At 33.3% G+C, this 244,513-nt stretch overlaps 1 protein-coding gene across 1 annotated transcript; it reads right to left on the bottom strand.

Moving 5' to 3' along the window:
* Positions 1 to 22,317: 22,317 nt before the first annotated feature.
* LOC124541640 lies at positions 22,318 to 166,961 on the bottom strand. The gene is made up of 3 exons (XM_047119569.1): positions 166,068 to 166,961; positions 158,974 to 159,177; positions 22,318 to 22,371 (listed from the first exon to the last, which is right to left on the bottom strand). Exons 1-3 carry the CDS (start codon positions 166,959 to 166,961, stop codon positions 22,318 to 22,320), a joined length of 1,152 nt encoding a protein of 383 aa, XP_046975525.1.
* Positions 166,962 to 244,513: the final 77,552 nt, after the last annotated feature.

The raw sequence follows: 244,513 nt of genomic DNA, 5'->3' as shown, positions 1-244,513 counted from the left end.
ATTCAAAGTGCCTTGGTCATATGCTCACGAAAAGTGACATTTGATGAAGTGGAACTGATGATGAAGACCACAACTAGTAATCAGAACCTATTAGTAAGTAACTATTTTACGGGCTTAGTTCTATTTCTTTAAGATAGTCGTCAAGCAATTGATGTTAGTAAACATGCCTATGATGAAGTCTAGCTGATGGTGGACTACCAGGAGAACTCCTCAATGATTAACGGCATTAAAGTGAATGACAAACACTACCAATTGTAATTATAAATAACAAAACAACACTGAAAAGCAGTAAATAAATTTTTATAAATAAAAAAAAACCGCCTTCAAAAATGAACTAAAAAGAAAAAAATAATCAGTTACATCCATATCCAATTTACGATTTTTTAATCACCTTTTGAAGGCGGTGCCAACAAAGTAAATAAATTCCTATATTGAAATCATTTAATTTGTATCGATAGTAAGGTTTGTCTAATGGTGTCATCTATACAATAAATAGATTTAGTTTTTGTATGTATGTATTATGTACCTATATGCATATATAGCAATGTTGGCACCGACTTTGAGAGGTGATTAAAAAATCGTAAGTTGGATATGGATGTAACTGATTATTTTTTTCTTTTTAGTTCATTTTTGAAGGCGGTTTTTTTTTATTTATAAAAATTTTTAGACAGTTAATGTCAATGTTGCTTCTTACCAAACTTAGATGGCAGAGTTACACATCATATACGATTAATCTACGGCTTTTTTAAACAATAAATGATGTGTTGTTTTGATTTATTATCGTATAAAATATTTATATTAGTGTCTTTGAAAAGTTTATACAAATTAAATTAAATTTGGCTTCTATATAAACCATGACCACGTGGCATGGTTGCAACATTGCTAGCAGCATTTCCCCGTTGATTTGTATTAACAATTCTCTGGGCGAAGAATTTATCAAACTTCGGTTACCAGTAGAATCATTACAACATCGTTTGAACACTTTTACTTTGAGGTCTGCTTCAACTGTTAACGGTACAAATAAAATTTAATAAATGTACCTAATTGTGTTTTCGGCATGACTACAGGAATGGTTAGTATTACAGGTTGCCTTAAGCCAGGAAGTCTTAGCCCATCAGGAATATATTTGCAAACTGTTACTCTTATACCTATATTTAAACACACATAATAATTGCATGCGATTTTACATTGTAACAGTGTAATAAATAAAGAAGAAAAGTAAACTAAACGGCTTATTAAATAATTAAAGTAAAGTAAGTCAGAAATAAGTAGTAATCCAGTATTATGTTGCTCGTCGAATATATTTTTCTCTCATTGCGCTACTAGTGTGGGACGGTTTTAAAAGGCTTTCACAGATATGCCTGTCCATTAGCTATGGCGCGGAAACACTAAAAGCAATATAGATAAAAAATACAAAACGCGCTCTACGTTCAACTTAAATGGATCCATCGGAAACTAAACTCGGAATATTCGGAAGTGACTTTGGTGTTATTCCGTTGAAAACCCCAAAAAGCTATCTTTGAGCAATCGAGAAAACGGTTGTTGTGAAAAAAATATTACTCATTTTCGATGGAGCCGCAGATACACTTTTATTTCGAACATAAATAATTAATTCTACTAATATAGGCAATCAAATAGATAACCGGATGCTAAGTGAACGGCTTTGTCCATATACTCGTCATGAAATAGAAACAGAAATAGAAACATCTTACATCATCAATTATCTATGATATCTATCTATCAAAAGACAAACGAGCACTAACATTATTTATCTATACATTATAATGTAATTGGAGTGGCTGTTTGTAATATTGAAATAGCCCTTTTTCACTCAATAAATATGTATGTTTACACGGTACATATAACTAAATAACATTTTTTTAAATTTTTGTCCGTCTTTCTCTCTGTCTGTCTCTTCTGTGACTTTCACTGGTAGATAACTGATATGATAAGGAGTAACTTAGGCTGCAATAACATTTTTTGTTTTTTGTTGTTAAATTCAAACGCGTCGCGGGCACAGCTAGTCACCACTAAACATCTGTAAACATAAAATTAATATTTGTAGATATTGAAAAAACCCATAAATTGACAATCAGCTGCTTGATTCCAATCTTATATATACAACAGTTTCAGAAAACATCAAGTAAGTGCATTTCATTTTTTTACTATTTCTATAATATTCAAGTACGTTTCAGAAATAGATGCGATAAATAGTTAATTGAGTAACTATTCATGCAATACTTGGAGTAATAAATAAATAATTGGCACTTCTGATATAAGCGTGTTTAACTATAGTTCAGCTAGAAATCTGTCAATGCTGTTTACACCTACAAAGATGTATCATCTTACCTATATTAAATATTAGTGTTTAGTGATAACTCGATGATGTAACTTTTACAATAAGTTAATAAATCTTATTCGAAGGTGAGTTCAAAACCACCATCATCACTAAATTGTGCTTGGTTTGTGTTTTATTTTATCACATTAGTGGCGGTCAAAAAAATCATTTTGGGGAAATCCGAATATTTTGGATGCAAATCTCTTATCCACCAATTCGCATTAGAGTATTGGTAAAATACGTTCCTAACATTCTCTTAAATTGGGGAAGGTCTTAGTCCACCGGTGGAATGCTTATTATTGCTGATGCTTAAGTGTTTACTAGTAGGTCTTATAATTTTGGAGCAATTACATTACGATCGGACATTAAAATTATTAGAAATATTTCGTAAAAGAAAAACTTTTAAAGTATCTTTAAAATAACTCCAAGAACGTTAAGTGCTTTTTTTATTTAAGAACCAGTTTTTTACCGATGTAATCACATTCAATCACTCGGAGTTAAATTAAGAAGTTGTAAGCCCTTTAAACGTAATCAGCTAGAAGTTTGCGCTCCACGGAACTAAAAATAACTTCGGTACACTAACTAAATCAGGAAGTGCAAAGTAGTTGAATCAATGCAGAGCAACAAAGACTTTAACAATGAAATAAAAAGATCCAATTCCGCGTAACAATTTAAATAGCTTAGTTGACTGTTCTTAAAACAAGAATGTCGTAGCTAAGAAAGTGGTGGAAAGTTTTGTTTTGTAAATAGCTTCCCCCTAATCTCCAAGCGTAATGGAAAAGTTAGGCTTTGGCCGCTTGCCAGTAAATGATTAGGAGGTGAATGAAGAAATCAGTGCTTGATAATTTAATTAATACTCATAATAGTTTTCCTGTTAAGGCTGTTTGTTTAATTAATCAAGCTTGTTATTTAGGAATAATTGAAAATGTTTAACTTATAACTTAATGTAAATCCGCTTAGAGGTTTTCGCAATGTTCGTTTTTTGAATTTTAAATCATGTCTTTGTTTATGAAATATTTTTCTAAATCTATATAAATCAGCGAATCTAAGGATACGTGGATCAAAATCGAAGATCACAAGTTCGAATCCAGGCAGACATCACTGAGCACTGAACTGAGATGATCAAGGAATATATGATGAGGAAATCTGCATTCATCGGAGTTAACTTTGCTATATTCGTGTTCAAACCCCAGGGATGCTGGAGGATTGCAGGAGGATCTAATTCCTAAAAATTTTTAAATAGAGAAGACTCTTGTCCGCCTGTTTTTTGATCTCTGATACTAAAATAAAGACTACTTATTTTACTAAGAATTTCACGCAATTTCTTTTTGATAGAAATAATATTCCATTTATGAAGACTTTCATCAAATATTTTAGAACGATGGTTGTAATAGTGAACCTAAACTAAATAATTTTTATCATTTTTTCAATTGTCTGAGATAAATAATTTCAAGGCTGTAACATATTATTATAAAAGCGAATACGCTTATTTTGAAATATAATTTAAATTATTTCATAATGACATTGAAAGTTAAGCAATAGACAGTGTCAATAAGTCTTGTCACTGAAAATGACTTACCGGCTTAATAGGAAAGACTTAAGTGTGTGTTAACTTAGCCCCGGATTGAACTTGGTGATACACATATCTTTATCCACAGAGTCATCTCACAATCATGCAAATACTTAATTTGAACTGAGATAATTATAAAAGTTCGCAATTTAGCAAATATTTCTCGAGCTCGCTGAAATTAATTACGCGGTGACCTTATCAAAAATTGATAATTTCCCAATATTCCTACCTGATAATTTAAACGTTTTATCAAAGACGAAAAGCATATTGATTCGGCTGAGTATCCTCAAAAGATATTAAACATTTAACCTGCTTCCATGAAATTGACTTCGAACTAATCTGATTCGTGTTGACACAGTCCTTACGCCGTATCAAAGTTGATTTTAGAAGTTAGATTGATTTTTTTAATGAAATTCTGTCTGTATATAATCGATCTAATGTTACAAGCTTTTAATTAACTTGCTGAGTAAGTAATTCATAACATCATTCATGAAATCTGGCAAATTAAGAATATTTAATCTTTACAACGCGTGCCCTCTTAACCGATGATTTCAGGTTCAAACCCAGGCAAGAACAACTATATATATGTGCTAAATTCATATATATAATTCATTTTGTGCTCGGTTGTGAAGGAAAACATGGTGAGGATAACTACATGTGTCTAAATTCATCGAAATTTTTCACATGTGTAATGCGGGTTACATTGGAACAGCGTGATGGAATTCATTCCAAACCCTCTCCTTAATGGAAGAGGAGGCCTTAGCCTAGCAGTGGGAAATTTACAGACTGTTACTGTTTACTTTAACCGATTGAATTGAAATTTTGTATACACGTCCAGTTTAGGTGATAATGAATGGTTAACTGTGACATTATTATAATCTAACATAGTGACATTTCCAAAGTTGGTGTATTACCAATTATTTTTCGTACACTCCATCAATATGTTTATCAAAAAAGTAACATCACTATAAAACAAATTTTCCTGAGTAAGTTTTTAGTTTTATATAATATGGGTATCGCAATACAGGACTTACTATGGATAAAAATTCGAGTTTAATTACTGAAAAGTAAAAAAAATAATTGAAAGTAATAAAACTTTTTAAAAATAACATGAATAATAAAGTACAACAGAAATAGAGCCAAAGAATGTTACTGTACGTACCTATTTATAAAACATGCATTGATAGGTATAGTAACAACATACCTAAGCTTATTTCAAAATATTTTATAATTTAATAAGTACTGGAAGTATTTTTCCCAAATATGTAATTCTTCAGACTTATATATAACTTTTAAACAAAATAAAACTAGAAACTGGAATAAACTTACGGGACCAGCAAAACAACACATGAAATAAGTGAATAATAATAATAAAAAATAAACTTACTACGGAACGACGCTGGGTAGCGAAACAAGAAAATATTCCCGTAAGAAATTATAACCAATAGTTCGATTAATATCCCACGTCTAAAAGGACTTCAAATATACAACCTGATAGTAAAGTGTCACACCCACACATATTAGTAGTCTGTACTTACAATAATTTATTGACCTCTCATACTAGAAGTATATCTAATGAAAGAGATACTGAACAAGGTAAGCCCTACAACCAAGTATTAAAGTTAGTTAAACTCATTTTCCAAAAGTAACATTTCATCATCATCAATTCCAAATAAACCTTCAAATGATAGGTATAGTAATATTGTACCTTGACCTAAAAAAATATTATTGCCAGTAAAAAGTACAGAAGGGGAGAATAAACTCGTCACTCGAGCAGAGCTCCTTTGAGCCACGATCGAAGCAAGGCACGTGCCTCTCTAATCCTTGTCAAGGAAATCACAGGGATTTTATTGGATAAGAATGTCACATAACACGATTCACCATAGAACAAGCGTATGTCTCAAAGATTTCCATTTCATTTGGTCAATAAAAGGCAAGAAGTCTCGTGTCGTATCGTTCTTAGACATATGATAATCGTAATTGAAGTTACCAAGAATGACTATGCATATTGCATTGGGTAATAAAAAAACCTAATATGATTCAAAATTGACAGTCCATATCTCACTCAAGATCATCACCGACAGCAACAACAGCCTATAAATTTCCCAAACCTGGGCTATTGTCTCCTCTCCCTTTGAGGAGAAGATTTGAAACATATTCCACCATACTGTTCCGTTTGATAAACAAAAATTAAACACATGGAAATTCAATGGTGCTTGCCTGGTATTGAACCCGCAATCATCAGGTAAGATGCACGAGCTATAACTACTGGGTCATCTCGGCTAGGCCAACAATAATCATCATATCAATTTTCATCACATATCGACATACATTTAGTCAAAGATATATATTGTTGAGACTAAGTTACGTCGTCATCAAATTACTTTCAATTCCTTCATTTCTAATAATCGTCAATCATATTACAGTAATAATAGGTATTTGAAATCTAAAGAACCTTTAAAAATTAATTGAGCAAAATAAGCTGATGCTCCTTCTCTCTACTATCGCAACGATCCTTTTTTTCCAAGCTGTAGCGTATTGCTAGCCAATAAAGAAGGTCTTAATTGAATTGAATAATTAAAGGAAAGGAAAAATTTAGTTTTATTCTACTTCAAGAATCGGGTGAACGATACTTTTTATTGCTTTATTTTACTATTTAATTTCCATTTATTCTAGAACCTTTGGTACGTAAAAGGTAATATTGTTATTTCAACGCGTAGAAATGTTGAAGCCTTTATAAATGGGATTTTATATTTTAACATACTTCAAAAAGACACAAAAAAGTTTAAAGTGTGTTGTTTTATGTCCTTTACAGATTAATTTTGTTAACGATTGACCATTAGGATGATTAGTTGTTATTGATATACGTGGACTGGTGTTGTTTTTTTGACATTTGTTGTGTTGCTTATGACAAATGACGAGACAGGGATATATTTTAGACTGTCATTGCCCCTTACCAATTATAACATTCATATTTATGAGGTTTACAATGTATAATGTCTTCCTGTGGGGTCCGTTGCCATTCTTCAGTTAGGGCAGCTTCCAGTTGATTCAGGGTATCTGGAATTGGATATCGTGCTCGAACCGTACGTTTAAGCTGGTCCCAAAGGTGCTCTATCGGGTTTAAGTCCGGACTATTGGCTGGCCACTGCATAACTGGAATTTCGACTTCCCTGAGATAGTCCTTAACAATTCTAACGACGTGAGGTCGTGCGTTGTCGTGCATAAGTTGAAAATTATCCCCAATATATCCAGCGTAAGGCATCACATGAGGCTCCAGAATGTCCGTTATGTAAGTTTCAGCATTAACAGCACGATTACGGAAAAAAACCAGCTCTGTGCGCCCCGTCAAAGAAATACCTCCCCAAAACATTGTAGAGCCTCCACCAAATCGGACTGTTTCTCGAATGCAACACTGAGAGTAGCGTTCTCCTGGCCTTCGCATGACGTTACGTCGTCCATCAGAGCCTACTAAAGACATTCGACTTTCATCACTGAACAATACTGTCTCCCATTGGTCCAGTGTCCAATCGACGTGCTGCCTAGCAAATTGTAGCCTTGCTTGTCGATGGGATGCTGTGAGTTTTGGTCCTGTTGCTGGCTTGTGAGGGGTTATGTTTTGCTCACGAAGTCTTCTTCTTACAGTATTTTCACTCACAGACACTCCACGACTTTCTCGGAGTCTACCTTGAACGTCAACAGCCAAAAGATGTCGGTTTCTTAAAGACGTCAAACCAATAAAACGGTCATCGGTCGGGTTCGTGACACGCCCCCTGCCAGATCCTGGTCTCCGGCGATACTCCCCAGTCTCCAAGTAGCGTTTGTACACTCTTCGCACTGCTGAACGACTTAATTTTAGTGTTCTAGCCACATTTCGCTGACTTAACCCCTCATGAATAAGAGCTACGACTTGAGCGGCTTCTGCTTCAGTAGTATCCATTTTTTATGTTTAAACTTATTAAAATTATTGTTTCAACAAAGTTTCATACACTTCATCAATAATAAACATCGAACCGAGATGATTCCGCGTTAAGAACTGGAAATAAACTAACCATGCACTTTGTGCACAAAGTAACGCTTTCTTATCAATACTTTAAAAATATTCCAAATATCCTCAATAACACTTACAACTCCTCCAAATCAATATCAAGTGGGTAATAAAATGTTAAATGTATGTCCCATAAGTAAAACAATTCACCTAGGTCGTCGCATAGTTAAGATAACAACTTTTTAAGTAAAAAAATACGGGTGGGTCGATTTTTTTGGCGGCCAGTGTATATCAGCAATTATTATACTTACCTAATCAACAACACCAACATCAAATTGAAAATGTTTGAAGCAACGTCTGGGAGTGGAGTGCCGTCAAGCTGTTTTTGTCCTGTAAGGAATAGAGATAAATACATGAAACCTAATACCAACCTTCGCTAATCGGACAGACGCCCAATTATACTCACCACGAAGACTCTTCAAATTTAATATTTTAATTACATATTTATTGGTTGTTATTTGTACTTTTAGCAATCAGAAGGAAAAATAATTAAAAAAAAAATACAATTGAAACAACCTATAGCTAATTTATTTGCAAATAATCCTAATTTTTAACAATACTTCAAATTGTAATCAAATTTTGAGCAATCACAAACAACCGTTAATTTCAGATACGACAAACATATAAATGAACACAAAACCACAATTATAAATAAACGATCTTACTGCTAAGTAGTGAAAGTACCGACACTCTTACCGACCGACGACTGATGAGAAAGTGACCTACAGTCTATCGAGCGGTCGGTTTTATACGAGTCGGAAGGTACGCCAACTACCCGCAATAAGTTCTGCTTATAGTACAATAGCTTATTCATTTTGTGTAATTTTTGAGATGATCACAAATAGGTGCTACTTGCTACCGCCAAATAACGGTACTCAATATTGTTATGTTCCGGTTTAAAGGGTGAGTGATCCAGTGTAACTACAGGCACAAGAGACATAACATCTCAGTACCCAAGGTTGGTGGCACATTGACGATGTAAGGAATAGTTAATATTTCTTACAGCGTCCTTGTCTATGGGCGGTGGTAACCACTTACCATCAGGTGGCCTATATGCTTGTCCGCCAACCTATACCATAAAAAAAAAACATTTCGTGCAATACACAACTTCATTTGTTGATTAGTAGTGTCTAAATAATTGTTAATATTTCTTACACCATCGAATTTACTAATTATTGCTGTTTGGGGATACCCAGACTTGCACTTACAAGTATGAGTTTGCACGAAGCCTTATCTATTGTAGTTTCAATTCATTAATTAGCTAAGCAAAGAGTTACAGTAAAATTAAATACGACTATAATACAGATTAATAAAATAGGTTTAGATTAAAACAAACGTATTAAGTACAGCTGAAATAAACTCTGTCTGAATTATTAATGGAAGCTTAAATAAATATTGTATCTATTTTAAATACTTGTTTAAATATATAATGTAGTTACCGTCGACGCTGAAATCTATTTTCTTTGTGTAAATGAAATATGAAATCTATGTATTTCTTTTAAATATAGAAGCATTTTTCAAATTATTTCATCACCACGGGGTTATAAATAACAATAAATGTGAGAGAACATCATATACATTACTCTGATTCCAATGTAAGTAGCTAAAGTACTTGTGTTATGGAAAATCAGAAATAACGACGGTACCACAAACACCCAGACCTAAGACAACACAGAAAACTAATGATAATCTACATCCACTCGGCCGGGAATCGAACCCGGAATCTTGTCCTGATACATGTCATTTAAAGTCTTAATTGGCAGGGTCATAAAAATATCGATATTATAAAACTGAAGAGTTTGTTCGTTTGTATAACAAACGAACAAACTCGCGTTTATACCGTTGCCCATTTATCAAGGAAAGCTAAAAGTATAAGGAGTATCAATAAAAATGTTGCAAATATATGGGATAACTATTTCTGACAGTTTATGTTGCGTATGTTACGTGAAGAAAAATTTCTATTTCTTCATAATATTTTAAGGTTCTAAGACACTAAAAGATTATATGAAAGACAAACATTTATTCTCTTTATTAACATAAGAATTCATCATCATCATCATCAGCCCGTACCCATCTACTGTAGGACATAGGTCTCTCCAAGTACACGCCACTGCGGTCTTTCTCCTTTCTGGGGATGTAAGGGGACGCAAACTACACCTTAGTGCCCCAATGCTAACCTCATCTGCCCGTGGTGCATCCTGCCGACCTGCAAACGAGGCTCTGGCGACCGACTGATGGCGGTATAACCGTCAACAAAATAGGCGTAGCTAAATACCACAGGCCGGTGATGGGCAGCAGCGTCACCGGTGCGAGAAGCTACGCCCTGCGATCGCCAACCCGCCTGCCCAGAGTGGCGATTATGGGCAATTCCTTCATCTGCAGCACACACATAAGAATTAATAACATTTTTTTTTAAATATGAGACAACATCACATACATTACTCTGATCCCAATGTAAGTAGCTGAAGCACTTGTGTTATGGAAATCAGAAGTAACGACGATACCACATACACCCAGACCCAAGACAACATAGAAAACTAATGGTAATCTACATTGACTCGGCCGGGAATCGAACCCGGGACCTCAGAGTGGCGTACCCATGAAAACCGGTGTGCACACCACTCGACCACGGAGGTCGTCAAATTAAATGTATAAATTTAATGCTATCAGCATTTCCCCGTTGAATCGCAATTCCGATCCTCTGGGCAGAAAACGAACCAGCCCTCCTGTCACCAGTGGAGGCAATGAGGCGGGGTGTTATACTTTTGATTAAGCTTTTTGCACCACTCCAAGGGCCAAGCGTTTCGACAGCAAATGGAACAAAAAAGTAATTTGATATGAGACACGAATAATAATTATTAATATTTATTTGACACTTGTAATAGCTGTAATAATCATACTGTTAAATTAATTAATATTCACATTGATACTTATTACCTTTATACTAACTTTTAACAAGCAATAACAATTGAACTTTATTTTAAATATTAACGCTTTGATGGTCCACAAAAAATGTTGTATAACGAACTTCTGTCATAATAACTTCTGTCTGCCTCACTTCAAGTCACGTTATTCACAGTAACGAAGAGAAGATTCAAAATATCTTTAATAAAAATCTTATTTAATCTTAATACAATTAAAAAGTTTTTGTAATTATCCAATTATTTCATGATTTCTTATTTAATCTGTCACATGTGTTGCGTTAACGGTAACAGATTCGCAAAAATCATATAATCGAGCTGAGATGGCCCAGTGGTCAGAACGCGTGCATCTTAACCGATGATTTCGGGTTCAATCCCAGGCAAGCACAACTATATATATGTGCTTAATTTATATTTATAATTCATCTCGTGCTCGGCGTTGAAGGAAAACATCGTGAGGAAACCTGCATGTGTCTACTTTCATCGAAATTCTGGTATATTTGCATTCCACCAACCAGCATAGGATGGAAACCAGCAATGTGGTGGAATATGTTCCAAAACCTCTCCTCAAGGAAGAGGAAGCCTTAGCCCAGCAGTGGGAAATTTACCTTACCTCACCATATAAACGTTTTCTTAGTTATTGGAAAGGGAAAATATTCACAAATTGCTTAAATTAAACAAAAAAAAAATCTCAGAATGTAGCAGTTACATTTTCAAAAAAAAATAATAGCCTTAAATTTCGCCTCAATTGAAAAAGGTACTATAAACCATCACCAACGACACACGTGACAAGGGTACTAAAGTTTAACAGAGTACTATTCCGCATTCAATGTTAACAAATTATTCTTATACCTTGTAAGCAAATGAATACGAGGTGTATTTACATACATAAAGGCGTAAAAGACAAGACATTTAAGGTAATATCGTCTTGTTTTTGACGGTTTGCTATATCACGACTGAACAAATTTACTTATGTCATGTATGAGTGTGGTTACATTATGTATGTATGAGCTATATCATTACATACTACATAGTATAAAACAAAGTCACTGACTGATGTCTGTCCTTATGTATGCTTAGATCTTTAAAATTACTTAACGGATTTTGATACGGTTTCTTTTAATAGATAGATTGATTCGAGACGAAGGTTTTCGTATACAATACATGGATAATATAGTTAATAAATCCTGATAATTTTAGAAGAGTCTAATGTGATGTCGTAAATAAACAAATTGAGTAGTTTAATAAATACGAACCGAGATGTCCCAGTGATTCGAACGCGTGTATCACAACCGATATTGCTGGTTCAAACCCAGTTCAAACCAATGAATATTCATGTGCTTAAATTGTTAATAATTCATCTCGTACTAGGGGTTGAAGGAACACATCGTCAGTAAACCTACATGTTTCTAATATCAACAAAATTCTGCCACATGTGTATTTCAACAACCCGCATTGGAACAGCGTGGGAGAATATGCTCCAAACCTTCTCAAAAGGAGAGGAGGCCTTAGCCCAGCAGTGGGAAGTTTACAGGCTGATATAGGTGTTGTTGTAGTTTATTTAGTATCAGTATTGCACCCGTGCGAAACCGGAGCAAGTGGCTAGTAAACAATAAAACCATTTTATTTCATACGCTTACATATATAGTACTATCATACAGTTACATAGCTATATCTATATAAATAAAACAAAAAAATACAAAGATACGGGTTTCGTTAGTCCCTGATAAATACATCGAATTGGACTTCAATACAAACATCATAAATATATAATGACGGGCAACCATTCTGATTTCCCTTTACGTTTATTTTATGAGTGTTTCATACAAATCGTCCAATCTTCAATCGTACGCGATTACGTATCATGACAAACAACCTTATATTGCCGATGAGATCGATTGGATATTTTTTGCAAACGCTGGAATCATATCATTACTTTCATTACGAAAATTATATGAGATTTTTTTTTTGGTATATGTTGGCGGACGAGCATATTGGTTACTTGATGGTAAGTGATCACTATCGCCCATAGACAATGACGCTGTAAGAAATATTAACTATTCCTAACATCGTCAATGTGCCACCAACTTTGGGAACTAAGATGTTATATCCCTTGTGCCTGTAGTTACACAGGCTCACTCACCCTTCAAATCCGGAACACAACAATACTGAGTACTGTTATTTGGCGGTAGAATAACTGATGAGTGGGTGGTACCTACCCAGACGGGCTTGCACAAGACCCCGCCACCAAGTAAAACTTTCCGTGCATAATAATATTTAATAGTAAAATTATATGCTAGTAAAAGTAATTTCCGAAACGTTTAAAAATGAATTTTACTCGTACAACGCCGGGATTTGGAAAGTACAACTAGTTTAAATATAAGTAAACATCGTCTCAAGTTAAGAAACAAGATTATGTATACATATAAAAAATTGGATTGTATGTTTGTTATATAAATATAACCGCTTTTTACTAAATTCATATTTATAGTATAGCCGCGTTACATATATCAAAACATCTTTTTTTTAAATATATTTATCTGTCTGTCTGTTTGTTCAGGCGAAACTGGAACGGCTGGACCGATTTTGATGAAATTTTGATAAGGAGTAACTTAAACTTAAGCTCCAATAATTTTAGCTTTTTTTTAAATTCAAATGTGGAAGTAGACGCGGTATCAGCTAGTATAAAATATATTTCAATTTGTAATTCCATTTACATAGGCTGAAATGCTCAACGAATTTGCTCTTTTGCTACCATACAAGTTCCTACTACAGTCTGATTGAATAAAGCCGTAGTTTCGTGAAAACAAAGCTTGTTCCTCAAACGTACGTTGATACCGATGTACTTCTAGTAAAGTTATTCGCCGCAATTGTGAAGTTTTAACAAAGGGTACAAAACAAGTCGACTTTGAACAGGAAACATGATAAAATTTAATTATTATATTGTATGCATTTTTAAATAAAGAACTCAAACGATGCATTTTTTTTTAAATAAAATTCGAACTTTTATCAGTCAAAGCATTTAACATATTATAAAAAATATATATATATACACACAATGAACACTCTTATTTAATAAATACGACAACATATACGCTGACTTATATATATTATTTATATGCTATTGGTTGGCGGACGAGGATATGGGCCACCTAATGGTAAGTAGTCACCACCGCCCATAGACAAAGGCGCTGCTTACAGCGTCATTATCATTAACCATTTCTTTCAACCTTGGGAACTAAGATGGTATGTCCCTTGTCCCTTGTGCCTGTGGTTACACTGGCTCACTCAAACCGGAACAATACCAAAGTACTGTTGTTTGGCGGTAGAATATCTGATGAGTGGGTGGTACCTACCCAGGCGTGCTTGCACAAAGACTTGGTAGTCATCTAATTGTACATATAATATGTTCGTTAATACAAGAATAAATCAACATTCAATATCCAAGACCTAGTATCTCATATATGAAACCTATTTACAGTTAACATAAAATTCGTTAATCTCTATCACCAGTACTAAATTTACCATCAACTTGTATTGCATAGATTACATACGAATACAGCCTAAGCCATAAGTTAACACGATGTTCGGAAACTAACTCGAGTCCTACGGGCAGCGGTTCGGTTGCAAAGCAAAGCGCTCGCGGCGATCCTCTTGTTGTCATGGCAACGGAACAAACGAATACTTAAATACTATAATGTACTTTTATGTTAATTCACTAATCATAGTTTACTATGATTGACACAAGTCGCTAGCCTTTAAGTAAGTATGTAGCGAAGCGAAGTCAGTATCAGATATTTTATAATAATCTTTGTATACACTTTTCAACTACGTTAAGCACGCTAAGGAAATTTTATGCTCTCTTCAAAAACTATATAATTGCTTAAGACTAGGCTTAACACAATGGTCAAACACACATAAATAGTATACTAAAGATAATCAAAAACTAATACTGATTTGAGTTCAATTTTTGTATCAATAGGTGTTAAGGCTTTGTATAAGCTTAGGTAAGATGACACCCCCTCGTCAGATTTTCTGTCGCCGAACTTTATTGCTTAATATTGTTGTGTTTCAGTTAGAAGGAGAGCTAGTGTAAGTACAAGTACAAGGGACTAAACATCTTACCTCCCAAACGTGACGTAAGGAAAGGTTAATATGTCTGACAACGCCAATCTTGATGAGCGGTAGTGACCACTTATCATGAGGTAGCCCATTGGCCCGTACCTCTGACCCATCCATGATAAATATGCTGCTAAAATATCAGAAATAGACTTTGTTATTTGTCCATTTAATCATAACTCCGCATAACGGCAAACTACAGAAATTTGCTAGATTTAAAAAAAAAATCTAAATTCCGTAGGTAGTCTTAAAATAAATCTAGTCGTAACAAATATATAAAATTGCAAACAGCATCACAATATTCTAATCTAGTAAATGCCTCGTTGGTCTAATGGCTGTAAAGCTGATAAATCCCGAGGGAATCTGGGTTCAAACTTGGATCGGGGCAGGATAAAGTTATTGCGTTAAGATATTCTCAGCAGCAGCTCAAAGTTTGGGAATTGGTAAGTCTTAAATTATTGGATCCAAGATGTTGATATTGCTTTTTATGTAAAGATGAATTTAAAAAGTTTGAGGCCAATGCTCCACCAACCTTGGTGACCAAGATGATATGTCACTTATGCGTGTCACTACCTTAACTTTTATACTATAGGTATTGCTGCTTGTAGAGTATGAGATAATTATGCTGTTCCTTGTGTCACTTGGGCTTTCAAAAACCCTTGTGAAAAAAAGGAAATTCCAACAAATTTTAATAATTTTATTTTTAATCATAATACGCCATTTCTGAAGTACTCTCTATTCTGGGTTCCTAACACAATAGGTTCCAATTATTTCGGTGGAATCATTCACAGACAAAGGTCAGAAGGGAGCTCTCAGAGTCGCTCATTTTAATGTTCATTAATTTAAATTGTGAACTCGTATTGCATGTACTATAAAACGTTTTATTGTGATGACAAACGATATTTGTTTTGAATGTTAATAAAGGCCTCACAGTCAACGACCCCCTGTGGGATAACCAGGACGAGAACTCCGGAAATGTATACAGATAACGACAAAAATAGGTATAGAACTCGTCATTAGGGAGAAACCAACTTAAAGTCACCAATTAGTGGTAAAATGGAATAAATTCCAATTTTGAATTGGAACAACAATATCCTATAAACTTTCCACTGCCGGGCTAAGGCTTCCTCTCCCTTTGAGGAGAAGGTTTAGAACATACACCACCACGCTGTTCCAACGCAGGTTGGAACACACAACATTCACCGTCTCGCTCAAGATGAATTATAAACACAAATTAAGCATTAAAGAAAAGCGGTACTTGCCTGGTTTTCAACCCGCAAACATCGCTTAAGATGCACGCGTTCTAACCTCTGGGCCATATCGCCTTAATTTTGAATTTATCATGTTCCAAATAGCTACTATAACTTTTAATAGTGAAATGAAAACTATAAATATCTGCGTTACGACCTGAGTTACGTAAGTCATTAATTATTAAAAATGTTAACTTTAGAATAAACTTCTTCCAGTAGGAATTTTTAATTATGTTTTTTTTTAATAAACCTATTTAATCCAATTTGAACAGTATATAAGCGCTAAACTTAGCACAAAAACAGATTATTGTTATCATTTTTGTCAAATGTAATTCATTCGAATATGTGTCACTGTCAATTTTTTTTTTTGTAATTATATAAGAAACAAACCTTCACAAACGATATCTTCTGTTTAAGTTACAAGTTACATACAGTTACTTCGGCGTAAACACTAATTAAGTTCAACACAAGTTATTGGTGAATATCATATCAATTACATATCAACTTTAGAAAGTTTCCAGTGTAAACTCTCACGCCGTGAAGTGTTGTCGGATTATATATATTTATTATGTGTTCCAGTTTGAAGGATGGGTGAGCCAATGTAACCAAAGTTTCCGAGGTTAGTTAGCGGTACTTTGGAAATGTAAGTAAATAGATGGTGGTGATCAAGTACCATTACGCAGCCTATTTACCAATAGGAGCTGAGATGGCTCAGTGGTTAGAACGCCTTCATCTTAATCGATGATTTCGGGTTCAAACCCAGACAAGCACTACTCTAAATATGTGCTTAATTTGTGTTTATAATCTCTCATCTCGTGTTCGACGGTGAAGGAAAACATCGTAAGGAAACCTGCATGTGTCTAATTTCTTCAAAATTTTGCCACATGTGCATTCCACCAACCCGCATTGGAACGGCGTGGTAGATTATGTTCCAAATCCTCTCCTTAATGGGAGGGGAGGCCTTAGCCCAGCATTGGAAAATTTACAGACTGTTACTGTACCGTTACTGTTACCAAGTTACCTACCTATTTAAAAATATATACATATATGACAGCGCATCCCTAGCGCCATCTTTTAAATTACGAGGGATGATTTGACAGCTAGTCGGTCTGGTGAAGTGTCGTATCGATGTTAAATGCCGCCATTATTGTGGGGTAGGGCTACTGCGTCTGCAAAGAATCTCCTTTGTTCCTCTTAATTTTTATATAGTGTTATTGTTATCTCTTATTTGGCGACCTCCGTGGTCGAGTGGTGTGTACACCGATTTTCCGTACCGTCGTTAATTCTGATTTTCCATAACACAAGTGCTTTAGCTACTTACATTGGGATCAGAGTAATGTACGTGATGTTGTCTCATATATTGTCTCTTAAAAAAAGTGTGTAGAGGTAGAGATCTGCCTCTATATATATTATTGTAGTTATCGTTACACCCGTAATTGTAGCAGTAGGAAATACTGTGTCACAAGCCCTAATACGTCTCTAGATATCATCACGTATAAATCGTGCTAGTGTGGGAGTAACTCTATTAGGGAAATAGCATAACTTTGATGAATATCACGGAGAATATTTATATATAAATTAGTAAATCCAACACGTAAAATCTTACATCAAGCGTCAAAAATACTCTTTGAAGAACCCCGGCTTCAGTCACGGTTAACATTTACATGTGAAACGTGCCTTTTACCCATTCTTTGAATAAATCATGATAAGATTTCGATTTAAGTATGAGGTTGAAATACTAGTACACCGTCGAACGCAATTTTCATAGTATATTATTTTGTGTTATGTATTTTTACGATACACAAATTTCATTCCGCTTACGTGATTAACGTGAGCCGAGATGGCCCAGTGGTTAGAACGCGTGCATCTTAATGATTGAGGTTTCAAACACAGGCAAGCACCGCTGATTATTCATTTGCTTAATTTGTGTTTATATTTCATCTCGTGCTCGGTGGTGAAGGAAAACATCATGAGGAAACCTGCATGTGTCTAATTTCATAGAAATTCTGACACACGTGAATTCCATCAACCCGCATTAGAACAGAGTGATGGAATTTGTTTCCTATTTTAAAATTGAAAAATTCCTAAACCTTCTCCTGAAGGGGAAAAGAGTCTTAAAACCAGCAGTGAGAAATTCACAGGCTGTTTTTGTACGTTCTTTCTTATATTTGATGCTTGTCAGAGTAGGCACCAGAATTTAAAATGATTCTGCAAATTAATATTCTACAGAAACACTCCGTAAATTTCCCATTGTTTTCTAAACAAAAGCCTCCGGTAAGATGGTTTAGAGTTAATACCACCATGCAGATACACAGCAGATCGATTGATTTTTTGGGTCAAAATTTCATTCGATAAAGACATTTTATTTTTATCATAATTTACCGAAAATATTGCATTGTTAAATGACTATTGGGTTTTTAAATACTTAAAGAAATATCTTAATAAGCTATCTATCCATCCATATATCCAGAAGACTATCTCAAACCTAAACTTTATGCTATATATAGGCTATTCGACAAAAGATTTAAATAGATACTGATCAAAGTGATCATAAATATTAATAACATTTTTCTCAACTCAAAGAAACTGTACGATTTGATGTTCGAATAGGACAAGATGACCTATTACAACTTGATTCTTAAAAATATTTTCTGAATAGTACGAGCAAAAAAATTTTATTAGATATGAGATTGTCATCTATGAATCTTAAGCCTTTGGAGGAAAATATGGTCGATTGACTTTTAATCTTTCTTCTCATTACGAAAGGACTTGACATACTAATTGGACGTTATTGGACTGCTACTTAGACACTTAATGAAATCACGTAAACAAAGGGAATCGATAGACAATTCGTGGCATTCCATTCCGAGCACATAGTAAACTGATTTCCTTAGTTCCACATTAAACGCATGAATGGCCTCGACAAAGGATATTGAGTCGGATTTAAGATCAAATGTTTGTACGAATTTCAATGTAGTGCAAATTCTCTAGAATAATTCCCAATGCCGGAAAGCCGTCAGAGATTTATGGAAGGCTCGGTTGACGTTTGTGACTACTGATGGTGTACGAGGAAAGAAATATTGCAGAGGATTAATGTTTTATGAAAAAGATTTGTAGGTGATTCTCGCCCGTAATTGTAGTTACAACTGTCACGAACTTTGAAGTTATTTGTGGCAAATAATCTTGGAATATTTTGATCCTGTTACTGCAGTATTAAACTGTATGATACGTAAAACGATAATGTGAAAATTTAAGTCTCAATCTTTTTTAATATTTTAGATGAAACAGTCATTATTTATTTTGTCATATTTGTATTCGATCTCGAATTGTAAGGAACATATTTGATCATTTACACTTTAAATATATTTAAAAAAAATGAAATTTTACAAATTATAATTAATATCATACTGGCGTTTCCTTGCGAATGATAGAATTGATTACGAAGCGTAATTCAAGTGGTCTTATAAAAAAAATATGTTATTTAAAATCTCATGTATTAACATACATAAAACTAATAGAACTGACTCCAAGGTACTTTACTAGCGGGACAGTCGTCACTCGTAGCCCAAAAATATTGGATTACCGATGTAATATAATATAATGATTCATCAAATACAGAAAGTTGTTCAGTAGTATCGTATATACGTTCACTTGTAAGCTTCAACTATTGTATTTATACAAATAAATTTGTCTCACAAGATATAATTTTAAAATTTCACGGCAATATTCCAACTTTATAAAAGATGAATCATATTTATAATGTAGACAGATATAAATACATGCGCGGGTGACGGATCGGGTCAGACTGAATGTTTCTTATGATAATAAGAGAGGCGGGTCTACAGAGATGTAAAGATATCAAATATTATCTAGACGTGTCACAATTTCGTTCATATCATACTAATGTTAGAAATGTATGTAATGTATTTAGTACCCTTTCTGTTTTCTATCTAAAATGTACCTTGTTAACAAAATTTACATATTCCATAAAAACTGTTATAGTTCACAGCCTAACAGCAGTATAGTTAGAAGAAAAAAATTTTGGATAGTGCTTAAACAATGTAGAAAAATAAATTCGATAAGTTGCTAGTGTTAATATAATAATAATATATAATGGTTAAACGGAGCATGTTTCAAAAAAAAATACATGGAATTTTAGCATCGAAGAAGATTGTAGACACTTACATAGTGGTCGGAGAAAGACTTTAGAGGTCAAAAGCAGACGCAGCAAAATATGGATACAAAATGGCAAAGATTCTGACGTGAAATTGATACTTGCGAATTTTTATAATCATCATTCTTTGAAGCCATAGTTATTATAGCGTGTATTTCTGCTTGTTGATAGAATATACAATGTGTGGATGTTACTTAGTTATTTACACAACGCCTTACTATTTATTAAATATTGCTATAGTCAATTTTAATGAAGCATTCACAGCCACTAGCTTTAGCCAGATTTGCACGTTGTAGTTTAATATACGTGCTCTATTTATAAATATTTTAATATAGCTGGTATTGGTTTGGTCTAATTTTATCTGATTTATATTTCATAATACATAATCAAAACCAAAACCACACGCGGTTATCATTTCACTAAACTATAGTATTGAAATAATTACCCTATATCGAATTTCGTCATGCATTTAGAATCAGTTGTTACATTAAATATGGTCGCATTTACACAAATATAGCATAAAGCTTACTTATTAATAATATATTTGTTTGACCAATATACCAAGTATTAAACTATTAACAAGTCTAAAATACCATTACAGTTATTAAGTATTATAATATCAGCATTTACTTGGTGGTAGGGCTTTGTGCAAGCTCGCCTGGGTAGGTATTACCTACTCATCAGATATTCTACCGCTAAATAACAGTGCGCAGTATTGTTGTGTTCCGGTTTGAAGGTTGAGTGAGCCAGTTTAACTAACTACAGGCACAAGGGACAGAACATCTTAGTTCCCAAGGTTGGTGGCGCATTGACGATGTGAAGATGGTTAGTATTTCTTAAAGCGTCATTGTCTATGGGTGATGGTGATCATTTACCATCAGGTGGCCCATATGCTCGTCCACTAATCTGTCCATAAAAAAAGTATTTGCCACTAATATTTTGTTTACTTCTACCTCGAGTTAGCTTGAGTTACTAGACTAGACTGTTATGTTAAATCTTCTGATAATGGTTCATGAGTAAACGCTACTGACCAATAAGGACTTGTATAGTATATTGCATTGAACTGACATTCACTTAAAAGATTTTAAGTGAAAAAAACTTGTTACTTAAAGAATCATGTTTTCTATAATATGACAGTTGCTAATTTAAACTGAGAACGCAGAAAACGCAGAAAACGCAGAAACGCAGAAATGCAGAATAATTTGAGATAGTTGAGATATTGCAGGTATACAATCCCCGAACTAATCCCTGATTTTTTTCCAATAACAATGATGTTTGAAAGGATTTTTCTAACGGCTTTGATTAATGACTACCCGATCCGATGAAGTGAGTTTTAAAAAAAAATGAGAAGCACATAGCAAAAAAACTTTTATGCAGGTTTATTTATGTTATATATTTGTGTGCGGCATAAATTATAAATATCAAAATTGAAATAAATTAAAATTTTGGTAACTTGAACTGTTAAGGTCCAATATGAAGTCCTTTTATAAAGCAGATTCACGTTATTTACATCACACATATATAAAACAAAATATATAACTGTCAATTTTATGATTCTTATTAAAGCCATTTAGTATTGTCGCTTCTAGTCTAAATATTAAGTATATCTTTGGTATAAAACCACCGGCTTCCTCGTGTACCCACGACCTGCATTATATGAAAGGATTCATAAAACATTTTTGCAAAGCAGTCGAATTTGAATCGTATTCAATAACATGCTTCGTTCAGATATTTCTTGACTAGAAATTTTACGATAATAGTTAAAATGTTTATTAAACGAATCGCTTTACTTGAAACTGTATTTTATATTTCAGTTCAGTCAGTGAATAAATTTTAGCAAATTTACCTTTTAAATATGGTATTATTGAACCGGAACCAAAGCCACTATAAGAAGAGCTTACTCTAGAGTCTCGAGAGGCACTCTTAGCATCTGATTATCAATGTAGTATCGCTATGGTAAAATAATATATATTAGAATTGTATAATCGGATTGTATAATGAGAGTCGAGATGGCCCAGTGGTTAGAACGCGTACATCTTAACCGATGATTGCGGGTTCAAACCCAGACAAGCATCGCTGATTCATGTGCTTAATTTTTTTTTATAATTCATCTCGTGCTTAGCGGTGAAGGAAAACATCGTGAGGAAACCTGCATGTGACAAATTTCAAAGAAATTCTGCCACATGTGTATTCCACCAACCCGCATTGGAAAAGCGTGTTGGAATATGTTCCAAAACCTCAAAGGGAGAGGAAGCCTTTAACCCAGCAGTGGGAATTTACAGGCTGTTGTTGTTGTATAATAATCGGTAGTGTTGTTATAATAGGTTTTCATTGGAATAATTTTCTCTATAAATTATCTTAAATCAAGAAGAGTAGTTTGAGTCGAAATGGCCCAGTGGCCAAGGAATTTGTTCCAAAACCACCTCCTCAAAAGGAGATGAGGCCTTAACCCAGCAGTGGGAAATTTACAAGCTGTTGTTGTTGTTGTATTTTTTATTTGCATACATTTATTAGGTCTAGATATAAATTAGTGATATATTTTTTTAACATAACAGCATCATCTACATATATTATAAGTTATCACCTACACCGTTGATTGCTTTTAAGAGATCGCTATGTAGCGATAAGATCTCCAAAATTGTATGCTACTTCTATTCAGGTTCTACCCGAGGACATTCTGACGACCTCCGTGGTCGAGTGGTGTGTACACCGGATTTCATGGGTACGCTACTCTGAGGTCCCAGGTTCGATTCCCGGCCGAGTTGATGTAGATTACCATTAGTTTTCTGTGTTGTCTTGGGTCTGGGTGTTTGTGGTACCGTCGCTACTTCTGATTTCCATAACACAAGTGCTTCAGCTACTTACATTGGGATCAGAGTTATGTATGTGATGCTGTCTCATATTTATTTGTTTATTATCCATATTTTGTTTATTTTTTTAATGTACAATGAAGTATAATTAAACTTATCTTGTATTTAGAACAATCACTACTGCATTTTATTTGCAATCTTATTCTGTACCCTTTGCTAACAAAATTAACGAAACAATAGCACCCAGACCATAAAGCGTAATTCACAGGCACGAGGAACTATAAATGAATTCACACTCAGGATCTTCACAAATACGTGCTCTAGGTATATGCAATATGTAAATTTAAATCTTGGGTTCAATGTTCTGACTCTAAGCTGATCTGACGATGGTACAAATAGCTGAATGGCAGCGAATGAATCTAACAAGACACAATATCCATTGATATACAAGTGCCTCCCTGCCTCTCCAAATCATGACGTGAGTCATCGACGGACCTTTATTGACTACCTATACTCTAACTCGGCTTACCAGAAATTTTCAACAGATTCACAAATAAAAATATAAATTTCTACATTCAGCCGTTGCAGTTTTTAGTGCTTATTATATTTTTTCCACATCAAAGTTGAATAGTAGAAACAAGCTATACATAATTATAGTTGGTTTTAAAATAAGAACGTAAGTCGCTTAACGCCTATGACAAAACCCTGTAGCCAAGAATTGAAGATCAAGCTCAAAGCTACGTGATGATTCAAGTTCGTATCGTAATGCTTTGCCTTCTACGCTCTTCTTGTAAATCCTTCAGGTGTTTTGTTTCACATACAGATTTATCAATAAGGTTGAAAATTGCAAAGGCATTGGTTATCAAATATTTAGCTAAGTAGTTTAGTTTTTAATATGATTATTCTAAAATGTACAGTGCTCGGGTGTGATAAAAATGTTTTATGAATAGACTTGTTTAATGCTTCGACTTTTTGTAACTAAATGAAAACAGATGTTTAAAGTCTAGCTACGTATAATTTGAAAGTTCAAAGGAAAGATTTATTAAAATGATTTGTATTGGTGATAAATAATAATAAGTGGAATCTATGTGTATTAATCGTTTGATCAGTTTTTGGTTGACATATTATTTTTAGTAAAATTCGGTGTCAGGGAAATGTCCGTATATATCGGTAGAATGTCCTGCAGACTCGTTCTGATTAAATAATATTCATAATCTGTGATAATATATATAATGGACCTCTTTTTACTTACTTATTACCATTCATATGGTACCATGGAATATACATTTAGTCCTATCTACGTAGTTGGTTAGTCTTTGCTTTTGGCAATTGAATTTTGGTAAAGAGGATATTACAAGTAGATTCAATTCAATTTTAATTTCAAATAACTAGGCAGTCTAGCCAATGCGTCATCCAAATGTAAGTCATACCACCCTAAGATAACACTGTGATATTTATTATCATTCCACGTGGTACATCGCAACGTACTAACAACCTTGGGAACTAAGATGTTTTGTCTGTAGTTACACTATAAAGGGTGAGCTCCCTTCAAATTAGAATAATACGCAAAAAACAAAAACAAAACTGGTATAATAAATTAGACTGAACTTATGTTCAGAGAAAATTTATACACCAGAAAAGAAATAGCGGCATAAATCTTTGTTATTATTAAGTGAAACGTCTGTTAAATAGATAGATGGCACCCAGTAATGCCATGTTCAGGTTTGTGGCTCCAATAAAATCTATATTTCTGAAGTAAATTTCAGAAACCGGCATAAACCTTCTTAAAACGAAGCCGAACGCTTCACCGGCGTTATATCTGGCGTTAACTAAGCGTTGAATATCTGAGTAACATTGATTATTAGGAGCCCACTTTACGGCGTGTTTGGTACGTGCTCAAGGATGGAATTGGGATTATGACATTAATATCGAAATTTGCATAAGAATGGTTTAATGTGTGATGAAATTTTAGTGGAAATTTCTCGACAATTTTGGCATAAATGTCACACTGATATACCCTCGTCTCTTAAGGAAAAGGTTTTGGAGTTTATTCAATACGTGTGGCAAAATTATTGCGGGTACAGGTTGGGTGCAGGTTCCCTCGTGATTTTCTCCGAATCTAAGATGCGCATGTACAGATTAAGCACTTTAAAACCCAAGAGCGCTTGCATGGATTTATACACGTGATTTATGCTGAAGATTATGTGTGTGAATAATTCGTTCCATTTTCAAAATCAAATTTATAAATATAGAATTAGGTGTTTCAGAAACTCTTCATAATTACCATACAATAAATGTTAACTGTGTTTTTGTTACAAATATTTTACTTTTAAAACCGAACGAAACTTTCAGAAATGAAAAGTATTTTATCCGTTTTTTTTTCGTTTTAATTTCGTATCGGACTTAAAAACTATTACAACGTCAATGAATGTCAATGGGTCTTGACACAGACTTGTTTATGAATAAGTTTTCAGCTCATAGCATCCCAATAAAACCTATTACAATAGAATTCGAATAATACAAAGGTATGTAAATTCCTCGGTCACTGAATACGGATGCCGGCGATGCAACGGCTTGCAAATTACGTATCTGCTTGTATACAAACCGCATGTAATTTGACTCACATATCAACCTCACGGTTATAGTGACGTGTGTTGGATGTTCTCAGATATTTGTCTTGGAGATAAAGATTTTTCAGGTGTGTTATCGTTTGTTACCCTGGAATGCATCGTGTAATGAAACGAATTATTCATTTTTGGGTGTTCAACTATTAAGAATATTTTGAAACACAATGATATGTAGGTAGAGTAAATCATTTTAAATTGTATTTTTTATTAATATTAGTGTGAACACATGAGTGCAGTAAGAAATATTAACTATACTACTACTTCACTTGGTACGGCTTTGTGCAAGCTCGTCTAGGTAGGTACCACCCACTCATTAAATATTCTACAGCTAAACAACAGTACGCAGTATTGTTGTTTTTCGGTTTGAAGGGTGCGTTAGCCGGTGTAACTACAGGCACAGGGACATAGCACCTTAGTTCCCAAGGTTAGTGACGCGTTGATGATGTAAGGAATGGTTACTATTTCTTACAGCGTCATTGTCTATGGGTGATGGTGAATGACTATCAGGTGGCCCATATACTCGTCCGCCAACCTATACCTTAAAAAATACTTGAAATGACCACCTACGGCACCGAACATGGAAGTTAAGATAATATATCCCTCGTGCTTGGATTTACACTGGCTTACTTCAAGCTGGAACAAAACAATAATAAGTGTTGTTATTTGGTAGTATATCTAAGGAATTCGTCCTTATTGTAATTATCATGGGTACTGGTATTCTGATAATCTTCAATATAAATGTATATCCTTTATAAATAATTACAAAGAGTGACTTTGTTAGTTTTTAATAAACACTAAATCAACGGCTGTTATTTTAAGATTTTTCATTATAAAAATGCATCGTAGAGTTTAAAATATCATGGAAGGAACTTAAAAAACGAGACACGCGATATCTCTTAGCGCTAAGACTGAGTACGGACGGAAAGATAACATTAATTAAATAATTCTAATACTATTAACACGAAAAGGAATTAGTTCCTTTGTTACGCTTTTATGTCTTAATTTTTAAACCAACAACAACAGCCTGTAAATTCCCACTGCTGGGCTAAAGGCCTCCTCTCCCTTTGAGGAGAAGGTTTTTTGGAACATATTCCACTACGCTGTTCCAATGCGGGTTGGTGGAATACACATGTGGCAGAATTTCTATGAAATTTGTCACATGCAGGTTTCCTCACGATGTTTGCCTTCACCACTGAGCTCGAGACGAATTATAAAGACAAATTAAGCACATGATGATTCATGTGCTTGCCTGGGTTCGAACCCGCGATCATCGGTTAAGATGCATGCGTTCTAACTACTGGGCCATCTCGACTCCAGCCAGGGAAGCCAGTCGTCAAGCTGGTCTAATTTGACAACCCATTCAGATGAGACTCTAACAAGTTTACCGTTCAATTTTTAAACCAATCAACATCAATTTCTTTTTGTTATTGGTTGCTTCCGATACTGAGACTCACTTGATACAAAGCAACTATCAATATCATGGACTTGAAATACTGAGGGGCTTGCAGGTGCGTTGCTGGCCTTTAACGAATGAGTTGGCTCCCAAATCGTATCGGTTCGGAAAAAAGGCCGGCGAAAGCTGGTTCCTCAAAGTGGTTGTACGAGGCAGAAAATCTCTTAAAATTCGCTATTGTAGATTTTCGGACATCTAGACAAAATTCTCAACAAACTTGGAATTTTGACGAGATATCCGCATGTGAAATTCTACAGCTGGTAATAATCCAAACAGTTCTTCGGAACATACCCCGTGAAAATGCGTTAGAAGATGCAAATATACCTCTTCCATACGTGGGAGAAGGTTGAACTTTTAAAAATTATCGTATAAACTTAATATAAATAGGGCAAGAATAAATGAATACAATTTCAGGAATATGTAAATGTTTTGTTCGAAAACATCGTACGAAGTTAAAAAGTTCGCCGAGGAAATATAACTTTGTTGCCCCTTGAGAAATATTCGTAAAACTTTATTATTCAAACCTTTTAACTTGTAACTATATTTATAAATCTATGTACCTATCGGTACAACATATCAGGTAAAGATGTGGATAATATGCGTGCTTCGGGTTTTGTTGATCAATAAAAATATTACACCACTAAACAAGAATGCTTAGTGTTGCATTACGGATTGATGGATATTTGAGCCAGTGTGTTAGATCGCATAATATTTTAGTTTCGACAGTTGGTGGCACTTGAGTGAATGATACTTCCCTAGATGGGTTTGCACATATCCCTACCATTACTGTGCAACATTCTTTAGTAACTACTTACCAGCCCTCGTCAAACGATTATGCAAGTCTAATAAGGAGTAAAATAAAAGTATAATTATTAATAACCTCTATCAATCATACGACATGACCTGACATGACATGACTGACTTAATTTAAACATAATTTTATTCTTAATCAATTAAATTAATAAAAGTTAACGCTCGTATGTTTGCTCTATATTTTTTCCAAGCTATTGAACCGATTGTGATTAAGCTTCACTAAGTTGTTTTGCTTCGGTAGGGGAAGAACATGAAATAAAAGAAAATATTTTCGGCCAGATTTGTCTTTTAATATGAACGTTTTATGTAGATCCAGATATATAGAGATAGATGTAGATGTGAGTGGGACGTCCAGTCCTTTTACATAAAAACATTTTGAAAAAATATTTTTTTTGGTTATTAAAAGACACTTCTAAAAGTTTATAAGCAGCCACAATTTCTTATCCAAACATGTCTTCTCCGTATCGAAAAATTCACAAACAAGTTTTTACGCTTCAGAAACGTTTTGCAAAGCTGTTACGGCTAACTTAAATCGATATAGCAACTATCGAGCTAGCTCCGTAGTTTGTTAGATGCTCGTTATAACTTCTGTAAATAGTTTTGAAAGTAATTATTTTATTTTAGAGTGTTTTGATTACATTTATCATATAGCGAGACGCTTTAAATTTCATTTAGTTTCTAGCTTATGAATATATATATATATATTTTTTTTGAGAAGAATGCATTGATTTTAAATTTCGAACGTTCGACAATTACGATGATATTTTTTGTTATAGAATTTAAAAGCTTTTATTTAGTTTATGGCGAGCAATTATTTACGATACGATTATAAGCATTCAGCATCTAAATTTATATAACTAGAGTAAAAAAAAAAACTATTGTACAAATGAGCTCACATTATATCGTCTATGAAGAATAAATCACATTTTTTTACATTGTTTCAGTAGTATTTTCATTTAAAATTAATGATAAATGAGAAAAAAAAATTGAGCCATATTTTACATCATGATAATCACAGATCATAAATCAGTGATATCGAATCTATAGTAAAAGCGTCTAAATACCAAGAAATTGCAATTAATCCTTACCGGTAGTAACGTCTTCATAATTTATATTCACAGAGAGCATTCACGTGGCATTTGCACGAACCAAACTAAATTTATGCGAATGCGGGATCACCCCTGCAACGCTGATCTCTATAAATTGATATGTTTGGTTATAAAGGTTGTTTAACTTAAGCCTTTGTTGTTTAATATTAAGCGATAAAATTGAAAAGTATTTAAATATGTATAAGTTGCAATGACTTTTGTAGCGCACTGTATCGAAATTGATAATATTTCAACGATATACGCTAGATGTTTTCAGAAAATATATTAATAATAATATCCATTATCACAGTAAGTCACATTTGTATTTTTTTTTCCTTACTTCGTATTTTCCTTATATATTTTAATGTTTATTTTTTATGGTATAGGTTGGCAGACAAGCATATGGGTCACCTGATGGTAAGTGGGCACCATCACCCATAGATAATGATGCTGTAAGAAATGTTAACTATTCCTTATATCGTCAATGTGCCACCAACCTTGGGAACTAAGATGTTGTCTCTTGTAGTTTCGCTGGCTCACTCACCTTTCAAACCGGAACACAACAAGGTTAGTGCAAGTTAGAGTACTGTTATTTGGCGATAGAATAGCTCATGAGTGGATGGTACCTACCCAGACGGGCTTACACAAAGCCCTAACGCCAAAAGTAAATTGTAAATATACACTTTAAACTTAATAAGTTTAACAAATGTAAGAATAAAATGGGTAGTCTCTGTTCCATAAGATACGATATCCTAGTTAAGGTACAGGACACATATATATATATATATATATATATATATATATATATACTGTATAAAAATAAAAACATTATTATTATTATACCATCATGTTTATATTTACACATTATATGTAAGTTTAATGTCAATCAATTTCATTCGCTTATCGTATTAGCAGGATAACCTCTGGGCACATGTCGTAGGCTACTCTGTACCGAATTAATTATATTACTATCCTGCACAACCTCGTCCAGCCTCCAGGCGTATTGAGGAAAATTGACTTTTTAGCCAACAATGCGTCACTGATACCGGTGTATCGTTAGTGATAGATTTAAACATTTATTTACAGTTGTGTTTATCTATCGGTCGTAATTAGGCCATGATTTCGTAACAATTAATTCTAATTAATTCGAAGCAATGACAATTTTGACGACCTCCATGGTCGAGTGGTGTGTACACCGGTTTTCATGGGTACGCCACTCTGAGGTCCCGGGTTGGATTCCCGGCTGAGTCGATGTAGATTACCATTAGTTTTCTATGTTGTCTTGGGTCTGAGTGTTTCTGGTACCGTCGTTACTTCTGATTTCCTTAACACAAGTGCTTCAGCTACTTACATTGGGATCAGAGTAACGTATGTGATGTTGTCCTTATATTTATTTATTATTTATTTATTAATTTGAGGAACACATGTATGATTGCCGAATATTTAGAACATTTATTTTTGAAATCTAATTTTATTAAAAAATATATTGCTATAATTACAAAATGTTTATTTAAACATATTAACAGCTGGTTGTCGCTCGCATCTTGGCTCGCGTTTCAGTGTGTTGGTTGTCATGTGTCAGCAAAAAAGTAGCCTATCTCATTTCTTAGAGTTCAAGTTTGCTGCATACCAAATTTCATCAAATTTCTTTCAAAAGTTTTGTCGTAAAAGAGTCAGAGACAGACAGACAGAGTTACTTTTACATTAATATACATAGATTTCATAAGAATTACGTAAGTCTTTTTTACATTCTAGACTAGAAATTTCATATAATAAAGGCACTGCAACTATTCCACGATGCTAGTTATACTTCCAAGTGCAAAAACACATTATCCAAGTGGAATGAAGCTGTTCCGCCACATGCGTCTAGGTTTGTCAGAAACATGCAAATCACCCCGACTTCGCACGGGTGCATTTTATTAATAAATATCATTATATGATTTAAATATAATGTATAAAATTATCAGGAATAACGTTATCTACCAATGAACGAATAAAATAGAAAAAACCTGATTAAATCTTTCATTGGTATATTGAATTCTTAGTTAGAAATCATGAATACACAAATTTGAATTTGTGTACATATATACAATACTAGTATCATTATTGACTGCCTTTTTAATGACATAGGTGGTAAACGAGCAGGAGGCTCACCTGATGGAAAGTGACTACCACCGCCCATGGACATCTGCAACACCAGGGGGCTTGCAGGTGCGTTGCCATTTCTATCGTTAGATACGCCTTATGCCTTTCCTTATGTTTTTCTAGCGAAAAAAAAGGTACATCAAAGTTCATTTTAATTAAATATTCTAAAAATAAATTTTTAATTACATTATCGTAGTATTACATGATTCCATTTGATTAGAAATTCGGTAGTAATAAAAAAGTAAGTACAAAGTGTCAAAGCACCGGTTTATCTATAAGATATTATTTTTACTATTGCCTACATTGTCATACCTCTCCTATAGATCACCCACCTTTCAAATCTTTTGCTTTTTGCTACAACCATTACAAAAACATCAATAAGAAAAATTAAATGAATAACAATTTTCTCTCCCAAGTATTACCACAAACATTAATGAAATAATTTCTTTGAAATAATGATTAATCGCTAATGTTTTGTGGTAACGCTTTGAAGGACTTATTTCAATACTTTCAAGAAGTTAACACTCACTCTGCTTGTTATATATACATGTATATCGATAGCAAGAAGTATTTAATAAGTTAAATAATATTGAATCTTTTTTCTATTTATCATTATCGAGATTACTTATATTTTACGTACATATTTATGTTCTTTACGAGTAAATTTCATTCATTTTAAATCGCCTTTTGTCATTTTATACACTACCCGCACTAGAAAGAGTATTATTTATTACTTCAAACTTTTTAATTTTTAGAGACGATAAAATCATATAATTACACTTACTAGAATCAAGAAAGTTGCTGGTAAGAATCTTTCAAAGATTATTTGAATGTACACTAATAAATTTATCCGTCTTCCACAGATAAAACACTAAACCGAATTTGATGAAATTTTTTACGAAACAACTCGAACTTCAAGGCTCAAAGATCAAAGATCATCATCATCAAAGATCATCGGCAAATTTTTCAAACCAAAAACTTAACGACCAACCCTTAAAACATGAGCGAAGCGACAACTGTATATTTCATATATTAATGTTTTTATTTATAAATGTGAAAAGATAATTAAAACATACATATACGTAAAATCACGTGGTACACGACAGACGTATTTTCACATATATAATTAGTAGAAATATAAAATGAAAATGTAAGTTATACATTATGAAAGAAAACTCAAAATGTTATATTACCAGTTGGCTCTGAACCAAATGGAATGGAAAACAGTAAGTCCTTTATAATAGAGACTCCAAGTATATCTCGCTTCATCAGTCAACAGACCTATTGAAATGGAGTTCTCTAACTCCTTAAGACTGATAATTCGTTGGCGCTTTAAGTTGAATCAACTTAGTTTTAGAGGCGAAAGTCTGTTATACATGGGGATCAGAACTGGATCAACGAGTTTCAGTTCACAAACCTTTTGGAAGAGTGTTCTTCAAAAACTAATATTTGCACTAAGATTGAGGATGAAGACGATATACTTTTAGCACACTACCGACCTTTTATACGGATCTCTCTTTCTTTTTTCATATAGTAAAAAGAGATGGATGATCATGTGAGAATTTGTCCTTAGTAGTTTCGAGTGGGATTAAATAGTGTGGTTTACATTATGCTAAGACTTTCGCAGTATCGCTTGCGAGGGACCACTAGAAATTGAAGTTTAGTAACTTTTCAATAGTTTTCGAAACTATTTCCCTTGTTCCGCTTAAACTGTACGATTTATGTGCGACAACGATTCTCCTAGGTTTTACTATTTTGATTTAGTAGCGAATGAAGTTGTATTTCGTTTTATTGGTGCCAATGCTTCGTTACTTCATTGTTGCTTTCTTCAATGATTGAGAAAATATCGTAAAATGAATAACGTTTAGTGTTAAATAAGCGTTGATTTTATTGGTTTATTTTATTACTAACTGAACATGCGACTTTACCTATGACTTTATAAAACTTTATCCATAGCACACAAACCGTTATCACCGATTTTACCACCTTGTTTCTCAAGGTGGTAAAAGAATTAATAAAGTAGACTATGAATGTCTTGTTTTCGTAAAAAAGACATTCGGAGATAATGTCGAAATATCCAGCTCTAAAATAAAATAACATGGTAAATATCCCGTATTTAATAACTGTAATAATAAAAATAACAATGATCATTTAAAATCTTAAGTAGCCTATGTATTTCGAGGTGACTCGACTATTTCAAAACCTAATTTTATCTAAGTCGGTTATTCGTTTGGAGCGTGAAAAGGTAAATGAGTTATTATTTCATTTATAATATCAGTATTGATTTTAAACCTCATTAATATTCATAATATTTTAAATGCAGAAATTTGGATGGACGTTTATTACTGATACACCAAAAAGTGAAGGATTTTTATTTGTTAATTTTTGTTCCGGAAAAATATATTTTTATACAACAAATTCTTAAATAATCGTCTAAAATGTCATAAAAGTGTCAATTCGCTTGGAATCCATGCCGCTAACTCATTTCCTACTTCCTATATTTGATGGTACGAAATGAATTCGTAGTTTGGCATTTTCCTAAAATTTAAATTGTAAAATAAAATATTTACTTTTTATTTTCAGAGAAATTATCATCAGAATTGGATTTTGCTATCTAATTCATTTACTATGTATATTGGTTTAAAAATAATCCATTTATTACCTGTCAACCACTCTAAACTAATAATATTTAAATCGTCGAACTATTTAGTGCACAGGATTTATTTTCCGAGATGGCTTTAATTTAATGAATTAACTATAACATATTCACTTCTTTGGTTAAAATATGGATAAGTATAATTACACTTTAATTTAGGATATTTTTTGGGAGTAAAACTGACCGCACCCTTTTAATTTTTAAAGTTCTTTCGACCCGATTTGGGAACCGACAAGAAAAGTACCTGTACATTTTATAAGGGCCAGCAACGCACCTGCAAGCCCCCGATGTTGCAGATGTCCATGGGCGGTGGTAGTCACTGATGTATCGTTGAATTCTGCTTACAGTGACTCCTTAATTCATAATTGAATGGTATTTCAACGATTTCGTATTACATATCTTTACAGAATAAAAAAACTGTATAACCAATTTAACTGTCTAACACATTTTTTTATATACATATGTTATATAAATTTTAAGTATCAGTAAAACTTATTGAATTATTTTTACAGAATATATTTTATCATTATATGATGAATTTACATTATCTATGTATTATATTTTCTGTCGTTTGTCATAGACCTGTGGGACTTGGTCTGAAAATATAGGGCACAGAGGGTTTGGGATTTCCGGGAGTATCTATTAGTATATACCGTATACGTCTCACATGACTAATTAACATGACTGTATTTTTAAATGTTGAAAAAGAGTAACTAATGAGTTTGTTGCCGGTTCTTCTATACTATAATATACTTCACTTAAAAAAGTATTTAAATGACGATTCAAAAATACTTACAAAGGCCTACTTGAATAAAGTTTAAATATATTTTTTTACAACTGACTCCGACTACAGAATAATTATGTAATTGGTAAGATATTTAATTAAAATAAATTAGTATTTAAACAGAACATGATTGAGACACATCAGAATTAGACTTGTATCTAACGAAGTAATCAAAGCACGCCTCGTCGGTCTTCCAATCAAAATCAGTAAGCGTCTTGAGCTCAATTAGGACCGAAATGCTTTTCAAAGTATGGATCCAAATCTAAATTTACACAGTAAATTTCTGGTATTATGTTTGATAGTATAACATTGGTAGTCTTTGTAATTTGATAGGTTAATAATAATAAGCAATACTTAGTTTTAAGATGTTCTGTTCTGGTTTGAAGAGCGGGTTAGTCGGTGTAACTGCAGATACGTGAGTCATAACAGCAGTTCTCAAGATTGGTGGCGGTTTAAATATTGATTAGAATTACTGGGCTATGGGTAGTGGTGACCACTTTCTATTAGATACCTTATTTGTCCGTTTATCTACCAATGGAATATATATACATATATACATATACATATATATTTTTGAACGAAATAAAAATCAAAATATACTATATGCAAGTAGGCTTTTACAAACAATTTTGAACTGGTGGTAGCTCTTCACTTAAAATATTTTAAGTGAAGTTACCACCGCTTCGGAATGCAAATTCCACTGAGAGGAACCGGCAAAAAATGTCGGCATTTACTTTTTTTAACATTTAAAAATACAGTCTTAGTCTAGAATTTTATATAAAAAAAGAATTGATTGACTTTTCAGACAAAATATAGTCAATATAATGTACTAATATATACTATATTGCATCTTTAATATACACATTAAGTATCTACTTTAGCATTTCTACGTAAATAGTAGAGGAATGGTATCTATTAGTAAAGCGATCATTATGGGATAAACCACTTTCTTCCAATGGGAATATAAAAAGTAATGTAAGGACCGATCTTAGTCTAATGTACTGCGCAAACGAGCTCCGATTATTGCAATTCCCAATTTGGATTAAATTGTGGTATAGATCTGTTCACTCACGAAGGCGTGCGCTGCCACGTTATATTATTGACATGAATTAGTATGAGTGACGTTCGTGATTACAAGATGTCTTAGTGTGTGTGAGATGTATAGTAATATAGTCAGCAAAAAAATGCAAATTAGTTTATATTTGAACGCTGATAGTTTAACGTGGAGTATATAAATATATAATATGTAAAAAGTGAAAATAAGATAAATTTATTTGTTTAATATTTTTAATCATCAGTGTCGTCTTATTTGCGAAGGTCGAAATTTATAAATAAATAAAATTAAAATTGTAGAAAAAAACTAATTTAAAATGATGTCAGGTAATAAGTAAAATCGAATTCATCATACTTAAAAAATTTACGTGTAAATATTAAATAGCAATTATATTCGTGATAAATATCTCTGATAAAGGTCTCTGTATGTCTTACAAGCTAAGGCTTCAAGGTAGCTTTCGTATATTATTATTATTACAGATTGCTAATTTGTACATTGTGACATAAATTAACTATGGAGGTAGGAGTTATGAGTATAAATGCTTAAGATACTTTTAGCGCTTTAATGGGTACGAATAATTTATATTTGAGTAATAAAGTAGCTTTAAACATAATTGTATCTAATGTGACTTACTTATAATTTGAAGGTACATTCTGCACCAGACCATGTATTATAGGAGATATGTTACATTAGGAGATAAAATATTGAACATTTTTGTAGGTTGATATTATAGGCAGGCGGAATGGGAAATGAACTACCTGCTACTTTGAAATAAAACTAGTTATAACGGATTTGAATCGCGTATATTAATTATTTTTGACATCCCGACGTTTCGAGCACTTTACAGCGTTCGTGGTCACGGGTAGAATTTAAGACAACATTACCTGATACCTGTCAATTGACACGCTGGTAAGATGTAATAACCATTCCTTACTTTTACTTACTTGATTACCTACCTGCCCCGTTGATGGGGCACACCAGTGCCCCATCAACTTTGGCATGTTAATCGTGCCTGTAATTACACTGACTCACTCACCCTTCAAACCGCAACATAACAATACTAAGTATTGTTGTTTTGAGATAATTTATAGGGAAAATGGAAAATAAAAATACGAAGTTTACTATTGAACTTCTACAACAATAAAAAGACCGGTGATATTTTTGAGCCTCAAAATAACACCGGCACCAAAGGCAGTAAATATTTGTGCAGTTTGTAATTTTATACTATATCTCTACATCTTTTCATTCTTCTATAACATATAAATATTGATAAAGTAATAATTGTATAAACACATACTAAATAATATAATTCGAGCCGTGATGGCCCAGTGGTTAGAACACGTGCATCTTAACCGATGATTTCGGGTTCAAACCCAGGCAAGCACCAATATATATATGTGCTTAATTTGTGTTTATAATTCATCTCGTGCTCGGCGGTGAAGGAAAACGTCGTAAGGAAACCTGCATGTGTCTAATTTCATTAAAATTCTGCCACATGTGCATTCCACCAACCCGCATTGGAACAGTGTGGTGGAATATGTTCCAGGCCCTCTCCTTAACGGGAGTGGAGGCCATTAGCCCAGTAGTGGGAAATTTATAGGCTGTTACTTTACTTTTTTTATACTAAAAAATTACAGATGGTGAGGTCGCTCTGTATATCGTTGATTTCACACACCATACTCGTTTTCCGTCCCAACTTCATACGGGTAAAATTCGTGCAAAGTAACGTGTCCTGACCCCTAAAGTTGAACTTCCTAATTGATTTTTAAGTTTCCATGCCGTTAAAGGAATAATAGAAAAGACAACTGAACCTTTACTTTGGAAGATTTCTTCACGAGTCAACTAATGGAATTTCACTTTATTAACCCGGCGAGCGTAAGGTTAATATTTGTTACATAGAGCGTATGGTGGGTGCAGCGTACCCATATGTTGAATTAGGCATTTTAATGTGAATATAATATTTTATTGATGACCTTATTAACTAATATAACTATTTAATAGTATAAGAATTGATTGTGAAAAAAATAAACCAAAGAAATATTTTTTAATCGTTTCTTTATGGAATAATAAAAAAATAACATTTTCCCTTAAACATAGCATGGCACATGAAATAATTATTTTCTTAAATAGTTTTGCTCTTTGAAAACCAGGATGAGAAGCTAGTGTTATATATAAATGCGATCAAAGTAAAACAATAACCAAATAAACGAAAAAAATATCATAAAAATGAATATATAAGAAATGTAAAAATCTCACGTGAACACTTCCAGCGACCTCAATATCGTTTGAAGCCGTTGGACCGGAATGAATCTTCTTTAATATCATGGTTCTTCAGCAAAAATGATACCGAGGACATTGCTGCTCGAATTACGTGATTTCGAATCGCAATTTAGACAGCTGATTTAGTGTTCGAAATTTAAAAAAGTTATTTTTTTTAAAACGTCTAAAACTTGCCAGTGCTTTGGGATTAACAATGTGGGTTCTAAAATTATAGTATTTCCGATTTTAATATTATATCTTGAATGGTTAATTTCTGTATTATTATATAAATTGTAGAAAAAATATATATTTCTTCTTCTTCTTCGTGTGCTTCATTAGTGAAAGTCGTGCTTGTCCTAAAATGCTTTCACCGATGTGTCGACTAGCTTCCTCCTCACCGCTCTGTCCTCGGTTGTATCAGCACAGTCTGAATATTGAGTCCTGGTATACTTTGGATATTGTCGGATCAGCGAGTAGGTAATCGACCGCGTGATCCTTTGCCTTCGATTTTCCCCACTACAACCAGTTTATCCAGATTGTCTGGTTGTCACCCGGCAACATAACAAAATATGAACACGAACTTTTAAATGAATTATTTAATTTAATTTTTTACGTATGTCAGAAGAAAATATAGTATAAATTATATAAAACATGACACACAATGTGAATCGACGGTTTTCTATCGTAAAATGTTATAGCAAAAACTTGACAAAAATCGAACTCCTTGTCAATTTTACGTTGACAACACTCGGCTCCAATGCGGGTTTGATACCTAACTATCAAAACTTTGTGCGAAACACATATAAAAATACCCTCGGCATGTTTTCAATACTTTGCACAATATAAATTAAATACTTAAATTTATCATATGATAGAACGCTCAGCCAGATTTTAATTCGTGATCTGAATTTACGTTCGATGTGTTTTGTTCCTGGACCATCACGGTTCTAAATCTAGTTCAGAATTGTTGGAAAAATATTCAAAACATAAAACACGAATAGAATGGGTCGCTGATAAAAGCTACGCCAGTTTTACATTACGCATTTTTCGTTTTGAATTCAAACGCCACAATTGTATGGAGAAGATAAGGCGTGTTTTGTATGCGTTAGTGTAACAAAATAGTGAAACTGTATTCATAGAGGAATGGACTTTTATAAGCTTTAAAAGACTAGATATTTGAATAGCAACGATACAGGTCGGTTTTCTATAGAGAATGACACGTGATAAAATTTTTTTTTACTCTTAATTGTGTTTGTTTGAATTTGATGCTGCCATATCATATAATATCTGAAACAGAAGGTGCTGCGAACCGTGAAATCGAAGATTTTTATCGCATTTCAGTAATTACATCGCCTCAATCAGTTTTTACATTCGTCAATGATTGCAATCCTGCAATTAGTGATATGGCTGTTGGACTAGTGACAACGATTCATACTTTCCTGAAGTAGATCCTTGGTAACTGACTGTATTTATCCCACGTCTGGGCTAAGGTCCTTTTTTGAGGACAATGTTAGAACCTAATTCCATCAAATTCTCCAATGTGGGGTCGACACACATGTGTCAAGATTTTATTAAAATACTAGCTGTGTCCGCGACCTTATACGCGTTTAAATTTAACACAAAATATATTATTGTAGCCTAAGTTACTCCTTATGGTATCATTTATATGTCAGTGAAAGTCCCATCAAAATCGGTCCAGGTATAAGCCGGAACAAATAGACAGACAGACAACAATTGTAAAAAATGTTATTTTGGTATATGTATGGTGTATACATACATATTATGCATTGAGTAAAAAAGCTATTATTTTACAAATAGACACTCCAATTTTATTATATGTATAGAAGATACATAAATATTTCCTAATTGTTTTCCTTCACCGCCAAGTACGAGATGGATTACAACATGCCGATTAAACACTTCAAAATTTAGTAGCGCTGGGCTTGAACCCTCAGTTGAATCTTGGGGTTGCTCTTGATCTAACCACTGGACCATCTTGGATAGTTAATATTATAAATAAAATCTCTATAAAATAACGTACTTCGTTTCATTATTACTTAACTACTTACCAATTAAATTTTAATAATTTCTAAATGTTCGATCAAATATCAAATCGAGAAAAACACGTAAATTCTCAGCAATTTGACTAATTAAGTCTTTTTGTATAAATAGATATTAACTACTGACAATTGTGACATTACAACTATGGCAGTCACAAGTTAAGGGAAATCCAATTATGATAATATAACTGTAATATCTTAATGAATGCTCAGTATGATGTCGCTACGTCGAGCGACTCGTTTAGATATCACAATAAGCTCATTGAGATTATTAGTTTTAATTTAACAACTTTGCTAGCTTTCATTTTAATGTCTCGAGTTACGTTGATTGTTAATCTAATGACATTTTCATTTATTATTTCAGACTCACGGATTAATTGCTGTGTATTTATTTAATTAAAATAGTCTTCTGATTTAGTTACCTGATTATTTATAAAAAAGTTTTTTTTTATGGTATAGGTTGGCGGACGAGCATATGGGTGATGGTAAGTGGTCACCTTCAGTCATAGACAATGACGCTGTAAGAAATATTAACTATTCCTTACATCGTTAATGTGCCACCAACCTTGGGAACTAAGATGTTATGTTCCTTGTGCCTGTAGTTACACTGGCTCACTCACCCTTCAAACCGGAACACAACAATACTGAGTACTGTTATTTGACGGCAGAGTAACAGATGAGTCGGTGGTACCTACTCAGACGGGCTTGCACAAAGCCCTACCTCCAAGTACGTACAATTATAAAATTGCGCCATCTAATTTATAAGAATTTCTTTCCTTCTTACTTTCTTTATTAAGTTACATTTACTCACCCTTGACTTTTCTCTTTCTCTTATAGTTAGACTTATTGAATTCGGAACATACCAATATTAATTTAAGTTTGGCGATAAATATGTAATGAGCAGATGATACGTACACAGACGGACTTAGGAAGCCATACAACTAAGTCAAACAAATAAAATATTCAAGATTCAAATTAGAATATTAAGTGGTATTTTGATGTTTATAAGCTACCTCTAGTTTAAAAACTACGTGCAATGTTATGTATTATAGCTTCGCCCGTTTGCCATCGAGTGCAAAAGCCACTTAAACTCTCGATATTATGGATATTGGATACTCTTGAAATGGGAGCTCACTTTATATTAGTGCAATGCTATTTTTAGTTTTCATCATCTTATAAGTAGAAATAAAATATCGCGTCAGATTTGAAATAAAATTTTACCTTTCTATTTAATTGAAAATTATTTTTAACGAGTAATAAAATATCACGTAAATGTATAAATAAATTAATTTCGAATTATAAGTGATGATTTTTTTAAATTGTTATTTGAGGTTAAATTTAAGAACAGAGAATACAAAACAGTTGAGGGAATACAAAATGAACCATTTGTTTTTTGCAAGCGTGTCTTGAATCAAATTCAATCCATTAATTACATTATTTATTATTAATACAATTAATTTGTTATCGAAATGCTTGGTCATTGGAGTAGTGGTGAAAAAGGTTCATCAAGAGTACAACACCTCACCTTATTGCCTTCATTGGTGATAGGAGGGCTGGTTCGTTTTTTGCCAAGAGGATCGGAATTGCGATTCAACGGGAAGATGCTGCTAGCATTCTTGCCACCATTCCACGCGGTCAAGATTTATACAGTAACTAGTTTTAGTTCATATTTGTATATATTTAAGCATTTAATGTTATTAATTCTTATGTTAATAAATATTTTCATCTGAAAAAAAAAATCATTACATTTTTGAAAATACTCAAACAAATACACAGATGATTTAAGCTTTATAATCATTAACGTGTATGATTTTTTCAAACAATAAGCAATTGTATTTATGTATTTTGATAAATAAGTTTCAATGGTTATAATAAATGCCTTCAATTATTTACTTATTCTATTAAAATTGTGTTAATTGAAACAATACAATACATTATATATTACCGTTATTGCTTTAAGGCAATATACACAATGAAATCTGTTTTGTCTTATAAGTAAGACGTAAGCTTATTTTTCGCAGAGTGTATTAACCATCACAGCATCGAGCTACCGATAAAATCAATGATCATTTAGGCTTTCATTGACCTCTTTCTGTAACAACATACAACTTCGCCAGATCGACTCTGAGACCGCCTTTAAGTTAACATAATTAGATATTTTTATTGCTACATGGAAAATGTATTTATATTGAGTTCTTCACAAATGGACGTACACGCCAAATTCCAATAATAGTTTTACTGTTATAGGTAATACAGCACATTTTTCATTGATCAGTGGCATTTTTAACCGACTTCAAAAAAAGGAGGAGGTTCTCAATTCGTCGGGGCCTATTTTTTTTTTTTTTTTTTTTATTTTTTATGTATGTTACCGAATTACTCGAAGATGGCTGGGCCGATTTTGACAATTCTTTTTTTGTTTGAAAGGGCATGTTTTACAGATGGTCCCATTGTCAGGAGATCAGGATCTGATGATGGGATCCTGGAGAAATCGAGGGAACTCCTCAAATTTTATAGGCACACCTATAGTGATTTCGGTTTTATTCAAAGTGCCTTGGTCATATGCTCACGAAAAGTGACATTTGATGAAGTGGAACTGATGATGAAGACCACAACTGGTAATTGGAACCTATTAGTACCTAAGTAACTATTTTACGGGTTTAGTTCTATTTCTTTAAGATAGTCGCCAAGCAATTGATGTTAGTAAACATGCCTATGATGAAGTCTAGCTGATGGTGGACTACCAGGAGAATTCCTCAATGTTTAACGGCATTGCATCGGGAAAAATGGTATTGTCTAATTGGCGATGAGCAGTTTACATTAGGCTATTGTAACTTAGGTAACGCTTAATTTGAGTTGCAGTCCACATCGTATTGAAACGGCGTTGAGTTAAGTTCAGAGTCGAAAGCCGAAATGTACTGAGTATAATAAAGTGAATGACAAACACTACCAATTGTAATTATAAATAACAAAACAACACTGAAAAGCATTAAATAAATTTTTATAAATAAAAAAAAACCGCCTTCAAAAATGAACTAAAAAGAAAAAAATAATCAGTTACATCCATATCCAATTTACGATTTATTAATCACCTTTTGAAGTCGGTGCCAATAAATAGATTTAGTTTTTGTTTGTATGTATTATGTACCTATATTAGCAATGTTGGCACCGGCTTTGAGAGGTGATTAAAAAATCGTAAATTGGATATGGATGTAACTGATTATTTTTTTCTTTTTAGTTCATTTTTGAAGGCGGTTTTTTTTTATTTATAAAAATTTATTGTGTTTAATTTCTTTCTCCAAATACTACCTTGATTACTAATAGTTAGCTGTTAGTTGCTCACTACTTGCCTGAGTACTTCTTCTGTTTTATTCTTGACAATTTACAAAACATTAAAGTATGAAAAAAACCAAGATGGCCCAGGGGTTATAAGGGGTGCATCTTAATCGACGATTATAGGCTAAAAATCAAGCTAGCACTACTGCAATGTCATCTATTAATCTGTGCTTGTAAATTAATCTCGTGTTTGGAGGTGAAAGAAAACATCGAGATTAAATCTAAACGTGTGTAATTTCAATGAAATTCTGTGGAATAAGTTCCGTACGTTCTCATCAAAAGGGAGGCAAGGTCAGCCCAGCCATCCCAGCACTGGGACATTTACATGCTGATCTGTCATTAAATTATCAGGGGTATTGTTTTTGAGTAGAAAAACGTTTACGCTGGATCTACATTTGCTCTCCAAATACTTGTGCAATGTGCAAACGCAAATGCGGTTTACGGGTCTGAAACGCGATTCACTTCGCTTCCTTAATTTCTATTCGGTATTTGTAATCACATAAAATATTCTAGCTTTAACGCAAACGCGTGTGGTTTTTAAATATATGTGTGCGAATATTTCAAAGTCCATTAAGTGCATCAACAACAACAACAGCCTGAAAATTTCCCCCTGCTGGGCTAAGGCATCCTCTCCCTTTGAGAAGAAGGTTAGGAATATGTTCCAACACGCTCTTCCAATTCGGGTTTATTGGAATATATATGTGGCAGATTTTTTATGCAATTAAGCACATGCAGGTTTCCTCGCGATGTTTTCCTTCACAGTCGAGCACGAGATGAATTATGAGCACAAATTAAGCACATGAATATTCAGTGGTTCTTGTCTAGGTTTGAACCCATTATCATCAAATACGTGAACGATAACCGTGGAAAAAAAAAGTCTAAATTTGCGAAAAAAATCGCAGTCTTCATTCATCCGGGAGTCACGAGCTATCTTTATACATGACGTAAAAACGCCGTAAAAGCGTGTTCATTATTAGCACGTTTTTATTACCCTAACAGTATTGTACTGATGGATCAAAAACAGCGTATCTGTTGTATATATTATTACTCGCGTGCGGCGATATAAGGATTTATATATATGACTTTTACGGTACATTATCTTAGAGAAAATAATCTAAAGTATTTTTGTATGTACTTTCCAGGCATATGACTCCACTCCACCTGATGGTGTAGTGAGTAAGTGAAAATGGATATCAGATGCGAAGACAAGCAGTTCAGCCAGCAAAGAGCTGCAGTAGTCATTTTCGCTATGCCGGTCCGCAATATGCCTCTTCACGTCTCGTTTGAAGGCACCTAGATTATAAGAGGAGAGGAACACGTGTGTAGTAAAATTCCATTTTTATCGTAGTAATTTTACTACGCTAAAAATGGAATATCAAAACAAAATAAAAACTATCTTATCTATATACTTATCTATCGATAAGTTCATCGGTTTGATTCGACAGATCCCATAGAATCAACAATATTTCTTGTACTTATTGTTGATAGTAAATTGCAACGCGTCCATAAGCGGCGTATATAAGCGGATTGACGAGTAGCTCTATACTAATAGTTCAAAATGTAATGTACTGCTGTAAGTGTAACTATAACATAACATAACATTTAATGTATTCATTTTACTTTCACAATGAAATGTCTAATGGTATTACTTAGAAATGCAGTTATTCTTGGAAGAATATTCGCCTAATCTTTAACCTAAATTCTAAAGAATATACACAATACATATAAAATGATATAAGGTGTATAAAACTACGTAGTTCATAATTTAACTAATCAAAACTCATTTACTCATGCCCTTATCCCAATTTTAGGGGTCGGCCCAACATGTTTTCCTATTCCATTCTTCTCTGTCTGATGTGATCTCACAAGGCAGCTATATCTCTATCTGACGTGAGCTCACAAGTAACATTCTTACCTGCTGTATCGTTTTCCACACAACCCATCCATCGTTTCTTGGTCGTGCCCTTCCGCCATATCTTTTTATGTTCAAGGCCTTCTTCACGACATGATCCTCATTGATCCGCATAAGCTGCCCAAGCCGTGAGATTTCATTGTATAACTAGAAGTACAAGTGTTTTTCAAAAATATCTTCTTCTTTCTTATTGATAAAAAATGAATTGATTATTTATAAGTAATAAGGGTCCATTATATCGCACAAAATTTCCTCGTTATTTTATATAACTCTAAAAATTTTTTATCAACATATTGAGGAATCTTTTCGGAAAGTCGATTGAATTCAATTATAACTCTTATTTTTTTTGTCCTTTTAATGTTATATTTTTTATTCCGTAATATTATCAGATTAAATATCAACAACATAGCGATGTTCATTTAACTAATAATGCCGTATTATATATGTCAAGGGAGTTGTCTCAATTTTGACGTCGATCCATATTATAACGTATTAACGTAGACTTCTACTAGATATCTCTTCACTTTGAATACGAATACATATATACAAATGTATAATATGCTTTGTTTTCCTTTGGAATGGTATAGGTATAACAGTTTCTGCTGATAGTTGCACTTGAATTCGAGACACTAGCATCTACGTACATTATAATTTAACTTACAGTTCTTAGCTCTATTCAAGACCGACTGAGTAGGTACTGGGTGGCAGTTTAAAAAAATCAAAATCAAAATAAACTTTATTCAAGTGGACTTTTATAAGCACTTTTGAATCGTCATTTAACAATTAAATAAAGCTGCCACCGGTTCGTAAAGTAGATTCTACCGAGAAGAACCGGTAAGAAACTCAGTAGTTACTCTTTTTCAACATTTAAAAAATACAATCATGTTAGTTAAATGCAATTATATACGTATGTAATGTAATGTATTCCATATATTACCATATATTCGTATTGTTGTGTGAGTGACCCTATGTAACAGGCACAAGGGACATAACATCTTTGCTTCCAAGTTTTGTGGCACTAAATAATGAGAGAGCCATTATTATTATTTTTTTAAATCCTTTATCATCTGTTTTACTGTGATTGATTAACAACCTCACATACATTATATCAGTAGAATGTTTACAAACTCCAAAATCAATTGAACTCCAAACGTTACTTCGGCTCCGTTTGTTTTGCTCAAATTCCACAGACTGTTCATAGTTTGTTGAATAAATACTTTAACATTTCGGTGTTTCGAAACTGGTTCAAATTATTCAAGATCAACTTCGATCGTAACAGAAGCATACAGCTAAGCGGCTTACAATCACCGTCTGTGTACCAGTTATTAATCATCGTCATCATTATTCTCCCATCTAGTGCCAAGATTTTGAATTCAAGGTCATAGAACTATCAACCATAACGCTCAAGGCTTAGAGTTGATTATGCTATATACTATAATATTCAGGTATTAGTGAAATGACCATTTTCGTTAAGTAAAGACAAGGATAACGAGTGATTATATTCAAAGTTAAAATGAGAGGCTATAATGAATATAAATATAACAATAGTGGGACGAATGGGCATATTTACCCCACTGTTGGGCAATGTCCTAAGGATAAGGCTTGGATTTTATTTGATATATCTTATCCAATGCGATATTGTTGTTAAAATTATTTTTAAAAGGATAAAGATTATTTTTTTCTTATAATTTTATTTAATTACTAATGTTGTTTGTGATGTTCAAGTCATAACCTTTCATTTTATACCCCACTTGAGCATTTGCAGACATTCGGTTCTTCTTCCCCACTTTAACCCCCCATAACTTTTAAACGGCTAAACCGATTTTCAACAGACATGTCCGCCCGTAAAACACCTATAATACAAAAACAAACTAAATTGAAATTGGTTCATTCGTTCGGGAGCTATGATGCCACAGACAGACAGACAGACAGACACGTCAAACTTATAACACCCCTCTTTTTGCGTCGGGTCTTAAAAACAAAACACCGAAGATTTATTTATTTATAATTTAATAACAAATACAACAACAAAGTAATATGATAGAGAGGACATAATTATTCGACATAAGTTTTATGGGCAGAGCCACGTGAGCTAAGGATTAAAAGGATAAAGAATATAGATATCAACAGCAGGTAATAGCGTTTCATTACTTGATATAACCCGCTCCCAAGTTTCGCAAAGCATCAATCTCCGTCTTCCGTATTTAGCCGAAGCCCATGTTTTCCTATCCGGGGATTCCATACTACAACATGCCTTCTTTTTTTATTGATCTTGCTGGAAAAACGCGTAACGCGTGATTCGCCGGTGCCTATTGTGCTTAAAGAGCCCTATACAACGTAATACCCACTGAAAAATCCGCGCTATATTATAGCAATAGATCACCGGGCATTACAGGCTCACCTTGGTATTCTACTGTGATACAATAATTGATACACTAGCTACTGTTTTGATTATTAATTTTTGTTTACAGAGTACTGCAAGCTAAGACAGATCAAAGCAAATATACTTACATAAAACCATCATTATTTAAACCAAATGGTACCTCCAATATGGTAAGTGAATAAGCTTAAAAAATATATTCTAGCTAACGTACAGTAAAAGCATCGCTTAAGCATATAGGCTATGTACATACATAGCTCACAATAAGCTCATTGTTTCGGAATGAAAACGGCTTTGTAACACATTTCAAAGGCCTAGTTTATTCGAAATACAACTACACGCTAAACGTAGAATTGGGCCAGCTCTGTTTCATATGAAATATTTTTTGGCAACTGTATTTATATGTTTGAGCTATCTATTATAAATATATGATCACCTGCTTTAATATAAACTTACGATGATTATTGAGTTAGAAAATTTTTTGAGCATTCATGCCCAAATCCGTCTGAGTGGGTACAACTTGTGTCTGCTATGTTTTAGTCCGAATATTCAGCATACTTTCATAATCATACAAAAATACAGCGTGTCTATTCCATTAACGGTTTATATAGCATCTTGTATAGGTAAAAGAGACATTACATCCCGGTTCACAAAGTAATGGGTGGTTCAAGCAAAGGCATAATAGTAATATTGTCATAATTATAACATCAGCAGTCAAAAGTTAATTTTGCCTTATCATATAAATCGGTATATCCAAAATTTCTATTGTAAAAAGTATGATTAGTCAAAATAGTAATTAAAATTAATTTTATATAATAAAAACAATGTTTAAGATTAATGTTAACCGCGAACCGGTCATGTGAAATGTAAACATATTGTTATATCGCACGACATTCGTGATAAACATTCATAATTATTACCGCGAATGTAATAATTTAAATTGGAAAATAATTTGACGAAATTTACATATTGTAATAGAATTTTCTTAGATATTTTTTCTGTGACATTTGATATTTATATCGAGCTATTAGTAGCGTTGCTATTTATAGCTTTCAACACGATACTACTCGGTCCTTGAATAGAATAATAATACCTTCGAAAAGGACAGTTATATTTATTGTATCCAAAACATTAATTATAGAATATATTAACTTAAATGTAAATTAATTGACTTACGACTATTAACTTTTACGGCTTTCAAAAACTGAATTTAAAGTTAAATAATTGTTGCACTTCCACATAATATATTAATAAATCCTCTTATAGGATGTAAAATCACACATAAATACACATATACATTAGACACACACTTACACAGCGCGCCCAAATAAAAAAGTTAAATCATTACTCTCACTGGCAATTTTTTTAATGTGTTTTTAATTATACATTAAATTTGTTTATTATTATAAGAGAATATTATGTACCCATTCACTGACCTCCAAAACACGGCGGCTAGTTTGGAATTCAGGGCTGATGAGGCTTAAACATGTAAACAAAACTTATGTGTAAAATAAATAAATAAATATTAGTATTCCAATACTAAACTTACTAAAATAATTCGAAGATTACGCAATTTTATCGTAAGGCGAATAAACATAGTAAATCATTTAATGATTAAATAACATGTCACACGCAATTGCTAATATCCAAGATACAGATAATATTTCAGACTTTGTACAACAGTATACTAAGATGCACAACCCTAAGCTATAATTGGTCACTGAGTCAGTCTCTCGCCTGTGTCAGCAACAAATTTTGGATCACCATAATGTAGTTATCGTAATTAATATTTACATTTCTATACGACCAAGATATATAAAAAATCATATTTTTAAATCATCAACGTTTGAAGGCAGGGATTATATAGATAATAATTAGTTTAATGGTAATCTTGTTTATGTACCTACTCAATGTATATTACTTACAATTGTCGAGATGGCCCAGTGGTTAGAATGCGTGCATCTTAACCGATGATTGCGGGTTCAAACCCAGGCCAGCACCACTACATATATGTGCTTAATTTTTGATTATAATTCATCTCCTGCTCGGCGGTGAAAACATCGTGAGGAAACCTGCATGTGTCTAATTTCATTGAAATTCAGCCATTTGTGCATTCCACCAACCCGCCTTGGTACAGCGTGGTGGAATATGTTCCAAACCTTCTCCTCAAAGGGTGAGGAGGCTTTTAGCCCAGCTGTGGGAATTTACAGGCTGTTGTTGTTGTAATGTATATTAAAGCTTGAAATTCGTAGCGTAAATCGCTTATATTAATAGATTCAATTTTGAAATGTCTTTTGAATGTCATAAAGCCTAAAGCCGGTATAGTACGACACAACGCAGGCGTAGCATCGGCAAAATTCGTAAAACCGATCACATTCAAAACAGTACGCTATCCCAAATTATCAATATTTATTTTTATGTGAATATGATCTTGACACAAACGTAATAACTTGTATTATCATATGACCTAATATATTCGTCAATTTGTTACGTCGATTTACACGCACTTCTCTTCTTCTTCTCGGGTTAAAGTGACGCGAGAATCTATAGCGACGAATAGCGTCGAATAGCGCGAAAGGGAGCTATTTCTTTTGGTTGTATAAATCAGCAGTAATCGGTTTAATTGAATTTGCCGAATCTACATCTAAGTTGTGTCGTACTATATATGTTAAACTTGATTCTTGAAAGTCGAGTAGCATTATCATTAAAATAGAATCATTAATATATTATAAGAAAATTAATTCTGAATCTTTTGAAATTATATTAAATTCTTGTATAAAATGTCATAAATAAAAGCTGTTAAACATTCTATCTGGATTAATATTTGTATTCTGAGAGTAAATATACTTGATTGGTCGGAGAGGAAAATTTTATTAAATTGCAATTGAATACGTTATATAAATAAGTTCAATAAAATTATGACGGAGCTAAATGTAAAATCATTATTCTGTAAATTTCATATGGACCTCGATACGCGTTGAATAAATTTTATCTTTAAACGTACTATTCTGATGTTACGAATTTTATTTTTAATAAACTGTGTTGAAAGTCTAACAAGATACAACTTGTGAATTTAAGTGATTTTTAAAATTTTATATTACTTATTAATTATCCATTCATCTATCATATCACCCGTCATATAGGATGACTATGGATAGATAGATAAATATCTATCTATATCTATCTATCTATTCATAGTCATCCTCGTTTAGTCGACCACGCGCGCGTTCAGTCTTCCTGTCTAGAGCGCTCTTTACTTTTAGACTATTTAAATTCTTCTCTAGGTAAGGTAAGGTAGTATTTGAACATGCCAAAATAATTCTAGATCTAAACCAACTCATTTCCTTTATCATTTTTTTTTTGTTATAAACATTGTACCTTTCTAACGACTTGAATATTTTGATATAAATAATTTTGTCATAATTTCGTCAATAATGGAAAAGTTATATAACGTTTTCTTACGTTACAATGCTAAGAAGCGGCTCAGTAAATCAGTAAATATACACTTTTTTACAAAAAATGTAATATGTAAAAGTAAATTCAAGTTGTTATAATATACATAAAACTATCGTACGTAAGTACTGATAATAAAACTCGTCAAGTTATGAGTTTAATCCTCGTCCAATATTAATATTTTTGTAGATAACCCTACCACGTATTTGTATTTTTTAGAATTACTCCATAGAATTCCCCAAAAGTAGTTTCTAAGTATTAACTATATACTAGTGGTTCACATGCGAAATTTCGTGTTTATTCAACTATTAAATTACTACCATAAAAAAATAGTCAGTAAACTACCATAGCGCTGCTCTCTACGTAACTTTTTATTTACCCATCTCTAAAATTAATTATTCGTTGTCATATTTATCATAACAATTTAATAAATTGCAAGCAAGAATCCTCTTTATTTATGTTCTACGGCTTGAGGTCTTCAGAATTAGATTATAAACTATTTTTCATGTGCAGCGTCACATAAATCGACATAAGATAATACATCTAACAAATACTGCTAATCTTGTAACTTAAAATCAAGCTAATACGAAAAACTTTATACGAAAAGAGCATAATTTCGACCGTAAATGATATCCGTTTCGCAACACCAACAAACGTCGATGGGATAACTTGACATAATGACATATCATCAGAATAATACCGCAGTGTTTACTTATCATGCGAATTGCGATAATTCGAACAGACTGGCTCGTTATATCGAATGGCAGCGGTTGCCAAAACGTTGCTCCGTGCCCGTAATGATTGTAAACACGGAATGCTGATTCATCACAATTTGTAAGAACACACAATATACTATATATTACGATATTTTATTTTTATTCGTATATAAGAAAACTTATGATAATTCCTGTATATTGACGATTCAAAGTGCATGTTATAAGAGACTATTTTGAATTTAGAACATTTTGTTAGAGCACGTGATATGGAACCGTGATCTTAAGTATTAGAATGCATCTAATTTGCGAACATAATAAATTCCGTACTAAAAACTACGAAACGTAATGAGGTTTCGAAAACATCTTTTGTTTCTTTATTGACAACTATCCTTTTTGACCAGACCTCGGTTGATTTACGAATTATATTTTATGGTCAAATATTTATGAAAAAAAAAATAAATCATTCGCTACGTCTGTCATTACACTCGTTCACTGCTAGAGAAATTCAATACTATACTATTTTTGGATGCCTGGATTAATTTAAATCGCTCTTAATTTTCAGGATATCAGTAATAATATTGCTAGCTAAAGCTACTAATAGTGAGTTATGTCGTCTCGCTAATTGGCTCTGCGGCTCAACTATCGATACACTAAGCTTATACATTATTGTCATTTCCTTTAACTAAGACATCGTGCGGTTCCATCATTATAGAATAGTTATAATTGAGCTATATGTATGATTAAATAAAATAATGCAAAATATCTTATCAGCTAGGTATATTATAGTTGTGAACACTAATGCCTAGAAGAGGTAGATCTTGTAAATTAGAAACTAAATCATTAATTGATAATATTGCTGAATATTTCCGAGGAATTGTTTGGATTAAATTTGTAACTTCATCCGCACTATCTAGATGTCCTAAAATCCAAAACAGGGCTTTATAAATAAAATTTTAACAAAAAGAAAAACCGACTTCAAACAAAACACTATTTTAAAACAAATGAAATTGCACGAAAAAGTAATAAAAATAATTGCGTATTCAACATATTTTTTAGAGTCTTCCTAAGTTAAATGAAATGAAAAATATTAGACTACTTAAAAGTCGATTAACGATTATATCATGTAGTTATAATTATTGTTATATTTGGAGCCGGTGTCAGCCACGGTGCCCTTGCCCCAACAATCAAAAGAAAGAAGCGATACGAGCCCCTTGATTGATCCAGTATATTATTGTGTGAAAGGTAATTTGTAAAAAACATATTTGTTAAAGTATTCTCGTATTGTTTTTTGATAGATATACTGTAGGGTTTTATTGGCTGACACCGACTCCAAATATAACAATAATTATAACTACATGATATAATCGTTAATCGACTTTTAAGTAGTCTAATATTTTTCATTTCATTTAACTTAGGAAGACTCTAAAAAATATGTTGAATACGCAATTATTTTTTTTACTTTTTCGTGCAATTTCATTTGTTTTAAAATAGTGTTTTGTTTGAAGTCGGTTTTTCTTTTTGCTAAAATTTTATTTATTTTTTGATTTTAAGTGAAGCTGATATTGACTAACTAATTTTTTTTAAAATGGATAGATTAAGCGTTCCGTTTATATGAGTCAGAAACTACTTCGAGGACAATTTCAAAGGAAACTTGCGAATAAAGCAAAAATAGACTTTCGAAAATGCGGATTTAATACGTCACGCGGCGTAAACTACAAGGATCCCTCGAAAGAGCTGTAATCGAACTCAACAAAAAAACTTTGAAAAAGACCAACTATATTTCGTCATCATATGACATCACATCACATACACAAAATTTGATTGAAGATAGTAAGAAATTCTGCCCCATATCGCACCCTAACTGCGAGCCGTATAGGAGTTCCATCACTACATAGTATAAAACAAAGTCGCTTTCTCTGTCCCTATATCTTTAAATCTACGCAACGGATTTTGATGCGGTTTTTTTTAAAAGATAGTGTGATTCAAGGGGAAGGTTTGTGTATATAATACATGAACAATATAGTAAAGAAACACTGATAATTTTAGAAGATTGCGATGTGATGTCGTATATAAACAAATTCTGTAGTATATTTAGTATCAGTATTGCTAACCTCCTCCTTTTGGAAGTCGGTTGAAAAGGCTTTCTGCCTCTAACAACCACTCTTTGGAGCGAACGAACTTTCATCAGCGTTTTTCCGAAACGTTCCGATTTGATCACTTGAGAAATGATTGGATTTATACATTTCTTAAATACATCCGCAAAATTTTTTTATCAGAATCATATGGTATAAGAATCTATCATTCCGATTATTAACAGTATTTTTAAGTTCGATGACCTATTTATTGAGAACACTAACTACAGACTCTGATTATAATAAAACGATAAAACGTCCGGAAACGGAGTACCTACTTATGTTTAATGTGGAGAAATGTACGGAATTCAAAAGCATATACTTTATTCAAGATGGCTTATATGTATATGCACTTCAGAATTGTACTTTTTTAGAATCTAAGCTACTACTGAGAGAAACCCAAGCAACTCAGTAGCAAATAACCAATATTATATTCGTGATAATTCCTTGCTAACGTCGTCGTAATTGTTGCTACATTATGCTATTTAATATTTTAAATATTTTGTCCAATATTTTCCTCTTTGACAGCACCTTATCATATAATGTAAATTTTAAATTCAAAATTAACCCCACATTGTTACAAATGTTATGCATCTCGACGAATCTTTCGGAAACGTTCGTATTTAAACTATGCCAGTAAATCAACGTAACATACATAATCGCTCGCAATGAGGCAGTGGCTGTCCAACAAATTACACTAATTTGGTCGGTCGGGAGCGAACCCATGCCATTATCTAGATTGTGCGCTTTGACATTTGTCAAACTATATCCGCTATTGTTCTAACTATAATTCGCGTCGGATATTTTGCATAACGATTATTTACTTGTATCGTGTTTTCAACAGGCTTTCGTCTACATACGTTATTTGTGTGTTGACGTCCAAAATATTTAGCTCGTACAATTAAACGCATACCACGTGAAGTGTATATGTGTCTCCGAGTTTCAACAACAACTGAAGGATCTGTTTTTTATGTATCTTTATCTTTACATAGTATAAAACAAAGTCATTTATCGCTGTCTGTGTATGAATATATGTATTTTGTTGCAGTTTTTTTTAATAGATACAGTGATTCGCGAGCAACATATTTGTATATAATATATGGCCAAAATAGTAAACAAACGCTGACAATTTTGGAAGTTTCTAATTTGATGAGTATCAGCATTGAAACCGTACGATGCTGGTCGGGTGGCTAATTAGTGTAGTTGCCTTGTATCTGTGAATCTGATGAGTAGGTTGTGCTTACCTAGACAGCTTGCACAAAGCCCTATCGAAAAGTAAATAATTGTAAAACAAAATGTAGTTTAAACATAATTGTACCCATTTAATAATATTTAATAGTATAATACGCTTTCAAGGCCAACTGTTACGAAAACTTTTCCCATTCATACATTTTAATATAATCCTTTAAGCTGTTAGTCGCGGTCGGTTGATAATAATTGTTTGTATTAAGTTGTAATAAATTTCGATCATTGTATATATTGTTAGTCATAATAATAGCAGATATTAACATCAATAATGGTATTAAATAAAACGTAACGTATTTTTCAAAAACGGTTAAATATTTTTGGTAATTATTACGAATTTAAAAATACATTTATAAGTTATGAGATGAATTTTATAATATATTTAATAAATGAGAGAATATGGATGTTAGAGGTTTTAATTTAAGCCCTCTTTCAATTTTTGATGATTCAATTTTGATATTTTTTATCGTTTATATTTTGTTAAGAAAAAAAGATATTAGTGAACTAAATCGTGTGTAGATGTTACAAAACTAGTTGACGAGCAAATAGACCACCTGATGGTTAGTGATCACCACCACCCATAGACAGAGGCGCTTTAAGAAATATTTACCATTCCTTAAATTACCTTTGCGCCACAAATCTTGCACCTTATGTTATGTACCTTATAACACTAGCTCACTAACCTTTCGAACCCAAACACATTTACACTGAGTGCTGCTGTTTGGCGTTAGAATGACTTAAAAATAGTCACTGCACAAATCGTGAACGCGTTGACTAGAATACAGGTTGATTCACAATCCTATGGTCAAAGAATGAAGTCGTATGTCACCAGTGAAGGCAATAAGGCCTTAAGGCTTACAGATTGGCGAACGAGAATATAGGACATCTGATGTAAGTGGTCACCACCGCCCCTTAACAATAGCGCTGTATGAAACATTAAACATACTTTACATCGCCAATGCGCCACCAACCTTGGGAACTAAGTATTACGTCCCTTGTAGTAGTTATACCCTTCAAACCGGAACTAAGTACCGTTTGGCGGTAGAATATCTGATGAGTGGATCCTGACCATCCCAAACAGAGCACAAAGCACTTCCACCAAGATTAAAGTTAATCATTCTTATATAAGTAAAATTATCTTATTTCGCAGTCGCAAATCTTGTTGCAACATGTTCAAATTGTTGTTGTAACATCAAATTTCCACAATCTAAAATAGAATACGCTGTGACTGACGAACGTTAAGTAATTACAATGATCTATTTTAATAAGCTTACAAGGAGACGCTCTGTTCAACAGGTAATTTAAAAGCCACGGCGTGAGGATACAGCTGCTACGTTCTGAGCTCTTTACAAAATTGGTATGACATCAAGACACGATGCCATACTATTTGTGTGGAGCTTAAAATAAGCCGTACATGTGTTTATTTTGTTTAATACTTTAGTTTAGAATATTTTTTATTAACTTGCTTATAATTTGCACAATGTTGTGAAATATAAGATTACTAGAATGTAAAGCACATTATACGGATTTTTGTATAGGAGCTCAAAAAAATGTGTTTAACTGTGGCTGTTGAATATCTACAATCCAAGAAGAAAAGTATTCGAATTTTTATTTTTTATTTGAATTGATATCAAACGTCAAATCGAATTGTGTTCAAACTTCTGCATTAATTTTAAATTTAGTACATTCCTAAAAAATAAAACTTACGAGAAAAATAACCCCGTAGTTATTTAAGTTATTAAAACATCATTGTTCAATTACTGTGTCATTTATTATTAATTAGAAAGTGTTTTAAATATTTATTGATCTAGTTAACTCTTTTTATATTTGTATATCTTCAAAAAGTAGCCTATATAAATAATTTACAACATTTAAGTAACCTACGACCTCGCTATTTCAACCAATAAGTCCCACAGCCTTCAGTGTCGTCACACGTCTGTAAAATTCATACATAAATTAGGAGCAATCATTGGAGGTAATGTTAATTGTATATCAGCTCTGCGTAGAACGTAGGAGTTATTACGAGAATTGAATCTGGACGTAAGTCGCCTATTATATTCAATTAAGTGTGTTCTTGTGACGTTTTGTCATGTGCACAAACATTTGTCTATACAAATAATAAAATTGGATTGTCTGTTTGTAATACTAAAATAGCCCTTTTTTACTCAATGTATATATACCAAACACAGTATATATATATATATATATACCAAAATAACGTTTTTTATAATTTTTGTCTGTCTGTCTGTTTGTTCCGGTTAATCTCTGTAACGGCTAGACCCATTTTGACGAGACTTTAAATGGCAGATAGCTGATATAATAAGGAGTAACTTAGGCTACAATATTTTTTTGTTAAATTCAAAACGCGTACAAGGTCGCGGGCACAGCTAGTTTTAGAATAAATATTAGATCGTATATATATAGCTTAAATGGCTCAGTGGTTAGAACGCGTGCATCTTAACCGACGATTGCGGGTTCGAACCCGATAAGCACCACTGAATATTTATGTGCTTTATTTGTCTTTATAATTCATCTCGTGTTTAACTGTGAAGGGAAACATTTAATCGAAATTCTCCCAAATGTATATTTCAAGAAACTGCATTACATAAATAAAATTTTAACAAAAAGAAAAACCGACTTCAAACAAAACAGTATTTTAAAACAAATTAAAATGCACTAAAAAATAATAAAAATAATTGCATATTTAACATATTTTTGAGAGTCCTCCTAGGTAAAATGAAATGAAAAATATTAGACTACTTAAAAGTCGATTTACGATTATATAATGTAGTTATAGTTATTGTTATATTTTATTATATATATATATATATATATATATATATATATATATATATATATATATATATATATATATATATATATATATATGTTTACTAATTAAATACTCTTATCTTTTCATATTATCTTTCATATGTTCGGCTTTTTAATTTATATGACCGTATAGTTTTCTTCACAGATTGTACTTTATTTCCTATGTTTACAAAATTAAACTTTATAAAAAATAACTTAATAAAAAAATAAATGGCTAACAACAACTAGACTATTTTAACTTAATATATTTATTTACAAAAAAGAATAATATTCGACAATTAATTTGCAATTAAAATTACACAAAAATAAAATCTACGAGATTTTATTCGCAACGATGCGGTGAAAAGAGCGACACGTCTGTATAGCAACAGGCCTCGGCCGGCAGTGTCTGTACGAGGCGCTCACGCACACATGCTTACGCATTTTGGTCGAAAATAAGAAAATCTGATTTAAAAAAAATCTATGGATTTTACTAAATAATTAAGACACTAAATTTTTAGTATATTGTTTGTAGAATAATCTGACAAAAGACCAAAATTATTAAAGGTATAAGGTATAAGGTGTAGTTAAAAAACAAAAAAACTTTTTTAGAGGTAACTTTGCGATTTTTTTCTATCGTACCAAATTAATTACATCATGTTTTCAAAACAAATAATAACTAGCATGTATCCTGAAGATTAACATATATTTTTTTCATTTGGTTTATTGCATTGGATTATATACTTTTTGGCATTTTAAAACTTGCATTTAGCTCATGTAGTCCCCTTAATATAAAGTAGCAATTGAGCTGACATCTCAGCTCAATTGTTACTTTGATGTTCTGGGCCATCGACCAGTGGTTAGAACGCCTGCATGTTAACTGATTATTGCGGGTTCAAACTCAGGCAAGCACGACTATATATATGTACTTAATTTGTGTTTATAATTCATCTCGTGTTCTGCTGTGAAGGAAAACATCATGAGGAAACCTGTATGGGTCTAACTTCATCGAAATTCTGCCACATGTGCATTCCACCAACCCGCATAATGGAAGAGGAGGCCTTATCTCAGCAGTGGGAAATGTATAGGCTGTTACTTTACTTTACAATAAAATATTCATAAGGAATTTTTAACTTTTACATATTTACTTTCTTTCAAATTTGTAAAATTATTAAATGATATAAAAAACTAAAAATTCAAATAACCGTTTTGATTTCATTGAAATTGACCTCACAATCGACTGGATTGTATGTGAACAATGTATCCAGCGTGGTAAGAAATTTTAACAATTCCATGCATTGCCAATGCGCCATCAACCGTGGAACTAAGTTATGTCCCTTGTGTCTGTAATTACACTCGCTCATTCAAGTTAATTCATTTACTGTAATTGAATTTAATTGCGAAATCGGAATTTACTAATCGTAAATTTTATCTCGGAAATAAATTCTCGTTATTAAGAATGTAACACTATTCAAACATATTATACTAATAATTATTAGAAATGGTCTTAATTTGTTGTTGTTTGTGAGCTGAGATGGCCCAGTGGTTAGAAAGCATGCATCTTAACCGATGATTGCGGGTTCAAACCCAGGCAAGCACCACTATATATGTATATCTATGTGTGCTTCATTTGTGTTTATAATTCATCTCGTGCTCGGCGGTGAAGGAAAACATCGTGAGGAAACCGGCATGTGTCTAATTTCATCGAAATTTTGCCACATGTGCATTCCACCAACCCGCATTGGTATAGCGTGGTGGAATATGTTCTAAACCCTCTCCATAATGGAAGAGGAGGCCTTATCTCAGCAGTGGGAAATTTACAGGCTGTTACTTTACTTTACTTTACTTTACTTTTATTTTTTCTAACGTCATTGCCTTTTTGATAAATTAAAATATAAATAAAACATATTATATTTTATCAGGCACGTCATGTTTCCGCTTCCTGGAATAAACTTTATGCATTTTTATTTTTATTTAAAGTTCTAGGATACCGTTGTAAATGGAAAACGAGAATAATTGTTCGCCGTATTCGTCATTGTAAATCTACTGGCTGACATATTAACTTATTAATTTTAATTTTAAATTCTCTGAATTTTAGTGAACTTCACCCTAAAATATATTATATCTGTACGAACTCGTATGATACCCACTCAATACTTTTCCTACTACTAAACAACACTTTTTATGTGTTGTAAACAACATTAGAGCTGAAATGGCCCAGTGGTTAGAACGCGTGCATCTTAACCGATGATTACGGGTTCAAAACCAGAAAAACACCACTATATATGTATATATATGTGTGCTTCATTTGTGTTTATAATTCATCTCGTGCTCGGCGGTGAAGGAAAACATCGTGAGGAAACCTGCATGTGTCTAATTTCATCGAAATTCTGCCACATGTGCATTCCACCAACCCGCATCGGAACAGCGTGGTGGAATATGTTCCAAACCCTCTCCTTAATGGGAGAGGAAGCCTTAGCCCAACAGTGGGAAATTTACAGGCTGTTACTTTACATTTTTAATTTAAACAACACTAGTTAGTATTGTTATGTTCCGATTTGGAAATTGTCAATAATTGCCAACACAAAGAAAATGTCATATTGGTTTCTAGGCTTGGTGGCGCAATGGCCACGAAATAAAAGTGTTGGATATATTTCTTACAGCGACAATGTATATCAGTAAAAGTATTTGTAACTTATATCAAGTGATTCGATAAATTTAAAAAAAGCAAAACAAAAGTTGATCGTAAGCTAACGACTCATTTTTAAGTTCCGTTTTAATAAATTAGAAGATAAAAGGTTGAATTTAATTAATATAAATTGAAAGATGAGGGCATTCATAAATAATCATTATTTTCGATCACGAAATTACAGATGATTACGTACGGGAATTAATGAATCTTAGGAAATAATAAATAACATTTCATGTAAATAATTGCTATCAATCGACTCAATACACGAATATTGTGCTTAATCCTCCATATTACCTGACCTACTTCTTTTATTCGACAAATGGAATCACGATAGACATAAAGAATTAATTTGATCTGATTAATATAAGAGTAAATTGGGTACGCCGAGATTTGCTCCACTATAGTCTAATACAAAAAATAGTTTTGAAAGTATTTATTTTAGATGACAAAGTGCTGAAAGCAAATTAATAATACAACACCAATATTAAGAGTATTTTACTGACTGATTAATGGAGATTATAACATAAGGATACTTTCTTAAGTCAATTTTTTTAAACTTCAATACAGCCCAAATTATTCAGAGCTAAGACCAATAGCTAATTCCAATTTCAAAACTAGAGACTAGTAGTGAGAATTTATTAACAGATAATCCTGAAAAATTTTATGAAGCTGGCTTGGGCGAGATGGCCCAATAGTAGAACGCGTGCATCTTAACCGATGATTGCGGGTTCAAACCCAGTCAAGCACCACATCATTTTAATGATAATGAGCGAGGACTTCATGACTTATGATGAGTCTGCATGAAGTCATATCACTAAGCCAAAGCCTGCTCCTCCTCGATAAAAGACTTATTATCGTAACAAAGTTACCTTATTAATAACTCTCGTAAACAGTGAGGGTCATCAGATTTGTGCATCAGTGTAGACGTGGGCGTGGAACAGTTATTTATCGAGTTAACTGAGTTGCCAAGTCAACTGCACCCTAAACTTCCTGCATCTCTACTGACGAAAACATACACGAGAAAATGGCTTCTAGCCAATGTTGGATCCAACTAATATTATTGAAAGAAAGGATTGAATATTTGTTATTAAATCATGCTATACTAACTTTATATAAATGAATTTGGACAATATTTTTGGACAAATCCTTAGTTGGAGTAAGTTTTGTTTTGCTTTTAGAAATAATTTGACGATAGCAATGTATGCGCATTGAGAGCATATATTTGAAAATGGCCGAAAACTACTGACCTGATTATAGAACTTTTATAGTTTGAGAGATAACAATATGTTTAAAAGTTGCTTATTTTATGACCTAATGAAATTTGTAAATTTGTGTATAACTCGAAGTTTTACTACAACTTATTTGTATAGGCACCGTTTCAATTTTTAAATAAAACTAAATTTACTACTGCTGGGCTAACGCTTCTCTACATTGAGGAGGAGGATTTAGGTGCTTAATCCACCATGCTGCTCCAATGCACATTCCTAGTAACACAGAACTGATGCATATATTTTTGACGACTTTTACCACAAAAACACATATGATCTATCCATAATGAATCATGTTCATTATCATATCAGATCTTTTTTTTTAACGATTTAGAAAATGTTTTCAGAATTGACGACCCGTATATATTCAAACTCAATCAAATGGCGCAACGGTTGGCGCTTAAAACTATTTGAAACGGGAGCCCAACGCTACGTTGGGTGTCGCTCCGACACTGACTTTAATGGTTATCTTCCTACTTCAACACTAATTTGTTGGCTTTGCTCATCGTTAAGATGTATTGACGTTCCTCTATTAGAGACTGTTACGTCATTCTATTCGAATATCTCCAATTAATCTTATAGTATGACCTAAAATTTACTTGCTAATATTATTTCACTATAAATGAATATAGATTTTTTTCTTTAATATTTTTATCTCCATAGACAAATTTGTCTGTGATTCTGGTGTGATATTTTAAGTTTGTATGTTTTATATGAGTAAAGCTGCATGTTTTCTTTATAAAGCAACATAATTACTTACGTATTAATGCAATTATTATAACATTTATGGTTATATAAGTATATATTACAATAGATATATTATAAATATTGGATAACATCACATACATTACTCTAATCCCAATGTAAGTAGCTAAAGAACTTGTGGTATGGAAAATCCGATGTGATGACGGTACCACGAACATCCAGACCGAAGACAACATAGAAAACCAATTAACTTTTTCTACTAGTCGATGACACGGTTTAACTATTCTGCTTGGTGGTAGGGCTTAGTGCAAGCTCGTCTACCTAGGTACCACCCACTCATCAGTTATTCTACCGCCAAATAACAGTACTCAATATTGTTGTGTTCCGGTTTGAAGGATGAGTGAGCCAGTGTAACTAGGCACAAGGGACATAACATCTTAGTTCCCAAGGTTGGTGGCACATTGACGATGTAAGGATTAGTTAATATTTCTTACAGCGTCATTGTCTATGGGTGACGGTGACCACTTACTATCAGGTGGCCCACATACTCGTCCGCAAACTTACACCATAAAAAATGGCCGGGATTTAAACCTCCCGGGTTTAAATCCTTGGACTATTCATACACTACTCAACCACAGTCGACATTTATTGTTAGAAGGTTTGATTTAAGTTGGTGATTTTAGTACCTAAAAAACAAGAGTTTTCATGTGCTTCGTTTGAGTTTGCAATAAAAATGCCAAAGTTTTCATATACTTAGTATTAGTGTTATGAACGTTTAGTGAAAAGTACTTTTGTAAACATTATAAGAACATTCTTTATTACATATTTATCGATTTTACAACTTAAAATGTAGCGTGGTTCAGTTAAATTTCCTAACAGTGGTACTTATCAGGTTAATAAATAAGTATTTTTATTTATTAAAATATCATGAGAACTGGTGGTACCATCCTCGATACTAACATTCGAATAACTTTTAAAATTCAAGTGGTACCATCCTGTAAAAAGCGACGTGTAATTTTATTGCAAAAGATTTCCAATTTGAAACTATAGTTTATGTTATTTGTGTAATTAAATAACAAAAATTGTTTACTAGCATTCAATTATTATTATGAGCATTTACTTGGTGGTAGGGCTTTGTGCAAGCCCGCCTACCCAGGCCTACCCAGGTACCACCCACTCATCAGATATTCTACCGCTAAACAACAGTACGCAGTATTGTTGTATTCCGGTTTAAAGGGTGAGTGAACCAGTGTAACTACAGGCACAAGGGACATAATATCTTAGTTCCCAAGGTTGGTGGCGCATTGACGATGTAAGGAATATTTAATATTTTTTACAGCGTCATTTGGTTTGGTGATCACTTACCATCAGGTGGCCCATATGCTCGTCAGAAAACATATTCCAAAAAATTATAATAAAAAAAGTTTATAATACATAAACAAGATATAGAGGTATATTTCATACAATTGTAGAGTCAAGTGATCTTTGTTCTCTCATATTATTCAAATATGTTATGTATTTGTGACTAGCAGTTCCAACTAACAGTTTAACTCTTTCAGGAATCAATAAACTTCTATTGTTGTTATAAAGATTCAAAGTACTTATGATAAAATCCACTTAATATCATTGATTGTATACAATAGTATGCAATTTTCGTTATTTAATTATAAAAATAATTATTTGAAATAAATTGTAATATGATAATGATAAAAAAAATTACATAACTAATAGTAATCATTGTTTATATCTGTAGTCTCTTGGGGATATCTGACAAGAAACTTAGTAATTATGATTCTTTCAAATCTTAGTTGAATTGCATATTTCTATCTCAATATTATACTTACCTTATTTGGAGCGCGGAATTAATCCACGCCTTTTAACTGAAATATTTTTTTATAACATAATATTCTTAGAAGTTTCTATAAAAGCTTTCCCGGAACATTCGAAATCCATACTAACTTATAGCACAGCTGTTCGTACTACAAAAAAATATTTTCTTAACTTTCTATAAAATTCTAAATCCAGACATGACACGGCCCTCGGTATTGTCGACAATGTAAACTAGATCGAAACAACAAAGTTTAATAAGTTAACTAGACCGAGGAACGATAATAATGCCTAAGTTTATATATGTTATACACATAACATAAACTAAGGGAACATTTAAAAAAAAAAAACAAGATTATTATTTGACCGCTAAATAGTAATACTATTGTTTTATTCTAGTTTGAAGCATTAGTGTAACTATAGGAACTAGGGTATTACCACCTTATTTCACGAGATTATTGACGTACGATGTAAGGAAAGGGTAAAAAATTACACAGTACCAGTTTATATGAACATTGGTGATATTGGTGATCTGCTGCCAATATTATATTAAAAATAATAGTAGCACTGTGTTAGAAATAAGCAATCCAATCTTTGCGTTTATATAAGTAGTTATTGTATCTTCCAGACATATTACAATATACACATTATTGTATTTTGTTTGGAAGAGTACTGTCAACAAAACTAAGAGGTTCGCTTTTAAAAGCAATGCTTGAAATCCTTGATTAATTCCCAATATCGGAGAATAGTTTACTAGGAATGAATTTATTTAAATTAAACTTTAATGTTTTGCAAACTTATGATGATGGTACCGCTAGAGTCATGACCCATCAGTGACTCAATAATTAATTTCAAAGAGAGACACAGCCTTGATGATGAGTTTCAAAACACATAGAATCACATAATTGATACACAGAAAGAATGAAATAGAATAGATTATAATCCTAAATGAATTCTGTTGATTTCAAAATTAACTTGATTCTAAATTTAAATTATCACAATTTTTTAATGCTAAGAGCATACAAAAAAACATGAAATTTTGGATGTAATTGTTATAAAACTACACTGACAATATTACGAGTAAAACAGATTCCTTAGCTAAAATTATACACGTTTCCATGCTTATAATGAAAATAGAGAATTACAAGTATGTGAAAATATTAAACTGACTTCAGAACTACCAGAAAAATAACTGAATAAGGCTTTATATGTCCTGCAAAGCTGTTTGAAGTCGGTAACGACTAAGCCCGGTTGGAAACTTGAGAGGGATTATGTTACCAACTTGTACATATATTTCAATAATGTATATATTTCGTACTGCACGCAAACCATTTGATAGAATTCAGTGAAGCTTTAAATATTATACTTTTAATTTTGACACGAAAATAATTCTGTAAGAGCAGAGATGGCCCAGTGGTTAGGACGCATGCATCGTAACCAATGATTGCGAGTTCAAGCCCAGGAAAGAACCACTGAATATTCATGTACTTAACTTGTGTTTATAATTCATCTCGTGCTCGGTGAAGGAAACCTACATGTGATTAATTTCATCGAAATTCTGACACATGTGTATTTCACCAACCTGCATTGGTACAGCGTGGTGGAATATGTTCCAAACTTTCTCCCCAAAGGAAATTTACAGGCTGTTGTTGATAATTTTGTTGCCTCTACAAATTTCAAAATCAAAATATTATTTCTTCGAATAGGCCAATATGAGAAATTTTAAATCGTTGTGTTAAAATTCAAATTCAAATTTAAGCTACAAACTTTATTAATATTCAACGTGAAAGAGAATTGTGTTTCTTATTCATCAGTTACTCAAAGTAAATCACCAAGTCAATTATCGAAACCTAAATAAACAGACGTTACCCAAAGGAGACGAGAAGCGTTGGACTTGGTGACCTATATATGAGTGATACTGAAAATACTCAAATTTCAAACAATATCAGACATAATATGACACATGCCCAATGTGCTGTTTTGTCATCAACAGAAATCGAACTAGCGTCAATTAATAAAACACAATATTGCTGATTGCCGACTGAACACGCAACACATTAAAACAACAACAGCCTGTAAATTTCCCACTGCTGGACTAAGGCCTCCTACCCTTATTAAATTAAATTACTTAAATTTTTCATTGCTGGACTATGGCCTCCTATTCCTTTGAGTAGAAGGTTTGTAACTTATTCCACGTCGCTGTTCCATTGCGTGTAGGTGAAACACACATATAGCAGAATTTCGATGAAATTAGACACATGCAGATTTTCTCACGATGTTTTTAAGCACATGAATTAAGCATATGAATATTCAGTGGTGCTTTCTTGGATCTGAAGCTGCAACCAACGGTGAAGATGCACGCGTTCTAACCACTGGGCCAGCTCGCTCAAACATTTATAAGGTACTTGTTATTTTATCTGAACATGAAAGCAAATATTTTTCACCGTTTATAAATTGCAGGTGAACTTTATGAGCATCGAGTGCTGAAAATTTGAGCGTCCAAAAGTTTATCCACTACGTAGATGTCATCGTAGAAACCTTTGTTGAAATAACAAGTTGTGAAAAATTCACCCACTCATTGTATAAAATTTTTATTCAAGTTTTCGAACGGCTGGTTGAACTTTATTCTAGCATCTGTATAATTGAAGCGACATTTGTACAGTCAGAATAAGAAAACCTTTGTCAGTTTTCAAATTCATTCCTTTATCAAGTAACTCTTAGTACCTTTTGAATCTAAACATCAAACAATTGCGGCTCAATATGTCCTTCTCAATCGGTAAAGCAGATTATCGCTCAAACTGAGCACACGAAAATAGATCTTAAGGTGACGAACCTTTTATTACCCCGACTGTACAAACTATACAATGACGAATTTGCATTTCTTATTCATAACTATTATATTGAAATCAACTCCCTTCTATTATCTAAAAATCTCGAATCCGAAAATAGAAATTAATATTCAAACTTTTCTTTCTATTATATCAGTATAGAACAGTGTTTGTCTGATTGAGTTTCTTTCGGTTTTTTTATAAAGATTTTTACTTAGCGAAGAATTATTTCTGATGGAACTTAAGTATTATAAATATTATTACCTTTATGTACCTTAAATGCAACAACAATGATTAACCTTTTTAATACATTGTTATTGTCCAAGTAGGCTTTGCTTTGCAAATGCTTGTAATTTTGGAACTGTCATCTTTCAGAATTTTGTACTTATATAAAATGTACTTATTATAGAAATGCTAAGCTACCGGTTCTTTCGTTGAAGCATAATCGGCAAGAAACTCAGTATATGAATTGGCTAAGTTAAAATTTTCTTAATTTATTTATTAAATACACAAGCTTTCAATGTCATTGACTCACTGTATAATTGCACACACTCTAAAATTGGACATTATCAGCATATTAAAGAAAATGCGAAATTTGTCCTCGACCTCTTTAATTTGTAATACCTAAGAGGGTACACTTACTATGAGATATTCCATAATAGCCTGACTATCTTTCTGATTCAATATAAAATATAGCCTTTACAAGAAGACCACTTGAGAGAAATAGCTTATTTTCTGAAGAGAAATATACAGAATTTTCTAAACTCTCATACACACTTGTCTAAGGTTGGTTACGTTATTTAATTGGGATTTTAAAAAAGTTATGTAACCTTACGTTACTGAAGGTTATTAAATTAGGCAAAAGAAACGTTAATCGCTTGAAAAATCTTTATAATTATTTTCCAGTATTATACTTGTATAAGGCTATTTTGCTTGTTTTGAATGTTTGCCTTTATTTTGTTTCAAAATTTATTAATCAAAATGTTACATTAAATGTGATTATATTCTTATTAATACATATCATTATTCATTATTGTGACTGACAGACATAACGGAGGAATATAGCAAGTTTTTTTTTTTAATTTAACCAAAGAGTACGAGTATTTCAATTAAAAAACAGTCTATACATATAACGAGGAGTTAGGCATCAGCTCGTTATCAAAAATGATGATATATAAGTCTAGTCGTTCACGTTTGTAAAGTCTTTCTTTCGATCTTTTTTGAAATATCCCATTTTTCGCTGTCATGTGTTCTACGTCATACTGACGTGGCCAGTATGTATGATAAAAAATAAATAAATCCTAATTAAACTTTTTGACGCTTCGACATATACATTTGAATAAATGAATTTTAAAAATAGAATTGAATGTTCCAAAGTCGACTATTCGCGTCAAATCGGTTTTATCAAATATTTACCAATATCCATTCCCTGTCCTTTAATGTGAACAAATCCCCGAAAATGGCGCCGAACAAAAACCGGTTCGATCAGCTGTGACGATAAGCCCCGAGAATTCGTTTCTTTGTATCTAGTATGCTATTTTGACATCATTCGTTAGGAAACAAGAATAAATAAAACAATAATATTTACCATTTTAAGGATTTTGTATATCTGAAAATTTATCATAATATTATTTTTCTTGACACTTTTCTCAATTCCTCAATTACAAATAATATAATAGGCTGAAGAAAGTTTTATCTCCTGTGTATTTTTAACAGTCTTAAAGAATGCGTAGCTAAAAACTTCATTTAGATACAATAAAAAGTGAGTTGTTTTTAGAAAATTCATTTTTTTATGATGTACGTAGGTGGGTGGATTTAAAAGTCAATCTGATGGTAAGTGGTCACCATCATCCAGTGACATTGATGCTAATAGTTACACTAGCTTACGCGGCTTTCAAACCCAAGAACAACAATGAGTATAGCTGTTTGGTTTTACACTGGGTGGTACCTACATAGACGAGCCTGTACGAGGTACCAACAAGTATTTAATATATAACTGGTTATAATATGGTTATATAAATAAATAATAATCCACATAACATTGTAATTTATGTTTACAGCAAATAAACAGATCCAAAACCAATAAATTGCACAACGAAGTTCTACCAAGGCTGCCAAAATACACTACATTACAATGTACCGGAATTTATATCGCGTGCAAAATTACTATACTTGAGGCACTTGAATTAACATTAAGTCCTTCTTGAATCATACTACATTCATATTTCAAGAATTTTCTTACAATTCAATATTGTTTATCGTCCAGTTTGCAATTTCCTTTTTAAAACCGACAACCCTAGTCATGATTCTGCTTCACATGTAATATTTCGTCACCCTTCGCGTCCACATCACCCAATTTAATTTCCTCGCTTTTCCTATAGCATTAAAATATGCCGCTTAGACTCGAATTTATTGCTTTCTCAGGACTATTGGGTACATAAAAAGTCGAATGCGACAAGGAACCGTGCGTTTCGAGAATACGGTATTATTTCTATCATCCTCTTTTAACCTTTTTCTTTTTGAGTGGGAAAAGGAAATTATCAAATACGTTATTGAAACGCGTTTCCTTAGTGAAAGCGAAAGGAATCGTTTCATCGAATCGATCCTTAAGTTTATATTTTCTTGGTTTTGATATTTTTTGTACATCTAAGGAATATTTTTCTTCGAACAAAACTGGACTTTGTAGAGTTATTATTTAATACTTTGTTCGCATAGCGTTTGATGAGGGGATACCGGGGCTAGCCTTTTCTGGGCCCTTAACAATTTGTATGTAGGATTTCATAACGACTAGAAACATGAAAGCGTGACAAAATACATACACTTTTACTTTAATAATAATATTCGTAGTTTTGTTTATAAACTGTTTTATATATAGAAGCACTACTGAACGAGGAATAAAAATAATATAAATGAAGTATTCTGAATGATTGGGTATAGGTTTAAGGTTTGAAAACTATCATCGATGGTGGATTTATTTTGAACTTATTTCATTGAATGGAATTCTGTACATATTCATTGAGTGAATGTTTTTTAGAGAGATTGTTTTTAAAGTATGTGTAAGAATTAAGGATGTTATTACTAAAAGTAGGATACTTGGACCTTGGAGTAGAGAGCAAAAATCATTAAATGTGAAACACATCGCTTTATGCCTCCACTGATGACAGTGCTGGTTTATCTTTTGCCTAGAGGATTGGAATTGCTATTCAAGGCGCAAATTCTGATAGCATTCTTGCCACCATTCCACGCTGTCAAGATTTATACAGTAACTATACTTATTTGTATATAGTAAGGGACGCAATGTCAATAACTCAGATGTAAATCAAGGTTTATAGTTAAAAAAGACAAAGGGATGCAATAGTCTTAATAGTCATAAATGGTTACGAATTTATTCTGAAAGATTTCACACACACAGTTAAATTTATTCGCCCTTATGAATCTTATAGCAGAAACATAAAATCTGAACATTTTGGATGAAAACAGTCAGAAGAACATTCACCGATTCGCATTAGAGCAGCGTTGCGGAATAAGCTCAACCTTCGTCTCGAACGGAGACTTATCTCACCAGGGGCACATTTACAGGTTGCTACTAAACTTTTAACCCAATATCCATATGCAAGTTTTCTAAGAACATGATGTTTATTACAATTTTATTTATTGACTCGCAGTGCCTACGATATCGCGCACGTTTGAATTTAAGAAAAAAAATATTGTTATAGTCTAATTTAATCCCTAATACATCAGCTATCTGCCAGTGAAAATCTAGTCAAAATCCAGTTAGCCGTTCCATAGATTTTCCGGAATAAACTGACAGACAGAAAAATTGTAAAAAAAATTAAAAATGATGTAAACACAGGTGCATGTAACAGCAAATCCGTCTTGATTCAGAGTTCAGTGTCAGGAAAAATGGCTTTACATGGTTATAAAGGGACAAACACCCAACTCGCTTTCAACTATCACATAAAAAAAAGATTTCTTGGCTACTGGGAGTCTTTCGATAGCAATGACCTTATTGCGACTAAGCCAACAAACCAATGACGTAATATAAGCACATCATAATATTAAAAATAATATAATACTAGTTATTCTTTATTTAAAAATTATACCTTTTCCAACAAAACAAATACGACCTTGTGAATTTTTTAAAGTGTACGTTCAATATTATACTTTCTCGTTCAGGATTTACGATCGAAAATGCTATGCCATTTTTTTTACTTTACGTTGTATACCTAATTACTGTACCCGAAAAACCGACATCCATTTTAATTAACCGAAATAAGGTCTAACCGAATAAAAAGATGCATTGTTGATTACATTATTTAACGGAGATTGATGGAGAAAACTAACTCATTTTGAGCCCCTGGAGTATGATTATGTTCTAGAGATATGTCTTTAATTTTTTGTGTACGTGTACCTATTAACTGGAGCTGAGACGGCCCAGTGGGTAGAATGTGTCTAATTTCAACGAAATTCTGCTATATATGCATTCCACCAACCCGCATTAGAACAGCTTGGTGGAATATGTTCCATATTCCTTCCTTCCATATCCTTAATTTTTTTTTTTTCGATTACTGCGCGAGACTGACGACGTCGTTCAAAACAATTCATTTAATAAGTCATCGTATTATCCTTCTCTTATTTACTTGGAATCGGCGCAGTTCGTAAGCTGGATCAAAAGGATTTGCCAGATTTTTACGACCGCATGTTTGACGTAAATCTTTGCTAATGCTTTTCACTATACAGGAGCATAAGCTACACTTATCGTACTCAGGTAGTTTACTGACGGATGCTGTACCAAGGTTCTCATAGTCAACGAATGACACTTCTTAATCTTTATTACTTCTTTTCTTCTTCTATATTAACCAAATCCATATAAAAATATAGTACGACACAACTTAGATGTAGCATCGGCAAATTCAATAAACCCGATTACAGCCGATTTACACCACCAATAGAAATAGCTAGCTCCCTATCGCGCCATTCGACTCTATTCTTCGCTATAGACTATCGTGTCAGACCATTAAATAAATATGAAGAAAGTAGTGAAAATTCAATTTTGCTTGCTCTGATTAAAATCAGTAACTTTCGATTCACATTCGAAATTTAACAAGCGACCTCCGCTAGCTAATACATTTAAGTACTAAATACTTAAATCTGCTTATACGAATTGTATCGTGAGGATGTAGACAGCAAATCTTGACTGATTTCTGCTACGACAGCTATACGCAAGAGAAACTATCCAATAAATCTTACCTAATGGGATAGGATGGTAATCTGACATGAACTAGTCACCAAACAAACGAGACATGGCTTATAATATTTATACATATCTAATTATTTATGAATTGAAATACATAATCTTTTAATAATCCAACCGACTTCAAAATTAGAAACAGCTAGTAAACTATAAAAAAAAATATATATCTATGAAAGTACAAGAAAGATTTTAATGACACTTACACTACTTCTTAAGACGAAGTGTACCTAACTTAGATTAAAAATGATCATCTCATTACGACTTCTGCTTTCGAGAAATTCATGGATCACACGTACTTAGAATAAGTGAAACATAATAGTCAAATATAATTAAATTCAAACATGGTTACATACAAACATATTGCATTGATGACCTCCTTGTTTAGAAGTCGATTAAAACTATACTAAGATTATAAATAGATCAATCTTCTGAACGGATCTAAATGAAATTTGGTGCAAAGACGGATTATAGTAAATATTAGGTCATAGGGTAAATTTTATTCCTTACATCTGCACCTCTCACGCCAGGACCAATCCCCGAATAAAAACTATTAAATAATATATTATACAAAAAAGTATTTATATAATCCTCCTATCGTAGAAAGTTCTCGGCGTCCACAAGAGACTGTAAAAATCTGAATATCCGATAATGTGCCTATAAGAATCTGACGGAGATTGTATTAGTCAGTTAACCCTTAAAATTTATCCTAATATTTCCTAAAGTATAAACGGATTGGGCAAAACCTTTGAAATCTGTAATAACCGATCAAAGTGCTCAGCAATAAATGGTTGAAACGGTTCCATACAAGCATTCCGAAAACGTTTAATAGTGAAATGAATATGGCGTTTTTTATGCCTCTCGAATGTGGAATTTCCTTTCTGTATTTTGGGCCTAAATATTATTATGTAATTTCTGTCTTTAGAGTTGAGAAGCTCCAGTGGTTAGAGTGAATTTAGCTGAAGCTCCATTTCAATATAAATCTTCTCGACGCAGTGAAGATAAATTCAAGGTAAATACTATCACATAAGCATCCAGAAACATGCATTGCTAGATTCCAATTAATATTGCCAAGAGAAGACCTTTATTCTGATGCAAGTATAATCATAACGAGATTGCAATCTACGAGCTAAATATATTAATTTATCCATAAATTGTCACAACTAGATATAGACGTATAATCTTTAATAGCATTATAACTGCACCTAAAGCTCTTAATCATATGATCGCTACACTAATGTATTAGGAGATTAATTTTAGATCGCAATAAATTATGTAGGATCAATCTTAAGCCGTGTTTGTATCAGAACGTTTACAAGACATGCTTGAAAATATTGATGTAATATTATGAAGAGTTATTATTTGTTTGAATAGTTGGTGAAACAACTGAGTCTCTTCATGTATTTCTCACTCCATAAATATTGGTGTGGAAGAACGTGTCAGCTATTCGTCGTCGTCGCCTTTATTGTTATTTAAAGTTTCAACACATTGTGCATTTTATTGCACTGGCTTTCTTTAAAATAATTTAAGAATAACTAACGTTTGTGTTACACCTGCCTTGCGTGCTATTAAAAACCATCACTAATGCTGATACAGAATCATATCCTATGACAGTATCATATGGAGTATGAAAGCTTTGATACGTTTTAGGAAAACCCCCAAAAATGCAGATATTTCACGTCAAATAGTTAACTTCTTAATTCCACCTTTATAGCTAATATGAAGTCAGTCACGTAAAGAAGAAGAAAATATGGAATGACTGCTCCGAGTTGGTTTAGTGATTTTTATATTTTGTGGTGATAAGTGATCCCGACCGCCTACAAACTTTGGCACTGTCAGAAATATTAATAATTTGGTACAACTATTTACAATTATTTTATGAAAAGCTACAAATTTACAATAAAATATACCTACTTCAATACTGCAGTTATCTACAGAATTGTAACACTATTGGTTGAAAATAATGTCAATATGTTTATATATTTTTCTTCCGTAGTGAATATTTGAAATACTTTATGTTTCCTGTTGCCGTCTGTCGTTTATATTAAAAATATAGTCCGACAAAAATGTTGAACTGTTCTGATGCAGGTTGGCAATATTACTAAAAGTTCACGGAACCAGATTTTACATTCATTGATACTGTGGACGATAAATTTCGATTCTTAGCCTTTTCATTTAAAAAAAATACAAAAAACTCTCATTATAAAATTTTATATTCTATAAATAATATATAATGTAGACTAAAAATATTAAGTACCATACTTATTTGCTTCCAGTATACAAAAATACATATATAACAGTATTTTACCTAACATAACTTTGTATTTTAAATGTTTCAAAAGAATAACGTATATTTTTTTTAATTAGGATAAATTATAACAAGAATTATAATTCTTATTAATTTAATTTTTCATCAAATCATTAATGGTTCTTCAGAATGCAATACAAATAAAATATTATTTATTTGTGTACAGAACAACACAAGCTAAAATGCAATTGGAACAATATTATAAATGTAACATATGTTTGATATAAAGTGACACGTTTTTCGAGTATATAAAAGTATGTTTATTTAACATATTTTAAGAAAACATTTTTTTCTAGGAAATGATAATTTAATTAAAAATGAATAAAGTAAAATACAGTAAAATAACAAAGCCTGACTCACCCTTCCACTGAAATAAATTCATATAAAATATTTAAGGATTGATTGACCTACTTGCTTTTCGATAGGGCTTTGTGCAAGTCCCTCTGGGTGGGTACTCATCAAATATTCTAATGTCTAAAACTTTAATTATCAGTAATATACAATATTCCTTAAAATAACAGAAGCAATGTCCAATAGCCTTAATATAATTTCTTACAGAGCTGTGATGACCAGTTTCAATCAAGTAGATCATTATGCCGTTCTATCGCTGGTACAACATTTATACTAATATTTCAAATGTGACAGTAGCTGTCTGTCTGTGTGACGGAATTTGATGAAATTTAGTACGAACCTAGGTTAATTTTCTGCGTAACACGCGAGCACCGCGGTCGACATCTAGTTGTAATAACCTAAGCTATGTAAAACAAAGGTAACATTGTACTTCGTCGTACAACAGGCACAAGGGACACAATATCTTAGTTCCCAAGGTTAGTGGCGTATTGACGATTTAAGTAAATTAAGTTATTCTTTCTTACAGCGTCATTGTCTATGAGTAATGGTGACTACTTACCATCAGGTGGCCCATATGCTCGTCCGCGAACTTATACGATAAAAAGTCGATCAGTTGTTGTTACAAAGAAACCTCCTCTTGCTCCTTAACATTATAAGGATATATAAAAATATGTCAAAAATGTCCACCCCGACAACTCAATATCAGATTGATCGCGACTCGATTGGGTCCGTCAATGAATTATTCACGAAACAAAATGGTTCCCCGGTCAAACAAAGACGCCATAAAATACTTATTTATAAAATATTTCAACGGTTTAATGGAAGGTTTTTCCTCTTTCTTTTAAGATCTGAGAAGCGATATAGCTGGGTTAAACCTTAAAAAAAAACTTTTTATGTGATGGGTAGTAAATGGGCTACCTGGTGGTAAGTGATCCCTACCGTCCATAAACATTGGCACTGTCAGAAATATTAATCATTTCTTACCTTACACTTGGGAGTTAAAATTTTATGTCCATTGTGCCTGCGGTTACATTAGCCCACACATCTATCAAATCAAAATCAACAATATAACTGTAGCCTTTAGGCGGTAGAATTTGTAATGAATGTTTGCTATCCAGAATGGCTTGCACCCTAAGATAAAATTTTATACCTGGCAGTGAAGAAAAACATCGTGATCTGTTGCGATTCCGCCATGACGGATTTAAGATCAACTAGCCAACTGCACAGGGGATATAATAGTGCACAAGTATGTGCACTAATGCCAGTACATGCATATAAACCAATGGGATGTATAATCCATCACACTCTAAAATATTTCAGCTGCAGGACCAACGGCTTCAAATATTAAAGACACAGAAGTATAAACAAAGACTTTCAAACTCAGATTTGTTATTGTTAATAAATTTCCAACAGAAACCCCATTAAGTTACAACTAGATAAACGAGTTATTAAGGGCAAATACAAACAACAATCTTAACAAAACATTGTGTTGATGATAAATTTTCATTACCTTAATAGGTTTTAAATCTGCAATAATTTTACTAGCTTTAGTCTTACAATTCAAAAAAAGAACAAACAAACAAAAGAATCTCATTGCATTCGCTTATGCTAAAGTCAGATAAAACAGAACTCATAAAATTAAAATAATCTTTTATAGTTAGTACAATGAACAGCATAATAATTATCATGTCCGGACGAAGATTTAATCAAAACTTGTGGTTGTATAGTTGCAAAAGACTAGTTAGAAACACGCTTTTCCTTTATATCTTTGGTCATTTAAACTGAAATATGTTCGCGTACACTCAACCAGACAATAAAACTGCACTCACCACAAAATCTATTCCCTCATAAACGGGCGTGAACCAACTTTATCTCACAATATTTGTGCCCGCCAGCTCTTCATTTCGTACTACGTGCGACGAATTAAAAATTTAAGGACTCTTATTCTAAGGTGTAACGGATTCGACACGATTTATCGTGGATATTATTGTATCGTTCTGTGAAGTGTTTATTATATCCATATTATGAATATTACTTCTTTGGTTTGGTGAGAGTATATCTTCAAAATTAATTGGAATGAAACTTTGAAGAGAGATTCTAGTGCAAATATTAGTTTCACTAAAAAAATCTATGTGATAATGGGGTTGTATAGTTAATAGTTATCTGTACTTTAATTAGAAGACTGTATCACTATTTTTGGAGGAAAGTTACAAACCTCAGGCTTTGAGATCAGAAGTCTTATAAGCTAGCCAAAGAATCAATGAGGCGTTCTAGTACATTTCAAACTTCATAAGCAAACATTTAAAATTCATTATGGTTTTTCTTTTCAATCTTAATTTATTTAACTAACTGATTTATATTTAAGCTACATTACCTTATCATAGTGATTTCACGAAATAAGGTACATAAATGGCACAACTGAAAGTCGTAAATTTTGGGATAGAAAGATTATCAGGTAGTGTCTTGGCGGCTCTTAATTTAGTTTTTCCATTATATTCTTTATATTGAACTATCAGTCGTACTTATAATATTATTATCGGCCTCGCCTGAACGTCGTTTGCAACTTATTAATAAAAAAAAATAATCATCATCATCATCGACAGCCTTTTTATGTCCACTGCTGGACATAGGCCTCTCCAATAGCACGCCACTGTGATCGATTTTCGGATACTCGCATCCAGCTCCTGCCAGCCACCTTGCGTAAATCGTCACTCCACCATGCCCGAGGACATCCTACACTACGTTTGGCGAGACGCGGTCTCCACTCTAAAACACGTTTTACCCAACGGTTATCAGTACTTCGACAAATATGGCCTGCCCACTGACACATCAGCTTACCTAAACAAGATATTATAAACGATAGCATAGAAACGGTGATTCCTCGTTTAGGGATGAATTATCATTATCAATTTTTCGAATATTAATTTTCCTTTAGTTTATATGAGTGTTTCATTTCATTACAGATAGTAGAAAACCTTTTTGACGTTTCCAACTTTTAATATAAATGGATGTTAGTATGTTTGACATAAATCGACTTCGACGCAGTTTGACAGATCACTGTGAAAGTTGGAACACAATTTCGTATTTATTTATAGACACAAAAAATAGACTATCGGTATTTTTATTCGATGCACCCATACATATGACTACTCGTTTAACTGACGATATTGATATACATACATACATAATACCTTTTGGTTTCATTAGTACTATATTGTATTTGGGGTGGGCGCAACTCAAGACTTTTTCAGAACATTCCTCATTCCTCCGCATAATTTGTTCTTACCATGACAAGTATTATATTATATCTATATACATTTTTTGGATTAAATTATATTAGTATGATCCAAAAAATAATCGCATATTATAAAAACACCTGTATTGGTACCGTACTAATACAGACATTACATTACTTTTAAAGAAAATTTATTTATTATATACCAAAGACTGCTTTTACTTGAACATGCCTCCATATGTTTATTCTGAGGCTGAGTGACTCGTAAAGGCTCTTAGAAAAGAAATGAAAATCCCTTTGTGATCGCAAGATTGAGCCCGTTATTTAATACTTAAATATCGCTTAAGGGCTTTTTGGAATTCGTCTGTGATGTTTAAATTCACTTATTTAATAAAAAAAATAGTCCAAGGATGCTCATTAATTCAATTCAAGTGCAATTAATGATTAATTTGTTTGTTCATTCAGACTAATAATGAAGAAACTAGGTAGTAAAGATATTTTCGAAAAAAAAAATTATACTTTAAAAAAATTTGAGGCTTGTTAGTTTTTTTTCAGTCACCATATATTTTACTGCTAAATATATACTCGTATCTTGATCAAGGTACATAACATATTAGTAAAAGGTTTGTGGCGCATTGGCGATGGAATGATAAAGGCATAACGAATGGTTAATATTGTTTGTTTTATTGCCATTGTCTATGGATGGTGGTGGCCACTTACCATCAGATGGCCGATACGGCCGCCAACAAATGCCATAAAAATGATTTGATTTTTATCATGATTTTCCTACAGAATCTATAGATATGCGCCGATAGGTACCGATAATAAATAGAAAAGACAAAAAAGCTGCTAATAAATCAATTAATCAATTTCCTTATAGGTTCAAATAATCCTAATTGCTCAAAGAGATATGGAGATCGAAAGATCGAAGCTGATAAAATAAAAGATTCTCGTAATTTTTCCTAATATACTCGATTAAATTATGTGAAAGCATTTTGTTAAAGTAAAGAAACAGCTCGTAAATTCTTCCCTGCTGGGCAAACGATTTCGAACTTCATTCAACACGCCTTCTCTCCGCGGGTTCGATGAAAAATATTCAATAAAATTTCTGGCGTTACATTCAAGGGTCAAGGGTCAAAGGGAAAATAAAAAAATATCATAACATAATAGCAATATCACTTGATGAAATAAATTCGTGGTTTATATATACATATATAAAAGCTAGCAAGGTATCTACAAAATCAAGGTTACACAGGTTGTAATATAATGTTGTAAATGTGTATGTATGTATGTATTTTATTTATTGTTTTAATTAAATTCAAGTCAATTTCTAATTACCACCCCGATGGTTTTCTGTTTGACCGAAAGGTTGACTGGCAGAGAATGCCTTCAGGCAGGCCTTTTGTCCCATTTAATATATGATGGTCGATAAAGTATTTAAATAAATAAAATAAGCAATTTGAAATTTTGGAGCCAAAGCAAAATATCCATTAAAAATAATACTTCATAACAATACTAGGATTTTACGACATATCTTTATCAACGCAACGAAAGGAACAATTTAAATTGGTTCGTACGTTCAAGACCAGGCAAACACCGCTGAATTTTTAAATGCTGTATTTATTTTTATAATTTATCTCGTGCTCCGTGGTGAAGGAAAACATCGTGAGGAAACCTGCATGTCGAATTTCAACATTCTTAGAACCTTCTCCTCCAATAGAGAGGGGGCTTAAACCCAGAAATGGGAATATTGCAGGCTGTTAATGGTAAATATACGAGTGACAGTAGAAATTGTTGTAAATAATGTAAGGATTAAAACAGCAAGAAATATATTGCAATATCGTCTTATGCACATAAGTATTTCGTCATTTTATCGAAATAATGTTATCCTGTCTAGATATTGCATCGTTATGTAGGAAGATTCAACATTCCAATTTGCTCCACACTATCCATTCAGTAGTTCCATTATGTAAAGCCAAAAAAAAACGGCTTATTGCTTAATTTGTGACAGGTCGTATATATACCACACACATAAATTCCCACTATAAGCATCACGCTCATTTTTCCAGCTCGTTATAATTATTTAAAAATGGCTTTAATTTCCTGTAATTTATTATCAGCCCATATTTTTACTGTTATTAATTTACTAATTGTTATAATAAATATTTTCTTTTTTAATTACAAGTAGGGTTGTCATCTAAAGAATTAATTTGTCATTTTTAATAAGATGACATTTTCAATTCCAATACTGGTTATTGTTTTTGTCGGTTGAGACCTTTTCTTGTTTGAGCAACCAAATATTACCTCCGATTGTGTGCATGTCTTTTCACATAGCCTTTCGATAAGGTTGAAATTTTCTACGTAGCGGCAGACAAGAGTCTTACCCCTCCCCAGAAGTTAGTTCTTCCGAATGCGAGCTTTAGTTGCTAATTCGATAATTTTCCTCTCTATCTCTTTTATTCTAAACAAATAATGAAAAAAAAGTATAAATAAAAGAAAGTATATTCATATATGTTCCTTTTTTCACATCTGTGTTGAATTCGATTCCCAAAAATTAAATGAATGTGGAAAAGAATAATCACTCGTGACAAAACAAAAAATACTTTAAATTTGCAAACCAATTAATTTAAATAAAATAAACTATTGCTGACATAGCATTCGTTTACATTAATACAACATTAACACTAGCTTAAAATTAGCGCTTGAAATAGAAACATTATTATGCAGAAACAAATAAATGGCATAGATACTCTCTAGTGTCTAATTACTCTTTATTATATATTTATGTTGTTTACAAATTAAACTCATACCGACCTTGGATACCCTAGAGTGCAAAAACAAAACATATAACACACACAAACATATTGCCTTCACTAGTTACAGGAGACTCATTTTGAGCAGTGAAATTATTGAAATGTTGCTAGCCTTGCCATCATTACACATACTTATAATTTTTAAAGTAAATTTGTATTTACTTAGGTTTTTTATATTCAATATTGGTATTAAATATAAAAAAATATCACTGTAATTATCCATCACTAGTTGATGCCTGCGGTTTCGCTCGCGTTCTATGAGTCAATTATCAAGTGTTATACAAAAAAAAATAACCATGTCCTTTCTTTGACGACCTCCATGGTCGAGTGATGTGTACACCGGTTTTCATGGGTACGCCACTCTGAGGTCCCGGGTTCGATTCCTGGCCGAGGCTACCATTAGTTTTCTATGTTGTCTTGGGTCTGGATGTTTGTGGTACCGTCGTTACTTCTGATTTCCATAACACAAGTGCTTCAGCTACTTACATTGGGATCAGAGTAATGTATGTGATGTTGTCTCATATTATATTTTTATTTATTTATTTTTTTTTTTATTATTCTTTATTGCACAGATCAATCATGTACAAAGGGCGGACTTAAAGCTATTACAGCATTTTCTGCCAGCCAACCCAGAATAGTGCAGGAGAGAAGTCAGTAGGGTGTGCACAGAAGTTAAAGAAAAATTAAAAAATATATACATAGCGATAGACACCTATAAATATATATAATAATAATACAGTAAATTAATTAAATCAATGTTATACATAATATAATATAAAATACATAAATATGCACAAACATATACATATATAAGTACATAAATATTTAACATATATACATAAACATATATATATATATATATATATATATATATATATATATATGAATCCAATTATGAGAATGGTATTGATAAAAAGACATCACGCAGTGTTGACAGACGACAGATAAAATTGTTTTACTTGGCGCTTGAAGGAATCGCGCGATGGAGCTCTACGAATAGAATCAGGCAAAGTGTTCCAAAGCCGGGCTGCAACTAGAGAGAAAGAGTTGGAAACAAAGCCAGATTTATGGGAAGGTATGAAAAGGGTAAGGAATTGAGAGGATCGTAAGGGCTTATTATGAGTAGAGGAAAGAAGAGAAAATTTAGAGGATAAGTAAGTGGGAGCATTAGGGTCGGTAAGAATGGAGTAGAGAAGACATAGAATCCGAGTATATCTACGTTCCCGTAAAGGAAGCCAGTGTTAAGGAGACGATTAAGTTGTTGCAGGAGTTCTTCCGACAGATCTAGATAGCAGGAGTCACCGTAATCAAGAATTGGAACCAAGAGGGTAGTAACAAGCTGGATTTTAGTTTCCATGGGCAAAAAATTTTTTAAACGAATCATGGAATGCATAGTGGCGTAAAACCTACGAGAAACTTCTTTAATATGTTCCCCCCAAGTGAGTTTACTGTCAATGATAATGCCGGGGTCTTTAACATTTATTTTCTTGGCGTTCAATTTGTTTCACAAATCAAATCACAAATTTCACCAAATTCGGTTAATTGATTTGGTCAAGCAAGAGCGTCAGACAGAGTTACTTTCACATTTATAGCATTAGTATAGATTAATCAACATTATTAGTTTAGTATGAAAAATTCCTTAAACCTAAAATGAATCTGAAAATAAGCCAGCAAAATTACGTCCAGTAATTAAGAACGCAATGCCAATTTGGTCTTTATGTATTCGAACACATTTCACTTGTCCTTTAGACGGGAGGATTATACCATTAAAAAATACTCGTAATTTCTACCAACCCTAATGGCAATCAGGAAGGAACTCACGGTGCGGTGCACGCCACTTTGACATTCATCATAACTCCTTTATAAGTACACAGACGGCATAGGAAATACGGTAATTATTACGAACGGGCATGAGTCCATGGTTGTACTGTGGAATCTTGTGCACGCTTTTGTTATCCACGTCAGGTCAAGCTACATACGACGTTAGTCTCGGTTCATTATGGCGACCAATATTAAGATATACATAAAATTTGTATTGATTATATTTAACACTTGCCTATTAAAACGTAGTACGGATTATTTATTATCAGTGGAAAAAAAACTCAAGCGCCATAATGATATTTTTGAGAAATGAGGCTTAATATTTTAAATTTGGGTCCAATATCGGTTGGTGAATTTGTGCATGTTTGGTTTCTATTCAGAAGTGTTTTTGTCCTATATGGCTGTTAATATATAAGAATGAAATTCATGCAGATTTCTAGTGAGATTAGCTACTATACGTATCGTCAACCTATGATTTGTGATATATCTTGCAATAATTCATTAATGTTCATTAATTAATCAAATACTTATTCATCTCCTCCTGTCATAGACTTGAGTTTGATAAAAAAGGCAGCAAACAAAAATACCCGTGTAATCTATACACAGGGCCGTATTTAGGGGAGGGCAACCGGGGCAACTGCCCTGGGGCCTCCACATTAGTGGGGGCCACAGTTTTCAGCAAATTAACAAATACCAAGATATAGTCAAATTATAATAATGTTATTATTTAATATTTTAAAAGTTACCGATACAACTATATAAATCATAGCTTACTGATTGAAATAAAAAAAAGTAATTAATTCATGATTATATAAATATTAGGTTGTTCACGCTTCTGTTTCTCTAGGGCCCCCACTGCTTTGTTGCCCGGGGCCTCCAGAACTATAAATCCGACTTTGTATATACATATAGTAATACTTTTACTTTCTTCCTAAGTCCGTTTGACACTAAGACACTCACTAAAAAAGGATTTTAGTAACAATTTTTTTTAGACGAGAGAGTTTAACTTCAACCTTCAATGACTAACATATGTAGGTCAGTCATTGTAGAAATTCAACACTTCAGACACGAAATGTTATGACAACTTTAATGAATAACATAATATTCTTGAAAAGACTGTATTAAAAAAAACCTTTTAAGGAAAATATTACTATACAAAAGTTTAACTTAGAAATACATAATAACATTCATATAGAAGTATATAATTCGAGTTGAGTGTATACCGTAATAATTATGATAGTGGTCATTGCTCCCAGTGGATGTTTGTGAAGTTAGCAGAATTAGACAAGTTATATTGCAAATGCGCTGCGAACCGTACGATCTAAATTGTTATGAGACTCGCTCCTGTAATTGAACCAGTGAGCCAATGCAACTGCGTAATTTACACTCGAATGTACCAAGGCATACTGCCATGTTCAAGGGACTGGTACTAATACGAAATGTTTTTGTACTCAGTTGACTGTTCTTGAGGAATGTGGAGACGAAATGGTGCAGCGGTTAGAAAGCGACAATCTCACCAATGATTGTGGGTTCAAACCCAGGCAAGCATAATTGAAATTGCAAGTGTTTAATATGTGTTTATAATTCATCTTGAGCTGAGCAGATAAGGAAAACGACGCGACGAAACCTACATGTGCCTAATTTTAAAAAAATATTTCCACATGTAAATCCACAAACACCCATTAGACGGTGGAATATGCCCCAACTTTCTCTTCAAAGGGAAAGGATTTTTTTAGTAAAATCATTATTGTTGAAAAAATCAACTTGATTTTTCAGTTAGGTCTAAAAATAGTCGTTCTATTTCAACTTATTAAAACAAAAACCTTAATAAATTATATACCTAAACCTTCCTTATGAACCCCTTAATGTATTAGTGAAAACTGCATGAAATTCCGTTCAGTAGTTTTTTAGTTTATCACGAACATACTGACAGATAGACGCGGAGGTCTTTATTTTACAATATGTAGTGATATACCTTTTTTGTTCGGCAGAGTATATTTCCCGATGGGACCAACTTAAATTGGTTCGAATTTTTCATTCTCATCATCATCTCTAAAGGTGAAAATTTACGAGATAAACTATTCGTATTTAATTTATTAAGTGAGTTTTATCCCGTTAATATTTTATATTACTTCTATTCTTGAAATTATAATTCCGCCTTTTCACTGAAACTTAGTCTGATGCAATGACTTAGCGTGTTCTTGCATAAATTGTTGGGATTAGTAAGAAAATCAATACTTACTACATAAATCTGCGTCACAATATTTCGCTTGATTTGCATATTCATACTTATTCGCTATAACTTATTACACGGCTCATAATACAAAGCATTAAAGAGATCTCATTTTGAAAAAGAATGTCGTCTCATGTAAAAATATATTTCTGAAACGTTACTTGAACGTAATATAGTGCTTGGTCGTTTTGCGATAATTTAATTAAATATAATTAAGTTATGCAATGAACTATATGCTCTTATTGGCTCAACAACAACAACAACAACAGCAGCCTGTAAATTCCCACTTCTGGGCTAAAGGCCTCCTCTCCCTTTGAGGTTTGGAACATATTCCACCACGCTGTTCCAATGCGGGTTGGTGGAATACACATGTAGCAGAATTTCTATGAAATTTGTCACATGCAGGTTTCCTCACGATGTTTACATGTAGCAAGATTTAGTTCAAATTAGACACTTGCATGTTTCTTCACATTATTTTCCTTCACCGCTGATTTTGAGATGAATTATAAAGACAAATTAAGCACATGAATCAGCGGTGCTTGCCTGGGTTTGAACCCGCAATCATCGGTTAAGATGCACGCGTTCTAACCACTGTGCCATCTCGACTCATTACTTATTGGCTCAAAGACTCATAAATATATCAGCTTCTTCCGATGTACATGTACACTGCGTTTTGGATTCAATTCGAAATAACTTCAGTGCTGTCTATTGTTTTCTCAGATTTTTGGCACAAGTCTCAAGAACGAGTAAATATCTAACGTCAACAATAATAAACGTCAATCTATTGGGATATATAACAAAAAAACATTTTCACAGATAAAATATTCACACGGGCAATGCATTTTTCTAACTTTAGGTTCAACCTATTAACAGATTGGTGATAAGGAAATTAAATAAAAACGAAATTAAGCTAATTTAATCTCATCAGGACAAATTTGGGCCAAGTTGACCAAGTAGTTGGATTGCTGGTTCAAACATTGGTCCCTGAATTCTCTCTGTATTTGATTAATCAATGTCTATAAATGATCTCGTGCACGGTGAAGAAAAACATCGTAAAACCTACATGTCGAATGTAAATCTCCCACTAATGTATCCTCATTAAAGTAACGTGTTGTAATAAGATCCAAGTCCTCTCCTCAAATTGGATCAAGATAAAACCCAATTCCAGTAGAAGATAATCTGAAGCTAGTAAATAAATAGGGGAACATATCCAAGCGTTTAGTGGATTATTTCTAGTTGACTAACTAGAGCGTAATTGTCTTCACAACTTGTCTGTACTTAGCTTAAATGCTATCGGAAATTAAGATGAACGAACAGCGGAAGGGGTCGTTTCATACCGAGTAGAAATTTTATTCAATTTTAGTCACGTGACCTGGATAGTTCTTTAACCTATTGGTTTTCAAATTTAATATTACTGTCAGTATTATTACTGCTCTAGCCCTGCATAGATTCATTATATTATAAATTTAATATTTATGGTTATTTTTCTGCCCCCCAAGCGTGACTGAATTATTACATAGGGCTGAATTATTACATTGAAAGGCTTAGGGCGCTAAAGTATAAAAATTCTCCAGTGTTATAAACAGTGTTATAATAGGTTTCTATTTATAGACGTAGTGCCATTCTTTATATAATATTAGTGACCCACCCCGGCTCCGCACTGATAAAGTTTATCAATAAAGAGAAGGATACGATAATATAAATACTGTAATTAATTAATACACATAGTACTGTAATTAATTAATACACATAGTACAGAAAGGCTTAGGGCGCTAAAGTATAAAAATTCTCCAGTGTTATAAACAGTGTTATAATAGGTTTCTATTTATAGACGTAGTGCCATTCTTTATATAATATTAGTGACCCACCCCGGCTCCGCACTGATAAAGTTTATCAATAAAGAGAAGGATACGATAATATAAATACTGTAATTAATTAATACACATAGTACTCGGGAATAATGTATCTATCGGAAAGCGAAAAATAAAAGTATAATTGGATCCATTCCGACTTCTTACGGGTAAAATCTATACAGAGTTACCTATTAGCCCTATTGAATGATGACGTCATCCTGACCGATGGTTACGAGTCAAGGGAGACTAACTATGTAGGATATATTTTGCTGTGTTTACTCTTAGTCGTCTCACACACACGAACATATTTAATGAATCTCATTCACTCACACTAATATAATATCACGTTGATAATAATGTAATCGGGCATACCTTTGTGCACAAATATATCTGATCATTAAGCTTGGTAACAAAAAAAAAAATCAAAATTTTTGAATTAAAATTCGAATTTCAAATAATTTGTTCTTAAAAAAAAAACATGAAATTACTGCGTGAAAAATGAATAAGAATGTATATAAGTCAGAATAGGAAATTAGGGTCGGCGCGAATCGGAAACAGCGCTCGCTTGACCCTCAACAGTAAATTTATTCAATAAATCAACTATCTTGCGGCACGGACATTTTTGCAACTAGAACTTTTATCAGACGTTTTTTGTTTGTCGTCGAAAGTCGTTACGGTTCTCTGCAAGTTTGAAACCACTTATTAATTATATAACGCTTTATACATTTGTGAAGAATTTCAAATGATTAGACAAAAATTACGTATATTCTTTAGATTAAATAAAAAGGGTTAAAGCCTCCTTTCCTTTTGAGCACAAGGATTTAAAGGTTTTTCCACAAGACAGCTCCATTGGGGACACAAAGGCAAATGAATTGTAACAAAGGAGCAAGAAAGGATATGAAGATTCAGTGATTAGAACTAGTTGATTATCATTGGTTACGATTTTTAAGATTCTATAAACCATAAGATTATACCATATCATAGTAGTAGTGTGACGTCACATTTGAAAATACATACTTATGAAATAAAAAATAAAAAAAGTAACTTTAAGACCTCTCCATGATTAAAGGTTTCTAGGTGAGTTGTTTCGAGGATGTCAAAAGTTGTCTAAAAGAATTAAATTCAGGTGACTAAGCATAGACAAAGTCGTAGCTTCCTTAATTTTTGAAAAGCCCTACCAGCATCAATTATAAAATTATCAAACTTTTAATACGGAAAGAATTTAGTGAGTTAATTAGGAAACGTTCAAACGTTTTATGAGCAAAAAAATCATGTTTAATAAGGTTCTAATTTATCTTTCTTAGAAATACTTACAAACACCACATAGTAACATTATGCAATATACTAACTTCAATCAGAATTAATATCTTATGGACCCATTAGTCATTTGTGCATAACAAGTCCCTTAAAAATCGGATAAGGACGATTTTTCCTTGAAAATATTTTTGACTTGCACTTTTTTGGGTAGACTGAAACACAATTCAAGGTCGAATCTAAAGGCAACTTTTCATACATGTTGTTTGGAATTTTTTTTTATCTGAGACTACTTCTTTTGACTTTAATGAAAAATAAACAGTGATAATCGCAAGATTTATATTTACAAGATATAGACTGATTTAATGTCAGTATAAATGGAGCAGTTCTTAGCAGTGGATCAAATCTAAGCGAAACAAATGAATTATTGTGATCCATTTTTTTTTATTTGAGCCAAGGATTGACAACTATGATCTCGATATTCTTTTAGTCAATTCAGACTTTTTTCGGTTCGTTCATTCTATTACAAAATTATGATGAAATATATTTAATATATTTGAGTAAACTCATCTCGGACATGAATTGTACTCGAGATAACAATCTAAATAATTTTATAACTAGAAAATCTAAATAAGAATTATCTTCAATTTTTAAACATGGAGCAATAATTTCTGTTACAATAATGAAATCTATTTCAATAAGGCCGTTTAAATTATATTCGTATGACGTCGATTCATTTCGGCTTATCTCAACACCTTCAATTTTCGTTTCAAAGGTTGAATCACTTCGATATCTTTAAAGGCAGGCGGCGCAACCTACGTCTTCACTTGACATATAATAATCGCAAGCGGATAAATAGGCCATGTTTTGTATAATTTATTTAGCACATATATTAGTCCGCGGCTTCGCTTGCTTTTAAAAATTTGGTTGACAGATTTTTAGCATAAAGAGTAACTAATAACTAAGTCTTTCCTTACTTCATAACAAATTCTATCAAATTTCAAATTTGGTTCAACTATTGGGTGAAAGTGCAACAGATAGAAATAGATAGTGTTTGTACATATATAACACTTTCTCTATTTAACAGAAAGTCAGTTGAAAATGTATAATGTAAAACCCCAAATGTACTTAAGTTTAATGTAAAAAGAGTTTTAGTTAAGGGCCTTATACCCAATAAATTAAATAGCAATAAAAATAGTAGTAATGATTTTGAGTTCGCTTCAAATAAACAATATATTGAGCTGAGATGGTCCAGTGGTTAGAACGTGTGTATCTTAATCGATGATTGCGAGTTCAAACCCAGGCAAGCACCGCTATATATATATATATGCTTAATTTGTGTTTATAATTCATCTCGTGATCAGCGATGAAGGAAAACATCGTGAGGAAACCTGCATGTGTCTAATTTCAACGAAATTCTGCCACATGTGCATTCCAACCACCCGCATTGGAACGGCTTGGTGGAATATGTTCCAAATCCTCTTCTTAATTGGAGAGGAGGCCTTATCCCAGCAGTGAGAAATTTACAGGCTGTTACATTACTTTACTTTACTACAATAAATTGCGTAAAACGTTATTTCATTTTTATCCACTTGGAATACAAACTCTCTTGAAACACACACATTTCTCAAACTTTTAACAATTGGTATCCCATGTTATACGCAATTCCGAGATAGAAAAATGATTTCATTGAATTAAATTTGGAATGCGTGGTATTTTGAAAATTCAATTGGGTTACAAAATTATTTCTTTGTTGTATCTAAATTGAAGTTTTTTCGGTAGCATCATGGATATATTAATTAATCTGGGTTTTCAATATAATAAATAGTCATTGTTCATTTCGAAATCTTCTAAAATGTATTTATCAGAATCATTTTTAACTTCTACTTAAAATGGTTCTGGTAAGATATTCAAAGATATATAGCGTTATTATCGAATATAAAGTCTTCCTTGAAACAATCGAGTTAGAGAGTGTTCTGAAGCGTTATTTTAATTAATTAATATTTTCTTGGTAAACATCAAATTTGAAGTGTGGAGATCCATTCTTGATTCACTATTACCATACTTATTTATAATTAATTTGAGAGCTATTAATTAGTTTAAGGAAAATTAATAATCTATTTGCAAAATTTTGTATTAATTTGCTCAGATAATTCCATAATTTGCCAGTATCGTGAATTTCACCAAGGAATTATAATCTAAGTTTAATTGGACGGGCGTTTAAGGTTCGACGTGAAGGGTATAGTTTCACATTTGATGTGTCAAAAGATTTGAAATGGGTCGAACAGACAGTATCATATTATTGACTTAACAAAATTCGTATTTGTTTGTACTCTGAAACGTTTCTAGTGCTTAATATCCAAGTGACCTGGAGCTCTGTGGCGATGGAAAATGGTATTACGTAATCTGCTTGTATTGGGATACAATGTTGAGATAATAATGTAGCTTGAATAAGTAACAGTACATACTGCTTCTTATTTTATAACTTTACATTATCATTGTTTGCATATTAAATATAACTATGATGATAAGAATTATTTTGAAGGAAAAAGGTGATTAATGCAACAATTTGAAGTTCTTACATCATGCAATAAGTCACCCTCGACCAGTTACATTTGAGAATGATCAAACCATAAGAAGGCCAGTCACTTGAAATTACTATAGTTAGCTCACTATATGATATCGATAAACGCTTGTGTGCCTCCTTTCTCTAACTAGCATTTTATTCGTCTGCATATTCCATGGTTTCATCAAGGTTGGCCCTGTTATTCGGACAAAAATAACCTAATCTGAATTATCCCAATGAATCCGAAAGTCGGAGTAATTTGCATTAAAAAATAAGACTATTTACGGAGGTTAATGTGACTCGCTTTTGATAATAATTCAAGCAAAATTAGTAACTGTTCCTTTTCAATACAATCTACAATGCTATGTACGTGCATCTAGATTTTTTTTTCAGACTAGGTTGACATAGCAACCTGTAAATTGAATACCAACTACTTACATGTACTATAGTCAATCATATATTTCGGAATAAATTAAAGTAAGCCTTTTGTAAAAAAAATACATAATCTGTGTCATATTTTTAAATAATTAATTATTCAATTAAGAATTTAAATGTATATATAATATCATAATAAAACAGCGTTTGTAAAATTACCTCGAAATATTTATAAATGTTTGCATAATTTTATGAGATTACAACATCAATGCTGATTGGGTAAAGTTTGTACAGTAACGTTCAATTTAAATTAATGTTCAATATGTAATTTAGTATTTTATAATTGAGTGTAAGTCAGTGTAACTACAGCACATGATATCTTAGTTCCAAATGTTGGTGGCGCATTGGTGATCTTACATCACGGAATGATCAATATTTCTTACTTACTTACTTACAGTGTAATTATCCATCTATCATATTATGTCCTACCATCAGGTGGTCCATTTACTCGTCCACCTATTCCACAAAAAATAAGAAAAACATTAGTAGATGATAGGATATGTATATTGGATTTATTGCAACAAAATTGTTAAATCCATACTTAAAGTAAAGTAAAGTAACAGCCTGTAAATTTCCCACTGCTGGGCTGAGGCCTTCTCTCCCATTAAGGAGAGGGTTTTGGAACAAATTCCACCACGCTGTTCTGCGGGTTAGTGGAATGCATATGTTGCAAAATTTCGACGAAATTAGATACATGCAGGTTTCGTCATGAAGATTCCTTCACCGCCGAGCACGAGACGAATTATAAACACAAATTAAGCACATATATAATGGTGCTTATCTGGTTTTCCATACTTCCATACTAATATTTTAATTGCGAAAATAATTATCTTAAATGATCTCTCTGCTAAAACTTCTGGATCGATTTAAATGAAATTTGGTACACAAATATTCTAGAGCCTGAGGACATAGGCTATACTTTTTAATTATAAAAAAGTATTGGTAACAAAGAGGTCTTACATCAATGTGATATTTTAAGTTAATTTGTAAATATATTCAGATTCTACGCAAGCAGAGCCGCGGGTAACAGCTAGTATATGATAAGCCTGTAGCGTGAAAATGTCTAAATCTCATATAAGAATCAACGATGCTTGCTCCCGTCTCTTGCTCTATTAAACGCGAGCGATTAAATCATTCAAGTGGAAGTTTGATAGGAAGAAGAAACTTATGTTTTGCTACCATCGACTATATTCGAACTACCTCTTTTGTCCAGTAGATTATGTTATACGGCTTCAGGTCAAACGGTGAAGGTTCGATTACCGAGCTTGTATAGTAAATTATTATTAAGGTTTCTTTCAAGATAATTTTAATTATTGTGAAGAGTTTAGAAATTTTTAGTGTTTGAATTCTATGCTTCGAAAAGGTTATTAATTTGAAACAATAGCAGAGTCTTAGAGATTAATATCTGACTTTTTCAGATAGTCTTGTAAGTTTGAGGGGTAAATAGAGAAAGTGTTCGGGCCTAATCTCCGTACAGAATGACTATTGCCAATCAGGTTCGATCACTGTACTTTATACAGATTAAAATTTCCGTAATTTTCAATTATGTTATTCTACAAATTGATAGACTGGGAAAAATTAAAGCAACAAAAAGATCTAAATATTCGAGCCATAAGTCAAATTACCTTTTTGTCATATTTGCCGTCGAAACACTTGGCCTTTGGAGTAGTGGGGCAAAAGGCTTCATTGAAAGTATATCACCTCGCCTTATTGTCGCCACTGGTGACAGAAGGGCTGGTTTGTTTTTTGTCCAGAGGATCGGAATTGCGATTCAACGAAGAAATGCTGCTAGCATTCTTGCCACCAATCCACACGGTCAAGACTTATACGGTAACTATATTTAATATTTTTTTTGTATATATTTAAGGACTTAAGTTCAATATTTTTTTACATTTATAAATTAACAAAGAATTCTTGATTTTATGTTACGTTATTTGAAATACGCTAAAATCTTGCTATCAATGTTTTGGTACGTCGAATTAGAGCACATTGCAGTAATGTTTGGAATCCACTTTATGATATCCATGTTCAGTGAATTGCTGTTCATTTCGATGAACACGGAGGAGATATTGGCATGGAACTTGACCTATTATGAGTAATATACCTAAGTCCCTCATCATATCAACTGAAGTAACTATTTTCAAATAAATTCTTTAAAATCTGGTATGATTTACTAGATCAAACGTTTGACAAAGTTTTAAATACGTGCGTAGGCTACTAACAATTATTATCTACGTGTATATATATTATTATACAGTATATTCAAACTCTTCTACCATGTTGCCAATAAATGAAATTGAAAATGATAAAAAATTACATAATATTAATCAAACTTTTATTCACAATATTTCGTGGCTATGAAGCTGGTCGTTTAGGTATACTCTTCTGTAAGCAATCCTGGTAATCCTGGAATTACGTCACGCTCACCATAAAAATACATCACATAAATCGGCTTACAAGATTTGACCTAAACAAACTAAAAGGCATGTAAATAAAAGATTGTAAAAAAACATAACAATACGTAAATTCAATGTCTTCTCCGCGTATTTACAGTCGTTTTGTTAATTTATCTTTTCGATAAATTCAAATTGTAATCATTGATACACGTTCCATTACATTCTTGTATTGATTAACGTTCGTAAAGTAGCACTTAGTTAATTGTTATTTGTAAATCACGTTCGGTATTTCCGTGACTCTCGGATAAACCATAATAAGAAATTTAAATATTTATCTGCCGTCATTCATTAAATGGCTGTTAATTTAAAAGCATACGTAAAGATATCATCAGTATTTTATGAAAGCTTTACACGTGTTTTTGTTACATTTTATTCCGAAATTGCAATGGAAAAATAGTACGACACAATTTAGATGTAGCATCGGCGAAATTCGTAAACCGATAACATGCGAATTAAGTATGCTATCCCTAATTATCAATATTTATTTCTTATGTGGATATGATCTTTACACAAACGAAATAACTTGTAATATCATATGATCTAATATATTCGTTAATTTGACACGTAGATTTACATGCACTCGAGACGAGTTGAACTGACGCGAGAATCTCTAGCGACGAATAGCGTCGAATGGCGCGATAGGGAGCTATTTCTATTGGTTGTGTCAATCGGCAATAATCGGTATTATTGAATTTTCCAATGCTACATCTATGTAAGTTGTGTCGTACTATAGCTTTGTCCTAAATCCTCCGATGTCTCAATTATGACAATGTCGTATATCACTTTTTTCGATCAGAGTTGTGTTTCGCAGTCTGAAGGATAACTCAAATTTTATTCTAGGTAGCAGAACTGTTATATACACATATTACATTTTCAAGAGCTGAGATGGTCCAGTGATTAGAATGCGTGCATCTTAACAGATGATTGCGGGTTCAAACCCAGGCAAGCACATATATGTGCTTAATTTGTGTTTATAATTCATCTCATGCTCGGCGGTGAAGGAACACATCGTGAGGAAACCTGCATGTGTCTAATTTCATCGAAATTGTGCCACATGTGCATTCCACCAACCCGCATTGGAACAGCGTGTTGGAATATTCCAAACCCTCTCCTTAATGGAAAAGGAGGCAGTGGGAAATTTACAGGCAGTTACTTTACGTTTTTTTATATTAACTACTTTATTACACACTTTATTACACAATACAACACTATATACACTTATAGCTTAATATATATTGTAATAACTGAGGTAACAAACACGTGTACACTATTCAAAGCACTATTCCGAAGTAACAGATTCAGCTAGTGTATCCCTGAAGTTGCCTCCTACAATCTTCACGTTGCACAGTGCTGCCATCCGTTGAGATGACCATGCAAGAACATTTGTTTATATTTTTATTTTATTTTTAGAAATCATAACAAATCATATCAATCAATCATAATAAATCGGGAACTCTAAGTAAACAAGTAAATATATCTGTAAAGGATATAAAAATAGCTGTTGATGTTTGCCCTGGAATAATTTTAGTATAAGCCTAAACAAAACATTTTATGAAGCGCTTTTTACTGAAAATTCCTCTTGTAATTAATTACTCATAAACCTGTTTATACTTCAAATTAAACATAAAACAGTCAGGATCGATCTGCGACTATAAACATCGTTAGGCGGCCCGTAAATCATTGCGCTCTAGATGCTAAATTAATTTAAAAATATATATTATATCTATATATATATTTGTTTTTATTCCGTGCATTTCCTGGTTAATCAATATCTGATAATCTCTCCTAATTATATCTAAAGAGGAATCAAGAAAAATTCTGTTTCATTTAAATTACTAACAGGGAACACCGTTGTATATAGCATAGCCACAACAATATTTATATATATTACTGCCGTTAGTATCCAATGCAAAGTCTATATTAAATCCAAATTGATTTCATTCTCTTCTAACAGCTATTGAAGACGGATTATTTCATGTCACTACGTAGCTTTCAATCTGAGTTTTCCAATTTATTCATCAAAAGAATAACACTTTGTGTGATTATTTAATAGGATTGGTGAAAAAAGAGTACCTATTCTAAATATTGTTAGGTCTTCATTCAATTCATGTGTTAAAAATTAAATTAAAAAATATGTATGCATGTAAAATGCTGATTCAAAAGTGATGTATGTCATCTATTAGAATAAAGTGTAATTTTATTTGGTGTTTCTTTGTCAGAAATGGATGCTAGTAAAGTAAAGAAACAGCCTGTAAATTTCCCACTGTTGGGCTAAGGCCGCCGCTGTTGGGCTTCACCGCCGAGCACGAGATGAATTATAAACACAAATTAAGCACATATATATAGTGGTGCTTGCCTGAGTTTGAGCCCGCAATCATCGGTTAACATGCACGCGTTCTAACCACTGGACCATCTCAGCTCATTGAGATGGCCCAGTGGTAAGGAAAACATCGTGAGGAAACATGCATGTGTCTTATTTCATCGAAATTCTGCCAATTGGAACGACGTAGTGAAATGTATTCCAAACCCTCTCCTCAGTGGAAGAGGAGGCCTTATTCCAGCAGTGGGAAATTTACAGACTGTTACTTTACTTTACTTTTAATGGATGCTATACTCATACTATGGGACATATCGGTTCATTATATGCACTATAGTTTCACTCCAATATAAGCCTTGAAATTTTAAATTAATTTCGTTGAGCAGTTCGACTATAACATCTTTACTCTTTTGATTCTAAAACGTAAAGTTTAAATCTAATCTTAAGTTTCCCTATCACAAACCTTTACAATTTATTAGGGCCTAAGAACGTTAAAATCACACAAAAGTGCTATTTTGCCCTCCAGCTTACGCTCGCGGCTACGCATCATTTTAAAGGTTCCTCATCAAGTGTTAGGCATAAAAAAGCCCTATGTAAAGGATATTAAGGTTCAATTTTCCTTCATACCAATATTAATAAACAATTTTGATAAGGAAAGTAACAAACAAATAGATTAAATTGCTTTCGCAATCGTAATATTCATATTCCATATGATTAATAGTTGATTTCGCTATACAACAAAAATATTTATATTTATTTAAAAAAAGTTATATTGTATTCTGTCATGTAATTTATATAATACACACTATTGAGTTACTAAAATTATATTAATTAAACATTGCAAGCATAGATACAATTTTAGCAGCAAAATTATGTATGTTAATAGTTTAATATTATTAGATAATTAAACTAATTCTATGAATATTTAGATGACGTTACGACCCTAATAAATCATGTTATCTTTTTAAATAAGAGTATAACGATCATTCTAGCATTTTTCTATACAATAGTACTTCTAGTCAATGCAACAAGTAATAATTGTTTAGAAGTGGCATGTGTAAATGCCACTTCTAACGCACAAGCTCTGTGACATTAAACGTAATTTGAAAAGTCCACAAAGTACAATCATAAAATTGCTAAGGACAGATTAACGTTGCGTTTGACTTGTGCGACTTCACCGCGAAACTTTTAATGAACTCGGTTAGGTGTTGTACATTATGCGCGAGGTTAAATGCGTACAGTCAGAAAGTTAAATAACTTAGTAATAACTTGATGTATTAAGACGCGTTGATTCTGTTTTAACTTTTCCTGCTAATTGTACTTATGTTTTATATTAAATGCGGTAATGCGTAACGATATGAAATCTGGCGCGTTGAGAGATATTATAAGTCGGGCAAACGAAATTCTTATAATTTTTTTTTATGGGTGCTTGTTAAGACATCATAACTACGACTGAAGTATTTGAAAATACAAGTAAATCTTAAATGTCTATAATTGCATTTCCATTGAAAAATTGCGTTGGGTTCTTGGAACCCAACTTGGAAGCTGAATGGTAACCTTTAGGACACGTTAAGTATCACTGTGTTGTTTTTTTTGTATATTAAGTTAGTTAGTTACTATGTTTTTTTTTTTTTTTTTTTTGTTTATCTTTTTTTATTCTTTAATTATGTTCTGTGTCCTAATAAACATTTCTTTCTTTTTTCTATCAATTAATTGCCAAAATAATACTGTAGTTAGAACTATTGATGGGTATTTTTGTGGTTAAGGGGGGAAATGTTATAACTATTTCTAAGATAACGGACTTGCATTCGGCTATGTTATGGTAAGTGGTCACCACTTCCCAAATACACTGTTGCTGTGAAAAATCACATAATCGCTGTGCTAATAATTGACACAGTGTTAATTCATATTTTTTTAGGCAGGTAGACTATCTCTGCGACTGCATTGTCATGATAGGTGATCACCCATATGCACAGACCACCCATTGGCACTGCGAGAACGCGTGCATGATACACGATGATTACGAGTTAAAATCCTGACAAATATCACTGAATTTTCATGTCGTGTTAATTTGTGTTCATAATTCATCTCGTTCGCGGCTGTAAAAGAAAACATCGCAAGTAAACCTTCATGTTTCTAATTTCAACAAAATTCTGCCACATTTGTATTTGCATTGGAGCATAGTAGAAGAATAGGTTCCAAGCCTTGTCCTTAAATGGATGGAAAGCCCAGGAGTGGGAAAATTACAGACTGCACTGTACCGTAACAAATAACGTAAACGAATAAACGTATTCTGAAATTCGTTAAGCTAATGGGATTAATACGTCTAGTCGAGCTCACTTTCGCGTTGCGCCTCATTTGGCAATGGCTTTGCTGCAGACATCCAAAACGATTTAAATAAGCCAGTAATTAGAGAATATGTTCATCTGTGTTTAATTAGCTGGAGTCGGATAATTTGTAATTTAATTAATACAATTGCTGTTGTAGAAAGACTGCAGATCCAGAGGGCCTGTATTCAAAACCCAGGTCGGGTCTATTTTTTTATAGTAATATTTTCAGTACTAAATTGTGTGTACACTCTCGTGCCTTGGAAAGCTCGTAAAGCCGTTCGTCCTTCGCTTGAATTATTTCCAGTGTCGGATTTTCCGCCTCATTGGATTTCGAGAGTGTGGGAATAGGGATTGTGCCTATGTATGTTTACGCATACCCTTGTGCAGTATTGCATGCAATATGGTCAACCTTAAGATTGGCTGATATGGCCAAAATGGATCAGCATGACATCATCAATATAATTATTGTAATTACTTGTTATTATAATTTTTTATTAATAACTAGTTGTGAATGCGTTCGCGTTTAAATTTAACAAAAAAATTTTTTGTAGTCCACGTTACTCCTTATACATCAGCTATCTACCAGTGAAAGTTCCGTCAAAATCGGTTCAGAAATTCTAGAGATTAGCCGAAACAAAAAGACAGATGAGAATTGTAAAACATTTTATTTTAATTTATATACACTTAGGCAAAAGCAATTATCTTAATATTTAAAACACACACTCTTAAATTATTATTTTAGTGTGAATGATAATTAAACTTTCAGAGTAGATGTGTCACTGTCAGTCTTCTTCGTTTGAGGGAAGTATGTCCGTTGCAATACAGGTTGGTAAATACACAGGTGGCAGACTATCTTCAAACATATGCCGGCTTCTTTACCATCTATTCTATTTCCACGTATTAATCTGAGAACGAGATAGATACTAATTAAGCACATTTCCATGTGGAAACTCAGTGGTGCTTTATTTGGAACCGTAATCTTCGATTCAGATTCACGTAGCTAACCATTTGGTCACCTGAGCTCAATTAAATTATTTTTACTTGTATTAATTTTATGAAATAATAATTAATTTTCAAACTAATTTACTCTAGAAAAATATTTTCATTATTAGTTAAAAGTATAAATAGTACTTTTCTGGTTTCTATTAAAAAAACTCTAGTTTCCATATTTCATTTCGACCCTACTAAGGTTAAAGTTGTGACTTTGACTCGAGGGAATACATATATAAATTGAAGTTCGTAGTACTAATATCATGGGAGGTAAATTTTACTAACCAACTCGAAAAACGAATATATTATATACTATATTCGTTGATTTTATAGTTTTTTTTTTTTCATTTACTCAAAATAGCTAGTCTGGTTTAAACGAAGTTCTATGAAAGTGGTGCAATATTTTTTGCGACGTAAAATATACCAATTTTACTGAATGCCTGAAATTTATAGTATATTAGAATCTGGTAGGATTTCGTGGAAGTGTATGTCGGTAGGTACCATCCACTAGTCAGATATTCTTCCACCAAACAGTTCATATACATACAGTAGATTTGTTGTCCTCAGGTGACAAGGAGGACTAAACTATAATTACGAACGAAAGGGACATAAAACGTAATTCCAATGGTTGGTGGCGCTGGTGGCTTCTCTGTAAGGAATATAATATGATAGCGCCGATGGTATGTAATAGGTGTTCTCACATAATATGGTAATGACTACTTTCATCCACCAATTTCTATCATAAAAACAAATAAAAAATATTCGATTGTCATATTTTTATTGATGTTGTTTTGTTATCTGCCACTAATACAGTACAGGACAAAGTCGCGTATTTTTAATCACTTCAGTTATTTATTAGTTATATTATACAGCTTACATTAACTCTATCACTGAGCGACGTTCTCGCATTTCTCGATAGCCTTTATTCGACACATGCAATCAATCCTTATCAAATAGAATAGGTATCATGTTAATTTTAAATGATACACCGTTTAAATTTTATTCATGCTATTATATTTTATACAAATAACTATTAATAATCAAGTGACAGTTGTATGTTGTTGTATGACTGTGTTTTTTAAATGTTGAAAAAACTACTTTCCGAACCGGTGGTAGCTTCACTTAATTGTCAAATGACGATTCAAAAGTGCTTGTAAAAGCTTACTTGAATAAAGTTTATTTTGATTTTGATTTTTGATTTTGAAAAACATAAAATAGTTCGATTGATGCTCAATATTTCAAAAAATACTATTTTGTTATCTCATCTGCCAACCTGTACCAGGTTGGCAGACGAGCATATGCCACCTGATGGTAAGTGGTCACCATCACCCATAGACAATGAAGCTGTTAGAAATATTAAATACTCCTTACATCGTCAATGTGCCACCAACTTTGGGAACTAAGATATTATGTCCCTTGTGCCTGTAGTTACTCTGGCTCACTCACCCTGAAACAACTCAAACCGCAACACAACAAAACTGAGTACTGTTATTTGGCGTTAGAATAACTGATGAGTGGGTGGTACCTACCCAGACGGGCTTGCACAAAGCCCTACCACCAACTAATCCTATTTTAATGGCATTCCCATAAATAGTATAGTACTTTTATCTGTGTATCAAATTGATTGCGTAAATAAATTTATAAACCACTTTATATTTCATCAATGCTCGTGTAATGAAAGCAATATACGGGAATGCATGTTTTAGTTTAAAATGGTACTTTTCAACATTAAAGCAGGGAGGGTTACATAAGTTCCACCTTCTCAAAACCAAAACTTTTTGAAAAGTTAATGTTACTGTAACTCAGCAGTGAAGTATTTACAGGCTTAATTTGTAGTTTTTTTTATGTATACTAGCGGCCCGCCCCTGCTCCGAACGGGTGCAAAACTGATACTAAATATACTACAGAATTTGTTTAAGTAAGACTTTTACTTTTATTATGTTTAAAAAATATCTTTGCTAATGCATGCTGTGGTCTCCTATAATTAAAGGAGCACATAACCTGTGTAAACCTTAAACTGTTTTAAGTAAGTATCCTTTGTTGGAGACTCATAAATAAAATAAATAAACTTCTAAAATAATCATTATTTCTTAACAATGTTGTCCGTGTATTATATACAAAAATCTCCCTCTCGAAACACTCCGTCTCATAACAAAAAACCGCATTAAAATCCGTTGCGTAATTTTAAGAACTAAGCATACCTATGTATGTCCCTATGGACAGTCAGCGGAAAGCGACTTTGTTTTATACTATCTAATGATAAAGAGCTTAAGAAATATGCTATTGATAGTGTATATTCCCTCACACTATCAATTTCATACTCCAAGCTTCTACGAATAATTATCGGACAAAATAAAACACAAACTCTTTTAAGCGGAACGAACTGTAATTTGAACTCAGGATGTCAGATGTCAAGATTTGTAGTCGTTTGAGACTATATCAATACGGCTGCCCAAGACCTTATTAAATAAGGCCGTAGAACCTTTTCGATACATTGATTTTTTTAGGACAACATACTATCTTTAATATAGATTCAGAACATCAAAGTACAAGGTCAGTATACATAATTTCAAAAGATTTTTATTTATCTTGGCGACTAAACGCGCCTTTTGTGGGATGAAATTGACAATTTATACATTCATTTAGAGTTAACATGGGCTTACAAAGAAAGAAAAATAAGGCAAGTTCTTTTATTCTTTGACAATCCTTCGTTTAATATCCGGAACGCAATTGTTGGAGTTTCTTCGTTTATTTTGTATGTCCATTACGAGGCTAACCTCGAAAGATTTCAAGCTATTTAAGCTAATTGAAATTATTCAGTTCCGTCAAAGGAGTTTATTTGAAAAGAGTTTTTTATGCATTTGGTTTGTCATTAGATTCTTTGTATTCTTTTGGACATGAAAATTTTATGAATTAAATAATAATTTTAACAAAAACGAAACCAACTTTAAGTTTGCACTAAAGAATTAAAACAAATAATTGCGTCTTGCCAAATAATTTTTAGAGTTCTTCGAAGTGAAATAAAATGAAAAATATAAGACTACTTAAAAGTCGATTTACGACTATGTAATGAAGTTATAATTATTGTTATTTTTGGAGCCGATGTCGGCCAAGGAAACTCTATCAAAAAATAAAACGAGAATAAATTTTTGAGTCGGTTGAAAAAGAATATATTAATGGAAAATTGTACTTGTAAACTTATCGTTTTTAAAGACAACATAAAAAACCGGAGACTCGCTCTCTTTTTTGCACTGAAGCGTAACCGTGACTTACAGATAGATAATCAGACAAGCAAATTGTTGCTTGTATTTAAAATATGAACGAGACATAATCACATGGCTTAATAAGATACACAAAAGAAGAATAAATACGGTTTACAGCATTTATTACTTTGATAAATAAAGTCTGTATCAGAATACGAACCAAAATAACACATACGAATAACATCAATATCATTAATCATACTAAGAAGGCGTCTTATTTGAAAGTTAGTAAACATTTATTTCATTCCGATAGATTCAGTACAATACGCGTTTCGAGGAGACCACTTGCAGGACTGGCTTTAAAATTTTATGATACGATTAGAACTGCTCATAACATTTTAGTGCGTCTATGTATTGACAATGTTATGCGGAAAAACACACACAGCTGAGCGTTCCAAAAGGGTGGAATTGGATTGACAAAATACCTCTCCCAAAACAGATTGAAAAGAAACAAAAAACTAAATACCATTTCATGTAAATGTTTCAGACTTTTTTACAAGTGTAACAAACAATTTTTAAATTTTTTTTTTATGTTTTTGTTGCAGTCCTCAAAATAGTACATTAAATGAATAAGATTATATTTAATTTAACTACATGCAAAGCGCCTCAAACAAATACATATAATAAGAAAGATTACAGAATGGATTTTTTCAATTCGTATATCGTGATTCAGTATTTCAGAATGATAACTCATTGTAGAATTTTATTATGGCATTTTTGGTAAGAACGACTATATTTGCTGGATATTCCTTGTGGTTAGGTACCACTATATCATCTGTTATTCTACCGCCATTGAATGAACAGTTACACGTATGAGAGTAAAACATTGAAACATCCTATATTAATCAATGCGTTATCAAATATGTGAAAAAATACAGTTGTACTAACCGTGAAGAATAACAACTCAGTCTCTTGGAAAATTATTTTGGTAAACGTTCATTTCGATTCAGTGATAGCTTTTCATGTACAGTCAGGGTAAGAAGAGGTTCATCACTTTAAGATTTTTTTTCGTGTGCGATAATCTGCTTTACCGATTGAGAATGACATATTGCGTCGCAATGATTTGATGTTTAGATTCAAAAGGTACTAAGAGTTTAAGACTTGATAAAGGAATGAATTTGAAAACTGACGAAGGTTTTGTTACTCTGACTGTACCTAAAGTTAAAATATTTACTATTAAATGTAGTTTTATATGACTTTGATTTAAAATGCCAATATCTATAGATGAAGACGGATAGTGATGAAGATTTCTGCCAGATTACTCTATTGGGTGTGGTTATGTGTGATACAAACATTTCTAAGATATGTGAGTACACCCGTCGGACCGCGGTCATGGATATCGGTACAATATTTGTATTATTATATGCATATTATATGAATACATATTTTAAACATGAAATGTAACTAATCTTTCTCAGGTATAATATGAATTAATAAGATTTTTGATTAAAATCTTGAATTTTCTCAAGAACATGACTTCTTTTACCTCACGGTAAGCCTAACAAGCTCGCCTGTGCGCTCGCATGCTGTACCGAAAACAGCAAAACTAAGTATTGCTTTATTCTAGTTTAAAGGGTGAGTGAGCCAATATAATTAGGGGAACATAATATGTCAGTTAGTTTGACGATGTAAGGAATAATGGACCATTTTTTAACAGATGACTTATTTACCACTCGACCAACCCACTTAAACAAAACAACAGCTTTGCAAGCCATAAAATATTGATTAATCATCAGATCTGCTTAATTGTAGAATAATGAAAACAAATTTTTTTAAACGAAATTCAACTCCTATAAAAGTGTAAAAACTCTGTAAAACTACTAAAAGAATTTTAAAGTAAACATCAGTTTAAGAATGTTAGTACCGAGAGCAAGTAAAGTTTGATTTAAAAGTTGCAAGAGTTTAGACTTAAACGATCTAATGAGCTGTGGAAAATATATTTTCGGTGATGTTCTTGAATGGAAAGTTTTAAACTAAAATTAGTAAAACCACTAGACTTCTAGAAGAGGCCTCTTGCTACCAATATTCGTAGTCACTATTTCATTCAGGGCACTAAATAACTTTGTTAGTACCAGAACGACCGACTTAGGTTCGTACGAAATTGTACGACGTTTACTCTGGGGATTGTAGTACCGTAATGTTTTTCAATTCAAATTCTTTATTCGGTTGAAATAAACGCTGCTGACTTACGAAAACTTGTATGCATTTTTTCGAAATGTTTTTGTAGAACTTTTTAAATCATTTAGATCAACGAAACGACTTATTCTTTTTTAAGTTTTCATATATTTCATAAGACAAGAGCGTACTCCTTTCTTAAAGGCTGGCAATGCACCTGTTAGCCCCCTGGAGCTGCAGATGTCCATGGGCGGTGATAGTCACTTTCCATCAGGTGAGTCTCCTGCTTCTTTGCTATCTATCACATAAAAAAAGTTGTCAAAGCTAATAATTTGATCGGAAATATAGTGTAGATTAATTATCATTACATTTACTCAAGTAATATGACGGTTTACTAACCTATTTACCAATGTATATTTTCCAATGTATAAGTATTGACTAGTGATAAATTTATCTTATACGTATATCATAAAATGAAGTACGAATAAATACGCGATATCCAAATAAATTACTAGCAATAACAAACTATACGATATTAAACATATATTTTAACAGTGTAAAATAAAAATTGTATATAAAAAAATGCCCTCCATTTTTTGTGACAATATCATGGCCCAGATAAAACCAAAAATAAACAATGTGTTAATAAAGTATTGTATGTACATTCAGCGGTAATTGCATTTAATAATTAACAGGACCGAGTGAATCAAACGATCACATAGCGTTTCAGGCTACAAATCACTATTGTTGTTTGGTCCAGGAAGTAAGTGAGAGCGGAATTCGAAGAACCAGATAGCAGAAAATTATAAAAGAAAATACAGCACTTTATACGTCCTTCCTTTGATGAAATATGTAACACAATATTACCAATGCATGAATAATATCTATAAGCAATAGTCTTGATATACTGCTGAACTAAAATTTCGTTTAGATAGACGAAAAATGAATTTAATCCATTCAACTCAATTGCTGATTCAATATGAAGATGCCTTAATATTTATTATAATGATATTTACTTAAGGTTAAATTTGACATCATGGATATTTGTATATATGACGATAAAATCACACGTCATCATAAGAAGTTCATGAGTTGAATTAACTTTATTGTCTTCACTAATAAGCGTCCAAATAAAAGCATACTACTTCACCCGTCTCAAAACGCTCTCAATAACTTCTCACGCTTCGTCCCTTCATTGGGACTGTGTGATGAAACAGAATCCTGTTCCCATACATCAAGCGCTCAGACACATTGGCCGTTTTAATGAATTGCTGGCAACTTGTCCCAATGTTTCGGAAATCTGGTGTGATTTAAACACGAATAATATGTGAAGATTGTGACGGCTAAATCACTTGATATCTTCTACAAAATATATCGAACAATGTAGCCGAATGCGAACAAGAAAAGGATCAACATTTGATCACCCCTGAGAGAAGGAGAATCAGTGTCTTATGCTCTAAGCTTCTCCGAAACAAATGTATGTTATTAAATTAGCTTCTTCACATTAAGTCATCCGTGGTTAACGTTACTGCTTTGCTCCCCTGAATCGTAGGCAAAGAGGATATAGGTTAAGACCATTCGTAATAAATGGGCTATCCAACAATTTATTTTGGTATGTGAAAAGGCTTCTAAAATAAATCTCAGTCGCCTTCAAAATTAATGTAGATATTAAACTGATTTTACTTTTGCGAGTATACAACAAAATATACCTATGTATGCTTACGAAGCTAATACTATCGGCTGACCATCTGGCTAGCAGCTACTTTGGAAATACTTTTGCGGAGTAGGTTGATTACCCATCACCTAGATCGATGCAAAAAGTTTTTTAATTCCTGCTCCTTCAACAATTGCAATGATTCTTGTTAGAAATAAAATGAATTTTATGTATGTACAATTTCAGAAATAAATTGAATAGAAAAAGTTTAAGAGCGGACGAAGTTAAAGTTACAAATAATATCAAATATTGTGCATGTTCATATTTCCATGGTTTTATTATTCACGGCGGCCATCTTTCAATTAAAAGCCGAAAAGATTCAGTGGCTACACATGAAACTTATTTGAATATTACTACTTTACTTAAAAATGCGTTTATTTTCAAATATTTAATAGATTTCCTGTTCAGATAATTTTACCAAATTGAAGAAGCCCAACTGCTCCATAAGGAAGCAACAATATTTTAGTGCGGCTACGTGTTTTTACGTTCCGCATATATTGTATTTTCCTACATTTCACCCATAAAGCTGTATTATTTCTCAATCACATTACATTTTTCTCGGAAGATGCAAAATACTATCACACATAAAGCTATTGGATTACGGTGCATAAAACGTTAGCGCTAAAATACTCCTGGGAAATACCACTTCAGCCAATAAATTACTTAACGTCTTGCTTTTCGCACCATTTTCCACGGCGAGTATATTTCATTTTCTATATAAATGTATCTTCATCCATGTAACTATGATTTATTTTTGTTAAAGTAAATGGAGAAAACAGATGCGATTAAGGCTTACTAGAACAATTAAGTAAGCCACATGGAAATCCAGATATTCCTCTCGGCTGACTCCGAAGTAGAACATGGGGTATATCAGAATTGACGTCCAACCAGCACTCGAACAGTGATATATTAAGCAACGCCAAATTTATGCAAAAACAAACCAAAGGAAGGAAGAGAATCTTCTATGAATCGGAATTCTTCTGCGTTCACTTCTTTATTCGGCTCAGTAAAGTCAAAATTACTCAGCAAAAATGTATCTAATAGTTAATGAATAAAAGTTGTTATGTTTTTATTCGCCATTATGAAAATATATTCTATTTATAGAATGCTTACGTCGCTTATTGGTTTATCATATTTATTAGTATTCACTATAGAAAGACGATACCTAAAATTGTCCTCAAGATTGAGCTGTTGCATTAACTAGCATATTTTTATTCACAAAATATATAATGAAAATGAAAACAATAGAAAAAATATACTAAAGAGATGACCGTACTGTCTTTGAATATTGCAAAAAAATCTATATTTTGTACATCTTATTTCACACTTGCGAATCGTATTTAACGTATTGGTGTTATTAATTTTAAAAAGTGCAATTCTTTTATAGTATACCTAAGAAAGTTGTAATTTTTAAATCAATTGGAATTATTTAATTAGAGAAATTATTTTGATGAAATCCAAATTCTAGTATGCTAATCTTCTGAGGCGTCGACCACTTCTAGCAGGACAGCTGTTCTAGCGCTGTAAAATGACCAGTATATACTTATGTTAAAGCGCTTTCTCAGTCAGATAATACGCTACGGTAGCACACCCAATTAGGGACAGTTAATTACAATAAAGGCCGCTTACTCCGAAGTTGACACGAGGAACTTTATTAGACGTATCCCGCGTAACAAAGCCTAAATAACTATTGTATTTTGCATGAATAAGACAAAGTTAAGTTACTTTGTAAAGTAGTGTACCACTTGCTTTACAAATTAGAGCCATAGTAACATGATAAAATATTAACGCTTACTAGTCTGATAGACATTGAATTTTACGTTTTTATATTTAAAGACTTTTTTCTGATTTTCGTTTTACTGGTCTTTCTCAGGTTCGAAATGTTTTACAAGAAGCGGTGGTAGATTTTTGGAATCCAGTAAGCACTTTTAACACTTCTATATTACCTCTGTGTTTGATTAAAGATATGTTATCTAAGATTCTTTGGTTGGCAGTATGGCATACATATGGCATTTAACTGAAACTTAAAAGACACAATATTTCCGCTTTGATTCCTTGCTCCTCCAATAATTCGAATCCGCGATTTCCATCAAAAGTAACGTGTTTCATACACTTACAGATATGAGATGACTGACATATTTGGCTCAAAATTGTCCGCAGTTATTAAAGTATTTTTAATATTATCAAAAGTTTCGATGATAAAGTAAATAAACTTAATACATTAACTAAAGATGCTCTTCCCGGTACTATATTATTATCTATATACAAAGAACTAGTACCTTTGGCAAGAGTCAATATTATTAGACGAGTATATTTTCATTGGAATTTGTATCTTATGCTGTAGGTGTTAAGGACTCTCCGAGTATCATTAGATCATTAGAGTGGACATCACACTCGTTTCTATTATTTGTTCGACACAAAAGACGGTCGCTTGTTAGGGATTCCAATCCCTTTCCTGATGTACGAGATCTTGAACATTTTCAAATATTATTTTTATTTGGAACAAAATTTATATACTCAGAATTATTTTGAATTTCTTGAGATTCGAAGTTTCATTTTTAATATACCTTTTAGACTGACCCAATCTCAATATATCACGGGCTTGAAAAAAGAACAGGAAACCACTAGACAAGGGAGAGGAACGGCAGCGGGAAACCGCTGAATTCAGACGGTACACCGGCCGAAGTAGCAGTAATTAAGGGAGACCTATTCCGAGATGTAAAGCTTTAAAGGCTTGTATGACATGTTTCTGTCTCATTAATCGGACGTAATGCAAATGAACTCATACGAACAAGAGTTAAGATCGATCTTATTTGATGTCCCCAAATTTGTTTCATAATTGTAAAGAAGTTTCAATACGTAGTTAATATCATTACGAATATGATACAGATTTATGATTTTTTGTTTACAACAACAACAACAACAACAACAGCCTGTAAATTCCCACTGCTGGGCTAAAGGCCTCCTCCCTTTGAGGTGAAGGTTTGGAACATATTCCACCACGCTGTTCCAATGCGGGTTGGTGGAATACACATATGGCAGAATTTCTATGAAATTTGTCACATGCAGGTTTCCTCACGATGTTTTCCTTCACCGCTGAGCACGAGATGAATTGTAAAGACAAATTAAGCACATGAATCAGCGGTGCTTGCCTGGGTTTGAACCCGCAATCATCGGTTAAGATGCACGCGTTCTCACCACTGGGCCATCTCGACTCTCTTTTTGTTTACATGCAAAGTAATTACTAGAGAATTTGTCATTGGTATGCTTTGCAATAAAAATAATAAATAAATAACTTTAAGCTGTTTGTTACAAGTAAGGGAGAGTCACTCAAACAGCAATAGCGTCAGGATTAATAGATTCAAAGACAAAATAATTTGTCCGATATATAATATGAAAGTAATTATTATTATTATTTAAATACTTTAAAGGGAAGTTATAAATTTTGTTTTGTTTATTATAATACTCTAAAAACCAACATACAAAAAGAAAACAAATTTAGGACATTAAGTATGAAATATATGGCATTCTGGAATCTGATAAAAATTAATCAGCCTTGTCAATCCGAGGTTGTTTTCGATGTCTCGGTCTTCAACAATAAAACATTATTAAATTAATAAACGAGTAAATAGGCAGACGCTTACTGAATGTAGTTTCTCGTAAAACTGCCCATTGTTTACGAAATTTATTGGCATTTTGCCTAAGCGCAAAGTTCCGTAGTAAAACTTGCTTCCTTTGTTTCGTTATTACAGCGGATAATGCTAATAGGAAAACGGAATGAAAAACACTCATAATTAACATTAATTTATACTTGCCAATATTTGTGGTATCATAATTATTATTTAATTCTATTATGGTAAGTTGATCTCCTCTTTGTTATGCAAACCCAGTAGAATGAACCAATTTTGCTCAACTAATTTTCTATGGGGATAGTATAGATATTGGACGACGCGCGATCGTCGTAGCGAGCGGACGTGTTGCGCCTCTTGTGAAAAAGTTTCGTGAGTTACTCTTCGTAGTGCAGCAATGAGTGCAAAAGACCCGTAATAAACATGTGCGATTCATGTAAAATTGTAGTTAATGAACTGTTAACATTTCTTCAAAATAAGTGTGATACAAATTGCGGCATCATGGTTTAATGAAGAAGAGATAGAAAAGGCAAAATCTATTGTTTACGAATATACAACTATAAAGAAGATTAATCGGAAGGGGGACAAAAAGAAGGATAAAGACATAACTGATATGGTGAAAGTGTTAAAAGAGACGGATCCCGATGATATGCCTATTTTTGTGGCGAAAGACCTTTCACGTGTCCCACCTGTCACTTTCGACCACCTGGATGTGACATGTGACAAATACACACAAAGTGCCATTAACGCTATGCGGGTGGAATATAACAACGCCTTTCGATTACTGTTCGGACTACCACGATACTGTAGCGCATCAGAAATGTTCACTGAAAGGAGAGTACACGGTTTCTGGGCACTGATGCGTGTAAGAATTGCGAGCACCTGGAAAAGATATACTCAAAGCAATAATTCATTAGTAAAGGCATGCTCGAGCATTAATGTAGGATATTTGTTAGAGCATTGGTCCGAAATACACACACATCATCAAGGGGTATGCTAATGGTTATTGTGCGGTCAAGCTTGTGCTCAGAATATTAAGAATATTAAGTTAAGGTCTTTGTTTTAGTTTTTTTTTTAAGTTCCTATTTGTCGATTTGAAGTGTAGTAAAGTCATTAAATAATAAGTGTTTGTAAAATTGGAATTTTGGTTCTGGAAATAAAGTGATTTTATTTTATATTTTATTTTATATAGTATAAGCAACATTGCTGATGATGAAATGCCGATCTCTTTTTAAGCACTTGTCTCTTCAGCTCATTCCTTCTAGAAAACTCTTCGCAGTTTGTAAAGCACCGCTAAGATTATGACGAAGTAATCCATTTCATTCAGAGGACATCCGATACGTGCAGAGGCAGGAACGAGAGTTACTGCAAGTCGGGACACCATAAACCTATGCCCACAAAAATGACACTGCCAGAAATTCATATCTGATAACATCAAAGTGCCTCAAACTATTGTATCTAAAATTTTTATCTAAGGTCAATAAAATAAAACTGTATTTAAAGTAATTATAAGCAAAAATTAGGAAAATTCATGAAATTAGTCTAAAAAACATCTTACTACATAGCTTCAAACGAAACATGATGAAACTCGCTGAATGCATTTTTAAAGTATTTCAAATTTATTTCGAAATGTTGACTTCACTTGACCTCTTTGAGCTTGAATTATAGCTGAAACAGTGAGACTGATGATAAAACATGAAACCCGGCCACAAAAAGGTTAGTTTACGTGAGGGGTCACAATAGGCGCTTGAAACTGAGGATGTCTCTTACAAAATCGCATCTCGCCCTGACAGGTTCCCTGTTCTCATATTAGACGATACAATTTCTCTTTCTGACCTTTTGTAGTATTTAGATAATGTGTTCATGCTATTTAAAAATATAATATTAATTATATACGTCCATTAATTATCATATGACGATGAATGTGCTTGCGTTTTAACACTTTGAAATACAAGATTTTTTTTTCTTTCGTTTTTTTAATCATAATCAGTTACAATAATGAATCTATTTTTTTTACCTAATTACCATTTTAGTCATATGTATGATGATGAATATTGCAGTCCAATACTGATAACATATAATTATCTTGCGCCAGAAAACCCACCAATGCTGTGGCTACCAAAGGCTTAATCGAATTTCCCTATTCTTGTGCCCATTTCGTGTAAAAGTATCTCAGTCAAGTGCCTGGCATACTGTACCGGTTGATACCAACTGATATATGTCAAACAGTTTACCAGATACGGATGAAAGACAAATCCTCTCTAATGAGTTCACTAGGACGATGACATCGATATTTTCACAATACTTGTCCAAATATCATCAAAATACTTGTACATCAAATACATTTTGCCATAGATTATAAACATTGATATCAAATGATAATTAGGAAAATAATTATAATGGAAGAGAATTAGCTCGTTTTCAAAATATTGCCTATCAGATTTATTCGATCAATGGCTGATTTTCATTGACGTTTTTGTTATTTGTATTATTATCTCGTTATTATTTTAATCACTCAAACTTCACAACACTTTATTTTTCACTAATCTGGGGGCACGGCAGTGCCCCAGCCAAGACTCGAGCAAAACGGGAACAGCCGTACCATCTTTTCTCGAAGCGATTCGCGACTGTTTCGCCCCTCTATATATCTTCGAAGTGGATAAAGCTAATTATAATATTACGAAAACTATTGATACAATTACTAAATGTTGATTTATAACTACATATTTTGAATAGGGCTTGGTTTCTATGAGATCTGAAAACTTTTTACGATGGAATGACTGCAGCGAGAGGCCTGGCATTTGTTTACATTTAATGTTTTTGGTGGGATACACTTTACTGTTCGACGCTAGGATTATAATTATAACTAGCGGCCCGTCCCAGCTTTGCGATATAATAAATATATAGCCTATGTTACTCTTGAATAATGAGGCTTTCGAATGGTGAAAGATTTTTGTAAATCGGTCCAGTAGTTTTTGAGCCTATTTATTAGAAACCAACAAACAAAGTTATCCTAGTTATCTTTATTGTATTAGTATAGACTCAAAACACTTATAATATAGGTAAAATGTAATAAAACTTTTATAATATAGGTATTTATTTATCAGCAAACTTTTCTTGTTTGCATCTAGCCAAATTAACGCTTAATTGTTCCACTTTAATCATAAGCTTAATTTTTAGTCAAAATAAAAACCATTTTATTAATCTTAACGGAAAGAATCAATTTAAATACTAAAATAATTGTAGGATAGTTATGTGAAATATTTGTAGTATAGTTTATGGCATTGCATTTTCAACCGACTTCAAAAAGGAGGAGGTTATCAATTCGTCTGTATTTTCCTTTTTTTTTTTTAAGTTTGTTACCTCATAAGTTTTTACTGGGTGGACCGATTTTGAAATTTTTTTTTGTTTGAAAGGTAGTGCTTCCCGTGGGGTCCCATTTTAATTTTATTTTTTTCCGATGATGGTATCCGTATGAAAACGACATAAGTCTTAAATTTGCATTATGTATGTGCGCGATAAATAGGTGAATAACTCAAAATTGGTTGGCACAATTTTGATTATTCTTTTTTTATTATAAAGAATATACTTTAAGGGTAGTTTGGTGAAAGTTTGGTAAGGTTCTGAGCATAGGATCTATGACAAATTAAGGGAACGGGAGGGAACGGAACAATTCTGAGGAGCACGTTAGCAATACTCGATCGAATCTTTTATTTATGGGTTACTTGGATATTTGAATCACCTTCCGGAACGTGGTTATGTTCATGTTATTGTCATAATCAAATATTATAATCAGCTAGCGACCCGCCCCGACTTCTCATGGGTGCAATACTGATACTAAATATACTAAAGAATTTGTTTATTTACGACATCACATTGCAAACTTAAACTTAACTAAAATGGACAGTGTTTCTTTACTATATTTTTCATGTATTATATACACAAACTTTCCCCTTAAATTACACAATCTATTACAAAAAACCGCATCAAAATCAGTTGCGTAGTTTTAAAGATATAGGGACAGAGAAAGCGACTTTGTTTTATAATATGTATTGACGGAACTCCTAAACGGTTTACAGTTAGGATGCGATTTGGGGCAGAATTACTTACTGTCTTTAATCAAATTTTGTGTATATGATGTACGACTCTTTTGCAAAGTTTTTTACTGAAGTCGATTTTTTCGAGTCGATTGAGTCGAGCTCTTTCAAGGGTAGGTAGTAGTACCTTGTAGTTTATGCCGCATGACGTATTAAAGCCGCATTTTCGAAAGTCTATTTTTGCTTTATTCGAAAGTTTCTTTTGAAACTGTCCCCGAAGTAGTTTCTGATTTATATAAACGGCACGCTTAATCTATACATATTAATAAAATAAAATGTGAGTCTGCATCTGCTTCACTTAAAATAAAAAATAAAATAAAAAAAATTAACAAAAAGAAAAACCGACTTCAAACAAAACACTATTTTAAAACAAATAAAAATGTACTAAAAAGTAATAAAAATTATTGCATATTTAACATATTTTTGAGAGTCCTCCTAGGTAAAATGAAATGAAAAATATTAGACTACTTAAAAGTCGATTTACGATTATATAATGTAGTTATAATTATTGCTATACTTGGAGTCGGTGTCAGCCAACCCTATACTGTATCTATCAAAAAAACAATACGAGAATACTTTAAGAAATATGTTTCTTACAAATTACCTTTTATACGATATTATACTGAGTCAATCAAGAGGCTTGTATCGCTTCTTTCTTTTGATTGTTGAGGCGTGTGCCCGTGGCTGACACCGGCTCCAAATATAACAATAACTATAACTACGTTATATAATCGTAAATCGACTTTTAAGTAGTCTAATATTTTTCATTTCATTTTACCTAGGAGGACTCTCAAAAATATGTTAAATATGCAATTATTTTTATTACTTTTTAGTGCATTTTTATTTGTTTTAAAATAGTGTTTTGTTTGAAGTCGGGTTTTCTTTTTGTTAAAATTTTATTTATTCCGCTTTATGAATCTAAATACCTAAAGTCAGTAACAGTATAAACACGTCAGATCTGAGAAAGCACTAAATAAAACTTTTAATAAATGTATTGGTCTAGTAGCTAGCTATTATTTATATTATTATTTGTTATGGTTTCTGACATAAATCGTGAGAAAAAATAAAAAAATCGAATGTTGTTACCAAGAATTTATCAACACAGCGTAGAGTTGATATTGACAGAGATTATACTGATGAGTGTTTATATGATTATATTTATGCATCAAAAAATTTTACACAGTGATTCTATATACACCTCAAGTCTAATTCGGTCAATTACACATAATCGACAACGTCCGTGGTCGAGTAGTGTATTGACCGGTTTTCATGGGTATGTCATGTCGCTCTGAGGTCAGGGGTTCGATTCCGGGCCTAGGCGATGTAGAAAAAGTACATTAATTTTCTATGTTGTCTTGGGTCTGGTGTATGTGATGCCGTGACTGCTGATTTTCCATAACACAAGTGTTTTCTATACTTACATTGGGATCATTACTCATTACTTAATTAATGTGATTTTGTCCAACATTTATTTATTTATTATTTATAATTATATTATTATAGACATTTCAACATTTTTTTTTTCACAAAGCAAATCGTTCAGACTTCACCTCCAATTAAAATCAAAGGCAATATTATTCCAATATTGTTTTAAAATATTAATAACATCAGTTAACCCAATCATGTTTAAAACTGGAAACCTCTCAGTTTATTTTGGTTAACATACAACGAAAATGTTTCAATCACACGTACAACAAGAGACCATTATGTGGACACAATGCGGGCTTGTTCATTTGAGCGGTATTCCTGAATAAACTTTGCAACAATTGTGTTTGTATTCCAACTCGACCTTGAAAATGTTGACCTTTTTTATTTGGACTTACTACGTTTCATTATTTTGTGATATGTTAATGTTAGTGGTTAGAACGCGTGCGTCTTAACCGATGACTTCGGGTTCAAACCCAGGCAAGCACCACTATATATGTATATGTGCTTAATTAGTGTTTTTAAAATTCATCTCGTGCTCGGCGGTGAATGAAAACATCGTGTGGAAATCTGCACGTGTCTAATTTCATAGAAACTCTGCCACATGTGCATTCCACCAACCCGCATTATGTTCCAATATGTTCCAAACCCTCACCTTAATAGGAGAGGAGGAATTAACCCAGAAGTGGGAAATTTACGGGTTGTTACTTTATTTTACTTTTTTATGTTTAAAAGTGCATTAAAGATTACAGTACAGATCAAATTTTTTGATTAAACGAATAGAATTTACACAAATACCTTGCTACACAGGACTTTTGCTAGAAGGTGCTGTTCTCTGGTATCGAGAGATGACTGGACTACTGCAGTAGTGTAGTGACGTAATTAATTATTCGCTAATGTCGATAAAATATTTCGTGTGAACTTATATTTAAGATGAATGAGAGGTAGAAGAAGAATAAAATTAAGAGAATAATTAATTGATTCTATGTATTGGTGACTCAGTGACCTTGTATGGTGTGTATTCCTGTCAAACAGTCCGCTCATCAGTCTACCTATTTTCGGTAATTCGGTATCACGAACGACAATATTTTTCCTACTTAACTACATAGAAACTAATTATACAGCAAGAACATCACTACATGGTATAACACAAAGTCGCTTGCTCTGTCCCTATACATGTATGCTTAAATCGTTAAAAGTACGCAACGGATTTTGATGCGGTTTTTGTTAATAGATAGAGTGATTCAAGAATGTTTTATATATAATACACGGACAATTTAGTAATGAAACACTAATCATTTAAGAAGTGCACTGTGATGTCACACCATTGCACCCGTGCGAAGCCGGGGCAGGTCGCTAGTTGTATTTAACATCGTTTCGTGATCATTTCGTCTCCACGTCTCAAGCTTAAACAAGCGATTTGTATTTCGTATGAAACGAATAACCATAGAACACACGCAATTGTTCAATTAAACATCATAAAACCCCTCAGGTCAGCCACGGTTCATGTAATTGTTTCAAACGATCCTTTAAATCACTGCTAATGATCTGTAATACACGGTCTTTTTATTTTATACTACCCGTGCCCGCGACCTTTTACACGTTTGTGTTTGAATTTAACAAAAAAAAAATATTATAGCCTAAGTTACTTATCATTTATTATATCAGTTATCTGCCAGTGCAAGGCCTGTCAAAATCGGTCCAGACGTTCTAGAGATTAGCCGGAACAAACAAACATAGAGACAAACAAAAATTGAATTATTTTTTTTAATAAAAACTAAATAGTAATAAAAATAATTTCGTAATCAACATAGTTTTTTTGAGTCCTCCTTAGTAAAATGAAATGAAAAATATTAGACTACTTAAAAGTCGATTTACGATTACATAACGTAGTTATTGTTATATTCGGAGCCGTTTGAAAATGTTATTTTGGTGTATGCACCGTATAGACATACATATGCACTAAGTAAAAAGGGCAAAGATTTTTATATTACAAACAGAAACTCCAATTTTTTATATGTATATATGACGAATTTATCATTGTCCGGTTTTAAATACATTGCGAAATAATTTTATTATCTTTCATGTAATTTTGTGGACGAAATTATACAGAAATCATTTTACATTGTGAATAAGTTTGATTTATTAAAGTTGAAATTCGGAGTGCGTTGAAAGGATAAGGAAATATATTATGTCACATTTATAATGATGTTAAAATTATTACATAATAAAATTTATTTCTCATATATCATAAGACGACCTCTCGAGTGTTATACAACGGTTTTCACAGGTACACATCGAGGTCCCGGGTTCAATTTTTGGAATCGATGTAGAAAAAGTTCATTAGTTTTCTATATTGTCTTGGGTCTGGGTGTTTGTACCATCATTACCTCCGATTTTCCATAATGCAAGTGCTTTAGCTACTTACATTGGGGTCAGAGTAATGTATGTGATGTTGCCCAATATTTATATAAAGTAACCGTCTGTTAATGATTAATTTGTGGCCAAATCATTCGAAGAATGGTTTTGGAAGTAGCTTCATTACCATCTAACACAATTTAAGCACGGTATTTAATTTAGAACACTTATGAGGTCATGTTTCCCTGACTTTGAACTAGTAATCTTCGACTTAAATTTGCATTTAGCCCCCGGGTCGTTGACGCTCTTAGAGCTAAAACAAACAAACTCCTAGAACACTATACTTTACTGCGCATTATGGCTTACAACATGCCAAAAAATTTCATGTCATTTCAGGAAGTAAAAATGTTAGTACAAATTTCTACAGTCAGTTTGTGTGACGTAATCGATTAACTTGGTTAAATGATGACCGAACGTCTAGCAGTTCAAGTGAGTTATTTTAGTGAATTCATGAGTCTTTATTTCCGAATATTCATAAAACTTTACACGTAGCACTTAAATAGACATAGACACCGGTTACAAATATAACAACAATTATTATACTACATTATATAATCCTAAATCGACTTTTAAGTAGTCTAATATTTTTCATTTCATTTTACTTAGAAAGACTAAGAAATATTTTGAATACGTAATTATTTTTCTTACTTTTCAGTGCAAATTAATTTCATTTGAAATAGTGTTTTGTTTGAAGTCGGTTATTCTTTTCGTTAAAATGAATATTTATTTGTGCGCTTAGAAAAACTCATGTCCTTCCATGTGCTTCGATATAACCACACTAAATTTCATCTAAATCGGTTCAGCAATTGAAACGTGAAGAGGAAACAGACAGATTTATTTTTTCATTTATAATGTATACTAGTATAGGTAGTAGTAGGTCGGTTGTTGCGCGAAAATTTGACCGTTTAACGCTACTGATCTGTCTCCGAGTTCATAGCATTGATACATTATCCTATAAATTTATCCTGTCTCAGTAAATAGGCTATGTGACGTCACAGACTTTTCTTTTTTTTAAATCGCTCTGATGGTCACAGGTATGAGCGTTCAAGGAAACTTTTTTCATCGGTACTTCATATATTTAATGGCGTGTTATTTTATAGTCTAAAAATCCTAAAATCTTATAATTAATGGTTAATTAAAAATTGAATTGGCAGGGAAGTACATGGTATATTTTTTTACCTCATAATTTTTTCAGAGCGCGATAATTTCCATAATAAATTTTTTTGTTGAATTTTTTGTGTCTATCGTATACCTGACAGGATAGTTCACTGGAATTTTTTTATACACTCCCAATAGACTATATATTCTTGTACTAAAATCTTGACTTATATTATTATAAAATATTAATTTTTAATTAATTTGTTTAAAACATATCCTATATTACACCCACTGATAAATAATTAATTAGCGTTAATACACACTAATTAATTGGCGCCATCTTTGAATGCTTGGCTGCAAAATGCACTCAACAATAACGAAACAATTTGATTATGTGTATATAATATATATTTATGGTGTAGGTTGGCGGACGAGCATTTGGGCTACCTGATAGCAAGTGGTCACCATTACCCATACACAATGACGCTGTAAGAAATATTAACTTTTCAACCGACTTCCAAAAGGAGGAGGTTATCAATTCGTCTGTATTTTTTTTTTTTTTTTTTTTTTTTTTTTGTTTGTTACCTCATAACTTTTCACTGGGTGGACCGATTTTGATAATTTTTTTTTGTTTGAAAGGTAGTGCTTCCCGTGGGGTCCCATTTTTTTTATTTTTTTTTCCGATGATGGTATCCATGTGAAAACGACATAAGTCTTAAATTTGCATTATGTAGATGCGCGACAAATAGGTGAATAACTGAAAATCACGTTAACCAATTTTGATAATTCTTTTTTTATTATAAAATATATACTTCAAGGGTAATTTGGTGAAAGTTTGGTAAGGTTCTGAGCACAGGATCCATGACAAAGTAACGGAACGGAAGGGAACGGAACAATTCTGAGGAGCACGTTAGCGATACTCGGTCGAATCTTTTATTTATAGGTTATTTGGATATTTGAGTCACCTTCCGTAATGTGGTTATGTTTATGTAATTATCATAGTCGAATATTATAATCAACTAGCTACCCACCCCGGCTTCGCACGGGTGCAATACTGATACTAAATATACTACAGAATTTGTTTATATACGACATCACATCGCAAACTTCTAAAATTATCAGTGTTTCTTTACTATATTGTTCATGTATTATATACACAAACCTTCCCCTTGAATCACACTATCTTTTAAAAAAAACCGCATCAAAATCCGTTGCGTAGATTGAAAGATATAGGGACAGAGAAAGCGACTTTGTTTTATACTATGTAGTGATGGAACTCCTATACGGCTCGCAGTTAGGGTGCGATATGGGGCAGAATTTCTTACTATCTTTAATCAAATTTTGTGTATGTGATGTGATGTCATATGATGTACGAAATATAGTTGGTCTTTTTCAAAGTTTTTTTGCTGAGTTCGATTACAGCTCTTTCGAGGTATCCTTGTAGTTTACGCCGCGTGACGTATTAAATCCGCATTTTCGAAAGTCTATTTTTGCTTTATTCGCAAGTTTCCTTTGAAATTGTCCTCGAAGTAGTTTCTGACTCATATAAACGGAACGCTCCTCCTCCTCCTCCATATTAAAAAAAATTAGTTAGTCAACATCAGCTTCACTTAAAATCAAAAAATAAATAAAATTTTAACAAAAAGAAAAACCGACTTCAAACAAAACACTATTTTAAAACAAATGAATATGCACGAAAAAGTAATAAAAATAATTGCGTATTCAACATATTTTTTAGTCTTCCTAAGTTAAATGAAATGAAAAATATTAGACTACTTAAAAGTCGATTAACGATTATATCATGTAGTTATAATTATTGTTATATTTGGAGTCGGTGTCAGCCAATAAAACCCTACAGTATATCTATCAAAAAACAATACGAGAATACTTTAACAAATATGTTTTTTACAAATTACCTTTTACACAATAATATACTGGATCAATCAAGGGGCTCGTATCGCTTCTTTCTTTTGATTGTTGGGGCAAGGGCACCGTGGCTGACACCGGCTCCAAATATACCAATAATTATAACTACATGATATAATCGTTAATCGACTTTTAAGTAGTCTAATATTTTTCATTTCATTTAACTTAGGAAGACTAAAAAATATGTTGAATACGCAATTATTTTTATTACTTTTTCGTGCATATTCATTTGTTTTAAAATAGTGTTTTGTTTGAAGTCGGTTTTTCTTTTTGTTAAAATTTTATCCTTATATCGTCAATGTGCCACCAACCTTGGGAACTAAGATGTGTGTGTGGGCCTGTAGTTACACTGACTCACTCACCCTTCAAACCGAAACACAACAATATATATATTTAAAATTGATACGATGCCTTAATCTCCCACACTCATTTTGACAAATAAATAATATTCGTGCAATTGTTCATTCCTTGTAAGCAATTCAAGTATGCAGTCATGTTTTAAAACGCTGCTAGAATATATTATTCTTTAAACAATTAACGGTTTATCTATCTTCCATACAAATATTTACCCTAAATTTAAATAATACATATAAAGAGATTTTCAAAAGAATATATTACAAATAGCTATACCGAATTTTAGTCATGAATAGAATACAAAACGTCCACTTAGTTCAAACATTGATTAAACCCAATGACAACTTTTAAGGTTATGAATTATCAAAATTACTATAATAGCTATCATTTTCTTACAAACAAAAGCCGAATCAATCAAGTTATTTTTATCTTAATAAATTTCAAGTTTATTCTGCTTAATTTGTGTTCATAATCTATCTCGTGCCCGGCGGTGAGGGCATCGTGAGGAAACCTATATATGTCTTATTTCAATAAAATTCTTCCACATATCAGCGTGTTGAGGTACGCTTCTCTTTCTCCTCAGAGTAAGAACAGTTTATTTTTCCATCCAACAGTGGTATTTTTAACAGACCAATACTAAAACGAGAAATTATATTATAAATAGCGACCAGCACCGGCTTTCCACGGTTGTAATAATGATACTACAGAATTAGTTTATTTAATGTATTGTCCATGTTTTATATATAAAAAGCCAGCTTCTCGAATCAATCTATCTATTAAAAAAAAAACCATCAAAATCATCCGTTGCGTAATTTTAAATATCGAAGCATACATAGGGAGAGATAGCGGTAAGCGATTTTATTTTATACCATGTCTGAATAATAATATTTTTGTACTTAAAAACTTGTCAAGCCTGTTTTACTGTTTTTTTTTCTAATTCTAACGTATGTACGATTTTATTAAACAATATATTCTATTATGCATAGTCTGATATACATGTTTGCGAATTTATTCTGTGAATGGTTATGATTTGTATGGACCATAAAAATGAAATACGAAACATTTCATTGGTTAAGCCGTAATTTATTATATTTGTGACTTAGTGTTATAACGACTTTTATATTGTTTTGTTTGGTTATTATTTATATAATTATGTAACTTATCATTTTAAATCCTTTTTGCTCTGCAATATATATATTTTTATGAAACCACACTTTGTAATGAATTAATGAATTTTACATGTAAATTAAATACTAAACAAGGTGAAATTGTTGAGCTTGAGATTTGAAGTGGATATAGAGGAAAGGGACGACTAAGGAAATAGGGATTGTCTGAAAGATAACATGACTGGAAAGAATGTTACGCGTGGGATGACGTCAGACGGAGAAGATATGCTGCGCCGACCTTTAGTAAAATTGGGTTAAGTGTAGGATGATGATGAGGATGAAGATGAGGATGATGATGAGGATGATGATGTATCAATTTCTTAATTATACATGTACGAATTTTTGTATGAATTTTACATATACAGTAAATGAAAACGGTAAGAAAAGTAAAACATTATTAAATTGACGCGATATCTTACACAATCAATGATAATCATTACGGATTTGTAAACTAAAATTAAAGTATAATTTCATTTGTGGTGATGCTTAATAGTCCTGCTCTATATTTCAAGATATATTATTTAAGAACACTCTCTAAACATTATATAGCAAAGCTATTAGCAAATCACATAGAATATGTAAATCGATGTTTATCTTTATTCATTCCTTGATTGGTATACGACTGAGGGAGAATCTTATCTTTAGGAAAAATCAATTATATAAATATAGTAGTTGTTTATTTTAATAAAAAAATAAATTAGGAATAAAAATTTCAAAGAGATTTTTGCAATGTTACAAATAACGTATCTTGATTTTTTTTGTCTTGTCACCAATATATCATTTTTAGTCTGTAAAACAAGGTTTTATATTGACTCCGATGAGGTCTAGTTAGACGGCTAGGAAAGTCATAACTCTTAGATTAGCTACTCCAAATTCAAAAGAAGGTATCAATTACAAAAACCATTTCCGACATCATCCCCTAAATTTCTTATACAATGAATTGCACTCTGTAACATTTTAAACGTTATAAAATTGAATTGTCCGTATTGAAAGTAAGCGGTTGATTCGGTTATTCAGAATAAAACCGTATAATAGTAAACTCGGGGCACGTATTTAGGGCGTTTGAAAGCGGTTTCAGGCGAACTAACGAATAGCAACGATCAAGTATCGTGACGTGAATGCCGATGACGTCATTACGAATATTTATTTAGCTAAATAATATCTCATATCTCTCGAATGGGTCGCCTTTAGTTTAGACATTGAGAACCTTTCAGATGTTATCAATATGCATTATTTAGGCCCGCGACTTCGCCCTCGTAAATAAAACATAACATATTTTATTTTATTAAAATTTTAATTGCTATTTCAAACTGTAGGTACTATATCATTGTATTAAATTTCAATCAGATCTGTGAAGCCGTTGTGACGTCATCTACTAACAAACATCCCTACGACCAACTTCAAGAAAAGAGTGTACTCATTTCTTAAAGGCCGGCAAAGCACCTGCAAGTGTCTGGTGTTGCAGATATACATGGATGTTGGTAGTAATACTGACACGAGAATTTATATTATAAATAGCGACCCGCAAAGGCTTCAAACGAGTGCAATTGATACTAAATATACTACAGGTTTGGTTTATTTATTGTATTGTCCATGTTTTATATACAAAAACCTTCCTCTCGAATCACCCTATCTATTATAAAACCGCATCAATATCAGTTTCGTAATTTTAGAGATCTAAGTAAATATAGGGACATACAGCGGTAAGCGGCTTTGTTTTTTACTATGTAGCGATTGTCATATACATCATCCAGTTTTGTTGCAATAGTGTTCATGCAAAAAAAAAAAATTAAAAACATTTTAAATTTTAATCTGTTCTATACTATTATGTAGTTCTAAATTTAAATTTGACCAAGAATAAAACATGAGAACATCTGCATGGTGTAATTCGAGTGTCCTTAACGCTATAAGACCCAACAAAAGACAACATCGAGTTTTGAACGTAATCACCTTAAATCCTATTATGAATATTAATATTCTGCTCTGAGGTAATAAATAGCAATTTTTTTGCAAATATTATATTTCATTCAAGGACAAAATTTCAAGGTCAAAGTTTCTAAATGAATAGGTTTCATGTTCAATTATAACGTCTTACGACAGAATTCTCTGGAAGAAGCCATTACGGAATTACTTATACGTATCAATTATAACTTTAGCAAATGATTAAATTTATTCAAAAATAATTAATTATAGATTTTACTCGATAGTCTTGTGCGGTGTCAGAACTACATGACGATGTAGAATTAGATAACGAACACGTAAGGTCGCTGATTAAGTCATCAAATTACTTAAAACAGACAACATCAAATCTAACCTTATTTTACAATTTTAAATTTAAAAAATATTATCAAAAATTTTAACTGTCAATGTTTATGTTTGTTAATAGGTGAAAATAAAATATTTAATATTCGAAATTTAAAGTAAAACAAACTTTTTTTTCTTACATATTCTGGTCAGAATGTGTATACGTGACTTTGTATTCAGTCATAGTCATTTATTAAAATGTAAAAAAAAACGACCAGAATTCAAAAAACGAATTGCTTTTAAACACAATGGAACCTAAAAACGTTTGAACAACATAGCTAAGCTTGTGGGAATAGAAAATTTAGAGCGTTGATAAATACTGAAGAGGAATAATTTTCAGCTGAAACCGAAGTAATTGCCTGGAGATAAGAGGACCGTTATAAACATTAGGCGTTTAGAATTGTGGGCCCTCGTAAATAATTGTTTTGTTAAATGTACGGTGAAAATGTTTTTTATTTTTAACGAACTGTACGGTGAATTATGTAATCGTCTGTTAGAGATAATTTTAGACGCTATTAAATTTAAGTACTCGTTATCTTTAAACGAAATTTTGTTTTATAATTGATTTGTTCTTTCTTTATTTATTTCTTCTTATGTTTGGTTAACAGTTCTACTACTGTTTCGAGGGAGATTAACCCACCGCGTGGGATCTGGTTAGTAAATACTCATGTTGTATGTTGTAGTATTATACTTAAGTAGCTCCAAACACAGTGGCGCTGATAGTATACATAATAGGACCTATTATACTTCCTAATAGGTAAAGTCTTGTATTGTAAATCTTTAATCGATTTCAGCACTAAATGACAATTCTAATACGCCGAGTATTAGAATTGTGTTGTTGGGACTTATATTTTACGGAAATGCAGCTTCACTTAATATAGTTTATTAAATTACGATTCAAAAGTCCTTGCAAAAGCTGACTTGAATAAAGTATATTTTGATTTTGATTATTGATACCAAAAAATCTTTTGACTTTTTCTGTAAGTACTGTGCCTTGACAAAGAGTAATCTTTTTTTAATATACATAAAATATATATACTACATAAAAAATACAAAAATGAGAACGATAAAAATTAACGTTCTTTGTTATATTTACCTCATCCAAAATTATTATTTAATTGAAAACGGTATTAACTAATATTCGATATTACTCAAACTTTTTTTTTACAAAAACTATTTTTGCATCAGCTACTCGAAAATTTATAGGCTCCATAACTTCACGCTATGACCCTAAGGAGCGGAGCTGTAACGATAAATGTCAACCAATCTGACAAATTGTTGGCAAGTACGTATCATGTATATGAAATAGACAAGTATAGATCAAATACCAAATCGTGTAGAATAGTAGAAATATTACGTAAGAAAAAATTTCCAACTCACCGTAGAACCCGAAATGTAACGTTGAAAAATGACGTAAGTGATTTCTGTAATCACTTTAAAGTCAACTCAGAATACGATCGTTTTAAGTCACAATGTTTTACGTACCATTGACTTTACTTATTACATAATTTAAATTTGTATAAATCATCAACTTGATTTTGTTGTAGGACTTCAGGAAAACCCGTCTGGGTAGTTACTAATCATCACAATTTATAATAGCAACCAACAACTCTTTTTGTTGATGTCGTCTGGATTAGATCATGAGTGAGCCATTATAACTACAGGCACAAGAGACATAACATCTAGATCCTACAGTTGGCGCGTTAGTAAGGTGAGATATGCTTGATATTTCTTGCAATAATATTTAAAATAAAAAGGACTTAAGTTGATGAATCATAATTACATAATAAAACTGACTCACTGTTTAAATAGCAACATAATATTGTTTGGTTTAATACTCCATAAGTATGGTTCCGATGTTCAGTCCATCCGTTTTTCTCCATCTAACCAATCCAATCCGTACCTTTTATAATCTTGGACGCAAACGTCAGCAAACGAGCTTTGATGGAAACTCCTACTAAAAGCCGAGTGTTATTCCCTTTGAACCAGCTCACCTCAACTTTAACTTCTAAATATAACAGCCATTATAGATACAATGTAAAAATTAAGGAACAGAAGATTTTTCTGTGGCGTATTTAATGAAATTATACAAAAAAATAGTTACATATTTGAATTTGTAAATATTACGACTTCAGTAATGAGACGAAGTATTTCGATATACATTATAAAATATTTTTAATTAATAAAATAAAAAAGACCCAAAAAGAACACTAAATTTATTTTTGGATAAATATTGTACATATCTATAAATACTTATAATTGGAGTGGTTGTTTGCAATATTCAAATAACCGATTTTTACTAAACGTTTTCTCGTATATATATGTATACATGGTGCATAATATACCATAATAACACTTTTTACACTATTTGTATATATGTATATGTCTGTCTGTTTGTTCCGGTTAATCTCTGGAACGACTGAATCGATTTCCACGGAACTGATGTAATACGGAGTTACTTAGCCTAAAACAATAACTTTTTTGTTAAATGTATGTATATTTATTTAATAAAATTTATTTGAAAATTTAATGACATGTACGGCCAAATTTTATAATAAATGTATGTGAAGTGGAAACCACGTCTTAATCTTTAGAACCAAAATCAATAGCTACCTTTGATATTGTGAATGCGTACGACTCTTGGTAACCATTGATTGTTGCAATACTTCTGTAGGGTTTCTGAGACACCTTTCAAGTTTAGTGTATTTGAAACTACAGTTGAATGTCGGAGATAGGTAATTGTATTGCGTCACGTGTTCGAGCTGGCATACGTTTGTAAAGGCTCCATCTAATTGTTGTATCTGAGCCTACTCTAAGAATACAACTTGGTTTGTTTTCAATTTACCTCCTTTATTGCTTAGAAGAGTTAAGATATTCAGTGCTAATAAATTTATTTAGCTTAAAAATTGTTAAAATATGATAGTTAATACTGTATACTGTAGTGTAAATTTCGCGCCTTTTCTATCGCTCTGAGCAACATAACTCTGTGATATACAAAAAGACAGTTCGTTGTACTTTAAAACTTTTATTACATAAAAACAAATCCACTATTGTAAAAAATATAAATTCTTCAAAAATGTCCAATTATAATATACTGTCGTCCTGACCAATTTTGAAAACGCCACCCAATCTTAAAGCAGACCAGCCTAACTACGCAGCCTTATGTTATGACATATCCTGCATAAAGTTTCCAAAATTATCACGGTCACAAGTGTGTGTGAAGACAGACTATATTTCCGCTTTCTCATAATCCGATTGGACGACAAAGAGACCAGAAAGTTTTCAGGCGCAGGACCAATTACTTTGCGTGATTTCCCAAGTACGGGAATCAACACTTTCAAATTCCAAACTTCGAATTGTTTATGAGATTTGTTTTTGATCGAAAAAGCCAATGATTTTTATCAGTCACTTATTATTATTCAGTCACTATAAATAATTTATTTATATAAAAAATAAAAAAGAATTGAGGCTGTTATAAGGCAAAAATAAAAATACGCTAAAGTTGTCCAAACGAAAATGCAAATATCTAAAGATACATTTAGATTCGTCGTCGAGATTTTATGCCTAATTCTGGCTTCAAACTTGAGATTACTATTTCGGCTCGACTTCCAATGTCACAAGGGATATGATGAGTCTGAGTATACGATCTTGAAATAGCTCATTCGAACGCTGAAGTAAAATAAATATTGAGGAATCCACATCGGGCAGAATTGAGGAAACCTTTTCACTTTTGTTTTTTTTTTTCAATAAGATTTTTAAAAATAGAACATTTATTGTAAAGCTATTATCAACATTGACAACAAGATGAGGCTTACTTTATTGACGCTGTTCCAACAAGAAGCTAGCTAACTAGATTCTGTATGAAGTGAAGACTGTACATTCACAATATATTGCCTATAAGATATCGCTGCTTCAGCGAAATGGGTGCTTGTTACACCAAATGTATTTGTAAAATTGCTAACTATTTTATATGTATGTATGTTATATGCAATAAAATCTGGTGTGTGTAACAAAGAATAAATAGATAAATAAATATCCGCGTAAATATTTTTCAGATCTAGCACTGTATGGACCAAATGTGATGATACACATATCTGAAAAATGTAGTAAGTAGTACCATGCCAGTTAATATATACACATATAACTCGTCTTTTCCCTCATATTGCTGCATACCAGTTACCATACACAAGAAAGTAGCTGGCATACATCTGTGGGAACTGCAGGCATATTTTAAATGTTTAATAAGAGTACTTTTCTTGCCAGTTCTTCTCGGTAGAATCTAAATTCTGAAATAGTGGTTAACTTAATATAGTTTATAAAATGTCGATTAATAATGCCCGTAAAAGCCTACATGAATTAAGTTTATTTTGATTTGAGATAATTAAGGCATGCTAGTAGGAACCTTTGGTAGATGATAACCATCTCTCATTAACATTCGCTTTCTACGAAATGCAAGATAACAATCTATTAATGAAATAATTAGAACGAACTCAATCTCACACAATCGGAAATAGCGTGCTAGGCAGACAATTTTCCCTGTCTTCCATCTAATAAGTGGAAACAATATAGTAAAATTGTTCCGCGCGTTCATAACTAAGTTTTATTGGCTATATATTATGTATTAAACAATAGACACATGGGTATAAATGAACAATATTTAAGAATTAAATTTAAAATAATCGCTAGGTTTCGTTCGCCGTCTCTTCTCAGGTTCGAGATGTTAATTTCCGAACTGGTATGGAACAAGTGATATAAACTAGTATAAAGAACTTCAAGTGGTGGGAAAAATTCACTTGCCTGGTTTTGAACCCGTAATGGATTAAGATGCATGCGTTCTAACTACTGAGCCATCTCGGCTCAATACGTCTATTATATAAATTTTATGAGGCAATATTGAACTAAATACGTAGAAGGTGGCTTAGAGACTCAGCGGTTAATAAAACAAGACCTCGCTTGTGCCTCAGAAATTGAACAACACGCTGATACTGATAGGACGTAAGTCGCCTATTATATTCAATTAAGTGTGTTCTTGTTACGTTTTGTCATGTGTACAAACAAACATTTGCCTATGCATATAATACAATTGAAGTGTCTGTTTGTAATATTAAAATAGCCTTTTTTACTTAATGCATATGTATGTATACACGGTACATATGCCAAAATAACATTTTGTTAAATTTTTGTCAGTCTGTCTGTTTGTTCCAGGTAATCTCTGAAACGGCTGGACCGATTTTGACGGGACTTTCACTGACAGATAACTGATATAATAGGGAGTAACTTAGGCTACAATAATATTATTTTTGTTGTACACAAAGGCGTACAAGGTCACGGGCACAGCTTGTGTAAAATAATAATTGATATGTATCAATATATGTCAGTAAATAAGAGTAAACGTGTGTGTCATTTGTCAAAATGTGCATTTATGAACACTGACCGCTATATTGCCAAATATTAAAAACGATATCTATTTAAATAACGAAATTCATATTTTTTTATGTTGATAAAAATTTGATGAGCGTGATGAGTGCGAGAAAGTTTCTAAAAAGAGCTAGTTTTTCGCTTTGTATTTTTATCCTTTAAAATAAACGTGTTATGTAGACGAATGGTTAGTAAATTATAACAATATTTTTTTTAAAATATTACCTAAATTTAAAAACAAAAACATAATAAAGTAATTTAAGAAATTTTGAAGAACTATAATCGAGTAGTGTGTACATTGGTTTTCATGGGTACACAATTCCCGTTTCAGTTGATGTAGAAAAAGTTCATTAGTTTTAGTCTACACGATATCATTACCTAGCCAAATATAAATTTCAAATATCCACATAAAAAGAAAAACAATAAACATGATGCAATAATGATTACAAATTGTTTTCATTTCATTAACTAGGTGTGTAATTTTAAACTAGAACTGGACATTTGCGTTTAGCAGTCTTGAAATAACAGTGGTATCTCACGAGACTCTAAGCTTCTCAACTACATACGAATATATAAACGGCCAGTATTATAATATTACTTGAATAATTTAAACATGCTTAAGCTTATAAAAATTCATGACCATGTTTAACATTAACATATCATATTAAACTCGAGTATTATTTCGTACGATCTCTAACAGAAATTGTATTAATTTCGCACATTTAATTAAGAAGAAATACTACATTATGATAAGTGGTCACCATCACCCACAGACAATGACGCTATAAAAAATATCGTCAATGTGCCACCAACCTTGGGAACTAAGATGTTATGTCTCTTGTGCCTCTAGTTACACTGGCTCACTCATCCTTCAAACTGGAACACAACAATACTGAGTACTGGTATTTGGCGGTAGAATAACTGATGACTGGGTGGTACCTACCCAGACGGGCTTGCACAATGCCCTACCACCAAGTAAAAGTATTACAGTAAGTTTGTATCACACAACTACAACAACAACAGCCTGTAAAATTCCCATGCTGGGTTAAGGCCTCCTCTCCCTTTGAGGAGAGGGTTTGGAACATATTCTACCACACTGTTCCATTGCGGGTTGGTAGAATACACATATGTCAGAATTTCTCCGACCTGGAGATGAATCATGAACACAAATTAATCATATGAAAATGGGTTTAAACCTGACTTCATCGGTTAAGATGTAAACGCTCTAACCATTGGGTCATCTCGGCTCTCGGCATAAAAAGTTCAAGCGCAGCACCAATAAATTTACCTGATTACTAAAGCACGGAAGGACTATAAAAATACTTACAATTTCCAGATTCTGGCCTATTACTGGGAATTTTCGCCCACTAAACCCATTAATTTTAATCGACAACACGTGGACCTGTCTGACCTTATGTGACCTTATGAGGTATGTATATATTATATCTTTAAAATAATATGTCCTGACTGACTGATCAACCATCGCTGAGCGTAAACTTTTAATGTCAGAGCCATGAAATTTGGTGAGTAGGGTTATATTATTCAATAGGCACCCCACTAAGGAAGTAATTTTGGAATTTCTTCCCCTGAGGGGGCGAACTAAGAGTTGAAAGTTTGTTTGAAAGTCCATCCATTAAAGTAAGAAACGAAACTTTATTTTTGCGTTACTGATTAGAAATAAGTACATAGATATTTAAGCGTTCCTGGATACTCGAACAATATGGCGTGAAATTGGGGTTGAAACCACAAAATCTTTCACATAATCAAATGCCACGCGAGCATAGCCTCGGGCAACAGCTAATCCGGTATATAATCAGTAAGATAATATAATTGCTATCCATCAAAATTATTACCGAAAACAGACCATTATACATTTCTTAGCTGGAGTGTTTATTGTTTTATTGAAAATTTATAAAGCCTCTGTTGAGCGTACGCCTGCAAATGAGTACTTTGATGAAGACAATCGTACTTTATATTCCGACATCTTGACATGCCCTTGGGTGTAAGTTATCAGCGCCTTTGTTTTATCAAAACCCACTTAGTAATTTTCATGTCATTCGTTAAGTATGAAAATTTATATTGTAGTTTTTCATATTGAATTAAGAAAAAAGATCTGAGTCAGTTTTTAAGATGCGGACGAACATGTGACATGATAACTAAATAAAGTTCCTCGTTAAATCGAGAGAAAGAATAGTGGCATAAAAACTATTACATTATACATATCAAGACATTAATAAGTAGATTACATTGCGTACCAAACTATTATATTAACGCCAAAGAAGACCTTTTCATGGCTATTAATAATTCATAAGAAAATCGTTAATTTTTTTTAAATCTCTTTATATACATGTAGGTTCACAAAACTTCCATATAAGAATCGTTACAACATTGCAAAGTTATATTTAAATTAAAATTCTTACAAGAGTTTGCATCCCTTTCATACTGTCTGAAAAGTTTTATAAACTCGTGACGGATGTTCAAACATCTTTAGACGCATACCGACTTAATTTCTCGGCGACAGATGCGCAACAAACCGTTTCGCCACAGCGATTTAATGTGGAAATGTTTTCTTTTTTTTAATTAAAATTTTTCGATACCTAGATATACTATTAATGACAACCTTCATCGTCATCATCATCAGCCCATATTTGTCCACTGACATAGGCCTCTCGAAATGCACGCCTCTGTGGTCTTTCTTTGGCTACACGTATCCGCCTGCCAGTCGTCTTGCGTTAATCTCCACCGTTGATGACAACCTTTGGGGATTTCTAATGTGGAAAGTAATGGCCGAATATACACAACTATTTCCAATTATATTTAGTATTAGGGAAACTCATTTTTTACCAATACTTTCACCATCACCCTTTAGGGTTTCACGTACGATTATCAACTAATGTACTGAGCAAGAAAGGGTCCTGTGTTGTGGCTTGTCTCGCCTTGGGGGTAAGAGTGAGTCTCTCGCGAAACTTCATGAGTTGTTTTAGCAATTTCTTAAGACAGGCTTTGGTTTGATTAATCATTGAAAACTGCAAGCCACTCATCTCTATTAGGCGTTAATATGTTGAAAACTTTTAAATTACATTATTAAAGTCAAATAGTGTCCATTAGTTCAGTTAAGAGGAGAGTTTGTGGATGACAATTGAATTTTGTTTGTTTTTTTTTTATAGAACCGTAGTATCGCTCTCTAATCAGCCAGTACCTTTTTTTCCTGTAAAAGAAATTATATGTTAAATTGTTACAGTTTAGTAAATTGTAACCAAGAATCCTCTTTAATTTTCTGCACATTTAGACTATAATCGATTCTTTATATGTAGCTATCGTCCCATAATCGGTTTACGCTATTAATTGTATAAGATCCAGAGGAAAATTTATATGTTATTGGCGGACAAAGTTTATATCTGTAAAATTTTATGTTTTGGTTAACATAAAATGGTACAATATTTTAATTATTTATAAAGGCTTTGGCTATTCTATTTAAAAAAAAAGTAAAGTAACAGCCTGTTAATTTCCCACTGCTGGGCTAATTGCCTCCTGTCCCATTAAGGAGAGGGCTTGGAACATATTCCACCACGCTGTTCCAGTGCGGTTGGTGGAATGCACATGTGGCAGAATTTCATTGAAATAGGCACATGCAGGTTACTTCACGATGTTTTCCTTCACCGCCGAGCACGAGATGAATTATAAACACAAATTAAGCACTTATATATTGTAGTGTGTAATGTACACGCATGTTATAACGTATAAATTAGAACAACAATCCCAACCTTATAATATAATGGTGTTTGTCTGAGTTTGAACCCGAAATCATCGTTAAGATGCACCTGTTCTAACCACTGGGCCATTTCGGCTCCCACTGGGCCATCTCGGCTATTCCATTGTCCATCTATAAATTTCCAATGTGCCGCATTCGTTTCTTTAACTAGAAACATTCGATATAAGATTTACAACATAAACAAAACAAAATATTATAGAACATTATTGTGATACGAGTAAGCAATGTATCGATCTGATGATAAATTATGAATTAATTTGAAACAATTGAATTCGAAGAGCCATCGCAATTAAAATAGATTGTGGTTAATTATGTTTCACAAAATATTTTATAATGTATAAATTAATTTCAACTAATTGTGTTAAAGGGTTTTTGGTCTGTTTTTGACACAGATTTCATCGAACACGTTCAAAGTTTCTCACCATATTTTCCCTTACGAGAGAAAAATTTAAATCACAAATAAACAACTATTAAACCATAGATGCTTGAATTAAGAACCTGCAATCTTCAGTAGTATTCGGTCGCAAGAATAACTAATTGATATTTCGAAACAAACATGATATTTATAAATTTGAGTTTGAGTTGAGTTTGAGTTTGAGTATAATCAGTTTATTAATTTAAAAAGCATTACAATGGAAGTCGGCATACAAACGCGTGACCAGTATTTCCTGTATTGCAAGCGATCCCTTCGATTTTCCGCTTTATTGAAGGGAAAGGGCCCTTGATTATATCTTTACCAATATCGCGGTCAGAGGTCCACGTAACGCTCTATTGACCGCACCCTATTGCTTCATAAGGACATTCGTTTGTCCTATTGTTATATAAATCAATGTATGTATAAATGTGACAACAGCCAGTAATTATCCAATATTGTATGTCCTTTCATCTTCGGCCGGTTTAAAGGCTTTTCCACTATGTGAACACAGTCGTCATAAGTACAATATATATATATTTTTTGTATAATATGTCGGTCGAGCCTCCCGATGGTGAGTTTTCACCACCACTCTTTAGACACTGGATAAGAAAAATTAAGCAACCCTTACATTTCTAATGGCTCACAAACCTTGGGAGCTAAGACATTATGTCTTATTTGCTTGTAGTAAAGTTGGTTCATTGACTCTTCAATCTGGAAAACAACAATACTGAGTATTGCTGATTGACGGTAGAATACCTGATGCGTGGTCCTACCCAAGGACATGCACGAGCCCTACCATGTAATAAAGTATGCCTTCACCACAGAGTTGTTTGATCTTATTTGTGATTACCATGATTTAAATTAATGGTGTTTCATTCTGATTTAAATACGCCAATAATAGACGTAAATACGTAATAGACATCCAAGTAAATTGTTCTTCCAGTTTTTAATACAAACCAAAAACTAAAGAGACTTACCAATATAATATGGATCACTCACGTTATAAGATTTAATTTCAAAATCCAATAGATTTTATGAAATCCAATAAAGATTTGATTGTATTTTGTTAATATTGGGTATATACATCTAACTACTATGAAAACATACTAATAACTTAGCTCATTAAAAATATGTTAATTGTTATTTTTTAAACTAGATGGCATTAGTAGTTGATTAAATCGCGCTATCGTTATGTATTTTTAAAATAATATTGGTCATATAAATGTATGAGTAAATAATAAAGGCCTGCGTTCGGGGTAAAAATCTTTCATTTTCCCTGGCTTTGTAGTATTGAGACAATTAGTATTTTATGGTTGTTGAGTATTGTATAATTATGGTGAATTAAAGCACATGACCGAACTAAAGAATGTTCATAAATTAGCAATTATGATTTTTAACCATAACAAATACAAAATATCCTTTGAAATAAAAACATATGAGGGTCATATCATAAAAAATGATATACTAACGTGTTCCTAAAACAATATTCAGCCTCAACAAGTTATCACGCTCTCCTTAATTTGCCTTTACAGGCCCAATTTGATGGCTCTGAATTTTTTATAAGCCCCTTTGAGCTCATTTACCTTGCAAACCTGCTTGTAATAACCTTTCAATTATGCCATTATATTTAAAACACCCGAATAATATGATTTTTTATTGATACGAGGACTGTGTTTGCCTTTTCAACCGACAAAAAGAAGGAGGTTATCAATTCGTCTTTTTTTGTTGGAAAGCTAGCTCACCGTGACTAACTCAACTTGACACTGGCTCCAAATATAATAATAACTAATACTACGTTATATAATCGTAAAACGACTTTTAAATAGTCTAATATATTTCATTTTACTTAGGAGGACTCTAAAAAATATATGTTGAATACGCAATTATTTTTATTACTTTTTAGTGCATATTTATTTGTTTTAAAACAGTGTTTAGTTTGAAGTCGGTTTTTCTTTTTGGTAAAATTTTTGTTTATAATGTTATTTGATCATCATAACTAATCATAGTATACTCATATCATAATTTACGTAGGTACATTAGTCACGTTCGTTTATTCTGAAAAATAAATTCTATAGTATCCCTCGATCAAATGCTAGAGTTAGTAATTTTTTACGATAATAGAAGAAGCAACTGTTCAATAAATATTTGTGCGTGAGATAGTCTACTTATTGTGTAGGATTCAAGTTTAAATATTTAATAACTCATAATTAGGTCAGGAGAATTGACCTAATTTTACGGCACCCAATTTCTCAAACTAGTCCGATCTACATATGACAAGTGACCAAACACAAGTTCTGTTACCTCGGGGTAAGAGAATTTGGAATTGCTCAAGATAATCAGACATGACCAGATTAATTAAATGGTGTACTAAAGGTTCTACTTGACCCGTCACTCTCAGACGGGAATCTCTTATCATATAGCTTCTACTATGAATTATTTAATAGAAAAACTTCTAAAACTTTCCTTACTGCTAGCTTGTACCAACGAAATTTGTTGTTTGGTATAGCATCTTAGTTTCTTAGGTTGGAGAAGCATAGTCGATTATCTTACTTACAGTATATGGATGTAAAGAATGAATAATATATCCTTGACCATGAGATTGAAAACCGAGATGGCCCAGTGGTTAGAACGCGAGCATCTTAACCGATGATTTCGGGTTCAAACCCAGGCAATCACCACTATATATATATATATATATATATATATATATATATATATATATATATGTGCTTAATTTGTGTTTATAATATATCTCGTGCTCGGCGGTGAAGGAAAACATCGTGAGGAAACCTGCATGTGCCAAATTTCGGCATCGAAGTTCTGCCACATGTGCATTCCACCAACCCGCATTGGAACAGCGTGGTGGAATATGTTCCATTCCCCTCTCCTTAATGGGTGAGGAGGCCTTAGCCCAGCAGTGGGTAGCTTACAGGCTGTTACTTTTATGGACCTTGGTGACAACTTATAATCATTTGTTAGCACATCAATCTAAATCATTAAAAAACACGAATTGATTAGAATTAAATTCGAAACCTCAATCTTATAAACTGTCCACTAGATTAACGCGGCACTTAATGCTCGCTCATTGTTAGTATCTATCGAATGAGGACATTAATGGAACAATTGTAATTTGTGATCCATGTATATCTATAGTAGTAGGCATTGTTATGATAGTGATCAATAATGGTTGATGACATTGAGAAAACGGTGAGAAGCGAGCTCCTCTGAATGACATAGACGATATGATTTCTTGACAGACTTAAGAATCATCGAACTTTTCGGTTTCTTTTTTTTCTCGGTTTCCTTGGGCTGATCTATCTACCAGCTGTTGTACAGAACTGGATACATTCATATACGAAAAAGAGGAAAGTAACAGCCTGTACATTTCCCACTGCTGAGATAAGGAGAGAATCTTTCATTAAGGAGAGGGTTTGGGACATATTCCACCACGCTGTTCCAATGCGGGTTGGTGGAACGCACATGTGGCAGAATTTCGATGAAATTAGACATATGCAGGTTTCCTCACGATATTTTCCTTCACCGTCGAGCACGAGGTGAATTATAAACAGGCGCATGCCTGGGTTTACCCGCAATCATCGGTTAAGATGCACGTGTTCTAACCACTGGGCCATCTCAGCTCAATCCATATACAACCAATCTTCAAATTCTAAGATGATTGTTTTTTGTTTTGTAGAATCTATAGGTGTGCGTTTCTACCCCTTATAGATGGCATTATGCAAACCGTGGGAGGCTCTTCTAAGTGCCATAGACGATACGATTTCTTGACAGACTTAAGAATTATCGAACTTTTCAGTATCTTATTTTCTTTTCCTTGATCTAATTTATGTACCAGCTGACAGACTGGACACATCCATATTAATCTTCAAATTCTGAGATGATTGTTTTTTGTTTCATAGATAACATTCGTGTGCCTTGCTATACCTTCTTTTTTTAAATTCAACTGTTATTGTTCCGGTTACAGCCATAACTTTTTTATCATGACAAAATAATTAAAAGCGCAATCAACTTTATTGCATGACTCATAATACGAAGCATCAGAGAGGGCATTTCGGCAACTGTTTTTATTATTGTACTCTTGTCGGTTCACAGATTAAGATAATTTGCATGTCGTTGTACAAAAATATTTAATGAAAATCAAATATTGTTCTTTAAAAAAAAATTAAGTTGATGGAAAAGTAAAAATAGTAGTCAAAAATATTTCAAAACAATCAAGCAAGTTTTAATTCCAAAATTATTTATTTCACAACTAGAAGTAAATATATTAGATATAGTAGATGTTTTGAATAAATACATGATGCAGTATTTATTCGTGTATCCTTCATACTTTGTCAACCACGTTTCATCATTCCATTTGATTTGAAATAATCTTCAAATATTTATTTTCATTACTTTGATCATTCGCTCATACATTGTATAATGAAACGTTCGTATAAACATAAAACAATTAAGCATTCGATTTCACACAGATCATTAAAAGCAGAGTTTAATCTGTGAAGTTTATCAAAAATTAGCGTCTAATGAACCGAGTAATGTTCAGTAAACCAATATTAATACAGTTCCGATACATCCAGTGTTTTACCTGGAATCTCTCTGATGTTTTTACACGTACATGTATGCACATGTTTTTACAAATTCCGGTAAACGAGTGTTCGTTATTATTATCTTCGTAATGGCTTATATAATCGAAGCCACTGGATCTTGTTGACTGTTTTAGATTTGTTTCATATTAAAATATAATTCTAATTTTTTATCCTCTAAACACGCGATCATGTTTTAAATAAAATCTTTATTTATTGAGGCCTAGTGGTTAGAACGCGTACATCTTAACATGACTGCGCGTTCATACTCCGGCAACTACTGCTGAATTTTCATGTGTGTGTGTTTATAATTCGTCTCGAGCTCGGAGATGAAGGAAAACACCGTGAGGAAACCTTCATTCGCCTAATTGTAATGATATTCAACAGTTGGAAATTTAAAGGCAATAACTATCACGGTTATAAATTAATTTAAAATAACATACATTAAATATAACTTAAAAAAGTCTTAATCGTGTCATATTAATCATAATCGTAATTCATGTTTAGAGAATACATAAAAAAATAATCACAATATGATTTAATATTCTGAAGGTAATATTGAAACCGCCTGCTGGTGAATGGGGAATAGTCTATGGGAATGACTTTTGAAACGTGCGGGTTTTTTAAGCGACTTCAAAAAAAGGAGGGTTGAGTCGGACGATTTTGAGTGAAAAAGAAATGTAGAAATATTTACATATGATCGGCCGATTTCAATAATACGTGTTTAAATCAAATTATTTTATTACTTTTTGGTTATCACTTTGAAGTCGGTGTTATTTTTTAGAAAATATATTTTATTATGATATTATCTTCTACCATTAGCATTGATATCAGCATCTTGTATATTAGTAGCGTAAGCCGATTTTTGTACTAGTGATGATGGGAAGATAGCTGCACATAAAATATCGGTTATGGTCTTATTTTGAAGTCTTCAGCCATTAATATGTAGTAAAATAAAATAGATTCTTGATTACAATTTACTAAATAGTTACGAATTAACAAAAAAATGGTTGAATAAAGGCGAAATTTCGCTGACGCAATAGTTTTATGTAAAACTATTTAAACGACTGACGAACAAACAGTAGAAGTGGATGAGTACACCCTATAAATGTCCCACTGTTAGACTAAGGCATCTTCTCATTTGAGGAAAAGGTTTTTGAGGTTGTTCCGCGGTACACAAATCCGCAATATTGAATTTTATTGAGAAAAGTCACTAAACTATTGCAACGAACTATTTGCAAGACTGCCTAAAAATGTCTCAAAATATAAAACTTTTATTACCTAATTCTACCAGTTCCCCCACGGCATCCATTAATGTTATAAACATTAATAATAACTGACATTTCCAATCTAATATGCCAGATAATAATTAGATCAGAATTATAATTAATTTCACTAAATGTGACGACAGCAGCTCAAAGGGTCTCCAGGCGATAGGTTTAGTCATGAATATCAAATCTCCCAATAGTTGGTCAACGAGCAATCGTTTGATATTCAAGAGCACGTCCAGAACGATCTCAGAAATAACTTGGATTATAGAGTTGCTTATGTGAGGAACGATATGAGAAACGAAATTATATTATATCCACCAATCACGGGCTCACATTTTTCACAAGGTCATTTAATCACCAATCATGAGAAAGATAAAGAATCTTTAAATATTACGGCCAATTAATGTGTTACTTAAACGACGTGTTTCATATTTAAAAAAGAATTACTAATATAATTTAAAATTCGAACCGCAAATCGCAATCAAAAATATTACACTGCATTATGAATTTCCTATCGCCTTATATCGTGTATACAAATTAATTTACATACAGAATGCATTTGAAACTCGTTAGATGAGAGAATTTAGTGTGCAATGCTAGATTTAACTGTTTGATTTTCCTATTACGACCTATTTATTATTAATCATCTGAATGTTCCATGGATAGGCTATTTACAATGAGAACATTAATTAACAATTATATTTTACTCGTTGTTCGTTCTGACTCTATACGTGAAAAAGTATCAGTAGTACCAATCTCCTATTTCTTGTGCGATGTGTTGTAACGTCATGTTCTAATAATGAAAGTTATAAAATAAATCCATGTTATGTATTCAAATTTCTAGACTAAATTATGTACATGAAAATTCAACGGTTTGATTTCACAATCTCGATGATGATTGAGCTGTTCAACTGTGTTCTACGGACTTTTTTAAAACGTTTTTTTTTTTAATTGTGCTTTAAGATTTCCGTGGTTGTAAATGCAATAATTTAACCCATGGGAATATTAAAAAAATTCAGAACGAAATTATCAGAAAATTACGATCGCTTATCTGATACAAATATCTTTTGTTTTATAAATTAGATTCATTATAATTTTTTTTTCTTGTATTAGTATTTTAGATATTTTTTGGGTTTCGTAGAATATATAATTACTTCCTCTCAATATCTACATAAAAGTTCAATATATTTTCTTTCTTCCCGAGCGTTATTTATCAATTAAATATAGAGGCACAGATACAAAATCACCCTAACATCGAATGACCCTTGACAAGCCTTTACTTAAAAAAGGTTACATTTATAAAAAAAATGTCGCAATTCAATACAATTGTACAAAAACGAAAGTCTAAATCATTAGTAGAGTGTATCGCAGTCACAGACACGCACTCTGAAAGAGACAAATTACTCCGTCCCCTGATTGAGCCCTGGTATTCGTGTTATCGATCATTTGTAACGAACAGACGTACAATAGTCGCTTTAACGAAATGTATTTAGTGACTTTTGCTTTGGGAAAATACAGATAAATTCTTTCTTTTTCGTATTCATATGTATCCTCTATATTGTGCCCAAATACTACAGACTGTGAAGCCCTGTATGAAATAGTTACAATTGAGAATCGGTGATGATGTAAGCAAAATACCGCCAAATAACAGTACTCAGTATTGTTGTGTTCCGGTTTAAAGGGTGTGTGAACCAATGTAACTACTACTTATTTCCCAAGTTTGGTGGCACATTGACGATGTAAGGAGTAGTAAGTAGTCGTCCGCCAACTTATACCATAAAAAACACACACAAGGGACATAACGCCGTAGTTACCAATATTGGTGTTGTGACGTAAGGGACGCTTAGTCTTTCTTACGGTACCTTTTCCTATACGCACCACCGCCACTTACCAGGGGTCCATTTGCCAGTTTGACATTTAATACAGTTCTTCAAAACGTTTCAAAAGAAATTGAAGAAAGTGTATTTTGATTTGCTTTGGTTATTATTAATTTCGAAGACGGTAAAGAACAAGTAATAATTCTTGCCCTTACTGTCTATACATAAAAATAAAATCTAATGAAAATTAATAACAGTTTATGTAGAACGTATTTATATCACAATTTGATATTTTTTTACCTTTGATGAGGATGACTGCCTATATTCAAAGCTAACAGTGACAATTCAAAGGCTGCCTGAATTGGTCATATAAAAGTGTTTTCACGAAAAAACATTAAAGCAGGATTCTCAATTAATAATTGCTTTTCTTCGAAACTTGTGCCAAAAATATTACTGGAATAAAAACAGTTATTTTTATCGACTCCTGTCATATTTTCTGTTTTTCGGGCTAACACCAATATTTTATTTCGTACATATGACAAGAAATAAATTAATTGATGTAAATATTAAAATTGATTCACAATAATAATCATTGTTAGCCCTCTCCATAAATACATAACATAAATATTTATTTTTAATTTTTATAACTTGCTAGTTAATTGTCAAATTAAATCAAATCAAATCAAAATATGCTTTATTCATGGAGATATTTACAAGAACTTTTTTATCACTTAACAAACTATAATATATTACGTGAAGCTATTGCCGATTCAAAATGTAGATTCTACTGAGAAGAACTATGTACGGAGAGAATAATAGCCAACGAATAGTATGCATTGGCATAGTATAAGTGTATTATCTATGGTATGCCTATCCGCGTGATTGTGTAAGGCATCTTAACACTCAACGTCATATTACCGCCATTATAAGCCTTTCTCACAAAGCACTCTATCTATAAGCTAAAACATTGTGCATTGTGTGATTTATTTACTCAAAAAGGTTAGCAGACTACGACATGAGTCAGGTGGTAGTACGGGGTAGCATCGGGGTAAGAATTATTAATTATCTCGCTTATAATCAAAACGTCCCTGATATAATATTAAGAAGTAAGAGGTCCCCTTTGCATGTAGTTATAACAGCACACTCACATTCCAAGATGAAATAAAGCAATACTACCAACGTTAATGTTGGTACAACAACAACAACAGCCTGTAAATTCCCACTGCTGGGATAAAGGCCTCCTCTCCCTTTGAGGAGAAGGTTTGGAACATATACCACCACGCTGTTCCAATGCGGGTTGGTGGAATACACGTGTGGCACTCACGATGTTTTCCTTCACCGCTGAGCACAAGATGAATTATAAAGACAAATTAAGCACATGAATCAGCGGTGCTTGCCTGGGTTTGAACCCGCAATCATCGGTTAAGATGCACGCGTTCTAACCACTGGGTCATATCGACTCAATGTTGGTTTGTATTGTAATATTTTAAATATGAGAACGATTACGTAACTGGACGAAGGAATTACTGAACGAATAAAAGGAATGAATAAGAATGGAACAATCTTATTTAATCCATAGTAAACAATTTTCCGTAATGTAAATAAGGATTTAATGTGGTTGTAATATTTCTAACGATGTATCAACAAGTCAATGCTCAGTGAACCGAACGGTGCAGCGAAGCACGAACCGGCGAGCGATGAACGACTGACCGAGCGAATGGGAAGTGAATGAACCAGAACATTGTAACTTATCATACATTAAATTGTAATTAAATTTAAATTTTTCAAATTCTCGAACACATTCTAAATATAAAAAAGCTTAATGAATATGTCTTTAAAACTTTAAATAGACGAATGACAGATTGACTGGAAATATAAAACAAATGAACGATTAGTTGTGTAAATCCACTGAATGATTATATTCAACAATTATTTCTATGAAATATTATTATATAATAATGTCACATAAGGTATGTTTTCTTGTAATGGATTCGACAATGTATCAACAAGTCAATGCTCAGTGAAGCGCGAGATCCAACTAAGCAGAACAAGCACGGACTTTGAACGACTGACCGAGCGAATGGAAAGTGAATGATCTAGAACATTGAAAGTTATCGTAAGCTGTCTCGGCACTCAGAAACCTTACTTACATTTTGCGATTAGGCTTAAACAAAAATGTAATAGAAAAGAAATATAATGACTTAGTATTACAGGTTTTATAAAACAACAACAACAGCCTGTAAATTTCTCACTATTGGACAAAGGCCTCCTCTCCCTTTTAGCAGAAGGTTTTGGAACATATTCCACCACGCTGTTCCAATGCAGATTTTCTATGAAATTAGTCACATGCATTCTCACGATGTTTTCCTTGACCGCCGAGCACGAGATGAATTATAAAGACAAATTACACCGGTGGTATAAATTATCAAACTACAAACATGCAACCAGATGTAAAGTATCCATTGCCATACGATAATAACGCTGTAAGAATTAAAGTATTACTCAGACGGGCTTGCAAAATGACATGTGTACAAGTAACTTCTTAATTAAAAAAACTAATCATGACATGCTTATATATAATTTGGTTCATATACGTTGCATGAAAATCAAAGAAATTTAATAAATAATGTTGTCTTAAATTTTCGCGATTATTAAACATTTAAATAAAACTAGTTATTACAGATTTTAATCGCGTATATTAATTATTATATAGGGATGTCCAAAATAATTAATATACGCGATTAAAATCCGTAATAACTAGTTTTATTTAAATTTAAAAAATGCTTTCTAAGGTTCCGTACCCAAGGGGTTAAAACGTAAAAGGACAAAAAATAGGGTCTCTATTACTGATTCATTGCTGTCTGATTGTTCGTCTGTCTGTCAACATGCTGTATCTCAAGAAAACAACAATCATGTTTTTAATGGGGCTCCCAAACGACAAACGCGACTTGCCCTTTTTTTTAAATCAATAACAGATAACATAAATCAATACTTGAAATATTTAAAAAATACTCAGTCGGATCTTTACTTAAATTATAAATTTACAATAAAATAATCATTTAAAAGGGGCTAAACAAAGTAAACCCAATTGTTTGGTCAACGTCCATAAATTTAGTACGAAAACCTTCCTGCGTGAGTCCGACCCGACCTTGGCCGGTTTTGTTTAACTGTGCCTTGTAAAAAATATTTTGAAAGACTTTCGATTGTTCATCAAATCATTCATAATGATAATATTGATCCACTATCGAATAGAATATAAATAGAATATTCGAAAAGTTTTAAAGAAACTCATCCATTCCAAGAAGCAAAAACCAAATCATTCCAAAGATTGCCTCGAGCTTTTCCCGCAAAGAAAATAAACGGGTAGGGAAAATCTGTATTATAACGATAATCTTATAATGAGACGCCTAATTAATAAGGGTTGTTGTATATTAAAATCTTGGCAAATATATTTTTTATTACATTAGGATAATTCCATATAATTTATAGACGAGTGATGTTCGAAGGAATACTGTCTATTGAGATTCGGAGCGTGAAATGATTTAATAAGTAAAAGGTCATAAGAGTACATAATATTATTTGTGTTTATAGGTTTTATAACATTCAATCATTATATCTGATTTTCCGTCTGCTTTTACCCATGGCTGATATGGGGTATGACGGCATACAAAGCGTCATGGCATTTGCCGTCACGCATACAAGTACCCTGACTCGTATGCGCCAATAGTGATAACCGACACGTCCCAGTGGTTAGAACGTGTGCATTATAACCTTTTGATTGTGGTTCAAGCCCAGGCAAGCACACTGAATTTTCATCTGCTTAATCTCTGTTTATAATTCATCTCGTGCTTAGCAGTGAAGCAAAACATCGCGAAGAAACACACGATTACACGACGTGTAGGTTGTGTATAATTTCAAGAAAATCCTGCCACATGAGTATTCATCAACGTGTATTGGAGCAGGGTGGTGGAATAAGCTCCAAAACTTCTCCTGAAAGCGAGAGGAGGTATTTGCAGCCAGAAGCCAGAAGTGGGAAATTTATAGGCTGTTTGTGTTACTGTATATGCCAATATCACAACAACACTTCCATGTATTTCCAGTATATGACAAATCCAGGCGTAGTTATTTGGTTTAATCAAATGTAGCTAATAAACCATGAGATTTGAGACTATTTGTGTACATTTCATTCTCTTCACTAACTTTCGCGCTTGTAGCGATCTATCCATGAATCGGAATAGCTGCGCATAGACGTAACGACATACATAATCCATTGGAAAAACCGTGCAACGTCGGATTAGATACCTCCCCTAACACCGTTCCAACTGGAAATTAAAACGTTTTATAAACAACAAGTAATTGCCCGCGGCTTCGCTCCTGTTTTAGAGTGTAGGGTGTTATGTTTAAGGCAAAAAAACTTAACTTTATAGAATTATTTTTGATTTCGTAGGTAAAAAAAAGTTTCTTGGAATTTTATGTTTGCATGGACCCCTCTCATGTGAAGGTTTAATAAAGACAAATCTTATTTATCCCTTCATATTTTATATATGTATACATAATCGTAATTATATTATTAGAAACACTACATGTTTATAACACATAAAAAATTAAAGCAGAAATACCTAATATAATCAAATTGATTTTTAAGTAAATAATGACACACTATCAGAATTAATTTGACACTAGCGAAGATACCGGTGCTCCGTAACAAAAATGAAGTGTCTCGACCAATTTTGCGCGGTCTGATTTTATTAGTGTAGTGGTCGCAAAATCATAGTAGAAATAAAACCGGTAAACGTGAAATGAAAGTAGACAGAGGTAACTTACGTCGACAATGAAAGTCGAGTAAAGCTTTCAGTCAGCTCGTGACCACAGAATATGTAAATCTGCTAAGCGTTGAGAAATGAAAAAAAGAGTTTTGTTGAAATCCCGAGATTAATGTACATATGTACGAAGAATGATACAATTTGGTTCTCCTATTACGAATGTGTGGATTTAAATTACTTTTTAACTAAATCGGATACTTACTTGGTGGTAGGGCTTTGTGCAAGCGCGCCTGAGTAGGTACTACACACCGATCAGGTATTCTACCGCTAAACAACACGCAGGCAGTATTGTTGTGTTTCGGTTTGAAGGATGAGTGAGCCAGTGTAACTACAGGCACAAGGGACATAGCATCTTAGTTCCCAAGGTTGTTGGCGCATTGAAGATGTAAGGAATAGTTAATATTTCTTGCAGCGTCATTGTCTATGGGAGGTGATGACCACTTACCATCAGGTGGCCCATATGCTCGTCCGCCAACCTATTCCATAAAATAAAAATAAAAAATAAATACACTCTCTGGTGGCATGTGATTACCACCCAAACTCAAACTCAAACTCAAATAACTTTATTCAATATAGAAGCATTACACTTTCTTATTGATGGTCAATTGAAACACTACCACCGGTTCGGAAAAGAAAATACCCTGACCTGAGAAGAACCGGCGAAAGAAACTCAGCGGGTTTTTTTTTTTTAGTTGTCTCATATATTATTTAAACAATTTAATATGAGATGAAATAGCCAGGAGGCGATCGTTTCATTCCCAAGGTAGCACACCTTCGATCATAAACTCATTAATTGTATAGTAACCTTTAGCACACAAGCGTTCCTTAATAATTTTCTTAAATTTGGCAACAGAGGCATTTTGAACGCTTTCTGGGATCCTGTTGTAAAACCGTATACATTGCCCCACAAAGGAGTTACTGACTCTATGTAGTCGAGTAACAGGAGTAACAAGTTTGTGTTTGTTCCTTGTACCAATGCTATGAGTATCACATTTTCTCATGAAATCATTAATATTTTTCGTACATACATAACATTGCAGAATATATATTGAGAAGCAACAGTCAATATCTTGATTTCTCTAAATTTATTCCTTAACGATTCACCTCCGTTGGACATTGATATTTCAGTAGTCAAGTATGTAAAATTTTTGTTGTTCAAAGGATTAATTACAAGAGTAGCTAATAATATCCTAATACCACAATAAAATCCTTCTTACAATCGGTCAACTCTTTATTGACTACTACCCTTTATTGTCTACGTTGAACAAAAAAAGTAAACGCTATGAAAATCCCAGCGCTTAACATATTTCGGTCGCGAGAAAACTATTCTCTAAAAGCGCTTTAGAGCTGTTTTATTAATCATTATATTAGGTAACAAAACGATGATTTATCGCTGCAGCGATGTTTCAGCTTTAGTCTATCACCAGTTTTTGAACAAATTGCTTACAATAACCCTTTTGTCTTTCATTTATAGATTATCAATACCTAAAACGATTTAACCAAATAAAAACTCAGGTTCAGGTTAAGACATGCACACTTTGATTATGATTCGCGATTTATACAGGGTTATTGGTAATTCAACGTATATCCGTTAGGAGGTGATAGGGGTGACTATTTGCAATAATTTTAACCCCCATGTGCATAATCCAAATCCATCCAAACTTATTGTTTTTAAGACATTTTTGAGGAAAGAAAATCAAAAAATTATTAAAATATTTTCGTTTTCAGTTTGCATTTTAAAATTTGGACAGATAATTAATGTTTAAATATTGAAAAATATTAAGTGTTAAATCGTTTTTATAAAACAGAAGAAAAAAATAGATTTTATTTGATACATATTTTTAAATAAATTTTTGATGTTCCATTTTTAACAGATCTTGAAAAAAGCTAAAAAACGTGATAACTTAAAAATGTTTCATTTTTGCATGCATATGGGAGTTAAAATTATTGCAAAAAGACACCCCTATCACCTCTTAACGGATATACGTTGAATTACCAATGACCCTTTATACACAGATTTACATGAATCAAGTTATAATAATCCTCTATATATTATAGATTAAATCCTTGAAACAAAATCCGGTGTGACAGTAGGACGATGTTTAATCCAACCGCTGCTAGATATGAAAGCCGTGTTGATCATACAACCCGTTAGAGCTGTGCTGGCTTTGTTCTTCTTTGATTTAGTTTAAACAAATCGGATTAAGAGAGATCGCTCTTTCATCGTAGAACCTGATCAATACCGGTGACTACTAATTACTCCCCCATATTATGACATAACACAAAGACAGTCATTATCGTGATTGCTTTTTAAATCAATTTACGTACAAATTGCAATAGCGTTTCATATTTTCTTCGCACAAAGAACACACTCGCCAAATAATAACCTATTTTAAATTTCTAAAAAATATTTGTCAAATTGCATAAAAAAATATAACTAACTTTAGTATGCTCTTATAAAGACACAATCTGTGTTGCTAGATATATTAATAACGATCATTAGAATTTAAACTTTAACGGTATAGACTTAAAGTAGCTTAAAAGTGAATTATTGTTTCGTTACAGATATTTATAATTAAAATAACTAAAATTATAATATATTTATAATTTATTAGTGTACACACTTCATTTCATTCACTACAATAAGTTCATTAGATTTCTATGTTGTCTTGGGTCTTGTTTGTGGTACCGTCGTTACTTCTGATTTTCCATAACACAAGTGCTTTAGCTAATTACATTGGGATCAGAGTACTTTAAATTTCGATCATTCTCTTTCTTTTATTTAATCATTACAAACGTTATTTCAGCTGTACTAAGTATTTAAATATTCAGAAATATTAAAAATATTTTTTTCTCGAAGATTAGTAATTAGCAATTTGAATTTCAATCGTATAATAACGTATCATAGTCAACCTATTTGCAAATCGCTTACACCATTAATGATAATATTTGCTTAGCGTTCCAGTAATTATGTGTATATCAATAGTAAGTATATTTGAATATGTTTACGTTACGTAAACCTTCAAAATATTTGCCTTGTATACCAAACTATTAGTATTTAATAGGACATTTCAATAGAAGCTTATTTTTTTAATTTGATCAAATGTAAAAATAATAATCATAATAAGCCATTTATTTCTTGCTTTTGCATATAAAATATTACAAGTTTAAATGCATTTTGAAAGTATCTATATAAGAAAAAGTATGTATTTGGTTAGTAGTTCTAATATTGTAGTAAGTACTTAAAAGTTAAGTTTGTTAGTTTTTAATCTAGCTTTTACAAAAAGAAAGCATGTTATTCTTATAGTAAGTAGATTTAGTCAGCAAGAACCCCGTTTTGGGTAACGGCCTCCTCAAAAGATTCTAATATCCCATTCTAATATATTGTATCAAAATTATGTTACCATCAAATAATCATTCCATCTATTTAATTGTAGAATTATTTGAGTTAGACTAAGATCATTCTTAGGATTTTCTCTTATTTCCGTTTCCTCTGGTTAAGAATTGTAAAATGGTTCAAAAAAAGTATAGACTGAAATGACGCAAATCAAATACTTGAAGCTCCTCCAAAACTCTTGGCTCGCCAGAAAATCCTGACAAAATGAACTAAGCGACAGATCCTTTTTTTCTCTAGTTCAATTCATAACATTCTAAATACAATTGAAATATTTCGGGTTAAAACATAAAGTCCCAAAAGATTTCATCAAGAAAAAGATTCGAACGAAATTGAAATCGAAAAACAAATCAAACCCTCATACATAATTTTATTTCGGGTCCAAACTATATGTACAAGAGAGCACATAGCTTCCCATCAGCTGTGTAAATAAAATATCGTTTCTGATAGAGGACGAGTTGAAATATTTAGCGCCCATTATGTCTAAAAAATCGTTGTCTCCCTTGTATCCCTACTTTGTATGTTAATAGCGGGACAAGGACAAATATATGTACTCGTATATCTTTTATCAAAACACTGGTCTTATTCAATAAGTTTTGAGAAACTTCAAAGTAAATAGATTTAGGTGCGTTCTTCGTTTACTTTTCCGTCCTCTGTAATAGAAAGTGTTGTCGGAGTTTGGTGAAGGATCAGCAGATTTTATTAATATACGTTCTGGCTCAGGACTTTCTTTGTTTTTTAAAGATTTCTTAAAAAAAAATGGGATTTTTTTGTGATCAATTTATGACCAAAATTTAACTTTGGATGCCCTTTTATGGATGAACTTTGTCTATAGAGACAAACCAATAAATAATTTAAATAGATTTTAATCAAAATGAATCATATTTTATTCAGCTCATCACTAGATGTTGAGCGATGACGATAGATGGACCATCAGAGTGGTGAAATGGCAAGGACCTAGAGGTCATAGGGCTAGAGGCCGCACAGGCGCTAGATGGACCGATGAAATGATTAAGGTAGCAGGAGAAAATTGGATAAACTTGAGACAAAAAGAACGATGGAAGTCCTTGGAGGAGGCTTTTACTTGAAAGGGGACCATATAAACCACGACACACTATGTCAAATAGTTTTTGGTTAGTAAGTTATTAGAAATAATTTAGTTTATAAGTAATTTTATTTACACTAGTTTATTAAACTAATTGTGGTATGTCGAATTAAATAAAGCCTTATTTTTATTATTAGATGTTAATCAATAGATTACACTAATTGATTAATTGCAATTCTGAATCGGCAACATCTTTTTGTATATTGAATCAGAACTATATCTGTATGCTAATTAAATTAATAAAAATTAAAAAATGAACTGTTGAGATTGATGATTACTTTCTATTGTTTCATTCGTAATTCATTTCGAATTACAATTAATTCGGGAGTAAGCATTTGTTAATTATATTAAGGTTTTGCAGATAAAATTTGAGTTTAAATCATTGATTATTCTAAATATAGTTAAGAGAGGGGTTATAATTACGTAAATATTCATATAAATGTGTATATAATTATGTACAATCACAAAATGTACAGAACACAATGTACAGTTATTATGGTGACGGCAAAATTCACTTTGCGGATCGTACCAAGTTGGCATAATATCATAGATCTGTATTTAAATGACTTTTAAATTGTAAAGTTTTTTAGAATTTCAAATGAACCTTCAATAATTTTGAATTATCAAGAAGGTAAATATTTCGGTTTGCACTTTTTAGATTTAAAGTTCCTAAAAATAATAACCTTTGTATATCCATTGATGAAATACGTATAAAAAACTCAAATTAGAATTCTTTACAAACAGTAAGTATCAAGTGTAACTCGTTCTGTTAATCTTTCAACTTGACGGTGAAATTGTTTCAAAACTCACATGATGTCTCTTTAAATTTTAAAGTAGCAGCAGTAATGGCTATTAAATCATCATGGCAAATTTAAACAAACACAACATTTTCCTTCTTACATTAATAATGTAAATCTATGTAGTAATTAATTATATTATCACGATGGCAAAATATTGCAAACATTTTTCACGTCCTGAAATATTCTGAACATTAAAAAAAAACAGAAACTATTTTTCGTCGTAAGTAAGTGTTGAATAGCTAAAGCATAAAAGAATAGCAAAATAATATAGTATCCAGGAAAATACGCTTGTATCTTTGACAAAGGAAACATCAAGACCAATTTCGTCAAAATGTTTCTATATGGAATTTCTGGTTTTCCACCAAACGGTAGAATCGTGTTACCGCGAAGTAAAATAAATCTCCAGACTTGTTACTTTGTAACATTAAACTTTTATAGTAGTCTAAAGTCCTCGAGACTTCAACAAAGGAACTAGCGAGCATTTTAAATTCATGAAGGTCGAAGTGAAACACGTATTTTCACAGAGGATGAACCGTCCTTGGTCAATAGTTTTTGTAGTGATTGTAAAATTACGAGTACTCGATTAAAACTTTGATGAAAAAAGAACACAAAATCACTACATAGGTACTATAAAACAAAGTCGCATTCTCTGTCCCTAAGTCCCTTTGTATGCTTAGATCTTTAAACCTACGCAACGGATTTTGATGCGGTTTTTTTAATAGATAGAGTGATTCGAGAGGAAGATTTTTGTATATAATATATGGACAATATAGTAGAGAAACACTGATAAATTTAGAAGTTTGTTAGGTAAATATACTACAGTATCACAATTGTACCTGTGCAAATCTGGGGCGGGTCGCTAATATTTGAATAAAATTAAAAAAAAAAAAAAAAAACAAAAGAATCTACTTTAGTTTGAAAGGGTATTACGTCGTAATCATCGTCTATGACACCTTTTCTCGGACTCAGGTACTAGAGTACTTTTCCAAAGTAGACACGATCGAATTCCTTTTCTATCTAGTTCGGAACAATTGTCATTAGATCGCTCTGTACTCCATCTATCTATCTTAACTTCGGTCTTTCTACTTCCCCTTTGTCGTTTGGTTAGCTATTCATAAGTTTCTTAAGAACGTCTTTATTTATATAACGGTTTCCTTTGTCTATTTTATTATATTTTCAACGTTTAGTTTCATTTAGCTTCTTTATAAAATAACTTTGTAAGTAAGATAGGATTTATAATTAATCATTATATGCTAATTCAGAATGATTATTAAATAGTAACAATATGTTTTTAAGTGTATTCAAGATAAGATTAAAGATAGAATTAAGTCACTACTTTTGATATTTTTTAGTCTATAAAATCAGGAGAAATGAATAATTGTTAATTCGAAAAAATGATCACCTTGGCAAAGAAATTGTATGAGCTATTTTCAATATATAATTTTATTCCAAATCTTTGATTCTGGTTAATTATAGTCGTAAATTAATTGATTTGTGTTTTTAAAGGTAGTGGAATATTTGTAATTGATTTAAAGACGGTAAACGTTGATAATAAAATCTCTTTTTATCTGTTGTCATCGACTGGCCAGTAATATAAGTTTTTTATTTTAAATAACAGAAGGTAGAAACACAGATAAACAAGGACGTAAATTTATTAAAAAAAAAAATATCTAAAATAGACTTTCTGCTTTTACCGTACATTACCCTATACATTGTTTATTCATAAACTTTTATGATTAACTTTGCAAATTGAATTCTCACGGAGTGACGCACGTGGGAATCGTGATGCGTACGTAAGGATAACGAACTTTTATTATGGTACTACGTGATGTTTATTAACTAGAGATTCACGAGACTTCGCATGGGTATAACATTTTATATCGAGAATGACACTTTACATAAAACAAATGACTAAACGAAATGAATTCGGCTGTTCCTGAGCTGATGCGTAGCTAGGCGAGGAAGGGCCTCGGTGCATAGAAAAGTAATTGGGCCCTCACTCCTTTTTAACTAATAATTACCCTTTAAAATTATAAAAACAAAATAAGAAATCTTGTGGGCAGGGTCGTGATTTTATAACAGAAGGTTAAGGTCTTGTTTAGAGGGCCCCCTGAACTCCCGGGCCCTGGAGCACTGTACCTCCTGGCCCTACGATGGCTACGCTACTGTTCTTGAGATGTCACACAGACAAACAGAGCGCTCGAAGTGAAATAAACAAGTGCTATACGTAGCATCAATAGAAGACAATGTTGGTGTGGCAGCCTCCTTAAGTCAAAGACCATTGGATATTGTTTAAAGTGTCAAGCTTTAAACCGAGACAATTAAACAAAATGAATTCTAAAGTACTGTTTAATTATTATTGAGTAATTTCTTCTTAATCTTTAGAAGTTAGTCTATTAATGTCAAAAGAAATATTATACTTACATCAATTTATATATACCTTGTGAACTTGAAAGTTTGTTATTTTTTTTATGACATAGGTGGTAAACGAGCGGAAGGCTCACCTGATGGAAAGTGACTACCACCGCCCATGGACATCTGCAACACCAGGGGGATTGCAGGTGCGTTGCGTTTTGTTCGCGCGTTGTAATAATAGTTTATATATTAAGATAAATTTCTTTGCTTCTTTTTTAACATTCACAATTTAAATTGTAATAAAATAATGTAAGATGTGGGCTATTTTGAGCGACTTTAAATTGAACTCGTAACATTTCGTAGTTTCGAGTACCCTGTGCGAGCACAACATAAAAATTCCTTCTCACATTTTTTATAACGCGCCTCATTTGATTTAGGATTCAGCGAAGTCGTTAAGGGAGTGGGGTAGTTTTTACAGGTATATATTTTTTACATAATTATATTGATTCCAGGTTTTGGAATAATTAACAACTTCGACGAGCTACTTCGTTATCTCTCAATTATAATATTACTCATCCACTTTAAACGAAAATGTTATAAAGAAAAATCCATTATCATTATACTTAATAGTATTGATACAAAGTACAGTCACTGTGAAAAGTGTACTTACTACAGATAGGTAAAAAATTTAAATATCAAAGTCTTAGCAGACGTTATAAATACAAACGCTCTGTGCCCTATAAATTTAAGTCTCATTGTGTCAAAACAAGGCAAATAGAAACACAACGAAACAATTACTCGAGACAATCAAATAGTTATTACACGGCCAATTAAGGAAACATGTCAGTAACTCGACATTCGGAAGTCGAAACTTTACTCTCGAATCTCAAAGGATTGTAATGAAGCATTGAAACGACAAATGACTGAGAGTAATGAGAGAGCATCAAAGTTACTGGATTATATCAAAGGACCGTCAATGTTACGGTTTTGTTCGATAAGAAATATAACTTGATTTATTTTATTTAAGTGAAGAAATGACCTTTAATGACAATATACTATATACTATGTAATTATATGTACTGTAAGTCACAAAATACACTGTTTCTGAGCATAGACGGTTTTACTTACAAAACACAAGAATCTATATAAATATATATGTATCTTGTCGACCTCCGATGTCGAGTAATATATACACCAGTTTTCATGGGTATGCCGCTCCGAGGTTCCGGGTTCGATTCCCGGCCGAGTCGATGTAGAAAATGTTCATTATTTTTCTATGTTATCTTGGATCTGGTTGTTTGTGGTACAGTTGTTAATTAGGATTTTCTATAATAGAAGTGCTTTAGCTACTTACATGGGATCAGAGTAATTAATGTGATTTTGGTCCAATATTTAGAAAGATAGCGTTGAAAAAATTCCTATCAACAAGCATTCGCGTATCGATAAATTTTTGATTACTTCAAAATCAATCAAATCTCATAGGGCCATTATAGTCAAACAAATTGACTCGTTAAAAAGTGAGTAAAATTAAATTTAGATTGTCCGTAAAAAACACTCAATATTCGACCCTACATCAGAACGTTTAAAAGTGACTTGTGGTGTCTACTAATTTAGTACGTATAACTTTAAAATAATATGGTGTATAACTATCGTACTCAACGTCGCATATCATTTCCTGACGTTTCACGAAACAGTTGAACATCGAAATTCTATTGTTCTTGTTCTTAGCTCAGCTAGCACAACTATAGAACATTTACAAGTTATACGAATTTTAGTAAAACGTAAGATGAATGTTTAAAGGGTAACGAAAATAAGAATGAAATAAAGACAAAGCTATTCTACCAACTGCTATCTACTGATTGATGTTGCCCGGCTAACATCAATCAGTAGATATAATATTGATGTGGGCCCGGCAACATCAATTTGTAGATAGCAGGTTTTAGATACAGTGGTCAATCTCACAGGAGACCAAACAACTACACGGAACATACGGAGAAAGTCACAGGTGCAATTTCTAATCCCTCACTCTTATAATCCAATGGAACAGCATAACCAGCAACACTTGAAAGAATTCAGACACAGGACACAGGAGGAAGCGGCTTCACCAGCTTTCCGAGGCACGGAAATGTACACACTTCCAACTTATAGATTTTGGGACTTTTACTGACAATTTTTGGATAGCTTCTGTCCAAAAATTCTCAGTAATAGTCCCAAAATCCCACCCACTTTTTATAGGCTCTATTGGTTCGAACCCAGAGTCTTTAGATTTGTGGTGTTATATGAAGCCACTATACCTACGAATCTATCTATAAAAGAAATACATTGATATATGCGTATATAAATGACGACATCCTTACTGAATTACGACCAGTATATACTAACTGTTCTAGAGATGTTATAGTACAAAAGTATTTACGTAAACATAGGTGGGCTTCTTAACATTCTTTACTCTTAAATATAAATACAACAACAATCTGATACCGCTATAGAGTACAGAAGAAGGGTACCAACAGTAAATAAAACGTTATTATCATTTCTGCTTATTGACAAAAAAATGCAAATTCTAACTACCTACTAGTTACATAGTTAGGAGAAGTTAACGATTCCGGGTGAAAAAGTAGTCAAACGCAACTGCCACAACGGCTATCAGTTCTACAAGCTTTGTGTGTCCGCGCTGTTAGAGTAGGTCTGGGGTAGGTCATATTTGGTTTAGCTATTCTTTAGGGTGTGTTGGTAATTTGTGCGGTGAGGAACATTGTGAGAAAACCTCCAATTATCCAATGAAAATCTAGGTATCTAATACCGATTATTACTTCTGGGTTTGTACCACCGAATCGTATTATGTTCCGGCTTGAAGGGCGAGTTTCCCAGTGTAACAGGCACAACAATGTTAACATTTCAGCTTTTAAGGTTGGTAGGGACATAGATGGCTGAGATCATCATAGAGGAGCTGAGATGGCCCAGTGGTTAGAACGCGTGCATCTTAATCGACGATTTCGGGTTCAAACCCAGACAAGCACTCATATTCATGTGCTTAATTTGTGTTTATAATTCATCTCGCGCTCGGTGGTGAAGGAAAACATCGTGGGGATACCTGCATGTGTCTAATTTCATCGAAATTCTGCCATATGTGCCTTCCACCAACCCGAATTGGAACAGTGTGGTGGAATATATTCCAAACCCTCTCCTTGATGGAAGAGGAGGATTTAACACAGCAGTGGGTAATTTACAGGCTATTTACTACTTTACTAGGGTTGCAACAGGCAAAGTAAAAGCCCAGCAGTGGGTAATTTACAGGCTATTATTTTACAGGGGTCATAGGCAAACGAATCCGCGAGGGAATGCCGTCCAGGTGTGGGCCCTGCTCTCCGACCTGTCCCTTCTCAATAGCGGGCAGGTTCAGAACTGCGTGCGCCATCAGGGGGGTTCCGTGGTGGACGTCTCGTTAGCCACCCCTGTGGCAGCACGCAGAGTCGTCAATTGGAGAGTGGAGGAGGAGGTGGAGACTCTATCGGATCACCGATACATCCGATTCGAGATCTCCACCTCTCGCAGGCCGGCGGAACCCCAGAGGGTGCCGACTACGCTGCCGAGGTGGTCTCTCGGCCAGGTCGATAAAGAGCTGGTCAAGGAGGCCGCCATCGTGCAGCGGTGGGGTTCCACAGGGAGGAGGGAGGGCGCCAGCGCAGAGGAGCTGGCGGGCCGCATGTGCAGTTCCCTCAAGGAGGTCTGCGATGCGGCCATGCCTCGGACCCGGCGCAGAGTTCCCCGTCGGCACGTCTATTGGTGGTCGCCCGAAATCGCCGACCTTCGGGCGACGTGCTGCCGGGCGCGGAGGGCCTACGTCCACTGTCGAAGGCGCAACGGCCTCGACACGGATCTGGAGGGACAGATGCTGGACGCTTATCGCCAGCTGAAAAAAGAGCTGCAGCTGGCGATAAGCAAGGCCAAGGAGAAGGCCAGGGAGGAGCTTCTGGCGGGTCTCAATCGAGACCCGTGGGGGCGCCCGTACCGCGGCGTACGCGGAAAGTTCCGCACACAAGGCGCCCCCGTCACCGAGACGATGCCGCCGGAACTCCTCCTGTGCCTGGTCGGGGAACTCTTTCCCCACCCAGGTGGGCACGTTCCTCCACAGATGGCCCCCCGCTCCGTAATCGAAGACGCAGTGGCTCCACCACTGATCACGGAGCGGGAGATGGAGATGGCCCTCAGTCGTCTGAGGGCCAAGAACACGGCGCCGGGTCCGGACGGGGTTCCAGGGCGTGTTCTGTGCGACGCCCTGGAATTCCTAGGTGCAAGGCTTCGGGAGCTGTTCGACGAGTGTCTGTGCAGCGGGCAGTTTCCGAAGCCTTGGAAAGAAGGAAAATTGGTCCTGTTGCCGAAGGAAGGTCGGCCGCTAGATTCCCCTTCGGCATACAGGCCAATAGTGCTGCTGAACGAGACGGGAAAACTCTTCGAGAAGATCCTCGCAGCCCGTCTCGTTCAGCACCTCGAGGAGGTCGGTCCGGGTCTTTCAGAGGCTCAGTTCGGGTTCAGGGCAGGCCGGTCGATGGTCAACGCCCTGGACGCCCTGAAGACTCGGACGACGGAAGCGGTGGCCCGAGGACAGGTCGTCCTGGCGGTGTCGCTTGACGTGGCGAACGCCTTCAACAATCTCCCTTTCGAGACGATACGGGAGGCACTCCGATACCATGGGGTGCCGACCTATCTGAGGAGGCTGCTGGAGGCGTACCTCCAGAACAGGGAAGTCCTCTGGGCGGGGGTCGACGGGAGGTTGGTCCGGCGTCGGGTAGGCTGCGGCGTTCCACAGGGGTCGGTTCTCGGCCCAATTCTGTGGAACGTCGGTTTCGACTGGCTCCTGCGAGCTCCCGTCCTTCCCGGGATGGGGGTGTTGTGCTACGCCGACGACACCCTCGTCACGGCGACTGGGCGGGACTTTCGGGAGGCGGCTCGCCTTGTCGAGGTCGGAACGGCTCTCACCGTGGACCGTATGGGAATGCTGGGCCTGAGGGTCTCCATATCCAAAACGGAGGCCCTCCTATTCCACGGTCCACGGAAGGGACTCCCACGAGGGGCGAGTATCACCGTCCGGGGGACGGTGATCAAGGTGCAGGCCCAGATGGAGTATCTGGGCCTCATCCTGGACGGTAGATAGAGCTTCGGGCAGCATTTTGTGCATCTCGGCCCGAGGCTCATCAACGCCGCCGCCGCTCTCCGCCGCCTCCTTCCGAATGTGGGGGGGCCGGGATCGCTATGCCGGCGTCTATACTCCGGTGTAGTGAGGTCGATGGCGCTGTACGGTGCCCCGATCTGGGTCGACGCCCTCACCGCTGACAATCGGGCCCTCCTGCGTAAGCCGCAGAGGGTCATAGCAGTGAGAGGCATCAGAGGGTACCGCACGGTGTCGTGGACTGCGGCGACACTTCTCGCGGGCGATCCGCCCTGGGAGCTCCAGGCGGAGGTGCTCGCGGAGGTGTACCGGCTCCGGGTAGAGGCGAGGAACCGCGGCGACCGTCCAGGATCGGCGGAGGTCGGGCGGATCAGGGCTCTAGCCCAGCAAGCCCTGATCGCCCGATGGCAGGAGGACTTGGGGTCACCCACGGCGGGCCTGGCGACAGTGGAGGCGATCCGTCCCCACTTGAGTCGCTGGGTCGCGAGGAAGAAGGGCACGCTCACCTTCAGGATGACGCAGGTACTTACCGGGCACGTATGCTTCGGTAAGTACCTGCACGGAATAGCGCGGCGGGAGGTGTCACCCTCCTGCCACGAGTGTGGTGCGCCAGTCGACACAGCGCACCACACCCTGTGTGAGTGTGCCGCGTGGGGGCCCCAGAGGCACTCCTTGGCGGCGTCTATGGGCGGAGACCTCTCGCTGTCGAGCATTGTCAATGAAATGCTTGGCAGCGAGACGTGTTGGTCGGAGATGCGCTCCTTCTGCGAAAACGTGATGTCGCAGAAGGAAGCCGCGGAGCGGGAGCGGGAAGAGGATGCCGCTGCAGACCCGCTCCGCCGTAGACGACCGGGGAGGAGGAAAAGGCGCTACGCGCACCTTCTCTCCCCGCCTCAATAGGCGCCGCAGGGTCCAGGGGGGGTCTCAGTACCCTGGGACTACCCCCTAGGTGTTGGAGGCCCGCATAGGCGGGCCAACCGTCAGGGCGTCACGGTAGCATGCGTAAGCGATCCCGTGGCGCCCGCCGAAAGACGGAGAGGGTACCGCTGGTTTTTTAGTGGGTAAACCCGGTGGACCTGGGCGCACTCGGCGTCCAGGAAACCGGGGAGTCCCACACACCCCCCCACATACCATCACGTGGGGGAAGCGCGTAAGGCGTTGTTACAGCGATAAAAAAAAGGGGTCCTAGGCAAAGTAATGAATGTTTTTTTTTCCATTGCCAATGACCCATTTGCCAGTGTGCGTATCTTAACAAAACACATCCAGCCCACATTGGCGCCAAGCTTAGCAAAGGGATATTTACGGATAAATTACTTTCATTCCAAAAAAAAGCATCAAACAAAACTAATTTCAAACGATTTGTTGTATTGAAACAAATTATCCAGTTCGTTAATTACCTCACAAAGAAAAATCGCTCCATTTAAAATTTCGCTATTCCGTGATTGAACGCTATAATTTCAAGCCCGTTTTGTCTGTATTGGCAATAGTCATGAACGATCGGAATTGCATTGTCTATCGGAAAATCAATACTTGAATAATAAATCAAATAACGGCTTAGATAAAGGAAAATATAGGGCGGTTCTGTGTTTGGTAGCAGTTTTTATTTGTATATCGTTTTAATGCACATAATATATAGTAGAGTAATTATTTAAGAATAAACTTGTATCATTATAAATAATAGAGGTGACATGAGTATCCCATATTATGTATGTATTAAAAAGCTGAACGTAATGAAATAAAATAATAGTGTGTGAGTATAATTATTTGACGATAAATTAAATTGTTATTAAATAGTCCGTCTGAATTAAAACAAAAGGAAAATGTTTAAATAACTCGAATCTTCTTTTTCTGTCTTTAATATATAAAAAAAAGCCCCGACGAATTGAGAACATCCTCCTTTTTTTCAGTCGGTTAAAAATAGAAAGATAAAGAATATCGCCTGACCTGACATCACGCTTTTAGATCAAGTGAGGATTTTTCCCAGTTCACTCTATACTGCAAGTCGCGAAAGAACTTAGTTCAAAATATTTACAATTAAAGGATCAAAATAGCGTATCAATGTAAGTCAATTATTAATATTTCACGTATATTTAATATCTGTATTTAAATATACGTGAAATATTAACAATCTGTTGTTACTAACATTTGTTGTTAACATTTGTAAGAATTTCAGCCGAAATAGGCAGGTTTTCTCACAAGGCTTCAGCCCGAAGCACGAAATGAACTATATAATTCGAATTAAAAAAAAAAATAATGAAAATATCTTTAATTTTAAAATCTTTTATACAGCGGTTCGGCCGTAGGCGATGCGTCATTGCATACATTATTATGGGGTAGGTTACATAAAGGTTAATAATTTAATACAAGTTTAAAAATGTCTATTTTATGTTGAAGAGTTTCGTGTTTTCGTCATATTGTTGTCTACCAATAATCACGTTTGAGAATTAACTATCAAAAATCTTAGATTTTCGTTTTGCATTCCACCTAGTGTTTTGATATTGGTACGTCATAAGTATCTTTACATAGTGTAAAACAAAGTCGCTTACCGCTGTCTGTCCCTATGTGTGCTTAGATCTTTAAAATTATGCAACGGATTTTGTTGCGGTTGTTTTAGTAAATAAAGTAATTTGAGAGGAAGTTTTCTTTTGTATATAGTACACAGACTGTATAGCAAAGAAACGCTGAAAATTTTAGAAGTTTCCAATGTGATGTAAATAAACAAATTCTGTAGGATATTTAATATCAAAATTGCATCTGTTCGAAGCTGGGGCATGTCGCTACTTTTTGATATAATTTAATCTAATGGGTAACAATCCATGAATGCATTTATAACATTTTTAATACATGTTTCTGTTGTACGTATACATATATATCTAAACTTTAGTACAAATGTAAAAGTAACTCTGTCTAGTACCTCTGTTACTTTTTAAACCGCTGAACAAATCATTTGAAGTTCTCGATATGTCTATAACCATTAACAGTAGATAAAAAGGATCTAAATTGTAGAACGTAAGCAACAAAAAAGTATCTATATGATATTTTTAATTAACATGGTTATTTTTATTATGTACTACTATAAGAAAGAAGGATCTTATCATAATTCTCGTATCACGACGCGCAGCCGAGTTATCTCCAAAAAACGAAATTCAACCCTTTTTTCAAGATGGCGGCGAACGCATTTAGGAAATTGAGGTCGACAATTTCAAGTAAGTTTTTATACGCTGTTCCTACAACATACGCAAAAATCAGCTTTCAAATATTTGCATTTTCAGATGTGTTTAATGACTGGACTAAAAATATATCATTATCATCATCATTATCATTACATAGTATAAAGCAAAGTCACCTACATTTGTCTAACTCTATGTATGCATAGATCTTTAAATGCACACAACGGATTTTGATGCGGTTTTTTTTTTGATAGATAGAGTGATTCGAGATTAAGGTTTTTTGTAGATTATACATGGACAACATAGTAAAGAAACGATGATAATTTTAGAAGTTTCGAATGTGATGTCGTAAATAAACAAAATCTGTAGTACATTTAGCATCAGTTTTGCAACCAAACGAAGTCGGGATAGTTCGCTTGTAATACTATAAATAAAGTATATCAAACTTCAAAGTCGTGTCTATATTAGCGACTCGCCCCGGATTCGCACGGATATATATCGTCATATTATGACCAAATTAAATAAAAGTATAACTAAGATTTTCAAAAACTTTCGTTAGAAGTAGGGTTATATTAATCAATAACTAATTTACTCACAAAAGAACCCAAACGAAGTGTAAAATCTATTAGAAAAACTAATTTATCTTGCACTGGTAGTTTAAAACCGGTGGCGAAATTTATCAAGCCTGCTTCCGCAAGCAATCTCCAATAATTTACTATCCTGACACACATATTACGTGCAGGTCAATCTTGAAAACGAATTTAAAACCAATTCCTCTCAATTGATTGAGATTCTTATATTTAACTAGCTGATCAGACAAAATATAAAAATAGTTTCTAGATAAAATTTTATAAGCTAACTAGCGACCCGCCCGACTTCGCACGGGAGCATTTCTGATACTTCATATATTACAGAATGTCTTACAACGTTCACGCCTTCTTTGTCATTAGACAATACAAACCGCTATGTGGAGATATTGAAATATGTAATAGGTATCTTCAAAATTTATTGAAAGTAAATGCTGTAAATGGCCATACTGATCTTTATTAAACGCACAATGTGGTAAAGGATACTTAGTTGTATAAGAATTAATGCTGAATTGCTTAAAATCGCTTCGAAAATAAGCAATTATTTAGATATATAGACTTATAACATCCCAGACTTTTTTAAGACATTTTTAAGGCGTACAATACATGGTAGATTATTTGATCTAACTCGTATCTCGGAGGGTTCAGTCAGCGCTTGTGTTGACAAATGTGTTTACTTTATAAACCTCTAAAATTATCAGTGTTTCTCTTTTATATTACATGTAAACTATCCTCTTGAATCAATCTATCTATTAAAAGAAAACGTATTAAAATCCGTTGTGTAATTTAAAAGATCAAATCATACACAAGGACAGACAGCGGTGAGTACACATACATAAGTGTTGGGCGATGAAATCTATATCAAAAAGACGCTATATATGTTGACCGCAGAAAAAACAAAAGAACAGCGAATTTAATTTCTCAATTCAATGGCAGATTGGTGGATAATTCACTGGAATGTAATGGTCGCCCACGCCCATAACGATTGATTCTATAAGAATTATTAACCGTAGCTAATATACAACTAAGATGTTTTGTCGAAACACAAACAAAGATAGACAAGCCTTAGATTAACATATTCACCGCAATTTCCTAATAGGTCTGGTGTATTATGCAAAACAGTTGTTGATTCATACAACTTTAATTATAATACAATATATATCCACTTTAATTTCAATTGTAGTTCTGATAAAAACTTTTCTCACATTCATAATATCATGATTTGTACAGAAAGTATTTTTAATTGGACTTCATTTGAATATTTGTCTGTAAATAGTATTGCTGTGAGGTAGTAGAATATATTTATGATAAGTGTATGGTATCCACCCTGATGGGTTAGTACGAAGTCAGCACCACCAACATGTTAAGCTATTTCCATAATTCTGTATCTGGAAATATAAAACAGAAAATTATTTTTTTAAAACTTATGTGTGTGATGATTTATTTCTAGTTGATTAAAACATTAACTATTCATTTTAAAATAAAATAAAAAGGACTGCAGTGGAAGTTCAAAAATTGTATTAGTTATTCAGCTTTTATAAAATATACGTATATTATATTTCTAAATTTCAACATGCATTGTCGAAGTAAATTCTGATAGGAAATTTTCATTCGCAACGATATTTTCGTTCACTCGTTCAAATATCCAATCGCTTCTTACGGATTCTATTTGAGGATCAAATAGTGTCACCATAATACGTATATGCATATCATCTACATCTTTGAATATTACTTTTAAATTACATAATAACTAAAGTTATTAATTTCGGGATATTTACCATGTTTTTTATTTTTGTTCGGTGGAGCTCGATATTTCGACATTGTCTACGAATGTCTTGTTCACGAGACTGAAGTGTGCGGGTAGATGCTGATAATGTTAGAGGTGTCCGTATCGAACTACCTCCTTTCTTGTACGTTTGCTACGGAAACACCGGTCACCACTACTATTGTCACTTTCACCCCTACCATTGTCACTAGTCGAATTTATTTTATGTACACGCGACACTCGATCCCGTGTTTTGCAGACGAAACTCACCGTATCAATTCGCGAATTTTTTATTTTATTTTTATTTTGCGGGGGTTTGCATAATTTTATTATTGGATTCCATACTCTCGACAGTTGAAACCCATCCTCTCTATTGAAATTACTAAATTTAGTTATTTCAATGGCTTCTCGTACCAGTCGGGGTATGTAGTGGCGTTCTGTCGAGAGTATCTGAGTATTATGAAACTCGATCCAATGGTTCGACCCGGCTTCCAGGAGATGTTTCGCGATGGCTGATTTCTTGGTATCGTTGTTTTTTACCGCCTTGATGTGTTCGTTAATGCGACAAGATACCGTACGCTTCGTCTGTCCAACATAGGATTTACCACAACTACAGTCGATTTTATAAACTCCGGGTTTTTCCAGGGGAAAGCTATCTTTAGGCGAACGCAACATTTGCCCTATCTTCTTGAAAGGAGTGAAGATAGTCTTCACCGCATATCTACTCAGGGTTCTAGCTATCTTATCTGTCACTCCTTTAACATATGGCATAAACGCTGGTTGTCTTTCAACCCTGTACTGTCGCAGTAGCTTATTATTCCGTGCAGCTGTGTTTCTCGTTTTATATCCATTCCGCTGTAGGACCTCTTTAACGTGTGCTAGCTCAGATTGTATATGGTCTTTATCACAAAGGTCGTATGCGCGATTGGTCAATGATGTTACTACAGCGTTTAAGTGTCGAGGATGGTGGTGTGAAGTAGCATGGAGATATCGGTCGGTATGCGTTGCTTTCCTGTAGACAGTATGGCTCAACGACCCATCCGTACGTACTCCAATTTTAACAGCAAGGAATGCTATTGATCTATTCTTCTCCATTTCACAGGTGAATTTAATTTTGCTGTGGATGCTATTTAAATGATTTAAGCAATTCATTACACTATCGTTGTCTCCCTTTATGATAGCAAATACATCATCTACATACCTCTTCCACAGTTTAATTGTAGTTACAGCCTTCGCCGTTGACATGGCTATCTCCTCGAAATGTTCCATCCAGATGTTTGCGACTAGAGGAGCGACTGGACTACCCATTGCCACACCATCTATCTGCAAGTAGTACTCGCCTTGGTAAATAAAGTAACTCGTCTCTAGACAATGATGTAGCAATTTCATATATTCAGTCGGTATGTTATTTTGCTGTAATTTCACCTTTATGACATCCATACACTCAACGATAGGCACATTCGTGAACAATGACTCGACGTCAAAACTAACCATCAAGTCATCAGGCTCAAACGTAGTCGAACGCAAGATGTCAACAAATTGTCTGGAGTCCTTAACATGAGATTTTGTTTGGCCTGCTAACGGTTGTAGTACTTTACATACATGTTTTGCCAATTCATAGGTGGGCGAGCCAATCTGACTTACTATCGGCCTCAGCGGGACATTTGGCTTATGTATTTTCGGTAGTCCGTATAATTTAGGCGGTTGTATGTTTCTCGGCCGGAGTAAATATTTTGATGTCTCATGTCCAATAGCATCCCTACAGGTTTCAATTAGAGTGGTCGTAGCTCGGTTTGTTCTTGCCGTAGGGTTATAGGCGACTTTTCGATAAGTATTTTCATCACTCAGTAGGTGTTGTATTTTTCTGTCATAGTCTGTGACATCCATAACCACAGTAGCATTCCCTTTATCCGCTCTAAGTACGATAAGGTCTTCGTCTTTCCGTAGTTCTCGTAAAGCGGACAATTGATCCGACGTAACATTAGGCTTAGGGGGTTTTGATTTACGTAATATAAGGGCGGCATCTTGTCTTAATATGTCTGCCTCAAAAGTATGTATATTATTACGCTGAATCACTTCCTCAACACTTCCAATCACGTCTTCATAAGGAATGCATTTTGGCGTAGGGGCAAAGTTCAAACCTTTTTCGAGTACCTCCCGAGCGCCTTGCGTCAACTCTTTCTTTGACAAATTTATCACCGTTCGAGTTTCATTCGAGTTTTTAGAGTTAAGGCTAGTTGGTTTTTGCCGTTTTACTAGTTTTTCGAATTTCTTCTCTTTCTTGAGCGCACTCGACTCACGAAAACGTTGAGCCTGTTGGTAAGTGATACGGTCACAAAAATCAAAATCTTCCGCTGTCAATGACGCACTACACTCAAGATGTAAACGATACAATTCACTCCGACGTTTATCGATTTCAAATCGGGTGTTCCGTATGGATTTACGCAACAACTTTACACTCGCATTTCTCAGAATGCTCGCGGAACCATGAATGTCCGGTCGTGGTTTTATCCGTACACACACTGGAATCACATTTGCGTCCCGACACTTTATGAGGAACGTCAAGGCTTCCTCCAAACATTCACACTTTTTCCGCGCGCGTTCTAGATGTTTTACTAATTTTACGTATTCCGGCCCGTACCGGTATTCTATATAGGATTTTAAACTAACATGGTTATTTTTATTATTAAAGTTATTAATTTCGGGATATTTACCATGTTTTTTATTTTTGTTCGGTGGAGCTCGATATTTCGACATTGTCTACGAATGTCTTGTTCACGAGACTGAAGTGTGCGGGTAGATGCTGATAATGTTAGAGGTGTCCGTATCGAACTACCTCCTTTCTTGTACGTTTGCTACGTAAACACCGGTCACCACTACTATTGTCACTTTCACCCCTACCATTGTCACTAGTCGAATTTATTTTATGTACACTCGACACTCGGGACACACGGGAAAGCTATCTTTAGGCGAACGCAACATTTGCCCTATCTTCTTGAAAGGAGTGAAGATAGTCTTCACCGCATATCTACTCAGGGTTCTAGCTATCTTATCTGTCACTCCTCCTTTCAAGAAGATAGGGCAAATGTTGCGTTCGCCTAAAGATAGCTTTCTTGAGCGCACTCGACTCACGAAAACGTTGAGCCTGTTGGTAAGTGATACGGTCACAAAAATCAAAATCTTCCGCTGTCAATGACGCACTACACTCAAGATGTAAACGATACAATTCACTCCGACGTTTATCGATTTCAAATCGGGTGTTCCGTATGGATTTACGCAACAACTTTACACTCGCATTTCTCAGAATGCTCGCGGAACCATGAATGTCCGGTCGTGGTTTTATCCGTACACACACTGGAATCACATTTGCGTCCCGACACTTTATGAGGAACGTCAAGGCTTCCTCCAAACATTCACACTTTTTCCGCGCGCGTTCTAGATGTTTTACTAATTTTACGTATTCCGGCCCGTACCGGTATTCTATATAGGATTTTAAACTAACATGGTTATTTTTATTATTAAAGTTATTAATTTCGGGATATTTACCATGTTTTTTATTTTTGTTCGGTGGAGCTCGATATTTCGACATTGTCTACGAATGTCTTGTTCACGAGACTGAAGTGTGCGGGTAGATGCTGATAATGTTAGAGGTGTCCGTATCGAACTACCTCCTTTCTTGTACGTTTGCTACGTAAACACCGGTCACCACTACTATTGTCACTTTCACCCCTACCATTGTCACTAGTCGAATTTATTTTATGTACACTCGACACTCGATTCCGTGTTTTGCAGACGAAACTCACCGTATCAATTCGCGAATTTTTTATTTTATTTTTATTTTGCGGGGGTTTGCATAATTTTATTATTGGATTCCATACTCTCGACAGTTGAAACCCATCCTCTCTATTGAAATTACTAAATTTAGTTATTTCAATGGCTTCTCGTACCAGTCGGGGTATGTAGTGGCGTTCTGTCGAGAGTATCTGAGTATTATGAAACTCGATCCAATGGTTCGACCCGGCTTCCAGGAGATGTTTCGCGATGGCTGATTTCTTGGTATCGTTGTTTTTTACCGCCTTGATGTGTTCGTTAATGCGATAAGATACCGTACGCTTCGTCTGTCCAACATAGGATTTACCACAACTACAGTCGATTTTATAAACTCCGGGTTTTTCCAGGGGAAAGCTATCTTTAGGCGAACGCAACATTTGCCCTATCTTCTTGAAAGGAGGAGTGACAGATAAGATAGCTAGAACCCTGAGTAGATATGCGGTGAAGACTATCTTCACTCCTTTCAAGAAGATAGGGCAAATGTTGCGTTCGCCTAAAGATAGCTTTCCCGTGTGTCCCGAGTGTCGAGTGTACATAAAATAAATTCGACTAGTGACAATGGTAGGGGTGAAAGTGACAATAGTAGTGGTGACCGGTGTTTACGTAGCAAACGTACAAGAAAGGAGGTAGTTCGATACGGACACCTCTAACATTATCAGCATCTACCCGCACACTTCAGTCTCGTGAACAAGACATTCGTAGACAATGTCGAAATATCGAGCTCCACCGAACAAAAATAAAAAACATGGTAAATATCCCGAAATTAATAACTTTAATAATAAAAATAACCATGTTAGTTTAAAATCCTATACATAATAACTTATGACGGTGTATCTAAGACTATTGCATTAATCCATCCGGTATATTATGAGCCGAGATGGCCCAATGGTTAGAACGCGTGTGTTAGATATTTATATTATTGTTAATGAATTATATCAGGATAAGTGAAAAATAACATCTATTTCTTTATTATTTCATAATATTTTAAGGTTTAAGGCAATAAAAGATGATATGAATAAGGAAATATATTTCAAAATCAATAATATACTTTATTCAAGTACCCTTTTAAAAGCACTTTGAATCGTCATTTAGCAATTTATTTAAGTAAGCTACCATCGGTTCGGAAAGTAGATTATACCGAGAAGAATCGGCAAGAAATTCAGTAGTTACTCTTTTCAATATTTAAAAATACAATCATGTTAGTTGATTACAATTTAATATATATTCATTTATTCAACTGTAATTTATTTAATCATTATAGCATCTGTAGAAATATATTATTATTTTATTTAATATTTATATCCGAACTAAATACCACAAAACTAACTTTTTATCTTGATAATTGCAATTTCATTACAATAAACAATTCATACATTTTATATTTATCAATAATTTTACAACAATAACAGTTATAATTTAACGCAAAGTTATACAACAACAGCCTGTAAATTTCCACTGCCGGGCTAAAGGCCTCATCTCCCTTTGAGGAGAAGGTTTGGAACATTTTCCACCACGCTGTTCCAATGCGGGTTGGTGGAATACACATGTGGCAGTTATTTCTATGAAATTTGTCACATGCAGGTTTCCTCACGATGTTTTCCTTAACCGCTGAGCACGAGATGAATTATAGAGACAAATTAAGCACAAGAATCAGCGGTGCTTGCCTGGGTTTGAACCCGCAATCATCGGTTAAGATGCACGCGTTCTAACCACTGGGCCATCTCGCTCAAAGTTATATCGTACCTTAATAGTCAACACCTCGCTGGTCCACGGAAAAGAGTCCTGTATTAGGAGCTTCCCTCACTTATATTAACCTCACTACAAATCACGTGATTCACAGAAAAGTCAAAGTACCCTCTTATTAAATATCAAGTACCAATAAAATTCAAAATATACTTTAAATCTAATTATTATTATTACACAATTAATTAAAGCATATAATAAATAATGTAAACCTTTTTATAATAATTTAGTTATTTAATAATTTCTCACTTAATCTACGTGCATCTTTATCGATGATTTCGGGTTCAAACCTAGGCAAGCAACCCTCTCCTTAATGGGAGAGGTGGCCTTAGTCCAGCAGTGGGAAATTTACAGGGTGTTAATGTCGTTTAATATATATTTGGCTTCAAATATTGCAGAATCGATGAGTTTTAATTTAAAACCTTATTTGCAAATTTTTGGCCTGCCCATATAGCGTCCATTTAGCGTCCCCCTATGCAAGGCCCCTTGGCCACTTTCTCTGAGTAGGGGGATAATCCGGATTTCCGTCATATTCTTGCTTGCAAAGCCGCGGATTCTGCTAAGTTATATTAAGAATTATAGCAGTCAGGGAAACCATTGCACGCATAGCAAGATTAATGGGTATGATATCAAGATAAAGATACGATAGTCTAAGAGCTCGGTCCTTTTTATAAATAGATTAATAAATACTGCTTCATTGCTGTTTAAATGTTTCTTTTGAAAAATAATTCGTTTATAAAATATCGTTATTAAAATCAGTGTACGATTTTCTGAATTTAAGCAAAAGATAACTCTTAAGATGAGAGATTAATCAGCCTTTGCACGGTTATACTAAAATAGTATATGATAATTTTTAGTTTTATGAAGTAACATGCTATAAATATACTTTAGGGTTAAAGCTTCCTCCCCCTCTGAGGAGAAGGTTTAGAGTTCATACCACCATGCTAGAACAATTGGGGACACATATAGTAGAGTTTTATTGAAATTAGACGTGTACAGGTTTCATAACGATCTTTTCCTGCTTGAAGCAAATGGAAACTCGTTTTCTGGGATAAAACAGTGCCGGTTAAGATTGACGCTTTCTAAAGAGTGCATCATCTTGGCTAATTTCGTTTATTATTAAATAAATTATTATATATATATTTAAATTATTGAATAGTAACTAGCTCTCTGACTAGTAATCATATAGTCAAGGCACGCACTATTCTCTAACATCATACACTTGTGATAAATAAATATAATTATATACCGCTTTCGTATTCACATAAGCCAGTATGACTGAGAGATTGAGCACTCAAAGTACTCATATATAAATATTAGTATACTAGTGATCCGCCCTGGCTTCGCACGGATACAATTTATTGAGAAAAAAATTAGCGTCCACGGTTCCTTTGATTTGTATTAAATGTCCATTTTTACTGACTAATGATAAAATCATCATTATATAGTATAAAACAAAGTCACCTACGCTGGCTGTCCGTATGTATGCTTAGGTCTTTGAAATTACGCAACAGATTTCGATGCGGTTTTTTTAGGTCGCTAGTATTTTTTTTAATGTAAAAGGATGGCGGACGAATATATGGGCCACCTGATGGTAACTGGTCACCATCATCCATAGACAATGACGCTGTAAGAAATATTAACCATTCCTTACATCGTCAATGCGCCACCAACCTTAGGAACTACGATGCTATTCCTTAGGAACTAAGATGCTATGTCCCTTGTGCCCGTAGTTACACTGGCTCACTCAGCCTTCAAACCAGAACATAACAATATTGCATACTGTTGTTTAGCTGTAGAATATCTGAGGAGTGGGTGGTACCTACCCAGGCGAGCTTGCACAAAGCCCTTCCACCAATAAATTATACACAGAAATTTTCCTCGTTTGTTGATGTTCACAACAACAACAACAACAGCCTGCAAATTCCCACTGCTGGGCTAAAGGCCTCCTCTACCTTTGAGGAGGAGGTTTGGAACATATTTCACCACGCTGTTCCAATGCGGGTTGGTGGAATACACATTTGACAGAATTTCTGTGAAATTTGTCTCACGATGTTTTCCTGCACCGCTGAGCACGAGATGAATTATAAAGATAAATTAAGCACATGAATCAGCGGTGCTTGCCTGAGTTTGAACCTGCAATTATCGGTTAAGATGCACGCGTTCTAACCACTGGGCCATCTCGACGCTTTGTTGATGTTTATGTAAATGAAATCCGCATTAATCCGTTGCATGGCTTACAAAAGTTACCTTAGATACTGATAGAAAAACAGAGCAGTATCATATTTATAAATGCATTAATGGAAACTATATGTATTAAAATTAAGGTCCCACGTCCAGCGTGGCGTTAAAACCAAATTTGCTTTAGTCGTTTGTAACATAACCTCAAAGATTGAATAATTTATTGGTAGCTAAATATTTCATTGAAATCTTCCTTATTTTGCCTCTTTAGGAAGGGTACCAATTATATATAATAATTTATTGTACTACTAAATAGAAATACTCGGTATTATCGTGCTTCAGATAACGTAAAGTATGTGTATTATTATTGTACATGAAAACATAAAATCTATGGAGAACATGAAGCTAAAAAATATATCCTGCTGAAATTCTTTCTTTTCTTTTTGTAGATTTTCCTTTATACTGAATCAAGATTTTTGACTTTGATTTTGATTTTAGTTTGAAAGGTGAGTGAGTCATCAGACCTACTGTTATTGGTGGTGTTACTGTTAATATTGGTGGTATATATTTGTTAACTTTTCTCACAGCGCCAACATCTACAAACATCTGTTTGTATATTCTGCCTATCTACATAATAAAAAAAATGGCACAGTAAAGAGATCAAAATATTTTGCTATTTTGAAATAATAATTAGTAAATATATCAAACCAATTTTACTAAAAACGTTAGTAAATTAACCTGAAATATCATAAATTCATAACACAATATTGGTTTAAATTAAAAATAAGGCAGGAATGCTTTACGACGCTGACAAGTTATAATGAAAAATGTCGAAAGCACAAATCGGCTGAAATTCAAACAATTTCAGATTTTTCGTGCAAAACTTTGGAGCATTATTTTTATAACCTATGAATTCTTCGCATTCAATTCGCACTAGCTGTGCCCACGACCTTGTACGCGTTTGAATTTAATAAAAAATATTTTATTATAGCCTAAGTTACTCCTTATTATATCAGATATCTGGCTATGAAAGTCGCGTCAAAATCGGTCCAGACGTTCCAGAGATTAGCCGGAACAAACAGACAGATAGACAGACAAAAATTGTAAAAAATGTTATTTTGTTATATGTAGGTACCTACCGTGTAAACAGATAGATACTCCAATTTTATTATATGTATAAGTTAAAGTTCTGCATGTCTGTTGAGATGCTACTTTGTACTTTCCGCCTCACTCGCCCTTTGACACATGAGTACTTAAGAACATATCATTTGGATAAGAATCGCTGTTTGGTGTCTGTGTGTAGTCTATATCTGATGAGTGATGGTATCAACCTAGTCGGGCTGCTGAAACACAAGCCAGCGGACGTATTCCGGGTTTCCTATCCAACTAGACTATCATACTTTACTTTGGTCTACTTCCAATGTACAAACTTGGTGGTAGGAATTTGTGCAAACCCCTCTAAGTATATACCATCTCGTCACGAATTATTTTGACAATCTGCAATGGGTATTGTAATGAACAGATGTTTAGGTCGATTGAATTATATATGGTATCTACAGATACAAGAAACATATAATCTTAATGTAATTCAAAGATTAGCGGCGATTTGACGGTTAAAAAATGTATGGCGCTACTGTCTGTATCCTGTGGGGACAACCAACAGTAGCATTGACCCGTCTAATACGTATGCTATAAAATAAAATTTTCACAAAAATTCACATAAACATATCGAATATGTTTTCAATTACGTGATTACATTTTGTCAAAATCAAAATATACTTCATTCAAAGAGGCTATTACAAGCACTTTTGGATCATCATATAACAACTATATTAAGATAAGTTAAAAAATGCTTCGTCACATAAGTAATCATACTCTTAAAGTGAATTTCATTTAAGTTGACGTCTAATTATCGTTATAATTACTAGTAAAACTTAATTAGCTAAGAACCAATACATGTATGATTGTATACAAAGTAAATATGACGACCATAATTATGTAATAATGAAAACAAATCTATCATCCGTCAAGACTGTCAGACAGAATTAGATCATGATTATCTAGATTAGTGCTCTCAGAAAGACAAGTAGAGGATTCTAGATTAATAATAATAATAATAAAAAGTGATGTATTGTGGGACACACCCAGTTGGACAAAACTAAATTAGTGAATTTATGGTTGATAACATACTTGGGGAATAAAAATCCAATTATTCCTTTTCAAATTATATATTTGTAAAAAAAATGTTCTGACTCTCATTCGCCGGTTCTTCTCAGGTCCCTTGTCAGTCAATAAAGTAAAAAGAAAAGTAAAGTAACAGCCTGTATAGTTCCCACTGCTGAGATAAGGCCTCCTCTTCCATTAAGGAGAGGGTTTGGAACATATTCCACCACGCTGTTCCAATGCGGGTTGGTGAAATGCACATGTGGCAGAATTTAGACGAAATTAGACACATGCAGGTTTCCTCACGATGTTTTCCTTCGCCGCCGAGCAGCACGAGATGAATTATAAATATAAATTAATATAATATTATATATATAGTGGTGCTTGCCTGGGTTTGCACCCGCAATCATCGGTTATAATGCAAGCGTTCTAACCACTGGGCCATCTCAGCTCAGTCAATAAATAAGTTTAATGCTTATATTACATAAAGAAATTTGTTTTGATTTGTCCTTCACATTAAAAAAAACGAAAGGTGTCTGGCACACGATTGTGTGGAGTTGTTTTCGCTGTATATTATGTATTATATAATATATATAATGAACAAAGGTTTCAAATAAATGCCAAAAAAATATAATTGTTATTTAAGATACCAATTACATAAATAAATAAGCTTAAATAATTTTGTATTAAACCGTATTTTATAGATAAAGACGGGGAGAAAGAGAGGAACAATGAAAAAAAGCCTATAAATGAACATTATTATCTATTAATAACTAAGTATAGATTTGTTCACTCACGAAGCAGCCTCCACGGTAAATTATTGTCTTACATTAGTGTGAGTGACGCTCGTGTTTACAAAATATCTCAGTGTGCATTAGGTGACTAATGGAAGAATACAGATAGCATAAAAATATAAATAAGTTTACATTTCTTAATGCACACCACAATTTTTCTTCATGGATTATTGAAATAACTCGTGTTAAAAGTTTTTATACTGTAATTAAAATTCAAACCGGTTTTGACACATAATTTTCCGCTTAATTTTGCCAACGTTCTCTCTACTTTGCTATGTCAATTTAATTTTAAAATCTTGATTTAAAAATCAAGCACCATAAGCGCTTTCAAATTACTATTTTACACGATTAAATGAAGTAATTATGAATATCTCAGTACTGGGCAAAGGTCCCTTAATATCTTAAGAAGAAGTTTTGAAGCTTCTTACACAATCTTTGCTGAGAATATAACCAGATTTCGTTTGACATATGCAAATTTACTTACAATGTTTTACTGTACCGCCGAGAACGAGATTCATTATAAATTGTAAAATGTACACATGAAATCTCTTTTACGGCTTTTTCGAATCTTTATATTATATATATTATTACAATTCATCCACTATTTCTCTTGTTCTGAAATTGAGACACGTGTAAAATTAAATGCACGTAAATATAAGCATTAAGTAGAAATACAATTTTAGTTGATGGTAATGGTTCTTTGTGCAAGCCCTTTTGAGTAGGTACCGGTACCGTAAACAATACAATGTGAGCGAGTCAGTGTAACCATAGCTGATCTATAGTTTGTGCCATGATGTGATCACTCACCATCATATTGACCATTCCTCTACCAAGCTTATTTTTATGGTATAGGTTGGCGGACGAGCATATGGGCCACCTGATGGTCACCTTCACCCATAGACAATGAAGCTGTAAGAAATTTTAATTATTCCTTACATCGTCAATGTGCCACCAACCTTGGGAACTAAGATCTTATGTCCCTTGTGCCTGTATTTACACTGGCTCACTCACCCTTCAAACCGGAACATAAGAATACTGAGTACTGTTATTTGGCGGTAGAATAACTGATGAGTGGGTGCTACCTACCCAGAGGTGCTTGGACAAAGCCCTACCACCAAGTGTGCTATGTTATGAAAAATATAATCTCAAGGTATAAATAATTCAAGAAAACATTTTAATACACGATAATATTTCCCGATAAACGAGTACTCGTAAACTTTCACAATTAAGCTCTCCACCTCGTTCGACTTTTCAAGGGGATTTATTAAAAGGTTATTCAAGGCATTTTACGTTCGTTTTTTTCGCAAAGTTTCACTGTAAATATGAGACGGTTTTAATTAATTTGCACGTGTTTCATTAAAGTTGTATATGTTTACGGTAAAGTTTAACTTTATTTTTTTCATAAATCTATTGAATACGTGATTCAAGTGAATGTGCCTTTTGGTAAGTTACCATTACCAATGGACATTGGTCCTGAATAAATAAAAACCATTCCTTACATCGATAATATGTCGACAACCTTGGGAAGAAGAAGTTATGTTCTTTGTGTCTGTGGTTACACTGGTTCACTCATTGTTCAACTCGGAACACAACAATACTGTGTAGTGCTGTTAGGCTGAAGAATGTCTGATGCACGGGTGTTACTACCCAGGTAACACCCGCTATATAAAGCCTTATCATCAAGTAAAAGATGTGAGAAAACTTAAAATTTTATTTGTTTCATTAATATTTGACTTGTGACCTTTTTTCCACTTAAACTTCAGTGCAGTGTGTTTTATAATCAGATTGTGAGGATTAAGTCGATTTTTCCACCCGCTTGTCCGACGTCAAATTTTCATTTCCGACACTCACGGGTTGAGATAGGATGACGCTTATCTGTCACCAACGACACTCCGTTATAATTTATAGCAATGAATTTTAATCTAACATTATACTGTATAACATTGTTCTTCAGGAACGACACAGTGACGGTTGGTAAGCACACGTTTCACTTTCAAAATTGGAATGTCACCGTTAAATGAAAAAATATATCTAATTCAATATGGTATAACAGAGCTGAGATGGCCCAGTGGTTCGAACGCATGCATTTTAACCGAAGATTTCGGGTCCAAACCCAGACAAGCACCACTATATATATGTGCTTAATTTGTGTCTATAATTCATCTCGTGCTCGGCGGCGAAGGAAAACATTGTGAGGAAACCTGAATGACTCTAATTTCATTGAAATTTTTCCACATGTGCATTCCAACCCGCTTTGGAACAGCGTGGTGGAATATGTTCCAAACCCTCTCCTTAATGGGAGAGGAGGCCTTAGACCAGCAGTGGGAAGTTTACAGGCTGTTACTTTACTTTACTTTATCGTATAATAATGATTTCGAATATTTTAAGCTCAGCTACAGAATTTACATACATATGTGTGCATAAACTGTGTGCAGGTGTGCGTTGGCAGTTTAATAGGTGAGATGGATCGCATAGTAAATTATGTAAATAAATAATTAATTATGTCCCAAACTGACTGAAATATTATACCCTCTGACGGGAATCAGGAAGCACCAACGGAAGATTAGATTCATGTATATGACGTAATATCTAGGACTTTGTATATATGTATTCGTGTCAGCGTCAGATAATGTCGACATTTGAAATACCTGACTAAATTAAATGGAAAACAAATGAATTGTGAATTTTATATAGCAACATTTTTTTTGGTCCTTCTTGCCATTTGCTTAATAAAATCCACACATAACAATGTTGAGACTTTTTTACAGATGTTATCGATAAAGAACGTAGCTGTGCAAAAGTTAAGTAGAGTACAAATTATTTTTTAAGGGACCGAATATTTCGCGCTCATGACGCGAATTTAACAGCATATTTTGTCGACGTTGAAGAACTTGTGATTCGATTGACACCAGATGTCAAGGTGACAGCTGTCATAATATTAAAGTCATAAACTTTGACGACCTCCGTGGTCCATTGGTGTGTATACCGGTTTGCATGGGTACGCCACTCCGAGGTCCCGGATTCAATTCTAAGCCGAGACGATGTAGATTATCATTAGTTTTCTATGTCGTCTCGGGTCTGGGTGTTTGTGGTACCAACGTTACTCCTGATTTTCCATTACTCAAGTGCTTTACCTACTTACAGTGGGATCAGAGTCTATATGTGATATTGTCTCAAATTTATAAATATTTTAGCATCAAGATTCATCTCGTAATCCGTAGCACTACTCTTACCAATTTAGAAGCGTTCTCTTATCAACGTCTCGCTGGCAGAAAATTTTAAAAATAACAACGTTCGTTTTCAGGAGTCAGGCTAAAATTAAATAAGCAAGCAAGTGCAAAAAAAGTTTTGAAGCGAAGAAATTACACTAACTGAGACTTTACAAAGCAATCTTAGCCCTCTGTGGTTTCCAGCGTGCTCCACAACAGAGGTGTAGCCAACGAGAAAAATAATGCTCAGCTGGAACTTTGCACCGGGCGTCTCATTAAAACTTCCCAAGAGAATTAAATAACGCGGGAAAAACAAATCCGTTTAGCGCGTTTTTTTGCTTTTAAGCAATTTTTTTTTAAAAGTGACCGCCTCTTTGTATTTTCGCTTTGCAAACCGTAACGAATTTGATGACTTTATCGAAAGTATTATATGCTGTTGCATGTGCATGTAAATTTCTTGTTGCTTTCTCCGTATTTTGTCAAACATCATAATATATTGTCATCTGTATTAATAACCATGTAATGTAAAAATGTGCAAGTTTACGATGGACCGGATGGAGAACTATTCGTAATTATAGGGTTTAAAACTCATCAAGTAAAAAAATTAAAAATATGCTTTGCTATATTTTGCTATTTAAATGATTTAATTTTCAATATTCACCCCACAAAAAAGTAGTTTTGTCATCTTTGCATCGCTAATAATGTGACTTCAGTCGCTAGTTTTTATTTCAAAAAAATGTGACCGACACAAGGTCCGGCAAATTTTAAACTTCGAAGTTAATCGTTATTGAAAGAATTAAAAAAAAATGTTAAGTAAAACATCAAAAAGTGTAGTTTCCTTAAATAATTTATACCTATTTATTATCTGTTATTATGATAATACATCTTGTACACGGTTCGAGCACACGCATGACAGTAGAGAGCGGTAACATTGAAGAAAGTTAGGCCATTTACCATTACGGTATAAAAATTTATATTATTTTCAAAGTGCTTTAGGCATTACTTACAAGAAAAAACAAAATCGTATAATAAAGATAAAATCTGTACTAATGTTTGAAAATCGAAATTCTCACATTGTTCTTATTCTTCACGCTTAAATCGTGAAAGCTCGAGTTCCGAGGAAGAACATAGGATACTTTTTAGTTTCACCCCTCGTGGGTATAAAATGGGAGATGACGGTATGTAAGGTTTTGTGTTTGTTTAAGCCGCTGGTTCAGCTAGACAAGAACATCAAAATCACATGTGCCACAACAATAGTACAAATTTATTGCGATTGAAACTATAAAGTACGCGTAACATCTACACTAAAACCTTCTTCGAAATATGCTGCGTCTACTGGTATACATTATATGTTTCTGTAGTCGTTTTTCAATTTCGTTTTTATATTATAGTATCGGTTTGTATTAGTAAATTCAGCCTGTAATTATTATAGAATCAGTTATTTTGGATTGAAGTTGTTTTAACCGACTTACACTTGTTAGCATATTTATTTTAATATGATCATATTTTATTGTTTTAATGTATTAAAGTATTATCAGCATAAATAATTCGATTTAAATAGTTGTTACAATTTCCGTTGATTGTCAACATCCGGTTTTGACTAAATTGTTTTTTAAAATGGATCGAAACCGGATGTTGCTACAGTCGAAGGAGGGGCGTGTAAACATTAAATACTAGGAGTAAGCCTAGAAATGGTCATTCTTACTTTAATCGTCGAGTTGGAAGGATCGAAAACCACTTCAGGAGAGATAAAGTATTGATTGTGAGGAGAGTTTTTGTATTATTCCAACACACTAGAGCAAACTGGTTTTAACCAGTTTCTATTGGCACTTGAGGATAAAGGGTTACGCGATGCGACCTTACCCTCTCTTTCTCTCTGTCATTTTCTATGTATAATAAATATAGATTAATATTTTAAATATCAATTGTATTTCTTTTCATTTAATTATTCTCAAATGCTATGACTTTATTCCATTGTCTGCTTACATATTAATATAGCTAAATCATTTTCGTTCCAAGCCAGTGGCCAACACTTTTTTCATAGAGAATATGAAATCAATTCAAACAAAATGGTTCGTATTGTTCTGTTTGTATTTGTCTATGAACATCATTCATCACGCTTACTTTATGGCACATGAAGCTCCAACAAAGGCCTCGTTTATTGAGGATTTATGTAAAATTGCGATGTGACGAAGTTCAGCGAACGACGAGTAACTATAGTAATCTACTGCATTACTCAGCCAAAGTACACTTACATTTTTCCCAACTAGCAATAATTTCCTTGAACCGTTGTTAAATCTATACATATAATAAAATTGGAGTGTCTGTTTGTAATATTAAAATAGCCCTTTTTTACTCAATGCATATGTATGTATACACGGTACATATACCAAAATAACATTTTTTATAATTTTCGTTTGTCTGTCTGTTTGTTCGGGTTAATATCTGGAATGGCTGGACCGATTTTGACGCTACTTTCATTGCCAGATATCTGATATAATAAGGAGTAACTTAGGCTATAATATTTTTTTTTATTAAATTCAAACGCGTCCAAGGTCGTGGGCACAGCTAGTACCTAATATAACTAAATGCGAAGAATTCATAGGTTATAAAAAACCTTTCAAAATGACAGGAATTTCACTGGCAGGTGTGATAAATAAGGAGTAACTTAAGCTACAACAATATTCTTTTTGTTAAATTCAAACGTGGATTCAGTATTAAATAATTCAAACTCTCCATCAATAAATAACAATCTGTCAGTGGTACCACTTCTGGGTATTAAGAGAAAATTAGTTAAGTTTATAAGAGTATCAACCATTTTCAACACACTGTGAGAATGCACGTTGGTGTAGTCTCGAAAAATCTTTTTTTAAACCTTGTAACATCTTCTTTAAAGGTTCTTATCTTGTTAATATTCCACCAACCATAAGATCAGATATAATAAGTTACTGAGTGCGGATAATCGCATGTTCTCACCTATTATTTGACGATATCTCTTACTAAATTAACCGTTGAATGGTTATAATTAAAAATGGCGGCTCGGATGGCACTTAAAACAATTAAAAATGTTGCTGTTATGGAACAGAATATTAAATTAGATTCTTATTTCAAATATAAATGTGATAGTTTTATTCAAGCTTGCGTTTCAAAATTCAAATTTAGAATTCATTTATTTAACTAAGGCACTACAAACGGGGATATCAAATTTAATTAAGTTACGTGTAGTTAATGCGTAATTAGTTTGCCGAGGACCAAACGGTCTTATGCCGTCATGTAAATAGTTTTTAAATTTTAATTACTGCCCACCTGTTAAGTTAATACAGTAAGCGAATTTAGACTTTATAGTGATATTATTAAAGTATATTAGACACGAATAATTTTTATTAACAAATGATGAATGAATAGAGTAATTTTGTAAGAAGAAACTCGAAACTCACCTTTGAACTCAATCCTGAAATAATTATAACAACGAAAATAATTATAAAATTTAGAAGATTTGGTTGTCAATATCAAAATTTCAAGAATGACGTATGTTGTGATTTCTCATAAATTAAACATTTTTAATTTTTTTTGAGTTTCGACTATCTACTTTTTAAATCATTTCATACTAGTATATTATTAATAACATTATCTTCTTTGATATCAGCGTCTTTGCCTGATTTTATCAGCTTTAAACCTTGCTAGTCCATAATTCCTACCATGACGTAAAAAAAAAAATTCAAAACCTTTATCGATAAATTAGCTATTAATTACCGCATCACTAATTGAGCACTTTATTATACAGTAAATATTAATGATGTAATTAATAGCATAGTGCTCATTAGGTAAAACCAATTTCATATATAAATTTTTACAACCTGTACTCATAGTTGAATTAGTAAGTTCCATTATTAAAAGATAAAATATATTTTTTTAATTTGCCTTTATAAATGGACAGTACAACAAAGAATTTGTCGGTACTTTGATTTGATTCGGTAGCGAGCGGTTGTTTTACAGACAAATCACTCGTCAGTTAGGTACCTCATTATTTGTCCATCATTTTGGTTGTAACATTTAATTTCGGAGCATTTAATTTTCACGAAAAGAGTGACATAGGTTTTAAAAAAAATAAGTAATTCTGGCCGAAACAGATTTCTCTTCGTCATAATGCTTAAGATCTTGGTTGCACAACTGTATTCGATTCTAATACTCCAAATATTCAACAATATGATAATATTTTTTAATTAGAATAATGCGTATTCCGCATACTTGGTTTGCAAAGTTCAAGCTGAAGGGGGTCACTTGTATAAGCTTATTAAACAAGTTAATAACATCGAGAAACTGCAGAAACATAGATAGCTAGTATTTCTCGAGGGGTTAAGTCCAATTCTGGGAAATATCGAAGGTTTTCTGAACCTAAGCGGTTAATTAACTATTCACTAGGAACGCTGTAATATATCTCGACCTGCCGTCCCGTTGGAATTGAAAAGCAAATTGATCCGAACCAATCTTTATGTCGTTCGACTTCAATCGCCCGCGGTTCTAATCTTACAGGTTTACGACTGTTTGTCTGTCATTGTATGATATATTAAAAAATATATAAACCGAGAATCCTGAAGTTTTAAAAAAAATAGGTATGTGTTTGTAAGTAACTTCTTAAGGGAATATTAAGAATGAGAGATCCTCATAACGAACAATTACTATATATGCTGAGGGCTGAGATGGCCAAATGGTTAGAACGCGTGCATCTTAACCGATGATTTCAGGTTCAAGCCTAGGCAAGCACCACTATATACATATATGTGCTTAATTTGTGTTTATAATTCATCTCGGCGGTGAAGGAAAACATCGTGAGGAAACCTGCATGTGTTATTCAATTTCAATTCTGCCACATGTGTATTCCACCAACCCGCATTGGAACAGCGTGGTGGAATATGTTCCAAATCCTCTAATAAAAGAGAAGACCTTAGCCCAGCTGTGGAAAATTTAAAGGCTTTACTTTACTTTACTATGAGTATTTATTTCTTCATGGAGGTATTTCTTTTATTATATGTACTCATACGTACTACAAGATGATATAAGTAGATTTACTGTATTTACAATCTATTTTATCAACTGCTGATATGCAATAACTGACACGCTTACAAGTATAGTAGTATAATATTGGCTAAGTCGGTTTATCGGTTTAAATGTGAAGTTAGTGACGAGTAAATCTATATGTACACATGTATAGATTAACTCACGATACAAAAACATATATGCATAATAAATTCAAGCATATATGCTCGCATATAGAGAGACTTCAATTTTAGATTTACGAAATCTCTAGTGATGCCAGATAAATGTGTATATTTAAATAAAAATAGTTATAACGAATTTGAATCGCGTATATGTATATATTAACAAAAGAATATTATTTGTAAATAATATTCTTTTGTTCTTCGAATAGACAAATGCCACCTTAGTCTACCCGTGACCACGAACGCTGTAAAGTGCTCGAAACGTCGGGATGTCAAAAATTATTATTAATATACGAGATTCAAATCTGTTATAACTAGTTTTATTTAAATGTGTAATAATCGCGAAAATTTAAGACAACATTAAATGTGTATATGTTGCAGCGTCAGATAATTAAATACTTTGATTCTTATCATGCCTAGTGAGATCAATCGCTCTTTGGCATGTTAGAAAAACAAGGAATGTCAGCTAACGAGAAGCATATGGCAGATGGTGTCGCGTCCTATCAAACATTCTAAAAATCAATATGCATACTGTAATTCAGATATTTATTTGTTGTATTATTTTGTGAACATGTATGACGAAGATGACCTTGAACTAAATAATCTTGCTACCCGTCATATATGTAAAACAAAAAAGTTGAACAAATTTCGGATAGCATGTTTATTTTAAGTGTATGAATGCACGTAGAGGCACGTACATACTTCTGCACTTCCTATTTCAGCAGTTTGATTTGGTCAGTTAACTAACATAGCTAGCGAAAGATATGGCCCAGAACCTAAACTTCACGTAATTTCTGAAGCACGAATGTTTATATCACCGTAAGATTACTAAATTAGTTAGATTACAATCTATCTCGTCAGATCGGCCAATAAGGAAGAGCTTTCGACAGTTGACAATTTGACGCGGGACAGATTGTAATCTAACGGTTTAACTTCGATAGATTACAATATAGCGATAAATAATACGTCAAATTGCAATCATATTTCGCAGTTCACAATATTTCGATAGAATTAATAATAATAATTAATTTTGTAATCTTACCGTGACGTGTATACAACCAAGTCCGCATCTGAACTGTTAATGGGAAAGCTAGTAGCTGGTCTGATTTTGTATTTAAAACATTGGATCTCACGCCATCATTGCCACTGGACAAACAATTCAATACATAACCACGCAAGCGCTTGACAAACCAAATATATATTAACGAGTGTATTAAATATGCAAATTTAAAATTGTTTACCGCAGCGCGAAATGTATCAATTATGCACGACTGACAGTCTGGAAACGCAATACAACTGGTATCTTAATTACATTAAAGGAAAATGGTTTTCGTATTCGCTGTTTATATTTTATTTATTTTCACCAATATTCTTTTTTTTCTTTTAATAGATCTATCAGAATATCTGTTTTTATGTTATAGTTGGCAAACGAGCAGGAGGCTCACCTGATGGAAAGTGACTTCCACCGCCCGTGGACATCTGCCTTGCCTTTATGGAAGGAATACGTTCTTTTCTTGAAGGTTCCCATGTCGTATCGGTTAGGAAAAACTGCCAGTAACATTTGGTTCCACAGAGTGGTTCGATTTTACTTTTTTTTTCTCTGGCAATGTATTTCTTACAGTGCCGAAGTATATAGTCAGTTGTGACCAGTAACGAGACTTACTTTTTTTTACTGTTTTGTCATTCCATTATAAATTATGAATCCTGGTCTTATTTTTATGTCTTAGTTTACATTAATACTTTACATTATCTGTATTGTAATTAACATCTTAGGTACTTAATATGCATATTGTGCGTATTTAATATTTTATTTTTATTTCAAGAGTTTCTTTATAAGATAGAATGCCACTTCGAAATTCATATAAAACAGGGAACCATTTTGTTGTTCCGCGAAATCGTTTCATCCAATTCGCTACGACACTCGGGATGACTTGAACTAAACAGAATTCGTTACAAAATGTAATTAGGTTAGCAGCATAAATTGGTGCTGGGAGTGTTAAATAGCTAACGAGAGAATAGAATACTTATAGAGTAGCTTACCAAACAAAATAGAGGTGACTTTAAAAATAAATGTAAAAGACTTTTTCGAAACTGCAAATATTTTCAGGAGGATCACCTGATGGAAAGTGACTACACCGCCCATGCACATCTCCAACACCAGGGGGCTTGCAGGTGCGATGCCGGCCTTTAAGAAAGGAGTACGCTCTTTTCTTGAAGGCTTAATAGATCTTCAATTATTTTCTAGATGCTTAAATATATCAAATTCTAGTCTATAACATTCAGCTTCGATTTATTACGATGCACAAAATTATAAGACACAAAGCTGCACCTACTAACTAACCCCCCCTCCTTTTTGAGGACAATGGTTAAAGCTTCTTGCTGCATGCTCCGAGTTCATGCTTCAATATGGATGGGAGCAGAAGTAAAGAATAATAAATACTACTTACACACAGATCTTCTAATATGCCTGATGATTTAGAGTATGATCAATAATATCAAAGGTGCTTTAACGAATGCTACTTGGATTAAGAATATTTTGATTTTCATAGACACATTTTATTTTAGCTCATTATAGAAATAGCCTTTAAATATCTCTACTCTTTTGGAAAAGTCGTATTCGGCTGCTTGTCTTTCTTACTTGCTTCACGTGTGTTACGGATAAATTATTTGGCAGAAATTCACCTGAAAAATGCAAATTAGACGTCAATTTTAAATTATCGACATTATAATCTATCTCCAAGACGAGTGAGTTCTTCGAAGTATTCGAAAATTTTACGCAATTCGCAAACTTTCGCAAATTCTCAAGCAATCATACTTACCATAAGTATGCTTGAGGTCAAGCGTCAAAAAATAGAGCACTACAATAGCACATTGCGTCGAGGTTTACAACACATGTTAATTTTCAATGTGAAGGTTGCAATACGATCCTAATTCCTCGCGTTTTTAGCTTTCAACGCTCCATACAAATGTACGATAAAAAAATATTAAAACGAAACTGTGATTAACTTTCATACCGAAAAATAAATAACCAGGGTTATAAAACCAATATCATTCTATCATAAACGACAAAGTCATGAGTATGACGTATTAAATATTCTTTTTTTTTAATTTATTTTCTGTATTCAAAAACATTTTTTTTCGCTTTAGAACGGTTCGAGCTGGACAAATGTAAAATTGCTAGCCGTTCCGTGAAATAAATCCGGAAAGTCGGTCAGTATTGATGAGTCTCACGTATTATATACGAGGTACAATTTAACTGTAGCACGGAAAAATGGATCAATTAAAGTTTACCCACATTTATAATAGAGGCGGTTTTCGCTTGACACAATCACTAAATCTGTTTTATGCTAACATTCAGAAGACTCCATTGTATCGCGTTTAATATTATAAGCTAATTTAATTAACATTCGAATAAAGAGTTTTGTTTATAATACAAAAGTAAGGTAAAGATTATACTGCTGAAGTAATAAACTAAATTTACATAACGAACATTTTGCAATGTTTATTTTAAATTTACCGTTCCGTAGTTAAACATGTATTTATTATAAATTTACTTTCTTCTGACTGTGTTATTAATTCCGATCTTATTGGTCTTTATGAAGTCACTGGGTGATATTTCAACCATCACTAGCCGAAGCTCGTCATTCGAAAATGAAATTCAACCATAGGGTGTCTGGCATGACATCGCACTTTGGCTCAAAGCGTGGTCGATAGGGTGGAGCGTACATCTACTACACAGCATTACCGTTTTGTCAAGTTTCCCTGCGTGACGCCATTAACCATTGGTTTCAAGGTGTGTACAATACGTAATGAAATACTGTTTAAAGTATTGATTTACTAACGTATGGTCCACCTGATGCCGAGGGTTTACAGCCCCCATGAGAAATAGCGCTACGAGAAATATTAACCATTCCTTATATTACACCAATGCGGCCCTGTAGTGACTCCGAATAACTCACACTTCAAACCAGAACACAACAATACCGATTATTATTTGATGAGTGAGTAGTATCAAATCAGACGGACTTTCACGAAGGCATACACCGAGTTTCCTAATTAAAAAAAAAAAAAAACTTCATCATTCTCCTGCCCTTATCCCAATTTTTTTGGAGATGACGCAGTAATTCTTTTTCTTCCATACTTCTCTTTCTGATGTCTTCACTCTTCTCAGCCATATATTCTTTCACACAATCTTATATCTCGTACTTCCTCTTTTTCCTTCGTCAAAAATATATTTAAGAAGGCTATACTTTTTTATATTTTTTTAAGTAACGTATATTGAGAATGGAAGGTAATCATAATAACTTATATAGATTCCTAATCTTTTAGCGGGAACGTAGAGAAATATGGGCTGATAGTACGTGGACACATCTGTCTTTGTACAGTGACAAACTTGGGGACATTAAACGTGTTGTACATTAATAATTCTCTGCCAACCGAAAGACCTTCTTACACCCGTCACTCGAGCCATCTTGGCTCAGTGATGAAACGGCACAATCTTGATTTCAGGTCACGTGTTCAAATCATACATAATACATACTTTAAAGTTTTCAGTAGATTAATGTTTTTTGCCTATAATTCTGTATTGTCTCTGTAAACCGTCTCATAGTAAGCACTATATGTAAAAGCAAAATTCGTATGCTTAAAGAAATTGGAAATGGGGAATTATTGGGAAGAGAATTATGACTGAGAATTTATAAGTGGACAATTTAACCCCAAATTAGGGTGACGGCTTTGTTTTCTTCTTGAAATAAAGTAAGTAAAAGCCTGTAAATTTCCTACTGCTGGCTAAGGCGTCCTCTTCCGTTAAGGGGAGGGTTTGGATCATATTCCACCATGCTGTTCCAATGCGGGTTGATGGAATGCACTTGTGGTAAAATTTCGTGGTTGCACATGCAGGTTTCCTCGCGATGTTTTCCTTCACCGCCGAGCACGAGATGAATTATAAACACAAATTAAGCACATGAATATTCAGTTGTGCTTGCCTGGGTATTAAATCATCGGTTAAGATGCACGTGTTCTAACCACTGGGCCATGTTGGCTCATATATGTTTTATATTATTTAAATTATTTTGTTTTAAACCGGTCATCAAAGACACCGCGTAAATATTGTCAATACTGAATCTTATATTTTGTTGCTAATATAAAAATACTTGTACCAGATGCTTACGGTCAATAAACTCTCCCCTTGATCTGTGTGCCATTATATCATCTTAAATATATGAAGTAGACCCATTTAGTGGAACGTTCATTCTTTCATCTCAAAACAAATAATTTTATCTCACATGTTTCTACTAATATTACAAATGGGTAATATTTATTTTATTTGTAAAATGCTCCTGAAGTCATGATCCAATTTAAAAAATATATATCATGACATTTTGCTTATCAATAAATAGCTCACGCGAAACCGCGCGCAGCACTAGTTTATTTATATTTAATGTTAATTATGTAAATGCTTCTAAAAACTCATTTAATTATTATATTCTGAGTTTATATCACAGTAAAACTTTGTTGGTAAAACTAGGGCAAAAGAATATTTATATCAAAAGAAGTTTGCAAAACTTTTCAAAACGACGACAGCTACTTTGCCTGATAAATTTATAGTACAGTAAAGTAAAGTAACAGCTCTTAAATGTCCCTGGGCTAAAGCTTCCTCTCCCTTTTCAAAAGAAGGTTTGGAGATTTATTTAGATTTTAATATTCAATGCAGTGGAATAAACTCCAATGCGTGTTGGACACATGTGGCAGAATTTCATTGCAATTATATGAATTATAAGCACAAACTAAGCACGTTACAAAATTAGTGGCGCATACCCATATAAGAGCCACTATTTTTAACATTTAAACACGTAATCATCAGCTTAGATGCCCATTGCACACGTTCTAGGCACTGGGCCATCTCGGGTAGTGTAGTGTCTTATAGATAGATTATCTTGCTACAAGCAGTACGTTATATTCTCAAAATATTGTCCCTTAAATACACTGTCTCACATATAAACTTTTCAAAACTGTAGTGAGTTGTTACTTATATAGCTCATTTGGGATAAAAATTTTGTATTTTAGATATATACGTTAAAAAATTAACGCTCGTAATAGTCCGACGGTTGGGCAAGTTCTTCCTATTAAGGAGCATATTCCATTTCACTAATCCAATGGGATATTATAGCTCCATATATTTATTGCATAATGGTTATAATGGCTAGCTTTACGTTTATTGCTTGCTTATTTATATATTATATATTATAGCTTGCCGATTTTCAAATGTAAAAATCCTGGAATCATCGGAACAAGTAGAATTTGTCATGCTGTTGGATTACAAAAATGTAGAAGGTAAGATACTTGATGATTGAAAAAACCCGTCTCGGTATGTACCACCTCCTTATCAGATATTCTATCAACAAACAGTTACACTTAGGATTGTTGTGTTCCAGCTTCGGTGATTCATTTGCATCGCGGCATTGACTACCAGCACCAATGACTACGGATAGTCGTGACCACTCATTATCATATAGCCCATTTGATCAGCGGCATCTTCATTAGCAAAAATATGTAAAAAGCATTTTTATTTCAAAGTCGGAATCGGAATCTTAATTTACGATTATCCTCAGACCCGAAAAGAACCGACGAAAGACACTCAGCCAAATATTAAATAAACATATAATTGGAATCGTCATCCCATTAGAAGCTAAATAATATCTCCAATAGTTATTTCCAGTCTAATAACTTTTAATATATTCAACAGTTACGAGTCCGATATTAAAGTGTACGCATTCGACTTCAAAGAAACGGTAACAAAGGTCCATTCAGGAAATTAATGCCTGTGAAGTTTTCATATTCGTCACAGAAATCGTTTCGTAAATATTTTCTATGCTGAAGTAGAGACGGAGAGCCGTTATTAAGTTATATCCACTTGGATATTAAAACTGTAGAGATTGTTTCTATAAACTATGTATGAATAATTTTCGTGCTTTTTTATGATTTTGGCAGACAGATGGGCGATAACACGATACACAGTCACACGATGGTAAATGGTCACCACCATCGTAATATGCATTCCTGAGTTCACCAAAATATATTTGCCCTATGTTTGAAATTATACTACTACCTTACTAGCCCTTCTAACCGGAACATAAAAATACTTAGTAATGCTGTTAGAGGTAGAATATCAGATGAGAAGGAGATACCTATGCAAACGAATTTGCACAAAGTCCTAACACCCAGTACCGCTGTGTCGCTACTTATTGAAAAACATGGACTACGACTAGAGTCACGAACTGCAAAAAAATAATAAGCATCTGCAAAATAAAAGTATTAATTTAGCCGATTATATAATTCAAAAGCGGGGACAACGAGGTAATGTAGTGTGACTTTTGCAGAAACTATTATAACTAAACTATTAATAAAAACTTCGAGTTTAGTTCTTTCTCTTTATAGTGAAAAATTAATTAAACGCTGATAGTATTACTTTTGTTGAAATTGTCAGATGTTTATCTAATAACTAGAAATATTGATGAACGAAATTTTTCAATGTAATAATTAATTATGTGATGAACCGGAAATATAATTTTGCGGCTTAAATTTTGAATTGTGACTGACTAATTTTGTTTAGCATGCATAATTTTAAAGTTGGATCCATCCAACTATATAACTATTTTATATTTACTTTCATTTAAAGTCACACGGTAGATTAACTATTGAGTGAGATAGTAAGAATCTGTCCAAGCTAATACCAACAGTAAATACTTCACCAGCTTCAAATAAGATTCGCGATGCTATTCTGAAAGAACTCACTTCGTATTTCACTAGTGAAAATATTGAAACTCGACTAGACTAAATGTTTTTCGAAACGTGTTTTCTAATGTCGCATTTCACTTTTAGGCATTTCTTGATAGCGTTCTGCGATGTGTTTCTGTTTTTATTGAAACATGTTACAAAGAGTACAAAAGGGTCCATGTCAATTATACAACAAATAAGATAGTGACTTCTATTTCTATTGGACTAAGGTTCAAGATTAAACTTTGCACACGCGTATGAAATCGTTTAAAATAAGGTTTAAATATCTGTTTACTATAAAACGAGCCTTCCAACATCTCATATAAATTTAATTTATAAATACACAGGAATTCAGTTCTTAACACAATAAGATAAGGCTCATATTAGCATATAGATTACCAGTAAATTCTCTGATTCTATTGACAATGGAAACGGTTAAAGAAAGAAAAATCGAATATACCCTATGAAAGGAATTGAAGAATATTGTTATACGGATATAAGTTGATATTACCGTATGAATACCTAGGATAGTTATTCGTTTATCTGAAAATAAGAAAATAAGGCTTAGTATACCGTGGCTGTCATATTCGTATCTTAGCACTTACTCTTGTCTCTCTTTAATCGAATACTTCTCTCGATATCGATACTCGATAATCGTAAAGTTTTCGAGTATTCTTAGTAGTATTCATTTTGTGGAAAGAAATTTGACACCAAAATTATGTAATATGTACATGAATTTTTGTTGATATCTTTTATACCTATTTTTTATGAAATAGGTTGGCGGACGAGCATATGGACCCTTTGATGGTAAGTGATCATCATCATCCATAGACAAGACGCTGAAAGAAAATAGAAGGTAACTATTCGTTACATCGTCAATGCGCCACCAACCTTAAGAACTAAGATGATATGTTCCTTGTGTCTGTAGTAACACTGGCTCACTCACCCTTCAAACCGGAACACAACAATACTGCGTACTGTTGCTTAGCGGTAGAATATCTGTGAAGTGGGTGGTACCAACCCAGGTGGGCTTGCACAAAGCCCTGCTACCAAGTAAAAACCTAAAAGCAGCCAAGAAAACTCTTAAGCACACTCGATTCATTTCTAAAACATCGCCAGTCTTTCAAGATATCACAGTGGCTTTAAAGAAATTTAAAAATGTATTTCAACTCCGTACAAGATACTCGCTGCAATTGTCGGTATTGAATAAATATTTAATGTAACCTAAGCCTTACATGTGACCTGTGGAACTACCGTGGACAGAACGAGACCAGCATTTGAAGTCGGACAATTGTCTATTCAAACAGAGACAACTTCAATATTATTATCTGGAAAGGTCATGTGTGTCTAAGCTGTGGCATAGTAGGTGGAAATATAATACAACACAACTTAGATGTAGCATCGTCAAAATTCGTAAAACCGATCACATCTGAGTTAAGTACGCTCTCCCAATTATCAATATTTATTTCTTATGTAAGTATGATCTTTACACAAACGTAATAAATTGTATTATCGTATATCTATTCGTCAATTTGACATGTCGTATGAATAATGAATGTAAATCATTCACTTGCTGTCTCGGGTTGAACTGACGCGAGAATCTATAGCGACGAATAGCGTCGAATGGCGGGATAGGGAGCTACTTCTATTGGTTGTATAAATCGTCAGTGATCGGTTTTACGAATTTTGCCAATGCTACATCTAAGTTGTGTTGTACTATACTTATTTCTGAATGTGATAATATTAGAATGTTATATTAACATCACATGACTCTGTTTCATTACTTCGGCTTGGATCCAATAAGTCGCGTCAGGTCTGCTGACCCGTTCTACTTATTTTCATAAAAGTTATTTTTGCTTAACAACTTTGTGTAACATAGTTAGGTCATATATATTTACCCAAACATATTGCCACTCAGACTCAAATAGATTTTTTTTATTTACTTCAATGACATCATGATTGCTGCGTCATAAATCAGTAGTTTCTTCAAGAGAGATTCGACTAATTCTGATTATGTTACAAATGACGTTTATTACATTGACTATAAAACTAAAATTACTAAAATATCTGCAAATTACTATTATAATTTAAAAAAAAATTGATTAAAATAATTCGTCGTCAAAATCAAAAAACTTACATACCACATTTACCAATCGATATATATATATATATATATTATTGATTATGTTATCGACACCTCATTGTGGGTCTCCCGTCGTTTCCTCTCGTAGCGTGGTGCGGTACCAGTACCTCCATCCTAGGAACTGTCATTCGCTTCGTTGCCAAGTGTGATACAGTGTGATACTGAATTCCTACTAAGTGTATTAAGTACTTTAAACGTAGACTAAACGTATTTCTGTATTCGCGGTTTCCTCTTTGCTCGATCACCCTATTAATACGCCCCTATGATGCCTGACGATCGTAATGATGTCGCTGTCGATCCGACATGTATATATTATTTATCCGCTTATTGTATGTAATTATATCCTTTTACCGACCATTCACGAATCTAGCTTTCTTCTGCCCTGCCCGTTCAAAATCCACCGCCTTTTGTTATCCTCGTGCCAGGCAGTACCGTCGCCGCACCACGCCACGAGAGGAAGTGACGGGAGTCCCACAATGAGGTATCGATAACCGAATCAATAATTATACGTATAAATGTTATTTCAATTAAAAACATATTTAAAAATCAAAGCCGTACTAAATATTATTATTTCAATTAAAGTTATATAAGTATATTTAAAAAAATAAAGACATAACTCTCAAACAAAAAATGGACTATAAATGCTAAGTAATTACATATTTATTATGACGCTTCTTGTATTGCAAGTAATGCCAGTTGCATTTAGGAAAATCCATCATGGATTGATAGCAAAGCAGGGAGATGGGGAGGTGTTAATATTCAAAACACTCCTTTTAGATACGGGCTTGAAATTTTATAGGTCCTTATGCTTAAGAGACCGTAACTTTATTTAAAGCCTAATGGGGATTGGTACGTAATCCCGCACATTTAAAAGTTAGTAAGGACATTTTATTTACTAAATAGACGTCTTACTTCTAGTTAATAGTATTGAGAATTTTTAAGCTAAAAATAGAATACTGGTGAATTTAAAGCTAATATAAAAAAAATGGAATATAAAAAAAATTCTCATTTTTGTAAATAGAACAGGAAATTGAAACTATCAAATGTCTTTATTGATGAGGCAAGAACTCATCAAAATATTTTTCAATATAACATAACGTACAACGGAATGACATTTATCATTGCTTTCCTATTTTGTTTCATTTATCAAAATCTATAATCTTTTAATTTGCAATGTGTGTAAAGATTAAATTTTACAAACTAAATAAGAACTCCTTGCTTTCATCCTTCGAAGTTTAAATTTTACATGTCGGTTTAAGTCCGGCTGATGGTTAAATCTCCTTGGTAGAACTAGGGTGGCATTCAACCGACCGCTTATCAATAAAACTTAATCTTGCGAATGCCGGTCGCATGTATAATACGAATCTGTGTTTGACATGGATCGTAATTGAAAATATAATATATAAATTATACCGTAGGGACACTCATGTCTTGGATATATTCATTTCACATAACTATTAACTTTTAAATTCGAAATAAGGAGCGTAATTTTGTTAATCAAAGAATTTTCAAAAATAATTATTTATTTAAGAAACTGTTCAGGGTGGTGCGAAAACAAAGTTGTTATTCATTGGTCAAATCATCCCAATAAGTAATTAGGAAAAGAGACAGATATATATTTTGATATAAGCTAGAAAGAGTTGAAGATAATATTGTCTAGGCTTTCCTCGGCTGTCTCTCTCTATATTATTATTATCATCTTATATTTCTAATGTGACCTCACATATCCTAAGTTTTTTACCACTTGGGATTTCCACTTTAGTCGCTACGTTTATTCCATGCCCATAAATGCAAATTATGTTTAAATATTAGAGTAATACTAACTCTAGTACTTAGCACATTAGACAAATGTTCTCGCTTACGTTATTTATTAATGAAGTTATATATAACGCTGTAAAACGTAACTAATTTTTTTTTTCTTAAATCTGGGCAGGCGTATGACTCCACCTTCAGGATGACGCAGGTACTTACCGGGCGCGGATGCTTCGGCAAGTACCTGCACAGAATAGCGCGGCGGGAGGTGTCACCCTCCTGCCACGAGCGTGGTGCGTCAGTCGACACAGCGCACCACACCCTGAGTGAGTGTGCCGCGTGGGGGCCATGGGCGGAGACCTCTCACTGTTGAGCAACGTCAACGAAATGCTCGGCAGCGAGACGTGTTGTTCGGAGATGAGTCGCACCCCCCCCCCACTTTCCATCTCGTGGGGGAAGCACGTAAAGCGTTTTTCCAGCGAAAAAATAGCGTATGACTCCACTCAAGCTTATATTAAGTGGTAATGAAGTCCAATCGCGAAGACGGTCATCATGAAGAATGAACTGCACTAGATTGCCATCGTCATCTCGTCACACCTCGTTTGAAGGCACGCTGGTTATAATAAAAAGGGAACACGTGTGATGGTACTGATACAGAGATCCCGTTTTTTTGGGTACGAAAAACAAAAAATATTCCCAATTTTTCACAACTACGTTTATTTTCCATATGTTTGGGTATTTTGAGCACAGACCTAACGCGAGGCATGTTATTTATATACTTTTTTATTATAATTGCAAGCGATCGAGTGACCTTGACCAATAGCCCATAGGCATGTGGCTGGAAGAAATAACTATTCCTTACATCACCAGTACACAACCAACTTCGTAAACTAAGTTGTGCCTGTAGTGACATAATCTCTCTTAGCCTTTGACAGTGACACATCTATAATGATGTTTGCGCCAAATTATATGTATAATTAGTATAACTAACGAGATAGGAACAAAGCTGTCACGTGTTAATAGTATAACTTAACATGTTTATTAAAAACAATTCAACAGTAAAATAATATTTTAAAATATGAAGATTTTTAGGGCCTATTGAGCATTTAAGGTCAGACTATCCGAGGCTGAACGCCCTAAAATAGGCTTTGATATCATAAATAAAAAATCCAGGTTAGGTACTTTGGTTAAATTTAAAATATTGGAATTATAATTTTGAATATTTTTACAATACGCATTGTAGTAGTTTCAAGCCATCTTCTTAAAGAGAGCCTTAGCAGTATGACATTTCCAGGCTATATCGATATAAATTGAAATAAAAAAACGACCATACTCCTGAATCTATTAAAGATTCATCAGGGATCCTTAAAATACGGAGCAGAAACCTTAAAGAAATGAAAAGATCATTAGTAATAAATGATTAAATCAACATATATGACATTTACAATTTTATGTCGTAGATGTATAAATAAAAATTTTAACAAAAAGAAAAACCGACTTCAAACAAAACACTATTTTAAAACAAATAAAAATGCACTAAAAAGTAATAATAATAATTGTCTATTTAACATATTTTTTTGAGTCCTCCTAGGTAAAATGAAATGAAAAATATTACACTACTTAAAAGTCAATTTACGATTATATAATGCAGTTATAGTTATTGTTATATTTGGAGCCGGCGTCAGCCACGGGCACAAGCCTCAACAATCAAAAGAAAGAAGCGATACGAGCCCCTTGATTAACCCAGTATATTATCGTATAAAAGGTAATTTGTAAGGGTTTTCTTGGCTGACACCGACTCCAAATATAGCAATAATTATAACTACATTATATAATCGTAAATTGACTTTTAAGTAGTGTAATATTTTTCATTTCATTTTACCTAGGAGGACTCTAAAAATATGTTAAATAGACAATTATTATTATTACTTTTTAGTGCATTTTTATTTGTTTTAAAATAGTGTTTTGTTTGAAGTCGGTTTTTCTTTTTGTTAAAATTTTTATTTATTTTTTGATTTTAAGTGAAGCTTATGTAGACTAACTATTTTTGCTTAATATGGATAGATTAAGCGTATATTTAATATGAATCAGAAATAACTTCGGGGACAATTTCAAAAGAAATTTTTGAATAAAGCAAAAATACACTTTCGAAATGTGGTTTTAATACGTCATGCGGCATAAACTACAAGGTACCACCCTCGAAAGAGTTGTAATCGACCTCAATAAAAAATCTTTGCAAAAGAGTTATTCGTATGCTATATCGTACATCATATGACATCACATCATATACACAAAATTTGATTAAAGACAGTAAGAAATTCTGCCCCAAATCGCACCCTAACTGTAAGTCGTTTAGGAGTTCTGTCAATACATAGTATAAAACAAAGTCGCTTTCTCTGTCCCTATATATTTAAAACTACGCAACGGATTTTGATGCGGTTTTTTTTAATAGATAGTGTTAGTCAAGGGGAAGGTTGTTTGACATAATAAAAAGGGCTCTTGCCACCATCGACGTTCCTGCTCTTACTGAGCCTCGTGGAATTAGTCGTGATGATGTTAAGAGACCTGATGGATTAACATTGGTTCCCTGGGAACGAGGTCGGACCCTTGTGTGGGACGCTACATGTGTTGACACGTTGGCCCCATCTCATATCCGAGAAACAATGTTAAGAGCCGGTGCCGCTGCGGAAAAAGCTGAAGCCAAAAAAATAACTAAATATTCGTGTATTATGTCTAATTACTTTTTTGTTCCATTTGCTGTCGAAACGCCACCACCAATCGAAAACCACGTTCCGGAAGGTGATTCAAATATCCAAGTAACCCATAAATAAAAGATTCGACCGAGTATTGCTAACTTGCTCCTCAGAATTGTTCCGTTCCCTCCCGTTCGTCGTCGTTGTGATGGATCCTATGCACAGAACCCTACCAAACTTTCACCAAACTACCCTTAAAGTATATCCTTTATAATAAAAAAAGAATCATCAAAATTGTGCTAACCAATTTTGAGTTATTCACCTATTTATCGCGCACATACATAATGCAAATTTAAGACTTATGTCGTTTTCATACGGATACCATCATCGGAAAAAAATTTAAAAAAAATGGGACCCCACGGGAAGCATTACCTTTCAAACAAAAAAAAAATTATCAAAATCGGTCCACCCAGTAAAAAGTTATGAAGTAACAAACATAAAAAAAAAAAAAAAAAATAAAAAATACAGACGAATTGATAACCTCCTCCTTTTTGAAGTCGGTTGAAAATGAAGTTCTTATTGTACGATCCGCATATAAACTAGAATTTCGTAAAATACTAAGTTAATTCTATAAAGAAAAAGACACTAAAATATATTGACACTAACGTTTTAGTATGTACTTTATACCAGATAATATTATGAGTAAAATCGTAAAGCAAAGTCATAGTTAAAGTACGTCTATAAAAGTTGAAAATTATGCGCATACTATTTCACACTACACTGTAGTCACAATGTTGACGTCAATACTGCTTTTGTTAAGTGCAGTCGTGTTGTTTAAATATTATTTAATAAGGAGCAACACTTTGATCTTAGCCAAAAGGCCGAGAAGCGAAGAGCTTAGATGGCCCAGTGGCTAGAACGCGTGCATCTTAACCGATGATTGCGTGTTCAAACCTAGGCAAGCACCACATATATGTATATGTGCTTAATAATTCATCTCGTGCTTGGCGGTGAAGGAGAACATCGTGAAGAAACCTGCATGTGTCTAATTTCATCGAAATTCTGCCACATGTGCCTTCCACCAACCCGCATTGGAACCGCGTGGTGGAATATGTTCCAAACCCTCTCTGAAGAGGAGGCCTTATCTCAGCAGTGGGAAATTTACAGGCTGTTACTTTACTTTTTACTTTTTTTAAGGAAGCAATGACTTATGACTGAATGTCCTATATGCCCTAATTGGGACAGAGGGCGTCCACGGATGCCATCCATCGCGATCGGTTTTGAGCTTCACGCTTCACCTCGCTCTTCGTCGTTCCGATGCTCGCGCCTCTGCCAACACGGAATAAATGGGAAATACTACCGGAGAAAACAAAATGGGATTTAAAGTAATATTGTTAAACAAGTTTATGTAAGACAAGATTTTGTTGGGTGAAATTTAAAAAGATATGGGATGAAAATCCGTTTCATCCCCACATTGGAATACTTATCGATTCCATACCTACGTTGTCTCTGAATAAAAAGTCAGATATCCTGAGTAATTTTTACTGTTTCAATAATCGCAGTATTATAACAAACCCTCAAAAAGTCTTGTCATTATATCCAAAAAAATGGTCGCAAAATGCAAATGAACGGTTATTTTTGGATATGTTGTTGGATGGGCTTATAAAGTAAAAAGGCTTATAAAGGCTTTACTTGAAAATTTCGACCTCGATTTCCTATATGCGTTCGTCGCCATCTTGAAAAAAGGGTTGGATTTCGGTTCTTTTTCAATAACTCGGCGTCGTGATACAAAAATTATGATAAGATGCTTTTTGTTGCTTTGTTTAAGCTCTACAATTTAGATCTGTACATTTTCAACTTACCATTGATGGTTATTTAGATATCGGGAGAGATTGAGTAGCTCATCACAATGAGATGATGACTTTATTTAAAAATCAATTATTTTTTGTTCTCTTTTATATGATACAACAATGATCTATAAAAAATCTTTTCATACACGTGAATATATTTTTAAAAATATATATTCATGTTTTATCATAAAATTATTTCATTAATTTTATTACATTTATATGACCTTCTTCTACAATACAACTTTGTTATAATTTGATGTTATATCAAAATTCAAAACAAATATAAAAACAAAATAAACTGTAAACTACAAAATGATTTTACATTTAAAAAGAAATCTTATAATATAGTCTTAAATATTTTTAAAATTATTTAAAGTACAGAACAATATTCAATGAAATAATAACACAAACATATCTTTAATTGAATTGTTTTTGATTCAATTATAATATAAATTATCTGTTATTAGGATTAATGGTTCTATTTACGATGTACACCATCATCAATTTAATCTTTTGCACACGTTGCCCAAATGAATGCTAAAGCGCTTTACATAGCTGAGGCAATTCTTGTTAAAGCTATCCAGCGTAACATTACACTCTATAATAATTGATATAACATTATTAAATTAATAAGTGTTAAAATAATTCATAATCAATAAAAAAAAAGCCAGAGAACTAAAAATAAAAAAAAATACCCATGAAACTACTAGATCGATTTTAATCAAATTTACACTACTTGAGTTGTAGTGTATATAACTTAAATTAAAAATTATCATCTCAGTACTAAATACCATATCTTTAGAATCTATAATGCGTACAAATTAAAGAGAGAGCGACAATGTAACCGGACTCTTATATTTTCAAGTTAATCGAATACTGTTTATAAGCAACCTTCATTTATTATCATTAGAAGCTCGACTCCTGGAAAGCCATTTCTTTCCTCTTAATGAGATTTCCCATCTATACGTATGAAATACTAAGAAACATGAATGCTTCGTAATACTTTATCTACATAATGTCTTCTTTTGTATAGAAATACGAACAACTAATGGTCTTGTTATTGTGAAATTATAACGCGAACTACCCCCCCCCCCACTCGACTTCTATATATAAATGAAGTTCTACTTTATTTACAAGGTTTACTTTTTTTACAAGGTTTTTCTTTTATTAATAATTATATCATCAGTTCCGAAGGTTTTCCTTTACATACAAATAAACAAATGTTATCTCTTTGTAATCTATATAATATTATAAATGTGAAAGTTACTCTGTCTGTCTGTTTGTCGCTCTTTCACGACCAAACCGTTTAACTGTATTTGATGAAATTTAGTATAAAACAAACTTGAAATCCAAGAAAGGACATAGACTACGTTTTTCTCCTGACAAATGACAAGCAACTTCATAAAACGCGAGCGAAGCCGCGAGCATCTACTAGTATTCGTACAGATGTAAGATGTGTACCAAATATTGTTAATATTTTTAAATTTAAATTTAGAACGTTAACCGTTTTACGAAACGAAATATTTGAATTCTATGAAAATAGTACGTGTATTTTTCATGGAAAATATGTAAAAATGATATTATAATTCTTCTGATATAATTTAAATGGCAATTCGAAATGAAAAGTGTCAATTTTACATAAATAATATGATACATATTTAGTCTAGTATATATCTGATATAAAGCACTTTGGAATTACTTATTGATCACTCTGAACGCTCTGAGCGTTAATTCGACCAGCTTGTATGCACGGGAACTTACCCTTTTAAAAAATATTGCACTCTATCCTATAGTGCTTAAGTTTCAAATTTCTATGCCCTAAAGAATGTAATCTTACGTTTAACTTATACTAGAAAGCTAAAACTTAATATCACAGATTAATAAATTAAAGCATATAATCAATAAACAGAAAAAATACTTGTAAGTAGTTGACAAAGTATTTTCTGTCAGTTCATCTCAATACAATCCATATTCGGAAAAAGAGGTTTTATAGGTGTATCTTTTCAAAAGTGCTTATTTAATATTATTTGATCCTTTAATTTTAATTGGAGTTGTGCAAGTATCAAAATTTATCAAGCACGGTATCGTTTTAATTTTATTCAAAAAGTAAAACGACACCACCCCGAAAGTTATTTTCGTGCCTCGTTATTCAGCGTAATTGCTGAAATGTTCTCTTACAATGGTCAATAATATCAAACGGAACAGGTTGGAACACAAAACCCGGTTCATATTTATGAACACCACGGCTCCGGTTTCATCGCTGTTAACACAAAATAGAGTTACATTATCTGATGAGGTCGCTTAATGGAAAGATTTTAATTATCTAATAACTTTGAAGTTCTGGTGAAGCTGTGTGAAGCTCAATTTCATTAAATCATTTTCACTATATAGATAAAGATAGGTATATAAAATATCCTAATATTATTACTTTTTAACCGACTCCAAAAAAAATGAGATAACATCACATACATTACTCTGATCCCAATGTAAGCAGAAAGCACTTGTGTTATGGAAAATCAGAAGTAACGATGGTACCACAAACACCCAGACCTAAGACAATATAGAAAACTAATGATAATCTACATCGACTCGGCCGGGAATCGAACCCGGGACCTCGGAGTGGTTTACCCATGAAAACCGGTGTACACACCACTCGACCACGGAGGTCGTCAAAAGGAAAAAAACTCCGGCTCCAAATATAACAATAACTATAACTACGTTATATAATCGTAAATCGACTTTTAAGTAGTCTTCATTTCATTTTACTTAGGAGGTAGGAATATGTTAAATACGCAATTATTTTATTACTTTTTAGTGCATATTCATTTGTTTAAAATAGTGTTTTGTTAGTAGTCGGTTTTCTTTTTGTTGAATGTTTTATTTATTTATGTGATAGGTAGCAAACGAAAAGGAGGCTCACTTGATGGAAAGTGACTACCACCGCCCATGGACATCTGCAATACCAAGGGGATTTCAGGTGCGTTGCCGGCCTTTAAGGAAAGTGTCTTGTCTTGAAGGTTCCCAGGTCGTATCGGTTTGGAAATATATAAAAACTAATCTTTGTTTATCTGTTGTTCCTTTACGTTAACGCCACGGAAATGAATTTTAAGAAAATTAGTACGACCAAATACTAAAACATGGGGGAAACAAACCGCAGGTAACAACTAGTATCGACGACCTCCGTGGTCGAGTACTCTACATCGGTTTTCAAGGGTAGGCCACTCCGGGTTCGATTCCCGGCCGAATCGATATAGATTATCATTAGTTTTCTATGTTGTCTTGGGTCTGGGTGTTTGTGGTACCTTCGTTACTTCTGATTTTCTATAACACAAGTGCTTTAGCTGCTTACATTGGGATCAGAGTAATGTACGTGATGTTGTCTCATATTTTATTTATCTATATCACCGTAAGATTATAAAATTCGGTACATTACAATCTGTCTCGTCAGATTGTAATCCGTCGAAATATTGTGAACTGTGAAATATGATTACAATTTAACTTATTATTTTTTCACTATATTGTAATCTAGCGAAAGAGAAATGCATTAGGGATGTGGGTCGGTTTTCGCCCAAAGCCTGCCAATAAGAACTTCAAATCAAAAATGTCGTAATAACCTTTTTTACGGTATAGATTGGCGGACGAGCACATGGGACCCTGATGGTAAGTGCTCACCATCGCCCATAGACAATGACGCAGTAAGAAATATTAACTATTCCTTACATCGTCAATGTGCCACCAACCTTGGGAACTAAGATGTTATGTCCCTTGTGCCTGTAGTTACACCGACTCACTCACCCTTCAAACCGGAACACAACAACACTGAGTACTGTTATGTGGCGGTAGAATAACTGATGAGTGGGTGGTACCTACCCAGACGGGCACAAATCCCTACCACCAAGTATAAATAATTTATAATAATTGTAAAAATAATTTAATCAATGTTCTCAGAACAGTATAGTACTTACTATGAAATCTCTAATATTTTGTAAATGGCATTAACGAGATTAACCGTTCCTACTGAATTGTTTTGAAATGATAAATATATTTTATGATTTGTACTTATCTAAGCCGTGTAATACAAATTTATCATCAAATATTACTTTTATGCTAGAAGAACAAAACTACTCCGCCTATGACACTCGGAAAATACTGGTATTCACATATTTGAACGTGTCTGAGCGAGATAGAACTCAATATGTAACGTGCTAAAACGAGACAGATATAGACAACAATTCTATGACATTATCTAGCGAACGGTCACTCTTTGTTACGGATCGCTTTGTTAACGGTGTCACGTTGCCAATCACAATTGATACAGACCTTACATTATAATTTGTTACACCTTTATATCAATATATTCGGTATATGCAATCATATTACTTTGTTCGAGTTGGCCTTTATAAGCACTTTTGTATCGTCATTTACTAAACTATAAGGACTGGGCTAAGGCCTCCTCTACCTTTGAGCAGAAGGTTTGGAACATATTCCACCACGCTGGTCCAATGCGGGTGAAATACACATGTGGCAGAATTAGATATATGCAGGTTTCCTCACGATGATTTCCTTCACTGCTAAGCACGAGATGAATTATAAGCCCATATTATACGTGCGTATAATTATAGGTACGTGATTGGGTTTGAACCCGCTATTATCGGTAAAGATGCACGCGTTCTAACCCCTGGGCCATCTCGGCTCCTCACATTATCACCGGTTCGTAATGCAGATTCTACAGATAAGAACCGGCAAGAAATTTAGTACTTACTCTTTTTCAACATTTAAAAAACAAAGTCATGTTAGATAACTACAATTCAATTTCCTGCCTGGAAATCAAGTGTATAATATTAATAATAATATTTGAAATATGGTAGTTTAGGTCGATGACTTCTCTGTATACAACCCTGGGGATACTCGTGGCGTTGTAGGAGATGATTTGAATACATTCACAGCATCGCTCTATAGCGTTATATAACATACATAACAGTGATAATTTAACTTGCTCTTTGAAATACTTGCAATGTTCAGCTTAGCAAAATGGTAATATTCTATTAAGAAGTACTAAAAGAAGCTTTCTTTGTTACTATTCCATTGTTCCATAGATGTATATTATGCCTCGGTCTCTGATGCAACTTTTCTTACGATTTATGTTAAGATAAATTTATTTGATTCTACTAATCATACAAGTTCTCACATATATACTCCTATGTACAATCGGGGTAAGAAAAGGTTACGTTAAGATCTATTTTCGTATGCTCAGAGTGAGTGATAATCTGCTTTACCGATTGAGAATTACATATTGCGTTGCAATGATTTGATGTTTAGATTCAAAAGGTACTAAGCGTTAAGACTTGATAAAGGAATGAATTTGAAAACTGTGGTTTTCTTACTCTGACTGTACATGTAAATAAATTTTGAAATTTATGAAATTACGGTTTTAATACTACATATTCTAAAATAGATTAAAATGAGTACATAAAGAAAACATATCAATTAATTCCCTGGTTCTTGAATCGTCAACCAAGCCTCCATTCTTTACAACAGACCCACAAATCAAATCAAATCAAAATAAACTAAAATAAAAAAAAATCAATTGGGCTTTTACAAGCACTTTTGAGTTGTCAATTAACAATTAAGTGAAGCTACCACCGGTTCGGAAAGTAGATTCTACCGAGAAGAACCGGCAAGAAACTCAGTAGGTACTCTTTTTCAACATTTAAAAAATACAAAGTCATGTTAGTTAATACAATTATTTAAATTAATATATCCTGCGTGGAAGTCAACAGGAATAAATTCCACGCTTTTTTATCATCTACAAAATCTTGTATCTTTTTTACCAATGAATTTTTATAAACAATTTGACAACACATAACCATTTAATATTATCCTCATAGCACATCATTATTATGATCCCGAAACGTATGACCCAAAAATGTTGTGAAATCCTCTTTATGGAACAAAATTTCAAATATTCAAATTTTCCTAGCTGTATGTAACTTACAAAGAACGTGTATTTCTAAGCAACCTACGAAGAAAATAAGTGACTCCGTGGAAGATCGTATAGATAAAGTGAATGGACGGAGTTTGCAGTTTGCGGGAAGCTATACGGCTAGCTAAAATTAAACTATTCTAGCTTGTAACAAAGAATATGTTGAAAGTTAGTTTACAGATTCGTCTTGAAAATAGGACCTTATTACAATCATATACGAATTGTTATTGCTTTTGTTTTCTTTTTTCAAAAAATAGTAGCAATGTCCCAAATTAATTAAGAAATAAATAATACTCCTATTTCCCTATCCTTACAGCTTGTTTTAAGAGTGAGCATGTCAATAGCTGAAGAGGCTCCTGCGATATTTTACATACCCAATTATAAGGCCCCTTATATATGCTGCTATTGCCATTAGAATTCAATAATTTCAATGGTTGTTTTTAAGACATTAAAGAGAATCAGACACATAGAATAAAACCCGAATTTGACATTGAATGTATGTTGCATTCTGTAGAACTCGTTACCTTAGAAGTATCATTGCTAGCAATAGTGTCACTATATCAGAAGATCGTCGAAAACTTCCTAACATTACATGACACATTCTTTTAAATAAAACTAATTATAACGGATGAATCGCGTATATTAATTATTTTTAAACATCCCGACGTTTCGAGCACTTTGCAGTGTTCGTGGTCACGGGTCTACCCGTACCCGTGTAATAATCGCGAAAATTTAAGACAACATTATGACACATTCTGTCATTGGATGCTTATGTTCTGCGATGCGTTCCGAGTTTCTTCTGAAAAAACATTATTGAAGGCTCAGGTACAACATTTTAGTTCACGTACTTCAAGGGAGTAAATACTAGAAACTTCTAAAATCAAAAATACTACAATATATTTCTTATTAATGTTGTTAAATTAGTTCAAATGTGATATCTGATGGTATGTGTTACGTCCCGTAAAAAATGGTACTGGCATAAATGTTAACCAAACAACCTTCCCCACATGTAAATCCACTAAAATTTGACTGACCTGATAAGTATTAAAATTTTTGGCATCATGATCAGCACACTAAAACTTAGTTATTAAAAGAATTACTTATATGTGACATCACGTAAATATTTCATTTCTATTAATACAATAATTTCCACCACATTCACACAGAACTTTTCAAACATAAAACAAAAACTATTCCTGTTAATATTTTCGCTCCGGCGATCCCATTTAATATAAGAAAAACCAATATCGTTGTATCAAAACGCTGTGCGTTATTTTTCCTTATTTTTGTGTGAAAATATTATCCGATTGTCATTATTACGTTTCTCTTTTATGTTTCGAATGAATCAACATTGGAATCATTGCATTCGGAAATTGTCAAAATTAGGGAAACGAGAACAAACAAAATGAACGCTTCTATCACTACGCTTCCTATAAACATAATTTGAAAAAGGAAAAATTTAACTCAAGATTCATAATTTATATAAGATTGTAACATAGACCAAATAGTGATCAATTATATCATAACAGCTAAAAATTTAATAGAATATTACTTTTATCAACCGACTTCGAAGAGGAGGTTATCAATTCGTCTGTATTTTTTATGTTTTTTACCTCATAACTTTTTACTGGGTGGACCGATTTTGATATTTTTTTTTTTTGTTTGAAAAGTAGTGCTTCCCATGGAGTCCCATTTTAATTTTATTTTTTTCCGATGATGGTATCCGTATGAAAACGACATAAGTCTTAAATTTACATTATGTATGTGCGCGATAAATAGGTGAATAACTTAAAATTGGTTGGCACAATTTTGATGATTCTTTTTTTATTATAAAGGATATACTTTAAGGGTAGTTTGGTGAAAGTTTGGTAAGGTTCTAAGCATAGCATCCATGTCAAATTAAGGGAACGGGAGGGAACGGAACAATTCTGAGGAGCACGTTAGCAATACTCGGTCGAATCTTTTATTTATGGGTTACTTGGATATTTGAATCACCTTCCGGCACGTGGTTATGTTCATGTAATTGTCATAATCGAATATTATAATCAACTAGCGACCCGCCCCGACTTCTCACGAGTGCCATACTGATACTAAATATACTAAAGAATTTGTTTATTTACGACATCACATTGCAAACTTCTAAAATTGTCAGTGTTTCTTTACTATATTGTTCATTTATTATATACACAAACCTTCCCCTTGAATTACACTGTCTATTAAAAAAAACCGCATCAAAATCCGTTGCGTCGTTTTAAAGATATAGGGACAGAGAAAGCGACTTTGTTTTATACTATGTATTGACGGAACTCCTAAACGGCTTACAGTTAGGGTGCGATTTGGGGCAGAATTTCTTACTGTCTTTAATCAAATTTTGTGTATATGATGTGATGTCATATGATGTACGACATAGCATACGAATAGCTCTTTTGCAAAGTTTTTTTACTGAGGTCGATTATAGCTCTTTCGAGGGTGGTACCTTGTAGTTTATGCGGCATGACGTATTAAAACCACATTTCGAAAGTCTATTTTTGCTTTATTCGAAAGTTTCTTTTGAAATTGTCCCCGAAGTAGTTTCTGATTCATATAAACGGCACGCTTAATATATCCATATTAAGAAAAAAATGTTAGTCTACATCAGCTTCACTTAAAATCAAAAAATAAATAAAATTTTAACAAAAAAAAACCGACTTCAAACAAAACACTTTTTTAAAACAAATAAAAATGTACTAAAAAGTAATAAAAATAATTGCATATTTAACATATTTTTGAGAGTCCTCCTAGGTAAAATGAAATGAAAAATATTAGACTACCTACTTAAAAGTCGATTTACGATTATATAATGTAGTTATAATTATTGCTATATTTGGAGTCGGTGTCAGCCAACCCTATACTATATCTATCAAAAAATAATACGAGAATACTTTAAGAAATATGTTTCTTACAAATTACCTTTTATACGATATTATACTGGGTTAATCAAGAGGCTCGTATCGCTTCTTTCTTTTGATTGTTGAAGCGTGTGCTCGTGGCTGACACCGGCTCCAAATATAGCAATAACTATAACTACGTTATATAATCGTAAATCGACTTTTAAGTAGGTAGTCTAATATTTTTCATTTCATTTTACCTAGGAGGACTCTCAAAAATATGTTAAATATGCAATTATTTTTATTACTTTTTAGTACATTTTAATTTGTTTTAAAAAAGTGTTTTGTTTGAAGTCGGTTTTTCTTTCTGTTAAAATTTTATTTATATTGTTATAAGTATTCAAAAATTTGCAAATAAACACACACAGTGGTAAAAATATAATTTGAATCTAATAGAAACATCACCAGCCATTGGTCAATGTGATGTGATGAAATTGTTTAATTTAGTTTTGATTCGATAATATTCAGTTTGGTTATAGGTAGCGAGATTGTAATCACGTGCCCCATTTGCCAGTACGTCTAGCTATGAAATATAAATATATTTATATTTGTGTTCAATGAAAATATTCGTTATGTAGAGAACAGAGCAAATATGAATTTTTTAATCCATGCTTTGTAAAATCTTCAAAGAAAAAAAAGTTCGCTGGAAAGATTGAATTCGTTTTAGCATTTTTAAATTTTATATCCGTCTGTCATGTATAGCTTGCAAAATATTATGGAGTTTAATTTGCGAGAGTGCCACTTTTTGTTGCAATTTTATTGTGTCGTTTAAAAAATAGGGAAGTACCGTTCGCAGCCGTTTTAAAGATTTAAATATTTATTACACAATTTCAAGTAAAGTAACGCAAGCCTATACATGTTGCACTTCTTTTTTCCACAGTAAAAACCTGTGGAAAGGTATTACCTAACATATTGTTTATCTATTAATAATTATTTAACAGGATTTAAAGACAAAAATGAATAAGTAGCGATGGCAAAAAAATATATTAATAGCATAATTTTTGTCAAGTTTTTAATACTTCAAGCACGTTAATTACTGTGTTATTAATATTTGCTCGAAGCGTATAGCTCTGTAATTATTCATTAATAAACCTAAGAATAAAATACTTCATACAGACACGTAATTATTTGAATATTGTGTTGATATTTATACCCAAAAAGGACTCCTTTACCGAATTCTGTTTTATACATAAACGACATGTGGATTAATTAAAAGCTTTCAAACGCGAAGGTATATCATTAAAGGCGTAATACGTTAACAATACGACTCATATAGGATTTGGAGCAAAATGTCTTATCGCGGAAATACGTATGCTGCATGCACACATGCGCTATTTTATACATGTATATAGTACGACACAATATAGATGTAGCATCGGCAAAATTACGATTTTTAAAACCGATCATATCCGATTATCCGAATTAAGTATCTACCCAAATTATCAATATTTATTTCTTATGTGAATATGATCTTTTCAAAAACGTAACAACGTGTAATATCATATGACCTAATTAATATATTAGTCAATTTGACCCGTCGATTTGCTTTCTCGGGTTGAAATGACTTTAAAGTCTATAGGGAATAGCGTCGAATGGCGCGATAGGGAGCTATTTCTATTGGTTGTGTAAATCGGCAGTAATCGATGAAGCCGATGCTACATCTTAGTTGTGTCGTACTATACCTTAACTGGTTTGTCTGACACAATATCAAGTAGGTGTACATCGTTTCATTTTTTGTATGACAATATGAGGATGAAGAATCGACACGTGAGAAGACGACAGCTAATATCTGATCAAACGTTTCTTATTCTTCTTTTGCTTTTGGTCACATTATTCTTTATAGTAGTGGGTGGTCCGAAAATATTAACAATTCTTAAGTTATAACTTTGGTAAGTAAGATGAAAAGACTGTAATGATATGACTGTTATCGGGTACATAAACAAATATAAAACTGTTATTCTTTGACATATTATATTATACCATTTGAGATTCCATAATTATAAATTTTGTCATAAACATGTTATGCTAACAATTTTGTACTGACAGAAAAACAAAACACAAATGAGACTAGAGTTAAAACTTCATTAGTATGTAAATAATGATAATAGATCACACACTTCATTCTCGGAATTATCTACACTTTGGATAACTCGAAATAATTTCCAACAGAAAAAATAAAAGAGAAAGAACATTTGACTCGATTTTAATATTAAATTATAAAGTGTTCCAAATTTAAATAAAACAAAAGTAAGTGAGTTTCGTTTAGTTTTTTTTTTGTTATTTAAATCTCTTGACACGAATAATGAATATCGATTAATTTGAAATGAATAGTAGTGAACTTCAATAAAACAAATATTCTTATAATCTTCACAGAATAGTGCTAATTGAAATCTCGGGTCAACACGGAACCTTAATAAAGCTTAAAGATTCCAACGAGCCTTTTTCGTATCCGTCAAAGTGACCCGTATCTTCAAATCTCGCACTACCTACTAGATTACTCAAGGGACCGATTCGACTCCCAAGGATCAATCGAGTAGCACCATGTATTATTCACAACCTAAACCTTCGACTATAGTCTTTAATGAAAGACGAGTTTTACGTTGATTTTGTTTTGTGAGATGATAAATTAAGCTAGACCATCGTAAATCCGTAGTATTAATTTGCCCAAAATTAAGATGTGATCAACTAATGTCAAATCTTGCTTACCTTACTCAGAAATACTGAGTCAAATCAATACTTCCTTCAAACGAAAGAACTACAAGTTTATACAATTATTATACTTCCTATATGGAAATAACAAAGACAAACTCCACGATATTTTTTAGTTAATGTATTTTTATTTATTAATAAATAAAATAAACATAATGTATTTATGGCGGTAAAGCCAATGCTCCAGGAAGAATGAACATGCTATAATACAATTATTATATTGATAATTATGTCATAAAAAAAGTTGATCATTGTAAAATATATAATATTGCTTGGCATAGATGTCACAGATTCTATTTTACTCGGTTCCAACCTTGCAAATCTGATACATCGAAATTAAAACGGCAGCTTTAGATTCTGGCAACAGCTGCATCAATTTCGTCGATGCATTAATTGCGATAATACTAACAATATAAAACGGAGAACAGCATTATTTTTTTATTTATTAGGTAGATGGATAGTCACCTGATGCTAAATTTCTATCACTGCCCATAAAATTCGGCGCTTAGAGAAATATTCACCATTATTTGCTATACCAATGCATCATCAAATTTTGGGGAATATTGTTATGTCCCTTGTGTCTGTCGGCCCAAATAGCCCGGTACTGAGAACGCCTGCATCTTAACCGATAATTGCGTGTTCAAATGCAGATAAGAAGCACTGAATTTTTATGTGCTTCATTTGGTTTGTTTGTAATTCATCTCATGATTAGCTGTGAAGGAAAACATCCTGAGAAATCTGCGTGTGTATAATTTAAGTGAAATTTTGCCACATGTGCATTCACTGACCGTCATTAGCGAAACATAGTGGAATAAATTCAAAGCTTGTCCTCAAAAGAGGAAGAGGCCTTAGCCCAGCAAAAGATTTATAGGCTGTAACTTTACTCGACCTTTGAAGCGAAACATAATAATACTACCCAAATATATATACACAAAGCTCCACCACTAATTATAATATACAGTTCGAATATATAACAGCTAAAATAATTTTACAAGAGTACATACAAAGATTGCATACAATGTTATTGGTCGAGTCTAACTTATTTGTACTTAGAACAAAGTAAGTTATGGGTTTTATTTAACAATGTTCACGGATTATCTACCAAGAAATTGACAGTGAGTAACACTCCTCCATTAGCAATGTAACATTCCTGCGCCTCGGGACTTGTGTTGGTCACAACTGATTACCGTTTCATAATGAAAGTGATACACAAGATAAGACAACTTGAGTACTTTATTATTTCTTGAAGAATCGATTCTTCATAACGGGTGCACTGATCGTAATCTCTAAATATTATATCATCATAATAATAACAAAATTATATCTCTAGTTATTGACTAAGTCCGAGAAGACTGGAATGTGTATCTAACATCGTAAAATCAACATTTACAACTGACCAGAAATAACAAACAAATATTGAAAACACGAATTAAATATCAAAATAAACATACAAACAGAGACAACGTAATAAAATCTATGTAATTCGATGTCTCGCTTTTTCAAACTGGCATTAAAAGTTTAAAATTCAATTTAACGCTGAACAAATGAAACATAAAGACTTGGCTGCTTATCGTGCTATAGCAAATTAGTCGTAATAATACTGGATACAAGCGCTAATATCGTTTGCTCCAATTCACGAGAGCTAAAATATACGACTGGCCTTATTATTTATGTTGTAATAAGGGAAACGTTTCAACTGTTGTTTTACTGTCAGTACTCTTACTTCTTGGTACGCTTTTCTTATTCTTCAAATTAACAAGTGACGGGCGTTAGCGAAGTTTCTTTTGAATGATTTTCTTATTATTTAGTATTTAAATACTATATTGGACCATACATTAGTTGATGAGTACATGAGAGAAACATAATTATTTTAAAAATGGTTCGCGAAGGAGGTCTTATCTCTCACAGACAACCTTTAATTAAAACAGGTAAGTGCAGGTATAGTAAGACAGAGGAGATAATTTTAGTAGTCATTTTAAAGATATAAAATTAAAAATGAATACATTATTTTGATGTTAACATCCTTCGTCTCGCTTTCGACCATCTAGGGAGTCACTTAGTGAAAAGAGACAGAAAAAAGGAAATGCGCTGGTTTTTGAATTTCACCAATGGTAATATTGGCTTACAGATGACAATAACTCATTATGCAACATCATATTCTTTCTTTTTGCCAATGACAATTTTTTAGTAAATAACATAAAAACTTGGCATTAACTTATCAGAACCCTATCCCAATAGACACGAAAATTTGAAGATGCAAGTTTGAATAAAAATTGTGTTTATGTCATTTCAAAATAATGTTAAATTATTTTATTTAGTTAGCAAATTTCTCCCAATCAAATAGATTCAGATTGGTCGTAATATAAACTAGAATAATTATTCAAATAAAAATAACAAAAAACAAGTCTATATTGTCTTTATCTAATTAATGTCTCTAAATAATACTACCAGTAAATTTTCGTCAAAGACGATGAAATTATAAGAGAAAAGTGCAACAAATCTTTTGAATTGTACCGAACGATAAAACACATAGAACTCACTAGATGAAGAGCTCCTTGGAGAGGAGCAATACAATTGTAGTAAAACAAGCAGATATCATATTAATTATAACAACATTGCATCATGAAATATTTCTCGAAACTAGCGAATTTTGCAACTTGGTCCAATTATAAAATTCACGAATGCTTGGAACCAAAACAGCACATAACTGACTATAATTGTATAAGATGAAGCCTTTTTGATTATAAAAAGGGGATTGGAAAGCATCTGATTGTAAATGATACTGTAAGAAATGTTAACAATACCTTACATCGCCCTACCTACCTTGTGAACTATGATGTTATGTCCACAGCGATATTTCGGATTGAGCCAGCTTAACTCTATATTTAGGCTTCAGTGCGGAAGTAAAGAATATATAATATACTTGTTATACTAGGATTATTCATGAATATATATGACTGATAAGGTTTGAACAAAACCAAGTTTAATTTTTTTATATGTTAGTTTTAAACAAATCAATTTCCGGTATTTGATTTTGAGGTTTCAAATATGATGTGTGATGTGTGTGATGAATAAACATTTTTTTTAAATATTAATGTTTACAATAATATATTAACCAAGTTGGAGGGTTATGAAAGGTTACTGAGACAGATTAAATAAAGCCAGAAGGTTGAATGTGCTTATCATGTAAGAAATCGCTAAAATTCCATATGGTGTCTGAAAATACCTTCGAGAAGCCTCAATGCCCTCACATTGTTTGGATTTGGATCGACAAGTTCCTATACTTATCATAAACAAAGTATATATCTTTCGATTAAACTGATTTCGATGAAAACTAAGCGATGGAAGGCTAATTCTTTTCGATTATTTCTATTTCAAGAAAGAAAACGCATAAGAGTAGGGCGTATGTGGGACTCACCTGTGGCAAAAACTCACTAAGACGCAGAGATTTCCTCTCCGTCTCATCGTCAAGAGATTTCGTGATGTGCCCTGAAGTACATCACGAAATCGCTTGCGAATGATACCGTGATGCTTCAACGATTGGCCCATCTTTGACTCCATCTAGATGAGTTCAGGGGGTACTGAACACCCCCTATTCTCTGTCCTTTCTTTGAACTTTGCCTCAGAACAAATCGAATTCGTTTCAGTGGTTTGACCACAAAATAGGAACAGATACACAAGCTATAACGCTTAAAATATTAGTATAGACTGTATTACGAATAACTATACGTGTAAACATTGAAAACCTCCTCATTTCTACTCATCACACTCCATTTAGGATTATCACACTACCATTAAAATTGGTCCTTTAACTTATCGACGTAGATTTTATCGTCACTTAGTTACACGTTAGTGAGTTAATTTAATAGTGTTAAAACGTATTTTCACATAGTTCGTATTTTCTTGGAAACAGTTTAAGCTTTTAAACCCGACAAAATCCGTCTCCATCGCTCAACCATGCTTTGAAATCGACTGCTTTTAAACGTGTGCAACTAACGCTGGAGTCACTGTTTCCACTTACATACGATACTGAAAAGAGGGGCCTCGGCAGTAATAGCCCAAAGTTTGAAGCATGTGATGTTTAATATATATTTTTTATATTATTAGGCATATTGCTGAACTCCTCCTGATGGTAAGTGGAAGTGGAGTCCAAACGAGAAGACGACTAGTCCGTAAGAATGGTCTGCACTAGTCACCCTCGTCATGCTGGCCCTCAAGATGCCACTTCACCGGCACCCAGGTTATAAGAGATTGATGACCTCCGTGGTCGAGTGGTGTGTACACCGGCTTTTATGGGTACGACACTCCGAGGTTCCGGGTTCGATTCCCGGCCGACTCGATGTAGATTACCAATAGTTTTCTATGTTGTCTTGGGTCTGGGTGTTTGTGGTACCGTCGTTACTTCTGATTTTCCATAACACAAGTGCTTAAGCTACTTACAATGGGATCAGAGTAATGTATGTAATGTTGTCTCATATTTATTTATTTATTTATTATTTATAAGAGGAGCGGAACACGTGTGCTGGTAAAGAGTTTAATTTTTTGGCAATTGATGATTGCGGATTAAAATCATTACAAGGACTCAATGATTTTTAAATTTTAAATTTTATTTTCCTGTATTAAACAGAATCTCCAGAAATTAATCATCATATAATTTACTCCAGTAGGCTATGGAATCGTCACTTCACACAATTGTATTTAACGTTAAGTTACCTACCATCATATAGGGGTTTGGTATGTTGAGAGAAACGCCGACAAGGAGCTAGTTACTATTTTTCAACGTTCGAAAAACACAGTTTTGTCACCTAAATACAATTATGTGTCCAGAAAGTTAATAATTTAATAAGCTCGACCCATTTTTCATCCTTATAATCATGTGTTAAATATAACATGTTTACATAGTAACAATATGTGCTTATATCACTACATAGTATAAAACAAAGTCGTTTTCTCGGTATCGTAGTAGTAGTAGTAGTAGTAGTAGTCGTTATCCCTTTGTATGCTTAAATCCTTAAAACTACGCAACGGATTTTGATGCGGTTTTTATTAATAGATAGAGTGATTCCAGAGAAAGGTTTTGGATTTTCCAGAGAAGTTTGTAATGAGATGTCGTAAATAAATGTAGTATATTTAGTATAGTATTCATTCCTGTCACTAGTTTCATTATAATATTTTTGACAATTATCCAAGCTTAAAAACAAAATAAATACAATATCTAACTTAGCTGTGTGGTTGGGTAAATTCCCGTGTCATTATCATGTATAATGGAAACGATACATATGCATATATAGCTTAAAAGTGTTTCGATTGTTTGCCCTACTTAATATGAAAAAAAAAACCAATAAAAAGTTGTGGAACGAGAGAAATATCTGTCTAAGCATTTAAGTGTTTTCCTATCTATAATATTGGAAAACTGTTAACATTTTCACACTTCATGTGTTCAATTGTAAATATAAATTGACGTACCATTTTATCTGTCCATCCTACTTCTAATATTATCAATATAAAAGTCAGTTTGTTTGCTATACACGTCCTAACTACTCAGTCGATACATAAATAGTCATAAGGCAACCAACTATGGAACGTAACGTAAAGGCCGGCTATGTATCTGCTAGTCCCCTCATGTTGTTGATACCCATGGGCAGTGGTAGTTACTTTCCACCAGTTAAGCAACCTTTGGTGGCCGTTTACAACCTTTACCGCTAACAATAACTAAATATAAAATTGTTATTTGAAATTATGAAAGAACAACTTTTTAAGAATAAAACTACTCGTATAAATTTTTAGTTAAGATTTTATCATTAGTATCTATTTTTATCAATTTTTTTTATCCGTTTTTGCGGAATTTTATCCAAACAAAAAATGGTTATATTGTTATTAAGGTGTACGAGTACTACCTTATCATTGGAAAAGAATATGCAAACAATTCTGCATGTATGTCTGCTTTCTGTAATAAAGTAACAGTGAGTTTGTGAATAGTTAGTGCCAGTAAGCTGGTGAATAATGAATGAGGAATAACTCCAGTTGATGAGATAATGAAGGGAGATAATGGGTATAGTTTTTGACTATTGCCAATTTTTTCGATGCAAGTTATTATTATTTTTCATAACATCGACCAGTTTCACTTACCGTCAACAAATTAAGGTAGCAAAATAAAAAGGAGAACGAAATCGTATTAAATCCATGTGTAGAATAAAAATAGTGGATATGATTATATTTTGTCCCCACTGTATTCGAGATGAGAGATCACGTACACACGTACCTATGCATCGATATAAACTCGCACACACCCACATTTATATACCTATACATACATACATATATGTACGAAATTATAATACAAAAACATATTTATTTTACTAACGAAACTCAATGTTTTATATAGAAAGGCAGACGATCAAATGGTGCATCTGACAGTATCTGGACACCACTTCTCATCGACAATGGGTCTAACTCAAACTCCAGCTCAAACTTAAATAACTTTATTCCATATAGAATATTACACTTTTTTATTGATGGTCAATTGAAACAGTACCACCGGTTCGGAAAAGAAAATACCCTGACCTGAGAAGAACCGGCGAAAGAAACTCCGCGGGGTTTTTTTTGTTTGTTTGTCTCATATATTATATTAACAATTTAATATGAGATGAAATAGCCAGGAGGCGATCGTTTCATTTCCAAAGCGTGCTATCGATCATTAACTCATTAATTGTATAGTAGTCTTTTGCTTCAAGCGTTCCTTAATATATTTTTTTAATTTGGCAACAGAGGCATTTTGAACGCTTTCTGGGATCCTGTTGTAAAACAGTATACATTGTCCCACAAAGGAGTTACTGACTCTATGCAGTCGAGTAACAGGCGTAACAAGTTTGTGTTTGTTCCTTGTACCAATGCTATGAGTATCACATTTTCTCATAAAATCATTAATATATTTTCGTACATACATAACATTGCAGAATATATATTAAGAAGCAACAGTCAATATCTTGATTTCTTTAAATTTATTCCTTAACGATTCTCATCTCCTAGGTTATAGATCGTGCGAATAGCCCTCTGTAAGAAATATTAACATCACCAATGCGCCACCAACCTTAGAGCCAAGTTGCTATGTCCCTTGTCTATAGTTATATTTTTAGACATACATATTACTTTCAAAGGTTTATTGTATTCAGTTCTGATGTAAAAGAAGTTGTCAATCATAATCATTTTTCATACAAAAGGTACAAAACGTATTTGGAAGCCTTTGTATCCTAAACACATTTGCTTTTATGTAATCTTAACAAAGGTATAAAGGTAGGTAATATCGTACTACTGGAATAAGGGAGTTACAGACTCCTCGTTTTGGAAAAGATTGGAAACTTACTCTAACATACTTCAATGGGAGTTAGTGATTGTCAAGCCTTTGGCGACTTTCATGGTCGAATATTGATTATACTGGTTTCCATGGGTTCGATTATCGGCCGAGTCGATATAGAAAAAGTTCTTAGTTTTCTAACTTTTCTTGGGTCTGGGTGTTTGTGGTACCGTCATTACTTCTGATTTTACATAACACAAGTGCTTTAGCTACTTACATTGGGTGAGAGTGATGTATGTGATGTTGTCCATTATTATATTTGTAATATTTGTAAACTTTTATCGAAATTCAGTGCATGTTCATGCACATGATGATGCCCAGATTTGAATGCGTAATTTTCGATTAAGAATCATGTGTTGTAATAACTGAGTCATGTCAGATCGTCCCTTGCGTGCACTTAGATAAAACAAGCAGGTGTACTTTATGAAAATTGTTAAAACACAGACATTCTGCTTCTCTAATGAAACGAAATTCGTGAAGCATTCGTGAAATTTCGCTAACAAGTGTGCACTACGTCTAAATTTACTCGGTTTTTTTTTATTCCCGTCTAAACTCCGCTGCGCTTGATGGAAGTCGGTATTCGTTAGTTTTATTATAAAATTCACTCTTGAGGAAGTTTATGAAAAATTTTCGTTTGAATCAACGGAACTGAGATACTTTTTACTCGGCTTAGTTAAGGGTCGTTTTAATGAAATCTGTCTGGTGCAGGATTTTAGCTTAGACTCGCTTCTAGACGATCGGAGTTAAAAAGATGAGTTGAAATTTCCATACTTTATATGTATATGATGGAATGCTTTCGGGAAATTTATGTGTAATAAGGTTGCATAAGATTCTAAAATACTGGCTGGTAATATTCTTTCGCCCATAACTGGTTGAAGTTGTTTATATTTCGAACGGAGAACGTCGAAAAAAATATTGATAAGTTTAAAAGTGGCGTGATGTTATTTTGCAAATCATTTATTTTAATAAATAAATATTTATTTCTTTTTTATATAGTTATGGAAAATCAAATACATATGAAGGTAAATTCATTTATAGTTCAAATAGTAATCTAGTCTTATTGTAAAGTAATCTGTAAATATTGTTAAATGTAGTGAATTCATAAAGAAATATATAAATATCAAATGTAGATTATATAGAGAAGAAAAACAATTCGAATAATATGTATTTATTATAACATAAATAGTCAAAAAATATATAACGCTTTATTTATAATCTGTTTCAAAGCATTAATTAATTCATGACATTCAATCAATACGTTTAAAAATTCAGGTGAGGATCGAACACTTGAAATATTGTTGTTCATTTTATAAAGCTTAAAAATCTCGTACTGTACAGTGTACATTAAAATGTAACCAATAGAAATAGCTCCCTATCGCGCCATTCGACGCTATTCGTCCCTACAGATTCTCGCGTCAGTTCAGCCCGAGAAAGCAAGTCAAATTGACGAATATATATGGTCATATGATATTACAAATTATTACGATCATGTAAAGATCATATACGCATAAGAAATAAATATCGATAATTTGGGATAGGGTACTGAATTCGGATGTTATCGGTTTTGCTAATTTTGCCGATCCTACATCTAATTTGTGGCGTACTATACTTACTTGTTGATAGAATAATTTTAAACTACGAACAGTTTCGAAAAGGAAAGCGAAATCGTTTGGGATTAGTATTTTGAATACTTGGTTGACTAATTTTGGTCTACAGGTATATATGTATATAACCAAGTCATATATTATCAAACAAAACACCTGAGCTTAACACGACCTCTAGCGATACCGTAGCTAAATAATATCAAGTTGTTAGCCTCTTACGTGTATAATTTATGACGTAAACATTTCTGACGTATGTGTACCCAACTACTACTAATTAAGGCCTTTACTGGAAATGTTTGCTTTGAACATAAATAAATGACTTTGAATCTTATGTTCTATTCGATACGGTTGATTATCAATTATGTCGACGATGAAGCAAAGTTGAATGTGTCCGAGCCGCACGGATTTGTGTTTCGTAAATATATACACACGGTTGAATTAAATTCTAAGACGCTTATGATTAAAGATATAACAGTTATTAATATTACTCAGGATTACTAACAGTGAGTCAAACCCTTCTCTACTTTGTAATACATACATATACACAAATATCTCTATTTTATTAAGGTGTATAAGTTAATTGACTTTACTATACTGATTAAAAAATATGTAATATTAGAGACAGGAAAAGTTACTGGCCGGTTAGAGAGCGGTAATACGGCTGTTTAAGAAAAAAAATTAAACATGTAAAAAAATGGCCATCGAAAAACTCCAATTGTTTTGAATAACGCGAAGTTTTGCGTTAGACCCCCTTGTTATAATGAATAGCAAGTAAATGGACAAGCTAAGTCCACATAAGTCAAAAAGCAGCATCCACATAAAGCGTGATAAGAGAGCGTCCTGTTGACCGATATGATAAATGAGTTGGTATTACCCCCGAGGTACACACACACATAAAAAAAATTGACTAACAAGCAATTCTCTTGAGCGTCCCGGATTTCAGTCAGCGTTACGTTACATACCGTGCGTCAGTAAATATGTAAAGCTTGTGATTCGACTGATACCTCTCCAGTAGTGTTATATTGCTGTCTCAACGGACTACGCTATTTATGCACACACGATCTCCTGCATAGTTGTTTAGCCTCCGTGGAGAATGCGCTGTTAATATTCGGACAAAGGACACCGTAAATCGACACATCTAACCTAAGTTAAAGTAAAAAGTAGTATATAATAGATCTCATACAATTATAATTTTGACAAGGTTCTAAATTACACGAGTCGCAGTATTTTTTTTAAGTATCAAGATTATATAAATAAATTTATTTCGTGCTTGGTGGTGAAGAAAAATATCAGGCAAAAACCTTTATATGACTTCTCAAAACCTTGTCCATACGAGAGTGACATCTAAGCCCAACAAAAAAACATTTAAAATAACTGCATTATATTCTTACGTCATACAAGAATGCATATGTCATTATTTTTGTCTTTCCGTCATAAATTCGCACATCAACTGATCGTCCTAGCATGTGCATACAAACTCTTCCAAGCAAAGCTAATAAATACAACGCTTGTTCATAAGAACGTTCGTGTACAAAGTCCACAGACGGCTTCCATACAAGAATCACGCAACGTCAGTTAGGTAATTAACATTCAGCTTTGAAGAACAAAGTTTTGAAGATGCCTGTTGCAAGATGGCGATGTAGTTAATGAACGAAGCTGCGAGCTCTGTAATTAAGTTGAAAATGCATGACCAACATCAGAACTCAAATAATTATAAATTATGCAGTATCATACCAACTTTAACATACATATGTATTTAAACATGAACATTTCATTCATGATTATATAAGTGCTGGGCCACGAAAGGGATGAATGAAAGACATGCATCTCGCAGAGATGATCATGAGCATGTGTGGTGTTACGCGAATGGATAAAGTAAAGCGTACATAAGCTGTCATGGTATGGGTATATTATGCCGAGGAATGATAACCATACTGTGAGGACCGTTTTGAGCATGAATGTGGATGGATATAGAGGTAATGAAACGATGGCTGGATTGTGTGAACATCTTTCACTTATAGCTGGAAATAATGTTACATATGAAATGACGACCACGAGCAAATTGAGATAAGGACAGGAAGATGACGACGAAGAACATTTCGTTCATGATGATCACGTCAATAATGTATTATTAAGTATTTACTTGGGGTAAGAGCTATGCGCTAGCCCATCTGGGTAGGTACTACCCACACATCAGACATTCTATCATTTCAACTACACACACAAGAAATATAATATCTTAATTCCCAAGGTTGAAGCATTGGCGATGAAAGGATTGGTTCATTTTTCTTACAGCATCTTTATCAAATCAAATCAATTCAAAATAAACTTTATTCTTTTTTTATGGTATAGGTTGGCGGATGAGCAAATGGGCCACCTGATGGTAAGTGGTCACCATCGCCCATAGACATTGACGCTGTATGGAATATTAACTATTCCTTACATCGTCAATGTGCCACTAACCTTGGGAACTAAGATGTCCCTTGTGCCTGTAGTTACACTGGCTCACTCACCCTTCAGACCGGAACACAACAATACTGAGTATTGTTATTTGGCGGTAGAATAAATTTCATTTTAAATTAAAGTAGGCTTTTACTTTTGAATCGTCATTTTACAATTGAGTGAAGCTACCACTGGTTCGGAAAGTAGATTCTACCGAGAAGAACCGGCAAGAAAATCAATAGTTACTCTTTTTTAACATTTAAAAAATACAAAGTCACGTTAGTTAAATACAATTATTTAAATATATATATATATATATATATATATATATATATATATATATATATATATATATAGGATAGGCTTGGAAGTCAACAGGTATTAGCTCCACGCTATCTTATCATCCATAAAATCTTGTATCGAATAAATCTATGAACGATGGTGACCACTTCCCATCAGGTGGCTAATTTGGTCATCGGCTAATCTACATCTTAAAAAAGTTTATGTATTGTATAAACAGATTTCAGATTTCGACACACCCAAAAATATTGACACATATATAAATTGTCATACATACAGACAGGACAGGGCGGTTATTCAAAAACATTCTAAAATCCTAATTAGTATTATGAATTCATAAGTTTGTTTGTAATGTCTTCACGTCTTAACTTGCTAGGAGTTCAGAAAAGCCATACCTAGAACGTGATATCAATTTCTCGTACGTATTTAGGTACTGCATGTCGCACAGATTAGAACGAAATTAATATTTTTTATTTAAGAAGTATTTACTGAAAGTATATATTTTTCGCTTTTATTGACTTTTATTAAGACTAGACTGTGATATAACCATAGTTGTATATAAAACTTTGTACGATTTATTCTTATATTTGTTATTATCAAACAAAATATACACATGTTGTTCATATTATATACAAAAAGTTATATGCAAAGTATCAATAATGTTTCAACTCAATCAGAATGATTGAATGAATGGCGTAACAGCGCATACAGCACGAACAAAGGATATTTGTTAAACATATTTTTTCTACCAATGAAAAAGTAACGTAAAAAATACAATCAAAAATTCAAAGCCACTCACAGGCAAACACAGCATGCATCATTTAAATGTAATAAATTAGACGGTAAAATGAATTACACCAAAATTTGAATTTCCTGTTTCATTACCCAAGACAATAGAAAAACAACAATAATTTATTTATAGGTTATTTGCTAAATTCTATTATTATACAAATTGGCTTCGGCTGCTTCGTTCATGTAAGAGATATTTACTCGTTGGGTGCTAAGTCCTGGAGTTTAAGCTAACTTGATACAATATCCAATTGGGTTCAGTGGATAAGTAGCAACAGACAGACACAGTTAGTTAGTTTCGGATTTATATCATTAGTAAAGATTATTCATTTCATCCGGACATACAATAAAATTTAAAAATAAATAAGATTTAACAAAAAGAAAAATCGACTTCAAACGAAACACTAATTTAAAACAAATAAACATGCACTAAAAAGTAATGGAAATAATTGCGTATTCAATTTTTTTTTAGAGTCCTCTTAAGTAAAATGAAATGAAATATATTATACTACTTAAAAGTCGATTTACAATTATATAATGTAGTTATAGTTATTGTTATATTTGGAGCTGGTGACAATTTTATCAAAATCGGTCCACCCAGTAAAAAGTTGTGAGGTAACAAACATAAAAAAAATACAGACGAATTGATAACCTCCTCCTTTGTGACGAAGAGACAGTCTCAGTCATAAAAAAAAAAAAACAAAATATTAAGAAAATAGTTTACTACGAATATATTAAGTTACAAGCGATTCGCTACAGCTTTACGGCACGACGCATACATTGGTAAGATATACAGAAACGTTTTACAGAATCACAATTCTGGTGACGTAGATCCTACATAGAAACCCTTTTGCAAATCCGACCACATTTCAAATACCGAATCGGTTAACGCACTTGAGCTTTTGACACGCACACATCCATGCTTTATTAGTCCTCTTTGCTTTCAGAAGACAATGAAATGAATACACACCCATTCCTAAATTCAATACAAAGACATTATGTATTTAATTAAAATTGACTTTTAAAAGGACTTATAACTATTTGTTATGCATAAGTCCTTTTTGGAATTGTGATTACATTTTAAAAGTAGCGAGAATTTGAGTACAGTTTTTAATCAAAAAAAATCAAAATCAAAATCAAAATAAACTTTATTCAAGTAGGCTTTTATAAGCACTTTTGAATTGTCATTTTACAATTAAGTGAAGCTGCCACCGGTTCGGAAAGTAGATTCTACCGAGAAGAACCGGCAAGAAACTCAGTAGTTACTCTTTTTTAACATTTAAAAAATACAACGTCATGTTAATTAAATACAATTATTTCAATTAATGTATCCTGCTTGGAAGTCAACAGGTATTAACTCCACGCTTTTTTACCATCTACAAAATCTTGTATCGAATAATATGCTTTTTCTACCAATGTATTTTTTACAAACGATTTGAATTTACTAAACGGCAAAGTTAAAAATTTCTGCGGAATTTTATTATAGAAACGGATACCTTTCCCCAAGAAGGATTTATTGACTTTGCAGAGTCGGAAACTTGGCATTATAAGTTTATCCTTACTTCTGGTGCATATACAATGATTATCACTGATTTTATCAAAATGATCAATGTTACTGTTAATATACATGATATTGTTGTAAAAATATTGCGACGCAACAGTAAGTATTCCTACTCTGTTAAAAACATCCCGAAGAGAGTCTCTAGCTCCAAGATTATAAATAAACCGAATTGCTCTCTTTTGTAAAATAAAGACAGATTCAATATCTGCAGCGTTACCCCAAAATAATATGCCATATGACATAATACTGTGAATAATAATAAATAAAAAAGTAAAAATAACCCAAAATAAACTAAACGAGCGGTATCAATATCAGTTAGTTGTCTAACTTTTCTAACCGCGTATGTTGCGGAGCTGAGTCTTCCTGTTAGGGATGATAAATGAGAAGTCCACTGAAATCTGGAATCCAATTCTATTCCTAAAAACACCGTAGTATCAGCTACTTCAAGACGGTCACCATTTAAAGATATATTATAATTTTGCTTGCTAACATTAGGTAGGGTAAAACTACACATTTTGTTTTTTGGGCATTCAAAACTAAATTATTTACTGTAAACCAATTGTGTATCTGTGATAATGCACCGTTCACATCGTCATAGTCATTTTTTTTCCTGTCAACCTTAAAAATAATTGGCAATAAAGTTGTCATTGTTGCTATAATCATAACTTATTTAATACTAATTTAGTTAAGCAGTATCCTGTATCAATATATCATTCAACACAGCCCTTTGGTAAATAAACGATTTGAACTTAGTACTCAAATCCCTTCAGACAGAACCTCTCAACTTATGTTATCAAATTAGTCATAATCGTATTTAAATTATTATTGTGATAACTTTATTGAATTCCACTTCACTTCGGTTTTCCCACGTGCACAGACGAGAGGTGGCTTAAAAAAATTTAAGAAAAAGAAAACAATTTATTATTACTTAAAAATATAATGGCATTTATTTAAACCTAGCTTTAGCTTAAAAATCTTAACAATTTATGCAAAACAGCCGCCGTTTTGTTGAAGCACCGAAACGTGATTTAGCTTAAGTTAACACCTCGAGCCAAAGACATAGCTTAGCTTACCCGTTTGTAGGTCAAAGGAGCTCGAGAACACTAATAAATTAGTGGAAGCTGATTGCCAGTATGGAATTCATTATTTATAAAATGCCAAGCTTGCAAACGCTTGTATTACAAAAGTTTTAGTTACATTTTTAGTGTCCAAAGAAATAAATCAAAACTATTTGGAATAAATTATTCGATCTTACGTGAAACATCTGAATTTTAAACAAAATGATAATACGAATTCAATCGATACCAAATATAATTCTGCAAATTATTTGACTGAAATATAAAAAAGATAAAATAAAAGAATTCAACGATATAAAGTAGAAATTCTTATTTATTTAAACGACACAATCAAATTGAAGGAAGACGGCACTCAAGAAAATTAAACTCAATATTATTTTTACGGACGACGATAGACTCCTGACCGCTGCAGACGAAACTTGACTAAAATGGGAATAAGGAACCGCGCACACTGGTCGCAAAGTTATAGATAAAAAAATAAAATGACTTTGCACAAACGAAACCAATGGGTGTAATGGGATGAAAATTTGAATACGAACTTTTAATGCAATGTCGGTGATCACAAGGATTTTTAAATTCTACATCGGATTAGAGTTAATTAGAGAGTGAGACTTGAAATGTCGAAAGTGATTCGAATCGTATGAAAATTCGTCATATTAATATATGTAGTTTTAGGGTATGAATAAAGGTGTTTTGTTTTAATATAATTACGTAAGGTTGTGAACCTTTGGTTGGATTTTTGTATGGAAGATATTTTTGTGAGTAAAAATTATGAAATTCGGTATTTGTGTAGATGTTTAGACATTTTTTTAATCATCACCCCAGAGAGAAATTAAGAAAGGAGTACTTTAAGAAAGGAGGGTGCAAGCTCGTATTTTGTGAGTGTCGTGTTTTTGCTATACTTCAATATATTAGTTTATCAATACGAGATGTGTTAAAAAAGTATCGCGAATGATTTTTCGCGGGTTGCGTATATACGAATTTCGATCTTTATGTTTGTCTCTCACATATGCCGACAAGATCGGCCATTTTGAATGTTCACTGAATTGTTGACAGCTGCTTTGCTTTGCTCGTACAATCAAGTTGAGTATATATAATATATACTACATATAATATCTTTGTGGATCATTATGAGTTATATTCACAATAAACAAGATATCGTTTATGGAATAACGAAGAAAAAATCAAAAACAATCTAACCCAATAGATGGCGTTGCAACAAAACAATGCTAAAAATATTTTTTTTATTATGTTATAAGCAAACTTTACAAAGGTTATACATTTGAAATAAACACAGAATCGGTATAACTTACTCAAATAAAAAAAATCGTATAGAAATTTTAATGTATTTTTAGGTAAATATAAACATTTAATTACCAATCTTTTCTTTTTTCTTGATTTTATGTGTAAAATATAAATAATATTATGACCCGTGATATAATTTTCCATGTTCTATGTGATAAAGAGAATCATTTTTCATTTTATCAACCATGGGAGCATACAGCAGCTCGTCCCTGCTCGTGAAATATTTTATAATTCTCTTGATACAACAAGCGCTTAATAAATTTCCTTCGGTCGTGTTTTTACATACATTAGGAAGGAATATCATTATATCACTAAACGCAAAATATATTTTCAAATTAAAATAGATTTATTTCAAAATACACACGAGTACATCATCATCATCTTATTTATATCGGTGTTCTATTTTAGATTCAAATTACATAAAAACGTAAAAAAAGTTTCATTCAAATAACGACACAATATTGGAGAACTAAATTATAAATAACATCAATTTTCCATTTAAACTTTGCAACTAAAATTGGAAAGAACACATCCAAACTGTTCGTCATTTGTTTTCCCAGTTCGCAGAAGTCTGTATTAACAAACATTTGAATAATATTCATTATAAAAAGACATAAAAATTATTTCATGCAAAATATACTAATTGCGTAGCAAATTAAATTCTACGTTCGGTTTTTATAATAAGTCTTTTTTTTGTTATTAGGTTAATTCATTTTGCGTAATGACTGATTTTAATCAAATCAAATTCAAATATACTTTTAAAATCACTCTTGAATCATCATTTATCAAACTATATTAAGTGAAGCTACCACCGGTTCGGAATGTAGAGTCTACCGAGAAGAACTGTCAAGAAACTCAGTAGTTACTCTTTCAAATTAAGTCTATATTCAATAATATATCTAATAACTGATTGTAGATGCATATTATGGATGAACAAGAACCAGAACTAACAGTATGTCACTAAATAAATATGAAGAAGATCAGTTACTGTGATTCCGTGGAATAATTCCATCATTCCAAGAACAAACGGAATAATGAAAACAGCTGTACAGTTGGAACAACATTTTTAAAAAATATGATATAGGCGTATAATATAATAGTGCAATTAAATACCTACTGTATAATATTGAGAGGTTTTTCTTTCAGTGCTCTTTTGTAAAAAAAAAAGGTAAAATACACAGTAACAGTACAGCCTGTAAATTTCCCACTGCTAGGATAAGGCCTCCTCTTCCATTAAGGAGAAGGTTTGGAACATATTCCATCACGTTGTTCCAATGCAGGTTGGTGGAATTACACATTAGACACATGCAGGTTTACTCACGATGTTTTCCTTCAGCACGAGATGAATTATAAACACAAATTAAGCACTTATACTCGTAGATAGTGGTGCTTGTCTGGGTTTGAACCCGCAATCATCGGTTAAGATGCTCGCGTTCTAACCACTGGGCCATCTCAGCTTGCTCTGTTATCAGTCAATCATTTACGGATTCTTAGAGAAGGCTTCGGCTATGGCTTTTCCGAGAAATCCTTAATCATTACTGTCATATTATAAACTATTTCTTACATTCTAACTAATATAATAAGCGCGAAATTGATTTAGCTATTTGTAACTCTTTCAAGTAATCTACTGATCCTTTCTAGGATTAAATTTAAGATAGAAAGGCACTGATTTAGCATTAATTGTACTTTACTGATATTTTAAAGTTATTAATTTCGGGATATTTACCATGTTTTTTATTTTTGTTCGGTGGAGCTCGACATTTCGACATTATCTAGTGTTGAGTCTCGTGAACAAGACATTCGTAGAGATGGTAGAGATGGTAAATATCCCGAATATAATAACTTTAATAATAAAAATAACCATGATAATTTAAAATTTTATTTTTTATAAAATTTCGAAAAATTCTAATTACATACTGAATTTCTTGCTGGTTCTCGGAGAATCAACTTTTAAAACCGATGATAGCTTCGTAAACAGTGCTTTAAACATTCTAAACCGCTGGTGGGTTAATTGCAAATAACCTTTATGTGTTTAATTGAAAAAAAAGCCTAGCCTAGCAAACACACTTATTATAAAAAAAGTAGGTAAAAGTGAAGTAACAGCCTGTAAATTTCCCACTGCTGGGATAAGACCTCCTCTTCCATTAAGGAGAGGGTTTGGAACATATTCCACCACGATGTTCCAATGCGCGTTGGTGGAACGCACATGTGAGAAAATTTCAACGAAATTAGTCACATCTAGATTTCCTCACGATATTTTCCTTCACCGTTGAGCACTATATGAATTATAAACACAAATTAAGCACATGTATATAGTTATAGTGGTGCTTGCCTGGATTTGAACCCGCAATCATCGGTTAAGATGCACGCGTTCTAACCACTAAACCATCTCAGCTCTTCCTATTATGCAATATTAATTATTATTATGCGTAGCCTCTTATACAACTATATATAATATTAATCTTACATATTATTTCATAACACTGGATTTCTGTGTGACATAGTTTATTTTTATCAAACATTGAGCTATCTTGTATCGGTGTACGGATACCCTATTTCTTCCAACATGCTTAATACTCATGCAAAATGTATAACTTCGAATCGCATTATTTTTAAAGGACGAGCGATTCAGTTTTTAAAACCTATTAAACATAAATGAATTCAAGGATATTTCATTTTTGAGTAGAAACTCTTGTGTTATTCAGTATACTTGAATGAAAATATTTCATATTTATAAAATGAGTTAACAATTTTGTGAGGGGTTAAATAAAAGAATCCGCGAAATCAAAAAAATCTAAATCAAAATATACTTTATTCAAGTAGACTTTGACAAGCACTTTTGAACAAGTCGTTATATATTATTTTTGAGTCTTTTAACAACTATTTTTAGTGAAGCCACCACCGGTTCGGAAAGTAGGTTCTACCGAGATGAACCGACAAGAAACTCAGTATCTACTCTTTTTTATCCCTCAAGAATACAGTCATGTTAGTTAATTACAATTATATTCGCTTATAAACGCTTGTAATTTAAGCTGACTGGAAGTCCACAAGTATTAATTACACGCTTTTTTATTGTCTGCAAAATCTTGTACTGAATAATATGCCTACTTTACCAATGTATTTTTTACAAATGATTTAAATTTATGAAATATGTATTCTAAAAGTAATAAAAATAAACGGTTAAGCAGAAAAACAGTTTCGTTTAATGAAACTATAACAATGGAGAGCTTAAAATAACATTGAAGTACTCAACCCAAAATATTCTAAATTTATGTTTTTATTGAACAGTATTTAGGACACAAAGGAAAATGTTTAGATATATGTATATCAGACTAAAATATTTTGGTATTAAGAGTTCAATTCCTTAATTGGATAATTATCTACACTCCTTCTTTTATCTTGCTTTTTTTATGGTATCGGTTGGAGCATAAGGGCCATCTGATGATAAGTGGTCACCATCACCCGTAGGCAATGAAGCTGTAAGAAATATTAACTAATCCTTACATCGTCAATGTGCCACCAACTTAGGGAACTAAGATATTATGTCCCTAGTGCCTGTAGTTACACTGGCTCACTCACCCTTCAAACCGGATCACAACAATACTGAGTACTGTTATTTGGCGGTAGAATAATTGATGAATGGGTGGTACCTACCCAGACGGGCTTGTACATAGCCCTACCACCAAGTACCACTTTTTCAGGTTAAAGCAAATAAACCGATTTGATTAAATCTGATATAAAGCAAGCGTGTATTTCAAGGAAGGACCGAGCCTACTTTTTTATGCGGAACACGCGACCAACCCCTAAAAAGACATCGAACCCGCGGGCGACAACTTTATTTCCTTATATTTTATTATTTATTGCATATACACATACATAATTTGATGATGAAGGGGAAATGTTCGATAAATACCCTGATCCAAATGAAACTAAGTTATGTGGGATTATAATCCAATAAAATACCGATGGATGCTGACTTCGCTATAACTCACTTCAAATGAGTATCAATTACATAGTAATCTTATAATATCCATTGTCTATTACTTAGACACTGGATTCCGCACTCAATTAAAGAAAAAAAAGGCTTTATAAAAGCTAGTTTATATTAATAATTCTTGCAATCTAATTGTACATTGTTACGTTGTCATTAGTAGTTAGTAAGTGAATAAAAAAAAAAACAAAAGAAGATCACAGAACATTCGATTTCACACATTAATTTTTCTCTTTGAATGTTGTAAAAGAAGGTTTTATATGTGATGAAATAATGTTAATTAAAATTAAATTAATATGTATATATATGATACAGATATTATTAAAATAAAAATCGTAGGCGCGAACATCCATCCATTCTACCCTATTGTCCTTATCTCAATTTTATGAATGCATTCTTCTTCCATACCTCCGAAATGATCTCACAAGTACCATTCTTTCCAGCCATATCGTCTTTCACACCATCCGGTCGGCTATCTTACACCTAGAGCCGTTATTGACATTTGGCAGTAGTTGAGATGGGAGTACCAAGTGATACATACTCTATTTTCTTATCATATTGTTCTTATATAAAATATACGTCCACTAAACATACTTAAGAGAAACTTCAAATGGCAAATATTTATAAAAATATCATTCGAATTTTAAATCTAATTTAAAAGCGAGTAGACTCGAGAGAGAAAAAAATCTTAGTGACCGTCACTGGTTATTAAATAGTTACTTCAATATAGAAGTCGGCGTGAATGTATTAAAATTTCATCTAGCGGTACTGTCACGAGCACTGCATCTTTACAAACGTCGCTACCTCGAGGTATTTCCTTAATTGGATCGCAAACAGCACTCCGCATCGGCTTCGAGATTCACATTTTATTTATATTATTTATATTCGTTCGGTTTTTTTTCTTGTAAATTAACTTTGATAGTTTGAAATGGATTATTATATATTGTTATATCTGATTTAGATACTTTGACAGCGTATGGACGATTTTCGTGATATTTTAGATCTTAAAATCATATTTGACTATGAAGTTTTTTTTATGGAACACATTTTGATTACTGCCTTAATTTCAGATTTATGCAGCTCTTAAATTGATATATAATTCAACTGCTGTAGCAATTGGGATTTGATAGCTACAATTCGTCAGGTTATACTGTCTGTACATATAAAATACTTTTTTCTTCTGTCTTTACTTCTTCTTTCTTCTACACAGACTTTAATACTAGTTACATAAATAGAAAAGACGATAAACAATACTGCTTATGAAGACAAAATAAAATCCTATCCCTTGATTTTCTATTTTAATGAGAATATTTAGAAACTACACACATAATCTGCAGTTCAGGCGGTGAAAAGACGTGTGATTTTATAAGGAACATTCCATTCTAAGATACGAAAAAAAATAATAATAAACGTAACCATGAATTTAATGTTGTTTTACGAAATATAATATTTAACGATCGGAGAAGTAATTAAAATTCCCTATTAAACTTAACTAAACCAGCAGTATGATTCTATAATAGATCACTTATATCTCACTCGTGAAATATTGACAGCCGGCTTACGGTTATTATCACTTGGTGATAGGGATTTGTGCAAACCCATACCATACCATCTACTCATCAGATTCTATCGCCAAACGGTGGTCTTGTTGTGTTCGGTTTGTAAGGTGAGTGACCCAGTGTTACTTGTGTCTGTCACAAAGGTTAGTGCCTTAGTGCCCAAGGTTGGTAGGGCATTAAAGATTTTAGGAATGGTTAATATTTCTTATAGAGCCATTGTCTATATCTTGGTGGTGACCACTGATCAATATGTAGCGCATTTGCTCTTCAGCTACCAATGTACATATAGCATAAAAAAAAACCTTTTTAATATGCCTATAAAAAGGTCCTACGGTCATAAACGTTATGAACGATTACTATTAATTTTAAAGAAAAGCTTCCTTCAATATCTGATAATATATCCTATCTAAATTAATATTATAAATGTAAACGTAACTCGACTTGAGTCGAGATGGCCCAGTGGTGAGAACGCGTGCATCTTAAACGACGATTGCGGGTTCGAACCCAGGCAAGGACCGCTGATTCATGTGCTTAATTTGTCTTTATAATTCATCTCGTGCTCAGCGGTGAAGAAAAACAACGTGAGGAAACCTGCATGTGAAAAATTTCATAAAAATTCTGCCACGTGTGTATGCCACCAACCCGCATTGGATGAGCGTGGTAGAATATGTTCCAAACGTCCTCCTCAAAGTGGGAGGAGGCCTTAACCCAGCATGGGAATTTTACAGGTTGTTGTTGTTGTAAGCGTAACTCTGCCTGTCGCTCTATCATGACCAAGCCAATGAACCGTATTCGATGAAATTTGGTGTGAAGCAAACTTGAACCTCAAGCAAGGACGTAGACATAATTTAGTAAAGTTGTAAACAAAATGATATAAAATATCTACAAATCATAATTACATCAGAATATTTTCCTTCATGAAATAAACAAAATACTTAACATACAAAGGAACATCGAATTACATCTAATACTGAAGTAAGTGCCTTGTCTTTGACGATTATTTCTTTATACACAAATGTGTCGACTTACAACACGTTTTCACAGACGTTCTTTATTAATATGAACGTTTGCAATGAGCTCGTTTATATGCACATTGTATTTACAGGACCATTTTGGACATTTGAAAAGGGTGATTGAAGGGTATTTCAGTGCTGTAGTTTTTAATGGATTTGGATTTTTTTTGTGTGTTTAAAATGTCTCATATATACGATAATGTAGCTTCATAGTGTGCGAATGGGTGTACGTACCTATGTGTACGTGTCTGTGAGAGTGTGCGCGCGCTATCGCACGTGTTTGCGTGTGTTAGTGGGTTGGTATGTGTGCGTTCGGGCGCGTTTGTGTTAGTGTGTGTGTGTTTTTTTTTATTGTTTGTACAATTGTTACAAAAAGTGAAATTATAATTCATACTGTTACACATACAAATGTAACTCTGACTGTATTCCCGTCTATTACGATATCTCTGAACCGAATTTAGTGAAAATTTGTATATATTTTTTAATGTAATGTAAGCCATAGCCTATTAATACCTAATACCGGGTGACCAAACCCTAAAATTGACACGAAGTCGCGGGCAACAGCTATACCTTATATTATAAATCCCTGTCTGTGTTAATCTTGACCAAGTACCAATCTATCTACTAAGAAGTACCGTCTACGCAGCTGTAATCGAAGAGTTAGTTCTCTCTTGTAGATAAACGAAAGTCTAGCAAATAAAGCACTGCTATTATCCTGATTTCTTGTATAATGCAAATATCCAAAAGTAAGAGACAGACAGAAAGTTTTGCTATTAAAACTTGGTGATAAACATTCTCAATAATAAGCCTAAACAAATTTTGCTCGAATGAGCTCGAGTTACAAAAAAAAATTTAATAACGTATTATAGCTACATCGTCATCATCATCAACCTGATCTTGTTCACAGCTGGACACAGGCCTCTCCAAGTGCACGCCACTGTGGTCTTTCTCCGGCTACTCGCATCCAACTCCTGCCTACCGCCTTGCGTATGTCGTCACTCCACCGTGCCTGAGAACGTCCTATACTACGTTTACCGAGACGCAGTCTCCACTCTACAATACGTTTCCCCCAACGGTTATCGGTTCTACGACAAATATGGCCAGCCCACTGCCACTTCAGCTTACTAATCCGATGGGCTACGTCGATGACTTTGGTTCTTTGACGGATCACCTCATTACTGATGCGACCCCTTAGAGATACGCCGAACATAACCCTTTTAATAGTTACGTCAAAAAATTTCGTAATTCTAATTGTATTAATTGTAATTAAAGAAAAAATTACTAAAGTATCAAAACGAACCATTTGTAAATAGTATTTAATTGTATAATTTAACTATGATTTAAGCAAATATGTATTTTTTCATTGTAATTAAGAATTTATTTTATGTATATATTAATGATATTACCATCAAAGCCTTAACCTAACAAATAAAAGTTGAAAATAGACTACAAATCATGACTGCGTCAAATGGTGACCAAAATGCTAGCAGTATTACCCCGTTTACTTACAATTCCGATCCTCTGAGCAAAAAATAAACCAGCCAGATATCACCAGTAGAGGCAATAAGATAAAGTGTTATACTTTTAGGGTAGGTATTTAAACATTTTTTGTAATAAGAGTCCTGTCAGAAATATCACTTAGTTCACAATCATACTAATAACGGGAAAAAGCCGATGTGATGGGGATAGAGCAAAAATCATATAATTGAAAGTTTAAAATAAATGTAATTAATATGATTCTGAACTAAACTAACGTATTACATGACAGTAGAGGCGGCAAATTTATAATCCACTGATAAAAGATGAGTGTTTGTATCTTATCTTCGCTTCAGCTTCTTCTTAGATTCCAGCTAATTCCATTATTGGTACACATGTGGCAGATTTTTTTCTGACATATTTCCGGTTTAAGGTTTCCTTGTTATGTTATTCTTCAATGACGAATATGAAATGATTTATAAGCAAAGAAGCCGAGATGATCCAGTGGTTAGAAACGCGTGCATCTTAACCGATGATTGCGGGATCAAATCCAGGCAAGCACCACTGCATATATGTTTAATTTGTGATTATAAATTCATCTTGTGCTCAGCGGTAAAGGAAAACATCGTGAGAAAACCTGCATTTGTCTAATTTTATAGGAATTCTGCCACATTTCTATTCCACCAACCCGCATTGGAACAGCGTAATGCAATATGTTCCAAACCTACTCACAGGGAGAGGAGGCTTTAGCCCAGCAGATGGAGATTTACAGGCTGTTGTTGTTTTTATTGTTATAAGCAAATAAAGCTCAATTCTCATCTGGATATACACCAAAATCTTCGATCAACGAAATCACGTAGTCTAACTACTTTGTTCACAATTTATATTGCGTCATAATAAACTTATGAAATAATTGATGTAATCATGATGTAATCATGAAAATAAGATATACCTTCGTCGTTAAATCTCTATAATAGTGTGTTAACTAATTTCATCTACGCTGTCGGTTGAATCGTGGGCGCTTCCGCGACTTTATTAGGGAAACTATAACAGACAGATATTAAATTTATTTACGGAAATATATGAAATTCATCTTTTATGTAAAAGTTGTAATAATTGCTTTTCAGTTACGTGGAAAATGTAATGGTATATATTTAGGTTGTAGGTAATTATATGCAAGCCAATATCTTAACAACTTATTTTTTTTTAACTAGAAACTTTGCGCCGGGTCCGTTACGTGACTTCAAGTACAAAAAAGGAATATCTAAGATACACTTTATAATTGAAAAAACAAATATATATTGTCTCTGATAATTTCATCGAAGTAGCGTTATAAAGTGTACGAAGAGATAGAGAAAACTTTACACCATTTTGATTATTATGTATGCAGGTTATTTTAGTTCCAACGCCTTCTCATCGATTTTCTTCGGAGACTGTTTCCATGACCACCTTCTGCGTAATTGCAGAAAGAAACCATCGTCACAAAAATAACGTGAAAGACAACACTGCTAACAAACGTGCCGACTGTTTGTTTTGTTTGAGATAGATATATATAGTTTCATATATGTGTACAGTGAAGTTAATAAACAAAAACTTAAACAATATAATATCAAAGATTTATAACATACTAGCTTTTGCCCGCGACTTCGTTCGCGTGGACTCAGTTCAGGTTCGTCCCGTCTAGTCTAGTAATCGCTTAAAATCGCTTCGTAAATAAGCCATTTTTTCTCGTACAAAGTAAAGGATAAAAAATGGTTATTGTGGGTTATTCCTAAGAGATAAACATATACCATCACGGACTTTTTTGTAGACCTTTTTAAGTTGTACAATACTGTAGTACATTGTTTTGATCTATCTTGTAGAATTCAGTCAGCGTTTGCAATGTAAGCGCAAAAAATGTGTTTTTTTACGACCTCACATTAGAAACCTCAAAAATTGTAGCCTATGTGTTATTCTGATGTATAAGCTATGTTGTGGTAAAGTTTCATTCAAATCCATTCAGTAGTTTTTACGTGAAAGAGTAACAAACATCCATACATCCATACATACAAACTTTCGCCTTTATAATAGTAATAGTAGGATTTATACTTCAGTACAAACCTATTATATTCTAATTTTTTTATGGTATAGGTTGGCGGACAAGCATATGGGCCACCTGATGGTAAGTGGTCATCATCACCCATAGATAATGAAGCTGTAAGAAATATTAACTATTCCTTACATCGTCAGTGTGCCACCAACCTTGGGAACTAAGATGTTATGTCCCTTGTGCCTGTAGTTACACTGGCTCACTCACTCTTCAAACCGGAACACAACAATACTTACTACTGTTATTTGGCGGTAGAATAACTGATGAGTGGGTGGTACCGACGGGCTTGCACAAAGCCCTACCACAAAGGAATTTTAGTCGTATTATACGTGAAATTTATATTTAAAATTTAAACTCTTCATATTTACTCGCTTAACTTCTAAGTTTGGCTACAAGGAGATTTATTTATGTAAGTAGCTCCCAAGATACCTTCCATAATAAGCTCCTTCAAACGGTATTACATAATGGTCATGAGAGCTATTTAGTATGCAAAGGATCTGAGCGAAAATTGGCCTAGCTGTCATACTAACAAAGCATACATTGAAGTACCTTGTCTTTAAAAATGTGATACTTTATTACAATTGCATATAAAAAATGATTATTCATTTGTTAACGTAAGTCAGTATTACTTCATTTTCGTTGGGATATAATGTTAAAACGACTTAGTTCCAAGTCAAGATTAGGTCAGTTATAGTTTTAATGTTTAAGTGAATAGATGTTATGATGTCGTAACAAATTTTTGAAATGCCTTATTATGAACAAGTATAGAAGGGTTAAATTCATTTTTGATTTGAGTATTGCGTTCTTTGATATTAAAATATAAATTATTTGAGTATCATTTGCGACGTTCTATGAATTTGTGCTGGCTTCTAAAGTTAAAAATTAAAGAACAGTTTACCAAAAGATACACGTGTCATTAAGGTAATAGATAATTTTCTGGGTATAGACCCAGAAAATTATCTACAGTCCGCAAATCTGCTTGAAAGTCCATTCATTAATGATTCTAGCGTCTTGTAAAAACATAAGTTAGTACACATCTAAGTTCGTATGACTAGGTTACAGTTTTAAAAGTGACAAATCAAGCAAACAAGTATCCAATTATTTGATTTTGTAGTCAGTAACGTCTTCTAACGGTGGAAATCATCACTTACCATGCTAACATAAACATCTACTTTTTTCTATGTTTTTCAATTATAGTGTCAATATCTTTAATAATATTATCAATTAAAGAATTACTAATATGAATATTTACCCCTCTAATTAAGCTTAAAGCTTGTATTAGAGGTGTGGGTACGACATCTATCATGCGACTTTTTACATTCGTAATCCAACTTTAGCTTAAACTATTGCGCCATTGACTATTAAAAGTAAATATAAAAACTTTTTCTTTACGTAAATATTCAGACTACAGATTGGACACTTCACAGCAGAAGATGTCGATCTTTGAAGATTACCTTTCGAAATTTTATATCATTTCACATTTCCGAAGAAATATACATCAAATACATCCTAATTTCAGAGCACAATACTACTAACAAATCTCTCCACAATAGGAAAACAGATGGAGATGTGAAACCGGCTATAATCCAAGGGATTGTACCTTTTGTACATAGAAGGCAACGTGACGTCGCAACAAAGAGATTTCGGTAACAAATTGAGGTCGAGTGAAACGCGTGAAGCTGTCATACCTACGCTATTTAGTTTTAATTACACTAAGGGTTGTCATTCGATAAATTCTTAATAACAAGCCTTTTGTGACGGAAGTGAACTACCCGCTATCAGCGTCAACCAGATGTTAATTGTAACGATAATCAAGGTCCATGCGTTTTGTTAACGATGGTTGTTTAACTAGATTGTTTTAATAGAATTGACTAACTGTAGAAGTCAATTATGATAGTATTTTTGAAGTTATACTTCATTTGGCGTAATATAAAAATGTGGCTGTAACATACATACTGTTAGACATGACGAATCTATTAGGGTCCCGATCTATGCCAGTTAGCTGCGATACCCTAAAAATGATAATCGTTTGTGTGATGTGGAAAACCCCGTCAAAGGCACCGTCTTTGGTTAACGTTGGTGTCAAATCGTTCGAAATGGATAACTCCAAAACTTACCTCATATAATATTGCTACATTATTTACTACAAATTATTATTGTGATTATTTTAGTGTTAAAAAACATTTATAATAATAATATTTATTTTTATCATCACCTCGATGTCCCAAAATCCACAACAGCGCGATTTCTTAGACATTTTCTGTCTCGCACAACCTCTTTGTGGAACCAGCTTTCGCCGGCGGTTTTTCCAAACCGATACGATATAGGCACCTTCAGAATAAATAAAATTTTAACAAAAAGAAAAACCGACTTCAAACATAACACTATTTTAAAACAAATGAATATGCACGAAAAAGTAATAAAAATAATTGCGTATTCAACATATTTTTTAGAGTCTTCCTAAGTTAAATGAAATGCAAAATATTAGACTACTTAAAAGTCGATTAACGATTATATCATGTAGTTATAGTTATTGGTATATTTGGAGCCGGTGTCATGTCATGTCTTTACATGAATATAGTAAAGAAACACTGATAATTTTAGAAGTTTGCGATGTGATGTCGTATATAAACAAATTCTGTAGTATATTTAGTATCAGTATTGCACCCGTGCGAAGCCGGGGTGGGTAGCTAGTTGATTATAATATTCGACTATGATAATTACATAAACATAACCACATTACGGAAGGTGACTCAAATATCCAAATAACCTATAAATAAAAGATTCGACCGAGTATCGCTAACGTGCTCCTCAGAATTGTTCCGTTCCCTTCCGTTCCGTCACTTTGTCATGGATCCTGTGCTCAGAACCTTATCAAACTTTCACCAAATTACCCTTGAAGTATATATTTTATAATAAAAAAAGAATTATCAAAATTGGTTAACGTGATTTTCAGTTATTCACCTATTTGTCGCGCATATACATAATGCAAATTTAAGACTTATGTCGTTTTCACATGGATACCATCGTCGGAAAAAAAAATAAAAAAAATGGGACCCCACGGGAAGCACTACCTTTCAAACAAAAAAAAAATTATCAAAATCGGTCCACCCAGTGAAAAGTTATGAGGTAACAAACATAAAAAAAAAAAAAAAAAAAAAAAAATAATAATAATACAGACGAATTGATAACCTCCTCCTTTTGGAAGTCGGTTGAAAAGAGCATACAAAAGGCCGGCAACGCACCTGCTAGTCCCCTAGTGTTGCAGATGTCCATGGGCGGTGGTAGTCACTTTCCATCAGGTGAGCCTCCTGCTCGTTTGCCACCTATTCTATAAAATAAATGTACTGATAGGTCTTTTAAGATATTATTATTTTATTGCAATTGCTATTATTACATCTTGATTATTAAAAATTCCGAAGAAGGAAACTTCTCCCTAGTACATAATTTTTAAATTATTTATGCTGCACTTAAAAATTACGTATTTTATTAATCTTTGCAAATCGAACAACTAATATTTAGAGGATAGAGGTAGCAGTCTTTTGAGTCAACTTCATCATATTTTTCATTACATTAAAAAACATTTTCACCATTATGATTTTATAATGGTCAAGCGTGATAACCCTGGCTATTTGCACAGCAGGCGATGTCCGTATAAATAGGGAATGGGTGTTGTGTTCGCCAACTAGATATCCAAGACGAAAATTACCCACCGAAAGACAAATTTTAGGTAATTATAAGGGATAATGAAGCACTTAAGGATGTAAACTTAAGTTTATATAACTTTATTATGTTTTCCCGTATGGTATGGTAAGTCCAGTGAACCGAAGATTAGGGTTTTATGACCTAATTCTTAGACCGATTTAAAGCATTTTTGTTTACGTTGAAAATTATTTAATATTTTTTCCCAGGATTAATTGTGATGATAACAATTATGAACAAAATTCACATACCAAAACCGATATTAATAATGAGTGCATCTATTTAGTCTAAGAACAAGCAACTTACACTATTAATGTACGCCATTTTGATAGGTGTATTCTATTAATTTTTTTTTTTTTTATTTATTTATTTTTACTCATATTATATTACATTTTTAAATATAAAATACAAACATATGTATAAAATATATTTAAAAATATAAAATACAGAGGCCAACCAGTGACGGGAACAGGGTCTAAGCCACCGGTGGTCAGGGCTCCAAAGAGAGGAACTTCCTCACAATACGCGCCGTGCCGAGGAGTACTGCCTTCTGCATCAGGCCCTTGACCCAGCTGTCTAACGAGAGTCTCTTAAGATGTTGGTCGAGGCTCTTGGCCATTAGGCCATTCGCTGAAACAACTATCGGCACAATAACTGCTGTATCCACATCCCACATGTCGACAACCTCGTGAGCTAAGTCAAGATATTTTATTTGTTTATCCTTCTCAGCTTTCACGAGATTCTCATCATGAGGGATGGTGATGTCAACAATTATCGTGCAGCGCTCTGACCGATCTATCACCACTATATCAGGCTTGTTGGCGACAACAGTCCTGTCAGTGATTATAGATCGGTCCCAGTATAGTGTGATATGACCATTCTCGAGAACTGGGTCGGGCACATACTTGTAGTATGGTACCTCTGATACCACAAGACCGTATCGAAGTGCAAGTTGTTGATGGATAATCTTGGCCACTTGATTATGTCTGTGCAAATACTCTCCGTTAGCAAGACGAGAACAACCGGAAATAATATGTCTAAGGGATTCGCCCGGAGTGTGACACGCCCGACATATGTCCACCGTGCCATCCCTCACAATATACCTCCGGTAATTGTTCGTCATGATAACTTCATCCATAATCGCACAGACAAAACCTTCGGTTTCACCAAATAGGTTACCGAACCGTAGCCAAGATACGGACGCCATAAAGTCCACATCGGGTCCATTAAGGGCCCGATAGAAGCGTCCGTGTAACTCCTTGCTCTTCCATACCTCCTTGCGGTTCTCAGTACTTAATACTACAGGTTTGTGCCAGTTCTCTTTGCCTAAAGAGAGCGGAGTTAGTCCCTTGTCCATTGTAACTACATCTCGGTGCATATCCAAGTCAGTGTGGAGAAAATACTCCCTGAGTTTGTATACCTCACGATTATGTAGGGTCTTGGCATTTAAAAAGCCACGGCCACCACATCTCCGTGGGATGTACAATCTCATCACCGAAGACCGAGGATGATGCATTCGATATGCAGTCAGCAGGACACGAACTTTCCTATCCAAGGCGTCTAGTTCTTTTTGAGTCCACTTGAGTATGCCGAAAGAGTACATCAAGACCGGCATGACCCAACCAT

This window comes from Vanessa cardui, chromosome 2 (genome assembly GCF_905220365.1).
Source record: "Vanessa cardui chromosome 2, ilVanCard2.1, whole genome shotgun sequence".
In the NCBI taxonomy this organism is placed as follows: Eukaryota; Metazoa; Arthropoda; class Insecta; order Lepidoptera; family Nymphalidae; genus Vanessa; species Vanessa cardui.
Note: the sequence above shows the minus strand (reverse complement) of the source record. Positions and strands in the feature narration are given on the sequence as shown.

What these genes read in the sequence shown, in the direction of transcription:
- LOC124541640 (XM_047119569.1), bottom strand. Translation starts at nt 166,961, where the DNA reads ATGGGTAGTCCAGTCGCTCCTCTAGTCGCAAACATCTGGATGGAACAT. An exon ending in GCCACTACATACCCCGACTG is followed by an intron (nt 159,178 to 166,067) that starts GTACGAGAAGCC and finishes CTTGGCCCTCAG; the next exon opens with ACGACTGAGGGCCATCTCCA. An exon ending in AACTTTCCGCGTACGCCGCG is followed by an intron (nt 22,372 to 158,973) that starts GTACGGGCGCCC and finishes ATTTTACCATAG; the next exon opens with CGATACTACATTGATAATCA.